This window comes from Engystomops pustulosus, chromosome 4, assembly GCF_040894005.1.
Source record: "Engystomops pustulosus chromosome 4, aEngPut4.maternal, whole genome shotgun sequence".
In the NCBI taxonomy this organism is placed as follows: Eukaryota; Metazoa; Chordata; class Amphibia; order Anura; family Leptodactylidae; genus Engystomops; species Engystomops pustulosus.
Genome location: NC_092414.1, coordinates 166655913 through 166908876, shown reverse-complemented (window position 1 = coordinate 166908876; position 252964 = coordinate 166655913). Strand labels below are relative to the sequence as shown.

At 41.0% G+C, this 252964-nt stretch overlaps 1 protein-coding gene and 1 long non-coding RNA gene across 5 annotated transcripts; both read left to right on the top strand.

Annotated features, from left to right (window-relative positions):
• The first annotated feature begins 17302 nt into the window (after positions 1-17302).
• Positions 17303-122851, top strand: RHCG (Rh family C glycoprotein). Of its 4 annotated transcripts, none has more exons than XM_072148497.1 (10): positions 17303-17356; positions 97577-97763; positions 106208-106358; positions 107906-108053; positions 108640-108806; positions 113193-113330; positions 115379-115515; positions 117801-117925; positions 120575-120648; positions 122606-122851. In XM_072148497.1, exons 1-10 carry the CDS (start codon positions 17323-17325, stop codon positions 122681-122683), a joined length of 1239 nt encoding a protein of 412 aa, XP_072004598.1. In that variant the 5' UTR covers positions 17303-17322; the 3' UTR covers positions 122684-122851. The 4 variants fall into 4 exon arrangements, with proteins under 4 accessions (XP_072004598.1, XP_072004596.1, XP_072004595.1 ...); XM_072148495.1 differs by lacking the exon at positions 17303-17356 and adding an exon at positions 62254-62572; XM_072148494.1 differs by lacking the exon at positions 17303-17356 and adding an exon at positions 85728-85971.
• A 37483-nt stretch (positions 122852-160334) lies between these two features.
• Positions 160335-183127, top strand: LOC140127615 (uncharacterized). Its single transcript, XR_011855030.1, has 4 exons — positions 160335-160422; positions 169807-170017; positions 178335-178371; positions 179390-183127. It is a non-coding gene; the product is annotated as an uncharacterized lncRNA (long non-coding RNA).
• Positions 183128-252964: the final 69837 nt, after the last annotated feature.

Sequence of the window (252964 nt, the reverse complement as noted above, 5' to 3'; positions counted from 1 at the left end):
GCTCGCGAGATCTCGGACCCATGCGGCACTTCCGGTTCTTGGCAGCCGGATCCTAACCTTGCTCATGCGCCACTAAACAGCGACGCAGTTCATTCCGGGAAGACATAATGAACGACACATGGTAGGCATTTCTTTTATTGGTTAGAATAGACTTTATATACTGCTACCGGGTTAGCCTTACATCACCCCCAGATGAAGGCTTGACGGCTGAAACGTACGTCGGGGTCGGCGTGTGGTTTCCATTCATGGGTAAGGACTTATGTGCCAATCAAACAGCACTGCACTGCTTTCTATCTATACATGTGAATTGACTACTGTATCATTTCCTTTTCCTTTCCTATTTGTATATAGCAATTAAGTATCTTGTTTCACTTGCAAACTACATAGTAATAGATGTCTGACTTGTACCCACACCGTTTCTAGCCAGGGATATTTTCCCCTGAGCATCTGTCTAATTGTATTAATGATTTTTAGATACATTGAAAATAAAAATTGATTTTTTTACTACTTTAAGTGACCTTATTGTGGTGGAATTTTTGTTTCTTTGGTTTGATGGATGTGTATTACAAATATAGCAGTGTACAGAATTCCTTGAACATCCTAGATACTGAATGAGCAGGTTATATGTGTAGATTATAGTGGACTGAACATATATTACACGTATTTAGCTGTGTGCAGAATTCCTTGATCACCCTAAATGGGGAATGAAAATGTTGTATGTATAGATTAAAGTGAAATGAACATTATTATTCTGTTATTCTGTACACAGCTAAATATGTTTAATATATGTTCATTCTACTATAATCACACATATAACCTGTTCATTCCCCATCTAGGAAGCGTGGGGAACACATAATACCTCTTTCTTTGTTTTTATTAGTTTTAATGTTCTTTCTTTTTCTTCCTTTTCTTCATTCTTTTTAGTATGACCCTCAAAAAATAAACCCTAGCATTTTCTTATGGACTGTTTGGTAAATATAACACGTGAGTATTACTCTTTGGGTTGATACAGTTACAGAGATACCAAATGTATCTAGTTTTAATGCTTTTATGTAAAAAAAAAAAAAAAAAGTTAAAAAAACATGGAAGTGAAATACTGCATTTTTCTGAAAATAATTTACAAACAACTACAGTATATATTCTGAAACCGGCAACTACAAAATAGTTCTTATGTCATTTTAAAGAGAAGACATTTATCATATGTTGGCCTATGACATAGTCGTTGCCGGATACATCAAGAGCCTCCAGCCTCTTCATGTACCTGGCATTGCAGCATATGTTTCTACACCCACTGCACTCCCACATGCAACCTCCTTCACACCCTCTTCATGTGGAGATGGAGTGAAGGGGTAAATAATTGCAATTACTGGCGGTTTTGTAGCATTTACAAAGATTTCTGTCCTTCTAACCAGTTTTATAGCATAGAAGTCCTCATAAATGTTTCCCTGCGTTTATAGATGCCAAAGAACAGGAGATATCTACTGTTAAAGGTAATTGGGAGTGTAATTTTCATATACAGTTCCCACTCACAAATGTAACTTTAAAGGGTTTGACCAGTCACAACAATTTATACCCTTTCCACACGATAGTAGCTAAGTAGATAGAATAGTTTGTGGCTCCCTAGAAACACAATCTTTATTCAATATTAAAGGAGATTCACCTAAACTGTTTTTCAAGGCGCCATGGTTGAGAAGATTTAACATTTGAAGTTGAAGGTAGCATGCAGGAGGAATTTTTTTTCATGGAAGACATCCTTTGAAAATAAGCATTTTTATAGCAAAAAATAATACATTACAATATGATAATATTTTATTGATTCCCGGGGAAAAATGTTTTGTACATAGGAGCACATTTACTAAGGGCCGTGTACCAGTTTTCTTTCTGACTTGTACAAACTGCTTGCACATGTATTTAAGAAGTGTCTGCACCACATTTGTGTCACATGTGACCATTTTGTGGAGCGGCTGAACTATTCCCAATGCAGAGGGCGCCGGATTCATGAAGAACAGCTGCCAAAAATCCTGAATCAGGCGCCCTCTGCACACTGGCAAACCGCATTTAGTGCAGTTTGCACTGTTCTAAGTAAATGTGCCCCATAGTGTTGCGGCAGTTGTTACATAAATACATACAGTTACATACATACACTACGAGAGGAGCGTTCTTACATGTTAATGTTAATAACCAATAGACACAGGCTAGACAGAAATTCTAAGGGGTACTACAGACAGGATGCTGGTGCGGTGCTAACGGTGATTGGGGTGAAACAGTAGTATGCTGCTATTCTTTTGGCAGAAAAAACACTGCCCCTCGCTCCACGTTTGCCAAGTTCCAGTGTGAAGGAAACCGTGACGTTTTGGACCCCTGAAGGGTACGCATGGTCACTTAATTATCCTTTTATATACACTCCCAGAACGCAAGTTCTGAGAGGCGCAGGAAGTGATTTAAAGTTGTCCACACAACTTCCTGATACGACACAACAATAAATCACAACCCTGAATGGCTATAAGATCCCTTTCACTAGCCTCAGTGAAACAGAACCTTATCAACCCAATTAAGCTGCCACCAGTTCTCTTTTAATATAAACCTTGTACGTAACAGGATTATATAGGGTGAGGAACCAAAATAGTAGCATGTTTATAACAAAGAGGTTCGTGGATCGGGGATAAAAGAGCAACACAGGTTAAATTTTATATTTAATTGCCTTAAGGGCACACAAGACAAAACAATGTATACAAGTATGAACAATCTGTATGCTAGTTATCTTATGTGTAGGCCTGATGGAACCTGATAGACCAAACCTTAATATCTTTACTCTGCACTTGATGGTAAATGGTTTCCTAGACTAAAGAGAAGGGGCATCAGAGGTGTCTGATTATATTAGGTGCAGACATACCTCTGCCCACCCCTACCTAGTATTACGTCCAAAACATTGGAGAAGTCATAGCTTAGTAGGGGAAGTCGTAAGGTCAAGGTTCTGGTTTCATTGGATCCGAGGTTGCCAGGTTCCAGTTCCGGCACTCTGCTGCACCAAGTCATGCGGCATGGAGCCCCTGCTGCTGATGCTCGGCTGGGTACTGAAAGAAGGTGACAGGTTGAGTACCGAGCTGGTGCTACAGGGCAGGGGTGGCGTGTGGGGAGCCAGAGCAGATGGACAGGCAGCAACCTACAGCTGCGACATTCTTGACAGTACATTCTATTATGTGCAACTGCAAGTCCTCCCGGAGTTAGACTATGCTAGTCATTGGAGAATAGAGTTGAATGGAGAGACTTTACTTTTTGCAAGTGTAAGATGAGTGATAAAGTAATTTGAGTCCTTTGTTCACTTCTGGTCTAATTCTTTTGTGCACTTATAGATGCACTTAAGAGAATTAACTGCTAACCAAGGTTTGAGACACCTTAGGTCTACAATTTATACACCTCAGACAAATTAGTTATACAAGAGGATGGAGAGAAGAGGATGGCTAAGGAAGTCTCCAGAAAACAGCAGGGAATTATTTATGCATTCACATAAACCAATACACAAGAAAGTTGCAGATACAACACTTTTGCTTGAGATGGCTGGGACTTCTGAGCACACATACCTGAGGATGGGAGAAATGAGTGATGGTGAGAACAGGTGAAAGTGATGACAATGAAGATGATTGATTGCAAGGTCATATTCCATAATCTACATTCTGGTCTAATTCTTTTGTGCACTTATAAATGCACTTAAAAGAATGCACTACCGCTTGCTTATTTGCAGATGAAAAACGTGTTCCTTGGTTCTTATGACAATCCAACATTTTTAAAATCCAATTGTCATAGAGATCAGAAAAAATTTGGCTGGGGTTACAATTATAAAATATACAGTTCCAACTTATATATAAATTCAACTTAAGAACAAACATACAGAACCTATCTTGTATGTAACCCAGGGACTGCCTGTATTGAATCCATGTGGAAGATTGGTGTGTATGTGCATGTGTCAGGGGGCATTTATTTGTAGGATGGGAAGTTGTTTTATTGATACAATACAAGCGAAGAATTACTTACATGTTTCTACAGGAGGAATCTGAAGTGCACCAGTGTTGTGGATAAGCTCACTGATCACTGAGGGTCTCTTATGGTCAGGAGGCCATGCTCAGGTGGCCCATTTTAAAGGGCTCTAACCGTTTGCCGCTTCAGAGCTGTGCTCCGTGAATATATATTTCAAAACATCTAGATCAATTCTTGGTGGACAAATCTCAGACTCCACAAAAAATTTCAACCTTGTCCTGAAGAATGTTGTTATTTATTTATTACAGATTTATTATCTGTAATTCCTAATTGCACCACTTATTATTCAGTGCCATGCACAGAAAGAAATTACAAATGTGTTGTTATAGTTGTGCTATTTTCTTGTTGTGCTATTTTCAGAGGATGTCCTAAAGGCCGACCCCAATAATGACAGTGATACCATGAGCTGCACATAGTCCTCTGCTTTGCTGCACAGTTCTAACCTTATTATATATCTATATATCACACAGCAGCATAACAAGCATTTAGACATTGGGGAACATTTGCCAAGTAGTAAAATGTGCTACACTATCCTGTACTACACTAATGATTTCTTAACCAGTTCCACAACCCCAAGGAACTTGCCAGAAACTGGAGGAACTATTGTCTACAATGTTGGTGGTTGACACACAATGGGGCTCATTTACTAAGGGTCTGAACACCGCACTTTCGTGGGGTTTCCCGAATATTTCCGTTTTGCGCCAAATTGCCCCAGGATTTTAGCGCACGCAATCGGATTGTGGCGCATCGGTGCCAGCTTTCACGCAACAGAAATGGTTGGGGGGGATTCGAAAAAACCACGGAATTTTAAAAAATTATTTGTGTCGTAAGATCACGTACTTACATGCACCAGGAAGAAGAAGGTGAACTCTAGCGGACCTCGACGCAGCAGCGACACATACTGGATATCGGGCGCACGATCTTAGTGAATCCCGGCAGACCCGAATCCTCGGCAGACAATGCGCCATGGGATTGTGACTGGACCGTGTAAGTAAGTGTGCCCCAATATATCGATGGACTCTTATAATAATTCAGCAGTAGGACCCACACTTATATCCTCTACATCTAATCTATAATGTCTATTTATTAAAACACTTCATAAATTCACTACCAATATAAGGACACTTTTATTCCCCCTGTGGTGAGATATATTTCCATTAAAAGGTTAACCCTTCAGAGTCCTCCCTATGTGTGACATCATAATGGATAACACGTGTAGACACGCCCTCAGTGGTCACAGATGTTGTGCTGATGTCATAATTACTGAAGTTTCCATAATATCTGGCGTGCTGCTGTGCCCGCTGCCATTTTGTGCCATTGGACCTTGAGCTTGACTACCTACAATATACCTACCTTGATGCGATTTGGAGGTTCTAGCAGGGACGCCCCATCAGCCCAGGACTCATCACCACAGCGCCGCCATCCTCTTCAAGGGGTTGTCTGCCTCAGACCTGGAGCTGCGAGGGAGGAAGGGGACATCCACCACCAGATCAGCCAAATTATTCCTCTATAAATTGGGTGAGAGATATTTATTGGCAGTGACCCTCTAAGCCCAGAGGAAGGGCGACCCTTCAGCCATGGCTTCCCTAGAGGTTTCCCCCACAGGGGGTTTTTCCTCTCCTGAGTGCTGAGGGGTGACTCTTCGTGAGTCGGGGGTCTGCCATGGGATGGGATTATAAATAAAGATTTGGCCATGTAATTCCCAATGAAGTGCGTTTTGTGTATTTATTGTGTCTTCTTTGGTTTGAGAATCGGGGTCAATACAGGGTCTGTACACATCACATATCACACAGTCATAAGGGAACACAGTCCAATAACTGCCCCTATGGATGCATCTGCCCCAGTGGTTGCCCCTTACCCTGTGAAGAAGCCAAACTGCCCAGTTATCATATGTACACACATCCCTGGGGCAACAAGGCCCAACACATGCAATAACTGGTTACTCATAGCAACCAATCACAGCACAACTTTCATTTCTGATAGTTCTCTCTTCAAATTGAAGCTGCTCTTTGATTTGTCGTGATGGGCAACACAGACATTTTTTCTTTTAATCTGTTTATGCCCCCTACTACAATAATTAAATATTACACCAACACTACAATGAAAGTCCCTCCATTACTGATTAGTGTGCAGAGAGCAGCTGTGTAATCTCTAGTGTATCAAGGGACCTGGTCAGGGCCATGCTGGCAAACAATAAATCAGTACTGGGGTTGTTATAGTTTTTCCTCAGTTTAAAGGGACCCTGACAAGGTGACTTGACTAAACACCCCATTGGTGGAATAATGGTTTAGTGTCCCAAAATTCCCAATATCAGTTGTCTCGAGCCCCGCAATAATAAAATTTGTACTCTACTTGTGGATTTTTCAGCCTCTCTGTCCAGACCTCTGCTTGTAACCTGCATTGGATTGTGCCCAGTGACGTAACTAGGAGAAGCAGGGCCCCATAGAAGGCCTCTGCATCGGGCCCCCCTTCTCACTAAAGAAATGTACATATTTGAATACTCTCACATGCAAGTTACAATCACACATTTATACACACATATAGAGCATACATACATCACATAATTTGGTATATACATGTTATGCTGTACAATGTGCTGCATAATATGTAAATATTGGTGCACATCCTCCACTCTTTAGTATGTCAGGTTGGATGATGGGGCCCTCTGACACTTTGGGCCCCATAGCGGCTGCTATAGCTGCTACCACTGTAGTTACGCCCCTGATTGTGCCCATATAAAGCTTCACATTACCTGCACAGTCATTTAGTGTAGCTGACATATTACACTGTGCATGTGCTGTACACTCAGCGACCACCAGAGATGAGTCTGATGTCCCTGATCAGATCCAACTCTAGGTACGTAAATACATTTATTTTTATATAGAAGCCAGGGCCAATGTTATTGGCTGATTTGAGACTCTAAACCACCAGTGCATAATGACCTGTAGTTGGTTTAGTGCCAATCTTTAGATGCCTTCTGCACAACCCATATGTTGAACTTTGCAAGATTTGCATGTGATCAAATATGGATAACATTAGTGGTACAACAATTGATGTAGTGACATATATCATATATGGAACCTGTACTCGCAGAAATGAAATTTGCATGGTTACAGCGAACACAAATATTATGCCCGCATTTATAGAAACCTTTCACTGTTTACCAAGTATCTGATTTTTTGGGCCCACTCAAAGAGAACATACAAGGAGAAAGAATAAAATCCAAGGTAGGTGCTTTATTGGAAACAAAATTAATATGATCTGTCAGCACCTCTAACATAGTATCATTCTTGTATAACACCAGCAAATGCTTCTTAATTATACTGTACCATTTTTTTCGGACTATAAGGCGCACAAAAAATCCTTATAGTCCAGTGCACCTTGTATATGAACCGTACTTACAGACAACGGCTGCCTTGAACTGAGCACAGGACTGGCATCTGCTGGTCATTTATCCTTATAATCAGGTGCGACTTATAACCCGTGCGCCTTATATATGAACCTAGACGTTTTAGCAGGCATTTATTGATTGTGCGCCTTATAGTCCGAAAAATACGGTATATACTATGTTCGCTAAATATAGTTGAAAAACTACAGGGGATTGTTTAAAGGGAACTTGTCAGCAGATATTGACCTAATAAACTACTAGTATGTTGTCGTGCAGCTAAATACCTTCCAGATAATGTTTATTTCATGGTCCCGTATTGTGACATCATCCTGCACTGAAGTCAAGCTCTCCCTGCCTAGAACAACCCCTTCACTGTAATTGATGTTCCTGCATCAAAAAACATCACTTACCAGATCTCCTGAAGTCTGACGCATGATGTCATCATGGGAAGATGTGGGTAGAGCTTAACTTCAATATTTAACTCTCCGCCTCTTTGACTTTATACCAGTTATCTCACTTCAAAGTTGATTTTCTCTATGATGAAACCACCCTAAGCCATAAAAGAAACATGATCTTGAAGATGTTGAGCTGCTTGACAACATAATAGTGGTGGTTTATTAGGCTTATTTCTGATCACAGGTTCCCTTGAAAGGACATCTACCACCAGGATGAAGCTTTGTAAACCAAGTACCATCCTGGTCGTAGATGTCCTTCAAAACATTTTTTTCTTTTTTCAAATGTGTATCAAATCCGATCTCTGATCAGACCCAGTGGTCAGTGGGAGACGACCCTTCTCCACAGGGTCTCTGACTATCTCTGAGTAGCCCGGTAGCAGAAGAAAACGACAGCAATGTTAAAAGACGTCGCTGTAGACTCGGGGCCTACGCCCATTGACACTTTAAGTCAGTTCATTGCTGTATTAAAGGCCGGGCAGAGCATTAAAAAGGAGGAAACACAGCAATGTCTGGTGATGTCCATGAGTTCAAGAATTCAGGCAGCCATTGCCAACAAAGGAATCTCAATCAAGTATTAGAAATTAAAATTTTATTTACAATTATTTAATTTATCCAATTACTTTTGATCCCCTAAAATTAAGGGAATGTGTTTAAAAATGCTTTAGTTCCTCACATTTTATGCAATCATTTTGTTCGACCCACTGAATTAAAGCTGAAAGTCTGAACTTCAACTACATCTGAAATGTTGGGTTAAAAGTTCATTGTGGTAATGTACAGAAGCAAAATCCGAAAAATGTCTGTGTCCAAATATTTATGGACCTAATTGTATATAATAGAGACAGGTTATCACAACAAAGCTATATAGTAGGTAAACATACAAAAGGTCCATTTTACAAAGTAAATTCTTTAGTTTATTCACTTAAATAAATAAAATAAGGACTTGATGGTTTAATGAATCTATTACCAATGAACAAATTATTCAGTTTACTAAGAAAAAGGCACAAGGGGATTTTTCATTATGAAAAATGTGAACTACTTCTTATAAAATCCTAAAATCATCATTATATATGTATTTGATGTTTTTAACCCCTTCACGTCATTTTGCATCTTCCTGACACAGAGGCCCATTTTTAAAAATCTTCTTGTTAGTTGAAAAATGCATCACGTTTATTTAAAAAAATGGAAATTCTTTATTTTTCAAATTTCATATTTGCTGCTATTTAGATCATATCTTATTATTTTTTTTTTCAGCAGAGGAAAAGAAAATCATCTATTCCTGTTTTTGATTTTTAGTTCTGGTTGCTCAGCGTTCGCTGGACGTTCCAGCCGGCACACTGTGCTGCGAGTGTGGTGTGAGTAGGACCAATGGTGGTTGTGAACCAATGCCCTAAAAGACTACATGACTTTGTAGTACCTATCAGACTCCACAAGAGGTCTCCCTTTATAGGTTATGTCAATGAACAGGTCCTCAGTCTGGTGTCGGGTACCAAATAATTAATTAAATTATCTTTGACTCTGACTTCATGTACAGTTTTTATATACTGTTTGTGGTATATATCTTCCTAATGGGAGATGACACTTTTTTACATATATTTTTTTTTGCAAAAGTTCTATAGTGGTTCCTCAACTTAACCCCTTAACGACCTGACCATTTTTTGTTTTTTCATTTCCATTTTTCACTCCCCTCAAAAATGTATAACTTTTTTATTTTTCCAGGTGGAGAGCTGTGTGACGGCTTGTTTTCTGCGTAACAAATTGCACTTCATAGTGACAGTAATTAATATTCAATACAGTGTACCAGGAAAAAAAAATTCCAAATGCAGTGAAATTGGTGAAAAACGCATTTGCACCGTTTTTCCATTTTTCTTGTGGGATTGGATTTTACGGCTTTCACTGTACTCTCCAACTGACATGTCTATGATAACGCGGATAACAAATTTGTATAGGTTTTATAATGTTTTCATACATTTACAAAAATTAAAACCTACTGTAAAAAAATTTTTTTTTTGCTTTTGCCATCTTCTGGCGCTAATAACTTTTTCATACTTCGGTGTACGGAGCTGTGGGTGGTGTCATTTTTTGCAACTTTTGATGACATTTTCAATGCTTCTATTTTTAGGACTGGACAATCTTTTGATCATCTTTTATTGAATTTTTTATATTTTTTAAAATGGCAAAATGGTACTTTAACCCTAGGTTGTCTGATTGCTCCTACCATATACTGCCATACTGCAGTATGGCAGTATATGAGGATTTTCCTCCTAATTCATTACAATATGCTAATTGCACATTGTAATGAATGGGTTAAAACAAGACAGCCTCAGGTCTTCGAAAGACCCAAGGCTGTCATGGCAACCGATTGCCGCTCCCCGATGATGTCACAGGGAGCGATGATTTGCACCAAGATGGCAGCGCCCATGCGTCACCATCTTTTTGAAACACGGCGGCGATGGATGGGATAACACCTGCGATCAGTGCAAGCACCGATTGCGGGTGTTATGCCGGCTATGGAGAGGGCTCAGCCACATGTTGTTAGAGGGTTAAAGGAAACCTACCATCAAAATCCATCATGATAAACCAGGGACACTTACTCATAGATCCAGGCACAGTGACTGTGGTAATCTTCTTATATTTGTTATATATGGCCTGCTTCCTTCTAAAATCAACTTTCAGAATTATGCTAATGAGTAGGAAGGGCTCTAGGGTGTGTTACCAGAGCCCCTATGGGCTGTGAGAAGCATTTAAAATTACTTTTCACTTGTAAAGACCTAATGGCTATTTACCACATTGCAAAATGACAGCATTTTTAAAGTTGCCTGCACTTAAACATGTAATTATACTGTAAGGCACAGAAAAATGTCCAAACTTTAAACTAGACTAGACTTTTTATATTTTATGCAAAACCAATCACATGCTATTCTCGCATGGTCCAAGGACTGGCAACCGTTTGTTGAGCTGAATGATTTTTTTCTTTTGATTACTGGTTTATATCCAGTGTCAGACTTGGGTACTTAGTGCCCACCAGAGGAATTTATTCTGCGGATTCACCTGCTGCTACATAGAAATATTACCTATATCATGGGAGTTTGGAACTAATTAAATTCTAGACACTTGCAGGGGAATCAGTGAAATAAAATATAAATAAAAACCTTTGTCCCTCCCTCTATTCTAGCTGCAGCAGTGATTTTATGTCAGGGCATTAATATTGGGGATGTTATAAAAATGACCCCTAGTTTCCTGCAAATTTCTGCTGGGGGCTGGGGTTTGGTTCGGGATGTAGGTGTCAGCGCTCAGCACCAACAATCCTATAAGAAATTGCGGACAACCTTTACAATAACTTATGAGGAAAGGAACTGGCAGGCTATATACTGGGGGGGCTGACAGGCTATATACTGGGGGGGCTGACACGCTATATACTGGGGGGCTGATAGGCTATATACTGGGGGGGCTGACAGGCTATATACTGGGGGGGCTGACACGCTATATACTGGGGGGGCTGACAGGCTATATACTGGGGGGCTGATAGGCTATATACTGGGGGGGCTGACAGGCTATATACTGGGGGGGCAGACAGGCTATATACTGGGGGGGCTGATAGGCTATATACTGGGGGGGCTGACAGGCTATATACTGGGGGGGGGGTGACAGGCTATATACTGGGGGGCTGACAAGCTATATACTGGGGGGCCTGGCTGGCTATATTCTGGGGGAATGGGCTGGCTGGCTATATACTGGGTCTGTGGGCTGGCTGGCTATATTCTGGACATGTGGGCTGGCTATATTCTGGGGGTATTGGCTGGCTGGCTATATACTGGGGGTATGGGCTGGCTGGCTATATGCTGGGGGCGTGGGCTGGCTGGCTATATACTGGAGGCATGGGCTGGCTGGCTATATACTGAAGGCATGGGCTGGCTGGCTATGTACTGGGGGCATTGGCTGGCTGGTTACATACTGGGGGCGTGTGCGCTGGCTGGCTATATACTGGGGCCGTGTGTGCTGGCTATATACTGGGGGCATGGGCTGTCTGCATATATACTGGGGCAGGCAAGGAGCTGACAGACTATATACAGGTGGCATGGGCTGGCTGACTATATACTGGGGATGGCTATATACTGGGGGCAGGAGGCAGGCTAGCTATATACTAAGGGGAGGCTGTGACCAATGCATTTCCCACCCTAGGCTTATACTCGAGTCAGTAGATTTTCCAGTCTTTTTGTGGTAAAATTAGGTACCTCCCCTTATATTGGGGTTGGCTTATACTCAAGTATATACGGTAAGCAGCATCCAAAGTGGCTAGCAGCATCTTATCTCACCATTAGGCTACATTCACACACATGTATGGGGGACGTATATGCGGCCGATATACGTCCCCCATACACTTCTATGGGCCCACAGCCCTGTACAGGAGTGGTACGGTGCAGCACACGTGCGGCACCGTACCGCTCCGTAGCCCGGGAAAAGATAGGACATGTCCCGTGCCGTGCGTGCGCTGTATCTTCCTATGGAGAGGGGCGGGGTTGAGCTGCGCTCATCCCCTGCTCCTCTCCGCAGCGCCGAAGTATGCCCACCGTACTACGGTATGGCGGGCATACATTGTGTGAATGTAGCCTTATCTGTAGAAAATAGTTATATACTGTCTAGTATTTTAATAGAAAATCAGGACAAAGGATCCTCGGATGGACAAAGCCTATTAGATAAATTTGAGATATCATCAGTGGCGTAACTACCGCCGTAGCAGCCATAGCGGTTGCTACGGGGCCCGTGAGCTTAGGGGGCCCGGGCGGTGGCACAATCACAATGTTTGCAGACTGTGCTGCACTTGCGTATGCGGTCCAACCGCCGCCCGGGCCCTGCTATACGGCGCATTAAGGTAACGGATCGATCCCACAGCCCACCCCCCCCCTCTTTTTCCCGCCCACCCCAGTGTTTGTGTCCTGCCCCGCTGCTTCCGCGGGCGCCCGCCAAGATGCTTATGCTACTGCTCGGCCGACACGTTGCTCCCTTTGGCTGCCGGGCCAGTACCCTGGTCCCGCAGGCACCCGATACACTAGTCCTGCAGCTACCCGCCCGTCCTCAACGCTGCTCTCACAGCTGCCTGGCCAACATGCAGCTCCCGCAGCCGCCCGCCTGATCCCTGATCCCGTGGCCGCCCAGCCGGCACACTAGTCCCGCAGTTGCCCGCCCTTAATGCTGCTCTCACGGCCGCCCTCAACGCTGCTCCCGCGGCCGACTGCCATCAACGCTGCTCCCGAGGCCGCCCAGCATCCACATTGCTGCCGCGCCCGCCCGACCAGCGTTCTCCTAGGCTTGCACGATGCCACAAAGAAACAGCACAAGAAATGGAAGAAATGTATGTATGTATAGTTAATGAATGTATGCTATGTGTGTATTTGCTACAGTATATGCTGTATGTTTGTGTGTATTTGTATGTGTGTATTTGCTGTATATACTGCATGTATGTGTGTATATACTGCATGTATGTGTGTATATACTGCATGTATATGCAGTATGTGTGTAAACACTGTATATACTATGTGTATATGCTGTATATACTGTATGTGTGGTTATATGCTGTATATACTGCATGTATGTGTGTATATACTGCATGTATGTGTGTATATACTGCATGTATATGCAGTATGTGTGTAAACACTGTACAGGCAGTCCCCGGGTTACGTACAAGATAGGGTCTGTAGGTTTGTTCTTAAGTTGAATTTGTATGTAACTCGGAATGTATATTTTATAATTGTAGATCCAGACAAAATATTTTTTGGTCTCTGTGACAATTGGATTTTAAAAATGTTGGGTTGTTGTAAGAACCAGGATTTACAATAAAGCTTCATTACAGACACATTTAATAAGGTTATAGCTGTTTATTGTAGCCTTGGACTAAAGTACAGTAAGTTACCAACATCCAGAGGTCCGTTTGTAACTAGGGGTCGTATGTAAGTCGGGTGTTCTTAAGTAGGGGATCGCCTGTATATACTATGTGTATATACCGTATGTGTGGTTATATGCTGTATGTATAAGTATTATGTGTGTATATACTGTATATAGATTCAGTATGTGTATATGGTGTTTTTATACTTCATGTATATGTATATGTATACCGTATGTAAAAGAATATGATGTATGTATATAAACAGTATGCATGTAACTTTATATACATTGAGTTTGTATATACTGTATGTATTAGTGTATAAATGTATATATGAGTACATAAATGTGTGCATATGGGTGTATACGTATGTATGTGTGGACGAGTATATAAAAGTGAGTGTAGAATGTTATGTTGTGTATTTAAGTGTATAAATGTGTGTGATTGTATAAACGTGTGTGTATTTATGAATATTTTTAAGGGGGGCCCCATGCAAAAATCTGCTATGGGGCCCTGCCTCTCCTAGTTACGCCACTGGATATCATTTTATAGAGATTGTTTAGTAAATACATTCCTAAGATTGTATCACACTTATCAAATGTATTTTGGCATCTACAACATGTGTACGTGTGATACTGTGGTTGAAATATGTTCAAGACCATGAAAAAATGTCAGCTATGTATTTGTAGTGTTCCAATGCTAAGTCCATTAGTCCCTCATTGAGATGTGCACTTATTGATAACATTTATGGTATCTACAGCAATGAATTTAGCTAGCTTAGGTCATGATAAAATAGGCAATGGCACAATATATCACCCCTTCCATTTAGCAAAGGTTACTTAAAACTCTGATCTTTTACCCCCATCATCACAAGTACAAGACATTCTACTGAATTTTACAGTAATCTTTGCATGCATGAAATGTCACTACATTAATTGAAAAGCTGCAATTTATATAAAAGAAATTCATATAAATACTTAACAATTTTGGTATAAAGTAATACCTCAATTTTGTGTAAGTTATCCACAATTTAGCAATTCACCTAAAAATTATTGAGTCAGGACAAGCCTACTACTACAAAGCCGTCAGAGCAAGAAAGTGCTGGGATATTACTGATTCCTTTGTGTTTTAAATTGGATCAAATAAACTATTCTCTGAAGAGCAAAGGACTTGATGTTAAATATAATGAAGCACATTTACTTACGATCCCCGCTGTGCGTTGTCCCACAATCATGCACTATGGCGATTCACAAAGATTGTGCGCCCGATTTCCTGCATCTGTCATTCCTCCGCTCAGGTCCGCTGGAGTTCACCATCTTGTTCCCGGTGCATGAAAGTGCATTGTCTTGCAACACAATTTTAAAGTTGAATCCGGCGCTCAGTCCGAATCCGTCAGATCGTCTGACAGCCCCCTGATTTCTGTCGCATAAAAATCTGATTGCGCATCCCCTTCTAAACACCTGTCCCAGTGGCACGATCCCTGAAAATGTCGGAAAACCCGACGGAAATGTGGCTGCGGGACCCTTAGCAAATAACCCCCAATATGTGTGAACCTGACCGTTGATGACCGGGCACATAGGACTAGTTAAAAATTAACAAATGTTCAAGGTTTTCTTTAATTTTAATTTTTGTTAGGAGTTAAAGTTACAAAAACCGGAAATGTATAGTAGTATAGCACAATGAGGGAAGGGAAGTCAGGGTAAAAATATCCTGTGTGTCATCTTCCACCTTGTTATGTACACATAGGGCACCTTATATGAGGATGTGTTTGGTTCAGTGTTGGAGGAATAGACCTCTTACATCCTCTGCTTGAAGTGGTAGTATGGGGCCTGTAGTGGATTACATCAATTTCTCAATCATGAAATATATGTGTTCCCGCAGACTTTTGTACAACACAACAAATGTGTTTTGTTCAATTTGTTCAACAAATTAGTAGCACATGGCAGTCTACATCAGATTTGATCTGATATGCGCATTACCTCATAGGTTTAAGCATCTCTCTCTGTATCTGCTGTATCACGGGTGGTCCTGCGACCCATATCGTGGGTCGCAGGCTCACCCATGCCTCTCGCCTCTTGCCAGGGCGTCGCAAGCGCAACTTACAGGTCCCGGCTCCTGCTATTTCCTGTCCGGCCCCGGCTGCTGCTGCTTCGTCCTGTCTGGCCCCGGCTGCTGCTGCTCCGTCCTGTCCGGTTCCAGCTGCTACTGCTCCGTCCTCCTCGGCCATGCGCGCGTCGGCTTCTGCAGATTTAAAGGGCCAGCGCGCCAATAATGGATGCTGGTCTTTCTAAGGTAAACCATATAACCCTGCCTCTTCCTGTTACCCTTGCCGGATCTTCGTGCCTAGAGCCACGCCTGGGAATGACCTGGTGGTACCACGCCGCAGCAAGTCCAACCCGGTTTGCTGCGGGCTCTGGTGAAAACCGTGTGCTCCAGTCCCAGGTAGTGGCTTGTGTCATCGTCCGCAGTGGTTCAGAGGATCCACAACCTCTAAGCCTAACACACCCTTTCCCTTATTAGTACTCAGAATGACTACATCTTTTTTGTCCCTGTGGTGTAATAACAGCAGGTTTCCACCATGAAGACTATCACATTCTCCATTTTGCTTTTTTTTTTTTTTAACCCCTTAGGGACGTGGCCCTTTTTCGTTTTTGCATTTTAATTTTTCACTCCCCACCTTCAAAAATCTGTAACTTTTTTATTTCTCCATGTAAAGAGCTCTGTTGGGGCTTGTTTGCTGCGTAACAAATTGCACTTCATAGTGATGGTATTTATTATTCCATGCCGTGTACTGGGAAACGGGAAAAAAATTCAGAATGCAGTGAAAATGATGAAAAAACGCATTTGCACCGTTTTCTTGTGTGCTTGGATTTTACATCTTTCACTGAGTGCCCCAAATCACATGTCTATTTTATTCTTTGGTTTGGTACGATCACGAGGATACCAAATTTGTACAGGTTTTATAATGTTTTCATACATTTAAAAAAAATTAAAACCTTCCGTACAAAAAAAAATTCTTCATTTTGCCATGTTCTTGCGCTAATAACTTTTTCATACTTCAGTGCACGGAGCTGTGGGTAGTGTCATTTTTTGTATGGGCTTTTGATCACTTTTTATAGAATTTTTTATATTTTTCAAAATGGCAAAAAAGTGACATTTTCAACTTTGGGCGCCAATTTCCGTTGCGGGGTTAAACTCCGGAAAAATTTGCTAATATATTTTGATAGATCGGACATTTTGGGACGCGATGATACCTAAAGTGTTTATGATTTTTACTGTTTATTTATATTTATATCAGTTCTAGGGAAAGGGGGGTGATTTAAACTTTTACTTTTTTTACTATTTTTTCATTTTTTTTTTTTTTAAATGTAATTTTTTTTTACTATTATTTAAGATCCTCCAGGGTAATTTAACCCTGCAGGGTCCGATTGCTAATACTATATACTGCAATACTACTATAATGGCTATTATAAATTATTGCACATGGCAATGAGACTCTAGGCTGCCATAGCAACCGATCGCCGCCCTCCGATGACATTCCAGGGGGCGGCGATCGTCCATCCAAGATGGTGGCGCCAGCACCGACGGCGGCAGTGACAGGTGGGTGTTGGCTGTTTTATACAGGTCTCTCCATACACCCCTTGTCGCGCGAGGACGATATAGTTCGTCCTCGGTCGCCAAGGTAACAGAGATTGGGGAAAACCTTTGCGTTATTTTTTTCTGTATGTACCACATGCTCCCATATTTGCCTCTTGCAGGTATTGGATAAGGGGAATACTTGTGTAAAAATTGTGTAAAAATCCAGCTAAGCATCCTAGTGGCTCTAGTTGACTATCCCTACCCTGGCATATTCCAGAAACAGATGTGTATTGTGTTGTGCTTTCATATAACAGCAGTTATGTCATATCTGGCCCCTTTTGATGGAAGGAACTTAGTGAAATGTAACCTTCCTCTGAATGTTAGAAGTGACTAAATAATATAGAAATGGTCTAATTTCATAAAGACGGTTATAATTTGGAGGACACTGACTGTTATCATTCAAATGGAAAAATTTCAAGAGTACATCTTAGCAATATCTGGACAGATGAAAAACTTGGGGTGCTGCTTTTTTACAATTACCATTGCCAGCAGGCCGGCTCCAGGTTTCGGCGCTCCAGGCCCTTGGGTGACAGATCCTCAGTGGGTCCTTTGCAGAAAACTCCCGTAACGGCATGGATTCATTATATACAGCCTCCTCACCCCCATATATATGCACCCCCATGGATTAATAAAATGCAGCCACCTTCCCTCCATAGATTAATTATATACAGCCCAGGCTCCCCTCCACCAACCATAGTTTAATTAAATGCTTTTCCTCTCCCCCACATGGATTATATGCATCCCTGTCACCACCCATTATATGCAGATCCCTCCTCACCCCACATGCATTATATGCAGCCCCTATTCTCCCCCATAACATTATATGCAGCCCCCTCCTCACCCCACATGCATTATATGCAGCACCTCTTCTCCCCCCAAACATTATATGCAGCCCCCTCTTCACACCCCATACATTATATGCAGCCCCCTCCTCACCCCACATGCATTATATGCAGCCCCTATTCTCCCCCATAACATTATATGCAGCCCCCTCCTCACCCCACATGCATTATATGCAGCACCTCTTCTCCCCCCAAACATTATATGCAGCCCCCTCTTCACACCCCATACATTATATGCAGCCCCCTCCTCACCCCCCCATACCTTATATGCAGCCCCCTCCTCACCCCCTCCAGTCATTTTATACAGCCCCCTCCCTATCCCCCCATTCATTATTAACAGCACTTCCTCATCCCCCATTCGACTGGGAGGTAGTAAACATTACCCATTTAACTACACATTAAGGCACTTTAGTAAAGATACATAATCCTACCCGTAACATTAACCCCATAAACCATTTATAACTAAACATAACTAAGAAATTATGACACGAGGCTTCCTGTTGGGCAGAAAAGGTCACAGCTATTTATTGCTGATAAACACAATTATTATTATTTTAATATTCTCAAAATCAACCGCAATCTCCGTCCATCTCTTTGTAAACCATAGCTGCCCGAAGCGGTTTGCTCAACCGGACTCCCGAATTAGCACTTCGACTTCCGGGCAAAATCCACATCAATTCTCATTTTCCGTCAGCTGTGACTTGAGATGATCACCGAAAACCATTATTACTTAATACTTTTAAAAAATGAACCACAATTTTCATCCATCTCTTTGTAAACCATAGCTGCCCTAAGCAGTTTGCTCAACTGGACTCCCGAATCAGCACTTCGCCTTCCGGGCAAAATTCACATCAATTCTCATTTTCCGTCAGCTGTGACTTGAGTTGATCACTGAAAACCGAAAACATTAAAACACAAAAACCAAGTAACAGTAGGGAGGGAGGGAGGGACAACTTGAAGATGGCGCGGGCAAGAGAAAGTGCAGGCCCAGTGCCCGCCCTATAAAGGCTCAGCTATGGGAGGGATTGAGCAGCAGCAGGGAGGAGAAAGGAAGCAAATACCACCCCTATTTAAAGTGCAAACGTCCCATGTAATAAATTGCAACACTAGGACACCCCCAGTCAGTGGGCACCCTCCTTATGCAGTCGGGGGCACCCTTCAATTATATAGAGCCCCTGTACACCCCCCAGTCATTATATACAGTCTCCTCCTCATCCCCCCATTCATTATATACATCCCCCTCCCTATCCCCCATTCACTATTAACAGCACCCTCCTCATCCCCCCATTCATTATATACAGCCCCTCCTCACCCCCCAGTCATTATATACAGCCATTCCTGACACTCCCCCAGTCATTATATACAGTCTCCTCCTAACCCCCCCCCCCCATTCATTATATACAGCACCCTCCTCCACCCCCATGGTCTAGTAAAGGTGACCATTTAAAATAAAAGAATAATTCTCACCTCAGTCTTCTTCTCAGGTGCGGAGCTTCCCCTTCGCCGACTTCCTCCTCCTGCCAGCAGCCGCACAGCACTTCACATGCACAGACACGCGTCAGCGTCCTGCAGCACACAGAGCGGCTCCACCAGGCTGCTGGGGATGGGGATTTGGCCACGAGTGGGCCCTCCCAGCAGCTGTGGGCCCTGGCACTTGCCGGGGTTTGCGGGCTGCTGGCGCTGGCCCTGATTGCCAGTGTTAATGCCAGGAACCATTTAAAATTCTTCCACATTTGGGAGCATCCATTGCCCAGACCTGTCACAATAAAAGCAAGGATTGTGAGAAATAAACTTGGCTCCATATAAATTAGTTTCTTTAACAAAACATGCAAGCTATTAGTTAGTTACAGAACTGAAAAAATGTAGAGGGTTATATCCAGTAACATCTATGTCAACACCGGGCACAGTATTAAATTCTGGAACAAATTGACTCCACGTGTATCTCTCTGCTACAAGCTGACACCTCTCTACTGGTGCTAGGCAAGTCAGGATTTAGTGCGAACATTTGGCAGGTCTTTAGTAGTGTAAGGTATGTCTGGATCTTGTGCTCTGGTTCTGTGGGTTTTTGATGCCAGGTTAGTGTCCACACTACTGCCAAAGCTTTCTGACCCACTCTCATTAAAGCCTGGAAAGGTAAATCCTTTCATTATCTGTCTCACAGCAGTTTGTTTGCCTCCTCTGCACTATAAAGACATGTTAACTATTAAAACACTATCAACAACGGTAAAGAACTGACATCTCTCTCTTCTTCTCTCTTTATAAATGTAAAATGCAAAACCAATGAATGGAACACAATACAACACGATCAATGAACCTACAAAACTGACCTATTTATGTGAATCCAATGTACAGACCTTACAATCGCTATATATAACACTCTCAATGAATGTACAGAATTGTAGCAACAGTGTATTTGTATAATTTCATAGATTTTTTTTCTCTTCTTTTCTTCTGCCCTACCTCTTTATCTGTATGATATAGAAGGTATGTATTACAGCAAATATATATTTTTTTCTTCTTTTTTCTTCTTCATTTCTTCTTCCCCACCTGCCTAAACTAATTACTAGAGGAGGAAAGTGATGCTTTATAGCATGAAGAACTGTGGGGCATATTTACTAAGGGAAGGCGACCGCATTTCCGTCGGGTTTTCCAATGCTTTCAGGGATCGCATCGCACGCAATCGGATTGTGTCGCAATCACGCCGGCTTTCACGCGACATAAATCAGGGGGCGGGCTGACGGACAATCCGACAGATTCAGACAATGCCTGGGATTTAACATTTAAAATTGTGTTGCATCCAATGCACTTACATACACCGGGAGGAAGATGGTGAACTCCGGCGGACCTGATCGGGGAAGCTACACATGCAGGAAATCAGACGCAGGATCTTCATGAATCGCAGCAGATGGGCAGTCCAGCGGACAACGCAGCTCGGAGATCACGCAGGGACCAGGTAAGTAAATGTGCCTCTATATCTGCAGCTCTGATACAATTTGTCTTCTCTTTCTCTAAATTTGGATGCTGTGAAAGGAAAGTAAAAAATGACTAAGAAATCTGACTTTCCGATGATGACCATGATTGGTTGGTAATAAATATGTATTAATTATGAAGTTGGATATTCCTTATATTCCTTATAAGCTGTGACTCCTACAAATGCTGAAAATAAAGCGATCAATTGAATCCACATTGCCCTTGATTATCCCTATCTGTAGGGGTTACACAGGTTAGACGCATTTCAATTAATACTGATGTGCCATCACTTTATAAAATGGGAATGTATTATACTTTGCTAAATTATTTTGAAAGGTGAAAATAACTATCTGATGTATGCATACTGCAATTATCAGTCACTTCTAGGTATAATATTACAAATGCCATATATTTTCCAGCACCCTAAAGACCCCCAGAAATCTGTTCCCTACTTCATCCCATTATTTAGCATTTTGTAGGTTGCATATATGATGTGAGTACCGTATATTGTTATATCTTGAAATTATATTGACAAATGAAATCTTTTGCTACCATGACTCAAAGGGTTTGTCTGGTGTTGCAAGACAGACACATTGTTCAATGATTCTTTTGTTTACTTCCTTTTGCCTTCTTAAAATCATCTGTGATGATGATGTTGGCAACTTTCCAGGTAGCAATCTGCTGCCGGGCACATGAGTCCAGCAAGTCTGTCTCTTTAATGCCTAATTAAAAGAGCCACAATAATGGAATCCTATGGGTGACAGCTTCACTAATACGGTTCGGTATGTAATGTATCCTTAGGAAGAACAGTCTCCCTCCTCTTCATCATAATCCCTTTTTCTTATTTACTTTGTAATAATTTATTTTTTCATAAGACAAGTGCCCAGAGCATCAATCCATTCAATTCAGTGGCTATGACCACAACCTTCAGGTGGTCATGCTTTTTCTGGAAAGGATCTTTACTGTAAAGGAGCTTTAGTAAAAATAAATTACAGGTAGCTTTTGGTGAAAAGAAAATATTAACTTAAGTGCAGTATGACAGATTGTTACCACTAACCTATATTTACCTCTCTTAGACTTTTTTGACACTTTTATGACTTGTCTGACCAAGGGGGTGTGGTGTTCGGAAAAAGGTAGCATGCTCGGACAGTGCACCACAATGTGGCACTGCTAAGACCAACTAAAAGTAGGTCTAAAGTAGAACTCAACAGTCTCACACTACACCAGAATTGATCATCACAGTGATAAATTTGGCGCAGCAAAAGACTAGTGTTTTCTAACTCTCCACTGTCGAGCAGGGACACATAGATGAAACGTAATGAAAAATCTCTTTAATAATAATGTAACGTTCAGTGCCAGGGTAGATATTTAAGCCCTTTATTAATCATCCTCCAATGCTATAATCCTATAATGCTGGGAGTCTGGTTCCTGCATAGTGCCCAGTCCTGGAAATACATCTGCCATACTAACCGTATTTCACAGACCAAATATGGTCGCACAAAACCAGCCCATAATGAAAGCATATTGGATTCAATAAACAGAGATGCTAGAAATATGTGTAGGCATGGGTTTCCAATCTTTTTATTTAAATAGGTGATTTGACTTTCAGGGGGTACAAGGCTAGTATCCTGACCTTAATGAGTTCTCACACATCTAGTCCTGAGGGGTTATAAAGGTGCACCTGCTAAATGCTAGGGTTGATTAGGCAGAAATAATTTACCATGATGGAAGAAGCCAATAACACATGTGGTTTTCCACTTGGCTGCATTTTTGCCTATCATAGTCCATTAAGGCATGAATCTTTCCAAAGTCAAAAGACTGGAAAGTAAAAGCCTTGATGGGGATGCAAATTATTCTCCCTTCATTAATTACCACAGCAGGGAAGGCTGCCCCGCTCTTCTCTAATTATGTTGATTCAATTAAACCTAGAGATTGAGGAGAAGAAGCAGAAGAATTCAGGTGGTGAGCAGCTCGTGACCTGGTCGATATAAACAATGCTTGACCTAAGATGTCCATCCAGTTGCTAGTAGACTGTATATTATTGCCTCATCTGCTAGCTTTTATATGAGTTTTATTCAATGTAATTAAATCTTTAGAAAAAACGTCAGAGGAACAATAGGCCATGTAGCATTTTTTTTAAGAATAATTAAAGCATAACTAAAATGTTGACAAATTTTGTAAATGAAAAGTGCAGATGGTATTAGTAAACTTTGTAATATACTTTATTAAAGAAATCTGTTCCTGTGTCATTTCCCCCTCTTTTCATCCTTATTTAAGCAGTTTGTGTAAATCAGCTTTATGTACTGTCTTAGGACTTTACAAACAGTCCTTGTATAGGTTAAATCCCCTCAGAGATCTGAATCACAAAGGGAAATATTCCCTTGGTATAGAAATAGTTAATTATTAGTCTTCTCATCTGTCTGAATTTGATAGAGCTGAATACAAGAGAAAGAACAGAAAATGGCACATAGATGCTGCACTCCTTGATGAAGTATGTTATAAAGTTTACTATTATCACCTGCTCTATTCATTTACGAAGTAAAATTGCCAAAAGAATTAGTTATTAGAAATTTTTTCATCTGGAAATGATTTCCAAAGATATGAAATATGTTTCTATTTTTTTTAAACCATTGTTGGTGTATAATTATGAAAGCTGCCAGCATGCCTGTGCATCTTTTGCTCTGTTAACCACATTTAATAAAATGCTTTGCACAGCGCCATTCCCATAGGTAACCACAGATTGGAGCTGACTCCTTATGGGGTATATGGGGAGCTTTCTAGGATTGATTTGTGCAGGGAGGAGGAGATAAGCTGTGACATCATCTATAGTCAGTAATGATGTAATGATGGGTCAGTGTTATCTATATAGAGGTCATTATACAGGGAGGGGGAGGAGATAAGCTGTGACATCATCTATAGTCAGTAATGATGTAATGAGGGGTCAGTGTTATCTATATAGAGGTCATCATACAGGGAGGAGGAGGAGATAAGCTGTGACATCATCTATTGTCAGTAGTGATGTAATGATGGGTCAGTATTATCTATATAGAGGTCATTGTACAGGGAGGAGGAGAAGATAAGCTATGACATCATCTATTGTCAGTAGTGATGTAATGATGGGTCAGTGTTATATATAGAGGTCATTGTACAGGGAGGGGGAGGAGATAAGCTGTGACATCATCTATTGTCAGTAGTGATGTAATGATGGGTTAGTGTTATCTATATAGAGGTCATTATACAGGGAGGGGGAGGAGATAAGCTGTGACATCATCTATAGTCAGTAATGATGTAATGATGGGTCAGTGTTATCTATATAGAGGTCATTGTACAGGGAGGAGGAGGAGATAAGCTGAGACATCATCTATTGTCAGTAGTGATGTAATGATGGGTCTGTGTTATCTATATAGAGGTCATTGTACAGGGAGGGGAGGTAAGCTGTGACATCATCTATTGTCAGTAGTGATGTAATGATGGGTCAGTGTTATCTATATAGAGGTCATTGTACAGAGAGGGGGAGGAGATAAGCTGTGACATCATGTATTGTCAGTAATGATGTAATGATGGGTCAGTGTTATCTATATAGAGATCATTGTACAGGGAGGGGGAGGAGATAAGCTGTGACATCATCTATTGTCAGTAGTGATGTAATGATGGGTCAGTGTTATCTATATAGAGGTCATTGTACAGGTAGGGGGAGATAAGCTGTGACATTATCTATTGTCAGTAATGATGTAATGATGGGTCAGTGTTATCTATATAGAGATCATTGTACAGGGAGGGGGAGGAGATAAGCTGTGACATTATCTATTGTCAGTAGTGATGTAATGATGGGTCAGTGTTATCTATATAGAGGTCATTGTACAGGGAGGAGGAGGAGATAAGCTGTGACATCATCTATTGTCAGTAGTGATGTAATGATGGGTCAGTGATATCTTTATAGAGGTCATTGTTCAGAGAGAGGGAGTAGATAAGCTGTGACATCATCTATAGTTAGTAGTGATGTAATAATGGGTCAGAGAGGGGGATGAGATAAGCTGTGAGGTCATCTTTGGTCAGTAGTTAAGGCAATCCTGATGTTTCTACGAAGGTGGTATCTTTTATTGTACTTTTGTTATGTCTGTGATACATAGGTGCTTCTGGAAAGAAAACCGTTACGAATTAGAAAGTGTGAGTCTATTTTTCAGTTAAGTGGTCCCAGGGAAAATGTCAACAACTAATACTTTTTACTTAATACATAGAATGATATGGAAAAGTGGGAGGGCTGGGAGACTAATTATTTTTCTCTTTGTTTCCATTAATCCCTAATGATATAGAAATACTGATACAGAAATATAGATGTGTAATAGTGACCTGAATCAGAAATTTTACACTATAAAACAAATGTTGTGAAGTTGCTGCAGACATTTCAACCATGGGATAAGTAAACCAACAATGGCTGTTTTTTTCATAGTTTATCTGCATTATTTTATCTTTCCAGGTGGGGGCAGTAACATTACAAATTTAAAGGTGCTCTTTCATTTGTCCAGCAGGAGGCTCTTTTTTATTAGACCGAGTCCCTATGGCACTTTCTACACTGACTGCAGTTTCTTTGGTAAAATCCTGCCAAAGTTTCCTGTTTCTTATCAAAAATTATCTGACTATTGAATCAATACTTTTTTATTCTCTTTTATAAATATTACAGGGTCTGGGGTTGCTGGTTGGTTTGCAATGACACAGACTCCAAGGTTAGCAGTCCAAATATTGAGTTTTATTCAATCCAACAGCGATATTCCAATGAAGCACATAAACAAAAACATAAAATTAACACCTGCCTATATGGGCACTAACTAAACAGAAATTGGTTTCCTCACCTATATAACAGATAGTTCTCACAGTCCAAGACCAGGAGCAAACACCTTTCTGGCTTTCAAGTCCAGCTCCACCATTGTACGCTCTCCTAGCAGACTTCTTATTCCTCACTAATGAGGACAATGCCAGAATCCTGAGTTTCCCCATTTGTGGTATGGAGGGGAAGCCTACCTGCCATTCCCTAAAAAACCCAGCCCAGTGCACAGCACATAAACATTGCAAAGCAAACATAGTTGTTTGCAGAGAAGCAAGCATTCTGGATTTTCTCACCTCATCCATTTTAGCAATCTGGACGAGATGTACATCCCCTGCAGTTTCTTACTGACCAGTGGTTTACAGTTTAGAAATACATTGTAGGGAATGAAATCTACTCAGTAAATATAGAAAACAGTATTGTCATGGGTGCTCCTGCACCCCATGCCTTGGGTCGCAGGCGCACCCATGTTTCTCTCTGTGCCCCTCCATGCAAGCAGCTGCGCTTACCTTCTCTGGCTCCAGTGGTGGTCTCCTCGCTTCGGCGTGTACATCCGCCAGCTTTCTAAGATTTAAAGGGCTAGCGCTCCGATGATTGTTGGTGGCTGGCCGCCTTCCAGATAAATTCCTGTCCCCTTCCTGTGTCCCCTTCCAGATCTTTGTGCCTCGTGCCTTAGTGAAAAGCTGTATTTAATTCCTTGTGCGCCATTTCCCATTGTGAACCCTGGTTCCATTCCTGACTATGTTCCTCTGCTGCCAGCCCTGACCTTCTCTGCCATTGACTTTAATCCCGTGCTGCCTGTCCTGACCTCCTGGCTGTCCTCAACCATGATTCTGTCTCACGATTCTGTACCTCGCCTTGGCCATCATCTCGAGCAGAGTCGCGCCTGTGGAGCGACCTGGTGCCACTTAGACTTCGCTCCCCGGTGTCGGCTTACGTCATTGCATCTCGAGGTAGCAACTACCGAGGATGGGAGACAAAAAGAGCAAAAAACTGTGACATGATCCAACAAATAAATGGGATAGTTGAGGATAGGAAGTACTGATGGAAAAAGATATGGTCTATATGGCTGTATACTCATGTACCGGGGAGAAGAATGTGTAACCGGTCACGATAGTTGATGCTCCATTTGTCCCATAGCTGCATCACGTGGAGGGACTTCCGTAATCCGTTTATTTTGAATGAAGATATGGAAGACCTACCTGTGGACGTAGGGTTTAGTGGAAGAATAATATCTCTGCATAGTAGTATGGAGCCTCTCGAGAAGGAGCACAGCTCATCCAGGGTGCGAATTAAGGAGTCAGTCTGGTTGGCATTAGGGGCATAGACATTAGCAATTGTGAAGGGGATGTTGTCAATATACACTGTTACTTTTTTAATTTTAGTTGCAAATGTGAATATTTTTGGATTTTGTTCTCTAAATTAGAAATGTTACAAATATTGCATAAATATATAAATATTGCATAATACAGTCTAAGTAACCTGCCATATATTAAGAACAACAGGTTGTGGAACAGCAACATGTTTGGAATTTCTTTTCTCGTTTTCAGGTTTGGGCTCACAGTTTTGTCATTCCTGCTAATGTGCTCAAAGCTCCGACATATTCTTCTGTATTGCAATGCTTTATTCTACAAGACTCCAGGGGCAAATCCTGGGAAATACATCAAGAAAAATGACGTCATATGGTTCTGAATTTTTAACTTTGCCTTAAGACTGAAACTAATGGCAGTTTTTGGGCGTAGTCCAAGCCTCCTTGAGAAGGATGTTTAGGCAGAATAATTTAGATTAGTAATCCACCCCAGGCCAAGATTACATAGTTTGCTCATCATTTACCCTTGATTAACATGTATATTCTTCACTTATGCATTTTAATGTTTCATATATTTAAAGGGGTTGACCACTATCCCAAAACTTTACCAGGGTAAGTATAAGACCCTAAGAGGGTCAATAAGATAGTACTGCTGGAATTGTGACCTCCTGTAAGGTTCAGTGTCCTGCAGGCTTCGAGTGGATGGAGACCGAAATGACTGCACACCCCCTTGATGATAAGCATTCCCATATTAGTGGGTGGAGGGTGTGCCAAGGTCATTCACATACCCAAACCAAATATATCAATGTTTCCAAACCAAAAATGATAGTGGGTCCATAAAATGGAAGACTTTGTCATTGTCCTCTGTATGACGTAGAAATTTGTAGAAATTTGATCCACACTGTTTTACACAGTTGCTTCAATTCTTAGAAGTAGAGCTTATGAAGGTCTCCATGAAGAGGGTTATTCCAATTTTTCAAAATATCCCCTATCCTGTTGCATTACCCAGTTTTGGCCAAGTTTTTGCTGTTGGATAGATGGGCTCACATTTGACTGTAGAATAGAGCATCAAGACTGCAGGAACACTAGCCATATGTCTGTAAACCTAGCCCAAATCATTACCCATCCACCGTTGAGCTTAATGGTTTGTGTTGAAATGATGTGTTTCATATTCATTTATTCGGAGTTATGGCCAAAGATTTCAACTTTCATTGTTTCTGTTTAAAGAACATTGAGATTAATAATTTCTCAGGTTTGCATTCACTTTCCATTCCCCATAGACTAACACGGGCTGATCCTGAACACAGTTGTAACTGTAGCCTTAGTATGTTGTGTTACGTCTGTCATTTATTCATAGTAGAGGCTACATTATGCAAAATTGGGTTTATTATTTGATTGATGTTATGAAACTTTATTCTTTTTTGGCATATTGGGGCGTATTCCAGTGCATTTCCTACAATTGAAGAACTGGCAGCTGTGCTTATTCATGTGTAACCACCGTTCATATTAGTGATTTAGAACTTTGGCACAAAAAAAAAAAAGCTTTAATGACCAGAGCATTTTTAACAAAGTTTCGTACTTCATGGTTTAAGGGCCATAACTTCCTTATTCCTTATAAAGGACTTTTTTTTTTACATTTTTAGTTTTTTGGGGGGTTAAAGTTAGAAAAACTCGAGAAAAATACCTTTTCTTTGTAATGTTTAGTATTATTTTTCTTTTGTTTTCAAATGAACTGGGTAAATTAATTTCCTAGTGTGTGATGGTTGTTTTTATGTGTGTGATGGTCTGCTTCAGGGCTGTCCGGATCTTAGAAGGAAGAAGCATAATAAACTGTATCTCCCTTGGGTCTCTGGCTGTCTCTGACCCCTGGAGACCCGGTCCTACTCCCAGCGTGGGAGCAGAAGAAACCTGTGCTGCAGACTATAGACCAGTGGTGGCGAACCTATGGCACGGGTGCCAGAGGTGGCACTCAGAGCCCTTTCTGTGGGCACTCAGGCCATCACTGCAGGACAGAGTTCACCAAACAGGACTAAGTCCACCAAATCTTTCTGCAGTCCTAGGCAACTTAGATGCTGCACTCAGTGCTATATTACAGCGACACTTCATTGGCTGTTTGGAACTGCTTCAAAAAAGAGAAGGTGTTGAAAGAAGTGCATTATCTTTGGAGATCATGCTGCTGGACCCTTCATTCTTCATGTACAGAGAGACTGTGGACAGAGGCTATGAGAGTCTGAATTTGCCCATCTTCTTTCAACTGTATTGGTGGCCTCAGGCGGCTGATACAATTGAAAGATGTGGAAGAACAGGTAGCAATAAGTTACTGCTTAAAATGCCTTGTTGGCACTTCATAGTAAATAAGTGGATTTTGGTTGTAGTTTGGGCACTCAGTCTCTAAAAGGTTCGCCATCACTGCTATAGACCAAACCCCGCTGACATCTAAAGTTAGTGAGCGGTCGGGATCGAGACTGCCCAATCACCATTGCAATTTATGCAGAAACATGGATGAGTTGGATGCCTATTTGTAGGGCACAGCCAGTTTACATGCCATGTGGTATGGGCAGATTGCAGTATATGAAGAGAAAGTAAAAAGTAAAGCAAAATACCTCCACATTCAGGCAGATGAAAGAAATCCAGTTTGTCATCAGGGATTAATGAGGATGATTTACAAGCATGAAAAATGTCCCTAACACAGGACACCTGACACAGAAGGAATGTGCTTAATACAAAATGTAAGATACCTTTACATAGAGATACGGTATAATAACAAACTTGTTTTCTGCAGTGTTATTTTAGTAATTTTTACATTTTGGATAATTTCACTATTTAATTATATATTAGATAAAGCGCTAAGATAGGCTCTATCATCATTTATAACAACACACTTTCATCAAAAGCCGCTGTTGCCTTTGGGGTTGTTAGAAATGTTACTATTTCGCTGCCCCCCATTCCATTGGTTAGAACATTTTTAAGTTGAGTAGATTTATGGTTGTACATTCTAATGGTGTTGTATCATGCCTTAGGTACTGGAGATCTTGTGATTCATTTAGGGTCTTTTCTGTGTTTTCATTTATATAGTGGGATCTGTTATCTGAGTGATTTATTAGATCCCATTCACTTGATGATTTTGGATATCAGTTTTGGATAATATGATATAGTTTATATAGTTCATTTTATTGTATCTGGCCCGGGATTGATGTATTTATAGGTCTATTCTAGAATTTGATTCTCTTACGGGGTTTAAAAAAAGTGAAAAAATACATTAGATTTTAGCATATATAAGTCCTAAAAAAAGACTTATTGTGACATTTCATCTCTTTCTCATCTTATCTTATAGACAGTAACCTCTTGCAAGCAGGACCCTCTTTCCTATTGTTTTATTTGACCTGTAATCTGTAATCCCTTATTTGTAGATGGCTCCCATGATCTGTAAAGCACTTCAGAATATGATGGCACTGTTGATGGTAAATAAAGATTTATTATTGATTATGCTCAAAAAATAAAATGATAAAAACAAACTTTACATCTTCAAAGAAAAAAACTCAAGAAACCTCAGCTTGCTGACATTGCAAGGTCATTTGCTTGCTCATTGCTCAGCTGGGGATTCTGAGTAAGGAATATGAAAATAAATTGCAATATGCACTCAGGTGTGGAAAACTTATTTACATATTTTTTATCCAGAATCATAAGTACAGTATGCATGGCCTAAAAGGCTCATAAGGAGAATTATTTCCTTCCTGACCTACTGTGGCATACTGAGGATACAGAGCCTTGGGCACATGAAGGTTTTCTCTGGATTTCCTTAAACTCTTCCTTTTACTGTCTCAATTTTCTTTTGCATCCTTTAAGGAAAACCCCCTTATGTAACTTTTATCACCTGCCCCCTCCACATCTTTTTCCTGGATATACAGACATCTTTTCTCCTAGGACAGTGGTGGCGAACCTATGGCACGGGTGCCAGAGGTGGCATTCAGAGCCCTTTCTGCGGGCACCCAGGCCATCACAGTTCACCAAACACTGACCCTTCCTACAGTCACAGGCAATTTAAGAGATGCTGCTCTCAGCGCTATTTTAAAGTGACACTTTGTTGGCTGTTTGGAACTGCGAGAAAAGTGAGATTGTGATGACAGAAGTGCATTATCTTTGGAGGTTCTCATTCTGGACCCACCCCTTCTCCTGTACAGAGAGGCCATGGAGAGAAGCTACAATGGTAGTTTGAATTTGCCCTCCTCTTGTCAACTGTACTGTTGGCCTTAGGGGGCCGATACAATTGGAAGATGTGGAAGAATATGTAGCAATAAGCTACTGTATAAAATTCCATGGTGGCACTTCACAATAAAAAAGTGGATTTTGGTTGAAGTTTGGGCACTCTGTTTCTAAAAGATTCGCCATCACTGTCCTAGGACATGGAACTGGAGACAGTTCTCCACATTAGATGACTCCTTATTAGAGTTCAGTTAGTATGACACACACAGCCTCCTCATAAACAGATTCTATGGGGCTGATTTACTTACCCGGTCCATTCGCGATCCAGCGGCGCATTCTCTGTGGTGGATTCGGGTCTTCCGGCGATTCACTAAGGCAGTTCCTCCGACGTCCACCAGTCGCTGCTGCGCTGAAGTCTGCCGAGGTCCGCCAGAGTGCACGATCCATTGCCGGGTGAAGGTAAGTGAGTGTCCAGCAACCCTTTTTTTTTTTTAAATGCAGCGGTTTCTCCGAATCCGGCGGGTTTTCGTATGGCCACGCCCTCTGATTTCCGTCGCGTGCATGCCGGCGCCGATGCGCCACAATCCGATCGCGTGTGCCAAAATCCCGGGGCAATACCGGGAGAATCGGTGCAAAACGGAAAAATTCTATGATAGTTTGAGTATCTTCATAACAAGAAGAGACCTCACCGGTGCTCCAGATGTCTAACGCAATATATTTATAGTGATTAAAAACTTAGAATCACCACTTGTTGCTTCTTGATGCTGCCTCTAAAACTGTTGTATTTTGCCTATGCAGATAAATCAGGGGGTTCTTGCCTGTGATCTCTTCATGGAGATTCACCATTTTTATTATGTTGCGCATCATGGCATTCTCAGAAAGAATGTCCATATAATGAGCAGATATTACATTTAATACATCATATACAAGTGTCTCTTCTATGATCCACCTGTTAAGGATACACTGGTCTTAAATGCCATCTTACATACTGCCAGACATTTTAAAGACTCAGCATTCATTCCACATAGCTTTGTGTAGTGAAAACTAAAGTTTGGGTGTGCCCCTCAGCACACAAAGACACAGTGCTCGCTAGCACCACCTAGGGGAAGTTATCCAGGTGAACATATGGGCATTTTGTTTATGTGAAGACAGCCAATGGTTCTACATTCCTTTGTGTGCTTACATCCAATAGTGTTGCATTATAGGGTCAAAACACCCAGTAGTATTGCCCGCTTGTGTACGGGCACGCCCCTTGCAGAGTGTGTTATGACTTTCCAGATAGGAGTTTCAGTGCCAAAGAGAATAAAGCAGTCTTGAGCTAATCTTCAGAAAGGACAGTGTGTCTTTCCTGGTTTTACTCCATTCCAAGCTGGAATACAAAGACTCTATAATTTGAAAGTCACCTTTACAATGATTAGGGGTTCGAGCCCCAGATAAAATCTATAGGACACCACACAGAGCAATACACACCGGTCTGCACTTACAATACTTACTAACCTCCCCATTTTCACTTGCTCCAGGTAAAAAAAAAGAATCCTGTCACATGATAAGTAGAAGACAAGTGGTAGATGTTTTGTGACCACCATGGTCTTACAGCAGTTAGACTTTTAGCTCCATTTCAGATCATCATGAATGTTCTATATCTGTCAATGCCTCCATCACAGGCTGGAGGAGAGGAAAGTTAATACCACTATAGTTAGAGTCTTGTTTCAATATTATATCCTTGCATTACAATGTTGTGCTCCTTTTTTTTCCTGTAAATACCAGGTTTTCAAAAATGAGCAAGCTTATTTCTCTTCACGAGAGAGTCACACACAGCCAATGTCTCTCTCAACTGTCTCATTCTCCCATCCCTCAGGGATTCCCTTCAGCGAGTCATACACAGTCAGTCTGTCTCAACTCTCCATTCCCCCATCTCTCAGGAATTCTCTTCAGTGAGTTACACACAACCTATGTCTCTCTCTCTCTAAAAGCTTTTTTTGTCGAATAATTGGATATCGCAGGGTGAAAATTTCCAGTCAATTTCTAGGTTTAAAACATTACTCAAGTCACAGGAGGTGACTGTACAAAATTTCGTGGCTAGGGCTGTTTGGGGCCACCAAATAAAATTATTCTGGTGCAAACCCCTCCTCATTCTCTAGGAATTAAACCCTTTAAGCCTTCAAATTATGTTGCCTTCTGCTTTATTTCTGGGATCAGGCATTGTGTTACAGCCAGTGGCAGATTAAGACTTCCATGGGTCCTGGGATGTATGAATGTTATCCCCTACAAGTCTGGAATTCACTTCCTACACATGGTACTGGAATAATACTTCTTGGGCAAGAGAAGATATGTCTCTTCTGCCTGCTTTCAATCTGAGGTTTCAGGACCATTGGAGGGTCCAAATCAAAGGTCTAGAAGTGGCTGTTGTATACATGTGTATTGGGAGTAAGAACAGATATATGAGAATTTAAGGTGAAGGTCTTTCTCAGTATAAAATTTGGTGGGTGGTTTGGGTGGTGTTGGCCCTCCTAGAAGGCTTGGGCCCTGGGCTACCGCCCACACTGTCTATAATAATCCACTACTGGTTATAGCCTGGGCCCACCAGTATAGTTTTCTGAACATAGTAAATAAATCACCTTCCCACCTTTCCTACACCATTTGCTTATTGCATTCTTGTCAGACAGCATATCTACATACAGCACGCAAATATTTTCTAACCATTGCTTTATTTTACCACAAAAGCCCCTATAATACTGTGCCAGTTTCAAAAAGGCCTTTCTTATCTCATCATCCAGCACATATTTCTGTAAAAACATAAGAGTCATATACGTGGCCAGCCGTTACGTTGTGTGCTGAGAAGTCTTAAACCAGTAAAAACAAGTAGTAATATTGCTGCGGGTTAGTGGAAGTGGAATTTCCAGAGGGTAACCTGCAGCAAGTTAGATAATCTGTGAATGAAATAGAATTTATACTTATTTAATTTACATCTTGCAAAAAAATTCTGCAGCATAAAATCATTTATGTTTTGCGTTTAAAATCCACAGCTCAGTAATGATTGCTGCAGATTCTCATTGTGGGATCATCCTTTGGCTCGCACAGGTTGAGCTCCATCCTCCACCGCAAGCAAATTGTTGTGATTAATGGAAATAAATGTTCTATATTTGTCCTTGGACTTGAAGGGCTTTTCCAGACAATGCATAGGAGAAAGAAAAGCTCCAGCTCACCATTCCCCAAACAACATGTCCAGGAAGGCACGGTCCTCCCCTCTGTAAGGGCATGCAAAGCTGTATAGAAAAGAAGCTCCACGGCTGAAGACAGCAAGACCGTCTAAAACGCGTCGGTCATGGGTCCATGTCACTGTGGTCATTCTTATATGTGATTTTACTGCAATAAAGGAATCAGTAATCAGGATCTTCCTTTCTATACAGTTTTCCAGCTAATACATATTAAACCATTCCATTTTATTTTATTTTTTTGTTTGTTTGTTTTTACTCCCTGCATTGCAAAAGATAAAACCTTTATTTTTACGTTTACAGAACAGCATACGGACTTTAAAACACTTTAGTTTTTACTATACTGTTTACTTAATAAGATAGGAGGTTCCAGGACTACAAAAGGAAAGTGAAGTTAACCATTTAGATGTTATGGTCTCATTAGATCATGGCATCTTTGTGGTTAATAGTTGAGCTTGAAGCTGTTAGTGATCACAGACTCTGCTCTAAAACAGGAAAGAGCTGGGTGCCAAATATAAAGGCCATATATTGATGGTGTATGTTGTTAGTCTATTAATATCAGATTGGGGCTACTGAAGGCTCCAATCACTTTAATACATACAGAGTTGCTCTATCTACTAATTGTATTGCTGGTAGATGGAGCGGGAAGCAAATGGCTTCATCCAGTGTGGAAAATCTGCTTCGTTTTGGGGTGCCAGTTAATATTAAATTAACAACAATATTCAATGGATCTTTATAGGGGATTTATTAAGGGTACAATACAGGGATATATACATAGAAGGTAAACTAACCAAGGGACAGAGAGAGAGAAGTTAGTGACTATGCTTTGATAAAATGAGCTATGAACAGACCATTATAGGTTGTTGCTTAAAATAAAACCTTCAACAATCTCGGCGTCCTCCTGCAGTAAAGACACCAGGGCAGTGACTTGTGCTCTTGCTGTGAGGAGTTAGGAGGAGCGCCATTTTCCATGATGCAAATAAATAAATAATAATAAAAAATTATTTATTTATATACCGTATATTCCGGCGTATAAGACGACTTTTGAAGACAGAAAAATCTTCTGTCTTCTCTGGGGTCGTCTTATACGCCGGTAATCCCGAGCACGGTCGGGTCCCGGTGCATGGAGAGGGTTCACGGGCTGAGCCCTCTCCATAACCGGTAAGTCTTTGCTGCATATTGCAAGTGTTATTACAGCGATGGCTGCCGGCGATCTGTCTTCATGGTAGCCTCGGGTTTTCCGAAGACCCGAGGATATTTCGTTTTAACCCCTTCATTACAATGTGCTGATAGCACATTGTAATGAATGAGGAAAATCCCCATATACATGGTAGGATCGTTCAGACAACCTAGGGTTAAAGTACCCTAGGGAGTCTGAAAAATAGTATAAATAAAAATAAAAAAAAGTTAAAAAAAAAATTATAATAAAAAAACCTAAAATTTCAAATCACCCCCCTTTCCCTAGAACTGACATAAATATAAATAAACAGTAAAAATCATAAATACATCAAGTATCGATGCGTCCGAAAATGCCCGAGCTATTAAAATATGATAACGGTTTTACAATGCGTTTAACCCCGTAACGGAAAATAGCGCCCAAAGTCGAAAATGCCACTTATTTGCCATTTTGAAAAATATTAAAAAATCTATAAAAAGTGATCAAAAAGTCATACAGTCCTAAAAATGATATCATTGAAAATATTATCAAATTTCGCAAAAGATGACACCACCCACAGCTCTGTACACCAAAGTATAAAAACGTTATTAGCGCCAGAAGTTGGCAAAATCAAAAAAATTATTTTTGTACAGGAGGTTTTCATTTTTGTAAATGTATGAAAACATTATAAAACCTTTATAAATTTGGTATCCCCTTAATCGTACCGACCCAAAGAATAAAGTAGACATGTCATTTGGGGCGCTCAATGAAAGACGTAATATCCAAGCCCACAAGAAAATGGCGCAAATGCGTTTTTTCACCATTTTCATTGCATTTGGAATTTTTTTCCCACTTCTGAGTACATGGCATGGAATATTTAATAAAATAAAAATTTAAGGTACAGTATGGTAACATTTACAGTAAAATGGCTGATGGTAATGTTGTTGTTGTATGCCTTATGTATATGACCGACAGTTTTCCTGCTATATACCTGCATGTCATAAGAATTTAAATTAAAAAAAGGACCATGTTAAATTCAAATCTGTTTTTTTTTTAATTTTTACTGGTGTTTTGTATGCGTTGGAAAAGGGGTAGTCTTATACGGCGAATATATCTTAAACTCTACATTTTAAACAGGAAAGTAGGGGGGGTCGTCTTATACACCAGGTCGTCTTATACGCCGGAATATACGGTATATATGTATATATTTGAATAAAAATCCACTGTAGCGCAGCAAAGAATTAACATGTGGCTGCCTGCCAACAGAACCTGGCAGGATTCCATGTAAATATGAACAGAAAAAGAAATGGCAGCACTCCAAAATAGTGAAGAAAAATCACCAGCATTTATTTTATAGTGTTACCTTTCTGCAGAAGCCGAAACGTAGCCGATTTTGTTTCACTATTTTGGAGTGCTGCCATTTCATTTTCTCTCTCTATATATAACTTTAGGATAACTTTACTTATTCATTACTTACTTATTAATAACCTTTTAACATATTTTAGAATGATACATTCCAGCAGTAAACTTGAATGACCCCCATGAATGACATTGTACTAGTTTCTGAAACTTTTTTGTAAACTTGAATGACCCCAGTGAGACACCTTTGCATATGATCCAGTTAAGAGTATTTGTGACATTTCCTTGTTACCAGCACAGTAAATATGTAGATATAGTAATGCACTGCCTACACAGGATCCAGACCAGTAATATTTTGTTATTAAAAGAAGCACTAACTGCAGTGGCGTAACTAGGAGAGACAGGGCCCCCTAGCAGGCTACTGCATGCCCCCCCACCCCTTCCCACTTAAAAAATATACATATTAGTATACTCACACATATAAATACACTCATGTGCATATACACATACATACAGTGCCATATGCAACATACTCACATACAGTGTATAAAGACACCATATACACACCACAGATATTGCATCACAGTATATGTTATATACATATTATGCTGGACGTGTGCAGTACAATATAGATATAATGGTGCACATCCTCCTGTCTTTATTGTGTCCGGTCGGATGACGGGGCCCCCTAACACTGTGGGCCCCATAGCGGCTGCTATGGCTGCTACCGCTGTAGTTACGCCCCTGACTAACTCCAAGGAAGACAAATTGTTGGGCATCTTTAGCCATAACACAAGTGGTTTAGATTCTCTAACTTACTTCTAGCTGGAGGGCCAAGTGATATTGACACTTTTATAGACAGTGGTGCTTTATTCTACAACCCTCAATATGAGTCAAAATTGGTCCTGCTGTTGGTAATGTACCATATCCATATATTAAATCGTTGTCCATTCTTTCGATTGTCCATCTTAACCCTTCTCTTACAGTCATAGCAGGATAGCATGTACCGTATTTTCCTGATGATAAGGCGCACCGGACTATAAGGCGCATTATGAATAGAGGCCGGGTACCATGAATAACTCCATATGTAAGGCGCACCGGACTATAAGGCGCAGGGTTAGAAGGAGGTCCGGGGGCGTGGTTTGAAAGCCGAGCGGAGAGGTCGCAACCAGCTCTGTTAAAGTGACTCTTCACAGACCCGGCAACTGTCAGTAAGAGGTGAGCAGAGGTGAACGGTCACACAGGGAGATGGGGAAGGGGGTCTGTTCAGGTGGAGTAGGGCAGCGGACCCTACTTACATAGGTCCCCGCTACTGGAGACAGCAGATCTCCAGCGGAAACTGCAGACCAGCGTGGTATGCAGTTCCTGCTGGAGATCTGCTGTCTCCGGTCTCCGGTAGCGGAGACCTATGTAAGTAGGGTCCGCTGCCCTCCTCCAGTCACTGCCAGTCACTGCCCTCCTCCATACATAAGGCGCATCGGACTATAAGGCTCACTTTGGATTTCTAAGGAAATCTTAGGTTTTTATGTGCGCCTTATAGTCTGGAAAATACGGTAATAGCATTTATTCAAGCTTGACCTCACCTTGTTTATATAAAACTTATGGCTGGGAACTCTCCCCTTGTCCTTGTTGCCAGTTATTAAGTGTTTTTTTTTTTGTGGGACATTAAATTATGGTTTAACTGATTCTGTGTCTAGGTAGATTATTCTGACTTTTCTGGTTTTATCATTAAAGGTAGTTAAGTACTATTACATTTGTTTTATGGAAATCTTTCATTATCTGAGGTCCTGAATTGCAAAGGACTTCCAGAGGTCATCTGCAGAAGTGACAGAACACGGAGACTCATTAGTAGCTTGTGTACATAATGTACTGTAATTGTTTGTGTTTGGTTGGAAAGTGTGCCACTCAAGTAATAACATCCCAGGTTCATTTGGTTCTAGGAATGTGTTTTATGAAACACTTCAATATAATATCCACTACTTGAATTAATGTGTTATTGATATCACAATAAGTTTGTAAGAACAACAGAACATTTTCAAGTTCACCGCAGTGATGCCAACTGTACATAACTGCCGTATGTGTTACCCATTTACTTAATGGGTATATCAATAACTGACTAATAGCACAATGTGTGAATGTCACTCTAATGGAACAGATCTAGAAAATATTACTATTGAGTCCTTGTACCAGTTTTATTCAATATGGTATGTCATCGGGATGTGTTTGGGGAATTATTTTTAATGCAAATTATAGATACACACTATAAATTATTCTTTAAAATGAACTGTAGCTATATGCCAATTACAATGTTTACGTGAACCCAGTGGCATTCCTTGGAGATGAAGGGCCTCAGTACAAAATCGGTGCCAGGCCCCCTTCTCTTATTGGAAAGTGACAATTTATGGGCCCCTTCAGCCACTTGGGCCCGGTTACAACTGCACCCTAAGCACCCTTTCAAGTTACACACCTGCGTCAACCTGTTATATATATATTCTCACAGATTATAAATATTGTACATTTTTTAGTCTTTGAACCCTTTGCCTATTTTCACAATTAAAAAATAATTAAAGCCTGCTGTTAACCAGAGACTGGTGACTCGGATGAACTTATCCTCCGCAGCAGAGGTAACTCATGTGAGCCAGTTTCTTTGTAGCACTTGATGGTTTTTGCAACTGCACTTAGGAACACTTGCAAAGCTTTCGGACTTACTGACTTTCATTTCTTAATGATGGCCACTCATTTTTCTTTACTTAACTACTTTTTTCTAGGCATAATACAAATGATAAAAGTCTATTCAATAGGACTATCTGCTGTGTATCCACCTGACTTCTGCACAACATAACTGAGGGTCCCAACCCCATTTATAAGGCAAGAAATCCCACTTATTAAATCAGGGCACACCTGTGATGTGAAGACCTTTTCTCATGACTGCCTCTTGAGCTCATCAAGAGTGTGCAAAGCAAAAGGAATCTAGACATATTTTCAGGTATTTCACACTTTTTGTTAAGTATATCATTCCACATGTGTTAATTCATAGTTTTAAAGCCGTCAGTGTTAATCTATAATTTTTATAGTCATGAAAATACAGAAAACTTTTTGAATGGGAAGGAGCGTCTACATTTTTGGTCTGTACTGTATAGCAGACAAACACTTTTAATACTTGTAGTTCTGGCACTGATTGCAGGTGTTAACTTTTCAAATGCCATGGCAGAACCCAACCACACTATTGAAACAGTGGCAGCACATAGATGATACCATCTTTCCCCTGAGCTCTCCCCATCCCCATGACATTATTAATAAGTAGTGAATGGTTGCCATGAAAGCTGCCATGGTTGTCATGTAAAGATCACCATAATACCATGACAAAAATGTCAAAAGTGCAGTATATTGTATGAGCGATCGCACCCTATAATAATAATCTTTATTTATATAGCACCATCATATTCTGTAGCGCTTTACAAATCATAGGGGACATATACAAATATAATATGACATTACACAGAACAAACAGTCATATGGAACAATAGGAGTGAGGGCCCTGCTCACAAGAACTTACAGTGTATGAGGATGAGTGGGTGACACAAGAGCTTACAGACTATGAGGATGTAGGGGGTGATACAAGAGCTTACAGTCTATGAGGATGAGGGGGTGACACAAGAGCTTACAGTCTATGAGGATAAGGGGGTGACACAAGAGCTTACAGTCTATGAGGATGAGGGGGTGACACAAGAGCATATAGTCTATGAGGATGAGGGGGTGACACAAGAGCTTACAGTCTATGAGGATGAGGGGGTGACACAAGAGCTTACAGTCTATGAGGATGAGGGGGTGACACAAGAGCTTACAGTCTATGGGGATGAGGGGGTGACACAAGAGCTTACAGTCTATGAGGATGAGGGGGTGACACAAGATCTTACAGACTATGGGGATGAGGGGGTCACACAAGAGGTATAAGAGCTTGTATAATGGTCCAGGCATTATTTATAAGGGAATAGAACAAAATAATTTAATACAAATGCTGCCGCTTGAACATGCCCAGATAATAAAGTGAATTTTTTTAAAAAAACCTCTAAATGACCCAATCCTGACCCATAACCTGAAGCTCTACTTGGGCAAAGATTAACTGTGGGGACTAAAGCTTTTTCATCTTTGATATGTTAAAGATCTGGTTATGTTACCCCAGGCAGTGCCCTGCTCCCTTTGTAAAGCTGGTTAAGAGGGAATGTACTGATCCAAAATGTATATTGGCATAGCATATCAATAAAAATGAAGATTTCTCTGCTTTCAGGCCACAGATTTTACTCAGGAAAAGTTGACTTATGATGCTGAACTTTTCATATAAGGTAATTTGTTCAGTTTATGTGACCAAGGACAGATGGCATCCTGGCATCCTGTATGGCATTTTCGGCCTTAGAAGGTGTGGTTCAGGTCATGCATTGTTATATGTTTGGTGATAACAGAAGCTTAAACTTGTGATAGAAGAAAAAAATATGTTTCAAAATTTTCCACTCTTCTGTTTCTTTTAGTCATCATGGAGAGTGTGTCTAGGGTGAATAGTGATGTTTAGCATAATATATAAACTATAATATAATTTATCTAAAGTTGAGTCCATATCAAATGTATATGTTTATGTTTATTTATATGTTTCCTTAACTGTTTAGTGTGAATGTGTCCCTTCTTATCCAATAGAACGGATATTTTAATTGGTAAAATAAAGGCGTTTACAGTCCTTTCGTCTTGTTTAAAAAAAAATACATTCTAATAAATAATCCTATAGCAAGTTAACATATATGGCTGCAAAAGCTGAAAGTTTTCAGAATGTAGCAATGAGAAAATGGAAAAAAAATATATTTTTACTTAAGGCTAAAAGTGTCTGTGTACTGAAGGGTTAATGAAGTTTTGTAACAGTATACTATTAGCGGTATAGATAGGAGGAGGACACTTATTTCTTCATAATTGCCATCATTTCACATTCCATATTCCTGAGCTATGAAATACTGTCTTTTTGTTCCTGTCCTTGTGCCTGCTCCACCCCATGTCATAACAGAAGCCCGTAGGGGTTACAGTAAAATGCACCTGGGTTCTTACAAAATATGCAGCACCAATAGTTGACCTTTTCAGCTATCTTTGGCACTTTTCTTTCATAGTACCTGTATGTATTAACATATCGGTACTTAAAGACAAGTTCATTACTACGGTTCATGGCAAGGTTAATTTTTTTTTGTCTGGTCTAAGTTATTTTTCAAATATTTTTTTTTTCTGGTGTGAAATACATTGCTATTTCAATTCTATCTTTAACATTGTATTATTAAACATTTCCTTTTACACTTTGTCTACTCATATAAAGGATAGAAGACTATAAGAAGAAGCCTAATGACATGACAGGGGGTAATTGCCAAACCAGTAAGCCTTTCCCAAGAGGAATAGACACCAAATCATTGTTTTGATGGCGTTGGATATCATCAGCACAGTTTAACCCCTTAACGCTCTGCGCCGTAGCTCTACGGCGCAGAGGTATAAGGGAAGTATGAAGAGGGCTCACGGGCTGAGTCCTCTTCATACAGAGGTGGGGGTTTTTGCATTTTGCACAAAACCCCCACCGCTAATAACCGCGGTCGGTGCTTGCACCGATCGCGGCTATTAACCCTCTAAACGCCGCCCGCAAAGTAGCGGGCGGCGTTTAAAAGACGGCGGCGCGTGGGCGCCGCCATCTTTTTTTCGATCGCCACGCCCCCGAACGTCATCGGGGGGCGGCGATCGGTTACCATGGTAGCCTCGGGTCTTCTCTTGACACGAGGCTACATGGTTTATGCAGGTTCGTTACAATGAGCCAGTGGCTCATTGTAATGTAAGACCTGCAAAAACGCCATATATTGCAATACTGTAGTATTGCAGTATATGGTAGGAGCGATCTGATCATCTAGGGTTATTGTACCCTAGATGGTCTAAAAAATAGTGAAAAAAAAAAGAAAAAAAAAAGTTTAAAAAATAAAAAAAATTAATAAAATATTAAAAGTTCAAATCACCCCCCTTTCCCTAGAACGGATATAAAACATAACAAACAGTAAAAATCACAGACATATTAGGTATCGCCGCGTCCCAAAATGCCCGATCTATCAAAATATAAAAACGGTTACGGCCGGCGGTGACCTCCGAGGCGGGAAATGGCGCCCAAATGTCCGAAATGCGACTTTTACACCTTTTTACATAACATAAAAAATGAAATAAAAAATGATCAAAATGTCGCACAGACCTCAAAATGGTAGCAATGAAAACGTCGCCTCATTTCGCAAAAAATGACCCCTCACACATTTCCGTGCGCCAAAGTATGAAAAAGTTATTAGCGTCAGAAGATGGCAAAAAATTTTTTTTCTTTTTTGTACACATTCGTTTAATTTTTGAAAATGTATTAAAACACAATAAAACCTATATAAATTTGGTATCACCGCGATCGCACCGAACCAAAGAATAAAGTAGGCGTGTTATTTGGAGCGAAGAGTGAAAGTCGTAAAAACTGAGCCCACAAGAACGTGACGCACGTGCGGTTTTTTTTCAATTTTTCCACATTTGGAATTTTTTTTCAGCTTCGCAGTACACGGCATGTTAAAATAAATAACATTACGGGAAAGTAAAATTTGTTACGCACAAAATAAGCCCTCACACAGGTCTGTACACGTAAAATTGAAAAAGTTATGGATTTTTGAAGTTGGAGAGCGAGAAATGAGCCGGAAAACCCTCCGTCCTTAAGGGGTTAAGGAATTGGTGTGGATAGCTGAAGGACCATTGGGGAGAAATTGAACTCTTAATGAATATTTGACTTTTCAGACGACCCCCACAGAATCTCAAAGACCATGCAAAGACAAATAAAGTAAGGAGTTTAGTTTCATCCCTAACAACCTTTAAGGAAACTGGGAGAGCAGCTACATATTGATGGCAAAGAATTTAATATGGGATGTCAGAAAAGCCTGAGTGTACTTTTGTCCATATATACTTTTACGTGTATTAAACTTCTGTTTAACAGTCGGTTTTATTACAATTAGGTTTACTTCAGTGTCTAGAACAGGAAATCAGAATAGCAAGAACAGGGTTTGTTTGTCTTGTACTTTGCTAGACACTTCATCTATCAGCAAGTTTGAAGAAAGATAAATTTTGTTTAACATATTTGTTACTCCAGTGTTAGAATAGTTTTCTCTAACTTACAACCTCTAAACTGAAAGCAGTCCCTGACTTTAAAACACCTTACTCCTAGTTACAGGATGACCCCAAGTTACAAAATTACCTCTCCACCAGCTGTGACCTCTGGTAAATCTCGCTGGATGCTGGTAATTAACTGAACTTTGACTCCAGGCTACCCTGGTCTATGTAAGGTTTCCACATAGTTTTATTGTTAATCCTTGTTCCTGTCACGGCCATACCCGCGATCCTTGGTACAGATCGCGGGTACACCCATGCTCTCCGTTATGGCGCGGTCACCCCCCTGCCCGGACTTACCTCTCCGGGCTCCTGGCTCTGTGTCTATATTGAGTAGGCTTCTGCTTCTGGACTAGGCCGCGCGCCCTAGCAGCAGCAGAAGCCCGACTCGTCCGGACTCAAAGGGCCAGCGTCCTGCTAATTGGCGCTGGCTAATCTGGCTTGCCCGTATAATCCTGCACCTCCCTTCACTCTCTGCCAGATCTTCAAGTCATTCCACTGAAGTAAAAGCCTCCTGTGTTCACCTGTGCGCCTCCGTGTTTCCGGTGTTCCTGTGGCATTGCTGTGTTCCTGTGGCGGTCCCTTGTTCCTGTGGCGGTTCCGTGTTCCTGTGGTAGTCCTGTATTCCTGTGGCAGTCCTGTATCCCGGTGGTCATCCTGAAATCCTGCCTTCCGGAGTCCTGCCTTCCCGAGGTGCTACCTTCCCGGTGTCCGGTTTCCTGCTTCCCTACCTTGGCTGCCACTGCGGGCCTAGTCGCACCCGTGGAACGACCTGGTGGCACTCTGCTGCAGCAAGACCATCCTGCTTTGTGGCAGGCTGTGGCGAAGATTAGGGGCCACTTAGAATCTGGTCCCGGGTTGCGGCTAGTACCATCATCACCCGCGGTGGTCCAGGAAATACTGTCTTTTTGTTCCTGTCCTTGTGCCTGCTCCACCCCATGTCATAACAGAAGCCCGTAGGGGTTACAGTAAAATGCACCTGGGTTCTTACAAAATATGCATCACCAATAGTTGACCTTTTCAGCTATCTTTGGCACTTTTCTTTCATAGTACTTGTATGTATTAACATATCGGTACTTAAAGACAAGTTCATTACTATGGTTCATGGCAAGGTTAATTTTTTTTTGTCTGGTCTAAGTTATTTTTCAAATATTTTTTTTTTCTAGTGTGAAATACATTGTTATTTCAATTCTATCTTTAACATTGTATTATTAAACATTTCCTTTTACACTTTGTCTACTCATATAAAGGATAGAAGACTATAAGAAGAAGCCTAATGACATGACAGGGGGTAATTGCCAAACCAGTAAGCCTTTCCCAAGAGGAATAGACACCAAATCATTGTTTTGATGGCGTTGGATATCATCAGCACAGTTTAAGGAATTGGTGTGGATAGCTGAAGGACCATTGGGGAGAAATTGAACTCTTAATGAATATTTGACTTTTCAGACGACCCCCACAGAATCTCAAAGACCATGCAAAGACAAATAAAGTAAGGAGTTTAGTTTCATCCCTAACAACCTTTAAGGAAACTGGGAGAGCAGCTACATATTGATGGCAAAGAATTTAATATGGGATGTCAGAAAAGCCTGAGTGTACTTTTGTCCATATATACTTTTACGTGTATTAAACTTCTGTTTAACAGTCGGTTTTATTACAATTAGGTTTACTTCAGTGTCTAGAACAGGAAATCAGAATAGCAAGAACAGGGTTTGTTTGTCTTGTACTTTGCTAGACACTTCATCTATCAGCAAGTTTGAAGAAAGATAAATTTTGTTTAACATATTTGTTACTCCAGTGTTAGAATAGTTTTCTCTAACTTACAACCTCTAAACTGAAAGCAGTCCCTGACTTTAAAACACCTTACTCCTAGTTACAGGATGACCCCAAGTTACAAAATTACCTCTCCACCAGCTGTGACCTCTGGTAAATCTCGCTGGATGCTGGTAATTAACTGAACTTTGACTCCAGGCTACCCTGGTCTATGTAAGGTTTCCACATAGTTTTATTGTTAATCCTTGTTCCTGTCACGGCCATACCCGCGATCCTCGGTACAGATCGCGGGTACACCCATGCTCTCCGTTATGGCGCGGTCACCCCCCTGCCCGGACTTACCTCTCCGGGCTCCTGGCTCTGTGTCTATATTGAGTAGGCTTCTGCTTCTGGACTAGGCCGCGCGCCCTAGCAGCAGCAGAAGCCCGACTCGTCCGGACTCAAAGGGCCAGCGTCCTGCTAATTGGCGCTGGCTAATCTGGCTTGCCCGTATAATCCTGCACCTCCCTTCACTCTCTGCCAGATCTTCAAGTCATTCCACTGAAGTAAAAGCCTCCTGTGTTCACCTGTGCGCCTCCGTGTTTCCGGTGTTCCTGTGGCATTGCTGTGTTCCTGTGGCGGTCCCTTGTTCCTGTGGCGGTTCCGTGTTCCTGTGGTAGTCCTGTATTCCTGTGGCAGTCCTGTATCCCGGTGGTCATCCTGAAATCCTGCCTTCCGGAGTCCTGCCTTCCCGAAGTGCTACCTTCCCGGTGTCCGGTTTCCTGCTTCCCTACCTTGGCTGCCACTGCGGGCCTAGTCGCACCCGTGGAACGACCTGGTGGCACTCTGCTGCAGCAAGACCATCCTGCTTTGTGGCAGGCTGTGGCGAAGATTAGGGGCCACTTAGAATCTGGTCCCGGGTTGCGGCTAGTACCATCATCACCCGCGGTGGTCCAGGGAGTCCACAGACTCTAGCCCCAAGAGACTCTCCCACACCCCCTGTGTGTGACAGTTCTTATGACAACCCAAACATATGCAAATCCAATTGTCATAGGAACAAAAAAATACTTTGTCTGGAGTTACACTTGCAAAATATACCAGCTCCGACTTTGTAAGTGAATGCAACACACATATGACAGAAATGATGTGCAATGAAGGACTAACACAATTGTTTGAGTGTTTAAATAAATATGGCTGCAAAAAAAGAGAAATCATATACTTACCATTTCTGACACTCCTGTTGTCCTGCGCTGACTGTCTGTGCCATGCTCTGGCCTCTTTACAGTTGCAGGCACGCTCCTCTACGACAACTTCCACCAACCCGTTCCTTGTCCTTATGCAGCATTATTTTCAATGTGTATCGTGGCACCAGGGAACAGGTGTGCAGAAGCTGTGGTAGTGGAGTGTGCCTGCCTCTGTAAGCAGACCAGGGCACGGCACAGACAGTCAGCGCAGGACAACGGGAGCATCAGAAAAGGTAAGTATATACCGTATATACTTGTGTATAAGCCGAGTTTTTCGTCCCCTCAGTTTATACACGAGTCAATACCGGACTTAAAAAATAATAAACTTATATACTCACCCTCCGGTAGCCCCGATACACAGCGCTGCTCCCCCGATGTCCGCGCGGCTTGTCTTCTTTTTTCCCCACTCCTCTTCTTGCTTCAGCGCCCGTCTTTCTGTCTTCTGTAACGTCGTGCTGGTCGCCGCCATGAACAATGGCGGCACCCACCACGATGTTAGAGAAGACAGAAGACGGGCGCTGAAGCAAGAAGAGGAGCCCGGAAGCCAGAAGAGGAGCCGTGCGGAGGAGGGGGAGCAGCACTGCGGGGGAGCAGCACTGCGCATCTGGGCCACCGGAGGGTGAGTATATAAGTTTGGTTTTTTTTTAATTCTGGGCAGGCTGTATACTACTGGGGGCAAGCTGTATACTACTGGGGGCAGGCTGAATACTACTGGGGGCAGGCTGTATACTACTGGGGGCAAGCTGTGTACTACTGGGGGCAGGCTGTATACTACTGGGGGCAGGCTGGGCAGGCTGTATACTACTGGGGGCAGGCTGTATACTACTGGGGGCAGGCTGTATACTACTGGGGGCAGTGCTGTTTATTACTGGGGGCAGTGCTGTATACTACTGGGGGCAGGCTGTATACTACTGGGGGCAGGCTGTATACTACTGGGGGCAGTGCTGTATACTACTGGGAGCAGGCTGTATACTACTGGGGGCAGGCTGTATACTACTGGGGGCAGGCTGGGCAGGCTGTATACTACTGGGGGCAAGCTGTATACTACTGGGGGCAGGCTGTATACTACTGGGGGCAGGCTGTATACTACTGGTGGCAGGCTGTATACTACTGGGGGCAGGCTAGGCAGGCTGTATACTACTGGGGGCAAGCTGGGCAGGCTGTATACTATAGGGGTCTGGCTGGATATATACTGGGGGGGTCTGTGACCAATGCATTTCCCACGCTCGGCTTATACTCGAGTCAATAGGTTTTTCCAGGTTTGGTGGTAAAATTAGGGGTCTTGGCTTATACTCGGGTGGGCTTATACTCGAGTATATACGGTATGTTGCATTTTATAAGAAGCCATTTTCAGGCCCAGACCTCGAAATCAGCACTTTTAGCTGGACATCTCCCTTTCCAGCCAAGGTAAGGCTAGATATGTGAATCTTTATACTAAATCTGTTCAGCTCTTCCTGCTCTATAACATACTGCCCCCCATGTTGGACACTGTACAATATGCTCAGTTTTACCTGCTGTATGGCATGTATGTTCAATCTGCTTAGCTCATCCTGCTCCATAACATGCTGTCTGCAGATAGGACACTTTGTACAATTTGCTCAGCTCCTCCTGCCTTATAACATGCTGCCTGCTAACAAGTCCCATTTTACAATCTGCTCGGCGCCTCCATCTCAATTTCATCCAGTCTGCTGATAGGAAGCTATAAAGAATCAGTTCCGCTTGTCCTGCTCTATAACATATTGCCTGAAGGTAGGACAGAATTAACAATCTACTCAGCCCTTCTACTAAGTTTATTTAAAGGGGCATGGAAGTTGCGCTTGGGGACACTCCCATCCATCACCATATGCCGGCGCCTACAACAATGAGAGATAGGGTCGGATGAGAGAGGTCTGCCACTTCTGCCGGCCGGAAGCTCTCCGAGTACAGCTTCCGTGCCCCTGTAAACAAACAGGGAAACGGATAAGACAGACTGCGGTGTGGGACATCAGCAATGATGGAGGAGGTGAGTACACGTTTATTATTATTAAAAAGCCCACCCCAGCCTGACCCTAAGTTATTACAACTCTTGGATAACCCATTTAAAGAAAACTTACCACCTAAAAATCATAAAAAAACTTTTAATACTAACCCCCACTCCTCGTCATCTTGATCCTCACTGTACGTCGCTAATCTTGACATGCTGGGATCACCTAGAAAAGAATGTTATAATTAGCAGCACGGAGCACAGGGACAAGACGTCTGGCACTCCTGGCTGCTAATTATGCATGTCCCCACACCTTCCTCTCCCATGCTGGGAGCATGGGATAGCGAGGTGACGTCACATGAGAGGGAAGTGGCTTCACAAAGTTTTGTGCCAAATGGAGTTTTTGCCACCTTAGACAGTTCATGAAAAGGGTGCATGGCGGGTCAGAGACATGGAGAAGCCGACTGGCCTACTCAGATTTATCAACTTTCACGTCTGGTCTTGCAAGGTCTGATTTTTTTGTTTCATATGGTTTTAGATTGCATGCCAATGGCTTAATAATTGTAGCACAACACGTTACACATTCAGGAAGGTGTTATAGAACTTCATAGACTTACATTTTGTGGGTCTAAGCATGCTTTTTGTAGATCTAAGTGTGTGTGTCTAAGAGTGCACCAGAAAAAGGTGTTGGTAAAGTAGAAATGCAGAAAAGGTGCTGGGATTCAAAAGCTGTTCCCCCAACTGAGCAACAAAAAAAGTTGTGAGCATCAGACAAGAAGCTAAATTGTGGTGCCCACATATAATAATTATTGGGCACATGGCACAGCAACAAAAAAATGGCAGCCCAAAAAAACTGGTGCAAGCCAATAATAAATGCCCCCCATTGAGTTAATTTGTCTGAATTAACTCTTATGTTTCTGGCCTCCGTATTTGTATTAATTTTTACAAATGCTTTCTATCCTTATATTAAAGGGGTATTCCCATGAAGAAAAGTTTCTTATATGTTCTCAGGATAACAAAATAACACATTCTCTAATTCACTGATATTAACAAAAATACAGCATTTCGCAGATATAATTCCAACCTGTGTCTCTCAGTCCTCAAACACCACCTTGTAACTTCTGACTTAGGGTCGGGCCGCCATCTTGGATTTCTGTGTGACGCCATGCAGCTGAGTCTCTTTGCTCCCTGCACTTTAGCCCAAGACGGAGCTCAAAGACACTCACTTCCTGGTAGCAAACAGCACATTGTGAGGAGAGAGAAGCTGCAAGCTACGTGCAGAGAAGTTATCCGGGGGATAGGGAGGCAAGCACATATCTGTGAGAACAGATATGCAGCAGTGCTGACAGTGTATAATAGGCATCTCATGCATCTCATTATCTCATCTCTGATCTGTCTCATCTCTCTTTTTATGTGTCAGATACTAGTACAAGGCAATTATAGAGATTGAGAGACAGACCTGACAATGTTTGTTATGGATGGTCGGGACCTATATTTAGAAGTATTTTCTCATATTTCTTGCATCTCTGCAAGAAAAAAGGAAGGTCCTTAGACCAGTATTTAAGACTTAACTTTTATTGATCCTTAAAATTAGGACTAAATAATATTTTTCTTATTTACAATTCAGAAATTGTGTGCTAGTCAGATGTGCAAGTGAGTTAAAATCGTAACGTGGTGGAGGTAGGTACTGTATTTCAGTAGGGTTGGGAGGGTGGATTTATGGTATTGACTGGAGTGGATGTATGTCACTACCCTATTATAGTGCGGCTTGTCAGATAGCCGCTCTTCAATTAGCCACTCAGCCAGCCAAAATTCCCTATAGTCTCCTTCCTAATTAGATGCCTAGTTGCAGTGTGTCGCTGCAGATCGACACAGTGCTAAGCTAGCTTAGTCCCACCTCGTATCACCACTTATAAAAATGAGAGTATAGACGCTCAGACAGCCCCCCCCCGACATGTTTCGCCATGATTATGGCGTCCTCAGGGGGTATTCAGCCCCGATACCCCCTGAGGACTCCATAATCATGGCGAAACATGTCGGGGGGGCTGTCTGAACGTCTATACTCTCATTTTTATAAGTGGTGATACGAGGTGGGACTAAGCTAGTATAGCACTGTGTCGATCTGCAGCGACACACTGCAACTAGGCATCTAATTAGGAAGGAGACTATAGGGAATTTTGGCTGGCTGAGTGGCTAATTGAAGAGCGGCTATCTGACAAGCCGCACTATAATAGGGTAGTGACATACATCCACTCCAGTCAATACCATAAATCCACCCTCCCAACCCTACTGAAATACAGTACCTACCTCCACCACGTTACGATTTTAACTCACTTGCACATCTGACTAGCACACAATTTCTGAATTGTAAATAAGAAAAATATTATTTAGTCCTAATTTTAAGGATCAATAAAAGTTAAGTCTTAAATACTGGTCTAAGGACCTTCCTTTTTTCTTGCAGAGATGCAAGAAATATGAGAAGATACTAGTACAATGTTCAGGAAGTAAATGAAAGTGTATATAATCCTGTACCCTAATAATCTAACCACATTTTCAGTTCACAAAACTAAAGGGATCATAATGTGTTTGCTTAGAGAGTCCCCGCCCACACTCTGGAATTTTACACTGAACATCACAAAGTAAAAGGAGATAAAACAGAAATAAAACTGAGTTAAATTGTAAAGCAAAGGGTTAAAATGATCCTTATTGTGTAAACATCACTAGGGGATTGAGATTTGAGAATTTTCTTGTGTGGGAAAACCCCTTTAATGGTAATACTTCTAAAACTTTTATAATTACAATGGTTGTTCCTTATTTTTTTAAACCTTTAGTGTTCTGTACATGTAAATTCTGGCTTACATTTTGTGAATAACTCGGTTGAGAGCTGCTTACATATTTTGCAACTTTCTATATTCACCAGAACACGGGTAATTATCTTTAACTGTTGGGCGTATATACTGACACGCCCGCCTGACTTATGCATTTATTGCAGTCTGTACAGATGTTTCATTATTTTGATTTCTATTTATATGGTAAAGAATTCAACACAATTTTGTTGAATCTGTTACAAAACCACAATAACACATGGAAAAATGCTCATAAATTACATTTGAATGTATTTTTTGTATTGTTTTCTTGCTTATCACCTTTCTATCATACTTGTTTTATAATTGATAACAGGGCTGGATTAAGGGGGGTGGTTGCAGGGGCGTAACAGGTTGTTTGGGTTCCCTAGGCAAACAGGGTTATGATGCCCCCTCCCAAATGTTGGGTAGGGACCTTAAATGTATTTAAAATCCTCAATTCACAGCACTTTTGTTTTTGTGTTTCCTTTTTTTTGTTTTCCATTAGAGCAAGAGTGTGAGAGTGGTTTTTAATTTTTCTATTTGTAAAACCTGCAGCAGCCGCTCGGAACTGTATATTTTATCATTGTAACCCCGGACAGAATTTTTTTGCTCTCTGTAATAATTGGATTTTACAAATGTTGGGTTGCCATAAGAACCAGAATTAACAATAAAGCTTCATTACAGACACCTTTTATAACTCCTTTAGCTGATTATTATAGGCTAGGGCTAAAGTACAGTGAATTACCAAAATCCACAGGTCCTTTTGTAACTAGGGGTCATTCTTTTTGTAAGTCGGGTCTTCTTAAGTAGGTGACCGCCTGTATATAAATATATCCAACCCCCAATAATTAATGATAACTATATACAGCCCCCCTACAATAACTATATACAGGCCCCTGTAGTAAGTATAAACAGCCCGCCTATAATATAAACAACCCCCAACAATTACCATATACTGTCCCCTGTAATAAATATAAACAGCCCCCTGTAATAACGATATACAGCCTCTTATAATAAATTCAAACAGCCTCCTGTAATAATATACAGACCAATGTAATAATTATATGCAGCCCTCTGTAACGACTATATACAGCCCCCATAATAACTATATACAGCCCCCCTATAATAACTAAATACAGCCCCCTGTAATAACTATATACAGTCCCCTGTAATAACTATATACAGCCCCCTTATAAAAACTATATACACCCCCCTTATAAAAACTATATACAGCCCCTATAATAATTATATACAGCCCCCCATAATAACTATATACAGCCCCAATAATAACTATATACAGCCCCCTATTATAACTATAAATAACCCCCTGTAATAACTATATATACCCCCATAATAACTATATAAAGTCCCTCTATAACAACAATATACAGCCCCCATAATAATTATATATAGCCCCCTATAATAACTATTTGAGCCCCCCATAATAACTATATACAGCTCCCTATAATAACTATAAACAGGCCCCCATATTAACTATATACATCCCCCATAATAATTATATACAGCCCCGTATAATAACTATATACAGCCCCCATAATAACTATTCAATCGCCTGAATTGCCCACATTTAGTGGGGGCCCCTTTTAGAGCAAAATGGTGGGAGCCCCAGGGAACTCGCTTTGCTTGCCTTACCTATAATCTGGCCCTGATTTTTACATATAGAGGAAGGATAAGCTGTAAAAGAGTAACACTATCTCCTTTAATCACCAATTTGATACATAATATGGCACATTTACTAAAAACTGTTTGCCTGTGTATAGTGTAGAATGCACCAGATCTTCATGAATCTGTTGTCCCCTGCACTGTCCCAACATTGCAGCCAACTTTTTTGTTGCACCTTAAACACGGGGCGTGTCACACACATCTTTTAGACTATGTATAATAAATGTGGTGCAAGTCCGATTGAGCACCGTACATTTTAATGATGAAATTTGTGTTGCGTGAAGAACATTGCAGCCACGACAAAGAAGGGTCTATGCAGGGTTGGACTGGGGTGCCTGGGGCCCACCAGTAAAATTGATTTTGGGGGCCCTCCTACTACTACATAGAAATATTCTGGCATAAGGGAGTTTCTAAGCACTAGAGAGGGCAGTGAAGTAAAGGATAAACTAAGCCCTTTCTCCCTCACTCTCTGCTAGTGCACTGCTCTTGTGTACAGGGGCTGCAGGGGTGACTTTATCTCAGGGCATTAATGTTAGGGATAGTATAACAGTAACCCCAGGTATGTTAAATGGATAAAACAATGTCATACACACTGCCCCCCCTCCAGATTTTATTAAGGCCCCCCTCCTTTCCATATTTTATTAAGGACCCCCTTCCCTCCCCTCCATATTCTATTAAGGCCCCTCTCCTTTCCATATTTTATTAAGTACACCCCCTCCCTCCCCCCCATATTTTATTAAGGCCCCCCCTCCCCTCCATATTTTATTAAGGGCCCTCTCCTCTCCATATTTTATTAAGGCCCCCGCCCCTCCCTTGCCAATAGCAAAAAAAAAAAAAAACTTTACTCACCTCATCCTGTGTCCGGTGGGAGAGATGCGCAGCCGTGCGATGGCGTCATGAGGTGGCCGTGCAATGACGTCACGACGTGACTGCGCATCTAGGGTCTGAATGCGGCGTGCATCGGAAATCACCCTGTGGCGTCACACTCAGTATTTTGGCTGCAGTCAGTGATAGTACTTGAGCACTGTTGCAGCCAATGGCAGGGGCCTCCGATCGGAGATGACAGGATTCACCCATCCCCCGGCAGGCCAGACCGACCCTGGGTGTATGCCACTTGTGGAGAGTGAAAAATGGAAATGAAAAAAACAAAAAAGGGCCAGGTCGTTTAAGGGGTTAAAGATCTGGAAAATTCAATGGATATTTAAAAGAAAACATAAGTAAAACCTCTGTGAACCACATCTAAAACTCATTCCAAGCACTTCTCCAAAGGCATGAATGTAGTATGTGAAATCCACTGTCAGCAAATATGTAACAGAACATGTTATGTCAGACCATTCCTTTTAGTTTGTCCATCAACTGTTTCAGTCATCCGTCAGAGGTAACATTCCTTTTTACAGAGTTTATTTAGATTTTAGACCAAACAATGATTTAAAAAAATGCTTCACCCCCATAAAGAAGTTACACATGAAAACCCCGGTCAAGTTCAAGTACAAGTTGAAGTTTCCTTCAAGAACTTGATAAATTACAATCAATAAAATAAATTTAATTATCAGTTTCTTGGAGCTTTTTATTACTTGAAATTGGGAGCCCTTGCCTCTCTCTAAAGAACCGTCACATAACACTTTATCAAATTTTACATTAAGCAATAGCACTGGTAGTTGGCGTTCTCTGGGCATCTGCCAAACCAAGAGGGATGAATGAGGCTACCAAATCCTAACACATGATTCATCCCTCTAGTAAAAACTTATCAGTTGCCATAGTTTGGCAGTGGCTGCATTTAATTAGTAAAAAGAATACTCATTTGGATAAAGCTTTAGATTGTGCCTTTTCTACTAGTAGATGTGAGTCCCAGCAATTGACTCTGCTATAAAGGGGGATATATTTTATGCAGCTTTTGTAGTTGGCTGACATTTACATTTCAATTTTCAGTATATGCCCCCCCCCCCCCTTTTTTATCATTGGCTACTAGTATCAATTTCTTTTAGCTTGTGAATATTATTAAATGTCCAAATATTTAATACATGGTGGGCCTTCTGCCTTTTGCCTCTTTTTTATCCCATGTGAATTTTTGTATTTTGCATGACCACTTGGTCTCTTTTTAAACTTCTGAAATAAATTTTGCAATTTTTTTATCCTGACCTTGGATTCCATTGTCGAAGCTGGACTTGGTTTTGATGCTGTACAGGAGTTATACTGCTCCCATCCACTCTTCCTATCTGTCAGTGTGGATGGCCTGTGAGAAGCAAGACACACTGGGTGACACTATTAGGAAGACCTAGAGCAGTGAGAGAAAGAAAGCTGTGTGTAGCAAGAGGAAAATCTCGCCTCAGGCGGCAGGATGCAGAGCCCTTTGGGATTTCCAATCATTACACCTGTTTCTCTAAGACAGGTGCGATAGATATGCCGAATGATACAGCGCCTTTCCCTCTGTCTGCGTCACTCCATACGATTCAGTGACACAGTTGGTGGTTAATGATGTCACGCCGGCTGTGTCTCTGTTCAGAGCCGGGAGAAGACGGGAGCCGGTGGAAGACGGGAAGCAGGAGCAGATGGGAGCTGCACAACATGGAAGCAAATGGAAGTATAAGTTTTATGTAAGTATAAGTTTTGTTATTTTTATTGGCAAAGGATGTATTAAACTGGCGAAGGGGGGTCTGGGGTCTATATATATATTCATACTCCTTATACTAGGGGGTTAGACTTGATGTGGGATTTCTATATGGTTCTACATAATATAAGTAAACTGGCAGGTGGCTATATTTTAGGCTGTATATATATATATATATATATATATATATATATATATTAACTGTGAGGGGGCTTCTGAATATAATAAAACTAGGTTGGGGGAATTTATTTATGGAGCAAGTTATTAATGAGTCTAGGGAGACTATATATCAGGCTGTATAAAGTAAAACTGAGGGGGAATCCAAATATGGGGGCAACATATTAATTAAAGTGGGGATACTATATGGGAGGCTGTATATAATTAAACTAGAGGGGGTGGGCCACTATGTATTAGGGTCAGATACTAATTCAACTGGGGTGGTGGATTATATGGGAGACTGTTTATAATTAAACTAGTGATTTCTATTTATGGGGCTGGATTTTATATATATCAGTATGGTTTTATGGTATATATCATTTAGGAGCACAATGTTGTTATCCAAGTGACTTTATACTGTAACTTTATACTCTGTACTTTTTGGAGGGCATTTTATAAACTTTCCAAACATACATTTCCTGTTTCTCTGTGATCTTTTAATTTAGAGAAAATAACAATAATTATTTAAATTAGCTTTAAAGAGCATCATGTCTGTTGATGCTCAGGTTCCCTTTTTATGCTGCTGAGTGCCATACAACAGCACCTCTTTGCACAATGATGGACAATCCCTTGTTGTAGAAGGTATATTAGCAGAAAGGGCCCCAGCATTGGTTCAATCAGAAACTAATTTGCATAAAGTAAAAATAATTTTTTGCTAAAATGACTATAAAACAGAAATTGTAGAAAGAGTCCCACATAATGCTGGTTTCACTTGTGCAGTGAGTTGGGAGAAGGGTCAAGGTAAGGCATTTTAGTGCCCTAGACAGACAATACAAATTGTTCCCCCCGAGCTGTAAATCAACTGTGCAAAAAATGCGATGGAATTAAGGACGAGTGGAACCTTTCTATTGCCTAAGGCAAAATGTGAAATGGAGCGTTCCCCAATTAAAAATCATTAGAAAGAAATCTACAAAGCTAGCTAAAACGTAAAAAAAAGCATACCAGCAGTAAACATGCCGCACATATGAATAAATTCTGCACATATAAATATTAACTAGTAATGAATATACTGCACAGATAAGTACTAGCAAAATATATTCTGCACACTCATTTATATACTAGCAGTGAATAACCACACATAAATATATAGATGCAACTAATGCACTTCACACCAGCGTGACCCACAGGCAGACACAGACATCACTTACTGTTCAAATTAGGTTGTAGCTAGTGTCTTAACCTTATGTGCCGGGATAGTCTGTCTTGGTCTTCAACCTAGTAGACTGTTTGGAGGTGAAATTTTTTCTTCATCAGATACAGAATGTCATGATGACTTCTGCTGGTCAAGAAATATCATTACAGAATTTGCCTGGTAACTTCAGCCTGTTAAGCACATCTCCACACTGCGTTCCTAATGATTTCAATTGCAGCAAACGCATCCCCTAGCACCAGCAACCAACCCCTCATTATTTTATATGGAGCATACACCCCTTTATTCTTTCATAGTCAATTGATTCATTTTCAAGTTGTGATTGCCACCTGTAATGCTCCACCCATTTTGGATGGCAGGTTGGCATACTTTGTAGTTTAGCTTTAGAGATTTTGTTTTGTTACTTAATGATTTAAACATTGTCTATACTTGCATCTGTAATTCCCTATGATGGTGGTGGTGTCTCCATATTTGTGCCAGGTATTCAATATGAATTTGTTTTGGGTTATTACGCTATCTGCGCACAATGGGAAATGGCTGGACTTTACACTAGAACCCCCGGCAAAATATAGATATTCTGTGCATCATAAAAGTGTAGTGGAAATCAGATTTTTTTTCACGAATCATGTGCAGATGGCCTAAAGTTCTCAATAGGTCTTATCTTACTGTATGTGATACCAGGGAAGGTTGGGAGTAATGTATATTCCAATGACAGTTAAAGATATCTCTTATTGTAAGGTAGAATGGTGTGCAATTGTTTGTGCATGATGGATTTGGCTTATTGTTTGCTATTGTTATTCTTTCATTCTATATAAATGCTGTTCAGCTTTTAAACTGTCCATGTAGTAAATTCCTTTACTATTTCCTAAAGTGTGAGTGCCTCAAATGAATTAGACAATTATATTGCACTTTTCTAAAGAATGTTTTTGGCTAAATATAATTATTTTTGGCAATCAGTAATTGCTATTTATAGGACAATCGCCTGTAGATGTTGGATCTGTAATTTCCCCCTTGGCTAGGGGCACTCTCAAAGCAGATTCATCAGCAATTCCTAACTCCCATGCCTGCATACCTATTGGAATTTCCATTTTTCTTCCCTCATGAGCACCAAAAGGAGTGCAGTAGCTGCGGCTACTTGCTTCTGCTGTTGGTAGTCAATGAGGCTCTGTTCATGGTCAATCTACTATACCTGTTTTGTCACATCAAGCCATTCCTGTTAGACTTTGAAGACACATACAATATAATTTCTTTCTTCATGGTCTACTTTATATATATCCAAGCATTTACTTTTGTTTTACTGTCAGAGGTGAAGTCCAAACAATTATCCTTTGTAATGTAAGGTACAACTAAGCCTTTGGTTGTAGCCATATTGATCCTTTTACTTTCCAGTTCTGGGTGACGTGCTGTACATCCTCCCCAATAAGTTAACTGGCTCATATAGGTTCTTTTTAACGTGGTGTAGGCAGTTTTGAAGGTTTGTAAACTTCTTTTTTATATCCTTTCTTATATGATAAATGACCTTTGATAGAGGGGGACAAGCTTGTGGTCCTATCATATGTCAAAACTGTTATCCAAATTCATAGATCTTTGTATTCATATGTTTATACACATAGATAATAATAATTCAGAACCTCTTAATTAGCTTTGATCAACAACGTTATTAGTAGTGGTAGGTTTAAGATCACGCAATAAACAATTTTCGTCCTTATAAGCTTCTTCAAATGACATGCTTCAATCAAAACATATGACATAGAGTAAATAAAATATACCAATTACATGAATACATTTGCTCAATCTTATAGATCTAATGGTATAATAATATCTATACTACAGCGGTTTTCTTTTTACACAGCTACTGTATGTGATGCTGCTTGTTCTTTCTTCTGCTTGCCCTCTTTTCCTTCCCTGTGGACTCACATTTTAGCCATAGACTGATGATATGACTATGATGACTCCTGCTTAGCCATGTAATTTTTTTTTTGTAAACATTTTTATTTTTCTAGCATTATTAACATACAATAATTACATTACTGAAGACATAGATATTACATAGCCAAGCAGATTTAGAATGAAAAATTTAAGAGGTTCTAAATGACACATTTTAAACATCGTTTATGACATATTCATCCTTTATGACATATTCAACAGAGCCTTACATCCTATATCCATTTATCTTAAGTATCCTAAAGAAGCAACCAAAAACCCAACCAGAAAAAAAAAGACTGCCAAGGTGGTGGTGGGGGGAGGGGGTAAAGAAAAAAAACCCAAACTCACTACTTGTATCCCGTTTTCTAATCTAATGACATTCCACAGCTATTCTCCAAATTTTTCCCCCTATCCCAAAAACCCAATTTTCCAGAGGCCTCCATTCCCCAAAAGTTGGTGGCACCGACTTCATCCAAGTCCGTGCAATCAGTTTTTTCGCAAATAAAGATAACTTACAAGTTGTAGCCATATAATTTCTGATGGAATGTGTCCAAATGTCCCAAAGGAAAGTTGGCACATGTTTCTTCTATTCTGACATTTTTGACTGGGTCCCAAGATGCCACCAACAAAGTTTGCCATTGATTTTTGAAATTGTCTACAAATGAACTAGTTTTCATAGTGATCACAATTCCTGACTAAGGATGAAAAGACTTGCTGAAGTTTGAATTCAGCTGAACCGCTCCTCAAAATTCTGCTTTGGAACGGTACTTGATTCTAACTCCCACTGGTAACATCCGTTTAAATGGCCGCTGCTGAAGGCTGTCGCTCTCCAGTGTCGGCTAATAGGTACCCAAATATTGCAGGTTCCGGTCAGTTCATCGCTACTTCTGACATAGCTCACACCAACCATAGACATATTATGTTGTGGCTGTACTATATGTCAACTCTAACATTTCAGACAATAATCATGTGCTTTCCATACCCAGAGGCATTTTGCAGCAAACACCCACCGGTAACACGTCATCAGGGAGCAGTGATCTGGTCACATGAAATCCTTGGGTCATACGACAACCCAAGGTTGTCTGAATTTAAAACTATCATTACAATGTGCGATTTGCCCATTGTAATGAATGATGAGGAAAATCCCCATGTATTGCTATACTGTAGCATGGCAGTATATGGTAAGATCAATCAGACAGGATTAAAGTACTCTGGGAGTCTGAAAATCATAAAAAAAAAATTAAATAAAAAAAACCTAAAAATTCAAATCACCCCCCTTTCCCTAGAACAGATATTAATAAACAGCAAAAATCATAAACATGTTAGGTATCTTCTCGTCCCAAAATGTCCCATCTATTTTTCCCGGCAATTAACCCCCTAACGCAAAATAACGCTTAATAAGTTCTACATGCCACTTTTTTGCCATTTTGAAAAAAATTCAAAAATTCTATAAAAAGTGATAAAAAAAGGCTGTACAGTCCTTAAAATGGTAGTATTGAAAATGTCATCAAAAGTCACAAAAAATGACACCACCCACACCTCCGTACACCAAAGCATGAAAGAGTTATTAGCGCCAAAAGATTGCAAAATGAAGATTTTTTTTTTGGTTTAAATTTTTGTAAATGTATGAAAACATTATAAAAACCAATATAAATTTGGTATCCCCGTGAGTGCACCGACCGAATAAATAAAGTGGACAAATCATTTGGGGTGCACAGTGAATGCTGTAAAATCCAAGCCCACAAGAAAATGGTACAAATGCGTTTTTTTTCACCAATTTCACTGCAATTGGAAATTTTTTCCCGCTTCTCAGTGCTTGGCATGGAATATTGAATACCATCGCTATAAAGTATAATTTGTTATGCAGGAAACAAGCCCTCACACAGCTATTTACATGGAAAAATAAAAAAAAGTTATAGATGTTTGAAGGTGTGGTAGAGTAAAAAATGAAAATGCAAGAACACAAAGGGGTTAAGGGGTTAAAATGAAAAAATAATTCATAAATATAACATTTCTTCTTAAACGGGCATTGCCACTGCTGACCTCCCTGTAATAAATCATTTCATGTGCCCTGGCTGCATGCTAGCTTTAGGAGAGTGAATATTTTAAAATAATCCTTTACATGTTACTATATAGGATATCTCTGCAGGTAATGTCTGGTGACCTCTAAGATCCTAAATAATTGTAATCTCTGACATTTATGTAGGGACATAGTAGTTACACTATTTCTTTTCCAGCAATAAATGTTCAGTGTAACAAGGCAATGAATAACTTGTTCTCTTGTTCTGGACCTGTCTAGCATTCATCCTATAAAGTAGCTGACAGGTGACAGGTCCTTTGAAGGTAGGCACAAAAATGACTGTGGCTCCACCTCAATCTTCAGAGTTGTATGTCATAGTAAAATATAATTTGCACACCCCTGACCATCCCCTATATAGAAGGTAGAAAACCTTTCAGTCTCCACTTTACTCTACAAAAGCTGAATGGAAATATCAGAACAAGAACTACCCTGCAATATTACACCAAGAATCCAAAATGATAAGGAACAGCTTCATGCGATGGAAACTTCCGATAATTTGCTTCACCTGGCAAATTGCTATGATTATACTTTTTGGAGTTTTTGTTCGTTATGAGATTCAAGCTGATCCCCATTGGACCGAGACCCGAATCGCCTTCAATATCAGCAGTAATATTGAAAATGATTTCTACTACAGGTATCCGAGTAAGTACATCTTTACATCTATTTAGGACATAACCTCACATACTTTCTGTGCTATAACACATAAGGGTAGAAATAGGAAAAGCTAAAAAATGGATTTTGTATTTTAATCTCCACTAAAAATCAGGAATGTCAATGAACGGAGGCAGTGACACTGACATCACACCTGAAATTTTTATAGATGCTTTTTAACAATTCCAAACCTAATGCCAGGTAACACTGTAGTTATACACCTGTCCCCCATACATGAAAGGGGGGAAGTTTAAAAGAGAATCTTTCTGGCCATGAGCCAATAAATGCCATAGCCCCCCTTATAGCCCACCATGGCAGTGACACACCAGACAGTCTGAAATGTTATCCCTCCGCCCTATAAACTAATACTGTCTTGTTGCTATACATTTCGTTATTAATGTAATTGATATTTTTTTTAATCTTGGTGAATTTCTCCCTACCATTAGATTTCCTGTTTATTAACCATTGTCAGGAGCTACACAGCAGATTAATTTGAACATTATGGCTCCGGCCTCCTGATCCCGACAGGCTGCGACAGCGGGGTACTTCTACACCAGGTCCAGCCTAGTGTAGAATTGTGCCACAGCCAGTGTCTGAATGACCCCAGGCTATGGGTAGTATGCGATAGTGCACATTACTGCCCCGCACCAGCCCCATTCACTCCCTCATTATCCATTTGTGGGAGTGCACGTTCCTACCCCTCATGGCTCCCTTCTCACCCATAAGGGGATGGCTTAAGGGGGAAATAATGTACGCGCAAGCCCTGATAAATCTGCCCCTATGGTTATTAGGAGCTCAGCTCCTGCAGTTTTACTTAGAAAATTAACTGTATCTTTATTTTAATGAAGCCCAAGTGCTTCTGGGGGTGTCACCAGAGCCCCTCCGGACTCTGACTATTACACAGCACCAGAGCCCTGTCCCCCGCCCTGCTCCATCTGCTGTAAATCTCACAATATCACAGAGTATTAGCTCTCTGCTGCCACAATATTTCCAGCACAGAGCGGGAAGGGGAGTGTTACATCAGGGACGTGTTATAGCCAGAACCCCCACAATACTTGTGCTTCATTAACATAAACATTAATTTGTTTGATTTATAAGTAAACTAAAGGAGCACAGCTGCTAATAAACATATGAAGGTGGTCCCCGACTTAAGAACACCCAACTTACAAATGACCCCTAGTTACAAACGGACCTCTACATGTTGGTAATTTACTGTACTTTAGACCTAGGATACAATGATCAGCTGTAACAGTTATCACAGGTGTCTGCAATGAAGCTTTATTGTTAATCCTGGTTCTTATGACAACACAACATTTTTAAAATCCAATTGTCACAGAGACCAAAAAAATTTTGGCTGGGATTACAATGATAAAATATATAGTTCTGACTTGCATACAAATTCAACTTAAGAACAAACCTACAGACCCTATCTTGTATGTAACCCAGGGACTGCCTGTAGTTTTAATAATTCTGCTGGGATCTACCTAGTAATGTTAATGGTTTATAAACAGGACATCTGATGGTAGATTTCCTTTAATATTTATATCATTGGATAATTAGGGACACAAAAATGTATACAGCTCCTGACCAAGACCACTAATTTTACACCATGGGTGGATGTATCATATCCTTTTCTTTGTTTCTTCTCTTCTTTTTGCATTTTTTTGGCACAAGAGTGGATTTGTGCACATTTCGCATCATTTTTTTCCTGTCTGAAGCTGTCAATGACTTAGTTTTATTCATCTTTGAATTTCGCCAGCTTCTGGATGTTGATGTTGATGCGGACATTGATTTGTGTAAAAAAAAATGACACAAAAACAATTCTCTCACCACCAGGTATAGGAAAAGTTGACATAGTTTGTGAAAAATATCCACCCATTAATGAAATTGTGACCAAATTTTATCTTAAGGAGCTTTAAAGTTAAAAAAAAAATAGTGCACTGCCTAACAATGTATCACCCCTACAATCACAATCTGGCATCATAGCCTAAGGTTAAATTAAAGGTGCAGGTCTTTCAAGTCCCAATGTTAATGTACTGATATATTTTACTGTTAATGTAAGTTCTGCAAATGGGAAAATACAAGCAAAATAATTCAGTTTGTGTTTGTAAGGAGCATAATACACTTTCTCCTATCCTAAGACCAAGTACTCGGAATACATAATGCTGTTACCTGTACTGTCACATCACGCAAAGTATACAATATAATGGTGTGGAAAAGAAAAAACACTCCTAGTCCTACTATAATAGTACACGAGACTTCATTTACTATAGAAATCAATGGAACATAACTGTAACTGTTCTCTGAAGAAAAGTGTAAGAACCTCGGCCGTGACTAATGCCCCTTGTACCTGGTGATGTAGCAGCAGTCCTCCAGGTAGTCAGCACTACTCATTCATTAGCGAGGGAGCATGCAGAACACAGATCTCCATCTGTTGACAGTACATTCCCAGCCTCCAATAACCTTGAAGGGTTTGTGATTTATTGTTTGCTCAGTTCCTCAGCTCAGGGAGGAATGAAGTCAGTTAATGTTGCAACAAAGGGCTTATGCCTTTCTGGCTACATACTAGTTACAGCAAGATTTCTCCATGAAATATAACACTGAAATATGAACATGCAAGAACAATATGAAAATTTCATGCACATAGATTATGCATGGGAAAGGGGGAAGCCCCATATATTAACATCATGTAGGGGTCATACATCAAGTTGCAGTGTAGCGTACATTAAAGGTATGACAAGTGCATTGTGGGCAGAAGAATACAATAATATAGATGAGTATGGACAGAATACATCAATGGTACTCAGCACATTACGGCATGTGCGGGTAAAGAACATTATATCAAGTAAAAATCTCCAATGGTACCATTATATCTTCATATTTCAGTGTCTGAAGAAGGCATCATTGCCAAAAAGTCACTTACACTGTATTTTGTCTAAATAAAGAATCTATTTTCGCAAGAATCTATGCTCAGACTTTAAAGGGAACCTGTCAGCAGAAATGGACCTAATAAGCCACTAGCAGTATGTCATCAAGCAGCTGAACACCTTGTAGATCATGTCTATTTCATGGGCCAGTGCGGTGGCATCGTTCAGAAAATCAGCTTTGAAGTGACATGTAATATAGTTGTATAAAGTCAAGGAGGAAGTGGAGAATTTAACAGTGAAGTCAAGCTCTCCTCACTTCAGATTGCCCTCTTCACTATAAATGATGATCCAGACACATCACTTAACAGTTATCATTTATACTGAGGTGAAGAGAGTTTGAGTTCAATGCTGAGCTCTCCACCTCCATGACTTCATACAACCAATTTACAACTCACACCACACTGAGCCATGAAAGAAACATGGTCTGGAAGGTGTTAAATCTGCTTTCCAACATACTAGTAATGGTAAATTAGGTCAATTTCTGATGACAGGTTCCCTTTAATTTATATCAATGTGGGGTAGGATCCCTTGTCTTGAGTGAGAAGTTTGGATTGGAAGTGCAAACTGTATCCTCTTGAATTACAATCCCACGTCAGGTTAGGATCACACCAGTGTTAATGTGTTCTGTTATTTTCTTCCATCATGTACATAAAAAAAAAAAAATTCTAATACTTATTAACTTTGGTGTGACCCTAGCTTTATCATGTAAAATTTCAGATGCAAGCTAAAAAATAATATCTAACTAATTATAATTTATATTGCATGTTAAGGTTCTTAGATATTGTATTAATTTGCATCTAATAATTCCCGGAAATCTTTGGTAGAATAGGAAGTCGAGGTAGGTCCATACATAGTATTTAAAGGGCATCTACCACCAGGATGAAGGACTCTAAGGAAGTGAGCCTCAGGGGCTCCATGCTCCATAGGTGTTAATGGAGCCCCTCAGGCCATGGATACAGTCTTTCATCCTGGTGGTAGATGTTCTTTAAAGAGGCTTTCCATCCCTCTATACTATCAATGACCTATCCATAGGATGGGTAATAATTAGATGTTTGAAGGGGGTACAACAGTTGATACAGGAAGAGCACAGCTCATGCACCTGCTGTCCCCCACGCTGCAATTCTAACTGAAATGAATGGATGGTTATTGAAATGTCTACAAAATCCATTCCTATAATCTGAATGATGATTTTCTTTGCATATGTATATATAAATCCCATTCAAGTATAGTTTTCCCTTTCTAAAATTTCAGCGACAAGTCATATGTATGTAAATATATTCTTAAAGGGCAGCAGAAGTTTGCAATAAGAATCTTTATAGGGATAGAAATTCCTGTTTGACATGTGCAAGTTCAACAGAGTTTATTCATATATGTCTCTCTTTTCTATCATTACTTCTTATCCTCTTATATTGTATTCTCTGGACATTCATTGTCAATGCTGTTATATAATTGTTTAACTAGGCAAGATGTCCCCTTAGGTATCAAGAAAAAGGGGAATGACCCCAAACTTGATAATAAATTCTCTATAGAATTCTGCTGTCATCCTTTACTAATTTTGTACCTGCCAAGCAAAAATTCTAATCCTAGTGACACAAGATTTCTACTGAAAGTTTCTCACGCACACTGGTTATACTCTTTGGTGGTAGCCTTGATTTTCTGCACATCCTGCTGCACATCCCTTGTTTAAAAAAATAGGTGTTCTGGAAAGGCACCCAGTCCCTTGTAACATGTGATAAGGATTCCAGTCATACTATTGTGAAAAAGTTCTTTTGAATTGTTTTTCACCAAAAAAAATAACTATTAAAAAGAACTTCTTCATAATAACTTCATATAATGTGAATGGAATCTTTATCACATGACCAGGGACCGGTGTTTATCCACAGGAAGAAAACACTAAAGCATTGAATATCAACAAGAAGAGATATAGAGAAGCATTTTGTACCATCTGAATGAATCAGAGCTCAGGCAAAGTGGTAAAGAACTTTCTGAGAAGGTGATTTCAGTACTTTGCGGTGGTGGCTTCTGGCTCTGGTGGGCATATAGCATTAAATGGAGCAGTAGTCCACCTTCCCAACAATATCTCCATTCAGATAAGAGAATTATGGACCCCAATTCTCTTCATAGTTTAGGTCCCAGCAATCTACTACAGGTTGAAAACGCCATTATAATGGCCTGACTAGTTCTAAGTTCCTCTTGTTGCCAAAACATATGTGACCGAGATAGGAGGTTAACAAATCCTGTGAAGGTGTCCTCTGATATTAGTAGGGCTTCATGTATTGGATATGTCATATGTATGTCGTCTGCCTTGTTCCTCCATCCAATGTTTCTAATGAGACTTTATCATACATAGCTTTAACTTCTTTTTTGTCAGAACTTTGTACTACTCTTCTATGGGATTGGAGCATATGTCTTTGTTTAGATCATTTTCAGTCCAGCCAGCAAAGATCAGTCTTCACACTTACTTTCAACACATCACCTTTGAGAACTTACTGCATACTATTCCCATAGCCCCCAACCATCCTGGATTTGGCTGGACAGTCCTGGTTTTTTACCTCTATCCCGCTGTCACGGGCAGCTGAGAGATTGTCCCAGATATTCCCTCCAGGTCCTGCACTGGCTGGGGTTTTGTCCCGACCAGGGGCGTAACTTGCGGGGGTGCAGTGGTTGCGGTCACACCCAGGCCCAAGATGTTTTATTGGGCCCTTATGGTGTCACTTTCCCATATGAGAAGATCTTTACTATAAACCATAAATTATAGTCAGGGGCCTGACACAGACTTTGCACTGGGGCCCATCAGCTTCTTACACCATTGGACCCAACTAGTATACTTTCCAAGCCCGAACATGTGGTACTGAATTACTTCGAGCTAGCAGCAGAGCAGGGATCACTTCATCAGGGAGAGATCACCATCTGTCCATATATGGAGTCTCTACATCTCCCTGGGCTTCCCCAGACACAAGGCTCTATTTCATTCAATTTAATAAACTTTTGCCCAGGTCAGGATTTGAACCCAGACCCTCCACACTTCACCAGCCATAGAGATAAAGGTCAGAGCCTCTATCCCCCTAGACTATGGTGTCAGTGGTTGTCTAAGGGAGGATCTTATATAACCAAGAGCTTCACTGTTACACTGTGACACAGGCTCCATGCCCTGGTATATAGAGAGAGATCTTCTCAGAGATTATTATTGTATCTCTGAGAAGATGTATCTCTATATACCAGTGCATGGAGCATGAGTCAGCCTGTAGCTTAGTGGATAGTGGCTCTCTATGTCATGTGGAGTTAAAAGGTTGTGGGTTAAAATCCCAGGCTGGGCAAAAGTGTATTTATTATTATGGAGATGATAATTATTATTATGGAGATGATTATTAGTAATAAAAATTTTGGGGTGTGGCCATGGTGTGATTAGGGGTGTAGCTTGGGGGTGATCACTGCCATTTTGTCCCTCATTCTCTTCAGGAAATGGGGAGAGTTGGGAGATATGTATACCCCATCCCTTGACAGCTGTCATTATAAAGGATAATAAATATTGATATATGAAGTGAAGAGATGTATTGGCTGAGTGGGTAACTGACCTGATTAAAACATTCTTCAATTGAAGAGGTGGTGATGATCAGGAAGTTTCTCCGCAGTGTGAATAGTCCCACAAGGATAGTAGGTATCCAATGTAGTAGATGCCTTTTTCCTTGAGCCAAGTTTGAAGTCAGTCCAAGAGCAGAGCGATTCAGTGTGGGAGCCCCAGCCGGTGGCTAGACCACACGATGAGTTGGAAGTGAATAGTGACGTCACTCTAAGTTATGGATGGAGCGGTGGGACATAGGTGAACACGCACCGAACGCGTTTTCAAGAGCTACGGCTCTTTTCCTCAGGGTAGAGTTCCGGTCGAGCCACCGGCCGGGGCTCCCACACTGAATCGCTCTGCTCTTGGACTGACTTCAAACTTGGCTCACAGAAAAAGGCATCTACTACATTGGATACCTACTATCCTTGTTGGACTATTCACACTGCGGAGAAACTTCCTGATCATCACCACCTCCTCAATTGAAGACTGTTTTTAATCAGGTCAGTTACCCACTCAGCCAATATATCTCTTCACTTCATATATCATTGTTTGCATCAGTAGTCACAGTCAGTGCAGGTATATTGTTATTTTGTCTTCTATTGTGTTGTACACTTTTATGAGCTAGGGCAGCTCATATTATACCAGCAGCGACACCTATGCCATACCATTTATTCATACAGACCCCGACTTTGCACCAACGTTTCCCCTCTGTTCAATTTGGATAATAAATATTGTTCACTACATGTTGATTTTATGACTGATCACTGTTCATGTATGTCAGATAATTTTTTTGCAGTATTTTTGAGGCCCCTTTTGCCTGTTCAGGTTTCAGATCATTAGTGACTCGCAAAAATTCCTGCAAACATATTTTTTTTTGCAGCAGACATATTAGTTATTAAGTAGTCTAATACAGATTTCCACTGGAATGATCATCTGAATCATTTGCTTCGTATCCATGACCTCTACAGCCCCTGCAGCACAGCCAATGCACATATTATTATGACCATCCTATTGGCAGTAAATTAAGAAGGAATTATAATGACAAATCTTATGTGAGTCACCCTTTTATTATGTAAATTATTGCTTTTCATTTCAGCTCAATATACTCCAAATCTCTATTTACTGTCAGTAAACAGAACATTCTTGTATATATCTCAAAGCTGAATACTTGTTGAGTGGTACGACTTACAACTGAGAGTTTGCTTACATTGTAACCGGTTGGAAAATTCTCTGTAAGTTAAAATTGAACAGGGGAGATGCAATATAGATTCATCCATATGAATCCACGCACGTGACCCTTTTGTGGCGCAGCTGCACTAGGCAACATGCAACACAAATTAGGGGGCGTCTCATGTATGTATAATAATAGGCTTGGTAGAAGAGCTCACAGATGTACCGTCCATTACTTAAAGGTGAATTAAACTTTTGCATATCCTTGGGTGCTGGCTCTGTAGATGTATACACTGTAGACTGGAGCCTTCATGGTTAACACATTTTATCATACCCAACACAAATTAGTGAAGTTTTCATGATTTTGCTTTCCTTCAATATGTGAAGAATTTTGGCATTTTAGATTGTCTTGACAGATCACCCATACGAAAGTGAGAGTTTGTCTGCAATTACATAAAGCCAATACACCTTTGTGAAAATGGATCCGTTGTATCATTTTTTTTGCCTTGGGCTCTAAGGGTTTTAAAAATAATAAAGAACTAATACCTACCGCTTTTCAGTGTTCTAGTTCAGTGCCGCCCATCTCCACTGGCTTATGCAGCAAGAGCCAATAACGGGTATGCGTTATTGAAGGCTGATTGTTGCATTTCAGATTCAGGAGTGCTGTCCTTTCTTTTTAAGGACCCATTGAAGGGATTTATCATGGCTTTTCCCTTCTTTACACCACCTCCATACCAAGTGGGCGGGGAGAGAGGGCGAATGGGTCGTGGCTCATAGTGAGCCGAGCCCCTACAAAGGCACGGTAGTTACACCAGGCTGGAACCTCTTATTACTCTGCTGCGCCACAATTCTGTCGCAACAGAATGATACAAAGTGCACAAAAAGGTGCAACTCTGTGCACATCCTGAAAACAGACCAGATTTACAAGTGTGTGCGCCTCTATCAGATTATCTGGTGAAAACTGCACATTAGTGAGGCAAACTGCACTAGGCAGTGTGCACCAGTTTTCATATATTTGGGCCATTATTTGCTTTTGCCCTTAGGCCGGTGGCATATGACTTTGCTCGGTGCAGGTAAACCAAGCACAATGCCAGGTTGTATAATGCAAGGAGTCCCCACTTGTAAGTGGTACAGTAGCTCTGAACAGTACCTCTGGGAAGAGTTTTACTCTATATTGTAGCATTTCAGAAAAAACACATAGTTTAAAGATAAGCCAGATATGGGGATATTCGTCTGAGCAGATACAACTAATCCTCACAACTTGGCTTAATGGACAACTTTCTCCCTGTTTGACTGTAGAGATAAATCTGTTCAGCAGACACCAACAAGCCTATCATCATAGATTGAACTATGTTTTAAATTCATTATGTAAATGACTCTAAGCAGCACTTCAGATACATGGTAATTGTTGCATATTGTATATGGAGGAATTAGATGGATAATTCTAATAGTATACAAAAAGAAAGAAGAAGGCGGCACTCACCGAACTTGTGGAACTACGTTTCTTTATTCAGCATGTGGTGTGGTACAGAGGGAACGCTGGAGCCAGACGGCGACGGGCCGTTTCGTGCTTACTAGCGCATCTTCAAGCCGTTGAAGCCGTCAACGGCTTGAAGATGCGCTAGTAAGCGCGAAACGCTTATGGGCTTACACCGAATTTGAACAGTGCGGAGACTCTAGACCTCTCTTCGGACATTTAAATAATTCTAATAGTATTTCTGTTTAGCTAAATTCACACTACCATTCCTTTCCTCTATTAAAAAAGCGAAAATTGAAAGTTTAACGTATCAGTTAAAAATTCCATTGACATCAAAGTAAAATCTTATGTCATCCGTTATGATCGGTTTGGCATGGATCTATTATCCATGCATTTTTTCAAAGTACTGCAGCTTCTGTCATTTTTTCTGTCCAAAGATCCCATGGATAATGGATCCCTGCCTAAACGGAACATAATGGGGCACATTTACTTACTCTTCCGTTTTCGAAGTACAGAGTGTCCGATGATAATGCATTATGGCGCAATTCACTAAGATTGTGCGCCCTATATCCTGCATGTGTCGCTTCCCCGCTCAGGTCCGAAAGAGTTCACCTTCTTCCTGGTGCATGTAAGTGCAATGTCTTGTGACACAATTTGAATCTTGAATCCCGCGCTCAGTCCGAATCAGTCGGCTTAGTCCGATCATCCGACGGCCTGCCCCCCAATTTCTGAAAGCCGATGCAGCTGCACCACAATCCGAACGTGGGATCCGCGGACCCTTAGTAAATAAGCCCCAATGCATGACAGAAAATTTACATTGATGTCAATGGGATTTTTAAGTTATATGTTAAACCTCTATTAAACTTTTATTCTTTACTTTTTTAAAGGAGGAAAGGAGCGGTAGTGTACAATGAGCCTTACCTGGTTTAAGAAATGATTTTGCATATCTCTAGGCAGTAAGTAATTTTATGTAATTAAATGTGACTTGTATATGGCGATAGCAATCACAGACATTCTCTTCTTGTGTTATCTAAAACAAAAATACTATTTTAAATTCACATTTGCATCGGCAGCACAGAGACGGTTAACCTGTGCACACATGCTCCATTCCTAGGAGGTGTAAGTGACACGTGATTGTCAGGAGTAATGAAAGTGAACATATAGAAGCTAATGGCAGCAGCAGGAAAGACCAGCTGGACCAGTTTTCTCCTGTAAATTCAACGATTAAAATATGAGATTTATGTCATCATTCCATAGCCCTAAGTCATCAAAAGATCAAAATAATACAAATCTGTGACAAATGCTTTTGTTTTTACAAACTTTACTGGACAAGCTACATACTTACCAGAAGGATAGCTTGTAGTTGTATGTTATTCAGCTATCCGCCCTTTATTTATCATTACAATATGTCTTTGACTTGCTTGTCTATATTCAATTCCATTTTTGTTTTATCTGAATTCATCAAGTGAGTCTATGTATGTTGTTGCATTTTTTTTTTTGCGTTTGTCACATAATATTTTTTTTTTCGTGCACATGTCCCTCTAAGGAGCAATTGTTCTAGATAAATTTGGTAGTAGTTTTTGTCCTATTTCTACGCCAGGGGGTGCCTGGAGTCATCTTGCGCCAAAACATGCGCCTAAACGAAAATTTGTGCCAAATTCCATATTTAATGGAATGTCCAAGATGAGAATACCCCTTTTAGAAAGGTGCTTTAAGAAGGAGGGAAGGGCTGTTTCCCTCGTACGTTTTAATTTAATATCATATCATCTTCCCTTATTCAAATGTCTTGTATAAATAAATACTCATTAGGTGAAGTGACTAAAATAAATCCAAATGAAATACCAATACATAATAGCAGGATTAATAGTCTACTGTAAAATAAAAGTAAATATAATTACAGTGAGTTGGACAATTAAAAAAATAACACTGTGAGTAGACGCTTCCTTCTTTTATACGCCTATAAACTAACATTTGTAGAATCTTGCCATGAAGCTACATATAGTCGGTATGGATAGTACTTAAACCCCTTTAAAGTTTTCACTCTTTGTTTCATTGCCCCCAATTGGTAATATCAAAAAGTTATCTTTTGTTGCTCATTAATGTACACTCTGCACCCCACTGTGACTGAAATAAACATGCTTTGTACATGCTTTGCGCTGCGTAATCTGTGTGCGCTATATAAATAAAGAATTATTATTATTATTATTATTATTAAACAGAAATGTAGTCATTTTTGCTAATTTATAAAACAAGAAAAACTGAAATATCACCTGGTTATAAGTAATCAGACCCTTTGCTGTGACACTCATATTTAACTCACATGTTGTCCATTTCCTTCTGATGCTCCTTGAGATGGTTCTACTCCTTCATTATAGTCCAGCTGTGTTTAATTAAACTGATTGGACTTGATCAGGAAAAGAACACACATGTGTATAAAAGGCCTCACAGCTCACAAAGCATGTCAGAGCCCATGATTATCATCAGGTCTAAGGAACTGCCCAAGGAGCTCAGACAAAATTGTGGGCATATTTGGCCATGGTTACAAAAGAATTTCTGTAGCACTAAATGTTCCAAAAAGTACAGTGGCCTCCATAATCCTTAAATGGAAGAAGTTAGGGATGACTGGCCATCAAGCCAAACTGAGCAATTGTGGGTAAAGAGCCTCGGAGAGAGAGTTAAAAAAGAACCCCAAGATCACTATGGACGAGCTCCAAAGATGCATTTGGGAGATGGGAGAAAGTTCTAGAAAGTCAACTTTCATTGCAGCCTCCTCCCGTCAGAGCTTTGTGGCAGAGTGTGCTGATGGAAGCCTCTCCTCAGTGTAAGACATATAAAAGGATACAGTTTGCAAAAAACACATGAAGGACTCTCAGACTATGATAAATACGATTCTCCGGTCTGATGAGACAAAGATTGATCTTTATAGTGTTAATTGTAAGCTGTATGCTTGGAGAAAACAGTCACCTGCCAAATACAGTCCCAACAGTGACACATAGTGGTGGCAGCATCATGCTATGGGGGTGTTTTCCAGCTGCAGGGACAGGATGACTTTTTGCAAATGAAGGAAAGATGAATGTGGCCAATTCCAGAGATATTCTGGTTGAAAACCTCTTCCAGAGTGCTCTGGGCCAAAGGTTCACCTTCCAACAAGACAATGACCCTAAGCACACAGCTAAAATAACAAAGCAGAGGCTTTGGAACAACTCAGTGACCATTCATGACTGGCCCAGCCAGAGTCCTGACCTAAACCCAACTGGGCATCTCTGGAGAGACTTGAAAATGGCGTCCACCAATGTTCACCATCCAACCCGAGGGATATTTCAGTTTTTCTTGTTTATTAAATTAGCAAAAATATCTACATTTTGTTCTTTTCTTTCAAGATGGGGAACTATTTTGATCTTACCAATTGGCTGCATTGAAACAAAGAGTAAAAAAGGGGTCTGAATATTTTTTGTACCCACTGTAGGAATATAAAAATATATGTACAACCCTAGATGTGGAGTGACTATGAAAGCTCTTTATTATTGGTGGGTCCCTTTAAAGACTATTTCAGATGTTTCAATTGTTTTAAGAATTTTTCTAACATCAAAATAACCTTAATCTCCTGCAGTCATAAACTGCATAAGGAAGGTCACTACAAATGTGATTTATGAAAGATATTTTCGAAAGTTTCTAAAACTAGTGACATTTTTAGCGTCTCTGATTGATGATCAATTTGTAAAATGTAAAAATTCTTTCAAGTAGCTCTCTGATGTATCTCCAGGTATGTATAACCCATAAGTGTATGAATAATTGTCTAACTGTAGCTTGAAGGCAGAAAATGTGTCATGTCTCTTCTGGTTTTATCTGCTAATATCTAAGCATCTAAACATGATGTTTTTATACTTCCATTTCAATTTACATAATATATCCATCAACTATACTTACAATGGTAAGTGGAGACAAGATATAATAAAATATAATAAAACCCCTACAGGTACATTGTCAAAAAGATTAATATCTTTCAGATCACGATTCTTTTGTAGTCCAGTGTGGTGGTATCATCTGTATCAAGTCAAAGAGCCGAAGACTTTAGCACTGAAGTCAAGCTCTCCCTGACATAGACTGCCTCCTCTGCTGTATTTGACGTTACGCCCAGGGTCATCACTATCTGGTTCTTCTGAAGCCTGGTGAATGATCTCAATCACAGCAGATGGGGCATTATGAAGTGGGGAAAGCTTGACTTCAGTGCTAAAATCTCCGCCTCATTGACTTTCTACATCCAATTACATCTCACGTCAATGTTGATTATCTGGATGATGCCACCACACGGGGGTATGGAAGAAATTTGATTTGGAAGGGGTTCAGCTGCTTGACAACATACTGGTGATGGTTTATTAGGTACATTTCTGAGAGTTCCCCTTAAGCTAGCTATTCATAAATTATATATTACAAATTATATATACAGTACTTTAAATTGGGAGAGTAAGAGCCACTCAGAGATTGGTTCAACATGGGGATACCATGAAAAGTACCTGTAAACATCAATCTATAGAACTTATAGCCAAAGTACATGTCAATGTTTGAGATGAGGTTTCAACAGTAAAGAGTGCTCTATAAGATGCTGTCTACACATAGGACATCATATATAGCCTGCTCAGCAAATAGGATACTATGTACTATATGTGCAGCTCCTCCTGCTCTATAACATGCTGCATATTACAATGATTTTCATGGTGACAGGTTCAAGGCTAAAAAAAAGGCAGTCAGACATGAATAAATATTTTTTAATTAAAAATGTAAAGTAGATGGAAGAGCTTTGGCCAGGGGGCGGACTGCAGACGCATTAAGCCAATGACAGAGGAGGCAGGAACAGAGCAGGAGGGGACAAGAAAAGAGGGGCGGGAATTATTGTTTTAGACCCTGTTGCATCGTATAACAGGGCCCTGGCTGAGAGTGCTGCACGGCGGCAGTTGGGTAGTGATTAGATGGAGTGAGTCCGAGTGACATTAGGCAGACATTATGATTGTGCTACGGGCCCCTGAGCCTCACGGGCCCTGTAGCAGCCGTAGCGTTAGTTACGTCACTGCTAAGGGGCATTATAAAGAGGGTGCTACAGAAAAGCGGCCATTATAAATGTGGTGTGTCAAGAGTAATGGGGTTAATCCTAATTAGGGGCCACTATGGGGAGCAGTATATACCGCTGGGTCCAGTAAATCGGGGTGTTATGCTTTGTGGGTACAGTGTAAGGCTGCCAACCGATGCCTAGAAATAAAAAATGTTAATAGAAGCTATAAAATACTTACAAACAAAAAAGTTTTGTGTAGTTAGTACTAAGCCACACCGTAGTCCACATACTAAATTTTCACTCATTGTGTAGTTAGTACTAAGCCACACCGTAGTCCACATACTAAATGTTCACTCATTTTTGAAAGCAGTCTTAATGTGAAAAGCAATTTGACTTCATGTTATTGAAGTGAAGCCTCGCTTAGAACTCACTCAGTATTCAGGAAGCTTCACACAAATCCCCATGATAAAATAATGCAGAGGATGCAGAAGTTATGCAATTATGTTCCTATTCAGATTTCATCACTTTGCATTACAGATTAGTCAGCAGAATAAAGACAGCTGGTTGGTAGGTTATAGTATTACAGGTTTTTTCCATGTCTTTAAATTGGGACCAAATTATGGGCTTGCCCTAGTTCTTAGAAATAACACTTATAAATGAATGGATGCTTTATATATAAATTGTACATTACCTGTTTATAGCATTTGCATATTCATAAGCTTATGTTGATTATTATTTAACATTTATTAGAAGATCTTTTATCTCCTAGCAATGTTGTCTCAAATATTTGCAAACACGTCACACTGACCCCATTATATTTGTGTTGAAATAGCGCATTACATGCAGAGTTTGACTAGGCTGCTGCTAGGAGATTAGTAGGTAGCCCATCATTTAGTACTGTAACTCCTGACAATAACAGATGAAATGTGGGCTATGCAATTTACATATAATAGCCTATACCCTAATCTCATCTCTTTAGTAACTCCACACAGTTTAATACTCACCTAAGGGGTCTGCACATAGAATAATACTCACCTAAGGGGTCTGCACATAGTATAATACTCACCTAAGGGGTCTGCACATAGTATAATACTCACCTAAGGGTCTGCACATGGTATAATACTCACCTATGGGGTCTGCACATGGTATAATACTCACCTAAGGGGTCTGCACATAGTATAATACTCACCTAAGGGGTCTGCACATGGTATTATACTCACCTAAGGGTCTGCACATGGTATAATGCTCACCTAAGGGTCTGCATATAGTATACTACTCACCTAAGGGACCCGTACACAGTATAATACCCACCTAAGGGGCCTGCACAAATTAAAATGCCTACCTTAGCGGACCAATCCTCTAATACTTGACACATTCAACCAGTGGCGTAACATATAAGGCGCACCGGATTATAAGGCGCACTTGATTATAAGGATGAATGACCAGCAGGTGGCAGACTTGTGCACAGTTCAAGGCAGCTGTTGTCTGTAAGTAAGGTTCATATATAAGGCGCACCGGACTATAAGCCGCACCTTTGATTTCTGAGAAAATCAAAGGATTTTTTTGTGCGCCTTATAGTCCGAAAAATATGGTATATAGAGCATAATGCAGTATATATGCACATCATACATTGTGTAGACATACATACACATCACAGATACAGCTTATATACATCACATATATGTTATATACATATTATGTTGTACAATGTATATATAATGGTGTTCATTCTTTTGTCAGGTTGGATGATGGGGCCCCCTGACACTGTGGGCCCCATAGCAGCTGCTATGGCTGCTACCACTGTAGTTACGCCCCTGCATTCAACCATTTTGCGCTGCATGTTTTTAAAAAGCGTGCAGATGTCAGGATGTTGTTTACCAGCCTAGTATAATTAGAATTTCAATTTCATTAGATTAGTCAACGGCGACTTTGTAGAAGCCAAACTTTGGTGATATCACAGGGTATGTCACTGGCCCAAAGCATTTTTGTGTCTCAGACAATCCATTTCATTTAATGAAAGTTAAAGGGGTTGTCCACTTGAAGCAAAAGGTGTTGCCTTTTAACCATTTTAATAATTTCTACAATAAATTCCATGAGTTTGTTTACTTATTGGTCTGTCTGAAGATCGTGATCGAGTGTCGGAGTTCCTCCAAACCCACCCTGGACTTCTGCCCTTAGATGGGTATGCCATTGTATGGATTTTATCAAATTAGAATAACTCATTGCTATCAAAACAGTTATTGCACTTCAGTTTGTTTTACTTCACAGACCTGTCATGTACATCAATGACACAACGGGGCAGATTTACTTACCCGGTCCATTCGCGATCCAGCGGCGCATTCTCTGCGGATGATTCGGGTCCGGCCGGGATTCACTAAGGCAGTTCCCCCGATGTCCACTAGGTGTCGCTGCTGCGCTGAAGTTCATCGGATTGCACTGAAGTTCACCGTCCTCCGCTGGGTGCAGGTAAGCGCGTGTCAAGCGACCCTTTTTTTTTAAATGCGGCGGTTTTTCCGAATCCGTCGGGTTTTTTTATGGCCACGCCCCCCGATTTCCGTCACGTGCATGCCAGCGCCGATGTGCCACAATCCGATCGTGTGCGCCAAAATCCCGGGGCAATTCAGGGAAAATCAGCGCAAATCCGAAATATTCGGATTACCCCAGTCGGAAAAAAGCAAATCGGGCCCTTAGTAAATGACCCCCAACGAGTATGTAATTCAGTTGTGTACAAGGGAATAGGGCTCATTCCCAATACAATATATATTGCCGTTGTGTCTAGTAGACCATGAAGCAGTCACTCTTTAAACTATTTTAAGAGTTGTCTGGTGCTGATCACCTAATGATCTAATATTATTCACCTATCATAAAAAGGTGAACAATAAAAAATTCTTTATTATGTCATTCCTTCAATAGACGTCTGATACAACTTATTTAACTCTCTTTCTGGAATGTGTTGTGCATTATATTGCTTGATTATAGGCTCACTAAAGCAGTCTATACTGGCACTGGGCCCATCAGATAACTTGCTTTTACATATGTCATGTTTACTGAGAACACAAAGTACAGAACTCTAGACTTGACTTTCCTATACAGACTTATATGAAAAGCATGTTTACAATACCATACGTAATGGCTATGTACCTCATTTTACAATGTGTCATAATCTTCTAAAATAAAAAAATTTACAGGTTATGTTGTTTTTGAAAATTTTTTTAAAAAAGGAAACCGTCAACAATCTCTGCACCACCTGCTCACTTCTATCTCATATGGAAACGTGACCACTGAGGCACAAAGCCAGAAGTCTAGCAATACATGTTGGTTAAGGGGACGCTATTATACTTTTAGACCTTACTGCTATTAGGCACACTATTATTTAGTAAATTAAATTAAGGGAAAATAAACATTTGTTTGGTCGTCTTATTGGGGACTATATTTGTATTTTTATTTATCATATCTGTTTTTTTTTAAAGGGCTTGACCACTTTACCTCATGTTTTTTGTAATGTATATGTAAGTGTCGGGGCACTGCTTTCTTGATACCGTATATACTCGTGTATAAGCCGAGTTTTTCAGCACAAAAAATGTGCTAAAAAACGTCCCCTCGGCTTATACACGAGTCATACAGTCATAAAAAATCGTTAAAAAATAATAAACTTATATACTAACCCTCTGGTGGCCCCGACCTGCAGCGCTGCTCCCCGATGTCCGCGTGGGTCCTCTTCTGGCTCCCGCGGCCGTCTTCTGTCTTCACTAACTTCGCGCCGGCGCCGCCATGTTTTTCCTCCAGACGGCACCTAGTATGACGTCAGCAGCGGCGCGTCATACTAGGCGCTGTCCAGGGGAGAACAATGGCGGCGCCCGGCACGAAGTTAGTGAAGAAAGAAGACGGGCGCCGAAGCCAGAAGAGGACCCGCGCGGACATCGGGGGAGCAGCGCTGCAGGTCGGGGCCACCGGAGGGTGAGTATATAAGTTTATTATTTTCTTTTAATGCTGTACTGGGGGCAGTGCTGTATACTACTGGGGGAAGGCTGTATACTACTGGGGGCTGCTGTATACTACTGGGGGCAGGCTGTATACTACTGGGGTCTGGCTGTATACATACTGGGGGGGGGTCTGTGATTAATGCATTTCCCCCCCTCGGCTTATACTCAAGTCAATAGGTTTTCCCAGTTTTTGATGGTAAAATTAGGGGTCTCGGCTTATACTCGGGTTGGCTTATACTCGAGTATATACGGTAAGTGAAGCCTCCTGTCTTTTACCTCATCGACCAGGCATTCCTGTCTATAAAATGGCTGCAGATGGAGGGTCATGTGATCTCTATCTATTATTTTTATTAATTATTCATGGAGCACAATTATTGCTGCTGTACAAACAATAAGAGATTCACATACATTATATTAAGACAAGAATAAATGCAAGTACAAATACAAAACTACAGAGATCGGGAACAAGTGAAGGAGGGCTATGCCCGTGAGGTCTCACAATCTATATGAGCCATTAAGGACAATCGTCCTGCCATGACGTTATGACAGTATTCATATTTTCTATATCATGCAGCCGGCCGCTCGCTTCCTCCTCCTCTCTCCTTGCACGTGGCTTTATGCTCGCCCGGGCCGTATATAATTGTCTGAATATACCCTAAGATTAGGGTGAGGTCAGGGAAATTGCTCATGAACAGATAAAGATCACATGACCCTTCACCTGGACCCTCCATGTCTGGCTGATGAGGTAAAAGATCGGAGGCTTTGTGTAAATTACCTAATTTTCTGCCACCAACACTTACACACATATTAAAAAAAACATGAGGTAAAGTGGTCAACCCTTAAATTATGTGTCTGTTTTTCTGACCTGATCGTAGATGAATTTGGTAAAGCTTCTATTAATGTTTTAGTGTGCATTGCCCTTTGTTCCCCTTTTTACTTTTTGGTACACTGAGCCATTCACTGCTATAGTCTGTCATAGCTGCAGGCAACACCACCACAACATGCAGGACTGGCAGGAGGCCTAGGAGCCACATTTGTTTACATAATGGGGCACATTTAAGAATTATTGTACCACATTTGTGTCACACGTGAACGCTTTGTGGCGCGGCTGCACTAACCATCATGTGACACAATTTTCCGCACTGAACAGGGCGTTCCGATGTTCAAATGTGTTGCATGCCCCATGTTAAAGGTGCACCAAAAAAAAAGTGGTGCACTCTGTCGGAGCAGTGCATAAAGCGCCAGATTCATGAAGAATGTGCACCTGAAATCATGAATTTGGCGCACCCTGCACCATACACAGGCAAACTGCAGCTAGTGCAATGTGCACTGTTCTTAGTAAATCTGCCCCAATGTTAATGAATATGCACATAGGTAAAATATGTGCCATAACAAACTGACAGAGAAGGCATGTTAAGTTATGGAGAATATATAACCCCTAGTATAATATAGAATAATAATAGAATCGTAATGGTTATACCATTCCATTAAAAGGTTAGCTTTTTATGGCTGTGATGAGAATAACCCTGCACTGTTTATACCCCAAAAAACATTAGACATAGTACGTTCTAAATAGTTTCAGACACAGAAGGGCTCCTTTTAACATAATGCAAAATTATCCTTTCATAATACAGAATCAGATTAATCCCAAAAGAGTACCAGCAATAGTATACAGCTGCTATAGTTATAATATGGCCTTGTACATTACCGTCCTCGAGGGTAAATATATGCCAGCCTAAGCATACCTCTTACAGTGTCCCACTACAACACACTCCACCAGCTACAGTGTGCCCTAAACATGTAGACGCATCTAAATTGATGTATAAAGGTGTTTTTTTTTTGTGTGAGCCCAACCCCTTCGGACAGCTTATTTCAGGTTTGCTATGTGAACCTTAATGGGGTAGACAGAGGGGTAACAAAGTCACAAATAGATGTGCAAATATATTCCAGTCCCGTAGTAGCACATAAAATACTTAAAGGGCGTGGCCTCTTTTACATAAATTGCTCATGTCTTTTTACTGCCTACTGTATAAACCCTGGATGTTCATCAAGTGATTCAGCAGTCCTGCTACTTACTTTGTACTGTGAGCAGACCCTTGGTGCTTCTTTTTTACATCTTTGCTGAATAGGAGGAACTGCAGCAGCAGAATTATGACTCATCATGTTCCCTCCACCGCCCCTCTCCCTGTCTCTGTCAGAATGGATGGACTATTTGAAGAGATTGACATCACATGGATGACCTGGAGCAGTGACAGAGATGGCTGCTGTGTGTGTGTGTATTTAGAGGGCAGGATGCTCCTTTCAAAAGAGGCAAAGACAAAGGTAAATATACATGCAGTGACATGTTTAATGGAGCAAGCACATCACGTGCCTAAGTGAAACCACATTTATTTAGCTGTCTAATCCACTACAGGCGGTTCCCTACTTAAGGACACCCGACTTACAGACAACCCATAGTTACAGACAGACCCCTCTGACCTCTGGTGAAGCTTTCTGAATGCTTCATTATAGTTCCAGATTGCAATAATCAGCTGTAAGGTGCCTGAAGTGAAGCTTTATTGATAATCCTTGGTCCCATTACAGCAAAAAATGTTTAAACTCCAACTGTCACTGGGGCCTAAAATATTTTTGTCTGGATCTACAATGATAAAATATACAGTTTCAACTTACATACAAATTCAATTTAAGAACAAACCTCCAGACTCTATCTTGTACGTAACCCGGGGACTGCCTGTATATAAATTTGACATACATTTAACTAGGTAAAGCTGGGACTCATTGCTAAATTGTGAATTGCACTTGTAAACACATTCGGTACCTCTCTGGATAAGGAACAATGGAGGAGATGTATCTGTCTGTCTACATCAGTATTCTGGAATAAATTACACCCAAAATGAAGTGTGTCATATCTATTGAAGGTTTTAGACCACTTTTAGACATTTAGTTTTCCAACTTTCACAAAAATATGGGCTTATCCTTAGTAAAATAGGGATAATGGTCTTAAAGAAAATAATAAGTGCGTGAAAAATGCTGGTCTGTGCACCAGAAAACACAGCAAAATAGGAGGTGTGAAGTAGAACTCGCCAGTCTTACACTGCCGCAGCAGAGAACTGTCTAGTTCTGCGCTGACACATTAATACATCTCCCCCAGGGACAGATAAAGACTGTCATGGGTCCTGGGCCGTATGAATATTATAGCCCCTACTAGTCTGGAAGTCACTTCCTACATATAATCGAATCAGCTTCTTTAGGGATGGAGGATGCGTCCTTCCTGCCTGATTTCAATCTGCAGTTTCAGGACCGTTGGAGGAAGGAGGATTGTATGAGGATTTTATGGGTGAAGATCTTTCTGAGTATATCATTTGGTGGGTGGCCATGGGTTCCCTGTAAGGCTTTGGCCGCGGGCTACCGCTCAAACCGACTGTATTATAATCCACTACTGTTTCCTTCAACCGTGTCTGGGTGCATCAGCCTTTTGTATATTTCAGCTAGATAATGCTTATATATTGATAGGTTGGAACAATGTTGTGTATATAGTTATGTCTTTGTGGGTAAGCATGTTGAGATGGCAGGACATCATAGTACTTATGTATTATACTTTTTGTTTAGAATATTTCTCACCTCTTCACTGGAGATCAAAATTAGAGAACACACAATTTTTCAAATGTCAAGGTCATAGGGCAGCATGATGGCTCTGTGGTTAGCACTACAGCCTTGCAGTGCTGGTGTCCTGGGTTTAATGCCTATCCAGGTCAACATCTGCAAAGAGTTTGTATGTTTTCTCCATGTTTGCATGAGTTTCCTCCGGTTTCCTTCTTTGCATTCATCACTCAATCAGCCAGCAATGGCCAGCCCAGAGTCCTGATCAAATCCCAATTATCCTTGGTGACAAAGGAATAAGAGTTGATCAAAATCTCACCAGAGCAGTGTGACAGACTAGTGATGTCCTGTGGTGGCTGAAAGCCAAGGCCTGTACACTTCCTACTGACTGATGACTGTTGTAACCTTAAGAACATTTACTTCCAATCTTTCTCGTCTACAGCTACAGCCAGTGCTTTTTTTCTAATTATGAAAACCATGGGGCACATTTACTAAGGGTCGGAACACCACATTTTCGTGGGGTTTCACGACTTTTTACCCTTTTTCCCTGAATTGCCCTGGATTTTTGGTGCATGCAAACGGATTGTGGCGCATCGGCACCAGCTTGCATGCGACACAAATTGGGGGGCATGGACGTCGGGAAACCTGACTAATTTGGAAAACCACGGAATTGTTTCACAAGATCAACACTCACATGCACCGGGAAGAAGAAGGTGAACTCCAGCAGACCTCAGCGGGGAAAGCGACACATGCAGGAAATCGGGCGCACGAGCTATGTGAATCACGGAAGATCCGAATCCTCGTCAGACAACGCACCACGGGATCGCAACGGGTAAATGTGCCCCCATGTTTTTCAAGTATTCTATGCGTTTTTTTAGAGGACCCATTGACTTCAAAGAAAATTCATGGTCTGCAAGTGAGAAAAAAATAGTGCACTCTGTGATTTTTCTTATGGTCCTCATGAAAAAAACAACAACATGTGAATAGTCACATAGACAACAAAGGGTTAGTATACTCTAAGCAAATATCCTGCATAGCATACAGCCGTGAAAAAACGCTAATTGTTTAAACTTCCACTCTTTGTTAAATGAATTAAAAAATAAAAAATCTGTAACAAGTTGCATACACATTGCTGCACACTTGGCAGCTTTGGTTGTGCTGGCAATTATAATTATTGAGTTGCATCCTTGCAGAAAAAAATGTAGTTAACACCCTTATTATACGTAATTGACCTGTCAAATACCTATATATCGTCTCAAACCTATTATGGATCTCCCACTCTCCTCCCTATTCAGAACAAGGTGTGTGACTTGGATGATGAAAATGCAAAGCAGTTACACCCATAGAAATACATCATATAAATAAAGACGAATCCTTTACTGTAATGCAATTCCACAAATTTCTAATAGGAGGACATTTAAACAGCAAAGCTCCATCATGATTTATAATACGTGCATGCGATGGAAGCTGCCAATCCTCTGCTTCTTGCTTGAGATTGCTATGATAGTTCTTTTCGGAGTATTTGTACGTTATGATTTTGAAGCTGATCCCCACTGGAGAGAATACAAGAAACTTAAAGGCATCACTTCAGACTTGGAAAATGAATACTACTACAGGTACTCAAGTAAGTACATTTATTTATTTATTTTACATCTGAGACCATGTTAATCCATGAAGTAAGGATCCCTGCAATCAATGTCGTCTGTTCTCAGCTCACATACTGTGGATACGCGGTCTATTTGTGTAGTGTGTATGTCATCTCTGTGTAATCCGTTGTCAAGCCATATGCCCGCAAAAATTAGTGTGTCATCCATATGTCATCGGTTTTTGCAGCTCTGCAAAAGAAACTGTAGGCTGGAAAATGATATCTGTAGCTTGTCCCAACCTCTTGAAGGGTCACATAAATTTGCCACCTTGCACCTGATCCGCAAATATAGACTGCATGCAGAATTCTGTCAGAGGACTTCGAGCCTCAAACAGGGGCAGGAATAGGACCAGCTCTGAGTTTTCTACAGTCTTCACATGTAACCTTGAAAAACATGTGACCATTAAAATTAATGGGCCAGAGTGTCATCAGATAAAAAAAAAACAGATAGCACCAGGACATTCTTGTGCTTTTAGTCTTTCATTGTTTGCATGTGGAAAAAAAACATATCAGAATCAAATACTTCATATTATGGATTGATCAAAAGTGATATGAAGCATCTAACTAGGGTCTACGATATATAAAACCGTACACTGACTGGTTTTCATGGACTTACCATGGTGCAGACAAAGGAAATCAGGGCATCATAGTAATGATGGAAGGAGTCTCTGCTTCCCCACAAAACAGCAACGCCAATGCAAATTCTGTAAAGGCTTTACCCATCAGTACACCAAAAAACTCAGTTTAGAAGTTTTTTTAAAATTAGGTAAACAAAAGCTCAAATGAATGCTTAGATTGTCCTGAGCCATTATTTATTCTACAAAAAATTAATAGTTGGTAGGTTTGACAAATAGACAAGTCCATCTAACCTCCCTGTACACAGTAGTGGATTATATTATAGGCAGTTTGGACGGTAGCCCAGGGCCCTAGCGTTCTAGGGGGCCAATGGTCAGCCAAACTACCCACCAAATTTATACTGAGAAGGACCTTCAGCCATGAAATCCTAATACATCTGTTCCTGCTCAAAAGGCACATGTACTCAAGAGCCATTTCAAGACCTTTGAAGGTCCTCCAACGGGTCAGAAGCTGCAGTTTAAATGCAGGCAGAAGGGACATATCCTTCATTCCTCAATAAGCTTAATTCTAGTTCCATATGTAGGAAGTGAATTACAAACTTGTAGGGGTTATAATATTCATACAACCCAGGGCCCATGACAGTCTAAAACCACCCCTGCCTGTACACCACCAGTGTGGATCCAGAGGGAGACAACATACTCCAATGCCAACTCCAACATCAAATCCTTCATATTAAGGAAAATATTAACAACTACATCCTGTCAGTTTATTGGAATGAAAGATGAGAAATTGATGAGAACATTTTCAGAAAAATCAGAATCTAGCACCATGTTACGTGCAGATGACTTCATTGTATCAGCAGGATTCAACTTTAAGCAGGTTTTAGCCTGTAAAAAAAGGCAATTATGTTTATGCAAAAAAAGTCAGTAATTGAATTTCTTCCCAAAGTAGTAGAGGAAGCATGGCCTTAGGATATCTTTATGATTCTTGACAATAATAGAATGCATGAATGAAGTAGGGAAATAGGACAGAAATAATAATAGCAGGTGTAAACTACAGGCTACACCTCGACATGGCAAAAATCCACCAATGCTTTCTGGCATAAAATATCTACCTACAAAACAGCCTCAGGCACTGGAGAATTTTGGAAAGCTGCTGATGTACTAAGGACTGACTGTGCAAGAGTTGGGATGCAGTATATATAATAAAAAAATTCAAGCTGGCTGCAAACCCAGGACCATCACATGGAGAGTGTATTGGCAAAAACCGGGTTGGTTTAAGACACGCTGCCCATAGTTAAGTCGATGAGACACAGATTTTATTAAGGAGAATATATTCATATAGGAAAAGGACTACGCGTTTCGGGTGTGGTCTACCCCACTCATCAGGTCCGTAAAAACACTAGGTAAAAACGATAAGATATATACATATACATACAAATGTTTGGTATAACATGAAATTTGATTACATAAATAAATAAATTAATAAATAGATGCATAAGTGAATAAATGTGTCGTGGTAGAGCTCATATGGAGTAGTGTGTCTAAAATATGTTGAAATGGAAGATTAGTTTATAGAAAAAAAGGGAAAAATTGGATTAATCAATATATATGTATGGGAATGAATGGAAAAATTACTTTTGATGTGTAAAGCAGTGGGTGGGTGAGAGTAAATGGGAATAGAGTTTTTACGGACCTGATGAAGGGGGTAGACCACCCCCGAAACGCGTAGTCCATTTCCTATACAAATAAATTCTCCTTAAAAGGAGAATTGACTTAACTATGGGCAGCGTGTCTTAAACCAACCCGGTTTTTGCCAATACACTCTCCATGTGATTTCCCAATCCGGCACAACCCAGTACTGGGAAGACCTACAATATCTGTTTTTACGCACAAGACACAAGGTGTCTCAAGGTGAGCAGATATCTCAACCCCAACACAATCCTCTTATTTTTCATATTGCACTAGGGGCGCTGCCCTTGTCTTTCCTTTTTCTCTTCAACCCAGGACCATGACTAGGCCTATCCAATGGATGAAAATAGAAAAAAAACATCAGCACTGCAAACATCATTTCTTTATTGCCATGTGTCCAGGCACATTCTGACTCCTAAGGACTGTAGCCTGTCCAGTCCTTAGGAGCCGGTACATGGCAATACAGGCACCTTGAGTTTTTCACTTTGAATTGTTTGGAGTGCTGCACTCCAGCACTCCAAGGATTTCAGTGATCAGTATCCATGGCAATGTTTTGGCTTGAGAACCTTTTGCTTGAGAAATGCTCCTGTACTTGTAAGCCCAAATGTTACTGTGGACACTGGGTGCACTTTATATGGAATTTGTTGCATGTAAAGTACAGAGCTTTGTACTGGCCCTGTATTTCTGTATGGAGCCCACTTATCGTGTTGTATTTCTATATGGAGACCAGTTCTGAAGCTGTTTTTCTGTCTGGGGTCATGTTTTGGTCCTTTCTTTATGTTCACACATTGTTCTGTTGCTGTATTTCTGTATGCAATCTGCTTAATGTGCTGTATTTCTGTATGTAACCCAGTTCTGGTGCTGTATTTCTGTTAGGATCCATGTGATGGTGCTGTATTTATGTGTGAAGCTCAGTTATGTTGATAAACATCTTTACTATGCTAGGTGTATTTATGTATTGAGCTTGATTGTGGTGCTGTATTTCTGCACTGAGCTTGGTTTTATCATATTTATGTACTGAGCTTTTATAGTAATTCAAAGGAGGTAAAATATTATAATTTGGGGGCCGTTGTATATGTTTTCATTAAAGAGGGGTTCCTTGTAAATTCTAAAATTGAGCTTTGAGAAGCACTTTATATACAAACTCTAATTGAGCTCTGAAATTCATGTATAATACTGTATTTTGGGGCATTTTATATATTTTAATGACTTCAGGGGAGAAGGAGGGCTTTTTTGACATTTGAATAACTGCCCTACAGCCATATCGAATGCTTGCAGCCATAGTCCACCTTACTGTTCAGTCCTAAGGATAATATACATGCAGTGCCAAAAGGGGGACCAAACTTGGTGGTTGTTTAGATTTTAAAATTGCCTTATGTAAGGGATGATAAAGGGACACCCTATAGTAATTGCTTTATATATTATTGTGCAATAAATACACTTTACCTATTTCAAAATACTAAAATGTGTGCATAGTTGTTGCACCTCAGTTCTGACCTTTTATATTTGCATATGAAAAGCACAATATTCCGTCAGGAGGGAGCGGTGCCAAGTACATAATTAGGCTTAGTATCGTATAGACGTGGAAGCGACCTTAGTGTCTTCACTAGAGTGCAGCAGACAGTAATAAAGATGTGAAGTAACACAAACTGTTGAGCAATGTGAGCAAATTAAAAAATGTAAATGGAATATGGTTCTCACAGGTTAAGATACATTGCTAGACCAAAATAATAATAATCCATAATGCTAGCTCCTGTATGAATATTGCCTAGTATTAAACCTACTAAGTTTCCACATTTAAAGAACACAACTTTTTTATTGCTCTATCTCTATATATATTTTGGAGTGATACCAAATTTGTAATATGACTTTTAGGTAGTGATGAGCAGGCCTGTTGAAATTTGCCCAAATTCGATTTTATGAAAGATATCCAATCACGGGCGTTATTGGCTGGGGGGAGGGAGAACCAGCAAAGTTTGGTACAAACCTGGAACTTTGCAGCTTTGATCCAATCAACACTACTGTTTGGTACATATGACATTAATGTCAGATGTCTTCATAGATGGGCATTTGTTGTTTTTCCCCCCCGACGATTTAGCATTTTGTGAAAAGTTTTTTTTTTTTGCTCGTGATTTCTTTTCAGAACAGTTTTTTACAATGTAATCGCTAGAGATGACAAAGGAACCCTCTCCCTCCGCTATTCATTCTGATGCTACTGATCCTAAAGAATAGGAGTTATCTTTAATCCAAATGTTAGTTTGGGGTATTGGCTATATGCTACTTCCTGTAGATTGTACCTGTACAATGATCTCTGACAATCCTATAACAAGAAGTTTTTATACACGTGTAAATACGATCGCATAAAACATGGTGGGTGACTTGAAAGTGTTGGCTTTAACAATCTAGTTCAAGCAATAATGAACTTAATTCTGATATACACATAAATTTCAGTGTGCTGTAATTATTTTTATATTTTGGTCCTATTTTTGACAAAATCATATATGGAGACTACAACATCTATGATCCACACAGATAAGTCTAAGGTAGAGATACAAATTTCTAAATATTCCATAGATTTCAATGTTTTTATCATACAAAAATGTTATTTTCAAACAAGTAGAGATGTCTTAGTTGTCTTTTGTTGTTCCCATCCAATCACTAATAAGCAAAGCCTTCAAGGACATGTACATCTTACACAACAAGTTTCTATTTGCATCCACCTTTCGTTGAAAACGTTTGATCAACATTCATTTATGGGTTCTAGAAGTATTAGTTGTTGATATATTAACATATTAACATTTGGGACTTCTTTCTCCTCATTTTTAATAGGTAATATGGAGTTTTTTTGCAATTCTGGGCAGTGTAGAGGACTAAATAAAGTACATTATAAGACCTTGTAAGTCAGGGTATACATCTAACCCTAATATATATATATCTTACAGTGTTGGTCATATTATTATATAGGGACATGATTGATTATTTAAAGAACTGGAAGAAACCATAGCTGGTTAATACCCCCCCCCCCCCTGGAAAATCTAGTGCACCACATAAAATATATTTTCTGCATTTAGTGAAATGCACTGGGAGCTTTTATTCCATTGCACATGAGTCGCCTCTCTGGCCAGAAGTGCCAATTACCAGAAGATTATTACAAGGTTGGGACATAGGAGCTGAAGCAAGTTTATTTTTTTTCCCCTACCCTCGCCCACAGGAACTGTTTCAGGATTCCTGAAAACGAACTTCAGAAACCATCCACTAATTATATTCTTGATGCTAAATTAAATGAGAAAATTTAAAAATTTTTAAATTTATCTAGTTTACTTTGATAATTCTAGTTTCTTACATTCAGGCTTTTTTTATCTGCATCTCATCTGTTGGTAATGCTACAGAATTGTGAAAATCAGTGATATTTGTCTTGTCTGGTTGCAAAACACCCCCTTTTTCTTTAATTGTCAAGGTTAGTATAAATTTCTAGACACTACTAGAATGTTTTGAGCATCAAAGACTATCTCACATCTAACAATGTAGATAGTCTTTTTTCAATTTTCCTGATATCACCAGTACTTTGGGGTATTCCAGGAATAGGAACTCCTGATACTAAAACTTGAAATGCTATAAATAAACGAATACAACAAAATTCAATGTCATTAATCACAATATGGAGTTTAAATAGTTTGCTTTAATGATTCACAAAATGTTATGGGCTTTCTAAAGTTTTCTTCAAGACGGCTGATACAGGATACTACGACTCCCATGAGCCCTCAGTTCTCAGTAACAGCTTATTCTCTGCTCCTAGTGATGATCGAACAGATTGTCCTGCCCTGTTACCATAAACTCCCATCACTGCACATTGCCCCTCTTAGATTGCATCTCACCACAACACTGGCCATACTGGGTGTATCACACACTTTACTGGCATATCATGCACCAGTGCATGAAACATCCACCCCTATATCAATGATACCTGTCACGTGCTGATTGCCTCTATGTATCCAGTCCCCTCACACACTCTCCTCCCTTTAAATATTCTGTGTGGCATTTGGCATAGCTGCTTTCTTTCACAAAAAGCGCCACATCTGAGTACAGTTTGTGCAACTCGGCGCGTGATTTAACTTTCAAATTGTGTCACAAGACAATGCACTTGCACCAGGAAGAAGTAGATGGGGAACGATGTTGGATCTGAGCGGGGAAGCGTCACATGCAGGATATCGGGCGCACAATCTTAGTGAATCGCGGCAGAGTGCATGATCGTCAGAACAATGCACTTTCTGTGGACTCCATCAGACGGGTAAATAAATGTGCCCCAGTAGCTTGAAGAGACCATCGCTATTAGGTAAAACTCCTTTACAAGGACAAGCAACCATCTACAACAAAACTGCATAGAACAGGCCACCTTTTCCCATTTCTATATAATCCAGCTGCCGTGCACTGTCTGCTCTGACATCCTCTACCATGGCCAGCAGATTTATTAAGCTAAAACAATTAAATCCTTCAAACCATAGAATCAGAGAAAACAAAAGACCAAACCTGTAAAACGGGTTAAAGGGTTTTATATCATGGCCTCCTGGAGATTGGATCACAACTATTGGGAAACTGCCATATGGAAAACAAAATGTAATTTAGAGGCAGCATGTTATAGACGAGGAGAAACTGAGCACATTGGGGCAGATTTACTTACCCGGTCCATTCGCGATCCAGTGGTGCGTTCTCTGCACTGGATTCGGGTCCGGCCGGGATTTATTAAGGTAGTTCCTCCGACGTCCACCAGGTGGCGCTGCTGTGCTGAAAAGCATCTGAACACGCAGGAATTCACCGAGGCCGGCTGAGTGAAGGTAAGCGCGAGTCCAGCGGCACATTTTCCGTTTTTAAATGCAGCGGTTTTTCCGAATCCGTCGGGTTTTCGTTCGGCCACGTCCTCCAATTTCCGTCACGCGCATGCCGGTGCCGATGCGCCACAATCCGATCGCGTGCGCCAAAATCCCTGGGCAATTCAGGGGAAATCGGCGCAAATCGGAAATATTCGGGTAACACGTCGGGAAAACGCGAATCGGGCCCTTAGTAAATGACCCCCATTGTATATAGCATCATGTTATAGAGCAGGAGGAGCTGAGCAGATTGTACATAATGGTGGCTGACTGGGTAGCACTTCTGCCTTGCAGCACTGGGGTCCTGGGCTCTCAGGTCAACATCTGTAAAGAGTTTGTATGTTCTCTCCATGTTTGTGTGGGTTTCCTCCGGGTCCTCAGTTTTCAGTTTTGCGCGGCTGTGACAGGTATTTAACGGGGGATTGTATCGCAGGCAATCAGATTAAATTGTGTCGCAATTGGGGGGAGTGGGGAAGCGACACATGCAGGATATCGGGTGCACAGTGCATGATCGTCGGACAATGCACTTTATGAACTCTTGAGTACCGGGGAAGTAAATGTGCCCCAATGTCTTATCTGCAGGCAGCATGTTATAGAGTAGAAGTAGCTGAGCAGATAGTACATAATGGGGGTCATTTACTAAGGGCCCGTTCGCGTTTTCCCGACGTGTTACCCGAATATTTCCGATTTGCGCCGATTGTACCTGAATTGCCCTGGGATTTTGGCGCACGCGATCGGATTGTGGCGCATCGGCGCTGGCATGCACGCGACGGAAATCGGGGGGCATGGCCGAACGAAAACCCGACGGATTCGGAAAAAACGCCGCATTTAAGACAAAAAATGTGTAGCGAAAATTACACTTACCTTCACCAGGTATAGGCCGGTGAATTTCAGGGCATTCCAGCGCGCCTCCGGGGAACTTCAGCGCAGCAGCACCACCTGGTGGACGGCGGAGGAACTACCATAGTGAATCCCGGCCGGACCCGAATCCACCGCAGAGAACACGCCGCTGGATCGCGAACGGACCGGGTAAGTAAATGTGCCCCATTGTGTTATCTGCACGCAGCATGTTATAGAGCAGTAGCTGAGCAAGTTGTATAATGTGTCCTCTCTGCAGGCAGCATGTTATAGAGCAGAAGTAGCTGAGCAGATTGTACATAATGTTCTATCTGCAGCAAGCATATTATAGAGCATGAGGAACTGAGCACATTGGGGCAGATTTACCAAGCTGTCTGAAAGTCAGAATAGTTCTAGTTTCTTATGGTAACCAATCAAAGCTCCCCTTTAAAATATTCATGAGCACTGGTAAAATGAAAGCTGAGCTTTTGATTGGTTGCCATGGGCTACTAGAAATATTCTGACTTTCAGACAGCTTGATTAATCTGCCACATTTTAGTTTGCTATCTGCAGGCAACATCTTGTAGAGCAAGGAGAGCTAAGCACATATATATATATAAGATATATCATTCTATGGAAAACTTGTCTTATTTGTCATCATCTGCTATTACATGAAGGAGCCGATCCTATCAGTGACTGACAGCTGCCTCTGAACGCAAACAGTTTAGATTTCAATTTATTAAGTTACAGGTTGTACTAAATCTTTTCCCACCCATTCACTCAGCTCCTCCTGCTCTATAACATTTTAATTACAATTCATTGTTTGGCTTTGTCCAATCATCTATTTCCTTAATTGATTTCAATGATTCACATCTTTTACGTATATGAATAAAACATTTTTTTGATTCATTTATTTGCCTCTTGTGCCACTTTTTATTTGTTACTAACCTGTTAGGGCTCTTTCACATTGGCGTTGGTGCTCAGCTTCTGCTGCGCATCCTTTGCCTTTTGTCTTGCGTTGTGTCTGCGTATTTCTTCTATTTTGTCTCCGTGTCCGCCAAAAAAATAAAGGTTTAACGTTGCTTTGAAAACATCACACCTGGATTTTCAGCCTCATCAGTGACAAGCTGGAAGTTTCATTAGTTTTTCCACGGAAAACGGATCAATAAAAATAAAAGCCTCTTGAAAACACCCCTTGAAAACAATGGCTTTGTGAGGCATCAGTGGAAATCATTGAACCACGGACGTGAAAAACAAAGCAAATGTGAAAGAGCCCTCTCTCTGTATACAGGGTCATAGGTGTAATTGAATTGAGTTTAATGATTTAATATCTAACTACTTATGTTGTGCTTAACCCAAATATGCTTGATTATTATCAGAAATTAGAGTGAGAAAGGATTAAGTTCCATTGTCACCTTCAGTTCACCTTGCAGGTTATGTGCAGCTTTAGTTTACATGTACCAGCTGTGTGACATGCAGGTAATGTAGAAAATCTTTTTGGGTTTATTTTTGTGTTTAGGTTTTCTGATGCAGTTTTCACAGCCCAAACTAGCACAGCTTAAAAAGTTTGGAAAAGTACCATCTGTTCTGCCTTTAAAGGGGTTGTCCGAGTTCTTGAAAAAAAGCTAAAAGTGGCCGGGACAGGGCTGCTTAAAAAAAATAAAGATGTACTTACCTCCCGGTGCCCTCCCGTATCCAGCGCTGCTGTCACTCCGGTCCGGGCGCCATGTAAACAAACATGGCCGCCGGAGCAGCGCTGGATTCAGCTTCCGGTCGGCCGTGGACGGGCACGCCTATCCGTCCCTATACACAGCATTGTGTATGGGGGCCGGAAGGTTGTCGGGTCCAGCCGGAACTGAGTCCAGCGCTGCTCCGGCGGCCATGTTTGTTTACAAATCTAAATCTAAACCCAGAATTGGTAACTCTGCATGTATTTTCAAGATTTGCAAGATACAATATATAGATAGGAACAGAATAAATTAAATATAGTAAACTTTAAACTTTGAGACCAGGTAGTAGAAAAAACACCACTCTTGTCCCTAACTGTGTTTGAGATTGCATTTATTTGGAGGGAAGTCCTATTTGTGCCACATACTCCATTCTCTATCTACTGACTTGCTCCGGGGGGTTAACAGGACTAACCGCACCAATATTGTAGTTACCAACTTACCATTGCCTCTTTTTGTGGACACTTTACTGTAACCCCTTGTTTGCAGCAATCTTTCACATGTCAATGACAAAATAAGAACACTGCCAAGGCCACAGAGATGGGAAGGAATAGGATCTGCTTTATCTTTTGCAGGTCAGGCAGTCATCTTGTACATGAGTCCATGGATTTCACAGCCATGTGCATGAGTCCATGAATAATGGTGCTTGACGTTAAAGGGTTATTCCCACAAATACAATTTTCTAAAATATACTCAGGATAACAAAATAACACATTCTCTAATTCACTGCTATTAACAAAAATACAGCATTTCACAGATATAATTCCAACCTGTCTTTATCAGTCCTGGTGTACACAATTTTGGTTGCCTTTGGACCTGATCATGGATCTTTAGGGTCAGCAGACTGACTAGCCCTCACCCTTGTATTCCAGGATGAGCTTACATACACATACCGACTTCATGCCGGCAAACAATAGCATCATCGCGAGGAGAGTAAAAGTTAAAGGCAGATAAGATCTTTATCCAGGGGAGGGAGGCACATAGCAGAGCTTTGTATGTAATGGCTGTGATAGTAGAGCTGAGAATGTCATGTGTAATATGCATCTCATGGATCTCATCATCTCTCATCTCTGATCTGTCTCATCTCTCTTTCTATGTGTCAGATACTCACTTGTATGTTCTGGAGATAAATTAAAGTGTATATAAACCTGCGCCCCGATAATCAAACCACATTGTTGGCACATTGAACTAGAGAAAATATGACGTGTCTGTCCCCATCCACACTTTTACACTGACCATCACTGAGTTATATGAGCTTAAAAAGCAATAAAATGAGTAAAAATGTAACGAAAGGGGTTTAAAATTATCTTTATTGTGTAAACATCACTAGGGGATTGAAATTTGAGAATTTTTTTCACAGGGCAAACCTTTTTAAAATAAGACATATATCATGCTACTGGAATATTCCTTTAAGCACCCTGTAACCAAAATCTAGAATTGTCATGCAACCTTTTAGATTATCAATTGCTAAGCCTATCTAGTGTTTGACTTGTCACTTCATAAGTAGGCACTTTAGTAGGGTGAATCTTGTTAATGTAAACTTAAAGCAGATGAACATCTGATAAATAGGGGATACAATCCCTAGGACCTCAACTAATCATGAGAACAAAGGTCCCTTTGTCGATAAAGCTCTGATAAACATGCTAGTTGATAATCCCATTCACTTTTATGGGACTGCCAGAGGAAACGAAATACAACATATTCTCATATTCACTAGTGCTGGTCTATGACGCGAGGGTTACAATCTTGAGTGGTTTGATAAACTGCCTCTGGGGTTACTCATACACCAGCGACCATCCTGACCATCCCCTGCCTCCTGATTCTATATTGTATTAACATCTAGTTATAGAAAATATAATAAAACACTACTGTTCTGTTTTCTTTGTAGGTTTCCAGGATGTCCATGTCATGATCTTTGTTGGCTTTGGCTTCCTAATGACTTTCTTGAAGATGTACGGTTTCGGCAGTGTTGGGTTTAACTTCTTGTTGGCGGCATTTGGAATACAATGGGCTATTCTTATGCAGGGATGGTTCCACTCATTTGTAGGAGGCAAAATTTATATCACCGTAACAAGGTGAGCAGGCCTGTGTGGTCCATTCTGTCTATCCCAATAACTACATGGTATATAATAAGAGAAAGAGATTTTCTATGACTCTTGTGTTTTCTCTCTCTACACCAGTATTTGTATGACCAGGTTCCCACTTATCAAAGCCTATATGCCTTTGCCAATATGGTAACACAAATTCACCGCATGTGAGAAAAATTACATATTGCAACTATTTCACATTCTATGGGTAATAAACATGACTGTGTGAGCTGAAGTCACTTCATAGTCGCTTCTAATGCAATGAGCTGCAGAATAGTCGGAGAGCTATTGTACTGGTCTCATATAAATATATGAGATTTGCACAGTAACTTTCCAGCCATTCCAGAACTCACCGCATTATAATGCTTTGAGTTTAGTTCTTATTATTGAATCTGCATCAGACCACGGACAGAACACGGATGCATGAAATCGGCCATAGAGCTGTGTTCTTTTTCACTATTATCTTACGTTGTCTGTCCAAGAGCGAAACACATTCCATTCATTTTTAACTGCACGTTTAACTTCCTAAATACTGTAAACAACAATAAAAACTGAAGTTTTAATCTATGCTGGCATTACCCAATGTGTTATACCTAAACATTGTGATCTCTTTGCAGGGGTCGTCTGGATTAATCAATAACCTTAACAAGAATTCCTAGTTTAACCTTGCTTGTTTTATAGAAACGTTAACATTTTACTCTATAATACATGACTTCTTGACATTGATTTTTAATGTGCAAGCTGGAGTTTTTGTGAGTTCAATGAATTATTATCAGCAGAAGGATATGTTTTGTAAAAACACCATCAATAGGTACAAGATATTGTTGGTTTCTATTGGATCTGTTATGATGCAGTTTATGTACAGTACTTTGTTATATAGCTTTAATTTCAGCAGATGAAATGCTGCAGAACCAAGTTTGTCCTTTGACAACATGTTTTGTAATATCCTAGAACTAAACCTACTTGTGATACATCCAAGACAAATCTGGGTCACCGTATAAACACTTTATATAACCATCTTACCAGAGACAGTAGTTACTTGTTGGTACCTCCTGCTGCCCAGTAAGAAGAAAATATTCCCTTCCAGGCAGGGGCGTAACTTGAGGGGGTGCAAAGGGTGCGTGAGGTTTAAGGGGCCCATAAGGGATCACTTTCCGATGTGAGAAGACTAGTACTATAAACCATAGTTTACACAGACTTTGCACTAGGGCCCATCAGTTTCAAGTAACGCCACTGGCGACACCCCTCATATCTAAAAAAAAAGAATTAATATGCAGGTATATCTTATTAATTTACATACAAACATGTAGGTTAATGGGAGAATTTTCACGTAGACGCTTTATTAAAAAACACATTTAATTAAACACAGCATAAATTAGGTCATCTGACCTTAGATGATAAATTTGTAGACCAGGGTCGTATCCGCTCCCCTATATGCTGCACCCCGGAGCGCCCAATGAGCGCTAGGCTATGAAGTGGTGAGCACGTAAGACAAGTGCTCACCAGTCCCGGTATCTCCTGCTCTGCTGTGACTTCTGAGGCTGGTTTGGAGGTCTTCTCTGGAGGGTCTCCAGTATTATAGGTCTCCTCTGGGGGTTTCTAGCATTATAGGTCTGCTCCGGGAGTTTCCAGTATTAGTTATTGTACAAATGTAGTATCATGCACTAGTGGTTTCTGGGGTGGCATTTGTGCTGTACTGTGTACTGTCTAGAGTACCAGTGCAGCCCCTTAAAGTTGAGCGGTATGACATTGCGGCTCATTGTGCACCCCTGGTTTAGACTAATTTTTTTTATTAGTTAACTTACTTTGGCCCAGAATTCTATTTCAACATGTTGGCAGTATTTGGCGTATGCAATCTATACCTATTTCCTAATGAAACATTATTCCTAAGAAACTTGGTCCAAAATGAAGTTGGCTCAGAATATGCAAAATCCTTCCAAAATAAGATGGATTGTTCTGTGTTTTATTCTAATAATAAGATCTCATGAAGGAATTGTTATGAAGGGTTAGGGAACGTCCTAGATGGACAGAAAGGACAGACAAGGATAGTGCGCCCTAAGACTTAACCCCTCCCCAGCTGTCGTACCTAATTGCCCAGACTACCGTAAGCAGTAGGACATAGAGATAGATTTGGTGTTCAGTGAACTCAGTGTCTGTACTATACTACCTGCACACAAACGAGGGCAAAACTGGTTGGGAAAAACAGATTTTTGCTTCAGTCTGGCATCCGTTATTCATGGACTATGAGTGAATCATTAAAAATGGATCTGACTAGGGCGTTCTCTACTTATTAATGGATAGTGTCTGTGGGAAATGAGCCATTAAAAGCTATTGCATTCAGTGCAGTGTTCGGCAGAAAAATAATTCACTGAAATAAACTGCCAAAGAAGAGGTTTTTTGTGGTGGTTTTTTTTGAAGGCCTGCCCACCACTGTGAGCCTATCCAAAACAAATTGTAAAACCTTTAGAAATACTTGACATGATACAAACTTACAAACCAGCATTGCAAAGCTCTTGATGCATCATGAATGTGGTTTGAAATAATCCACAATGCTATATCAGTAAATGGCCCTTATTAAGCCACCACTAGACAGGGTGAGACAGCTGATCCTCACTTGAAAAGTTTAGAGATGCGTAATTCTAGGTTTAAACTTAGGGGTTCTCCAGTTATACCAAGTTAGCTAACCTGCTTACCGATGCTGACAGAGATGGCCGACAATGGTGCTCGGTTATCTCCGTCAGTAACATGAACAGAGATATAGACTCCACATAGAGACCCCCACTGATCAGCAAGTTAGCTAACTTGGTATGACTGTAGAAAAGTTTAAAAGTTAATAGACAAGGACTAGAATAGATAGTACGTTCAATTTTGCATCTGATTTATGCATCCAAAACAGCTTTTATGCAAAGGAGGAAAGTCATTTTACCGACAAATTCATATTAGGTACTGTACATGCTCTGTAGACTGTGAGATTGTAGTTTCTAGTGACCCAGAGTTTACAGGTTATATCTTCTTTGGAGGTCAGGTAAATTCTTCAACCACAGCAGAAGCAAAAGTCAGTTCCATTCATATTAAAATCTAATCTCCTAATGATGTTGATTGGTATCTAATGCTGAAGGTGCAGTGTGACACGTAGTCATGTTCCCTAGTGCAGACACTTGTGTTTTCAGTTTGAGTTTCATATCTCTATATAAATACAAGGACTGCATGTATTAGAACAATCAGATTACCGCTACATCACTTTGTCCCAATATTGAGACAGTAAAACCTGAGTTACCCTGATTCTTGATGTGCTCTCTTGTCTCCATGTCATTTTTGTACTCTTTCAACTTTGTTTTTCCAGAATATCTAAATTAATATGAAAATGGATCCTGTTTATGCCAGCTTCAGCATTTCATTTAACTCATGCTCTACCAATTCCCTTTTTTGGAATAGTTTTCCACTAGTCAACTAGAATAGTTCTTTGTCAGAATTAAAAATTTCTAGACCTCAGTGCAAAACCTACAACTGGCCATCCACCTACCACAAAGGAACCTCCCCAGGGACCTCTCAGTTATATTGCCATCTAGGGAATGCAAAGTATATTTTGTTTTATAAGCTTTGCCATTTTTCTGATTTTTGACCACAATGGAGTTGGCCCTAGAGTTATAGTTGCCAATCTATTGATCTAATGATCTTGGGAGTGCCAATTACTAAAATTTACATTGAAGGTGTCAAGGTTTTTAGTTATTGGTTAATAGTGATTATACTACTGGTTAGAAATATTTTAATATCTTTTTGCTCCATAATCTTAATTTCAATAGTTTTTTCAGCTCACCAAAAATTTGCTAAATTATCTTACAATGGTGAAGGTACAGAAAGGGAACAATTAGTTACATAGATTTTATCATGTTAACTAAACCAGCAAGACAATACAGAACTAATTAACTAATTAACTAATGCAATGAATTCCGTTTTGATACTCAGCCTGTAGTTATGTGAAGTCACAAATGTTGTTTTATGCTTATAGAGGACATCCATATGTTATTTCTACAAATTTGCAGTATAACAATGCTGCCTATGTTAATTTTAACTTTTTGTATCTGCGCTAAAATTGGTTGTGTAATGTTACTTACTTAGGTTTACTGCAACCAAAGTGTGATGAGTGCAGGATTTACCCCAGGGATAATCCCTCAACCATCACACAAATATCGGAAACTAGATGAAATCTTGGACTTTTGCTGAAGTCGGAGGTGAAACTCAACTTTTGCGTTGCAGAGGCTTAATTCTCCATTCTGATTCTCAGCAATGAAATTAGATGTGAAATGACATTTTGACTAAGGCATTACCTCAGTTTATATGTGTTATTTTTATGTCACAAAAACCAAAAAATCTACTGTACTCTATATGGAGTCAGAGAGGCAGCACATGGTAGACTCATTGCAATTCAATTCATCTGGATGATGCAACACCAACCAAATACATTATAAATCTAATGAACTTAGTCATTAACTTCCTCCACTACATAACAAAGTCAGACGGTAAGAGTCTTCTAAAGCTTAAAGTGGTATTCTCATCTGGACACTCGCATTCAGTTTCATTAATCTGCCATATGTAAACATTTCTTCAATTAGATGTTATTAAAAAAAATATTCCTGTGTGAAGATAATTTCTCATAAATGTAGCCATGTTGTCCCTTAGAAACAAGATGGCTTCCTCGGATACGGCCACCTCTGATAGATTGAGTGCACAAAGAAACAAAAGGTTATTGTATATAAAATGTCCGGGAGTTACTACATGTCGCACAGCCACCCTGTGGTAATGATCGCTTAAACCAGGTGGTCCGGCAGGACTTTATAGGGCATGTCTGGCCACCGCAGCTAAAGTGTGACGTGGTCATACGCAAGCTTTCTGGTTTCTAAGGGACAATATGGCTATATTTATACGAAATTATCTTCACACAGGAACATTTTTTTAATTAACATCCAATTGAAGATATGTTTACTTATGGCAAATGAATTTAATTAAATGTAAATGCCCAGATGGGAATACCCCTTTAAGGTGCATGTTATGGCAGAAAGGAACTCTCTATAGGAATGGAGTTAAACTCAAAGGTCAGAGAATATCAAAGGGTAGTAGACACACGAGAGTACAGATAATATAGAATTAAACAATAAGACCATGGTCTTAAAACTCATCAGGAGGACACAAGGGTTCATATTTTATACGAGCACAGATAATAGAAGTAAGGAATAAGACCATGGTCTTACAGTGAAGATGAGAGCTTTCATGGATTATATACAGTATGACATAGATTAGTAAATAGACAGAAAAAGTTTGATTTTTTTCAATTGTTTTATAGTTCTTCATCTTTGTTAACAATGGTCCAAAATCAGTATAATTTTACATAAAGTGGTGAATCATGATATATTGGTGTATATGGTAATATATTGGGGATTATACAGGCTTCATGCCTATGGCAGTTCCTTTGGCCCTGGCTATAGGGAGTTGACAGAAGTAGCTGTCAAACTTGGGCTCTGCAGAATTAAAGCTTCCGCCTTAAGCTTATGAGAAGCATTATAAACGTCGTATGACAGGTGGGAAACTTTAGAAGAATTTGTAGAATTTAGGTGAGATGAAATTGTAGGGTCAGTTGCTATTCACTTTTCTCGAAGGTTCTTCTCTTTAACATGTAAAGTAAAGTGTTACAGGTAGTTGTGTGAGTATTCAGACATTTCATTTCTTGGGAAAAGTGAGGACAAATGTCATAGTTAGGCTACATTCACACGAACGTATGGGGGAGGTATACACAGCCGACTTATATACTGTATATATACGTCCCCCTTACATCGCAATGGCCTCACGGCACTGTACGTGCAGCACACGGTAGGCCTTAGGCTACATTCATACTGCCGTTGCCCGCCGTACCATAACACGGCGGGCACACGGCGGGCACACAGCAGTGACGGAGAGAGGAGGAGGGGGAGAGCGCCGCTTACAACCTGCCCCTCTCCATAGCCTAACATAGAGCCCGGCACCGTATTCCATTGAAAGATAGGACATGTCCTATCTTTCTACAGGGTACAGAACGGTGCGGTGCCTCACGTACGGCACCGTGATGCCATTGCGATGGATAGGGACACCGTATATACATCGGCCGTTTACACGTCCCCCATACGTTCGTGTGAATGTAGCCTTATACTGTGTAAAAATCTGTAGTTCAGACCCTTCTATGGACTCACTGTCACTTTGTAGTCTGTTACACTAGTTGCTCAACAACCTGACAAAAACCTTGACTTTTGACTTCAATAAAATGTCTCTGTGATGATGTTCCCAGAGTCCCAAGGTCACAGTTGACAACCTGATTGGTCACTTTTCCCCTCAGGAAATTTTCACTTCACTGTTTTTTGAAAATCAAGTTTTAAAAGTCTATAGTTGTTGTTTCACGAAATATCTTTTAGGTCGTGTGACCCAGTAAAATGACAATTAGAAAAGGATTAATGTGCAATATATTACACAATTTGGGAGATTTATAATCCTATTAGCATATGCTTATCACATATACAAATGTACAGAACATACTCAGAGGACTTCAGAGCGGCTTCTTTACAGTTAGTTCTCAGGTGAGGTGAATATGGTGATTAATGTGTAATTATGGCTGTGTATAGAAGATAACATCTCACCACTCAACGAAGGGTTTAAGGAAAAGGAGACTTCACACGTTGCAATATTAACATTAAGTTAAGTGAATTAATTAGATATTTAGCTATTATGTTTGAACTGAATCACTCCTTTGGCTACTGGTATATGTAGCAGAAGTCTACTGAAATGTGTGGTATATCTACAAGTCATTTTGCACTGTGTATTTTGGCTCTGTGACCAATGGTTGTAATGGGAATTTTGGCTAGAAGTTTACTTAATGTGCTTCATGTGTAAAAGCTAAACAGAGGAAATAGCATCACAAAACTGTGGGAAATTACTGAAAACCAGTTATTAATGGGCACCCTTGACCCCATGTGGTGGAAGTATTACTGGCCTATTGTATATACTGTACACACGGGTGCGCCATACCAGGGTTCAGACAGGATCTCTGTGGAGCTAAAAATGGTTGTCCTTGAGCTATAAATGTTGGTCTGTCTTGGGTAGTAAAGATTTATCTTCCATTAAGGCCATGTGGGTAAAATTCTCCACCATTGTCTACCTGTATTATTTAGGCATCCCCAAGTAGCAAACTACTTAAATCACATAAGATTTTATACATTTCAAAGAGCACCCCAAATACAACCTTAGTATTACTCTATTAAATAACTATTCAGAGCACACAAATTGGGCATAACCTATAATCTTTTTTTCTCCAGAACATTCCTTTCTGTCTGTGTGTGTTCAAGCTTCTCATTATTTAAAGGGGTTTTCCCACAAAGCAAAGTTAGACCCTATCCACGGGATAGGGCCTAACATGCTGATCAGTGGGGGTCCGTTGGACCCCTCGACGCTCCTCAGACTAATGGAGAAGACGGCCGTGCATGACCATTCTGCTCCTTTAACCTCTATGGATTTGACAGAGATCGGTGAGTGCAGAACGGTCATGCGTGGCTGTCTGCTCCATTAATCTGAAGGAGCGTTGAGGGGTCCGACAGACCCATGAATGGTATAAATTAAAATGGACTGAAATGGTATAAATTAAAATTACCGTATTTATTTTACCTGTGCATTTGTTTGCAGTTACCTGAATGTAGTAACTACCTATGCCGAGTTTTTCAGCACAATTTTTGTGCTGAAAATTCCTCACTCGGCTTATACTCAGGTATATAAAAAAATAATAAGCTCAGTACTCACCATTCCGACAGCCTGGGCAGCTCCCCTTCCATCTTTATGTTTGCGACAGGACAGCGGCAGCTCTGTCTGCGGCGCCTCTTCTTTCTTCAGGCCGGCCCCTACACACAGAGATGACGCGGTCCTGGCGCTGGCCTGAAGAAAGAAGAGGCGGTGCAGATGGAGCTGCCATGGACCTGCCGCAGACATGAAGATGGAAGTGGAGCTGCCCAGGCCGTTGGAATGGGAGTTTATTTTTTTATGGGCTGGCAGGCTATTTACTACTGCGGGCTGGCTGTATATTAGAGAGTACTGGCAGGCTATATATTAGAGGGGGCTGGCAGGCTGTATACTACTGGGGGCTGGCAGGCTGTATACTACTGGGGGCTGTCTGGCTATATATTATAGGGGTCTTGCAGGCTATATACTGGGGAGGGTGGGACCAATGCATTTCCCACCCTTGGCTTTTGCTCGAGTCAATAGGTTTTTCCAGTTTTGGGGTAAAATTAGGGGTCGGCTTATACTCGAGTATATATACGGTACCTAAGATTGTAATTGTTCTCAATCAAAAAGTAAAACAAAAAACAGGAAAACAAAAACTGATTTATTTTATAATTGGAATTTATTTTAATCTCTTTCAGCCTAATAAATGCTGACTTCTGTGTGGCATCTGTATGCATTGCATTCGGAGGAGTTCTGGGTAAAGTTAGCCCTGTGCAAGTGCTGTTAATGACTCTCTTCCAAGTCACCCTCTTTGCTGTGAATGAATACATTCTTCTTAATAAGCTTCACGTAAGAAACATATCTATTGTATTTGTGTATATCTGTGTAGTAGTGTTTCTGTGTTATGTCAAAGTTTTTCCGGTACCTTGTGGTGTTACCATTACAGGATAACCCACTCCCTAAAAATAATGACAACATCAAATTGCAGTTTCTTTTAGGTGGAGAAAAGATGAACCCATTGTAAAACTTGCAATTATACGATGTGTCACTTGGAACGCTGCATGTTTCTCATATACAAATTAATAATTCTTGGCACCTTGTCAGCCAGATGTACAATGTTTTCTTATTAATTACATTTGGCAATCATAGGTTCTCTTTCACACATTTGTTTAAAGCATACCCAACAGTTCAACAATCTTTACATTCAGTGCATATACAAACAAGAGGGGGATACTGACTTGCAATCTTCATTTTCCAGTATTTTTCTCCTAGGCAGTCTCTCTATAGCAGGGCTCATTCACACAACCGCAGGGGAACATATGTACAGGTTGTTCACCAATTTGTTCGTCTTGCTACTACAACACCTCTGCCAATGCAGGGTTAAATCTAGTATTGCAAAATCAAATCCCTCTCCATTCAATATTCAATGTTCTTTCTAGTGTAAAGTCAGACAGCAAACTGGTGCAAACTCTTCCATGAATGTGGGACAATGGGGCACATTTACTTACCCGTCCCATTGCACCCACGGATCCGAATGTCCGTCGAGGTCGCATGCAAGCCGATGCCGATGCGCCACAATCCGATCGCGTGCGACACAACCCCCTGTGCGATTCAGCGCAGAACAGAAATCGACAGAATCATGGTCCCCGGACCCTTAGTAAATGGGCCCCATAGTGTTTTGAATAAATATACTTGAAATATTTGTTATTTATATTAAAACTGAAAGATTTGGATTATGTAATTAGCGGGGAGTGGACAGCAGCAGAACGTACGCTGTTAATAAGTTGATAGGATAAGAAGCTGTAGGAATCACCTAACACTATTTATAGGTTGGTCCAAATTTAGCAGTAACAGCTATATGCTGCACACCTCTCTCGCAGAGCAACAAACAGTCAAGGGTTGATCCAGTAAACCCAAATTGTACAACACAGAAAATAAGTTCTGACCGGAGCTCCCGATTCTCTTGCTTCAGTGTGTCCTTCTTCCAATATGTCACTCACAAAATAGAGTAGTTCACACTCCTCCAGCACAAATTCCTGATTCCTCCGATAGGAATATACCGCTATTCAGACACTCCTGAATTTCTCCTGTTACCTCCTCCGCTTGCACCATATGTTGTGGTGGATTTCTGGAAGAAATTCATCCGGAGATAGCGTAGTACAGTTTAACACTCAGGATTTATTTAAATTTAAAACATACTCACAAAAGAGCGATAAAAATGCGCATGTAAAACTCCAACACGGGACTCCAGCTACACGTTCTTGTGTTTTAATCTAAATAAATCCTTTATGAGCAGCAGTGTGAACACGGTTTAATAACTTGCATCAAACAGTCCTTTTAATTTGCCATACCTTATGGTTTGTTAAGTTAATGTCTTCGCTTTTATCTCAAAACAGGTCATTGATGCTGGTGGCTCCATGACAATCCACACATTTGGGGCATATTTTGGCTTGACAGTCACTTGGATCTTAAGACGGCCACATCTTAGCCAACGTAATGACAAGGAAGGATCTGAGTATCACTCTGACCTGTTTTCCATGATTGGTGAGGGTTTTGTTCCATTATATCTTCCATTATATCTCAACTTATCTTTTCATGAATTTTATATGAAAAATAGTTAAAAACATTTATTAATCATTATATTTTCTATTTTGTATCTGTAGTTGGCATCAGTGTAATCAATTGTTCTACATGTTTTCATTAATCTGTTTCTCATCGCATCCCTACAAATCCATGAAAGACTTCAGGTCTGACAGCCTGTCAGTAATAGATCTCTTCTATCTGAATGATTTACAATGTGTACAACATCAAATGAGAACAAGGTGTTGTCCAACCCCCTCTGGCTAATGGGCAAAGTCATACCTGGGACTCCTACAACCCTTCCAGTTACACCACTTTTTCTGAGGGTCATATAATTACCAGAAATTCTTTTTCTTTACAATAAAGATAGTGTATTGTGACATTGGCTATTTGGTCATTTTACTGCTCCAGAAAACATTTTTAATATTTCCATTAAAAATTTTATTTTTAAAATCAATCTCACATTGCAGCATTTTTTGCACAGACCTGCACCTCTGAGGATTTGTTATACATCCATTTGTAAAAACTTCTGTCATTTGTGTTCATACAGGAACCTTGTTTCTTTGGATGTTTTGGCCCAGCTTTAATTCAGCAATATCACATCACGGAGATGCCCAGCATAGGGCTGCCATTAACACATATTGTTCTCTGGCTGCCTGTGTTCTCACAACTGTGGCTATTTCCAGCCTGGTAAACAAAAAGGGTAAATTAGAAATGGTAAGTATCACTGTCTGTGAGTAAGCCTAATAATACCAGAAATATCTCATCATTTAGCAAGCTCTCTAAGGCTGAGCTCATAAATTTTTGTAATACAACAGCCAATCCATGTGCATTTTTCCCAGAATTGAGGGTCTGTTAGGTGGTAAACTGAAATGAAAGAATAGAGATATGGAGGTGCAGCATTATGCAGAGCTTTGTGAATGAGGGTTATTATTTTAAACTGAGGTCGGAAATAGACAGGCAACCAGTGCAGTGATAGGCACAGACTGGAGGCATTTGTGTAGCGTTTGGTCTGAAAGACGAGCCTGGCTACTGCATTAAAATAGATTGTAGAGGAGAGAGTTTAGTGAGTGGAAGACCAATTAGTAAGAAGTAACAGTAGTTTAGTTGAGAGTAAATCAGAGCAACAATTAGTATTTGAGAGGTTTGATTTGTCAGAAATGAGTGGATTCTAAAGATGTTGGGATGCACATGGCAAGAGTGAGAAAGAGATTGAATATGCGATGCAAAAGAGAGGTGGGAGTTAAACATTGGACCCACTGCCTCAGTGTTATAGTGATTCCACGAGAGGTTGGGGTTGGGTCGGTTAATAACTAGTGGGAAAAAAAGTTCAGTCTTAGAAAGATTACGTTTCAGGAAGAGAGAGAACATGATGAGACGGCAAAGAGAAAATCACTAAGTAAGGCAGGGGTGACATTATGTGCAGAAGTATATAGCTGCTATCATCAGCTGTATATAGCTGCTATCATCAGCTGCTATCATCAGCTGCTATCATCAGCATGAAGATGATACTGGAAACCAAATCTGCTGATGGTTTTTCCTTTGGGGCAGTATATAGGGAAAAGAATAGAGGAACTAGAACTGAGCCCTGAGGAACCCCGAGTGGAAAATGAGAAGAGAGAGAGAGACCCAAAATATGATACTAAAAGTGCGGTCAGAGAGAAAGGAAGAAAAACAAGAGAGAACAGGGTGCTTCAGGCCAATAGAGGGAAGCATCCTGAGGAGGAGCTGGTGGTCCACAATATTAAATGCTGCCAAGAGAACCAGGAGAAAGAGGAGAGGAAAGTGCCCTTTGATTTAGCAGTGAGGAGATCATTGGAAACTCCAGAAAGAGGAGTCGACAAAAATACAGGCTTTCTAGGAGTTTGTAGATGAAAGGGAGATTAGAAACTGTTCAGTAGTTGGTAGCACTAGATGGGTCCAAGGAAGGTTTCTTTAGTAATGGGGTAACAACTGAATGCTTGAAAAAAGAGGGAACAAGACCAGAAGAGAGATACAGGTTAAATATTTTAGTGAAGTGAGAAGAGACTGCTGGGGATAGAGACTCTACAAGCAAGGTGTGAGGAGATGGGGTCACTTATACAGGTAGTGGGGTGAGCAGAAGAAAGGAGCCTGGACACTTTTTCCTATGCTACTCAACCAAAATAAACAAGATGTCAAATATTTATGAGTAAACGGCAACTAGGCTTCCTTACAAGTCACTAAATCAAAAACGCAAAAAATGTAAGCTTATAATCAAAATGTGCAGTAAAAATGTTACATCTTTATTTATGTGCACAAAATCATAATAAAAATTAATACAAGGAAACAGTACAGCATTACCCCTTGTACGGCGCGTCGGTTCCCGGTGCATGAAGAGGGCTTGCGGGCCGAAAAATGATAGCAATGAAAACGCCATCAAAAGTCCAAAAAAATTACACCACCCACAGCTCCTTAAACCGAAGTATGAAGTATTGGCAAAAGATGGCAAAATAAAAAATATATATTTTTGTACAGGAGGTTTTACTCTGTAAATGTATGAAAACATTATAAAATCTATACAAATTTGGTATCCCCATAATCATACCAATCTAAAGAATAAAGTATCATTTGTGGTGCCTATGTGGCATGGAATATTAAGTACAGTCACTATGAAGTGCAATTTGTTATGCAGAAAATAAGCCACTATTCTCTATGGAGGGAGGAGGGGTCACCTCCTCCTCCTCTCCAGCACATGGCGGTATGCCCGCACGGCGGGCATACCGCTGTGTGAATGTACCCTAACTGTACCAAAGACATATAAATACAAGCACAAGGTAAAAGGAAACTGTTTACACAAATATACAGAGTTAGGCTACATGCACACGGCCATAGGGGGACGTATACACGCTTGCGGCCGTAAATAAGTCCCCCATGGGTCGGCAATGGGTGATAGGGTGCAGCACACGTGTGGAACCATACCGCTCCGTACACTGGGAAAAGATAGGACATGTACTTTTTCCGTGTTATGGCGCCATCCGCTATGCATCACTATACAGGAGGAGGGGTCACCACTCCTCCTCTCCATCATTCATCAATTCATTATTGATCGGACAGATTTATGTAGGCGTCTTGATGACCTCTACCAGTACAGATCCATTGTATGAAATGGTCATGAGATCACTACATGCTGCTTTGAAATGAAGAAGGAAGCCATGCAAAGATCAGATGTTAAAAAAAAGACTGAATACATTGTAATATATAATTAATTACATTCCCAAGTATATAAGTTATCTGCTATCCACAGGATAGGGAATAACTAACTGATTGTGGGGGTCCTACTTCTGGGATCATAACTTAACAGGACCCCCAGCTCCCCAGAGGATGGGATCTCCAGAGGAGATCTCAGTGATGGATGGAGTGGTAGGACAAGCATACGTCCTGCCACTCTATTCGAATGTACAAGAATGACAATAATAGCCGAGCACACAGAATAGACATTGAACGGAGCAGAACTTTTGAAAAATTCTGTTATAGTTTTTTTCAATTTGAATATGAACAACCCAAAACATTAAAGAGGGCGATCAAAAGTGAAGTGAGATGTGAAATTATTAATTAAGTGACTAAAATGCAAAACAGCTATAAACTTAAAATAAAGTTGGAAAAAAGAAAGCCAGTTTTTGGGGTGGAGTTCAGGACAGTGACTATGATCTCTTACGCTACACCCATTCTTACAGTACATAATTACATTGTACTGAACTGTCAGAAACACAACAGTGATTCACTTTGGTTCAGGTTCAGTGGGGCCACCTATAAATGACCTGTGCAATTTACAATAATAGGAAAGCAAATGATCCTTATGAAACCTTGTCCCAAAAAAAAAATGAAATAGAGCAAGAGCAAATGTGGTTTCCATGGGAAGCATCAATACTATAATTCGTTTTTTTTATCTACATGATGTATAATTATATTTTTATTATAAAGTCTTGCTACCATTTTAAATCCACTTCCATAAATTATATTTACCTACAGGGTAGGTTTCCCATCACAGTACAGAACAGAATGGAAAATAATGGGAAAAACAGGAGATGTCTAGTTGTATATTATGGAACAGCAGAATATGGAACATGATGGGCAAAGTAAAAGATGTCTGACCATGTAGTAGTAGCCGTAGTAGAAGCAGTAATGGACAGACAATTAATTACAAGGTCACCTGAGTTCACTGAAAGAGCATTGTCCGTCTATAATGCATGGTGCCACAATTCACTAAGATTGTGCGCCTGACACATATTAAAAGTTACAAAAAGGGTCGCGTGCATCACAATCCCAGCGCACTCACTTATAAAAATACCGGTGCAAGCCGTTTTAGCCTGAAAAAGGTGCACAGTCCGACAAAAGTGTGTGTGCAACCCTTAGTAAATGAGCCCCAATGTAGGAAATGTCCAGCTATGTATTGCTAGTGGTAGCAACGGTATCTGCTATCACAGTCCTGATAAAATTGGACCTGTTTGTCCAGACATTCTGGCACAGATATATTAACCCATATATTAACCCTGACTGGGAGGTTGATGGCGGGAAAGGGGCAGGGGGAGAAGGCAGTGAGTGGGTTAGATGTGTTGCTGTGAGCATGATGTCAGAGTCTGGAGACCTTCAGTGACATAAACATAAAGATAAAAGGAATTTTTAAAAGGAATGAGCCGGCTATTATCTATGAGAAAGGTTCCATATTCTAATCTTTGGTACCTTGTACAGGTTAAATTAAGTGGTAGATTTCCTTTAATGGCAAAAAATACTAAAAGGCTCAGCACTTTCCCTGGAAGTAATTGCTCCTCTATGTGATGATGGTCTCTGGGCAACAATACCAAGTACAACCTCTGTACTGTTTATGTAGGTAAGCAATCACTAAACTTAACCCAGAACATCCTGGATAACACTTTAGGACTGCTTGTAAGTAGGAGCCCCATAGAATCAATGGTGTAGCCTTCCTTTTAACTAGTGAAATTTCTTTCAAGAGTCATCTAGATAGTAAAGGTTCCTACTGGAAATCTATGTGTGAGCATATGTCTGCTGCTCCTTGTATATGTCTGCAGTGTCTCTTGTATATGTTACTGTAAATATATAATGTATATTGTGCTTTCTTCACAGGTACATATTCAGAATGCAACTTTGGCTGGTGGGGTAGCAGTTGGAACAGCGGCAGAAATGTTCCTGACAACATACGGATCTCTGATAGTTGGATTCTTATGTGGAATCATTTCCACTCTTGGATTTGCCTACCTTTCGGTAAGGTTTAAGAACACCAAATGTTTGCATAGAAGGCAGAGCGATGTTTCTTAATATCCAAGGGTGTTGTGAACTTTGCTTTTGGATTTATGTTGTTTGTCCTCTATTTAGCTCCATCATAGTCCATTCTAAAGGTACGGTTAGGGATTATGTTTACTACATACATGGCATTTAGGTCGAAAAGTTAAATATTGGTCTCATTTGACCAGAGTACCTACAGCACTTCCATATACTTTTAGTTTTTTTGGAAACTGGAAATGGAACTTTAAAAAGCTTTGTTATCGCCAATTTTCCATAGAGGTCAGATTTGTGGAGACCATTACTAATAGTTGTCCTATGTACAGGTTCTCCCACCTGAAGTGTAGATCTCCGCAGCTCCTCCAAAGTAACCCTGGGCCTCTTGGATGCTTGGCTTTGTCTAGGTTGCCAGTTTAGGTGGATAGCCATGTCTTGGTAGGTTACCAGTTGTAATGTACTCCTTCCATTTATAGATGATGAACATTGCCCTGTAAGAGGTGCAAAGCTTGTGCCACAATTTTATCACTGAGCTGTTTTCTGTGTTCTTTGGTTTCCATGCCACTGTAATGCAGGTTCTGGAGTGGACAGGGGACAAAGGCAGTGGGTCCTGATGCTAAACTACTTCCCAGCTGTTCCTACCAGAAGGCCCTAGTAGCCCCACTACCAAGGGATGATTGGTCCACATTCCCTTCTTGTGCCAGAGTGCAAAACATAGAGACAAAAACAAAACACAGATATGATCATTACCAGAGCCGAGTCACAACTAAGAGAGAGGAAACTAAGTACAAAATCACAAAAACCAGATATAAGTCTGATCAAGAGCCAGAGATCAGGAAACCATGAAAGCAATGAGTACTGTAGATTAATGAGCAGGGATAAATCACACTCAGAGAAACTCTATAGTCAGCCATCTAGTGGACTGGACTCTTATTTGATCACAGAGCCCCAACTGAAATGGTGATTGATGTAGATCCAGATAACACAGGGAGCAGAGCTGCTGCTGCAGGAAAGAGACCGGTGTGGTACTAATCAATGCAAACAGCATAGTCATCTAAATATATGTTCACACTGCAGTGGTTCAGAAAGAAACAAAGGTATAATTCGTGCCTCCTCAACCACAAACCATGAACAGAGGATGACACCAAGAGAAGTGCTACATCTGCCATTTGTTCACTAATGATCTCTGAGACATTCACAAAACTATAGTTATACTGAGAATAATAAATTACATACAGATCTACTCAAATTAGTTAACATCAAAAGGTGATTGGACACACTGGAATTTAACAATGGATAATAATGCACATGATAAATACATGCATGTCACACTTTCAGCGTCATTGTCAGGATCAGGGGTACAGGACCTACGAGCGATGATGTAAGCCGACACTTGGAAGTGGAGTCTAAGTGGCACCCAGTTTAACCAGAGCCCACTGCGGCGGGATGCCCCCAGATCGCTCCACAGGCGCGACTTTGTTTGTGGTGGCAGCCAAGGCATAGTACAGAATCATAAGGCTTGAAGCGTAGTCAAGGACAGGCTAGAGGTCGAAAAGGATCAGAAGTCAATAGCAAGCAGGAGGTCACAACAGGAACCACAGAATCGCAAGGGTCACCATTGGGAAGCTTTCTCTAGGGCTCTAGTTGCAAAGATCCAGCAGGGGACACAGGAAGAGGCCGGGAATTTAACAGGAAAGGCGGTCAGCACGCTGGCCCTTTACATCTCAAAACGCTGGTGCATGTGCGCCCTAAAAAATGCAAATATCCATTAAATAGTTAAGTCTGTAAGTCTACATCCATTGTTTATACATAAATATTAATGTAAAAGAAACCTCAGAGGTCAGAAGAATATGGAGATAATTAATGAAATAAAACTTGTCTGTCATTACCCTCATGTCACGTGGAACCAAGAAGTAGCGACCAGCTATAATGATGCATTGGAACGCAGGATAAGCATTGGGAGTAATGATTGGGACGGAACAATTTTTTCTGATTCTTTCACTTGTAACTTATTGTCTTATTGTATTTTTCAGCCTTTCTTGTCTGCCAAAATTAACCTCCAGGATACCTGTGGAATTCACAATCTGCATGGGATGCCAGGAATAGTTGGAGGGATTGTAGGCGCAGTAACAGCTGCTTGTGCTACCATAGGTGTTTACACCGAGGCTGGGTGAGTTGTATACTTACTATGAGCACCTTTTATCTTCTAATTGTACTCAAATAAAGCTGATGTTGGATTGGTTACTGTGGGCAACAACCCAATAGTTTATCATTAAAGACCACTTACAGGCATTATAGTATTCTTGTGGTCCAGTCCAATATTGCAAGTACTAAACACAAATGATAGAGAATCCTCTGATGGTTCATGTTCTAACATAACCAGGACATAACATAATAACCATAACATAACCCTAATTCTGGATAATTTGTCCTGTGTGTGGATATATTTGTTACAGCCCTCAGAATCATTTACCCTGGGGGCTCAAGAAAACCTGAGATGCAAACAGTCTGTAACTGTAAAAAACAATTACTAAGACAATGATTGAAAATGACATTTTATCCATCACATTCCCAATGAGTGCAGGGAATATCTCAGTGTGTTCTGCCTTGTGGTGGAACTGCACCATCTAGTGTGTAAATGTGAGTAATGCAATCCATACAAAGTATATAAAAGGAAATACACATAGGCAGTGGCTGATTATAGGATATCCTTTTTGGGTGGCACTAGGGCTCTGAGGGGATCCATGGCCACCAACACAATCATCGTTATTGTGTTATAAACACACATCTGTATACCCAATGGCTGCTCAGAATTGTGTACAATGATATTATGATTTGGACAAAGTATATGGATAGTTTACGGTGACATGTCTATTATCATTAACTTTCTTTTCATTAGTTTTTATATTTGTATAACTTGATATTCTATATATTTTGTAATTATTTCAAATAATTTCTGGTATGTTATCATATTAAGGTAATTTAAATCACCATAGTGTATGTACCTTATAGTCTCCCCAGTGTGTATTGTTGCCTTTGATTTGTCCAGAATCGTTTATGGAGAACTTACATAGACAATGGAATTACCCTTAGATCATTTTATATGGGGGCTCATACTATGAACAGCCAATGGACTATAATACACTTAATTTGCCATTGCACAGGTGAACCCTTTGTAGTCAGAGAGTAATCAGAGCTGTGTCTTAGCTATACACCTATGTGTCACAAGATTATAAACTTGTTATGTAATAAGAGCAGATATCTATAACATAGATATTGGAAAATGTTTGCTCAGGGGGTACTCCCTGAGGAAGCGACGGCGAAACGCGCGTCGGGGTTTCTGTGGTACATCAATTGTGTCCATCTCACTATGCAGCCGGGTTGGTATATTTAAACACTTTTTGATACGCACTAAGCACTTTTATTGTGTTTATATACATGTATTTGATATATAGTCTGATTCATTATTGTATTGATATTGCCACCGACTAAAACCTGTGTCTTTTTCATGTTGCTATTTATTTTCAGAATTTCATTGCACTTAGCACTTTGCTCCAATATTTGATCAATATGCACTAGCTCTTTATTCATATGTAAAAATGGTTTCTTTGTAAGTTCACATTTTGAGTGGCCAATATATGATTCTGATTAGTATTTACTCTCAAATATGATTGACCATTGATGTACTTATGTGATATGTGGATTGTTTTTTATGGGTTGTTGTATATGTTAATAAAATATGTATAATGTGAAATGGGGATCAGCTCACCTTCAGCAAACATGAGTGTCCTTGTGCGGCACGGATCGCCCCTCTGTAGGGGCGGTATACTATAAATGAAAGTCCGGTATCCAGCCAGTTCAGGAGCACTTCATAATTCTTTATTAAGGCACATATTTAAAATCCACAGCAGGGAAATAATGCTGACGCGTTTCGGACAAACTAGCCGTCCTTAATCAAGCCATGATTAAGGATGACTAGTTCGTCGGAAACGTATGGGCGTTATTTCCCTGCTGTGGATTTTAAATATGTGCCTTAATAAAGAATTATGAAGTGCTCCTGAACTGGCTGGATACCGGACTTTCATTAATAAAATATGTATCCTTGATAAATCAGTTTGTGATTTATGGCTATATGTCTTTATAAATTTTAGCATAGAGTCTGTAGTACCTGTAGATAGGTACTTCAAGTATAATGCCCCTTTTATCTTTGATCTCTCACTCAGGGAGCCACCCCCCCCCCCCCCCCACTAATAGCGCCTTCCCTTCCTGCAGCCTCCTCACATTGTGGCTCCCACCACACATCCCCCCCCCCCCATCCTCACAACATTGCCCTCTTTCCCCTATATTTCTTGTTCCCTTTTTTTAGAATATTGGACAATATTGTGTCGATGTGTCTTCTTGCAAATGTGAATGTATAGATATTATCACAATAAAATTTTTTTTTTTTTCATTTAGTTTGGTAGAGATGTTCGGATTTGAAGGTGATTATGCGTGGCGAACTCCCAGTGTACAAGGAGGATATCAGGCGGCCGGTATCTTTGTCTCTCTAGCCTTTGCCTTTGTGGGAGGTACTCTAGTAGGTAAGGAATAGCTTACTCTCCTATTGCCCCACATACTGCACTCCTATATTACTTAGATACAGTACCTAGAGTTCTTACCTATCAGTCAAATTGTTCAGAACATAAAACCTAATTTTGATTGTCGAACATTTCGATATAGACAGCATCATCCAAAGTTCTGTGTCAGTAGGACGTGACTAGTCTAACATCAGGGTATCTGCAGCTGTTCTGACACCTGTGATCAGAATAATGTGGCTGTCTCCTCAGACTTCTGGGACTGATTTCCTCTTTGACTGAAAAAAATACTGGCAGGAAAAACAACCCAATAAGTTTTAGCTACACACAACGTGGACACCACAAATGCTCGGATGTACTCCCACACTGTCCTGGGCATCATCACTTTCTAGTCCTTAAAGGGAACCTGTCATGGCGACCACTAAAACCACCAACTAAAACCACTAAACTTTACGGACCGGTTGTTTAGTGTCTCAAATTGCCCTGAAGTATTTTTAAGTATAAACAACTTTATACTCACCTGTACCTTCAATCCCTCCGCGCCTGTGCTTCGGCAAGCACAGCAGTATACACCCCAGCTTCACTGTCAATGCGCAGAAGGTAGAGCACATAGGCAATGAAGCCGGGACATTAACTTCACCTGCCAGATCACGGACTCAAAATTAAGTAAGTATAAAAGTTTATGTTTTTTATTTTTCTCCACCTACAGCTATCAAACAGGCAAATTTTGTGCCCTAAATCGCAGGTACATTAGGACCTGTAGTTGGTTTAGGGTCCCAAATTGACATGACAGGTCTTCTTTAATAGGATAGCACCAATGTCCATTTTATTGCAGCAACGCATTTAACCTACAACTACTGAAGTAAACGGACTGAGTTCACTGTAGCTGTTTTAGGTTGGGTCCCTGCGAATCCCAAATGCAAATGGAGCATTTGTCCTAATTGCAACATAAAGTGCTAAACTATGCAAACCCAAGGAATATGATCAGATAAAGTAATTTTGATTAATAATGAAGCAAAAACATAAACAGAAAAAATGCTTAAATTTATTGTCTACTTAAACTTATTTTTTGTTCACAAAATAACAATTACTGTTTATACTCGAGTATAAGCCAACCCAAGTATGAGCCGAGACTCCTAATTTTACCACCAAAAACTGGGGAAACCTATTGACTCGGATATAAGCCGAGGGTATACAGCCAGCCCTCTGTAGTATACAGCCAGCCCCCATGTAGTATACAGCCAGCCCTCTGTAGTATACAGCCAGCCCCCATGTAGTATACAGCCAGCCCCCATGTAGTATACAGCAAGCCCCAAGTAGTATACAGCCAGCCCCCATACAGTATACAACCCGCCCCCATGTAGTATACAGCCAGCCCCCATGCAGTATACAGCCAGCCCCCATGTAGTACACAGCAAGCCCCCATACAGTATACAGCCAGCCCCCATGTAGTATACAGCCAACCCCCTGCCAAGCGCATAAAAAATTAAAAACTTAATACTCACCCCCGATCCTTGGCGCAGCTCCCGATCCCCGGCTGGCGGCTCCCGGCGGCTTCTGTCTTTTTCCTTCTCTAGCCGGCAGAGTTGCGGTCATCAGTGGTGACACCGCCGCATCATAGTGTGCGCCCGAAGGCAGATCGCATGGACGCGACTTTGCCGGCTAGCCAAGAAAGAAGAGAGAAGAAAGAAGAGAGAAGAGGAACCACCGGGAACCGCGCCAAAGTTCGGGAGCCGTGCCAAGGATCCGGACACTGGAGGGTGTATTAAGTTTTTTATTTTTTTTAATTGACTCGTGTATAAGCCGAGGTGAGGTTTTTCAGCACATTTTTTTGTGCTGAAAAACTCGGGTTATACAAGAGTATTTACAGTACCACCTCACACAAATTCTGATGTTACGCAGTCCCCCATTTGTCTCTGGTTACTGGTTTCCATAGATGACGGGGGAAATTTATTATATGCTGTTGCTTGTGATAGCGGCCACCAAAATCCCTCCAACAGTGTCCCGCCGGATGCTTCTCAAAGGCCTCTTAATGTATCCATTGGGCGGCGTGGCTACAGTGCACAGCTATGTAAGGTCACTTTTGCGTAAAAACCTGTGAACAAAAGTTTGCAGGTTTTTAAGAAGTATGCAGGCACGTTGCAGGAATGCCCGTGCCCTCCCACTTCCCTGGCAGCCACACTTCTCTACGCCCCCTCCACGTCCACATGGCATGGAGGGGGCATAGTTGCTATTATAACTGGCATAGAAGTATTGATAAATCTCCCCCAATGTCTCAACGCGCAAATGACTGCAGCAACTACATGTGGATGTCATCTCTGTAGACTGGCATAAAAAGGCTGGCAGAGGACTTGGAGTAATGGTGGTAGTAGGAGAATGGTAAGGTATTTATTACTTCTTTCACTATTAAGGAAGTTCATTTTTATAATATTATGTTGGTTGTAAAAACTCATTAAGTAACAAATTACAGAACAGATGTTATAGTGCGAATTTGACGTCACTTAGGCTATAAGTTATAAGAGTCAAGTAACTAGAATGTGCTTACTGAAACACTACTGCTTATTCCTCTTATCCTATGCTGCAAACTGCCTGGAAGGGTTAAGAGATCTATGAACTTTTCAAGGAACTGATCTAATAATTTTTCATCCCATATAGGACTTTTATTAAAGTTGCCAATTTGGGGGGATCCATCAGATGAGAATTGCTTTGATGATGGAGTATATTGGGAGGTAAGGAAACTGTCATTGTTTAAAATATCCCAAAGTTTAAAATATGCAATAAATTTAGTTTCACTTCACAATTGTGTCCCACTTGCTGTTGTTTCTTCACCAAAACATTACAACGTTCAAGGGCACCTTTTGCACTCTATTCAATCAAAGTGACATTTTTAACACCCCCAACTATCCCTCCAACACCCACTTTTTACACAATTTTTTCACTGTTAATTTTTGGAGGCTGCTTTCTATTGGATGACAGAATACAATGAATGAAATTAATATTTGCTCTGTGGCTCATTTTGTATGTTTGCCCTTTGATGAAGACGTTAACAGTCTATAATTTAAGGGTAGGTTCATTTTAACATTAAATATAAATTATATACAGTAATTTGCATTTTGCAGTTAGAAATAAGTATTGGATACCTCTGGCTTAATACTTGGTGGAAAAACCATTGTTGGCAAGCACAGCAGTCAGATATTTTTTACAGTTGATTATCAGGTTTGCCCACATGTCAGGAGGAATTTTGGTCCACTCCTCTCTGCAGATCATCTGTTAATCATTGAAGCAATACTGACAAAAATTAGATTTACCACATCTGGAGAGATACTTTGATAACAATTCCAACGATGCCTGTATCATGCTGCTGGCTTTTTCTTAGCCAGAGGCAGCTTTCCTGATGTGGATGGGCCCTCCCGGTTTGTGACATCACCTCCGGGCAATGAAGCCAGGACAGCAAGTTTGTAATTGGCCGAGCTGAAGCATGTGATGAGTCACATGCTTGAGACATCACTACAGGTCCTACAGCCCCTCTCAAAAAGCTTCCTGTCATCTCTAGCTTTGCTATACAGTTTCGTATGGCAACCAGAAAGCATGGCAAATAGAGATTAGCCTGGGGCAAGGTTAAACCTCTGCTAGCTGCTAAAAAGCTGCTGATAGCAAATTATAGTAAATTCTAAAATTGCTTAGTTTTGCTTAGTTTAGAGTTAGGCAAACATTTTATACTTTACAGTTGTACTTGAAGATTTTGAGGCTGTCAATTGGCAACTCAGAGCTTGATCTCCACCCATAAGTTTTCTATGGGGTTAAGGTCTGGAGACTGGCTTGACCACTCCATGAACTTAATGTGCTTCTTTTTGAGCCACTCCTTGGCTGTATTTTTTGGGTCATTGTCTTGCTAGAAGACCCAGCAACAACAAATTCAGACAGGCCTGCACATGTGCTTTCTTGAACAGGGGGACATTGCTGGCTCTACAGGATTTTAAACCATTTTGGCCTAATGTGTTACCAATGGCTTTTTTGAGCTCATTAACAAGTTTACCCCATGTAGTTTTAGGCTGATCTCTTACCTTCCTCATGATAGCCCACGGGGTGAGATTTGCATGGTGCTCCAGATGTCGATGTAATTCTTCCATTTTCTTACTGTTGTAACAACAGTTGTCTCCTTATCACCTCAAATCAGGTCTACAATCTTATACCGGCCATCCGTAGATAGCTCTATGTTGTAGAAGTTAGAGTCTAGCTGATTTATTGAGTCTGTGGACAGGAGACTTTTATGCAGGTGAATATAAAAAACTGTTGCCATTATTACAGGTTGATCCAGAGTCTAACTGGAGCCAGAACTCTTAATGGTTGGTAGGGGATGAAATACTTATTTCTCACTGCAAAATGCTAATAAATTGATATAATTTAAACAATGTCATTTTCTGGATTCTTTTTGTATTCTATCCCTCAATGTTAAAATTAACCTACCCTTAAAATTATAGACTGTTCATGTCTTTGTCAATGGGCAAACGTACAAAATTAGCTACAGATCAAATGATTATTTCCTTCACTGTCTATCAGTTGCATCATTGACTTTACATACAGCATCATCTGCACACTCAAGTGCAGTTTTCATTTCTGTTGGCCTATTCTTTACAGAGATCTTAAGTGAGTGATTTATTTAAAAAAATTGTTCTTTCCTTACAGCTTCCTCAAGAGGAAAGTGAAGACAAACATTACATCACTCATATACCTGAAATTCCGAAAGAAATTGATAAAGTCTAATGCTGTTGTTAATCTTTTTGAGATTTAACCTGTGTCTTCTTTGTAAACCAACTTTATACTGTTTTATTTTATATTTGTTTTTTAGATTTTGTGAGTGTGTCATATTGTTTTGTGTCAGAAGATGAATTAATTGTTTCAATTAAATGAATCAAACAATCAAATGAGAAATCCTTTGCCTCATCTCCTTAAGTGAATGGTGGGATCTCTACCATGTGAATGTAGTATGGTACTGTATTTTAGGATTATATCAGTAAAATAGATGATATTGCATGTTACATGATTTAATTGACTTTAAAAACTAATAACCTCACACATTTACCACACATTAAAGGGAAACTTTTTGCAGTTTTGACCATACAAAGTTCCAGACAGTGTTAGGTAGAGACTAGAGATGAGCGAGCACTAAAATGCTCGGGTACTCGTTATTCGAGACGAACTTTTCCCGATGCTCGAGTGCTCGTCTCGAATAACGAACCCCATTGAAGTCAATGGGAGACTCGAGCATTTTTCAAGGGGACCAAGGCTCTGCACAGGGAAGCTTGGCCAAACACCTGGGAACCTCAGAAAAGGATGGAAACACCACGGAAATGGACAGGAAACAGCAGGGGCAGCATGCATGGATGCCTCTGAGGCTGCTTAATCGCACCATTATGCCAAAATTATGGGCAACAGCATGGCCATGACAGAGTGACAGAATGAAGCTAGATAGCATCTAAAACATGCAATAATTGACCCTGACACTATAGGGGACGGCATGCAGAGGCAGCGGCAGCAGGCTAGAGAGTGGCATGGCGACATACCCTAAATGGACTCAGGCTTCAAACCAATGGGTGGCAGAGAGGAACCAAAGGAGGTGAGCAAGAAGCGCTCAAATAATATCGGTACATGATAAAAGTTTGCCAGTATATTTTGTGGATTACACAGCAGGGTGGCGACAAAGTTAACATGGAAGCCATGAAAACAACCCAAAATTCTGCCTGACACAGCTCGTTTGATAAGGGGACCATGTATGGAGGCAGTGAACTAGTAGTAGATTAAAGGTGCTGCAGTTAAAACTATGTTAGTTGGATCTTGGCATGGAGTTGGCGCTCAGCTGCCAGGCGAGCTTTCGCCAATCCAAGCCCCTGTCTCTAGGCTACTCCCCAAACAGCACTTCTAAGAACCTTTTGTATAAGATCAAGTGTAGTAGCGTTCTTATAAGTTTAGGATATGGCGGGTGAGGGGAATGTAAACAGATGCGCAAGAAGCGCTGAAATAATATTGGTAAATGATAAAAGTTTATTAGTATATTTTGTGGATAACACAGCTGGGTGGCGACAAAGTTAACAACTTTGATGTGGAATCCATGAAAACAACCCAAATTTCTGCCTGACACACCTCGTTTGATAAAGGGACGATGTATGGAGGCAGCTATATGGACGACTTTTGGAGGTAGCAATGGAGACAACGTGTGGAGGCTGCTATGGAGACAATTTAATTTGGATAGTGCCTGTATGTGGCAGTCCCAAAAATTTTTCAAACCAGAGGAGCAGGTAGGTGGCCCTCCAGAAAAATAGAATAGATTGAGTGCCTGTATGTGGCATTCCCAAAAAGTTTTCAAACCAGAGGAGCAGGTAGGTGGCCCTCCAGAAAAATTTAATAGATTGAGTGCCTGTATGTGGCAGTCCCAAAAAGTTTTCAAACCAGAGGAGCAGGTAGGTGGCCCTCCAGAAAAATTGAATAGATTGAGTGCCTGTATGTGGCAGTCCCAAAAAGTTTTCAAACCAGAGGAGCAGGTAGGTGGCCCTCCAGAAAAATAGAATAGATTGAGTGCCTGTATGTGGCACTCCCAAAAATTGTTTAAAACAGAGGAACGGGTCGGTGGCCCTCCAGAAAAATTGAATAGATTGAGTGCCTGTATGTGGCACTCCCAAAAATTGTTTAAAACAGAGGACCGGGTCGGTGGCCCTCCAGAAAAATTAAATGCATAAAGTACTATAGCAAGAGCCAGTGGGCCCTGTCAAAAAATAGCCAGTTTCCTCTGCTTTACTGTACAAAGAGGAGGAGAAGGAGGAAAATGAGGAGGAGGAGGAGTGGATCAATTATTCAGGTTGAGCTTCCTTCACCTGGTGGAGATTGGAAATTATGAGAAATCCAGGCTTTATTCATCTTAATAAGTGTCAGCCTGTCAGCGCTGTCAGTCGACAGGCGTGTACGCTTATCGGTGATGATGCCACCAGCTGCACTGAAAACCCGCTCGGACAAGACGCTAGCGGCAGGGCAGGCAAGAACCTCCAAGGCGTACAGCGCCAGTTCGTGCCACATGTCCAGCTTTGAAACCCAGTAGTTGTAGGGAGCTGTGTGATCATTTAGGACGATGGTATGGTCAGCTACGTACTCCCTCACCATCTTTCTGTAAAGATCAGCCCTACTCTGCCGAGACTGGGGACAGGTGACAGTGTCTTGCTGGGGTGACATAAAGCTGGCAAAAGCCTTGTAAAGCGTACCCTTGCCAGTGCTGGACAAGCTGCCTGCTCGCCTACTCTCCCTCGCTACTTGTCCCGCAGAACTACGCACTCTGCCGCTAGCGCTGTCAGAAGGGAAATAGTGTTTCAGCTTGTGCACCAGGGCCTGCTGGTATTCATGCATTCTCACACTCCTTTCCTCTGCAGGGATGAGAGTGGAAAGATTTTGCTTGTACCGTGGGTCCAGGAGAGTGAACACCCAGTAATCGGTGCTGGAATAAATTCTTTGAACGCGAGGGTCACGGGATAGGCAGCCTAGCATGAAATCTGCCATATGCGCCAGAGTACCAACGCGTAAGAATTCACTCCCCTCACTGGCCTGACTGTCCATTTCCTCCTCCTCCAACTCCTCCAACTCCTCTTCTTCTGCCCATACACGCTGAACAGTAAAGGACTCAACAATGGTCCCCTCTTGTGTCTCGCCAACATTCTCCTCCTCTTCCTCCTCATCCTCCTCCACCTCCACCTCCTCCGATATGCGCTGAGAAACAGACCTAAGGGTGCTTTGGCTATCAACAAGGGAATCTTCTTCCCCCGTCTCTTGTGACGAGCGCAAAGCTTCCGACTTCATGCTGATCAGAGAGTTTTTCAACAGGCCAAGCAGCGGGATGGTGAGGCTGATGATGGCGGCATCGCCACTGACCATCTGTGTTGACTCCTCAAAGTTACTCAGCACCTGACAAATATCAGACATCCACGTCCACTCCTCATTGTAGACTTGAGGAAGCTGACTGACCTGACTACCAGTTCTGGTGGAAGTTGACATCTGGCAGTCTACAATGGCTCGGCGCTGCTGGTAAACTCTGGATAACATGGTCAGTGTTGAATTCCACCTCGTGGGCACGTCGCACAACAGTCGGTGAGCGGGCAGTTGGAGGCGGCGCTGCGCTGCCCTGAGAGTGGCAGCATCTGTGCTGGACTTCCTGAAATGCGCACAGATGCGGCGCACCTTCGTGAGCAAATCTGACAGATTGGGGTATGTCTTGAGGAAACGCTGAACTATCAGATTTAACACATGGGCCAGGCATGGCACATGTGTCAGTCTGCCGAGTTGCAGAGCCGCCACCAGGTTACGGCCGTTGTCACACACAACCATGCCTGGCTTCAGGTTCAGCGGTGCCAGCCACAGATCAGTCTGCGCCGTGATGCCCTGTAATAGCTCTTGGGCGGTGTGCCTTTTATCGCCTAGGCTCAGCAGTTTGAGCACCGCCTGCTGTCGCTTAGCAACGGCACTGCTGCTGTGCCTAGAGCTACCGACTGATGGCGCCGTGCCCACAGATGGTAGTTCGGAGGAGGAGGTGGAGGAGGGGTGGGAGGAGGAGGAGGCATAGTAGGCCTGAAACACCTGGACCGAGGTAGGCCCCGCAATCCTCGGCGTCGGCAGTATATGACCAGCCCCAGGGTCAGACTCGGTCCCAGCCTCCACCAAGTTAACCCAATGTGCCGTCAGCGATATATAGTGGCCCTGCCCGGCAGCACTCGTCCACGTGTCCGTGGTCAGGTGGACCTTGTCAGAAACGGCGTTGGTCAGGGCACGGGTGATGTTGTCTGACACATGCTGGTGCAGGGCTGGGACGGCACATCGGGAAAAGTAGTGGCGGCTGGGGACCGAATACCGAGGGGCGGCCGCCGCCATGAGGTTGCGAAAGGCCTCGGTCTCTACTAGCCTATAGGGCAGCATCTCCAGGCTAAGCAATCTGGAGATGTGCACATTAAGGGCTTGGGCGTGCGGGTGGGTTGCACTATATTTGCGTTTCCGCTCCAGCGTCTGGGGTATGGAGAGCTGAACGCTGGTGGATGCTGTGGAGGATCGTGGAGGCGACGATGGGGTTTTTGTGGCAGGGTCCTGGGCAGGGGGCTGACTATCAGCTGACACAGGGGAAGGAGCAGTGGTGTGCACGGCCGGAGGTGAACGGGCTTGTTGCCACTGAGTGGGGTGTTTAGCATTCATATGCCTGCGCATACTGGTGGTAGTTAAGCTAGTAGTGGTGGAACCCCTGCTGAGCCTGGTTTGGCAAATGTTGCACACCACAGTCCGTCGGTCATCCGGTGTTTCCTTAAAGAACCTCCAGACTTCTGAAGATCTAGCCCTCGCCGCAAGAGCCCTCGCCACGGGAGCTTCACTAGTTGACACATTTGGCGCTGATGCACCAGCTCTGGCCCTGCCTCTCCGTCTGGCCCCACCACTGCCTCTTCCAACCTGTTCTGGTCGAGGACTCTCCTCCGTCTCAGAAGCACTGTGTTCACCCGGCCTCTCAACCCAGCTTGGGTCTGTCACCTCATCATCCTCCGATCCCTCAGTCTGCTCCCCCCTCGGACTTCCTGCCCTGACAACAACTTCCCCACTGTCTGACAACCGTGTCTCCTCATCGTCGGACACCTCTTTACACACTTCCACTACGTCAAGAAGGTCATCATCACCCACAGACTGTGACTGGTGGAAAACCTGGGCATCGGAAAATTGCTCAGCAGCAACCGGACAAGTGGTTTGTGACTGTGGGAAGGGTCCAGAAAACAGTTCCTCAGAGTATGCCGGTTCAAATGCCAAATTTTCCTGGGAGGGGGCAGACTGGGGGGGAGGAGGCTGAGGTGCAGGAGCTGGAGGAGTGGCGATTTCGGTGACATGGGTGGACTGCGTGGAAGACTGACTGGTGGACAAATTGCTCGAAGCATTGTCATCAATCCACGACATCACCTGTTCGCACTGTTCTGGCCTCAACAGTGCTCTACCACGAGTCCCAGTAACTTCAGACATGAACCTAGGGAGTGTAGCTCTGCGGCGTTCCCCTGCTCCCTCATAAGCAGGTGGTGTCTCACCCCGGCCAGGACCACGGCCTCTGACCCCTGCAGTAGTTGGACGCCCACGTCCCCGCCCTCGTCCTCTACCCCTAGCCCTCGGGTTAAACATTTTTAAAATGAGAGTTATAGCTTTAATTTTTTTTTAACTTTTTTTTGTGTTTTTTTTTTTTTTTGTGTTTTTGAGTTTTTAAAACCAAACAATGCTATCCTATTGCTATGGCTATTTTCTAGCCAAGTATGAAAGCACACTACTATGCCAGATGAGATGACACCGAGTTATTAAACAAAATAAACGTAAAATAAAAAAGGACAAATGGCAGACTGTGCCTAATTGAAATCCAACCCCTACTAAATTTTCCCACTTCGGTCTTTGCAATGGATATGTGCGTCACTAAGCGCAAAACACAGCGGTCTCAAGTCTCACTACAAATTGCTGACAATTGGCTAGTAGATGCACTGCAGCAAGTACAGCCACCAGCAGATCAACCAGATATCAAATATATAACGCTACTGTAGGCGTAAGCCGTTTGGATTCTCCTATGGCTATTTTCTAGCCAAGTATGAAAGCACACTACTATGCCAGATGAGATGACGCTGAGTTATTAAACAAAATAAACGTAAAATAAAAAAGGACAAATGGCAGACTGTGCCTAATTGAAATCCAACCCCTACTAAATTTTCCCACTTCGGTCTTTGCAATGGATATGTGCGTCACTAAGCGCAAAACACAGCGGTCGCAAGTCTCACTACAAATTGCTGACAATTGGCTAGTAGATGCACTGCAGCAAGTACAGCCACCAGCAGATCAACCAGAAATCAAATATATAACGCTACTGTAGGCGTAAGCCGTTTGGATTCTCCTATGGCTATTTTCTAGCCAAGTATGAAAGCACACTACTATGCCAGATGAGATGACGCTGAGTTATTAAACAAAATAAACGTAAAATAAAAAAGGACAAATGGCAGACTGTGCCTAATTGAAATCCAACCCCTACTAAATTTTCCCACTTCGGTCTTTGCAATGGATATGTGCGTCACTAAGCGCAAAACACAGCGGTCGCAAGTCTCACTACAAATTGCTGACAATTGGCTAGTAGATGCACTGCAGCAAATACAGCCACCAGCAGATCAACCAGAAATCAAATATATAACGCTACTGTAGGCGTAAGCCGTTTGGATTCTCCTATGGCTATTTTCTAGCCAAGTATGAAAGCACACTACTATGCCAGATGAGATGACGCTGAGTTATTAAACAAAATAAACGTAAAATAAAAAAGGACAAATGGCAGACTGTGCCTAATTGAAATCCAACCCCTACTAAATTTTCCCACTTCGGTCTTTGCAATGGATATGTGCGTCACTAAGCGCAAAACACAGCGGTCGCAAGTCTCACTACAAATTGCTGACAATTGGCTAGTAGATGCACTGCAGCAAGTACAGCCACCAGCAGATCAACCAGAAATCAAATATATAACGCTACTGTAGGCGTAAGCCGTTTGGATTCTCCTATGGCTATTTTCTAGCCAAGTATGAAAGCACACTACTATGCCAGATGAGATGACACTGAGTTATTAAACAAAATAAACGTAAAATAAAAAAGGAAAAATGGCAGACTGTGCCTAATTGAAATCCAACCCCTACTAAATTTTCCCACTTTGGTGTTTGAGGTGGATATGTGTGCCACTAAGAGCTAAACACAACGGTAGCAAGTCCCCCTGCTAATTCCTCACAAAATGGTACTAGATGCAAATAAAAAAAAAAAAAAGTAGAACGTTATTGTAGCCCTAAGAAGGGCTGTTGGGTTCTTGGAGAATCACTCCTGCCTAACAGTAAGCTAATAGAACACCCTAACGCTTTCCCTGACCAGCAGCAGCTCTCTCCCTAGCGGCATCCAGACACAGAATGATCCGAGCAGCGCGGGCAGCGGCTAGTCTATCCCAGGGTCACCTGATCTGGCCAGCCAACCACTGCTATCGACGTGTAAGGGTACCACGTCATGCTGGGTGGAGTGCAGAGTCTCCTGGCTTGTGATTGGCTCTGTTTCTGGCCGCCAAAAAGCAAAACGGCGGGAGCTGCCATTTTCTAGAGCGGGCGAAGTATTCGTCCGAGCAACGAGCAGTTTCGAGTACGCTAATGCTCGAACGAGCATCAAGCTCGGACGAGCATGTTCGCTCATCTCTAGTAGAGACCCTTGTTACCATACCTTTGTGTATGTTGTTAATAGCGACAGGACTGCGGAAAGTGAAGTTCTTATCAGACTTTGTGGTTCTTACAAGGGCTCTGGGCAGGTCTTTCAGCCTAAAGATTTTTTGGCACTCTGCACTGTGCTGTCCCACAGCCCCTACTCTCTGCTACAAGTATCAGGATTTAGTTTCCATACTTACACCAGATGTGAGGAGCTGTGGAACAGTTCATTACAAAAATCAGAAAGCTCTTCCAACTGAAAGACACACCCAGAGCACTTGCAGCTGTGAAAAAATGCAGATACCAGGGTCTATGCCTAGTACTGCAAATTTTTATGGTCTAAACTGATGACAGGTTCCGTTTAAAACAGAGTAAACTTATAATAGTGTATTTTAGTATTAATGGTTCCCAAGAATGACAAAGTTAATTCAAATTGACAAATTAATTCTTTAATTTGATATGTTATATAACACACTTAATACTGGGATATAAAACCTCAGTGGTTAACCACAGAAATCATGAGGGAAGTCCGTTTCTTCTGTAATTTACACCAAATTTATCGAAAACTTCCTGATGCCTATACGGAAGTCCAAGGCACAATGGAATGATTGTGAAATTTACACAATTTACACAAAAAACAATTGCTAGAGGCCAGGGGCGTTGCTAGGGTCGCAGAACATCCGGGGCACGGGCCCCAATATATATGTACCAAATTTTCACTCATGTACAAAACCTGTAATAATAACAATAATAACAACTGTACCTAACATATACAGCTACAGGCCCGGCATCACCACGTCTCCTCTTCAACCACTTGTCCTCCCTGTCTGTGTGGTGAACTTCACATCTTGTGTTCTTTATTGAGCCTACATCTTGTTCCTAAAACAGTGTTATCCTGCTGCTACCCCTAACACTTTCTCTCCTTTACTATAAGGCCCTTTTCACACACACATGTATGCTTTGACTGGGCCAGGACTGCTGGAGGGGGACGACTGCTCCTCACTCTTTCCCTGTACATAAGAAGCCGTGCAGCCTGGCCGATCTTACTGGAAAGATTTGTTTTCCAGCGGCGGTACAGTGACACAAATGTGTGCTCACCATGCTGGACTTTGCTATTTCCACCAGTAATGTCCCCCTCAGCCCTCTGTAAGGTCTCCCACAGACCCCCCCCCCCCCCCAGTGTCCTCCACAGCCCCAACTAAACAGTTCCCCTCAACCACAAGTAAAGCCCACGGCCACAAATGAGGTCCCCCACAGCTCCCATGCCCTAATAGCCCCCTGTAATGTCCCCCAAAGCCCCTGTAATATCCCCCACAGTCCCCTGTAATGCCTCCCAAATCCCCCCATAATGTCCCCCACAGCCCCATGTAAGGTTCTCTGCAGAGTATTGTAAGGTTCCCCGCAACAACCTGCAATGTTCCCCTCAGCCCCCTGCAATGTCTCCCGCAGCCCCCTGTAATGTCCCCCACATCCCCCTCTAAAAAGTCCTCCGAAGTCCCTCATGTCCTCATAGCCCCCCTTTAATGTCCCCAGCCACAAGTAATGTCCCCCCCAGCTACCTCCATATGTCCTCATAGCCTCATAGCTTTAATGTCCCCAGCTTCAAGTAATGTACCCCAGAGCTCCCTCCCCATGTGCTCATAAATCCCAGTAATGACATCTGCAGCCCCCATGTCTTCATAGGCCCCAGTAATGCCTTTAGCTGCAAGTAATGTCCCCCACAACCCCCCCCTTCCCTGGTCCTCTTAGCCCCCTGTAATGTTCGTCACAGTCTCCTCAAAGTGCCACTGTATAATTAAAAAAACAAACATACTCACCCTTGTCTTCCATCTGTCTTCTCACAAGACTGAGGGGCGGTGACGTCATAAGCCGGCGTCTCCTGCTCCCGGCAGCTGTAGTGAGCTGCTAGAAGCAGGAGACGCTGTGTGATCACGTCTCCTGCTCTCTGTAGTGGAGAACGGAGCCGGCGGCTCCGTTAACCACTACAGTGCTGAGGAAATTTCCCCAGACACCTGGACATTCGGGGCACGGGCCAAAAGATCCGAGGCACAGGCCCCGGATCTTTTGACCTAGCGACTCCCCTGCTAGAGGCAGAAATCAGCTCAGCTCAGTGCAGTGTCGGACAGGGGAACAATATTTCTGCTGACCCTAAAGTTAGAAGACTAGAGAATGTGTTATTTTGTTATTCTGCAAAATTAGAAAATGGGATCAGCACTACTTGAGTAATATAAAATGAGAAAAATAAAGTAGCGGTCAAAGCTATACCAGAAACTTCTAGAATATAAATAAACACATAGATGTATGCTATATGACCAAAAAGTATATACAATTTTATTGATTACACAAAAAGCACAACAAGAACAGACAACAATAAAACCATTTAAAAAGTGTGCGAAGCACACAGGTACAACAAGCAGAGCACACCACCAGCTCCCCCTACCTGCAGAAAAACCCCTTCTTCTGCACAAATATAAGGCAATGTATTGAAAGTGAATCGGTTGAAAAACCGTGCTGTGTCCCTGGACCAAGATGTAATGTGACTGAGTAGTCGGATGTTCAAAGTGTAGGGGAAAAAAACCCCAATGCTACAATGAAGTGAAGTGGGCAAAAGCCCAGGAACCACGCACGGTTTACCTGTTATGATAACAACGTCCTGTAATGAGGTGCGGTAGGGGGGAACAAGGCTGGGGAGGAGACCCCACGCGTATCGCTAGTCACCTAGCTTCCTCAGGGGTACTGAACTAGCTGTGCAGTCTCCGTTTTATGGGGGAGCGGCTCTATGATGTCAGCTGGGCTCGAATCACGTGACTTCCGGTGGAAGTGGCGCGCGCAGCGAGCGAAAAAATCCTATCTCGCAAATGTCATGTCTAAGTGGAGGTAAGTATACGCGCATGCGCCACACCGCACGATTAAATAATCGTGCTATTGCCCGTAATATGCTTCCAAATAGTAAGCGGGCCGGCATTCTGGCGTTCAAGTTTGCGCGGACAGCCAATGAAACAATATATATATGAGAGAGAAATATAAAAACAATATAGGATGCCAGAAAAAAATGTATATACAAAAGGAGTCTTGTGGCAAAAGTGCCTGTATCGCAGTGTGATGGGCAGGAAAAAGGTGCGGTGTATATATGTGTAAGTGCTCCACTGTTGCATGCTTAGGGCTAACTAGTAATAATAGTTATCCCCATAGATTGCCAGCAGTGCAGAATGTCCGACAAGTGACTAAACAGTAAACTTCATAATAACAACATGAATGTCAAAAATCAATTGGGTTGAATACATAATAAATATCACTAATGAATAAGTGCATCGCTAAAATAATACATAAGAAAAACAGACTCAATATGTAAGTACATGAAATTGGATATACACTGAGTGGATAAATAAATATATCCCATACATACACTCACACATACTTTCATGGGCCCATGACCATCCATACTATCATGCCATATAATAAAGTGCAAGTGCATCTGCCAGAAGCTGCCGGGGTCAACAAGGAGATAATCTCCCCCAAAGAAGAAGACAATAAATTCACAAATACAATAAGACATGTATGAATTCACATAAAAAGGTTATTTTACATGTATATAAAAAGTATTTTGGATCTCAAATTATATGATTAGATACGCCTGTAAATAAGACGATAGAAACTGGATCCGGATGCACTGAGGTACCTGGCTGGAGAGGCTGGTGGATGATAGATCTTATTCGTGAGGGCAGGCTTGATGCAAGAGTGGTATCAATTGACCATGCAAAGAATGAGTTGAGACAAGAAGAACAGCAAAAATAGCAAACTTTGGACATCAGATCCGGACAAATAATTTTCTGTGGAATGAAGGTAAGTGAGGCAAATTAGAACAGTTAATAGAATGTTTATAAATACAGTACTACAAACCTGTGGAGTGTTCTGCGTGAAAGGTGCTCACCGAGATGAGGCAAAAATATGCCCTGGTGATGGTCTAGGTGTGTCCCCGGAACATTGCCGGAAAAGTTACTCACCATTGAAGAACAGTTGTGATGGATGAGTGACAAAAAAATGATGGCAGGACATGCCTGGAAATGGGATAAGTGATGGTGCTAAGCCTGCTTAGTGAATTTGTAGGGCTACTCACAAACCCAAAAGTGTGTATCAGTGAGGGAAGGGGTCACTTAAAATAACACCTGGAGGTGACTCAGAATGGTGGATGGAAAGTGCACATAACCTGGAAGAAAAGTGAAAACGAAAAAGAAAGATGAAGCCTCCCGTAGTGACTACAAAAGAAAGGAAGTAAGTAAAAATAAACATACTTACCGTTTGTAGAAACCTCCAAAAAAGAAATCCTCATTCATGCCTTCTGGGGCTTTACATTTTAGACGATATATCCATTTTGTTTCAGCCCGTAGAAGGGCCGGTACAATATCTCCTCCCCGAATATTTAACTGTAATTTTTCAAGTCCAATGAGGCGAAGTCCACGAGGGTTGCCCTGATGGCATTGGAGGAAGTGTCTGGCCACAGTTGTTAAAGTTTTTCCCTGCCTGAGATCCTGGTTTGCATTGATAATAGTGGAAATGTGTTCTGGGCACGTTTTCTGAATTCTTGTGTGGTTTGACCAACATATAGCATGGAGCAGGAGCACTGAAGGCAGTAGATAATATTCCGAGAGTGACAATTGATGAATGACCGTAAATTATGTTTTTCTTGGTTCTTCGGATGGCAGAAGACATCGCCGCAGGCAATGAAGGGACATATTGAAAAATTCCCACACGGCTGAGTGCCCATGAGTCGCTGTCCATGTCCCAAAGGCATAGTTGGTCTTTGAAAATGACTATGTGTGAGAGAGTCGCGAAGATTCCTCGCCCTTCTAGCTATCAAGCGTGGTTTTTCTGGAATATGGGGTATGAGCCTGTTGTCGCTCTTCAATATCCCCCAATTCTTCATCAAAATGCGGTACACATCTTGCCATTGGTTATTAAAATTGGCCAGCAAAACTGGCTTGTCATCTCTCTGTTTAACTTGTGGCTGGAAAGTCGCACTTCGTTCAGTTTTGCTTGCCCTCTGGTAGGCCCTTGATATTATTTTGTGGGGATATCCACGTTCCTTAAATCTCCGTGTTAGGTCTCTGGCATGGCAACTGAATTGTTCTGGCTCACTGCAATTTCTTTTGATACGAAGAAACTGACCCACTGGAATGGCCCTTTTCATATGCTGAGGATGAAAACTAGAATAGTGTAGGAGACTATTGGTTGCGGTTTCTTTGCGGAACAAAGTGGTATTAATTCTGCCGTCTTGAATAGAGATTCGTAGGTCCAGGAAATCCACTTATGAGTCTGAGATGACCGGGGTAAGTTTGATCTGCCAATCGTTCGAATACAGTTTTTCCACAAATTTCAATAAGTCGTTGCGGGGACCCTTCCAAAAAAAGAGGATGTCATCAATGAAACGGAACCATCCTATGACATGCCTCCCGAACTCCGGCAATGGGTACACGTGGGCCCCCTCCCACCACCCCAAAAAGAGAATCTTGTCTTCGTGGGAACATCCCTTTAAGTCAGGGGCCTCCTGTATAAGTATGTACAGTAAAAGAGCAGTAATGTGATGATTTCTAGTGATCTCCATGCTGTGCTGCCACATAGAAATTGTGTGTAAAGGTTAGAACAGTAGTGGGGTTATTCTTTATAACACTGTTTCATACAGAAAAAAACTGAATATTTACTTGTTAATAGGCAGGAATAGTGGCAGATGTGGGAAAGTATGGACTTGTGCATGGTCTCCATGACGATACTTCACATGAAAGTATAACAACACAGGCTTTGGGCCTACATCTTCAAGCAAAGCATAAATATATACATGTAAATACTAAAATGACTGAATTGCCTGCTCTCACATTGATGTTCATGCATAATTTTTAATCACTCAATTTAAGGGAGTTTCCAGAATAACAATATAGAAAACATATCCGTAGAATAGGTCCTCAATGTCATCACCCTCACTGATCAACTGTTTTCATATAATGGATCAGGAAGCAGAACGCTCTGCTCACTGTGTAGTCACTGAAACAAGTCATTGTGAGTCATTTACTAAGGGCTCCTTGGCCGCATTTTCGTCGGGTATCCTGAATTTTTCCCATTTGGCGCAGGCGATCGGATTGCATGTGACGGAAATCTGGGGGCCTGGCCGTCGGAAAACCCGAGGGATTCGGAAAACAGCGGAATTTAAACACCAAATTATGTTGCAAAATCTATCACTCACATACACCGGGGAGGTTGGTTAACTCCGACGAACCTCGGCAGACCTCGGCGCAGCAGCGACAACTGGTGGACATTGGGCGCACGACCTTAGTGAATCGCCGGAAGACCAGCACCGGGTAAGTAAATTACCCCCATTGTAGCTTAGCTCCCATTCAAATGAAAGGGAGCTGAACTGCCATAACTTAGTCTGACCACAAAACGGCGCTGTCTGCTTCCTGTTTTATTTTCTATCTTTAAAGGTGTAATCAATAATTCCTGGAAAATACAGTGGGGCATTGGGAAACATGAGGATATGACATAAATAGTCTAGGTGGGAAACCCCTTTAAATAATAATGGGTCCAGCATTAAATTATGCGGTACACCACTTATAGCTGGTGAGTAGGAAATATTGACCAAACACTTTGGATACGACCTTTAAAATAGTTTTCAACTTGAGTTCGGATAATATTTTCTAAACCAGTAGACATTATTTTGCCCCTTATGGGTCTTAGAGGTAAAGTGTCAAATGCCTTTCCCAGTAGACTATATCCACATCATCTGCTCTGCTACCCAGCTATCTGCTAACCTCAGGATAAAAACACAAATTTTATCCTTAGTCAAACCATTCTGGCTATTGCTGATACTATTATTTGCGGTCACAAACTCCTTTTTACGCCTCTTAATAGTTCCGAACAGTATTTTGCGCCACCTCCACCTGCCTACTCAGTAGAGCCTGCAAACTTTCACTCATGCCTGCGACACCATAGGGGTGTATGTGATACGCTGTTGTGTGTATGATAAATGTCCCCTATATGTTTATTAATCTGACCTTCCCTTTCCTCACTGATGTTTGGGAGTCCATAAATAACACCACAAATAATTGTTGTCATTGGAATCAGCGTTCTTAATAAAGTACCATATATCACATAACTATTGATGAATGAAATATGGAACATTTTCTTTTAAACATTCAGTTATACTATAAAATCCTTGATTCAAAAGCACAACTGTAATAGAAAAGCCAACAAGCCTCAATCTGGTTAGCTATTAAGAAAATGGAAAAATCCTGTTATATAAATTGGGGATCCATTGGTTATAAATACTTGTCCGTTCCATTGCTTTAATCCACTTAACTTCTTTGAAAACATTTATAAAGTTGGGACCTTTTTTTGTACTGAAAATTTTTTCACAATTAAAAAATAAAATGTAACATGTAGTAAAAGAGGAGGTGCTTGTCCTAACTCTTACCAACCTCCAACTTTTACCATCCTCTCAGAAAATCTGGAAAAATGTCCCGTGTACCAGTATTGAAATTGCAATTATTTTGACAAATAAATTTAAAAAATGTAACTTTGCCATCTTTAAAAAATTGTTCACTTAGTGATACGTAGTTTAATGAGTTTATTTTCACTATAAAAGTCGATAATGAAATGTCAATTAGCCCTGTTATATTGCCCTGAATAAATTACAATTTTAAGCTTTCTTAGAAGGTTAAAGCTCTCTTTATTCATAAGGTCTGATTGTAATAATTCATTAAAAAGAGAGCAAGGACCAGTAGAGGGCAATTATATAGAATATCAGAAGTTTTGGTCACTTGCAGTTTAGGGAGAATATGTGGGAAATACAGAGGATCAGACTGGAGACGAAGGGCACTAAAGGATTAAGATGTACAAATTAGGTAGGAGGAGGCATTGCAATTGACCATATCCACTAGAAGGCAGGTTCCCATGTGAGGAAAGGCTCAAGCTGTCCATGTTTAAGTAGTCATTGGGCTTGGCCTTATTTATAATCCCTTGTGATACAGAGCAAGAAGCAGAAAAGAGGTTGACAAATTCACATGTAAAAGATGGCTTCCATACTGAGCTGTAAGAGGATGAGAGGGGGAGGCAAGGGCTTTAATCCTGTGGTTAATAAGCAGGCAGGTGGGCTTAGATCATACTCCATCTATTGAAAGGCCTACCACAGAGCTACTTAAACTGAGAAGACCTACTCAGATCACTTGCTCTTTGGTTAAAACAAGAGCTTCACTGTCTAAGTGCAAGAGAGCAAGCAAAGTTTGCATGTGCGTGTGTGTGTGCATGTGTATGTGTGAAAGCTCCTTACGAACAAGCCTCTGTACATTCTAATCAGATTAAGGAAGCCAATCACTTACAGCCCTTGAAAAGGGCATAAGGTCTCCAATCAGTACCTGGCATTGAAGTTCACAAAAGGGCTAAATAACTCGGCAGGGGTTGGAACAAGCCTTGCTAGACAAATTGGACCTCTAGGGGAAGAGGAGAAGGGAGGGCACTTTCCCCCACCTTTCTGTTCCTTATAATTATGTCAATTTGCTTGCCAAATTGTTTGCTTGAGTGGACAGTTTGACTAGTTCAGAGTAGCACAGCCCTGTCCCTATTCATGTGATAATGTGGGAAGGAAATGGTTCCCCGACTTAAACCAGCAGAGTATCGATAGAAACAATACAAAACAGGGGTTTAATTAACTCTTTTATCACTTCATACTATGAATGCACTGTAGGGGTTGTGTTACCATCAAAGGATAACTCCGCTCTCTTCTTTCCAACATTTAACCATTCTGCTGCTGGACATTAAAAGATATCGACAACTACTTTGGTAAAAACTTTATAGTCCCCTTAAGAGTTCTATTCTCCCGTGTTAGTTGAAAGGACTAGAGTTTTTTTTAGCCAAGTAAGGCAGCAGGTAAAGGGTACAGTGAAAATTCGAAAAATGTATAATTATTCTAAACATCCAATATATTAATAGCCTTTAGAAATGGAACATTTAAAACACACAATTGGAGATGAGCAGGCCTGATGGTCGGGGTCGGGTGCGGTGTTCAAATTCGACCACCTGACCCAGACTCCCCCTGGAGAATCGTAGCCACTGCAAGTTGCTAGGGGCATTGATTTGATGGCTGTTCGGTGGCTGAACCATAAGCTTTGAAAAAGATGTGAGGTGTACAAAAGTATGATTATGTCGGGGAAATAGTTACTTACTGAAGTGTAAGTTACACTATTAATGTTCCATCCTTTCATTCCGGAAACAGTATTTTGTAATTTGAGCCTGTAAAATATCATCCACCCTAACATAGAATGGAAATAAAAGAAATTCAAGCAGATAACAAATAAAAATAAAGCTTTACTTTTGAGAGTCAAAAATAGCTGATGTAAGTGAATAAATGACAGGAATCCCTTTTAGAGTCCTGTACAGTCCTGGGAGTGCACTAGAAAAATGAAATGATGCCTTACCTGGCCCCCAAAAGAGAAGCTCATCCTACAGTATAGATTATTTTAAGCAAAAAAGTCTCGGCACATCCTATTATTTCAGAAATGCAATGGAAAATGACCAAGATGAAATTAATGACTTCCCCAGCTAGTAATGTCTTTAAGGCTATGCCTGAAACATGGCTGTCATCTTGAAAGCTGCCACACTACATCAAGGGAAAGTTTTTCCAATGAGAAAGAGACAAAGAAGCCCTGAATTGTCTCCCTATCCAATTGTCACAATCATAATTACAATATCTCTCGTGGTTCAAAAGTTATCAACACAGAAAGTTGAAACAAGAACCAGGAATGTTCCCTGTGATTCACAGCTATTTGACATGTTGTCCATGGTGCTGCACAAAGAGTTGAACCTAAACGGTATGGATCCTTATGAAAATCCATGGAGAATCTCTGTGTTGAGATATGGCAGTTTTCAAAAAACCTAAAACACTAAGGCTACATTCACACGGACGTATAAAAACGTCCGTATACGTACCGTTTTTTTACAGGTTACATACGGCCACATTCATTTCAATGGACAATACGTTCAACCATTTATATTGCCGTTTTTGACACTGGAGTGTACGTACCGTATACTGGCCGTATAAAAATATAGAGCATGTCCTATTTTCTCCCGTATTTCAGTTCTGTATGCCCTAAAAGTCTATGGGCATGTATAAAATATGGGTTAAATACGTGCTGCATACGGATGAAAAACGTCACGTATTTATACAGAAATACAGCCTGTAGATACAGGACTGGAGAAATACATGTCCGTGTGAATGCAGCCTAATGGCGAACCTTTTAGAGACTGAGTACCTAAACTACAACCAAAATCTACTTATTTACTGTGAAGTGCCAGCATGGCAGCAGTAACTTATTGCTACCTGTTCTTCCACATCTTTCAATCGTATCGGCCCTCTGAGGCAACCAATACAGTTGAAAAAATGGAGGGGAAATTCAAACTATTTTTATAGCTTCTCTCCAAGATTTCTCTATACAGAAAAGTGGTGGGTTGAGCAGGATGACCTACAAATTCCGTCCACACCTTCTCACTTTTCCCTCAGTTTCAAGCAGTCAATGAGTTGTTGCTTTAAAATAGTGCTGAAAGCAGCATCTCTTAAGTTGCCTGGGATTGCGGAAAGATTTGGTGGATTTGGTCATGTTTGGTGAATTCTGTCTTGGAGACATGGCCTGAGTGCCCACAGAAAGGGCACCAATTCCATAGGTTTGGTACCTGTGACCTAAAAGATAGGCCTCCTAACCCATTACTTGTTGGGGAATTCATTTCTCTTTAGTTTCTGAAATAAAAGCCCTTTACATCTTCCACAGTTCATCAGTTAGCGGCAGATACAAAGGGAAGCACATCACTCCAACACGCATATTTATTATATATACATGGTGCCCTATAATAAAGAATTCCTATGTGCTCTGACAGGGTTACACAAAATACTGTTTACTCCTATTCTATAGATCAGTGGTGGCAAACCTATGGCACAGGTGCACTCAGGGCCCTCTTTTTGGGCACGGAAGCCATCAACACAGCACAGAGTTTACCAGATAGGACTCAAAGAATCATCCTGCAGTCACAGGCAACTCAAGAAATGCTGCTTTCAGTGCTATTTTAAAGCAACGCATTCTTGTTTTGGGACTAAAGGAACTAATTAAATCTGCCCTGCAGGCACTTATATATAAGTGAGTTATGATTGTAGTTTGGGTCTAAAAGGTTTGGCATCACTGCTATAAATGCACTTCTGAAAAATGTTTACTCAAAAAACTATTGTCACAACAAGCTGACAACTTGTTTTTTGCAGCCTGAATAGTGTTCTAGTGCTGGGCCAATAATTGATCCTACCATGACCTGCAGTTTGTAGTTTGGTTCTGGACCAGCTGTGTTTAAGCGACTTGTGACCAGAAATGTCATTTTTATTTGGTCACAGGTTCCAATAGCCTTTGCTATGCTGATTTTATAAAATGCCTTTTTATGTTCCTCTCCTCCACACCCCCCCCCCCCCCCGTCTGCTCCATGCACAAGACAGGAAGTGGGGAGAGGGAGCTCCACGAGTGTGGAGGAGAGAAGACAGATACAGGCACATACAGGCTGCAGCTAACCACCCGCTTCCCCCTCAGCGTGTGGTGAGTTTCGTGTATTATATGTACTGATATTGTTTGCTATTTCTGTATTTCTGGTTATCTGATTCTTGCCTGGTTTTTGTGACTATCTTTTGGTGTATGGGAATCTGTATGTTATATCCGATCTCTATAATCTGGATTGTTTATTGTCCTTATTGTGTTTATCTGCGTGTTCATCCTATTTCGTGTCTGCACTGTGGCGTAGAGAGGAACCGCCTTTGTGGTTGTCCCATATCGCTTAGGTTATATAAAGGCAACCAGGTAGGGTTGTTGGGGGGCTGGAGTTTTAGGGTTCATTGTCCTGTCTGTTGCCCTTCAATCCAGTGCCCCCATTACAACTACTACCTTAATGTAGAGGGATAGAACATACACTGTATAAGAACTTTGACACTTGATCATTGAATACAGGAACATGTACATGAAAATCAGAACTGTACAATGGAGCACTGGAAGAAGATGGTTTCGTTTGATGATTTACATCTGACTTTTACTCATATTTCTAATCTAAGTAAAGTACAGTACAACTCTTCACAACAATGATGCAACCTAATGGTAGGGATCTATTTCCTGAGGGTTTTTTTTGTCTTGCAATAATTGTTCAGTAATAGTTTGAAGAACATGATGTAGAAAGTTCAAATTACAACCTGTTGAACATCACTTTAAAGGGGTATGTTCGTTGGTGGTCACTGACCACTGATATCCTTACTCTCATAGATTGTAAGCTCTTGTGAGCAGGGTCTTATTCCTATTGTTTAATAAGACCATGTTTTTGCTCTGTAATGTCCAATTTGTCCAATATGTCCTTCATGATCTGTAAAATGTCTCCCAAAGTTAGAGCTGTTTACCCTGGAACAATACTTATGCCTAAGATCTACTAGAGACACTATAAGCCCAAAGACTAAGAAAGAGAGTAAGAAAGTTGCAAGTTGGAAATGCAAAGTTTCAAAAGTTTAAGGTGGAAGAGTCCCCAATAGGAATGTTAAGAGGATAAAGTACAACAGGTATCTGTTATATGCACTGTAAGGGTTGGAGTATGGTAATTTGAGGCCCCTGGGCACAAAATCTGTTGCTCCTCATTTAATGTAGGCCAGACAGTGGTATCTATTACTATTATAAAATATCATTAATATTCTAAACATTCAGGACAGCGGCAGTGATGTTAGCCTAGCTGCTGGCTTAGCTGGCACAGTGGCAGATGCACTGACTACTAGTCCTAGTCACCACACCAGTATCATGCATCACTGCTTCCATGAGAGTTCTCTCTCCTTCTCTCACAGATTAAGCCAAATGATTTGTTAGGAAGTTAATACTGATTGGCAAGCACACCAGTGTTAGGTACTGAGGGGGGAATCAGGTGTCACTCTACAACGCAGCTCATAAAATTACACCGCATGCAGAATGCAACTGAGTATGGCTGGGTGGGCAGGCTCTTACTGACAGAGCTTCGAGGCAGGAGCACGTGCACCGCGGTGGCACTGCGGCTTCACAGAACTTCCAGAAACAGTGGCGGACACTGCTAGTTACGGTCTTCTTATGAGTAAAGTGCTGGGGGCCCTGGTACGCATGCCCCTGGAGCCCTTCCTATAATCCGCCCCTGTCCACATTAACCACTTCAAGGAGGAGAAAGGTAAGGAGCTAGGGATAAAATGGAGTTTCAATTTAGCCTAACATTTATTAGAAGAACTGTGCGACAGATCTAATAAGCAAGGGTGTAAGGATATAAGTAGAAAGTGCATTGCCCCCTATAAATCAACACACAGCACCACAGAGAGTCAGATGAAGAGTTTCTCAGGTGCATGGGTAAAATGCCCATCTTGAGTATGTGGATGTTACAGAACCAAAGAAATCTATCAGTATACAGCATCCACAAGAACAGAAATTGTAATGAAATCCCCAGGTTCCTCAAGGTCACAGCATAGACCAGTGATGGCGAACCTTTTAGAGACTGAGTGCCCAAACTACAACCAAAATCCACTTATTTACTGTGAAGTGTCAACATGGCATTTTAAGCAGTAACTTATTGCTACCTGTTCTTCCACATCTTTCAATCATATCGGTCCCCTGAGGCAACCAATACAGTTGGAAGGAAGGCAAATTCAGACTCTCATTATAGCTTCTCTCCAGGTTCTCTGTGCAGAGGAAGAATTGAAGGTCCAGCAGTAGGATCTCCAAAGATAATGCAGCCCTGTCCACACCTTCTCACTTTTCCTGCAGTTCCAAACAGCCAATGAAATGTCTCTTTTAAATAGCGCTGAGAGCAGCTTCCCTTAAGTTGCCTGGGGCTTCAGGAAGATTTGGAGGATTTGTTCCATTCTGCTGAACTTTGTCCTAGAGTGACAACCTGAGTGCCCACAGAAATGGCTCTGAGTGCCACCTCTGGCACCCGTGCCATAGGTTCGCCACCACTGGCATAGACCTTGAGGTCAATAAAAGAGGCTTAAAGTTGTTACAGTTTATCAAAACATTCCATTTTAGATTGTAAAAACAAAATAGATGAGTTCAATACAATTATACATATAGACTACATAGATTCAATATGAATACCAATAACAGTATATAAGACCACAATATTGAAGGCAAAGCCAAATAGCCAATACAATAAAACACCTTTAATCTTTATTAACACATGGCAATCAAAAAGATAAAAAATGTTAAAATCATCACATAAAACACACAACAAACACACAAAAAGTGATGGTGGTTAGTTAATAGTACAATCAGCCGTCCCAATAGACATGTAACCGAAACCTAAGAGAGAACAGTGTGTATGTATATACAGGAACCAAACAGTATCATTGCCCCCAAAGAAGGGCGTTATATACATAGGTGCCTACCAAAAAGTATAAAAGCTCCCTGACCACCACCGCAGCACCCCGACGTACGTTTCACCGTTGTTTCCTCAAGGGGGTGTATTGGCTATTTGGCTTTGACTTCTATATTGTGGTCTTATATACTGTTATTGGTATTCATTTTGTGGATAGTATAGGGACTGGTTATTTGCTACTCTATTGTAGTGGTTATCTTTATTGGTATTCAACATACATAGATTCAATAGCCCTGGTCTGTTGTGCCATGACCATGTATGCTTCATATCATGCAATCAAACACAGTTGGGAACTAGAAGGGAAGTAGTCACAGCTCATACTATTTATCTGATGATCAGGGTCAGTGATTGGGTTCAGCCACTTGATACGGACATATTGACAGACTGGCTTTTCAGCTCCTAGCCGATGCTTTTAGCAACAAGTCATAGCTTTAGATGGCCCTCGGTTATCCTGACCATCAGGTCCGCTAATCTCTACAGATGGCTATGTTCAGATTTTCAAGTGACAACCACCACATTTCACTCTTTTCATACCACAGCCAGTTGCTACTACAAAAATAAAGTGTCCCAATGCTGAAGATATAGGCCAGGTAGGTAAGCGTCAGGTAGGCCATTTTGCCCTTTGATATCTAGTGTAGTTAAAGAGTACCTGTCATATCAGGTGGTGAAGATTTTTCTAATATACTTTCTTGAGAAATATTGCTTAGTTTGTAATAAAGCAGGTGTATATATATAAACTACTACAATAACTTCTCTGATAAACAAGAATGTAACTACTATAATACTGCCCTCAAGTAATAAAATATAATACTGCATGTTCAAGAAAAGAACTACTATAATCTCCCCCTATGTACAAGAGTATAACTACTATACTTCCCACAATGTCCAAGAATAGAACTACTATAACACTGCCCCCTATGTACAAGAATATAATCACTATAACATTGCCCTCTATGTCCAAGAATAGAACTACTATAATACTGCCCCCTATGTACAAGAATAGAACTACTATAATACTGCCCCCCTATGTACACGAATATAACTACTTTAATACTGCCCCCCTATGTACAAGAATATAACTACTATAATACTGCCCCCTATGTACAGGAATATAACTACTATAATACTGCCCCCTATGTACAAGAATATAACTACTATAACATTGCCCTCTATGTGCAAGAATATAACTACTATAATAACTGCTATTATTACTTCTATGCCATATAAATGGGTCACAACAGGTTGGACCCCTTTATTCTGAAAATGGGGCATCGGTGACTGGAGACCAAGAGAAGGCGGAGATAGTTAATAGGTTTTTTAGCTCCGTTTATACAATAGAAGAGAGAACTTCTGACTTGGGTGGTGTCAGTGCGGGTCATGGATCCTGTGATATACTAGGCTGGCTAAATGTAGACATTATCCAATCTAAGCTCAATAAAATCAATGTGTACAAAGCTCCTGGACCAGATGGGTTACACCCCAGAGTTCTTAAAGAACTCAGTTCTGTTATTGCTGTACCGCTGGCTAAAATCTTCAGGGATTCTGTAATGTCTGGTGTGGTGCCAAGTGACTGGCACAAGGCAAATGTGGTGCCAATATATAAAAAGGGCTCTAGAACTTTGCCAGGCAATTACAGGTCTGTAAGCTTAACTTCCATTGTGGGGAAAGTATTGGAAGGTTTAGTAAAAGACTACATACTGGAGTATGTGACATCAAATAGTATAATAAGTGACAGCCAGCATGGGTTTACTAAGAATAGAAGTTGTCAAACTAACCTTATCTGCTTTTATGAAGAGGTGATCAGATGCCTGGATGGAGGAGCAGCTGTGGATATTGTGTTCTTGGACTTTGCAAAGGCATTTGACACTGTCCCTCATAGACGCCTGATGGGTAAAATTAGGACTATTGGTTTGGCAGAAATCATTTGCAATTGGATTGAAAACTGGCTGAAGGATCGTATCCAGAGAGTTGTGGTCAATGATTCCTACTCGGAATGGTCACTAGTTATGAGTGGTGGACCCCAAGGTTCTGTGCTTGGCCCACTACTATTTAATATATTTATTAATGATATAGAGGTAGGAATTAATAGCACTGTGTCTATTTTTGCAGATGACACCAAACTGTGTAGTGTAATACAGTCTATGGAGGATGTTCATAGGCTGCAGGGTGACTTGGACAAACTGAATGTTTGGTCATCCACTTGGCAAATGAGGTTTAATGTGGATAAATGTAAGGTTATGCACCTGGGGGCCAATAATCCAAAGGCAAAATATGTCCTTGGGGGAGTAAATCTGGGAGAGTCCCTTGTTGAGAAGGACCTGGGGGTACTAGTAGATCATAAATTGAATAACAGCATGCAATGTCAATCAGCTGCCTCTAAAGCCAGTAGGATCTTGTCATGTATCAAAAGTGGTATGGACTCTCGTGATAGGGATGTAATATTACCACTATACAAGGCACTGGTTCGGCCACACCTGGAATATGCTGTCCAATTCTGGGCACCGGTCCATAAAAAGGATGCCCTGGAGCTGGAGAGGGTTCAACGTAGAGCCACAAAAATGATAAGGGGTATGGAGGGTCTCAGTTATGAGGAAAGATTAAAACAACTAGATTTATTTAGTCTGGAAAAGAGACGACTACGAGGGGACATGATTAATTTATTTAAATATATGAATGGTCCATACAAAAAATATGGTGGTAAGTTGTTTCAGATTAGATCAAATCAAAAGACGAGGGGGCACTGTCTCCGTTTGGAGAAATCAAGGTTTAATCACCGGAGGCGACAGGGCTTTTTTACTATGAGAACGGTCAATCTGTGGAATAGCCTGCCTCAGGCGCTGGTCACAGCAGGGACAGCGGATAGCTTCAAGAAGGGTCTAGATGCCTTTTTACACCTAAATAACATTGATGGTTATGTTATTTAGAATTGTTTCCCCTGAATCCCTTCCTCATCCAATCCCTTCCCTTCCTTGGTTGAACTTGATGGACAAGTGTCTTTTTTCAACCGTAGAAACTATGAAACTATGAAACTATAACACAGCCAGTCCCCTGTATATAGCCAGCCAGACCCCTCTATTTAGCCAGCCAGACCCCAGTATACTGCCAGCACCCTGTATATAGCCCATCAGCCCCCAGTATAAAGCCAGCCAGTCCCCAGTATACAGCCTGCCCACCCAGAGTACATAGCCAGCCCCCAATATATAGCCAGCCAATCCCCTCTATATAGTCAGCCCCCATATTTAGCCAACCAGTCCCCTTTATATATAGAACCAGCCCCCAGTATACAGCCAGCCCCCCATTTACAGCCAGCTAGTCGCATTATATAGCAAACCAGTCTGCCCAGTATATAGCAGCCAGTCCCCCCAGTATACAACCAGCCAGTACCTCCGGTATTTTGCAAGCCCTCTGGCCAGCACATGAAAATAATAAAGTATCTACTCACCTTTCCGACACTCCCCACAGCTCTGCTACTTTATCCAGTCCTACCGGCAGTGACAGGTCCGTGCATGCGGGCGGCACACAGACTATGACATCAGCTGCTATGACGTCATAGTCTGTACGCTGCTAATGCACATGGACCTGTCATGGACCTGTCACCTGTCACTGTACTGCTGACTGCATACTGGGAAAAACCACTTCAATGGATGGATTAGATTAATTTTTATAGTCAAGTCTTCAACAGCAATATCTACACACAGGTGTTATTTTTTAAATAAAAATAAATATAATTTGAGTGATTTAACTAATAAATCACTCAACTACTTTAATACTGCCCCCCTATGTACAAGAATATAACTACTATAATACTGCCCCCTATGTACAAGAATATAACTACTATAATACTGCCCCCTATGTACAGGAATATAACTACTATAATACTGCTCCCGTGTACAAGAATATAACTACTATAATACTGTCCCTATGTACAAGAATATAATTACTATAATACTGCCCCCTATGTACAAGAATATAACTACTATACTATTGCCCCCTATGTACAAGAAAATAACTGCTATAATACTGCCCCCTATGTACAAGAATATAACTACTATAATACTGCCCCCTATGTACAAGAATATAACTACTATAATACTGCCCCCTATGTACAAGAATATAACTACTATAACATTGCCCTCTATGTGCAAGAATATAACTACTATAATAACTGCTATTATTACTTCTATGCCATATAACACAGCCAGTCCCCTGTATATAGCCAGCCAGACCCCTCTATTTAGCCAGCCAGACCCCAGTATACTGCCAGCACCCTGTATATAGCCCGTCAGCCCCCAGTATAAAGCCAGCCAGTCCCCAGTATACAGCCTGCCCACCCAGAGTACATAGCCAGCCCCCAATATATAGCCAGCCAATCCCCTCTATATAGTCAGCCCCCATATTTAGCCAGCCAGTCCCCTTTATATATAGAACCAGCCCCCAGTATACAGCCAGCCCCCCATTTACAGCCAGCTAGTCGCATTATATAGCAAACCAGTCTGCCCAGTATATAGCAGCCAGTCCCCCCAGTATACAACCAGCCAGTACCTCTGGTATTTTGCAAGCCCTCTGGCCAGCACATGAAAATAATAAAGTATCTACTCACCTTTCCGACACTCCCCACAGCTCTGCTACTTTATCAAGTCCCACCGGCAGTGACAGGTCCGTGCATGCTGGCGGTACACAGATTATGACATCAGCTGCTATGACGTCATAGTCTGTATACTGCTAATGCACACGAACCTGTCACTGCCGGCGGGATAAGGTAGTGGAGCTGCGGGGAGCATCAGGAAAGGTGAGCACATACTTTATTCTTTTTATATACCCAATTATAAGCTGGCTTATATTCGGGTATATATACGAAGATGTTACAGGCCCCAGACCAGCCCCAACCCAGTCGGCCCCTGACTGAGCCTCATTCTTTTTTTTTTTTATTTATGACTTCTCAATATTGTTTTTTTCTACTGATATGGCCAGTACTGCTGACTGCATACTGGGAAAAACCACTTCAACGGATGGATTAGATTAATTTTTATAGTCAAGTCATTAACAGCAATATCTACACACAGGTGTTATTTTTTAAATAAAAATACATATAATTTGAGTGATTTAACTAATAAATGTTATTGATTAATTTGACCAGTACATTTTTTTATTTAAGCCCCTACATTTTTAGCCTTCACTTTTAAGAATATTTGGAAGGATCCAGCTATTGACTAGTTACTTTCCTACACCAAAGCCATAAATTGAAAAAAAACAATGAATTACTTTTTCATTTACCAAATAATATCCTCAACTGGTTTGAGACCAATAAAAAGTGCAGAATTATGGGCATTACTTGTGCTGCTTTTTATGACCCCTTTCACCTCAAATTGTGTTGCTATTGACTTTATTGGGAGAAGATATCACCAATCTACAGCACTGAGCGTAGGCAGGGAATACCCTTTAATTATGTTTGTTGGCTAGAGCCCTGCTTGGGAATTCTTGGAGTTTCAGAGCCACCAGTTGGGTCATCAGAGGTCAGGGTAGGATGGGGAAAGGGCTGGTGACAAGAGGGATGAGAAAATGTGGTAGACAGCCCTTTATTTAATCCTGAACAAAAGGACCACAGGATTAAAGGGGAATATACTGCAGCTATTGATTGAGACAAGAGCTTATGTCTTCTAGTGTGAGTGACAGGCAAAGAAAGGCTATTCCCGGCTTCAGAAGACCCAATTAAAATTAGTCCTACTTGTCCTAGCACCTTCCCGTATTCATACAAAACTTGAAGGAATGATGAACTAAGCCGAGAACTGTGATAAGACAATCACTCCGGAGTAAATAAACAGCAGAGGCCGATCAATGGCACTTGCAGCTTTTGTTCCTCTTCTACATATTGCAGTCTATAGCCCGTCTTCATCTAATTAAGTCCTGTTGTTTTGGAACATGGGATACATATGTAGCAGAGCTGACATTGTCATCAGGCCCATGCTGCACTGATTGTATCCTGAGAAACTTTGGAACTTAGTTCTATTCTACGTCACTGAAGAAAATGATATTTTATTAGGGTGAAATATAAATTGCTTTATGTCTTATTATCATTTCTCAATATTGTCACATAAAATAGAAATTGTCTATTGTTTCCCTCATCATACAAAGAACTGACGGACAATGATATCATGGCGAAAGCCTCACTTGAGGGTGTTGAGAATGTTATAATGATGTGTTTAAAGATGAAACCAGCAGAGGGCAATAAATACCCTTATATCACATTGTAACTCGGTAAATCGTCATTGAGTTATAAAAGTGACGTCCAAGCGCCAGGTCTAGAATATTCTTTAATGCCAGTGAGCTTCAATGTAACATTTTTGGAGTTTTATATACAGGCGGTCCCCTACTTAAGAACACCAGACTTACAGACGACCCCTAGTTACAAACAGTAACCGAAAATGATCTCTAATTAAGCTCTCTGGATGCTTTACTATAGTCCCAGGCTGCAATGAGCTGTGAGGTGTCTGGAATGAAGCTTTATTGATAATCCTTGTTCCCACTACAGAAAATTTATTTTGAAAATCCAATTGTCACTGGGAATTTTTTTTTTTCTGGAGCTACAATTATAAAATATACAGTTCCGACTTACATACAAATTCAACTGAAATATAAACCCAAGGAACTTATCTTGTACGTAACCCAGGGACTGCCTGTATAATGCACTGTTATTTTTTTTACTTTTTTGTCATTTGCGGGAACATTGACCAATGGATTGGATTGAGTTATATCAGTACCATTATATTGTGGGAAGTATTTCCGTATGGTAATTGTTTCAATGAGCAATTCATGAATGAAATAAAAAAATCAACATTGAACTATGTGCTAGTAACTATTTTTTCATCAAGCCTTGTACAAATTAACACTGCAAGCACATATAAGAACAGGGACGTAACTACAGTGGTAGCAGCTGCTATGGGGCCCGCAGTGTCTGGGGGCCCTGGTGCCAAGGTAATGGGTGTGTATTTGGTGTGTATATGCAGTAAGTTTGTGTATGCTGAATGTCTGTATGGTATTTTATGTATGTAAATTTTAGGGGGAAAACCTGCTGCAAGTGTGTGTATATGTGATGTGTATATGCTGTATGTCAGTGTATATGATGCTTGGGTGTATATTGTACTGTATGTATTCGTGTATATGTTGTATGTGTGTATATGTTGTGTATACACGGTGTGTGAATGTAACTTTAATGTGTGAGTATACAATTACAGGCGGTCCCCTACTTAAGAACACTCGACTTACATACGACCCCTAGTTACAAACGGACCTCTGGATATTGGTAATTTATTGTACTTTAGTCCCAGGCTACAATGATCAGCTGTAACAGTTATCACAGGTGTCTGTAATGAAGCTTTAGTGTTAATCTTGATTCTTATGACAACCCAACATTTTTAAAATCCAATTGTCACAGAGACCAAAAAAGTTCTGTCTGGGATTACAATGATAAAATATACAGTTCCGACTTACATACAAATTCAACTTAAGAACAAACCTACAGACCCTATCTTGTATGTAACCCGGGGACTGCCTGTATGTATATTTTTTAAGGGAAAGGGGGCCCCATTCAGAAGACTGCTGTGGTACCCTGTCTCTCCTAGTTACGCCCCTGTATCAGAAACATCTTAATGCATCTTAGCTGATAAAGATGATTACTTCTTCACATTACTGGCTCTTAGCTCCTCACCCTGCTTAACTGAATGAATTCTATCATGCTACAGAAGAAGTATATGGAGGGCAAGCAGGGGGTGTAGTGAGCTGAAAATCAACCACACAGAAAAACTGACGCAACTGTTTTTTACTCTGTATTGGTGAAAAGAAAACTACAGTAACTGGGGTAACTCACTTTTCCCCCTTGTATTACCCCCTCAAAAACTATACATATTTGGATACTTTTATACAGATTTATACACATGTATATACTCAACATTTATACACTTATGCACACATATTTATGCTCTGATATATACATTTATTTACACAGATCTGTCCCAGTAGCTGCTGACCACATTGGGAAGGTACACGGCAGGAATTAGAGATGAGATATCTCTAGTCCTGTCCTTCTGCTGACCCCTCCCTCTCCCCAGACATTTCTTATCTGAGCTGCCGATTCTTGCTGTGTACTATGGAAGATGTGCACTGTTATATACATATTATACTGTACAGTGTGCAACATAACATATATATATACTCACCGGCCACTTTATTAGGTACACCATGCTAGTAACGGGTCGGACCCCCTTTTGCCTTCAGAACTGCCTCAATTCTTCGTGGCATAGATTCAACAAGGTGCTGGAAGCATTCCTCAGAGATATTGACATGATGGCATCACACAGTTGCCGCAGATTTGTCGGCTGCACATCCATGATGCGAATCTCCCGTTCCACCACATCCCAAAGATGCTCTATTGGATTGAGATCTGGTGACTGTGGAGGCCATTTGAGTACAGCGAACTCATTGTCATGTTCAAGAAACCAGTCTGAGATGATTCCAGCTTTATGACATGGTGCATTATCCTGCTGAAAGTAGCCATCAGATGTTGGCTTCATTGTGGTCATAAAGGGATGGACATGGTCAGCAACAATACTCAGGTAGGCTGTGGCGTTGCAACGATACTCAATTGGTACCAAGGGGCCCAAAGAGTGCCAAGAAAATATTCCCCACACCATGACACCACCACCACCAGCCTGAACCGTTGATACAAGGCAGGATGGATCCATGCTTTCTTGTTGTTGACGCCAAATTCTGACCCTACCACCGAATGTCGCAGCAGAAATCGAGACTCATCAGACCAGGCAACGTTTTTCCAATCTTCTACTGTCCAATTTCGATGAGCTTGTGCAAATTGTAGCCTCAGTTTCCTGTTCTTAACTGAAAGGAGTGGCACCCGGTGAGGTCTTCTGCTGCTGTAGCCCATCTGCCTCAAAGTTCGACGTACTGTGCGTTCAGAGATGCTCTTCTGCCTACCTTGGTTGTAACGGGTGGCGATTTTAGTCACTGTTGCCTTTCTATCAGCTCGAACCAGTCTGCCCATTCTCCTCTGACCTCTGGCATCAACAAGGCATTTCTGCCCACAGAACTGCCGCACACTGGATGTTTTTCTTTTTTGGACCATTCTCGGTAAACCCTAGAGATGGTTGTGCGTGAAAATCCCAGTAGATCAGCAGTTTCTGAAATACTCAGACCAGCCCTTCTGGCACCAACAACCATGCAACGTTCAAAGGCACTCAAATCACCTTTCTTCCCCTTTCTTCCTGATGCTTGGTTTGAACTGCAGGAGATTGTCTTGACCATGTCTACATGCCTAAATGCACTAAGTTGCCGCCATGTGATTGGCTGAATAGAAATTAAGTGTTAACGAGCAGTTGGACAGGTGTACCTAATAAAGTGGCCAGTGAGTGTATAATGGTGCACATCATCCATTCATTAGTGTGTCAGATAAGAAGATCCCGGGGCCCCCTTACACTGTGAGTCCCATAGCAGATGCTGTGGCTGCTCCCACTGTAGTTAGGCCCCTGTATGTGATGCAGCTAAGTAGTCATTGTAACGTGATATATTTGTGTTAAAAAGGTGCTAACATTTTGGTATTGCTAAATATGTAGAGATGAGCTATGGTCCTAAGAATCTGGCATGGTAGAAGAAACTGAAAGAGAAATCCTCCAACCAAATATGTCATGTGTGAGTCACCAGCATCTCTACTGTGCTCTGATGTTCTGTTATCTTCTCCTATGACGGGATGGTACATATAGACAGTCTTATACTACATCAGATTAATCGGGTACAGTATAAGGTTACATTCACACTAAAGTGTGCCCGCCGTGCTGCCGGCACACGGAATAGGAGGAGGGGGTGAGCGCTGCGCACCCCTGACCCTCTCCATAGAGATACATAGCGCACGGCGCCGGAAGCCGGGTATGGAGTGGTATGGTGTCGCACGTGTGCTGCACCGTACCGTTCCATTTGCTCATTGCTGGCCTATGGGGGATATATATATGGCTGCAAGCTTGCGGCTTTATATACGCCCCCCAATAGGTGGTGTGAATGGAGCCTAAGGCTGTTTGTCTAACGTTGCTTAGTTCTAGTTAGGTATCCATTTTGAAAACCTTGTTTCTGGTCCTGTAGCTATGTAGTAATCTTTGTTCTAGTGCTGTATCCCTGTATCATGTACTAGTATCACATCTATGTAGTAAGCTGGGTTCTGGTAATGTAATGTAGTAATCTTGGTTATGGTGTCCTTGTAGTAAGATTAGTTTTGATAAGATTACTTTACCCATCTAATACATTTAGCTATGTTACAGTTTCTGTGCAAAAAGTTTTGTTATATTAATGTTTTAGGCACAAAACATCATTTGTATGCTGTATACTGCTGTAGAGCAGAAAATACCTTTGCAGCCCAGGATCAGCCCAGATGAGAAACTGACATGCATGGGGAAGGTGGGGCCACAAAATTTGACAGTCAGGGTCCATGAAATTCTTAGTGGTGGTCCTGATTCCATGCAGCAACTGTTCAAATCGAATCCTTTATGAACAACCATGTCACATAAGTACTACAAGAGATGGACACTTGAGGAACATCTGAGACTGTCAGCAATTAAGCACAAGGAGGGATTTCAATTAAAGGTGAAACTGCAGCAAAGAATCCTGTGCAAACAAATCAGCAAACGGTTTCGCAGTGTTTCTGAACACATTAAAAGCAATTTTTATTTGGTGATTTTTGGTCAAACAATATTTGAAGGTAGAACATCTAATGATACGAAAATATTCTCCATCAGTGTCACTCTCATAAATAGAAAGCGTTAAGGCTTCTTTTGTGGAAGACTAGACAAGTTTTGTATTCTTTGACTCTCTTTGATTCTTTATTTTTTTTTCCATGGGACGGCATGGTGGCACAGTGATTAGCATTACCGCCTTGCAGCTCTGGGGACCCTGGTTCAAGTCCCAGGATCAACATCTGCATACTGGTAGGTTTCTTAGATTGTGAGCCCCATAGGGACAGGAACTGATTGGGCAAGCGCTGTGTAATCTGTATGTGCTATATAAATAAAGAATTATTATTATTATGGTTGTTCTGCTCCCTGTTTGAATTGTCTTCTCTCCCAATCTAGAGACAACAAAATCCTAAAGGACAATAATGTATTTCAGCGTTTTTATTGCCAAAATAATAACTTTATAAAAGTGTTAGGGCGCTCAGGTTGACAGCGCCTGAGTGCCTTTCGATTTTCATGGACTTTAATATGTTCACGTGCCCCTTCCCTCCCCTTTCCTAGGAGAAAGCACACGCCCTATACTCTCCACGCCTTCTGATGTCACCTAGTGTCAACCTAGTTCCTGGCTGGCTGAGGAGGTGGCTTGCAGCGGGGCACTTTAACAAAGTTATTATTTTGGCAAAAAACAATGAAATATATGTAAAACACAATCCCCCGTTCCCCTAGACATACCGAGCAACCTCACACACCTGTCTATTTAAGACCTCACAGTGCATGTCAGAGCACATGAGAATCATGAGGTCTTTGGCACTGTCCAAGGAGCTCAAAGACAGAATTGTGGCAAGGCACAGGTCTGGCCAAGGTTACATAAGTATTTTTGCAGCACTGAAGATTCCTAAGAGCACAGTGACCTCCATTATCCTTAAATGGAAGAAGTTTGGGGTGACCACAAGTCTTCCTTGACCTGGCTGTCCACCCACAATAAGCAATCACTAAGCGGAGAAGAGCCTTGATAAGAGAAATTAAGAAGAACCCCAAGATCACTGTGGCTGAGCTCCACAGATGCAGTAGGAAGATGGGAGAAAGTTACACAAAGAGAACTATCTTTGCAGCCCTTCAGAAGTCGGGGCTTTATGGCAGAGTGTGCCGATGGAAGCCTCTCCTTAGTGCAAGACATATGAAAGCCGCATACAGTGTGCAAAAAACACATGAAGGACTCCCAGACTTAAAGGGGTATTCTCGTCTGGGCATTCACATTCTGTTTTATTAATCAGCCATATATAAACATTTTTTCAATTAGATATTATTAAAAAAATGCACCTGGGTAAAGATGATTTCTCATAAATGTAGTGTTATGGTCCCTTAGAAACCAGACTGACTCCTTGGTTACGGCCACCTCTGCTGGAGGGATAGCACAAAGAAACAAAAGGTTTTGGTACATGAAATGTCCAAGGGTAAGTGTATATACTACAGCTATGCTGTGGTAATGAACGCTGAATCGAGGCAGGACTCAATAGCACATGTCTGGTCACTGTTGCCAAAATGTGAGGTGGTCGTATCTGAGGAAGCTATCTCGTTTCTAAGGGACAACATGACTATATTTATGAGAAACTATCTTCACACAGGAACATTTTTTTAAATAACATCAAATTGAAGAAATGTTTACATGTGGCAAATGAATTAAATTAAATGTAAATGCCCGGATGGGAATACCCTTTTAAGACCCTATTGTTCATCTGTTCTCAGCAGCTAATACTCAGAGGAAGGGACAGTAGTCGGACAGCTCTATACTCTGAGTAGTGGTAAGACCTGTTTAATGCAGATCAGCTCCCATTCATTTGAAGTAAGTCAGTTTAGTGACTACACCAAGAATGTAACTGTGAGTAATTAATTTTTCAGCTGGAAAACCCCCTTACAAATAAGTACTATGTGCAAATCTGAATTTGGCCTTAAAAGGAATTTGCCAGTAATTTTGACCATACAAAGCTGCTTACAGTTTTAGGTACCAGTCCTGGAGAACTGTGTAATCGTATCTTTGTGGGTGAATGATGCATTCATATTCCAGGTTTGTAGCAGGATTCTGATCTTTATTCACTCAACACTGTTTAGCCCCTCCCCCAACAAAGTAAATGTTGTAGTATTTAACAGCAGGGAAGAGGGTCTCTGCAGCAGTACATGTAAGAAATCTCACACACCAGCGCACCATAGTACTTTGAATACAGATACATTCCTGGAATATAAATGCATTTTCCTCAGACTGGTTGCTACTACTTACAACATACCAGGTTATGGTAAAATTTTTATTATTTTTCCCAACATTAAAGAAAACTCAAGAATTTTTTGTTTCTAAAATTTAGTAGGAAACTGAACATTAAAAAGGGGTATTCCCATGAAGACAAGGCTTTTAAATACACTCAGGATAACAAAATAACACATTCTCTAATTTACTGTTATTAACAAAAATATCACATTTCTCAGATATAAATCCAACCTGTCTCTATTAGTCCTGGTATTTACAATTTGGTTGTCCCTGGATACAACCGTACAATTTTCTGACTGGCTGGATTCTTCTCATGAATATTTTCTCTTGTCTGCACACTGCAGTGCTCTGCCCCTCCCCCTGCATTACAAGACCAACTCAGACACAGGCATTTCCTGCCAGCAAGCCGCAGTGGACTTCAGACGGATAAGGTCTTAATAGCAGAGCTGACTATGTGTTTTTTGATAAGGTGAGGGAGCAGAGCTGTGAGTGTCATTGTGGTTTATATCCATCTCATGGATCTCATTATCTCTCATCTCTGACCTGTCTCATCTCTCTTTATGTGTTCTATTTATTTACTAGTAGAATGTTCCGAAGCCAAATAAAACTGTATTTAAACACTGGACCTTGATAATCTAAGCACATTGTCGGCACACAGCATCTCATAGCACAGAGGAATCACAAAGTGTCTGGTTAGAGAGTCTACACTTTGGAATCTTACACTGACCATCACTGAGATATAGGAACTAAAACAGCAATGAAAGTAAGGGGGTTAAAATTATCATTATTGGGTAAGAATCACTAGGGAATTACAATTTAAGGCTACATTCACACACATGTATAGGGGACGTATATACGGCCGACGTATATACGGCCGATATACGTCCCCCATACACTTCTATGGGCTCACAGCCCTGTACGGGAGCGGTACGGTGCAGCACACGTGTGGCACCGTACCGCTCCGTAGCCCGGGAAAAGATAGGACATGTCCTATCTTTTCCCGTGATACAGCGCCGTGCGCTCATCCCCTGCTCCTCTCCGCAGCGCCGATGTATGCCCGCCGTACTACGGTACGGCGGGCATACATCGTGTGAATGTAGCCTAAGAGATTTTTAACATGGGCAAACCCCTTTAATGTTCAAGATGAGAATATTTTACTGTAAGCTATGGCTACAACTCAAGCCTGTTAGTAAAGTTGTTGTATTACAGAGAATACCAGATTATGCATGATCTTATCAGCAGACTATTCTTGCCTCTGACATGCAGTAATCTGAAAGGAGGGGCCATTTGCAGCCAGAAGCGAGGAAGCATTCACAGGCCGACATAAAGCCTCTTTCTCATGGTATTCCTGAGGCTTGTCATGTTGCTAAGCAAGGTATTAAAGCTTCTGATTGCATGCAGGGCTTTAGTTTTGGGGTGTGAAGAGATCTCTAGATTCACAGCAGACATCTTGTTTTGGGAGGTTTGTTATTTTCTAGGTCTGATTGGCACATAACAGCTAACCCAAATTCCTCTGGAAATCTCTCGGCTTCCTCTTGTCCACGGTGACTCATTGAGCTGCATTCTGCTGGCCATCAGCTGCGAGCCGGCTATGTCACGGATCAGAGGTGACTCTTTGAAATGAAAGAGCAGTTCAGCCATTCTCACGCCGGGTGCGAGGGAGAGGAAGGCCTAAGTCTTATGTTTCTCTCCTCTATAGATTTTTCAATTATTCATCTTGATTTATTAACCTCCTTGCAGGAATTGTGACTTTGTTTTATTGCTTCGCAGTAGGTCTGTATTTTTCTTAAGATTATGCAAATACAGTGTCAGCTGTCTAATTCCTGAAGGAGCCCTAGAATGTCAATGTTCAGCCTGGATTGTACTCTCAGGGGGTCGCTACCTAACAAAACCCTCTACTTTACAGCGTTTTGTTTACTAAAGTATAAACTAAAACTATACACTGATAAGTTATTTGTATGTTGATTTACACATATATATTTATATACTGCTACCAATACCTGAATGCATACAAATACCTGTGCTATACACTACCTTAATAATACAGGATTGCACAAAAAGAAGGGAGAGCCAACTGGGTGCGCTTGTAACCGGAAACAAAAATCGGTGGTGAGCGCCCTCAGCAGGAACTCAGCGTCCACACTATTGGTCTGACGAAGGGGTCTCCCCGAAACGCGTAACCACTGGACTTTTATATTATGTCAATAAATAGTGTGAATTCCATCACATTTGGAGATTTGATTTTTGTTTCCGGTTACAAGCGCACTCAGTTGGCTCTCCCTTCTTTTTGTGCAATCCTGTATTATTTACGTTACGGTGCCTTTGGTTACCGGTTCTTTGGAAGAGCGTAGGAGTTGCTGCAGTAACCTTGGTTTACAATTAAGGACCTTCTTTCCCTCCGACTGGATTTATTTATATACCGCTTACTAACAAGTGGTCATCAGGTGAGCACCCACCTTCTTCATACACTACCTTGACATGTGTTTCATTTTACACTAGAATTTTTCGGCTGGTCTAAAAACCCCCCTACACATAGCAGAATTGTTAAACGTTTTAGTTTTGATGCAAGCTATATTATGGGAAACTCCAAAATTTACCAATCAGATGATGAGCGAGAAAGTAAAGATCATGCCTGAATCTATGGTTCACTCTAGAGGCAAGCTACCACTGGAGAACAGATGCTATGGCCCGGACGAGCATCCAACCGGGTGCAGGTGCGAGGAGGAGTGAGTGCGTCTCATCCCTCCCCTCTCCATTGAAATCCGAGTGGCCAGCACCATAAAACGGCATAACATAGGAGGTGTCCTATATTTTTCCATGCTCGATCATGGGGAGGTGAGACATACTATTTACTGAAGTGTATTATGATGATGGTTCTATATTACCTATTACTTCAGGTTCATTGCAATGTGTGAAGAGAGAGGGTCACATGATTTCTAACTGTCCATTGCCAATATACCTTCCAGGATCTTATTACAATTTTCATGAATATAAGCGTAAGGTCTCAATAATAATAATTCTTTATTTATTTAGCACACACAGATTACGCAGCGCTGCACAAAGCATGACAAATTGGTCCCTGTCCCCATGGGGCTCACAACCTACGAGTATGTTTTGGAGTGTGGGAGGAACCCGGAGAAAACCCACACAAACACGGAGAGATCATACGAACTTTTTGCAGATGTTGACCTGGTTGACTAGAACCCAGCACTCGAGTGCTGCAAGGCAGAAGTGCTACCCACTCAGCCACCGTGCTTAAAGGCCATCTATCACAAGGATCAAGGATTGTAAATCAAACACACTGACATACTCTGAATTTGAATTTGCTTTTCTTTTAGCTTGTTATGCCCTGTTTTTTTTTAAGGCTTTTAAAATAATGGAAATGATCCTGAGGGGCTCTGTGCTCTGTAGGTGTTAGTGGAGCCTGGAGCCCCTCAGGATCATTTGTATAATCTTTAAAGCATTTTTTCTTAAAAACAAGAAACTAAAAGATGAGTAGATTCTGCCAGAGGGAGCAAACCAGTGTGTTAGTGTGCTTGGTTTACCATCCTTGATCCTGGTGGAAATGTCCTTTAAAAGGGTAATTGGTAATGGACAGCTAGGACCACGTGGCCCTACATGTGCAGACTTTGGAATGGAAGATTATGAGGTAAAAGACATTTCTGAACCAGTATCAAGAAAGCAGTGGCGAGGATTAAATAAATGTAAAGTAATAAGATGTAAATAAATGGTAAATTACCTAATATCCTGCCTACACATTACAAAATACATAAGGTAAAGTGGCCATCCCCTCTAAAGAGAACATGTCTCCTCTCTCGAAATGTCTGTTTTAGTAAATAAGAATATTATCCAAATTTTAAGGATTTATTTCTTCTGGTTGACACCATTTCCTTTGTATTTTCCTGTAGCAGTCAAACCCAACTGGAGACGCCCAATTGTCAATTTACTTTTTAAATTTCAATAGGAATAACAGAAGAATGGTTCAAGTGAAGAACCAATAACAGAATCAATATTACAAGAGCAATACAAGTATTTACTAAGAGAGATATGTCAGGAAAGGTGACCTTTCACTGTGCAGTAACCCATATCAACAAGTAGTATGTTATTATATTATTCACTACTTTGGGCTTAGATTGAAGCTTAGGAGGACGAATGCAATAGCTTTACAGGGCCAATTGCTGAATGTATCCATCTGTATCTCACTATATCCCATTGTTCAGAATCTATATAACCTATATATTTCATCTGGGTAGACACAGAGCTAGTTCTGTATAACAGGATTACATCACCGCGCTAATACCAGGATCAGATACTTTCTGATCAATACACTGTGAATCATAGGTGACCCAGGTGCAGTACATCTGGAAGCCTATTTTATACTGTTATTACACCCTTATAATATCCGGCTATTGTGTGCAGTAATTGACTAAATAAACTACACTACTTGTTTATTTTCTCTGCTTACATTGCACCGTACCCACCCATACCGTGTTCACTTCAATTTCCCTTCACATCTTATAGTGATCACACTCACTTAAGTGACACTTAAAGAAGACTCGGAACGTCCCACCCTGTAACTGCTGTCCTTCTATTAACTTGTCATGTCACTTTCTAGTCCAGTAAACAACAGCAACAAGATACAGTACAAGCTGTTGGTTGTTACACTGAATTTCCTTCAACCCATTCAGACATGACAACTGAGTCTAAACATCCACTCAATGCCAAATCTACAAAGTCAGGATTTGTAGGCATAATTATAAACACGCCCAATGAGAAGGAATAAAATAGAGTATTATAGATGTAATTCTATATTTTCTACAGATGCTTTCATTTACACAGAGGCATTCATGTGAGCATGCATTAAAGGAACAGGTGGATACTGACATGGAGTATTTAAAGGAAAGATTCATGTCATGAATAATCCTACTGTTTACAAAAATAAAAATGCATTTCAAAAATACTTTCTATAGAAGGATAAAAGAAAAACAGAATTCTGGTACTTACCACTTCCACTTATGGAATTTGAGAGTACTGTATTCCTATAAATTGTACAGTACTATATCATATTAGTTTCTGTGTGATTTTCACTATTCAATGAATGAATCACAATAGGAATTGTTCCCATTACGTGTCAAAAAAAACATCAAAATCACATAATTCTGTTTTCCCTTTTATCTTTTTCAATATCACAATGTGTACAAGGGGTTAAAGGAACACTATGATCAGCTTTTACACCACTACATTACCAACCCCATCAGGTGTCATTTCTAGAATTTCCTTTTTATGTGATATCTCACCCATTTACCTGCAAAGAAAATCACCTCCAAAATCATATGCAAAGATAGCTGAGAAGAGACAACCTTTGCTTCATATGAATCATTTTTAGCAGCCAGGGGGGGGGGCATAATTTTAGACTTCTCTATCACATGCTATATATTGCTTAAAACCAGAAGCCTTTAGTATTATGTTAAAAATAAAATATTACCTTTCAAATCACATTGGGCTGTGGTAGTGTGTGGCAGTTTGGGAATGCAACCAGCTGAGAAAAATTCTTGCCTATTTCTTTAACTGCTAGTATCTATGGCCCTGTAGCTCAGAAACACAGCCCTGATGCAATTTTGAAGATGAGATTCTTAGCTTTAATATGATACCATGAGACCATGACTGTAGAGTCCCAGGCTGCGTTGATCAACTGTATGGGGTCTGCAATGAAGCTTTATTGTTCATTCTTGTTCCCTTGTCAGTCCAACATTTTTTTTTATCTAATTGTCACAGGTCCCATATAATAATTTGCTTGGAGTTACACTTATACTTATTCCTACTTACATTCAAATTCAAACATATAGAAACTATCTTGTACGTAAGTTGCTTTGGACAGAACACGTAGCAATGGTGTTAAATCAATGTACGGTAAGTTACATTGTTAAATTAAATAAGATAATAAATTAAAGATAAACTTTTCATCTCTGAAGAATTGGATGCTTGATTAATTCAATTTCCCTTAAATACAGTATAGGAGAATCTTATCCTGTAACTCTGTGCTATGCTCTTACTTTGGTATTTCTTATATGAATTATGGGTCATTAGATAAGTGGGTGTTACTAGTTGGAGAGTTTCCCTTCATACTCTCCAATCAATGCTGATGGCATGAGACTGTGCAAGGACACACCCTTCTGACCAGAAGTAGAGACACACCCCCCTGACAAGTTGTTGATTTATTCTTAGATGTCTAGGCTGAATAAAACAGCACATTGTAGATTTTTAAGAGGGGAGTAATACATTGTGGGGAATGTAAAAGTAGTAGAGAAAGTAGCATTTTCAATGGCTACATTGAGATAGCCAAAACGTAGCTTTGTAACCACATGTGAATAAAAATATCCTGAATCGGAAGACGGAGTGCTGCTACTTTCTCTACTACTTTAATATGCCTGGGTCTTGGGTCAGACCAATGTAGTCGGCACCCATACGGATTGAATCCCCCCTTTTTTCTCACTGTGCTGCCTGCCTGCACAACATTATGGGGAATGTATGTGCAGTATTTACTAAAGCTAGGTGCTAAACCTAATGCTAGCTTTTGCTTTAGGTTTATATATTGAAGAAGATTTAGTGTAAACGGGTCACATTGCTATCCACCAAGTGGTTCTAAATGATTGGATAATGATGGATACCATAAGAGCACAGCTGGATAGATAATGCAATGTATAGATCAACGAGCATGAGGATTTTTTAATTGACATGACATGTAGGACTGCTGTCTGGCTTTAAGAGCAGAAGACCTAGGTGACCATAATTTTCCAATCTCATCATAGTTACTTCAAATACATTATTTTCCATCATTATATCATTGACTGTGACTTCATCATTCCTGTTTCAGGCAATCAGGTAATGATGATTAAAATGGAATTTGCTCAGAAAAATTGTTATGGACTCTACATAAGATTAACCTTCTATTTCAGCTCATTCTCGCGCTTATTGTAAATGAGCATCCTTGCTCTCAAATAACTCTTTAGTATTAATTTCAATTGTCATAGTAAAATTATTGCCAAATTATCGCCAATCCTGTGCAGGATTTATTGCATAGATGGATAGTCCAGATAGCTGCATTCAAGATGGTGGAGGTACAGAGATTACTCATTTTTAGGATCACTTTTTCTTAAGCTTTTTCCAGAGCAGAGTCTCTACTGGTAGTCACAATTCATTTCATGTAAGGCTACTCTGTACTTGAGCTATGGCCTCTTTCTCTACCACATGATGGATCTAGATAAAGATCTGGCTACAGTTCTTCTTGATAGAGCAGACGGCAACCCTGTTAATGGGGTTGGGTCCGGTGGAACTCAAGCCTATCCACCTAACCTCAGGTCTTGTTCCTTGAGATTATGAATCTGACCCTTACCATGATTCTTAATTGAGTCTATTTTTTGGTTATCACTCTTGTCTTACTTTTCTGATTGTTTGTATGTTACTTTAATCCTACCCCTCGCTCTTTCTCATTTTTTCCATGTGATCTTGATTCTGACCCTTACCTTGATTTTTAATTCAATCTAGTTTTTGGGTATCACACCCTCAGATTGTTCGACTGTTACCCCTGCTACCCCTCTCTCTTACCGTTGGTTCTTTGTGATTCTTCAGTCTAGTTTCTGGGTATCACTTATGTTTTACTCTTCAGATTGTTTGTTACTTTAACCCCAACCCTTACTCTTATTCTTGGTTCCTTTTGTTATTATGCTCCCTAATTTGATCTGGATCTCTTCCCTGGTGATGATTCTTTGTTCCTGACACCACATCTTCTTTATCTCAATGGATGACGCCAATCAATGACTATTGTAGAGAACACTACATAAGGAAAGTCCATTCCTACTTATGGGGCCAGTGTAAAAGTATAGAATTTACACATCCCAAATGCAACTCAATCAATCTATCTTTAATGTATATTTACTCTTCACAACTAAAATAATTCATTTTTAGTATTTCATGAAACAAATAACCTTTATTTCATCATGTTGGTGACTATTTCTAAACTTGGCTGTGGATGGAATAATATGTGGACCCAACTTTACTGGGACTAGTCTTCCTTTTGTCCTCTGTGTCACTCAGACACAATGAAATGGCAGCCCCTTTTCTTATAAAGTTTGGGAAGGGACCATCCATTGTCCCTGCTCCAGACAACAACTCTCAATTTTGTCTGAAGTAGGCTTTAATCTGTATGCTCAGCAAGACCGCTTCCCAACAAATTAGCATAAAACACCGCAGGAGGCAAAAGCTACACGCAGGCAGATGCTGTTCGTAATGTGCTAACACCTCTTGTTTCAGCTGACCATTGTCACATTCCGCCTTGAAAGATGACAGATCAGGAGGCCACGGTTCTGCACAGATTTGTCTTTTGAATAAAGGAAGGGAAAATCACAAAGGGGATGAAGAATTGTGTTTTTTTTCCCTTTAGATTGAGGCAGAGTTATAGACTTCATCTGTTTTATGTCAATTAAGGCAGAATAAAGACACCTACCTAAAGCTTACGAATACAGATTGGGAAAGCCATAGATATCCCAGTGCTATCATTTCAATTTTATGAGTCGTTCAGACATGAAATATGGAAGAACTACATCAAACCCCATTTTATCATTTCTAATATAAAGACACAGAGGACTTGTCCTCTCAAAGTGAGATTTCATGACTTACAGAGACTGACAGAAATGTCAACGTGGTCTGTTAACCCTAACGTACAGAAGCCTTCACATTACAAGTAACGGAACGTTTTGTACATTTTTATTTGCCGCTTTACTTTTAACATTTGTATAGTTTTAATGAGACAGTCAAGAGGGGAAAGCTAGAAATAATTACCCTCATCTAGGTTAGCACTACAGAAAGAACTTTGTGCGACCTGCAACCGTGAAATGTTGCAGTAGTTATTGATATTTGACCTTCAAAATCACTAGAAGCAACAAACATAACAATATAACTGTATTTTTATCTTTTGTGTTTTTATTCCTTTCTTACAGTTTAATTATTCTTTTTCTATTTTTTCCATATTTTTGTTGTGTGGAATAGTGTAGAGGTATACATTTTTTCTGTTTAGCACATCACTGGAGCAAGGCTGCAATACAACATACAACCTGTAGACAGGAAATTGTGCCATTTTACTGTGATTACGACAAAATTGTGACCTTTTTTTTAATACGTTCATCTGGATTTTAAAGCTCTATCAGGCAAAACACTGAAACTTGCGTGGCTAACTTTGCTGGGCAAGTGGAAAATTTGCAAATTTTGGCACAAATACGCAAATAGTTGCAAAAATAACAGAAAAACCTGGAGTAAATGACCCCCTTTGTTTTATGAAATCCAGATGTAAATGTGTCAAACAAAGGAATACAGTAAAATTGGTTATGAACATTTTTTTTTTTTTTTTACTTAATTTTTTTTTTCTTGGTATGTTTGCAAGTCAGGCAAAGAACTCAGTGAAAACATGGTAAAAATACACATAAAATATGAATCAAACATAGACCACCACTTCAAATTAGACCCTTGCATTTCAATCTGTGGGGTGGCCTCATTGGGAAGACACTACCAGTTGTCAGTGCGGCACAGGTCAAGACATGAGAAGCTGATTTAGAATTTTTGAGGGGTTGTCCTGAATTTGCAAAACATGATTGCTTTCTTTCAAAAATAGGATCGTCCCTGTTTACAGGTTATGTGTAGTATAAAAGCTCAGGTCTATTCACATCAATGGAGGTAAGCCCCAGTAAGAAACACGACCTGCGGGCACATGTGTTGTATTTAGATGAAAGTAGCCACAAGTCTACAAACACATTTCTTTAACCCCTTAAGGACGCAGCCATTTTACAGCTTAAGGCTCAGCCCGATTTTTTGGATTCTGACTTGCTTCGCTTTATATGGTTATAACTTTTGAACACTGTTACTTATCAAAACGATTCTGAGATTGTTTTTTCCCCACATGTTGTACTTCATTTTAGTGGTAAATTTTGGCAGATAAGTTTTGCGTTTATTTACAAAAAAAGAAAATGTGATGAATTTTTTGAAAAATTTGCCATTTTCGAAATTCTAAATCATCACGTTTTCAGGCAGATAGATTTACCAGCTAAATAAGTTGCTGAATAACATTTCCCATTTGTCTACTTTACATTTTCATAATTTCTGAAATGTCTGGATAATTTATTTTGACGTCACGCGGCTTGCAAATAGAATATCGCTTTTCCGGATTTTCAGAATTGACTATTTTGGGGATAAATACAGTTTTGAATGAAATTTTACATATTTAGCATCAAAACCCCCTATATAACCAACCCATTTTCAAATCTGCACCCCTCAAGCTATCAGAAACAGCTTTTACGAAGATTGTTAACCCCTTGAGATCTTCATAGTAATTGAATCAAAATGGAGGTGAAATTTAGAATGGTCATATTGTTCCCTTATACGTTCATTTAGCACCAAAATTTACACATTTCCAAAATATAAAAAGAGAAAACCCACCATACAATTTGTTCTGCAATTTCTCCTGAGTACAAAGACCCCCCACATGTGGCCGTTACTTGTTTTATGGGGGCACAGCGAGGCGCAGAAGGGAAGGAGGGCGCTGCAGCTGCCAGGAATTTAGTTTCCTCATTGGCCCCTTTTGAAGGCTATAAAATTTTCGCTTTTTCGTTATTGGGGCCATGTGACGGCATTTTTTTTGCGGGATGAGATGCTTTTTCCATTGTTACCATTTTGGGGTTGGTATCACCTATTGTTGAAAATTTAGGAACTTTTTTTGAGGGCAGGAGTAGAAAAGCATCAATTCTGTACTGGATTTTTGACTTTTTTTTTTTTGGTGTTCACCGTATAGACTAATAGTCATGTTATCTTTATTCTATGGGTTGATACGATTACGGGGATACCAGACATGAATATATTTTCTTACGTTTTACTAAATTTGTCAAACAAAACCCTAATGTGGGGAAAAATCTATAATTTTTGTATTGCCATCTTCCAAGTGGCATAACTTTGTTACGTTTTTGGCTACGGAGCTGGTTGATGGCTTGTTTTTTGCGGGACATGTTGTACTTTGCACCAGTATCATGTCTGAGTACATATGGTTTTTTGGTCGCATTTTATATCATTTTTTGTGGGATTGAAAAGGTAAAAATCATAATTTTTGGAGGGTTTATAACAGTTTTTTTTTACGGCGTTTATCGTGGGGGTTCAATAATGATTTACTTTTATTCTACGGGTTGTTACGGACGCGGTGATACTATATATGTGGGGTTTGTGTTATGATTTAGACTTTTTTTTTGAGTTATATGTCTCTTTATATGTTTTGGGGGTTTGGGGCATTTTTAGTGATTTATGACTTTATTTTTTTATTGAATAACTTTTTTTTTTACTTTTTCACTTTTATACCATGGGACATGAAGAAGCAATCTTCTGATTGCTTCTTCATGATAATATTCTGCAATACTCATGTATTGCAGAGTATTATCAGTGTCAGCCTATGCACTTGCATAGGCTGGCACTTTGCCAGTAAGATGACGTCACAGACGCCATCTTACTGGCAATTCTTGCTAGTAACTCTGGGGTCCAGATCGGACCCCAGAGTTACTATAGCAACGATCGGCGCCCCCCGAAAACGGTTCGGGGGGGCCGATCGTGGGGGAAAGACCCCCCAGATACTTGTTAGATGCCGCGGTCGCGCTGACCGCGGCATCTAACGGGTTAAGCACCCGCGATCGGAGACAACTCCGATCGCGGGTGTTACACTGGGGTGCCGGCTATTAGTTACAGCCGGCACCCCGTGTTTCCCGATGCCGGTTCGGCTCTGATCCAGAGCCGAGCCGGCATAGGAGCCGTGGCGGATATATCCGCCACTGAGCGCTAAGTCACTGCGCTCCGTGGCGGATATATCCGCCGCGGAGCGCGAAGGGGTTAAATCTATGTTTTGTTATTGTAATTTGTTTTTTTCTTTTGGCCATGATAAGGACCCAACGTCACCATGTTTTGGCTTATTAGGGCCTCATTAGAAAAGTATAAGTAGTCCAGCTTTAGATTACATCTCTGACTTTAGAAGGAATGTACTCCATAAAGCACATGTCGATGTGACAATTATTAGAAATAATCGTTGTAGGTTGATGTTAATTGCCATGATTATGGGGCAGTGTATAGCGCCCTTATGGTGGGATTAGACCACATTTTTTAACCATACATGTGTTTTATCTATTTGTTGGTTTGCAGATTCACTACTGTGTTTTAGAGCAACATTGGTTTTTGGAGCAAATAGAATCGGACCAACTCTTCTGAAAAATTCTATGAAAGTTCTATGCATCAGGTCTTTGATAATTCGCTCATCTCTAAGTGCTGATTTCTAATTGGAAGAGGAAGAACAGCCCATTCTTTAAAGCAATTGAAATCAAGTATTATTACGACTAGAAGATGTCTAGAACAGGTGACTTGCTGTAGTATCACTACCCATTTAGGTCAATAGTCATACATATTATATCCTTTTTTCTTCCTAACGCAGGTTTTTATGGATGTACAAAAGGTTCATAACACTTTTATGAAGTCATAGGAAAATCAACTGTTTTCTCCTTCTCCAAATCACTCAATATCCATTTTTCTTAAGAAAGCGACAATTAGTATATTTGTTATATGCTATTATATGTTTTTATAGATTAGCAGCAAACGTTATGGAGGACCGTGTAGGGAATGTGGATGGTTGTCTCTATATCTCTATGACATGTCAGTAATTTTATTGGCTTATGATCTGTGTTTCAGAAGCTAAATCAACAAAAAAAATTAGCAGCTAAATCACACAATAAAATAGTACATCTATTTTAATTCAACAACTTACAGTCAAGCTCAAATCTGTGATCTCGCTTCTTTTATGTGACTTGACATTGTGCCAATAAAGTCCTTGTGTATCCCTGACGATAAGGACGTGAAATACAACATACATTGATCATATAACAGTTTACAATGAATAACCTTTATTTACTGTACATGGAGCTGGGAAAAACACAATATTATAAATTTGTGTATTTCTAAAGATCTATAAATCATATTTTCAAAAATAATTATATATTTTTTCCTTGAAACATATTGATAAATAAGTTTTACTAATGTGTTTACTATCCCTGAAAAAAATAGTAAGAAAGTAAGAATATAAAAATAGCAAAATCTCTGAGATCCAGTATAATGTACATACTAAAACACGGTATACAGTTTTAACTAATAAAAGCCCATTGTTAATTATAAAAACAAGACTATTAGAACATCACAAATGTAAAGCCTCTTAAGGAACTGTCAGGGAGAGAATATGATCAGCTAACATGTAGCACAACCCCATAGAGAGCTGATGGATTTTCTACATCTGATACTTGAGTACAGATCGATGGAAGGTCGCAGAGGTTAAATGGTGCATGTATCCCATGCGACCCAGGGGTCATTTATTTGGCCATTTAACCATCAAATACAATAGTGGGTGGTTAAACAGATCAACACTGTTCAGGGCTTGCTGGATTAAGCAACTGATCTATTGGACATTGGGGATTAAAAGTCTTTTGTCATTATCCGTTAGCACTAGAGCCATATCCTACATAATCTTTTCAAAGTAACAGGGCTGTGTAACAGGCAGCTCTCAAAACGGATGTCTACAGCAAGGTGTCTAACAGCAGACAGATTGTTAGAAAAAGTAGAAATGTCAGGCTATACTTGTCAGGCATTGCTGACACATGATAACATGGAGACACAGGCAGTGATACGTGTACCTTAATTCCTTCTTTAGTTACTAGTCTTTTGCTTGAGACAATAAAGTACACTGGGGAAAGTGGAGAAAATACACCTGAGTGTAGATGCGCTTAGACACGTTTGTCTTGAGCGATTTCATGAATGATAGGTGTATGCTTCATGTCAGATACCCTACTTATCATGTGTAAACCCTATCCCAAGACAATCAAAAAAAAGTGGTAACTGGGAAATCTTCTAGACAGTGTCAGATGTTGCTGAATGAATGTTCCGCTGTCAGGTTGAATCCTTGGAGATATTCTGATTTTTTTCTCTATATGGCAATAATATTCAGAACTCATTGCACAATACTGCAATCTTGCAAAATACTGCAATATCCTTTGACCACTTTGTTTTTGGTGTTGGAGCTTCTGGACCACTGTCCTTATCTCCAAGCTGCAGACAACTTTGACTTATTTGAATCCCATTTCTTTGCTTTGTATCCCTTGGTAAAAGACTGTTCGCCTGGCTCCAGAAACACGTCAGATATTTTGTAGGGATACAACAAGGCAACCCATTGATGCTTTAGGAATAGTCCTGGGTACTGCCATTATAAAGATGGGGGAAACTAGGGGTAGTTCATATCTAGCAGTACTCTCTATCTCTCAGACCAGCTCAGACACAGGCACTTCCTGCCGGCAAGCAGCAGTGTGCAGAGACTTACTCTACAAGCTAGAGACAATATAAGCAGAGCTGACTCTGTGTTTTATTGATTAGGCAAGGTAGCAGAGCTCAGTGTGTCATTGTGTCTTATATGCATCTCATGAATCTGATCTCTCATCTCTCTTCTCTCTTTTTCTATTTGCCAGATATTAGTAGAATGTTCAGATACTAAATAAAAGTGTAGATAAAACCTGTACCCTGATAATGTAAGAACATTGTCAGCACACAGCATCTCATAGCACACAGGGATTATAAAGTGTTTGCATAGAGAGTCCCCATCCACACTCCGTCCATTGTAAAGTAAGGGGTTAAAAATGACCGTTATTGTGTAAACATCACTAGGGGATTAAAATTTGAGAATTTTTTTTCACGGGCAAACCCTTTTAAGACTTGCTACACAAAGATTTTGTACATATGGCTATAAAACTTCCTTGGGTAACATGGACAGGGTATAACTTACATACTTACATAAGGGTCTAATCAGGAGAGTAGACAACTACAGCAGTAGGCTACCTTCAGTAATAAGGTGTTCACTTATGCAGGTAGTATCCTCAGGAACAGGACTTTTAATCTTCTCCCTGGTTAGACCGCAACCATAGAATGTTAGGGGGACATTTGTCAGTGCTTTTACACCAGTTTTCTTGCACACTGCAAAAATTTGTGATTACAGGCGGTCCCCTACTTAAGGAAACCCGACTTACAGACAACCCATAGTTAAAGACGGACCCCTCTGCTCACTGTGACCTGTGTAATTTGTAAAGACCTGTAAACTTTCATTAGTAGGTCTTTACGGAAATCTATTCCAGGTCAGATCTAGTGTAGTTTTGCCCAGGAACCGCGCCTCTCAACATATATATCAAGGGTCTTATGTCTTTATATATATCCAACAGGTTATAAGGGAGCGCGGCCTTTATCATACACACAAGCATGACCAACGGCATATGATAAATTCTCCACCTAGTGTTAAACTGTCAGAAATGAGGCACTTGTGGTTATATTATACGGTGAAATCTTCTTTTTACAGTTTGGTAATAATTTTGGCATTACCATGGGATAATTTTCCTCTCAATACAACTTTATTACAATTTTGCTAAATATTAATTCTACAGGTACTCTGCTTTAAGACTGAAAAAATTTCATTATAAAATGAGCTGGAGATTTTTCCATCTAAGTTTAAGTTGTCTAGTTAATAGCAAACATGGGCCATGTTCTCTGAACTTAATCCAGAATCGGGAGCCAACTACTGGTTTATTGGGTGGAGCCTCTTAAAGATGTTTTTCTCTATCTGTGACCACAACAGCCAAGGCCGAATACCACAAATAATAGGCTAAAGAAAAAGTGTATTTATTTACAGTATTTTTATTTAAGTATTGCTTAAAGTCTGTAAAACAAGTAAAGGGCATAATCTAGGGAAATTGCTAAAATCTTGTCACAAAGAAGAAGAAGACATTATATAAACATATGTTTTTTGCACATTGAAAGCGATTTAATAAAAGACAAGCACGTTTTGAAAGTTGGAACTCACCCTTTGTCTCCTTTATGTTGGGATGTTCCTTAGTTAAGCCTGTAGATGTCACTCTTGGTTCTATTGCCTATCAACTTAAAACAATGCATGACATGTTAAATGTGTCCCTGTGTGTACGTGGCAACAGAGGAAAACACGCTGACGTGTCATTTTACCTGGTTTCACCGGCAGTCACCTTATTTTTACCCTTATTTATCCTGTTATCCAGTGATACCTACTGTACTTTTCGTATTTAGCCCAAAACAATAGCAATTAGAATTATCTGATAGATGGTGGCCTGTACTCGGAGGTCTTATTTGGGCCACTTTATCTTTCATAGTCCATGCGGAGGATGCCCTACTACACTCCATTTTGACTTGTCTGAGGGATTTGTCTGACAGCCTTCTTGTCTATCTCCCCTGTGAAGATACAGACTGAAGGGAATTAACTCTAGATGCAGATTTCCGTTGTAGGTTTTATTTACAGACATTCAGAGGCTTAGGTTAGATACAACTGACCAAACCAATACTTGGCCATGAAAAACGGATGTTCCATTTTGTATCCATCTGTCCGTTTTGTCCAGTTTTTTTCATATCCTTCGAAATATAAATAAACAATTATAATTTTGCCGTAAACTTGTAGACTCTCAAGAATGTATCCTAGCAACCATGTCTTTTCCACAGATGACTCTAGGATGCCATACAAGTGCTGTCCGTGTTTTTCAGTGACCCAGTGACTTGTATTGTACAGTCAGGTCAGTGAATGCAGTTCACACCAGGATCTACTCTATATTGTAACGGTACAGACACGTGGTCAATTAAAACAGGCTTGGGAAATGATCCACTAAATCATATTGCATTTTGTGTAACCTCGTATTGTCAGTAAATAAAAAAGATTACCCATGCCAGCGAGCATGAGCCCTTACAGGTCAGGTATGCTAAGGCTCTGTGTGTCTGTAAAGGTGGTCTTCAAAGGCAATTTCCATTAGATGTTTAAGTCATATAAATCCAGGGGCATTCGCAAGTAATAAAGCAAAACAAGTGACACAATTATGAAGTCAGATATAGAGTGAGATGGTTCAAACAACAGCACAGACTACATGGAGAAAGGAACTGAGTTAGTTAAAAGTAAACATGCTTGCCTGCCTAACTTGCCTAACTGATCTCCTTTCAATACAGTGCCACTTGTCTTCCTGGTCCCATCTCAACAACTAGGAAACGCCTGGATGTCCCACTAAGCCGTTGACTGCCTGTGACCCACCTCATCCAATGACTCCAGATACTACCCAGTGAAATTCAGAACCACTGTGCTGGAACCCTCTGCTAAAATATAATCTTACATTGTGATCTTTGGTCTGTAAATATCTCATGTTAAACAGATATTTTAGATATCAAAATATTAAAAGTACACAGATGGAAGTAAAATAACATCCCCAAAGGCTTTTCATGGTGGCCCCACCTTAAAACTCGAATTTTGAAAGTTTACTATTTCAAAAAGTTGAAATCAATGGAATGAAATTTTAAAGGACATCTACCACCAGGATGAAGGAAAAGGGGAAAAATTGGTTACAACAGCTCACCACAATGGACAACCATCGTTTTTGTTCATAAGTCCTCCCTCAGCGTGAATGCTGCCATGCCGACTCCAGGAGCTGCCATGCCGACTCGAGGAGAATCCTTCATCCTGGTGGAAATGATGGAAGATAGATTATCCAGCACTCATAGAATAAAAATACATGCTTGTATCCATTTTTAAAAAAGGGAAAGAGTAGAATGACTCTCTTGACTTGCTTTTTTTTTTTTTTTTTATATTTTGAAATAAAGGACCGTATTTTTATTCTTCAAGTGCTGAATCATCCATCTTCCATCATTTCCACCAGGATGAAGGATTGTAAACCAACACAGTTACATGCTTGTGTGTACCCCTTCTGGAAGGATCTGCTCTTCTTTCTGCTTCTTCTGCCCTTGCTTTTAAGAGAAAAAGTATTTTAAAATTAGGCAAATAAGCCAAGGGGCTCCAAAGTCAATTAACAGCTATGGAGTCTGGAGCCCCTGAAGCTCATTTGCATAAATTATAAAGCCAAGAAGAGTGGATCCTGCCAGAGGGGGCACACACCAGCATGTAAGTGTGCTTGGTTTACTATTCTTTTTCCGTGTAGATTTCCTTAGCTAGTTTATAGGCATATCTGAACAGTATTGCCATCATTATTTTAGTCAGCATTGTTTTGCACTGGACTACATATTACATAACATTTCCCCCAGATGCTTTCACATTACACTTACAGTCGCTTTCCAAGTTTTTATGCCATAATATAGTACAATGGGGCAAATTTACTTACCCGGCCCATTCGCGATCCAGCGGCGCGTTCTCTGCTCTGGATTCGGGTCCGGCCGGGATTTAAGAAGGTAGTTCCTCCGCCGTCCACCAGGTGGCGCTGCTGCGCTGAAAGTCATCTCATCGCGCCGGAATCCACCACCTCGGGCCAGGTGAAGGTAAGCGCTCCCCAAGCGACACTTTTCCGGTTTTTAAATGCGGCGGTTTTTCCGAATACGTCGGGTTTTCGTTCGGCCACGCCCCCCGATTTCCGTCGCGCGCGTCCCGGCGCCGATGCGCCACAATCCGATCGCGTGCGCCACAATCCCGGGGCAATTCAGGTACAATCGGCGCAAATCGGAAATATTCGGGTAACACGTCGGGAAAACGCGAATCGGGCCCTTAGTAAATGACCCCCAATATCTTTTATTTAGATAAACTTCCATATGCAGACATTTAATTTATAACATCTTTCTTTTAGGTGTGAAGGATTCTCCCTTTCAGATATAGGTGTTGATAAATCAACAGAAAGATCTTTGTACTGTCCATTCAATTAATAACCCCAAGTATATACTTCTTGGTTGCTTTCCTCCCCACTCTAGGTTGTACAGTATAAGTTCTTCTTATACACTGGTGTCCAAAATTGTATTTATCATTCCATGTGTTGACTGCCGGGTGATTTGTATAAGGTCAAAACTACACCCTAGGCAATGCTATCCTCTACATTGAAGTCTCTGTCAAAGACAAAAACCATGGGCGAAAAGTGGCTAAGCTGCGGCAATTATAGTATATTGATTGTGAACTGTATATAGCCTCAGGCTAGAAGCAGAAAATGGACAGATACCGGTTTATTTATTTCACAAACATTATGAAAACCTATTGCAGACCTCTTGGGATGAAATTTGTAGAAAAATCCATCTTAAATATGCCAGTTGTGTAATAGATTTGCCACATACTTCACCAACGGTGAAATGAGCCCAAAGATGTCCCCACACTGGGACAATATAGGCAGTCCCCGGGTTACATACAAGATAGGGTCTGTAGGTTTGTTCTTTAGTTGAATTTGTATGTAAGTCGGAACTGTATATTTTATCATTGTAACCCCAGCCAGAACTTTTTTGGTCTCTGTGACAATTGGATTTTAAAAATGTTGGGTTGTCATAAGAACCAGGATTAACAATAAAGCTTCATTACAGACACCTCTGATAACTGTTACAGCTGATCAATGTAGCCTAGGACTAAAGTAGAATATATTACCAAGATCCAGAGGTCCGTTTGTAACTAGGGGTCGTCTGTAAGTCGAGTGTTCTTAAGTAGGGGACCGCCTGTACTTTCTAACTGGCCAGAACCTTAGTGGAAAAAAATAACCACAACGATCTGTATTTCTCCTAAAAACACTGAGGTGAAATTATTAAAACTGGTGCATTGAGCGGGTGTAGATTTCAGATGTAGTCTCCTCTGGTTTTACAATTGATACACTTGGGCAGATTTACTTATCTGGTTCTGTCACAATCCCAGAGGTGCGTCCATTTTTTTGCATCTGTCGCTTCCCTGCTGAGGTCTTCCGGAGTTCACCTTCTTCTTCCCTCTTGCGACACAACTTGAATTGTAAATCCTGCACTTACTCCAACTCAGTCAGGTTGTCTGTCAGCCACGCCCCCCGATTTGTGTTGCATGCAAGTCGGCGCAATTGCGCCAAAATCCGATCGTGTGCGCCAAAAACCCCACTTAAATGCAGCCAAATCGGAAATAGTTGGTAAACATGATGAAAATGCGTTGGGCGGACCCTTAGTAAATGTGCCCCACTATGTTGGTAATGGGGCTTTTAGACATTCCCCCTTTATGTAACACCCTAAAATATGTTGTTCATAGAAACTTAAAGAAAGTAGTGCTGGAATCCAGCAATAAAATCTGCAAAAAAAAAAAAAGATATATTTCTGGCATTCAGTTGCAAGTAAGTAGGAAAAGCTGCCAACAAATGTGCACTATTTCTAAAAATGGAAATCTGTCATAGAACCCAATACAGAACTATATTACATCGGACAGGGAAAGCCGCCAATGTTTGTACAACCTCAGGCCTCAGGCATACAGCAAAGTCATGTACCCTGAACCGTGATATACGGAGTTCCAATGGGTTGGGATCACCTTGAGGCAATGTTTGTAGGCCTCATGATAGGGAAAGATTTTGGTGCGGTTCTCGACCTTGTAGAGGAATATGGCTGTACCGCCTTTGTGATTATTATCCACCTCAGTATAGCAGGTTTCTAGGAGGCAAGTCTCACCATTTCAGTAGATTTTGTAACACTTACTGGATAATGTTCTTGCACTGCAATGCAAAAGATTAAGTCATGCAGAGAAGGAGCTATATTTAAAGCAGCGAGTGCTGGCATGGTAAATAGCCCCCGATACGTGATTGCATGCTTTTTTTTATTTGAGGTGCCTGACCTACTAGCTGTAAAGTGAATATATAATGCAGTGTAATTCTCTCTTTTCTCCACAGACCACAATTCCTTTCATCTCCAATGCAAATGTTCACGGTACATCCTTATTTACATTACAGTGTGTGTGCTCAGCCCAGCCCCCAAGTGGCTCTTTCATTTTGCTGTAAGACAGAACAACGTTGATGTTTTCCATGTCCCAATCCTCGGATTAAGGATAGACTCTTCATTCTGTTAACAGAGGGAAGTATAATAGGCAGGATCAAATGTGCTGTCATTATAAAAATTACTAACTGAACAAATATACAGAGTAATTCACATTGTGGAGTTTATTTTCCAAATGCAATATTGCCATAAAATGCAGATTTTTTTTGCATAGTTCTAACATTAGTGTATGATGTTCCTTGCACTTAATGAATGCTAAAACGGCTGCATGCAATAAAAATAAATTACAATCTCTGACATCAATTATAATATCACATACATAATACATGGATTAATGTACCCCCTACTGTACATTATATGTGTCTCACAAATCACCATGATACACCATGACCATATTTCCTATATAGGCCTAAGAACTCGAAGATGACTTGTGATCTGCCCATTATGTACAGTAGGGGGTATATTATTTTCTTGCGGCTGTATTCTATTATTTTATGCAATATTGTGACATCATTATTATAAAGCCTTCACCTAGATTTAGGGGTAAATATACTTCTGATTTCTATATATCAAGTCTAAGAGTAATTTGTATTTCTATTCATCTCCGGCTATGATTTAATATGGAGTCTTCACATTTATCGTTTTTGTATATACATTTTGTATTGTTTGATTTGTTTTTCTGCCTATTTTATGTGTTTATTTTGAAGGGATCCCTATATGATTTGGAGCAGGTTTAGTTTTTAGTTCTACACAGCCCTACACATTATATTCAGCTAATCCTAGCCCAGAAGCAAATGCAGAACGTTGCCTTGCTAATTCCTTTCTGCATATCACTTATGGAGGAATTACAGATGCACAGAGTGTCATACGTACAGATACAGAGCGGACACTTTGCTGCTCTCTTGCTCCCTTTCACACGCTCTTAACGAACCATTCATTTTTTTAATTGCAGAATACATATGGATACTTGAAAGCTTTCCCAAGGTTTTTTTTCCTCCATTCAGCATATCATACTGTGCTCATGAATATACATTAAGAAAATCAGGAACAGGTGTTTCCAAGGTCCCGTTCCGTGGGAAGCAACATAAAATGCAAAGCATCTTCTGGAAGAGATAAGAAGGGTCAACCTTCCTCCGTGTCTGTGGACAGGTGTCACACACCATCATTAAAATTCAGCGAAAAAAGAGAAGTCATCATCTTATCCACCCAGCACACCCTTGTTACTACTGGAAGCTAAGGAAGCCGGCTTTCTTCCACAGTTACATAAAGAAGTGTTATAATGATGATAATTATCATAGGTTTTAATGAAATTGCCAGCTAAAAAAAAAAATAGCAAGGTCTTATGGGAAAGAGAGAAAGAGTGTAATGATGAGTGGTGTGACGGAGGTGGCAGCATGTAAGATTAAAGCATTAAGCCTGAATAGCCTGCTATGTCCTTTGCATTAAGTCTCATTCAGGCTGCCCAAACATTATTTTAAGTGACATTTTCTCTATTATTTCAGCTAGCACATTTTAATTGGGAGGTATGATTGATTTGACGAAGGGGGGGAGGAGATAATGGCCTATGCTCTATATTTAATTGCCAGTTAAACTTTGTAACAGATTAAGGGATTCTTCCATATATTGGAGGGGAACCTCTTCTCTTTGCTTGGATTAAGCATTTTATTGTGGTGCCCTTGAATGGGAGCTCGATATCAGTCCAGGAATTGATGGGACTGAATTCCTTTTGCCTTTTGTAAATGTCAGTGGTAATTTTTCTTAATCATACTAACACCACAACTTCATTGACCCTTCGGGATCCTAAAACATGAGTCCTTATATCTCCAGCTAGCTACTGGCACGTCTAATATGATGCTTATTTCATGACTTTACATATAAGAGCAGATAAAGGCGGCCCCTTACTTACGGACACTTGACTTACAGATGACCACTAGTCGCTGCCCCCTGTCATCTCTGGTGAAGATCTCTGGATACTTTACTTTGGCCACAGGTTGCAATAGTCAGCTGTAAGTTGTCTGTAATAAAGTGTCAGCTGCAAGGTGTCTATAACAGAAGTTTAATTGATGATCTTTTTCCCATGTCAGCACAAAACTTTGAATAACCAATTGTCACAGGGACAACAAGATTTTATGTCTGGAGTTACAATAATAAAATTTACCTGTTCCGACTAACATACAAATTCAACTTAAGTACAAACCAGAAGAACTTATCTTGTACATAACCTGGGTACTGCCTGTACAAAAAAAAATTAATTATGCTTCCTTGTAATTTATACAAGTTATAGGCTGTTATGTTTAGGTATCACTGAGGCGGTTATTGCAATCTGGAGAACAGGGGATCAAAGTTCCTCTGATCCATTCTAAGCTTCCAGGTCTTGCCAACCCGAGGGTCTCATAAATGAGAATGGAGCACAGCACAGAGCTTAGAGCACAACTTAAACTCGGTAGTCCATGTGCAATGCAACAGATCAAGGGGATTTGTGATCTCCTATTCTACTGATTATAGGGTGGGAGGTCCAACAACCAAGACCCCCTGTGATTATACATTTAGAAAATATTTTAATAACACAACCCCTTTAACTATAATGTATAATTTATAGTAATGGTCTCCCCATATGAGATACCATCCTCTGCACTCAATCATGTTACTCTCCATGTTTCAGAATCAGCTGATTGCCAACAGCTCCTGTTGCTCCTGCAGGGGAAAGAGAAAATGGCATGGGCTCAATTAAAGTAAATGTTTGGCCACCTAACACATGGATTAGCCAGGACTGCCAGATCCAAGATTATTAGTAGCTCTATTTGATGCCATCAGATAGGAGACCCTCCTTTTATTGAATTTTATTATGACAGTTTTTTCATGGGCCAAACTTAAACCAGTGCTCAACCAATCAGAGTAAATTGCACCAAATTTATCATTTTTAGGATGTCTTGAAGAAAGTGAATTAAATCTACTATGAGATTCCATTTAAATTTACAACAATTATACAGTGGAGAAGGGGGGGGGGGTACAGATTTTTGCACCCAAAAATTCACATGTCCATAATTGTGCCATTTTTACAAGGCAAACATTGCAATTATACTTCCTATTGTGTGTCCCTGACCTTATAGGGTGTTTCTTTTTTGGAAAGTGATGGCAAAACACTGGGATTTATTTTGTAAATGATGGAAGTCTGACCACTGTTACCTCCACCTGATCTAAAACCCAGAGGGGCTGTGGGGTTGTTTGTGAGATGTGTCTTTTTCATTTTTATTATTATTTATATATAGGTCACCATGAAATCCATGGTGCTGTACATTCAATGATGTGTTTACATTTAAGAACAAGTTAGTAGAAAACACACAAAACTGCACTAAGCCGGCACAAGTGAATAGAAAATGATGCCTGTGAGGGCTCACAATCTATATGGAGACTAGGAGAGGGATCATAGCAGTGGGATTATTGTGTGCTGTGAGTAATTCCAAACAGAGGGGTTTTCAGGTTGTGTTTGAGGGTTTGGAAGGGGGTGGATAGGATGACATGTTTGAGTAGGGGATTCCCTGCTATTGGGGAATGTGCAGAAGAACTCCTGAAGATAGTTGTTAAAAGAGTACATAGTAGGAATTTGAAACCTGTGAAAGGCCCAACATATAGGAGAGGGAGATCCTAAATGGATTAGCCAGACAGCAGAGTCAAGGGTGAACTGGGGGGGGGGGTGTTTGAGAATTAGCTGGGAGAACACAGAGAAGAATGGTGCAGTAGTCCAAAAGGGAGACGATAATGGCATGGACTAGAACTTTGTAGACTCCTTTTTGAGGAAGGGTTGAAGGTGGTGGCATCAGGTTGTAGTGAGTTACTGGATGTGGAGCTTAAAGAGCTAAGGATACTCCAAGGCAGCGGATCTCAATAGGATGATGAAGACGATGGAAGGGAATTGGTCAATCACTAGAATTAGTAGAAATTTGAAACATGATGATAAAGATATTTTAAGAGAAAAAATGAGGAAATGGTTAAGAGATCTTGTGGAGTATTATCAGATGATTGAGAGGAAAGTTTGAAAGAAAATGCAAAAATAAGAATCTACTGAGCCTTTAAAAGGGTTTTTCCACGAACACAAGTTAGGCCTAACTTGCTATATACTTAGTTTTGTAGTGAGCACCTGGTTTCTAGGTTTTGTTTTCTCTGATATCTGCATTCTACTATTCTGACCTTCTGCCTGTATTCAGACTATGCTTGTGCCTTGTATTGCACTCTTTGTTGTGACCTGGCTCTGAATACTATTCTTTTGTGTTTGTATTGTCTTGTCTTTGTCTCCACGTTTTGAACTTTCGCACAAGGAGGGAACATCAACCAGTTGACCCTTACCATTTAGGATAATGTGATGCAATTTAGTATGGGCATTTGGGAAGGGGATGTTTTTATATGGGCCATTGTCTCTGTCTGAGTCATCTATCTGTTCCCAGACCCTACATTACAAGAATAGTGGATGAACAGTCTGCAAAAGGTGGAAGGGGTAGAGAATATGGGAGTGTTAGAGAAATGATAAAAATGTTTTATGATGAGCCCTAGGGGGACAGGGACTGATTTGGCAAGCTCTGTGCAGTGCTGCGAAATCTGTGTGCGCTATGAAAATAAAGAATTATTATTATTATTCATGATTATTTGTAAATGTATTAAAATGTTACAAGTAATGGTGTAGTCTGTATGTATAAAAGAGAAAATAATAAAGTGGAGCCATTAATTGTGATCAATAGGTCTGGGGGAAGGGGCTTTTTTTTACCCTGGTCAGTCACTGTGCAGAGTATTACAAGACTTACAGTAGTTTCTAGACATAAAAAGGAAAAGTTCCTTGCCCACTTATCGACCATAACATCATAGTATATTCTGATCTTAGACCAACACTTTACAGCTGTCAATATCCCTTTAAAAAATTAATATAAAACTAGCATAATTTACTAAGTTCAAGTTTGCTACTTTGTTTGCTTAAATATTATATCCCCAGGGACAATACTTAGTTTGATATTCCCTACAGCAAACCTGATTGGAGGAATGTCTGAGATAAGAACACTAAGATGTGAGTTTCTCTGGGGAAGAGAAATCTATAGCAGTAAGACCACATAAGCAACCATATATACATATATAATTGGCCAATCTAGTTCCTGATAAGATGTCATATTAAATATAGAATCAAAAATCTACCATGTAAAGAAGATAGACTCAGCAGGACTTAGAGTTCTACCAGGAGATGCCATGTATGGTAACTATAAAGTATAATCATATCTCTAATTACTGGCACCTATAAATTATACAGCTTCCTTCACTCATTGGATCCATTTAGTATCTTACCTGGCTTTAATTAGCCACACAACCTGAATAATTTACACATGCTGGTAATTAATAGTAACTCTTCTCTAGCTCTAAATATCCCCTCATTGGACTTGCTTATATCAAGAAAAGACATGAGATGAGACAAATTAAATATACATTGGAAGAAGTCCAAAGATATAAAGTGTGGGCTCCAAAGCAGACGAGCCCATAGGGTTTACAAGAAAAATCGCCAACACAACAGACATTCTTGTCCTTTTCAGGAGAATCTATCTGTACACGTCAGAGGAGCCCCTCCTGTGAGTGATGATTAAGAACAGGCGGAGGGACATGGGGGTTAGGCTGTATTAATACAAGTGTTAGTCTACTTTAGGATGAAATCCAGAAGCCATAAAAATACAGGAAAAAACATTGCTTTTTAATTATTGTTCTATTCCATTGTTTATCCCCCCAAAAATTGGCATCCATGTAAAATAAAATAATAAAAGGTAACAATTCATATTACCTCCGTTTCCCTAGAACGCCAATATGAATAAATAAAAAAAAGGAAAGCAATAGTTAATTCATATTGGTGTGCCATATTTGTGCCTGTGATTGCATGTTACCCACTAAATGTAAATTGATTTTAAGATGCTGGTGTCTGCCTGTCCATGTAAAAAGATGTATTTTCTGATATTTGTTGGGTTCACATGAACAAGCTGATGTGTTTTTGTACTTCTTTTTATACAAGTATTTATTTATGTTTTTCTATTCTATAATGAAATGTCCTTTCTAGAGTTCCCTCTTCTATGGGAAATCTCCCCCGTTTACCTATAAGATGAGTCAAGATTAGATGCTGCAGGGGGAGGGAAATATGTTTTGACATATTAAAGATTAGAATCTTATCTTTCAGATTGCCCCAGGCTTGTGGTTCTGTGAGCTACAGAATGAGAAATAAAGACAGTTAAATGAAAGGCTGGGCATTGAATTAGCTGCAGCTTGCATTGCCAACTATGGGGCACATTTACTTAAGTTCACCGAAAGTGCATTCTTTACCAGAGTTCACCGTCTTTTTAGTGGCGCATCGAAGTGCTTGGGCTTGAAAGTTAAATCCTGCGGTCAGTCTGAATCATTTGGACAGTGTGACGGCACGCCCCCTAATTTATGTTGCATGGAAGCCAGTGCAACTGCACCAAAAAGGATCACATGTGCCAAAATCCCAGCACAGACACTTCTTAAATACCTGTGCAAGCCATGTAATTCCCGAAAAAGGTGCACAGTCCGACGAAGGTGAGCGGCGCGACCCTAAGGCTACATTCACACAAAGGTATATACGGCCAACATATATACAGTGGAAATACGTCCCCCATACACTTCTATGGCCTCATAGCAGCACACGTGTGGCACCGTACCCCTCCGTAGCCCATAGAAAGATAGGACATGTCCTATCTTTCTACAGAATACGGCGCCATGCGCTATATATTCCTATGGAGAGCCTACTGTACCCTTTGTAAATGAGCCCCTTTGTCTTTAAGTCCCTATATCTCTGGTTATACAGCTCACAGAACCACAAGCCTGCACGTGACTGTCCATTCCCTGTTGTTTTGACTTCGTGGTTTTCCCAAATCCATCGGGTTTTCCGTCAGCCACGTCCCCCTGATTTCTTTTTTTTTCTTAAACTTTTTATTAATTTTGTAAACATACAGATACACATATACACAAAATCACGACAAATGTTGGCATATATGTTGAATCTTTCCAGAGTGAGTTAGAGCGTTGTCGGTTCAAGTTTGTATTCTTTTGCTGTTGTTAGCTAAGTTCGCCCCCCCTGATTTCCATTGCATGCAAGCCGGCGCCAAAATCCAATCACGTGCGCCAAAATCCCAGGGCAATTTGGTGCAAATCGGAAATCGTCGGGGAGCCCGACGAAAGTGCGCGATTCGGACCCTTAGTAAATGAGCCCCATTATGTGGGCCAATCCCTGCAATAAGCAGTCCGGGGATTGGCCCAGATGTCATGGATGCAATGTTAAGAGCAGAATCAAAAGTGGAAAACTCCTCTCGTAATTGTCAGGCTTTAATTAGACATTTATGTTATATTGATTCGCTTTACTCCTGGAAATGCACATGTATGTATCTTTTGGTAATGTATGTTGCCATTAGTTGTCAATGTGGTTACGTACTTTGACACTTTAAACAAAGATTGGACTTTTTTTTTATTTTTTCCATCCATTTGCAGAAGTAATAAAAGAGGAGCAGAACATTGTGCCCTCCTAAGAAGATTTAGCTATCTACAATTTCGGAGAGCTGCTTTCACAATTCTTCTCACCCTTGGAAGCCGTTGGTTACTACTGCGACTGCAAAAGGAATGGAGGTGAAGTGCATGCGCAAGACATCAGCATCGCTCTGCAGAGAGAAGGCATGGGAGAGGCTGAATAATAATTGGCAGGGGGAGTGAATAATCACAGGTGGGCGGGGCCATGAGGTGCTCAAGTGACATAAGCCTGTGAGCCTCAGGCTAATTAACACATTTTTATAAACTTATTTTTCTACTTACTCCAGAGGCTGCAGAACAGTGCCAGCAACCCCCTAAGGTAACATGCGTGATTGTGTGGCTAGTCTACCACCAGTAATCTGGTAGAAGATGTCCTTTAAGGTCTCAATGTCTGGATAGAAGTTCACCAGTCTCTGGATACTACTGAGCAGAAAGAAAGGAGTCCTCAGGAGTCGGGTAACCGATTGCATTTTTAAATTGTTGTGCAAGTTGTTTAGATAATAAAAATGATACAATACAATAATATAACTATACAATACTTTTGGTGTAAAGACTAAACTATAGACCGATATGTTCATAATCCTGGCTTTGTATGAATGGCATGTCTAGTCTGCATTTGATCTAGTAGGTTTAGTTTTCATTATTATTATAGCTTGATATGTTAATGTTCCCCAGAAATGTTTGGTGCCCCTATACACCCTAAGCAGATGGTCAGGATGTCTTCACATTTCCTTCAGGGCAAGTTGGCTATCAGCATGAATAATTGCTATGATTAGGTCTCAAGAGTTTTTGGAGGACAACTACTGGGTTTACCAGGGAATATCTGTGACGTTTAAAATTTGTCTTTATAATAATAATTTTTATTTATATAGTGGCATCAGATTTAGTAGGACTTTACAAATCATAGAGGACATATACAAATAAAATACTACATTACAGAGTACAACCAGTCATATGCAACAATAAGAGCGAGGGCCCTGCTCACTTCTAGCCTATGAGGATGAAGGTGGTGACACAAGAGCTTACAGTCTATGAGGAAGAGGGGGTGACACAAGAGGTATAAGAGCTTGTATAATGGTCACAAGAGATTACAGTCTATGAGGATGAGGGGAGTGACAAGAGCTTACAGACTATGAGGATGAGGAGGTGACACGAGAGCTTACAGTCTATGAGGATGAGGGGGACACAAGCTTACAGTCTATGGGGATGAGGAGGTGACACAAGAGCTTACAGTTTATGAGGATGAGGGGGTGACACAAAAGCTTACAGTATATGAGGATGAGGCGGTGACACAAGAGCTTACAGTATATGAGGGTGAGGGGGTGACACAAGATCTTACAGTCTATGAGGATGAGGGGGTGACAAAAGAGGTATAAGAGCTTGTATAACGGTCACAAGAGCTTACAGTCTATGAGGATAAGGGGGTGACACAAGAGCTTACAGTCTATGAGGAGGAAGGGGATGACACAAGAGCTTACAGTCTATGAGGATGAAAGGGATGACACTAGAGCTTACAGTCTATGAGGATGAGGGGGTGACACTAGAGCTTACAGTCTATGAGGATGAGGGGGTGACACAAGAGCTTACAGTCTATGAGGATGATAGGGGCGACACAAGAGCTTACAGTCTATGAGGATGAGCGGTGACACAAGAGCTTACAGTCTATGAGGATGAGTAGGTGACACTAGAGCTTACAGTCTATGAGGATGAGGGGGTGACACAAGAGCTTACAGTATATGAGGATGAAGGGGTGACACAAGAGCTTACAGTCTATGAGGATGAGGGGGTGACACAAGAGCTTACACTCTATGAGGATGAAGGGGATGACACAAGAGCTTACAGACTATGAGGATGAGGCGTTGACACAAGAGCTTACAGTCTATGAGGATGAGGGGGTGACACAAGAGCTTACACTCTATGAGGATGAAGGGGATGACACAAGAGCTTACAGTCTATGAGGATGAAGGGGATGACACTAGAGCTTACAGTCTATGAGGATGAGGGGGTGACACAAGAGCTTACGGTATATGAGGATGAAGGGGTGACACAAGAGCTTACAGTCTATGAGGATGAGGGGGTGACACAAGAGCTTACACTCTAAGAGGATGAAGGGGATGACACAAGAGCTTACAGTCTATGAGGATGAAGGGGATGACACAAGAGCTTACAGACTATGAGGATGAGGGGATGACACAAGAGCTTACAGTCTATGAGGATGAGGGGGTGACACAAGAGCTTACACTCTATGAGGATGAAGGGGATGACACAAGAGCTTACAGTCTATGAGGATGAGGGGGTGACACAAGAGCTTACGGTATATGAGGATGAAGGGGTGACACAAGAGCTTACAGTCTATGAGGATGAGGGGGTGACACAAGAGCTTACACTCTATGAGGATGAAGGGGATGACACAAGAGCTTACAGTCTATGAGGATGAAGGGGATGACACAAGAGCTTACAGACTATGAGGATGAGGGGATGACACAAGAGCTTACAGTCTATGAGGATGAGGGGGTGACACTAGAGCTTACAGTCTATGAGGATGAGGGGGTGACACAAGAGCTTACACTCTATGAGAATGAAGGGGATGACACAAGAGCTTACAGACTATGAGGATGAGGGGGTGACACAAGAGCTTACAGTATATGAGGATGAGGCGGTGACACAAGAGCTTACAGGCTATGAGGATGAAGGGGATGACACAAGAGCTTACAGACTATGAGGATGAGGGGGTGACACAAGAGCTTACAATCTATGAGGATGAGGGGGTGACACTAGAGCTTACAGTCTATGAGGTTGAAGGGGTGACACAAAGGTTACAGTCTATGAGGATGAGGGAGTGACACAAGAGCTTACAGTCTATGAGGATGAAGGGGATGACACAAGAGCTTACAGTCTATAAGGATGAGGCGGTGACACAAGAGCTTACAGTATATGAGGATGAGGGGGTGACACAAGAGCTTACAGTCTATGAGGATGAGGGGGTGACACAAGAGCTTACAGTCTATGAGGATGAGGGGGTGACAAAAGAGGTATAAGAGCTTATATAACGTTCACAAGAGCTTACAGTCTATGAGGATGAAGGGGATGACACAAGAGCTTACAGGCTATGAGGATGAAGGGGATGACACAAGAGCTTACAGACTATGAGGATGAGGGGGTGACACAAGAGCTTACAATCTATGAGGATGAGGGGGTGACACTAGAGCTTACAGTCTATGAGGTTGAAGGGGTGACACAAAGGTTACAGTCTATGAGGATGAGGGAGTGACACAAGAGCTTACACTCTATGAGGATGAAGGGGACGACACAAGAGCTTACAGTCTATAAGGATGAGGCGGTGACACAAGAGCTTACAGTCTATGAGGATGAGGCGGTGACACAAGAGCTTACAGTATATGAGGATGAGGGGGTGACACAAGTGCTTACAGTCTATGAGGATGAGGGGTTGACACAAGAGCTTATAGTCTATGAGGATGAGGGGGTGACAAAAGAGGTATAAGAGCTTATATAACGGTCACAAGAGCTTACAGTCTATGAGGATGAAGGGGATGACACAAGAGCTTACAGGCTATGAGGATGAAGGGGATGACACAAGAGCTTACAGACTATGAGGATGAGGGGGTGACACAAGAGCTTACAATCTATGAGGATGAGGGGGTGACACTAGAGCTCACAGTCTATGAGGTTGAAGGGGTGACACAAAGGTTACAGTCTATGAGGATGAGGGAGTGACACAAGAGCTTACAGTCTATGAGGATGAAGGGGATGACACAAGAGCTTACAGTCTATAAGGATGAGGCGGTGACACAAGAGCTTACAGTATATGAGGATGAGGGGGTGACACAAGAGCTTACAGTCTATGAGGATGAGGGGGTGACACAAGAGCTTACAGTCTATGAGGATGAGGGGGTGACAAAAGAGGTATAAGAGCTTATATAACGTTCACAAGAGCTTACAGTCTATGAGGATGAAGGGGATGACACAAGAGCTTACAGGCTATGAGGATGAAGGGGATGACACAAGAGCTTACAGACTATGAGGATGAGGGGGTGACACAAGAGCTTACAATCTATGAGGATGAGGGGGTGACACTAGAGCTTACAGTCTATGAGGTTGAAGGGGTGACACAAAGGTTACAGTCTATGAGGATGAGGGAGTGACACAAGAGCTTACAGTCTATGAGGATGAAGGGGATGACACAAGAGCTTACAGTCTATAAGGATGAGGCGGTGACACAAGAGCTTACAGTATATGAGGATGAGGGGGTGACACAAGAGCTTACAGTCTATGAGGATGAGGGGGTGACACAAGAGCTTACAGTCTATGAGGATGAGGGGGTGACAAAAGAGGTATAAGAGCTTATATAACGTTCACAAGAGCTTACAGTCTATGAGGATGAAGGGGATGACACAAGAGCTTACAGGCTATGAGGATGAAGGGGATGACACAAGAGCTTACAGACTATGAGGATGAGGGGGTGACACAAGAGCTTACAATCTATGAGGATGAGGGGGTGACACTAGAGCTTACAGTCTATGAGGTTGAAGGGGTGACACAAAGGTTACAGTCTATGAGGATGAGGGAGTGACACAAGAGCTTACACTCTATGAGGATGAAGGGGACGACACAAGAGCTTACAGTCTATAAGGATGAGGCGGTGACACAAGAGCTTACAGTCTATGAGGATGAGGCGGTGACACAAGAGCTTACAGTATATGAGGATGAGGGGGTGACACAAGTGCTTACAGTCTATGAGGATGAGGGGTTGACACAAGAGCTTATAGTCTATGAGGATGAGGGGGTGACAAAAGAGGTATAAGAGCTTATATAACGGTCACAAGAGCTTACAGTCTATGAGGATGAAGGGGATGACACAAGAGCTTACAGGCTATGAGGATGAAGGGGATGACACAAGAGCTTACAGACTATGAGGATGAGGGGGTGACACAAGAGCTTACAATCTATGAGGATGAGGGGGTGACACTAGAGCTTACAGTCTATGAGGTTGAAGGGGTGACACAAAGGTTACAGTCTATGAGGATGAGGGAGTGACACAAGAGCTTACAGTCTATGAGGATGAAGGGGATGACACAAGAGCTTACAGTCTATAAGGATGAGGCGGTGACACAAGAGCTTACAGTATATGAGGATGAGGGGGTGACACAAGAGCTTACAGTCTATGAGGATGAGGGGGTGACACAAGAGCTTACAGTCTATGAGGATGAGGGGGTGACAAAAGAGGTATAAGAGCTTATATAACGTTCACAAGAGCTTACAGTCTATGAGGATGAAGGGGATGACACAAGAGCTTACAGGCTATGAGGATGAAGGGGATGACACAAGAGCTTACAGACTATGAGGATGAGGGGGTGACACAAGAGCTTACAATCTATGAGGATGAGGGGGTGACACTAGAGCTTACAGTCTATGAGGTTGAAGGGGTGACACAAAGGTTACAGTCTATGAGGATGAGGGAGTGACACAAGAGCTTACACTCTATGAGGATGAAGGGGACGACACAAGAGCTTACAGTCTATAAGGATGAGGCGGTGACACAAGAGCTTACAGTATATGAGGATGAGGGGGTAACACAAGAGCTTACAGTCTATGAGGATGAGGGGGTGACACAAGAGCTTACAGTCTATGAGGATGAGGGGGTGACAAAAGAGGTATAAGAGCTTGTATAACGGTCACAAGAGCTTACAGTCTATGAGGATGAAGGGGATGACACAAGAGCTTACAGTCTATGAGGATGAAGGGGATGACACAAGAGCTTACAGACTATGAGGATGAGGGGATGACACAAAAGCTTACAGTCTATGAGGATGAGGGGGTGACACTAGAGCTTACAGTCTATGAGGATGAGGGGGTGACAAAAGAGCCTACAGTATATGAGGATGAAGGGGTGACACAAGAGCTTACAGTCTATGAGGATGAGGGGGTGACACAAGAGCTTACACTCTATGAGGATGAGGGGAGTGACAAGATCTTACAGTCTATGAGGATGAGGGGGTGACACAAGAGCTTACAGAATATGAGGATGAAGGGGTGACACAAGAGCTTACAGTCTATGAGGATGAAGGGGATGACACAAGAGCTTACAGACTATGAGGATGAGGGGATGACACAAAAGCTTACAGTCTATGAGGATGAGGGGGTGACACTAGAGCTTACAGTCTATGAGGATGAGGGGGTGACAAAAGAGCTTACAGTATATGAGGATGAAGGTGTGACACAAGAGCTTACAGTCTATGAGGATGAGGGGGTGACACAAGAGCTTACACTCTATGAGGATGAGGGGAGTGACAAGATCTTACAGTCTATGAGGATGAGGGGGTGACACAAGAGTTTACAGTATATGAGGATGAGGCGGTGACACAAGAGCTTACAGTTTATGAGGATGAGGGGGTACACAAGAGCTTACAGTCAATGAGGATGAGGGGGTGACAAAAGAGGTATAAGAGCTTGTATAATGGTCACAAGAACTTACAGTCTATGAGGATGAAGGGAATGATAAAAGAGCTTACAGTCTATGAGGATGAAGGAGATGACACAAGAGCTTACAGACTATGAGGATGAGGGGATGACACTAGAGCTTCCAGTCTATGAGAATGAGGGGGTGACACAAGAGGTTACAGTATATGAGGATGAAGGGGTGACACAAAGCTTACAGTCTTTGAGGATGAGGGGGGACACAAGAGCTTACAATCTATGAGGATGATGGGATGACACAAGAGCTTACTGTCTATGAGGATGAGGGGATGACACAAGAGCTTACAGTCTATGAGGATGAAGGGGATGACACATGAGCTTATATTCTATGAGGATGAAGGGGATGACACAAGACCTTACAGACTATGAGGATGAGGCGATGACACAAGAGCTTACAGTCTATGAGGATGAGGGGGTGACACTAGAGCTTACAGTCTATGAGGATGAGGGGGTGACACTAGAGCTTACAGTCTATGAGGATGAGGGGGTGACACAAGAGCTTACAGTATATGAGGATGAAGGGGTGACACAGGAGCTTACAGTCTATGAAGATGAGGGGGTGACACAAGAGCTTACACTCTATAAGGATGAAGGGAGTGACAAGAGCTTACAGTCAATGAGGATGAGGAGGTGACACGAGAGCTTACAATCTATGAGGATGAGGGGGACACAAGCTTACACTCTATGAGGATGAGGAGGTGACACAAGAGCTTACACTCTATGAGGATGAGGAGGTGACACAAGAGCTTACAGTATATGAGGATGAGGCGGTGACACAAGAGCTTATAGTATATGAGGATGAGGGGGTGACACAAGATCTTACAGTCTATGAGGATGAGGGGGTGACAAAAGAGGTATAAGAGATTGTATAACTGTCACAAGAGCTTACAGTCTATGAGGATTATGGGGGTGACACAAGAGCTTACAGTTTATGAGGATGAGGGGGTCACACAAGAGCTTACACTCTATGAGGATGAGGGGAGTGACAAGAGCTTACAGTCTATGAGGATGAGGGGGTGACACTAAAGCTTACAGTCTATGAGGATGAGGGGGTGACACAAGAGCTTACACTCTATGAGGATGAGGGGAGTGACAAGAGCTTACAGTCTATGAGGATGAGGAGGTGACACGAGAGCTTACAATCTATGAGGATGAGGGGGACACAAGCTTACAGTCTATGAGGATGAGGAGGTGACACGAGAGCTTACAATCTATGAGGATGAGGGGGTGACACAAAAGCTTACAGTATATGAGGTTGAGGCGGTGACACAAGAGCTTATAGTATATGAGGATGAGGGGGTGACACAAGATCTTACAGTCTATGAGGATGAGGGAGTGACAAAAGAGGTATAAGAGCTTGTATAACGGTCACAAGAGCTTACAGTCTATGAGGATGAAGGGGATGACACAAGAGCTTACAGTCTATGAGGATGAAGGGGATGACACAAGAGCTTACAGACTATGAGGATGAGGGGATAACACAAGAGCTTACAGTCTATGAGGATGAGGGGGTGACACTAGAGCTTACAGTCTATGAGGATGAGGGGGTGACACAAGAGCTTACACTCTATGAGGATGAGGGGAGTGACAAGAGCTTACAGTCTATGAGGATGAGGGGGTGACACTAGAGATTACAGTCTATGAGGATAATGGGGATGACACAAGAGCTTGCAGTCTATAAGGATGAGGGGGTGACACAAGAGCTTGCAGTCTATGAGGTTGAGGCGGTGACACAAGAGCTTATAGTATATGAGGATAATGGGGTGACACAAGATCTTACAGTCTATGAGGATGAGGGAGTGACAAAAGAGGTATAAGAGCTTGTATAACGGTCACAAGAGCTTACAGTCTATCAGGATGAAGGGGATGACACAAGAGCTTGCAGTCTATGAGGATGCGGGGGTGACACTCGAGCGTACAGTCTATGAGGATGAGGGGGTGACATGAGAGCTTACAATCTATGAGGATGAGGGGGACACAAGCTTACAGTCTATGAGGATGAGGAGGTGACACAAGAGCTTACAGTCTATGAGGGTGAGGGGGTGACACAAGAGCTTACAGTCTATGAGGATGAGTGGGTGACACAAGAGCTTACAGTCTATGAGGATAAGGAGGTGACAATAGAGGTATAAGAGCTTGTATAACGCTCACAAGAGCTTACAGTATATGAGGATAAAGGGGGTGACACAAGAGCTTACAGTCTCTGAGGATGAGGCGGTGACACAAGAGCTTACAGTCTATAAGGATGAGGCGGTGACACAAGAGCTTACAGTATATGAGGATGAGGGGGTGACACAAGAGCTTACAGTCTATGAGGATGAGGGGGTGACACAAGAGCTTACAGTCTATGAGGATGAGGGGGTGACAAAAGAGGTATAAGAGCTTGTATAACGGTCACAAGAGCTTACAGTCTATGAGGATGAAGGGGATGACACAAGAGCTTACAGTCTATGAGGATGAAGGGGATGACACAAGAGCTTACAGACTATGAGGATGAGGGGATGACACAAAAGCTTACAGTCTATGAGGATGAGGGGGTGACACTAGAGCTTACAGTCTATGAGGATGAGGGGGTGACAAAAGAGCCTACAGTATATTAGGATGAAGGGGTGACACAAGAGCTTACAGTCTATGAGGATGAGGGGGTGACACAAGAGCTTACACTCTATGAGGATGAGGGGAGTGACAAGATCTTACTGTCTATGAGGATGAGGGGGTGACACAAGAGCTTACAGTATATGAGGATGAAGGGGTGACACAAGAGCTTACAGTCTATGAGGATGAAGGGGATGACACAAGAGCTTACAGACTATGAGGATGAGGGGATGACACTAGAGCTTACAGTCTATGAGGATGAGGGGGTGACAAAAGAGCTTACAGTATATGAGGATGAAGGTGTGACACAAGAGCTTACAGTCTATGAGGATGAGGGGGTGACACAAGAGCTTACACTCTATGAGGATGAGGGGAGTGACAAGATCTTACAGTCTATGAGGATGAGGGGGTGACACAAGAGTTTACAGTATATGAGGATGAGGCGGTGACACAAGAGCTTACAGTTTATGAGGATGAGGGGGTACACAAGAGCTTACAGTCAATGAGGATGAGGGGGTGACAAAAGAGGTATAAGAGCTTGTATAATGGTCACAAGAACTTACAGTCTATGAGGATGAAGGAGATGACACAAGAGCTTACAGACTATGAGGATGAGGGGATGACACTAGAGCTTCCAGTCTATGAGAATGAGGGGGTGACACAAGAGGTTACAGTATATGAGGATGAAGGGGTGACACAAAGCTTACAGTCTATGAGGATGAGGGGGGACACAAGAGCTTACAATCTATGAGGATGATGGGATGACACAAGAGCTTACTGTCTATGAGGATGAGGGGATGACACAAGAGCTTACAGTCTATGAGGATGAAGGGGATGACACAAGAGCTTATATTCTATGAGGATGAAGGGGATGACACAAGAGCTTACAGACTATGAGGATGAGGTGATGACACAAGAGCTTACAGTCTATGAGGATGAGGGGGTGACACTAGAGCTTACAGTCTATGAGGATGAGGGGGTGACACTAGAGCTTACAGTCTATGAGGATGAGGGGGTGACACAAGAGCTTACAGTATATGAGGATGAAGGGGTGACACAGGAGCTTACAGTCTATGAAGATGAGGGGGTGACACAAGAGCTTACACTCTATAAGGATGAAGGGAGTGACAAGAGCTTACAGTCAATGAGGATGAGGAGGTGACACGAGAGCTTACAATCTATGAGGATGAGGGGGACACAAGCTTACACTCTATGAGGATGAGGAGGTGACACAAGAGCTTACACTCTATGAGGATGAGGAGGTGACACAAGAGCTTACAGTATATGAGGATGAGGCGGTGACACAAGAGCTTATAGTATATGAGGATGAGGGGGTGACACAAGATCTTACAGTCTATGAGGATGAGGGGGTGACAAAAGAGGTATAAGAGATTGTATAACTGTCACAAGAGCTTACAGTCTATGAGGATGATGGGGGTGACACAAGAGCTTACAGTTTATGAGGATGAGGGGGTCACACAAGAGCTTACACTCTATGAGGATGAGGGGAGTGACAAGAGCTTACAGTCTATGAGGATGAGGGGGTGACACTAAAGCTTACAGTCTATGAGGATGAGGGGGTGACACAAGAGCTTACACTCTATGAGGATGAGGGGAGTGACAAGAGCTTACAGTCTATGAGGATGAGGAGGTGACACGAGAGCTTACAATCTATGAGGATGAGGGGGACACAAGCTTACAGTCTATGAGGATGAGGAGGTGACACAAGAGCTTACAATCTATGAGGATGAGGGGGTGACACAAAAGCTTACAGTATATGAGGTTGAGGCGGTGACACAAGAGCTTATAGTATATGCGGATGAGGGGGTGACACAAGATCTTACAGTCTATGAGGATGAGGGGTTGACACTAGAGCTTACAGTCTATGAGGATGAGGGGGTGACACTAGAGCTTACAGTCTATGAGGATGAGGGGGTGACACAAGAGCTTACAGTATATGAGGATGAAGGGGTGACACAGGAGCTTACAGTCTATGAAGATGAGGGGGTGACACAAGAGCTTACACTCTATAAGGATGAAGGGAGTGACAAGAGCTTACAGTCAATGAGGATGAGGAGGTGACACGAGAGCTTACAATCTATGAGGATGAGGGGGACACAAGCTTACACTCTATGAGGATGAGGAGGTGACACAAGAGCTTACACTCTATGAGGATGAGGAGGTGACACAAGAGCTTACAGTATATGAGGATGAGGCGGTGACACAAGAGCTTATAGTATATGAGGATGAGGGGGTGACACAAGATCTTACAGTCTATGAGGATGAGGGGGTGACAAAAGAGGTATAAGAGATTGTATAACTGTCACAAGAGCTTACAGTCTATGAGGATGATGGGGGTGACACAAGAGCTTACAGTTTATGAGGATGAGGGGGTGACACAAGAGCTTACACTCTATGAGGATGAGGGGAGTGACAAGAGCTTACAGTCTATGAGGATGAGGGGGTGACACTAAAGCTTACAGTCTATGAGGATGAGGGGGTGACACAAGAGCTTACACTCTATGAGGATGAGGGGAGTGACAAGAGCTTACAGTCTATGAGGATGAGGAGGTGACACGAGAGCTTACAATATATGAGGATGAGGGGGACACAAGCTTACAGTCTATGAGGATGAGGAGGTGACACAAGAGCTTACAATCTATGAGGATTAGGGGGTGACACAAAAGCTTACAGTATATGAGGTTGAGGCGGTGACACAAGAGCTTATAGTATATGAGGATGAGGGGGTGACACAAGATCTTACAGTCTATGAGGATGAGGGAGTGACAAAAGAGGTATAAGAGCTTGTATAACGGTCACAAGAGCTTACAGTCTATGAGGATGAAGGGGATGACACAAGAGCTTACAGTCTATGAGGATGAAGGGGATGACACAAGAGCTTACAGACTATGAGGATGAGGGGATAACACAAGAGCTTACAGTCTATGAGGATGAGGGGGTGACACTAGAGCTTACAGTCTATGAGGATGAGGGGGTGACACAAGAGCTTACACTCTATGAGGATGAGGGGAGTGACAAGAGCTTACAGTCTATGAGGATGAGGGGGTGACACTAGAGATTACAGTCTATGAGGATAATGGGGATGACACAAGAGCTTGCAGTCTATAAGGATGAGGGGGTGACACAAGAGCTTGCAGTCTATGAGGTTGAGGCGGTGACACAAGAGCTTATAGTATATGAGGATAAGGGGGTGACACAAGATCTTACAGTCTATGAGGATGAGGGAGTGACAAAAGAGGTATAAGAGCTTGTATAACGGTCACAAGAGCTTACAGTCTATCAGGATGAAGGGGATGACACAAGAGCTTGCAGTCTATGAGGATGCGGGGGTGACACTAGAGCGTACAGTCTATGAGGATGAGGGGGTGACATGAGAGCTTACAATCTATGAGGATGAGGGGGACACAAGCTTACAGTCTATGAGGATGAGGAGGTGACACAAGAGCTTACAGTCTATGAGGATGAGGGGGTGACACAAGAGCTTACAGTCTATGAGGATGAGTGGGTGACACAAGAGCTTACAGTCTATGAGGATAATGAGGTGACAATAGAGGTATAAGAGCTTGTATAACACTCACAAGAGCTTACAGTATATGAGGATAAAGGGGGTGACACAAGAGCTTACAGTCTCTGAGGATGAGGCGGTGACACAAGAGCTTACAGTCTATGAGGATGATGGGGTGACACAAGAGCTTACAGTCTATGAGGATGAAGAGGTGACACAAGAGCTTACAGTCTATGATGATGAGGGGGTGACACAAGAGCTTACAGTCTATGATGATGAGGGGGTGACACAAGAGCTTACAGTCTATGAGGATGAAGAGGTGACACAAGAGCTTAGAGTCTATGAGGATGAAGGGGATGACACAAGAGCTTACAGTCTATGATGATGAGGGGGTGACACAAGAGCTTAGAGTCTATGAGGATGAGGGGGTGACACAAGAGCTTACGGTCTATGAGGATGAGGTGGTGACACAAGAGCTTACAGGCTATGAGGATGAAGGGGATGACACAAGAGCTTACAGTCTATGATGATGAGGGGGTGACACAAGAGCTTACAGTCTATGAGGATGAGGGGGTGACACAAGAGCTTACAGTCTATGAGGATGAGGGGGTGACACAAGAGCTCACAGTTTATGAGGATGAGGGGGTGACATAATGGCTTACAGTCTATGAGGATGAGGGGGTGACACGAGAGGTATAAGACTTTGTCATATTATTGATATTGCTAAACTCTTTGGTTTCTTATACATTTGGTCTTTAGAACTGTTTTGCATTGCTTTATGCATAGTAAATGACCCCCCCCCCCCACACACACACAACCTATCCATATGTAACATGTATGGACAAGACATCTAAATAAGACCTTAGCATAAAATTGGAACACACTAGGAATAAAGGTTTCTATTGTGCAAAAACAAAATATTTTTACATTTGGAACAAAAATATAACAGACATTGGCCCAGATTTATCAAAACTAGTGGAATGTGCAGAGGACGCCAGAGTCATCGAAACTGGCGCAGGGTCTTCAATAACTTTGCACCCCCTGCACTGCACGGGAAGAATGCACTATTGCCACAGACAGAATTTTGGCGCACGTCAGTAGTAAAGGTGGCACACGGTCCGAATAAGCACTGAACGCCCCTTTAGGTGCACATTTTTTGTATCTTGTCGGACACAGTGCAGCCACGAAACAAAAGTGGTGGAGACACTTTACAAATACATGTGCAAGCAGTTTGCACCTTCTTTTCAGTGTTAAGTCAGACTGGCGCAAACACTTTAATAAATGTGGACCTTTTTCCTCGCATTCTCAACAAAACAAATTTTTCAAATGTACACTAAAAATATGAGTAGGTGTAAATCTGTAAAGGTAGAATTTCTTAATGGATAAGGCATGTTTTATATAATTGTTGCACAGCATAGTGGTACCATCAGAGCCCAGTCATACGCCTAATATAATTTGTCCAAAAGCTATTCTTAACAATTTACCCCAACACATAGACACTCCAAGTTTTGCCAAGAGTATGTGTGCTTTTAAGAGGAAAAAGGGAATAAGCCACTGACAGCGGTATATTGTCCCTGGGAACAAACTATTGGACTATCAGAACCCTCTGAATGGGATCAGGTTTCAGGCTGCCGTGATTAAAAAAAACACTCCTAGGACTGCTTTTGATTGACATCTGCTTTTTGTAATCTGTTCCTTGGGAAAGCTGGGTGTACAGCAGCAAAATGTTGCTCCCAGATCGTTTCTCTGGTGATTTTATTGATCTTTGGGATCCATTCATGCTGAACCAAATCATGTTTCAATATAGAAATGAAGAGGAGAGTCAGCTCACCTGGGGGTTCTGCGGCCAAATCTGCCATGTTGGAGCACAAACAAATTTTTTTCAAAATCCACAAATAGAAAAACAGGTGAAGTCCAGTTTAAACAAAGAGTTTTTCATAAAATGTAATGGTTTCTTTATTTTATTCCTTTAAAATCCATAGGAGACAGAAACATAAAAGACGCACAATCACAGTTCATGGCCTACACGTTTTGAAAAGCTCCTTAATCATGGAACAGCGTGATACATGCACAGGTGTTTTTAAATTGCCCACAACTGCGGTTCTGTAATCACTTTTTAAGAACATGATGTGTATTAAAAACTTTAACTGTACAGAAAAATATAAAATATAAAACTTGCTGGGATAACATCTTACATGGAGGGAAGCTCAGCATATACGTAAATCATATCGTGTCTCTCAAACCTTCTGGAAACCGCAAATTTAGGGAAAGTATCCAAAAACTCTCCCAGTTGAAAAGTTTACGTTTATGATCTCCAAATTGGGGCGTTTTTAGAGACAAATTTACACCGTCTTCAATAACTTTAGATAGTTCATCGTCACAAGACAGTAAAGGTAAGTATTTTTTATGATGGACTTAATCTCACTAAATTATTCACTATTTGTGGTTACAAATGTCACTGAATGGTTAATGTTTTTACTAAATTTTCTATTAAGGTTTTTATGAATTTGCATCAATTCTGATATCAGAATATTGTTAGTAATCAACTGCTCTCTTGAGCATCCAATTTGGATAAAGGTGATGTGCTAGTTTATTGTGCACCTTCTTAGATTCAGATGTAAACTGTACCGGATCAGCACAATTCCTTTTTTTATGTATTAGTTCCCCTACGGACAGGTTCTTAACTACATCGTAGTTATGTCTAAGTAGCCTATCATATTTCTTGTATAAATATAGTCAATACACAGAGGCTGGAAAGAATTTCTATGTGTAGCAGGTGATCAATACATCGATATATACCAGCAGCAAATATACTGCTCATCTGGGTTGCACATGGGCACAGAAATCACTTACTGTAAGGCTGCATCTGTTTCCTTGTATGTCTGTGTTGGCCTTTGCCATTCTTCTTCCTGTAATCTCCTTATTGTTGCCAATCCTTCTCCATCAGGTAGAAAACTTCATGGCAACTTCTCCCAGCCGTGACTTATCTCTACAGAATTTGACTGTGGCCTTTGAAGAACATCTCCACACTCCGACCCAAAAAAAATCTCAGTCAATATAATATCGCCTAGATAACAACTAAGTGCCCCAGGCATATACACATAATACAATGTAATCAATTCACTTTAATACATACTTCCACATAATTTCCCCCTCATTAATCCGATAGCCCCAGTACATTTCCCCAGTATATAGTTAGCACATGTCCCCAGTATATAGCCAGCCCACAGTAGTATGTAGTCAGCCAGTCCCCAGTAGTATGAAGCCAGCCCCCAGTAATATATAGCCAGCCTGCCCCCAGTAGTAAATAGCCAGCCACTGCCAGTCCCATAGTATACAGTCAGACAGCCCCATAGTATATAGCCAGCCAGTGCCCAGTAGTACATAGCCTGCTGGTCCCATAGAATATAGCCAGCCAGCCCCCAGTAGTATATAGCCATCCTCCAGTGTAGAGCCATACAACCCCATTGCATACAGCCAGCCCCCAGTAGTATATACCCAGCCAGGTCCCAGTAGTATATAGCCAGCCTCCTAGTAGTATATAGCCAGCCCCATAGTATATCGCCAGCCAGCCCCCAGTAGTATATAGCCATCCAGCCCCCAGTAGTATATATATCCATCCAGCCCCCAGTAGTATATAGCCAGCCCCATAATATATAGCAAGCCAGCCCCCTGTCCCCAGTATATATCCAGCCACTGCCAGCCCACAGTAGTATATAGCCAGCCCTCAGTATTATATAACCAGCCAGCCCCCAGTAGTATATAGCCAATCAGCCCCCAGTTGTATGTATGTAGCCAGCCAGCCCCCAGTAATATATAACCAGTCCCATACTATATAGCCAGACCCATAGTATATAGCCAGCCTGCCCTCAGTAGTGTATAGGCAGCCAGTCCCCTGTAGTATATAGCCTACTTTTCCCATAGTATATAGCCAGCCCCCAGTAGTATACAGCCAGCCCCAGTAGTATATAGCCGGCCAGCCCACAGTAGTATATAGCCATCCAACCCCAGTAGTATATAACTAACCCCTTCCAGCCCCTTCAAAATAAATAAAAAAAATACCTACATGTGCTCACTGCAAGTGCCTGCTCGCTCCCATGTCGGTGGCAGCGTCCTCTCACACTTTGACCCAGGCGGCACCAGCGCCTAAACAATTATGTCGGCAGCAATGCGCCTTGGTCAAAGAGGGCACTGGCTGTGTCCAGAAACCAGAGATATGTGTATCAGATGGCACCGCAAGGTGGAAGACAACGGTGGTGCCCTAGGCGATCACCTACCCTCGCCTACCTCTCATCCATCTTAGGAACATTGAGTGCTGCAGAAATTCTTTTGTAACCTTGGCCAGATCTGTGCCTTGCCACAATTTTGTCTCTGAGCTCTTTGGGCAGTTCCCTAGACTTCATGATTCCCATGTGCTCTGACATGCTGTGAGCTATGAGGTCTTAAATAGATAGGTGTGTGCCTTTCCTCATCAAATCCAATGAGTTTAATTAAACAAGAATGGGCTCTAATGAAGGAGTAGAACCATCTCAAGGAGGATCAGTGAGTTAAATATGAGTGTCATAGCAAAGTGTCTGAATACTCAGGACTATGTGATTCTTCAGTTTTTCTTGTTTAATAAATATCTACATTTCTGGGTTTTTATGTCGAGATGGAGTGCAAAGTATACCAATAGGCTGCAAAAAAAAAGAGTGAAAAATTGAATGTCTGAATACCCACTGCCAACACAAGAGTTTGTTACATAATCTACACATATAATAATATAAATATATGAGATGGTTTGTCTCCAGTATGCTAAATCTGTATGAATCACAGGGAGAGTACTCTGTGATAAACTACTCGTGCACCTATCTTGAAGCCCTTTTGGAAAATTCATCTGAGGGCCAATCCGAGACTCTGCTGCCCCAATATAGTCGATGGGTTTCTTCAGACATGCGTTTTTTAAACACACTTGGACAAATGTGTGAAAACAACCTAACCTGCCGTGAACCAGGAAAAATTATCATCTTGTGCTGCCAAGCACAAAAGTACTTTGACGGGTTTTCTACAAGATGTAATACTTCTTTTTTTTGTTTTGCACAATATTGTGTTCAATTTAAACAGCCTCCAGCCAGCAGAATAACCGTCTGTTGCTAAGAAACTGCCCATCCCCAAATTCATTGTTAGGCCAATTTATGCAATGTCTTACAGACGTTTTGTGGTTGTAGACATGATTTTTTTTCTTGCACTGCTTTTGTTAAACACGGAAAGTTATGTAGACATATTTCATCATTTTAGAAGTCAATTCAGAATTAAGAATGCACTGCGCTGTTTATGTATTCTCAAGCAGCTGTGCCTACTACAGTGGTCGCCCATTAGTTCAGGTAGAGTAACCTTTAAAGCACATTCTTCAATGCTATTGCACTGATCTAATTGCCAGCTCTTAGCTCAATGATAGGGCAGTATTCATTCATACAACAATGAACATCTGGTGTCCTGTCCACTTCTATTGTTATCAAAAGGTGCATATTTCAATAGTGAAATATTTGATTTTATATTCCTAACAGTGAGAAGGTTGTGTGCTTTAGTATATTATACTGTTGGGCAGCTGCACCTAACCTTTGTGTTTTCTTCAGGTGAGAATGGCAGGTTTTATAGAGAAAGGTATAATTAAATGTACTATGCGGGCTGAGTGGTGTGGGGTGGGGAAGGGGTGTGCTTAATGGTGACCATAATTAGGCAGCTGCAAAGAAGCAGTTAATGAACAAGGCAACCACTAATAAACACATTTCTGGCTGCAGTAATTGAAGGTTTTTCAAAGTTCACATCCGCATTAACCCTTTAACATGAGGACGTTGTGGTGGGAACAGAGGACGGCTTGTAGTCTTTGATTGACATGCGGTAACCTCTTCTTCAGAGCCAACCACTCTCCTGACTTTAGCATATCGGTAGCAATGTGTGCAAGCTGCGATCAGGGGGATAGTACAAAACATCACAACTTTCATCGATTTTCTATAGGCGTTTGAAGAGGCCAGGTGCTAAATTGTATATAATTTCCTGTTCTGGAGTGGAGGGCATTGTGAAAGAAAATTAGCACTCAAGATGGGACATCAGCCAAGAGCAAGAGGAGGAGCAAAGTCAAGGAGATTGGATCAGTGATGTACGAGGATGAGAGGCATGCGTGATCATTACATTTGCAGGCCGTCGCTGTCTGTAGTTATATCGCATTTACTGTAATTATTTGCATTTATCTGATGCTTAAATTATAATATATGAAGGATATAGAAACACTGGTGAAAAATCTTGGCTTCTTGTGAAATTCGCTTAGTAAGACATTTGACAGCTATGAAAGATATAGTATAAAAGTAGATTATGTAACGCTGCAGTAGCGTAGGTGGCATTTTGACGTTGGCATGTTAAAGAACCATAGTCGAAATTCACATAAATGTACTTGAATACCAACAATTCATTTTCCTTTGGTTCATACTGAATATTGTCTAACTTGCCTTATACTTTGTCATTTCATTCAGTTGGCAATTAGTTAATAGACAGTCCAAAAAGTTGGACTAGAGTAAAAGTTGTAATTTTTGGTGCAAATGCCAAAAAGTGGCATGAAATTGATGATAGATTACCCCATATGTGTAAATTATCCCAAATAGTAAAGCTTCCCCTTCTTTTAGTAGGGTCATGTGGCTCATCGTCAGCCACTTTCGGGACTTCATGTGATGTCTCATGTCCTGCGGAGTTCTGGCAAATCAGGGGACTTGCACTCATTACTCTGTGCATGTCCACTAGTCAACAACTCTCCCATGTTACTGCTAAGGACATCCACATGCCCCTCCTCAACCAGTGTCATGGCCAAAGGCTCATAGGGCACATTCTCCAAATGTGTGGGGGCCCAAACAAAGAATGATGCACAACTGTTTGGAGTCTGGTACAGATTCTGCAATGTGGCCAAGCAGTTTCAACGTATGTCACTGGTGGGTGGTTTCCCTTAGGTTTCACGGTCAGTGTTTTGAAGGAATGAGTTGAATATCGAACCATCTTTTAGCCAGGACAGAGACTACAGAGGGTTTCTCACTTTAAATAAGAACAGGGTAATGCTTCATTTTCCATAAGGTGACAGAGCAGAAGACTTTAACATTTTCTGCTATTTTCTCCACAGATCACAGCTGTGGTTTCTACACACTGCAGGAGAAGGTGGAATAAAAACAAGAAAAACAAAAAACATTTTCCTTTAAGGAAGTGTATTACAAAATGAAGTGTTATCACATACACTAATCATTTCTGGAAAAAAATGAAAGTTTTAAATGCTCAGTAATGTTTTAATATTTGACCACAATGTTTTCTCTATATATATATTACACTTTCATATTGATAATTGCAGCTGGCTGTCCCAGGATGTTACTTTTCACCTTCCTAGTGATCAATCCGTTGTAATGATTCATGAATTGTAATTCTTTTTCTCTGAATGTTCCTTCAGAGAAAAGGAAAGTATAGGAAGTCTCTGGGTTACCTAAAAGATAATTTCTTTAGGTGTGTTCTTAAGTTGAATTTGTATGTAAGTCAGAGCAGGTATTTTTTATAATTGTAACTGTAACTAAATCTTTTTTTTGTGTCCCAGTGACAATTGGATTTTCAAAATTTTGTGCTGTCATGGGAATAAAGATTATCTATAAAAGTTCACTGCAGACACCTTATAGGGGATCATTGCAGCTTAGAGCATCCATAGAGCTTTACCAGAGGTCACAGTGGGCAGTGAGGTCTGTCTGTAACTTGGGGTTGTCTGTAAGTCAGGTGTCCTAATGTCAGGGACTGCCTGTAAAAGATTACCAGGTATATCCTTTCTGATTTAAGAAAACTGGCTGGAGCAGGATCCTCCCTCCTGTTTCTATCATTCTTCATATATACTGTAACTGTAAATCCAGAACATGGTGCCCATAGGAATCAAAGTGGGTTTACAGGAAATCTACCGTCTGATGCAGCAGATTTACTGATTGATTCAATTTTGCAGGTTCTGGTCTTGTAATAGTTTTTTTGTGGTCCTTTATAGATTAAATAAAATAATGAGCTGCAAGTGCTCTGGGGGTATTATTGCCTTTGCAATAGGAAAAGACACCATAAAAACGATTACACCAGATCCTGTATCGGGGTGCAAAGTGGATTCAATCAGTGACCCTGCTATAAAAGGTATGAATCAGATGGTAGATTTCTTTTTACTCTGAGTATCTATGAGAAAATAATCCCAGCATTCTCTAGAACTCTCATAGAGGCACACTGGGATGTAGTTTAAGGGGATGTAAAGCTCGAGGAGCCCAAAGGCTCATCTACAATAGTGACACATGGTAGCTGGAGGTCCTGGTACAGATTTTGGCTTGAGGTCTTGAGGCACCTCTAGAGGCATAACATGGGGGCCTCTTAACTTGGCCTGTAGTGCATTCAGTGTTGCACTGTACCAGGCTTACACATAAGCCCATAAATTGCCCCATTTCTCCTCTATAAACTTAGCGGCACAGTGACTTATAGGTGGCATGATGGTTTAGTGGTTAGCATTACAGCCTTGTAGCGCTGGGGACCTGAGTTCAAGTTAACATCTGCAAAGAGTTTGTATGTTCTCTCCATGTTTGTGTGGGTTTCCTCTGGGTCCTCCGGTTTCCTCCAACACTCCAAAAACATACTGTTAGGTTGATTAGATTGAGAGCCCCATTGGGGACAGGGACTGATTTGGCAAGCTCTGTGCAGCGCTGCATAATCTGTGTATATAAATAAAGGAATTATTATTATTATTATTATTATTATTAATGCTCTTTAAATAACCAGATAGATGAACATATTGCCATTTGGATAACTTCATGTGCTAATTATTAATTTTGGGTGATTATTATCATACGGGTACTGCTCTCAGACTTCTTGTTGTCTTGCTGAGTCTTATGATGTGATGTGTTTTATATTTCATCACTGAAACCTTTCTGTCACTACATCAAATCTACAAAATGCTGGCACAGACGGTTTTCCAGCAGCTGCTTTCAATTTCCCACGATCGAAAACTACATTATGCAATACCCACAACACCTCCTGCCAGTCCCCTTCTTTTTCCTTTCCCCTTGAGCAACAGTGATGTCATCATCAGTCAGCCCTGGGAACTTGCATTGTTTCGCTAACAAATAGAGAAATCCCCACTCAAGCATTGAAAATGAGGGCAGGCAAGCTGAAAAACATACAAGTGCAAGGGGGCCGAGGAAGCGTGAGTTGTCTGGTTAATTCAAGGTTTATCTGGCAGAGAAGATGCCGGGCAGTGGAAATAATAGCCAGAAAAATGTATTTAGGCAAGTGGATTAACACATTTATGGATAAGTATCTTTCTAAACGATTTCCAAATTCAGTACTTTTATATTTTATGTTATGTGATTACAAGAGTAATAGAGAAATCTGAGCAAGAGAGAAAATCCATGGCATAAAAGTTAGAATAGATACGGAAGCTCAAATATGGGCTACAGCCAACACGCAATTCAATGGTCTTGAGTGAACATCATGAAATGTAGCCTATCATTTTCTTTGGACTCTTTGACATGACTTTCGTATAGATATATTTAGTGTCCCCACTGTCTCCTGAACTAAATGTATATAACCAGAGAAACATGAAGATGGAGGACATTAAGGTCTATGTCAGGTCAGGAGGGTGGAGAGGGTGGAGAGTGAGCCCTGATACTACCATCCACTCTTCTGTCCCTACCTACTTGACAACCGCTCTATATCGCTGCCTCCAACTGGGTGGCGTCATCTACACTGACTAATAGCAGGGATAGGGAGAAGGAAAATCCACAGTCAATGTCAGCAAGCCAAGCTAAATAAAGAGTATAAGTCAGAGACAAAATAATTTTTCAGAATCATGTTGTAACACAGTACAAAATTAGGAGGTAAGGGATCGTCAGGAAACAAAACAGAAGGAGGATCACCCAAATCCAGGTCTGGCAGAATAAACACACAAGTTGGTAAACATAAAAACTTGTAGGCAAAATTTAGCCCCAGGGACCCTTATAGATGATAATTGAGAGGCAGCTGAGCAAATCAATCAAGGTTTTAACTATATTTGGCATGTTGAGGCCCATGTTTGTGATTTGGACAATGTATATGCCATTCACAACCCAAAAAAGATGAACATTGGCTCCAAATTACACATAAAATTTCTAAGAGCCTAGTGGAAACAGGTGCATTCTGCAAGGCGCCAGAGATTTTCTTTTCTTCCAGGACTAGAGGAACTGGCAAGTATTGTTTCCAACTTAATCTGCACTTTATCTAAATATAAAAATTTTCTGAAGAGGCTACAGAGCTTCAAGCCTAGTCGAGCCCCAGAGTCTAGGTGACATTTTGCAGGTCATATGCATAAAACTGTTGGTATGAGCACTATCATTAGTGCATTAGCAGTGACTACTAATATATGGGCGAAGTAGGAAATCCACAACCCTTACTTAAGTGACACCCTAGAGGTAAAGCTGTCTTCTTTGATTTCTAATAGAGGAAATATAAAAACAGGACAGTGCCCTTCTAAGGTAGACTTGAAAGTTTAGTTTTTGGTGGCTATACCAAATAACTAGGTGGAGAATTACCTTAGATGCTCTTGGACTAAGGCCTTGAATTAATCCCTATTGAGGCTGCCTTGCAGTCAGATGTCCGTGTGCATGGAAGGCTCTCAGTTGTTTCTGAGATTCAGATACCAGCGGATGTGACTGGATCCGGCACCCAGGGATAATTGGAAATAGTACTTCTGTCCACACATGCGATTATACATAAAGTGTTTATATAAGATGATTACGCATTTCAGGTGTAACACCTACTTCCATAGCTCTACAGTCACCCTGAGGAGTAAGACGCTGCAGCTGCGTGTGTTAGCGGAGTTGCCCAGATAATTTTTTTAATTTTATTCACTCTTCTAGTACGAGGTTGGCTACCTAGTCCCTCCCCTACTCCAGGCAGAGCTCTCCGCAAATCCCATGCATGTGCAGTAGTATCTTCATTCTGGAGCTGGCTTTGCAAGGAAGATACTACCAGAAGATCTTCAGAGACAGGTGACGTCCCCAACTCTCTGACTAGAGTAGAGGCGGGAAAAGGCTGACAGCCTTGTACTGGAGGAGTGAGTAAATTAAGAGACGGCAGAGCACAGAGGGTCTCCATTGATGCCCTCAGAGCCACATATTTTCTAAAATGTCAGGCTGCAACGCCCCCTCCTCCTTTGTCCACTGGTATACATGCCCCCCGCAGGCCAGTGTAGGGAAATGATATGGCTAAAAGAGAGGCTGTAGAGTAGATCAGGGAAGTAAGAAGACTCCTTATGGAGACTTTGCCATTGATAAAGTCATCCTTGATATAACCGGGGCTGCCTTACAAGGTAGCCTAGAGGCAATGTTTTCCTTATCCCATCCTGGAAAACATATTTGCAAAATAGTAGAATAAATTCCAATGCAATAAACATGTTTTGTAAAGCTGAATAATTATTTCTGATTGGCCCATAGGAAATTATTCATAAAAATTCCATCATTTTTTGGGAGGTAACATATACTGACATGTATTAATTTGACTAATATCTCTAATTGCTTATTTTTGCCGAAATGCACTGGAGTAACTAAAGAAATAGACGCACGTGTTGGTTAAATATCTTCCAAATTGACTTACTCATGTATTTTGGCTGTGTTAAGTGCATTGGGAACCTTTAAAGGCGACAAGTGGAAAGGTTCAGCGTAGCTTGAACTATATTATTTTATTCAGTAGGAGTCAACCTGATGACATATCCTGTAAAAATTGTCAGTACTTAATGTACACATTCAGATGCATCTAAATTATAGAGAGGAGGAAAAGGCAGTCTCGTAAAAATGCTAAGAAAGTGTTTGCACAGTTTGAGTCACGTCTTGTTAACCATTAGCGGGTCGAGTTTTAGATGCTCTTAAGGAGACTGGTTGTACATTGGAGAGCCAATCCCTGAGCCCATGTTTTTGAAACACTATGCACTATACATAGTACTCTGTAGACTGTAAGCTCTTGCGAGCAAGGCCTTTAATTCTATTGTTTGATTTCACTATGTTATTACTATGTTCTGTCTTATTTTGTTTGCACGTGTATCCCACAATCTGCACAGAGCTGCAGAATATGATGGTGCTATAAAAATCAAGATTTATTATAACTATGAATATTATTATAATTATTATTATGTGTGCGCTTTTATTAATAAATACAACCCAATGTCATGGAATTACCATAACTTTATCGTAATAAAATGACTTTACAATGTTCTTCTATCAATGTGATATCTATTTACATTTGTAGGAATATTATGCTCCATATACTGTTCTTTACTTTTGTGTGCAGTTGCAGTTTTATATTTTGTATCTATTTTAATAGAAGGGTTTTTACTGTGTAAACAAACTAAGTGCATAGAATTATAAAAGCCGGCGTGTAATCTAAAAGAGGCAAACCCAATCTTTATCACAACACCATGGTTATGGCTGACACAGCCACCGTGCTGCCCAGTTGGATGTGAAAGCAATTGCTGAAACCCAGGTGCAGAATTAGTTTCTTTTTTTCCTTCTGATGGATAAAAGGTTTTTACCACCTTCTATTCTAAATGGTCATAGTTGCCTCTTGTTGAAATTGGAATTAGAAGATGACTGAAGTCAGATCCAAGGACTTCTAGTAGGTTCATATTTGAATGTGCACAACATGAAAAGCACAATTTGGCTGCAATTTCCTCTCCTAATTAAGAGCCTCTCCCATTTGTTTTCAAGAGAGCAGTAAAAAAAAAAAATCCGAATAGAGGGAATCAGGCAAGAAAGACTTCACAACGTCTGCATTTTCTACAGATGTGGTAGCCATTGTGTTGGAAGACGCTGGCGATCACTTTGAAGATTAAAGGGAATTTTTGGTTGCCTTTTGAACATTTGCATGTTTTTTTCTTTTGCTACATTAACGTCATTAGATGGACGCATTTACATATTTTTAGTATTAAGAGGTGAAAATGTGGACATTTCTATAAAACGGAGGTAAAATTCCATTGCCTTTTGAAATTAATTACAATCTGAACTATGAAGAGGAATGATGGAATGTACTGTACCTGTGTTATTATATACATTCACATGCTCCTGCCATCACAGCAGTACATAAAAATATCTAAAAACTTAAAGGGGTTGTCCAGGTTGTACAGAAAAGTCGATAACGTTCTGTATAAACGAATGAATGAATAGAGAACCTTGGTTGTTTCCTTTCTACTCATTTCTATGGTGCTCAGGGAGATAGACAAGCACAGTACTCAGCTATTTTCATTAGTTCCATAGACTGGAAGACATAGACTTGATTCAATTACCCTTCTATAGAGGGCCCACCACTGGGAGCTCCACCAATCAGAAAGTTAGACCAATATCCACAGTTAGTGATTGGACAACCACTTTTGAGACCTTTTGGGGTTACCTAGTTGACCACATAAGTAGTCTTCCATTGCTAGGGACTATAAAAAGCAGAGAAATTTAACAAATTGAGGTGTTCTCCAAATGAATCAAAATTGTCTCTTTAATGCCACTGATGGTTAGCTACTCTTGCTAAAGGTCCAACCCATTATAGAGGCTTCAAACATGACTTGGGAGATTAGCCAAACAAGACATGTTGGTAGGTTTTGTAGCCTTTGCCAAAGCTCTTGCTAATATCTCTGTTTCAAGACTCTTTAATGCATCAGATTTTGACGTATAGGGTAGCAACCAACAGTTGTAGCTAAACAGAGAAATGTGTTCCCTAAAAGAGAAGTAATTTCCATAATTTGTGCCATGCAGAATCGTCCAAAAGACTCCATAACTTTTCAAAAAATCTTCTCAATGAAACCAGGACTCACCAAGATCACTCAGGCCAGTTACACAGAAAAATTAAACAATGGGTGACAGAAACCAACACAATGGGGGGTATTTATCATAAGCAGGGCACAGCCGGATACATCAAGAGGTTCCGACCTCTTAATGTATGCGGTGGGTGGCTGTGCAGCGTTTATTTCTACACCAGATTCTATCTACCACTTATGACAAGTCACCGGCTGTAGAGACTGCACCTGTGCAGGGACAGGAACGCCCACCCCCCCTCCGGCTGGGCCCCCTCACACCCCTCCACGCTCCCCTGGTGGCGTAAAGGGGAAAATAATCATGAGTGTTAGCAATAAGATAGCATGTGAAATTATTTCAGGACTTCTACGCCAGTGTCTAGGTGCAGAAGCACTAATAAATTCCCCTTATCAGTCAACTTTAATGCTATGTGACCAGCATAACATCTTTTTAAAAACATTTTTAAGTATGTTTATAACATTTATCTAACTTACATAATACAGGCAGTCCCCGGGTTACATACAAGATAGGGTCTGTAGGTTTGTTCTTAAGTTGAGTTTGTATGTAAGTCGGAACTGTATATTTTATCATTGTAATCCCAGCCAGAACTTTTTTGGTCTCTGTGACAATTGGATTTTAAAACTGTTGAGTTGTCAGAAGAACCAGGATTAACAATAAAGCTTCATTGCAGACACCTGTGATAACTGTTACAGCTGATCATTGTAGCCTAGTACTAAAGCACAATAAATTACCAATATCCAGAGGTCCGTTTGTAACTAGGGGTCATATGTAAGTCGAGTGTTCTTAAGTAGGGGACCGCCTGTATATTGTTCTCCTTTAAGTTGTTAGTATTTGATATTCCCACCTCCTTTCTACTTTGCTTTGTTATTTCTTTAAATAATGTCATAACTAGATTTATAGCCATCAAATATGATACATTGTTTTACTACATCATTTTATGTTCAATTTAAATTAATATCAAGATTGTATCTGCACAACTTTTAGTAGACTCAAACTAAAGGTGAATTACTGAGTCTTGATTTTATTCCCCCTTTTCTGTCTGTCCTAGTGTTCAGATGCTCAATAGATGCAGTCATTCTTCGGTTCCCTGGCACTGAAGAATCCCTGGGCCTGTACAGAACAAACTAGGAACACTTTGTCCTCTGTTTCCCAGTGGCTTTTCTCAGCGTGCCAGAAAGTGAAGCTTCACTGCGCTTGTCCTCACATTACCATCTAATGAAAGTGGCCTCTGTCCATGAAAAAAAAAACCCTATTCGCTTTTTATTTTACCCTGTCCACAAACACATAAACAGTTTAATACTCTTTGTTTCTTCTTCTGCATTACTGGAACGAGGTGAAATGAATTTGTGAATGAGATTTGGTCAATGGTTTTCTTTCCCTAGTACCAAACAAAAAGTGTGTAAGTGGGCATTAGTCAACAATATAATCATTTGTGCTACAACTTTCCCTTAACAAACCAAAAGTTACAAATTGTATAAAGCCACTCATTTCATAGATTCAACGGTCTGGAATCAGTTAATCCTAGTCCCTCTTTTTTCCCCACAAGCACCACCGCTGATCCCCTTGCTAGGTCATGATTACTAAAATGACAAAGTGAATCTCAAAAATGCTCTACTGCAGTGATTTTCAACCTTTTTTGAGCCGTGGCACACTTTTTCTACTTAGAAAATCCTGGGGCACACCACCAACCAAAATAGCACAAAATGACACTAAACAGTCATATTATACATATAGTTAATAATATAGATTCTAAATTTATTTTACTTACTCAGTGTGAAACCTGGGCCTGTTTTGATGAACACAAAAGGGATATCCTCCCTTTACTAATAAAAAGCCCCTAGCAGCCTCCCTTTCCTGATAAAAAGCCCCTAGCGACCCCCCTTTACTAATAAAAAGCCCCTAGGATCTCTCTTTACTAATAAAATGCCCCTAGGGCCTCCCTTTACTAATAAAAAGCCCCTAGCGGCCTCCCTTTCCTGATAAAAAGTCCCTAGCGGCCTCCCTTTCCTGATAAAAAAGCCCCTAGCAGCCCCCCTTTACTAATAAAAATCTCCTAGGGCAGTGATGGCGAACCTTTTAGAGGCCGAGTGCCTAAACTACAACAAAGACCCGCTTATTTATAGCAAAGTGCCAACACAGAAATTTAATTTGTGATTTATACTCTCTTCTCTGTCACAGTTTTCATTGATACCAGCACCTGAGGACACCAATAAAGCAGAAAATAATCCAATGTACAGCTGTCACTTTAAAATAGCTCTGTGCACAGCAAGTCTGGGACTGCAGGATGATACCTGGAGTCATCTATGGTGATGGCCTGAGTGCCCGCAGAAAGGGCTCCGAGTGCCACCTTTGGCACCAGTGCCATAGGTTAGCCATCCCTTTACTAATAAAAAGCCCCTAGGGCCTACCTTTCCTGATAAAAAGCCCATAGCGGCCCCCCTTTACTAATAAAAAGCCCCTAGGGCCTCCCTTTACTAATAAAAAACCTCTAGAGGCCCCCCTTTACGAATTAAGAGCCCCTAGCTGCCTCCCTTTACTAATTAAAAGCCCCTAGCGGCCTCCCTTTACTAATTAAAAGGCCCTAGAGGCCTCCCTTTACTAATTAAAAGGCCCTAGAGGCCCATTTTATACAGCCTCTTCACCCTCATAAATTAATTATATGCAGCCCCCCATGAATTAATTATATACAGCCCAGGCCCCTCTCACCACCCATAGTTTAATTATATGCAGCCCCACATGGATTATATGCATCCCCCTTATCGCCCATTATATGCAGCCCCCTCCTTTTCTCCCAAACATTACATGCAGCCCCCTGCATGCACCCCCCATTTATTATATACAGTCCTCTCTTCATCCCCCATTCATCATATACAGCCCCCTCCTCATTCCCCCCATTCATTATATAGTCCCCTCCTCATAGCCCCCCCCCCATTCATTATATGTGGCACGCTCCTCACGCCCCTCCCCCCCGTTCATTATATGTGGCCACCTCCTCAAACACCTCCCCCTATTCATTATATGTGGCCCCCTCCTCACGCCCCCCCATTCATTACATACAGCTCCTTCTCATCCCCATGGACTAGTAAATGTGACATTTAAAATAAAAGAATAGTACTCACCTCAGTTTTCTACTCAGATCCGGAGCTTCCAATTCGTCGTCTTCCTCCTCCTGCCGGCAGCCGCACAGCGCTTCACACGCAGCATCCTGCATCATACCGCGCGCCACTTTACGGCACAGCCAGGCTGCTGGGGATGGCAGCGTCTTTCGGCAAGCGGTGCCAGCACCCTGCACGGGCCGGCTGCAGGGGAATGAGATCTGGCCACGAGTGGGCCCTCCCTGCAGCACTTTCCCCGCGGCACACTCAACCATGTGTGGCACACAGGTTGAAAATCACTGCTCTACTGCACAGGTGATGGATGTGCTCCAACAGGTACTGACCTCCATTACAACTTCCTCCAGCCATAAATAATTGCTGCAGAGTTTGACATCTTTTGCAGAACATCTACATAATGGGGCACATTTAATTACCTGTCCTGACGCAGTACCCAAATGTGCATTGTCCGACTGGAATGCACTGTGCCGCGATTCACTAAGATTGTGCTCCCCATATCCTGCGTGTGTCACTTCCCCGCTCAGGTCTGCCGCAGTTTACATTCTTCTGCATGCTGCATGTAAGTGCTTGATCTTGCGAAACAATTTGAAAGTTAAATCCCGAGCTCAGTCAAAATCAGTCAGATCGTTTGCCGGCCCGCCCCCCGATTTCTGTTGCATGAAAGCCAGCACTGCCGCGCCACAATCCCCAGCTAAATACCTGTCCCAGCAGCGCGAATCCCAAAAATGTCAGAAAAACCGACGAAAGTGTGATCAACGGCCCTTAGTAAATAAGCCCTAATGTGTTTCTCATGAATGTAGTCAATGTAGTCATGAATAAATATATACTTGCACAATAAATCAATGATGAATACAGGCCCCTTGAATTATATAAATTATGTCATTCCGCCTAAGTAAATGAAAATATCTACAGTGCCCCCTCTGAATTAATTTATATAGTATCTCCCAAAATAATTAGAATATATACAGTGCCCCCCTTACATCCAATGCCCCAAAATTAATTGTAACAGTGATCCCAGCTGTTTAACTCTTTAGGTGCCACGGTTCTATAGGGCTTCTATGTGCACCCCGTCATAATCGCCCCTCCCTCCCTTCCTCATGCTGTTTTCGAGGACCACGATCGTCTCTATGGGATCCGGACGAGGACCCAAGAACTGCCTGCAGCGACACAATCACAGATCCTGTTCGAGACAGGAACTGTCATTGTGCATGTCAGCCTAGGCATTTGCATAGACTGATTGCTGTAATACACTGCTATACATCAATATATCAATGTTTGCTTGTTCAAGTCCTAGAATAGAACAGTAAAAAGATTTTTTAAAAAGTAAAAAAAAAAATACAAAAAAAAAATTAAAAAAATTAACAAATTCCCCATAAATTGGCAACTTACAAATAAAAAAATGGGAAAAATAAGACACACACCACACATGACATATTACCTTGTCCGTAACAACACGTAAAATAAAATAATTACTTAACCCGTACAGTGAACACCGAAAAATGTAATTTAAAAAAATACAAAAAAAATTGGATTTTTGCTCATCCAAACAAACAAAAAAACAATGAAAAGTCATGTTTCCACTAAAAAGTACAACTCATCACACAAAAAATAAGCCCTAATACAGCTCATTTAACCAAAAAAATCTAAATGTTATGCCTCTTAGAAGACAACGTTTCAAAAAACTGTCACTGTGACAAGTGTAAATGATAACAGCGTGCAGGTCCAATAAAAATTAAAATTCTGTAAAATATGAGCCCTAATACAGCTCAATCAACTAAAATATCTGAATGTTACACCATTGGCGATATAAAAAAACAAGTGATTTTGCGTTTTTATGCTGCAAAATTATTCAAACATAAAAAAGCTATATAAATAGGATATCACCGCAATCGTACTGATCCATAAAACATAAATAACCCATAAACCCATAAAAAAGAGTTTTCTTTTTGTATTCTCTCCAAGAAAGTTAATAAAATATAATAAATGAGACACCATGAAATAGTGTTACTATACTCCTTGAGGGGTTTAGTTTCTAATGTGTTCACTTTTTAGGGGGTTCTCTTGTTCTGCTATGTTATAGGCTCAGTAAATGATATGTAGTGCCTGAAATTTTTTTCAGCAAAATTTGCACTCTGTTATGGGCCCAGTAAGGGGTTCTCATCCACATGTGGGGTATTGCCAGCCTCGAGAAAACATGCACACCAAAATATGCAGTGTGTTTTCTCTGTTTATCCTGCATGACATTGTCAATTTTTGGAATAAATAAACATTTTATTGATGTTAAAATAGTTAACAGGCTTAACAAGGGCTGTTTAGAATAGTTTGAGGGGTTCAATTTAAAAATGTGGTATTATTTGGAGAGTTTCTAATAAATAGAACTTTAAAAAAACACCTATAGATATGAATAGGCCTCCAAAATAATTCAATCTTAAATTTTCATCTGGAAAATTGCTGATCGATTAGTTAGCCTAGCAGCATCCTTATATAATAACATAACAAATGCCGTCTACATAAAGCAGATATACAGTTAATGTTAGTAAGTAACTTATTTGGGAGGTTAGACTAACTATGTGATGAGCATTACATTTAGAAATCATAAAATCGTGAATTTTTCAAAATTTTCACCATATTTTACATTATTTCATGAATAAATACAAAACATTTCAACCAAAATATACCACTAAATGAAGAACAACATGTCACGAAGAAACAGATCAGAAAACAATCAGAAAATCGCCCTGGTAAGTTAAAGTGTTCTAAAGTTATGAAATATATAGTGACACATGGCAGATTTGAAAAATGATGCTGGATCCTTAAGGTGAAAATGAGCTGGGTGCTTAAAGGGTTAAATAAATAAAATAGAGTGGATCTCACAAGTGAATAAACCTACTAGTTAAAATGCTGTGTAATGGCAGGACACAAACAAGGACAGTGAGCCCTGGGACTGAGACCCCCATTCTGTCCTACTTATTGGGTCCCCCCTAAATGGACGCCAATAATTGGGCGACATTCCCTCCATGGGTAAGGTGTGAACACGTAACAATACAGACAAACAAACACAATAAGGCGAGGTATACAATCCGAGTCGCCAACAGCGGGGAATAACAAAAACCAAATCACAATCCAAATAGAGTAGTCGAGACACAGGCAAGAGATCAGAAACCAGAAACTAAAGAATGCAAGAGAAGCTAGTGAACACAACAAGATAGCAGTTTGACCAGCAAAGAGTCAAGGCTTAACTGGACACTTATAGGGAAACTCAGCCCTGCCACAGGTGGAAGGTGCAAGCAATTACAGGACCACAGTGTGAACTCTTGCAAGACAGTATCAGTGAGGGGTGTGGCAGAATCAAGTCAGACAGCCACTAGAACCTAGTTCAGAATGGAAGATGACGAAAACTCTTGAAAGTGTCTCCTAATCCTACAAGCATGAATAGAGGAGACAGAAGGCATAGACGTGACCGCTGCCTTTTTGCTTCCCGGGCTTGGATTCTTCTTCAGGTCCCTGCAGTGATTCCGGCACCCACATTGTGATATCCCATTGTGTGTGCCGGGAGTGCGTGGAGACCTGAAGATGAAGTCAGATTTCCGGAAGAAAGAAGAGGACCTGCAGGGGTTGTCGAAAAAGTTAGTGCAGAGTTAATTTTTTTTAATAGGCATACTTGGGCTGGTTGGGTAAATATACTGGGGGGCATGGGCTGGTAGGCTATATATACGAAGGGGCATCGGATGGCTAGATATATACTGGCGGCATGGGCGGGCTGGCTATGTACTAGGAGGCATAGGTTGGCTTGCTATATAGTTGGGGGCATGGGCTGGCCAGCTATATACTAGAGGGCATGGGCTGGCAAGCTATATACTAAGGTACATTGGTTGCTGGCTATATACTGGGGGAACTTGTATTCAGAAGAACACGAATGGAACGCCAGGGCACATCTTTAGTAAAATAAGATTTCTTCCTTCATTGTTGTATATCCATTAAAATTCGTTCACAAAGACATCACAAAGGTGAACATAAGGTAGGTATTTCCTAAGCGTTTCGGAAGGATCAGTACTTCCTTGCATGCAAATGCGATACTTTGAAAAATTGCAAGATTCTCCATGATATGGAATGTATCCTTAAATTTCTTCTAACTTTAGAAGACTGTTGTCCTTGGGCCCCAAGGGAAGCTTGGGGCCCATGAAGGAATCAAAGCATATTTTAAGGGCTAACTTCCTAAAAAGGAGATGGGATACAAAAAAATGCCCAATGTCAGTTCAATGAGGGACAAACTCATTAGAATTGGGGTTCTGATTCCCCAATTAGAATGAAGCAGTGGTCCAACAGTACCACTCCTTTTACTATTAGGAAACCAGATTTATAAACTTGCTTTATTCTCATGGTAGCCTCAAAAGTCATATTGTTGTCATTATTTTTGTGTCCTGTTGGTTTGAGCATCGCAATCTTGTAACTATACCTACCCAATGGTTAAGTCATAGCTTGTCACATGCACCAAATTTAAGTTCCATATTTATTTTTAGTTAGGAGGGATATCCATTATATTTTATCTGAAAAAGCAACACATATAGATTGCGAAGACCAATGGTGGGTAACTTTGCACACTAGCATGTCTCTATATGAGAACTACACATTACATCATTGTCTTGGTGAGAATACCTGAGTAATGCTTATGAAGTCAAATTACTGTCTGAGATCTGGAAATGATGTATTATAGCTTATAGGCAGTACACAGTTATAATGTACACAATTATGGGTATAAAGGAGCCAGAGAAGCTCTGCGAGGGCCTCATGTAGCCTTCAAGTTGTAAGTTGACCATCAGTTATATAAACAAAAATGTTACAATGTAATAAATTGTATCTAACACATTGTCCATTTACATTCACAAACATCAATTCACTTCCAAAGGGATTAACCATATGTGACACATTACAAACATCTGATCATTTTATTTTTTCCAGTCTTTCCATTCCTATGTAAAATCTGGAGTCTATATTCTACCTTTATCCAGCTCAGTAGGAAGACTATAAGTGGACCACAGATTGTGTAAAACACCCCTGCCTAGTCTCCTTTGGATTGGCATCTTCAGGTTCAGTGAATGACCTTTCTTTGAAATCTCCTTCTGCAGCTTAAGGCATGACATGTTTGCCATCTGGATTGAGCTCTGTCTATACTCATTTATTAATTCACACAGCAGCAGTGTGATTAGGGTCATGCTACGGCAGCGCTGAAGGGGTTAAGGCTCTGTGATGCATGCCGACAGCTGCACAATGCTGTACAGTACGCGGAGTACATTGCGTAAATACTCTTACGTGTAGCCAGTAGGGAATGCAATCTCCTGAAATAGCACTTATTAAGGAATTGACGTTTTTTATATGAATAGAAAAATTATATTGATATTTTGTGTAATATAAATGTATTACTATATCTATGAATATATTGATAAGAATGAGTAGAATCTGTTTTGTATAGGTTGATATGTCAGGATGTAGCGGATTTTTTTCTTTTCAATATTTGTAAAAATAAACATAAAGACATAAAAAGCAAGGTTTGTGTGTACGTGAGAGCGTGTACATGTCTGTGCGCTAAGGTTTGTGGTTGTGCAGTTTCTTGATTGAAATCCTCTTGAAAAGGTTATTAAAATTTCTGCCTGTTCTATGGCAATAATGAATAGAGAGTTGGGGGTAGCAGATGGCAGCATTGCCAACGGATACTTAGAATACCAAGGAAACAATGGCACCATAAAGCAGAAACATATTGCATTGCAAATCTTAAGGGGCAGAACACATTTCTCACAGAAAGTGTTACAGAAACTACAATTTTACCATTAATATCACAATGACTTTATATAACACATAAAGCAATACATTTTTAGGATCTTAAATACCTGTTTTCTAAAAGCCTGACACATTGGGGACATATTAAAAGGTTCTGGAGTCAAACGTTATTAACTCATTGTTAAATACAATTTTGTGTGCTTGAAACTCAATAGTGGACACTGAAATGTAACATAGAATTACACCTTAATGTAATTTCCTTTTGTTCAACTTTATGTTTCTACTATTACTGTAAATTATAGATATCGGCTTCCCAAAAAGGTCCCAATATGTGATGTATATATAAATTTCCTGTGGTTTATGATCCTAGCATACATGAATATAGTTGTAGATTTTTTTTACACCATATGCTGGGTATGTACATAGTTTGATGTAAGTCATCCACTGATGATGTAAAAGAATGTAGTATTGATCATGTTGTAATGGCTGTCCTTTCACTCTTGTTGCAGGTCATGCCCTGATGATATCACAATGGGGTGTTGATGGATTAAAAATCACTTATTTCTGAAACTAAACACTGTGATTTGTCACCATTTTGGCTATGAACTCATGTGAGACAGTGAGACCCACGAGGTGACGATCATTGGGAGATGTTGGACTGAGGGTTCAGTTACTGCTCATTTTGCAGTAAATGTGACACGTTCTCACACAAATAAAGGATGATCACAAAATGGTGTTTTCTTTTGAAGGCTTGTGATCTAGTGGCACTCTTCTGAGGATTTCTTAGACCAACATGTTTGGGAAGGAAGAGTACATCTAACAAAATTAATTCTGTAAGGTACAGGTTTAAAGAGCCATTTATAATACACAATCAATATTAAATGCATTCACATTAACTCCCTGACAAATTTACTAATAAAGTGGCACATTATCAAAGATGCTTGATACTTTAATTTGGCTACACCTCCTGTTAGATAGTTAATACATTTATAAAGATATTCATCCATCATTTCAATCAAGGAAGGCTGGAGATATAACTAAAGGAAAAGGATGTGTTAAAACAGAATTCTATACGATTATTACTGGGGGAGATTTAACATGTAAATGTATAAAGCCCCATTTCCACTAGTTTTCATGGTTTTTCCCTACCACACCCAATTACGCTCAAAGTGACATGCGGGCAAAGACTATAGCTGAAATCGGGGGTAAACTTTTCCACTTTTTCCTCTTTGCATTATTAACCCCTTAACGCTCTGCGCCGTAGCTCTACGGCGCAGAGGTATAAGGGATGTATGAAGAGGGCTCACGGGCTGAGTCCTCTTCATACAGAGGTGGGGGTTTTTGCATTTTGCACAAAACCCCCACCGCTAATAACCGCGGTCGGTGCTTGCACCGATCGCGGCTATTAACCCTCTAAACGCCGCCCGCAAAGTCGCGGGCGGCGTTTAAAAGACGGCGGCGCGTGGGCGCCGCCATCTTTTTTTCGATCGCCACGCCCCCGAACGTCATCGGGGGGCGGCGATCGGTTACCATGGTAGCCTCGGGTCTTCTCTTGACACGAGGCTACATGGTTTATGCAGGTTCGTTACAATGAGCCAGTGGCTCATTGTAATGTAAGACCTGCAAAAACGCCATATATTGCAATACTGTAGTATTGCAGTATATGGTAGGAGCGATCTGATCATCTAGGGTTATTGTACCCTAGATGGTCTAAAAAATAGTGAAAAAAAAAGAAAAAAAAAAGTTTAAAAAATAAAAAAAATTAATAAAATATTAAAAGTTCAAATCACCCCCCTTTCCCTAGAACGGATATAAAACATAACAAACAGTAAAAATCACAGACATATTAGGTATCGCCGCGTCCCAAAATGCCCGATCTATCAAAATATAAAAACGGTTACGGCCGGCGGTGACCTCCGAGGCGGGAAATGGCGCCCAAATGTCCGAAATGCGACTTTTACACCTTTTTACATAACATAAAAAATGAAATAAAAAATGATCAAAATGTCGCACAGACCTCAAAATGGTAGCAATGAAAACGTCGCCTCATTTCGCAAAAAATGACCCCTCACACATTTCCGTGCGCCAAAGTATGAAAAAGTTATTAGCGTCAGAAGATGGCAAAAAATTTTTTTTCTTTTTTGTACACATTCGTTTAATTTTTGAAAATGTATTAAAACACAATAAAACCTATATAAATTTGGTATCACCGCGATCGCACCGAACCAAAGAATAAAGTAGGCATGTTATTTGGAGCAAAGAGTGAAAGTCGTAAAAACTGAGCCCACAAGAACGTGACGCACGTGCAGTTTTTTTTCAATTTTTCCACATTTGGAATTTTTTTTCAGCTTCGCAGTACACGGCATGTTAAAATAAATAACATTACGGGAAAGTAAAATTTGTTACGCACAAAATAAGCCCTCACACAGGTCTGTACACGTAAAAATGAAAAAGTTATGGATTTTTGAAGTTGGAGAGCGAGAAATGAGCCGGAAAACCCTCCGTCCTTAAGGGGTTAATAACGGAAATAAAAGCGCAGTAGCTTGCTTCCCTTTATCACCATAAGTAACAGAAACATAGCAGAAGGTATATTGACATCTATGGGGTACAGAATGTGAATGGAAGACGTTCCTTTCTCCTTCCATTTTTAGTATCCTGAACTGGAGAATGTAATGGAAAGCCTAAACATTGGTGTGGACTGTAACTTACACAGTGTTTTTTACCAAATGACACCATTATTTTGGATCATTTTGTTTATTTCGTTGTTATTTTCATAGAAAATATGGAGGACCTAATTACATCGCTATTTAATGATGGGGGAGGGTCTAAAAGTTTTCAACAATCTCACAAGAGGAACTCAGAGATAGATAGAGGGCCGGATGTGGCCCGCAGGTTGTACAATGGCGAAGTCTGCACTAAACAATACAATTGAAATTCATTTTGTGGCTCTCACTTGCTCAATTAAACGTTTATAGATGTTAAAGACAATGAGTGGTCCTCATTAAATTGACCATTGAATTTCTTCATCACATGGTGTTAGATAAGTCTTGTGGCTTCAGTTTCTGCATGCATGTAAAACAACCTAGAACACAATGATTAAGAAATCACAAGGACCCAACACCCACAAAAATAGTTACAAAAGCCATTGAAGTTCAGAATTGCTCAGTGACCTGGAATTTTTGTAACCCAAAGGTGAATGACAGGCAGAACATTGGAAAGTAGACGGCAGAGCTGGGTGGCATGGCATGATTGAAGACAAAAACTCAATGATCTTCGATTCCTCTGGGTCCTATTGCAGTTTACATTCTACAAAGTAGACACAGGTTGATGAATGATATTTTATACATAATCTATAAACATTTTATACAATATCAATCTGTATAGTAAGGTAAAGTAGGTCCATCAAGCACAACTATTGGCCAATTAGGAAAAATGTTTGCAAAATAGTTCATGAATAATCAATATTGGGCTCCACTTTCCAGTTACAGAGTTCATGTCTTGTGTTTCTCAAAGTATAAAAAATAAACTTTTATTATTATTCCTCTATTATTTCTCATGTATATTTATAAATAAGTTAACAACCTGAATTGACAATTGAATTGACATATTGACAACTGGGCGTTACATAAAAGAGAATGCAGAAATACATAAATATGGTATAAGAAAAGATTCTCTAGAATTGTTTGCTTACTGATGCTGGGGACACATGGGACCGAATAATCGCAGAATGTCGGCAGATTTTGCATCAAACTTCCCAAAATGCCAGATCTTATTTTATCTTATAAAATCCATCCACTCTGCTTTGACTATAAATCTCTGCAGGACAGCCACCAATAATTCCATTGTAGAGACCTGCAGTGATTTAGTCCCATATGTCTATATCCTAAAAAAGATATTACAGGAAATTTATCATGTGCACTTAGATCAACAGAATCTTTAGTCTTTAGGACAATAGTTGCAGGGTAGACATTTATTGTCTACGATGTAGGCAGCTCTATAGGATTGTGTCCATAGATTATAGTTTTCTTGTCACTCACATGGCTGATGCTTTGGGACAATATACCTGGAATCAGACCTTAGGGACATATACCTGGGGTTAGTGCTTGGGGACCATATACCTGGGGTTAGTGCTTACGGTGTACAGTACATACCCTGGATCAGTGCTTGAGAACAATAGTCTTGGAATCATGCTTTTGGGATAATGTACCTTGGATCAGTGCTTGAGAGGTACATACCTGGGATAAGTGCTTGGGTTGTATATACCTTTGATCAATGCTTTGGGACAATATACCTGGAATCAGATCTTACAGACCATATACAGTACCTGGGGTTAGTGCTTGGGGACCATATACCTGGGGTTAGTGCCTGGGGACCATATACTTGGGATCAGACATTGGGGAGCATATACCTGGGGTTAGTGCTTGGGGACCATATACTTGGGATCAGACATTGGGGACCATATACCTGCGATCAGACATTGGGGACGATATGCCTGACATCAATAAATAGGGCCCATATCCTTCCAGAGAGCTACAATATAAGAGACAGAGCCATGGACCTGCTCACTTACTTCAGAAAGCAGCACAAAGCCTTTTTAATTTGCCATTTACTCCATTACTTAGTGCACATGCCTCAAACAGCCACTGAGCGGCAACTATGTTTCGCAGATTGTTTATTGTGTTTTTACAAGGGAGCATTTTGCCGGATTAATGCGAGGCTTGCAGCCAGGCTAGGAGGAGTTTAGATGTGAAAAACGTCACAATATCCACCTCTCTCCACACTTCACCCAGAAATCAGGTCTGTGTTTGCCGTTCAGAGCACGTGATAATGAAATGAATTCAAGGGACAGTGATAACAACCATACGTGCAGCCAATCATCGCCAACCTACAACGCATCGAGAAAACCAGCTGGTAATGGTTCATTTACTTGACATGCGCTGAGGTGGCTCTGTGCCATTCTCTGGTTATTTTAACCTCTCCACTGCTGAAAACATATTTTGCAGGAAGTTTCTTCTGCTAGATGTATATTGTATACAAATAAGGATAAAAAAATTAAATCAGCGTAAAATGCCTTAACCTTATGCAGTGCATCCAGATTCCTATGCAAACGCCAGATTGAAGCATGTGGAAGACAAAACAGCGCACTAAAGAGCGGAGATAGACAAAGGGACCATGTGGGAGTACATCTCAACCATGTTTACCTCCATACAAGTCTGATATAACCCTACAGACGGTGCATATGCAAATAGCCTGACATCGAAACGCCATACAAATTAACATAAAGCAAATCCTCCCAGTATACAATATAGTATCAGCCGAAACACAAAAGGAGAGAGTGAAAGAAAAGAGATGGATCTCTGCACAAATATCCACACCCTCCTAGGGTGGGGGGAGCTGGGAATTGTTCACACATAAATACACGCTCCCTTTTGTCTTTAAAGCAGGCAGCACCTTGTGTCTGGTGTCAATGTCTTTTCTAGGTTAGTAATTTGTATGGCGCCTGTAAATCAGAATAAATCTGCTGTGCGTTTGCTTTATTTCCGTAATTATTTAGAAGAGCAAATGAAATATGGTGGAAAAAACGCAGCTGCCCACACTATTAGCTTTATTTAATTACACGTTTTCGCTCCCTTGGTCTGGACGTGCTATTGTGTACATTAGCGGTAGGGTTGTCACTATATAGTCGGTTCTTTTGGAGTTGATGAAATTGACTGTTTTGACTATTAATATTTTTTTTTAGCTGTGTTGCTATGTATTGTGACGTTCACGTTATTTCAGGTAATCCCATTAACATGTTAGCAAACAGAATGAAAATGCAGAAAATGTGTAAGTCTATACCAGTTTAAATGTATAGCAAGTTTAAAAGTACATAGAGGGCCGATTCTAACCTTTTTGCTGGAAAATGCTCCCTCCCCAGATGATGCTACCTCACACACTAGTAGTAAGTCATTAGTGACAACGAGTATCTTACAGGTGTTGATTTGCTACATGAGGAAGAGGACTTTTTTTTTCTCCCGGACATGGTTTATCTCTGCTTAATTCACAGTCAAATGTCTTCAGCTCCATGCAACAGAATCCACACTGCGCCACTAAAAAAACCACAGTCACTTAAAATATAATGGAGTGTGTTCCTAAATATATATTGTTCTGTATATAGTCCTCAAATAAAGTATAGTATCTACAGCACCAATAATTTATTATATATACCACACCCCCTTAACTACAACACCCTGCTAATTTATATACACACCAAATTTATTTATATACAGTATCCCTAATTTATTTATAACAGCCCAATACACATACTCCCAAATGTAATTACGGTATATACAGTACTCTGCCAGCAGCACACAGCCTCCCCCATATCCTTCCCAATAGACAGACTGCCCCAGTATTACACAGCCTTCCTCCCCAGTATTACACAGCCCCTGCCCCAGTATATACAGCCCCCCAGTATGCACAGACCCCCAGTATCCAGCCTCCCCCAGTATATACAGCTTTCCCAAGTATACACATCCTCCCCAATATACACAGTCCCCCCAGAAGGAGGAGTGAACATCGGCAGCAGCCAATGAATGGCTAATGCTAATGTTCAGGGTGTTTCCCCAGTGATGTCACTGTTCTTATATGGACAGTTAAATCAGTAGGAACCTCCCACTGTGTACACTCAGCAGAGGTCGGGGATGGATGCAATACATTTCATCCATCCCCCATTGCCTCCAATGGCAATGTATATGCTCGGCAGGAGGAAGCAGGATGGAAAAAACATAGCTTGCTGTGTCTTCCTAACCTATGTTTTGCACAGTATACAATGTTTACTGAGCAGAGGTAAAAAGGATGCCACCACCTGCTAGTATATGTCTATGGGTATGCTCAGCTTATACACAAGGAGCCTTCCATTTTGTAAATGTAACCTTAAATACACCATTTCTTTTAAAGATAACATAACCTTAGTATAGGTATTAAATTCCAGATAAATGGGGGAGATTCATAGTGCACAGACCATTGAAAGCAGCTGCAATTGGAACTTTAAAGCAAGAAAACCCAACCTCATCTAATTGTATATCCTTGGCTACAGATTGGAAAGATCTGAGGTTGCATTCACGCATTGCATATTTGTTGCATTTTGAAACACATTTCAAATGCATCAAGGAAAAATGCATCCCATGAAAACATATGTTTTTCAGCAAAATGCATACGTATTGACCGATGCTTTTGCAATATATTTCAAAATGCTATGAAAATGAAATTAAAACGCAAGCATAATGGTACACAAACGCAACGTGTGAACATGGCCTGACAAATGTCCTGTCTCCAAATTACTGCATTGTTAGCCCAAGTCAATTTGCCTAATGCTAGCACCAATCTCGGGTGTTATCCTGACGATCTTTGCCAGCGTCTTCAAATCTTGGTGACGATGGACGCTCCTTGTGACATCATCGGGGAGTGGCGATTGGTTGTCATGACAGCCTTGGGTCTTCCGAGGACCCGAGACTGTCTTGTTTTAACCATTTCATGACAATGTGCGATTTGCACATTGTAATGAATGAGGAGGAAAATCCCCATATACTGACATACTGTAGTATGGCAGTACATGGTAGGATCAGTCAGACAACCTAGGGTTAAAGTACCCTAGGGGGTCTTAAAAATAGTAAAGTAAAAATAAAAAAGTTTAAAAAACTATAATAAAAAAACCTAAAAATTCAAATCACCCCCCTTTCCCTAGAACTGACATAAATATAAATAAACAGTAAAATTCATAAACACATTAGGCATCATCAAGTCTGAAAATGCCCGATCTATCAAAATACAATAAAAATTTTTCACTGCGTTTAACCCTGTAACGGAAAATAGCGCCCAAAGTAAAAAATGACACTTTTTTGCCATTTTGAAAAATATAAAAAATTCAATAAAAAGTGATCAAAAGGTTGTACAGTCCAATGGTAGCATTGAAAATGTCATGAAAAGTCGCAAAAAAAATACACCACTCACAGCTCTGTACACCAAAGTATGAAAAAGTTATTAACACAAGAAGATGACAAAATCTCCCCCAAATTTTTTGTACACGAGGTTTTAATTTTTTTAAATGTATGAAAACATTATAAAACCTATACAAATTTGGTATCCCCAAATTGCACCAATTGCACCGACCAAAAGAATAAAGTAGACATGCAATCTGAGGCGCACAGTGAAATCCGTAAAATCCAAGCCCACGAGAAAACAGAACAAATGCGTTTTCACCATTTTCACTGCATTTGGAATTTTCTCGCTTCCCAGTGCATGACATGGAATATGAAATACCATCACTATGAAGTGCAATTTGTAATGCAGAAAACAAGCCATCGCACAGCTATTTACATGTAAAAATAAAAAAGTGATGGATTTTTGAAGGTGGGGAGTGAAAAATGAAAAAATGAAAAAGGGCCAAGTCGTTAAGGGGTTAAAATTATGCTAATGAGCCAGAAGGGTTCTTTCTGAGACAGCCCATGCTCTGTCTTAACAAGTTGTTTCACTCCCTCAACCTTCTCCTGCTCCCTCAGCACTTTCCCCCTCCCTCTGCCAGCTGAAATCTCCTCACATCAGCGCACAGTGGGTGGTGGGAAGTGCTGAATGAGCATGGGAAGGATGAGAAAGTGTAACAGCCTGTTACAAAGCATGGACTCCTCAAGTACAGCACTTTTGGCTCATTAGCAGAATTGTTAAATTTCATTTTTTTTAAGGAAGGATAACCATGGATAACAAATGTAACAAGATCACCACAGTAAGTGTCCCTGGGTTTTCATACTTTTTTTTTTAAGCAGAAATGTCAACTTGAAATGCCCTGTATTAAGCAGCATTTTATAGTTTATACTGTTAGTAGGCAAAATGACACAGATTTCCCAGAGCTCTAAAATAATACAGATTCATAGTTACACACCTGGTGTATTCAGGAGGAGGGCATGGCTGGAAATCAGACCCCCTGGGGCATATTATCATATGATAGCCCCGCCGCTGCATGTTCGCTTCTGCCAGGCACGGCCTGGTGTAGAAAGAAACGCAGCCGGCGACTTTTCACTTATGAAAAGTCGCCGGCAGCAGCGAGTGCGCAGGCGCAGGGATAGTAACGCCCCGCGCCAGCCCACTCCCGGCCGGCCGCGCCCTCCGCTCAGCCATCCACGCCCCCCCCCCCCCCCCCGCTTCACGCCCCACTGGCGAGAAGGTGGCGGAACGGGGCAAATAATCGCAAAGCTAGCAATAGGCTAACATTTGCGATTAATTCACGCCATTCTGTATGCACAGCTAGCCTGTCAATCACCATCATGTTGGGAGGAGCAATATTTTCCTCATGAATATACCAGACTTATAACTAGGAGTCCACTTTATGGTTTCATTACTCCTGTTTGCCAAATAGCTCAGAATTGCCCATTTTACCCCTTTTTGCCGGTTTGCTTTTAAGAGAATCGTCTCATAGTCCTGATATGCCAAGCCTTAAGTAGGGCAGATTAATTGTCAACACTAAGCGTACATACAAGTTTTACATTCTCCATTCTTCACACCTTTAATCATCCTACAATACGGCTGATGTAGATGTACTTATTCTTTACTCCCCAATCTAGATGACATTCTGTAACTACAGCTTTTACCACATTGTTTGAGAGTCTGACAATTCCGCAATAGAAAGATCAAGGAGTGTATTATAGGGATTTATTTCTATATATATTACTAATACTTACTCTAGTAAGTCGCTAATTCTTGATCAAATTCTGTGATAAAAAATAAATTTGTCTGACAATAAGAACACAGAGCACAGCTGCCTGTAGGTTGGTGATGGGACAAAGTGTGTACTTAAACAATCGTCGATATGTGTTAATCATATAAAATGCAGATTTTTTTAGGTTAGAAGCACAATAATGAGAATACTCCTTAGGTCAGGTACATATTGCGCTTTAGCCATCTGTGAGTTAGGATATGCCCCCCCCCCCTATATACTTCAGTGGCCTCCCCTGTGTGTACACTTCGTTCAGCAGGACGCAGAAGGATGGAATGTAGCTTTCTAAGTCTTTCTGGACTGTGCTTTCCATAGCATATGACATATACTGGGCAGCCATATGACAAAACTATACCTCTGTCTGCCAGTATAGGTCTATGTATATGGGAGCTTTCCTGGCACTCAGTGTATATTGAAAACATGATGTGAACCTAGCCTTATATCTTGGTATACATTTATATTACTATACAACAACATTGGGGCTCATTTACTAAGGGTCAATCTACTCACTTTTGTCGGACTGTTCGCCTTTTCTCTGGGATTGCACGGCTCGGACGGGTATTTAAAGGGCACCTGTCATCAGGTCTCTGTCACTATTTCTGTCACTACTACCTGTTGGAGCAGCTCACAAGGATCCATCCCAGCCTTTATCTAGTTATTTCATACATTAATTATTGTAAAATCATCTTTTCTTTATTATGTAAATGAGGCTGGTCGCATGGTCAGATGTAGGGTTGTCACCCCTGTTACCCCTCCCTTTTTCTCCCCCTGCTGATGTCTGTGTGTAATGTATAGTAAAGCAGTGCTAGCGTCTGTGCTGTGTCTGCTGACATGCTGTATCCTCCTAATACACAGAGTCACAGACATCAGCCACACAAGTACCTGACATGTTCTGCTATAACATGGCTGTCTGGAGCTGTTGTATCTCTCCTATACACACACAGGCTGCAGGGGGCGCCAGCACTAGGAAGCACATGGAGGAGCCATTACACCATTATACCTCGCATCATTATACAGGCTGTCAGTCATGTGTATAGGAGTATCTCATACACACATGCTGCAGGGGGCGCCAGCACCAGGAAGCACATGGAGGAGCCATTACACCATTATACCTCACATCATTATACAGGCTGTCAGTCATGTGTATAGGAGTATCTCATACACACAGGCTGCAGGGGGCGCCAGCACCAGGAAGCACATGGAGGAGCCATTACACCATTATACCTCACATCATTATACAGGCTGTCAGTCATGTGTATAGGAGGATCTCATACACACAGGCTGCAGGGGGCGCCAGCACTAGGAAGCACATGGAGGAGCCATTACACCATTATACCTCACATCATTATACAGGCTGTCAGTCATGTATATAGGAGTATCTCATACACACAGGCTGCAGGGGGCACCAGCACCAGGAAGCACATGGAGGAGCCATTACACCATTATACCTCACATCATTATACAGGCTGTCAGTCATGTATATAGGAGTATCTCATACACACAGGCTGCAGGGGGCACCAGCACCAGGAAGCACATGGAGGAGCCATTACACCATTATACAGCCTCACACCATAATACAGGCTGTCAGTCATGTGTATAGGAGTATCTCATACACACACAGGATGCAGGGGGCGGCAGCACCAGGAAGCACATGGAGGAGCCATTACACCATTATATCTCACATCATTATACAGGCTGTCAGTCATGTGTATAGGAGGATCTCATATACACAGGCTGCAGGGGCTGCCAGCACCAGGAAGCACTTGGAGGAGCCATTACACCATTATACCTCACACCATTATACAGGCTGTCAGTCATGTGTATATGAGTATCTCATACACACTGGCTGCAGGGGGCGCCAGCACCAGGAAGCATATGGAGGAGCCATTACACCATTATACCTCACACCATTATACAGGTTGTCAGTCAAGCACTGGGGGTGTGGCTGTGCCTCCCACTCATGAATAAGCTGGACAGCTTGAATATGATAATGACTCATTGGACATCTCTCAGGTCATTTGCATACAGCTTTAGGACCTCATTGCTTAAGTTTACATATATAGAGGGACAATAAAGGGATAGAGGCAATGCTTTCTAATGGTAGTTTATGAAAATATATTTCATTTAGGGGTTAAGGGGTTCTCTTTAACAGGTGTCTGCGTTGGGATTGTGTCGCATGCAATAGTTCTTTGGCACAGCTGCACTGGCTTAAGCGCAACAAATTGAGGGGCGTGCCATCGGAAGATATATTTGGACTTAACTTTCAAATTGTGTCGCAAGCCCAAGCATTTACATGCACCACTTAAAAGATGGTGAACTCCGGCGGACCTGAGCGGGGAAGCGACACATGCAGGATATCGGGCGCACAATCTTAGTGAATAGCAGCACAGTACATTATCGTCGGATAATGCACTTTCGGAGTCTGTCACGGTGACTAATATCGCCCCGTTATTGGTTTGAATTGTGACCATTGAAGTCGGATTGTGCCGAGTACCATTTCTCACTATTTTTTCGTTTTGGATCTGCTTTTATAATTAACATTACTGTTTCCACTCACTTTTAAAAGTATATTTAAAAAAAAAATGCTTGGCTTCATGCCAGCATCCTGGTTGAATTATGGGAGCGTCCATGTGAAGGCTGCAAGTCCCTAAGTCATCATTATCTCCTCAGCTCTCACAGCTCTCCCTCTTCCTCCCTCCCTCATGTAAAACCTGAGCTAACCGAGATTTATTTTGGAGCACGGGGTTAGCTAACGTCAACATGAGAGAAGGGGAGGAGACATCAGGGGGGAGGGGGAGCATGGAGAGCTGAGAGGAGATGATGGTGACTCAGGGACTCTCAGGCTTTCAATGGACACCCCCATGATTAAAGGGGTCGTCCGAGAGCTATGAAAATTAACTAAAGGTGGCCGGAGGGGGCTGCTTAAAAAAATAAAGAACTGCTTACCTTCCACCGCCCTGTGGGTGCCCCGCGCTGCTGAGGCTCCAGTCCGGGCGCCATGTAAACAAACATGGCCGCCAGAGCAGCGCTGGACTACCTATCCGTCCCTATTCACAGCATTGTGAATGCGGGCCGGAAGGTTGTCTGGACCGGCCGGAAGCGGGGTCCAGCGCTGCTCCGGCGGCCATGTTTGTTTACATGGCGCCTGGACCGGAGCAACAGCAGCGCGGGACACCAGAAGGTAAGTAGTTCTTTATTTTTTTAAGCAGCCCCCTCCGGACACGTTTAGTTAATTTTCATAACTCTTGGACAACCCCTTTAAAAATCACTGATAAGAATATTACTGTTTCACTACTAAGTCAAAACTTTTGGTGATATTTAGAAAACTCTCTAGGAAGCCCATAGCTTTCCTTTTTATAGAACACTATGAAAACTAAAAGCTACACTGCGATTGGATGGTATGGGCAACAAAGACAACATTTTAGTTGTGTTATATATATTAAATTTTCTGGTATGTAGCTGCTATGTATTTCTATGGTAACAGACAACAAGTAAGTCAAGTGTAGTCAAGTCAAATGTAATCCTGCAACCATACAAATTTCATTTACTTCTGTCTATTATGTTCTTCCTGCTAACACACCAAATGAATGTTGTAATTCATGAGTTTCGAGCAATAGTCAAAACAATTTACCATTCACTCCTACATGAATATGACCACATAAAAGAGCTGTCCCCTGGTATCCCAAAAAGATTAGCATTTTAGAATATTACATTTACATGGATTCCATAGCACTGCATATTGCTACCACTGGAGGCTGCTCTAGCAATAATGTATTGCTTTCTCCATAATTTCCATATATTAGCCTCCATTTTATTAGTTGTATGTTTATTACTCCTGCACAGTCTGTGGCTTAAATAGGTCCACATATTCATGTTAACTTGAGCATTTATGCAGCAAGCAGAGAAAAAACATCAGCTTATTTAGCTTAGAACAATAAAATATGGTGAAAATATGACAAATATAAGGAAGGGCTGACCAATAATTGCTTTAGACTGTGACCTTCAGTCATGCAATATAAAGACAGCATGTAGACAAATATGAATTATGCTAAATTATAGGCCACTGAGCGGGGGATCCTACTAAGATACCCACCAAGAAAGAGAAAAAACGGCAGTCTCCAGGCAGATGTAATCACCAATAAATTGCTAAATTGTAACTAGAACACTCGACGGTGAATAGCAACAAATGAGTTGTCATGGTAACAATAAACTTGTGGAGTCACATATCTGAGCACCCTTATGTTCTATACAGATGTATTTTCAGCACTGCATCCGCAGATAAGACAAGTTACCAATGTCAAAATAGGCGGCCATAGGTGCATTGATGTATGTCTAAGATAACTCTAACCAAAAAATAACATAAATCTGCCATGTTGGGACTACACATGAAAATGTATTACCTGTACTTCCTCTACACCGGAATTCCTCATTAGAAGTAGTCAAGCTCCTGCAAGAGCTTGTGACTTGTGACATCAGTATCAATATAGCTACAGGGGCTAACCAGTGTCCTATATAGTGATGAAGCTCCCACAGTAGCCAATGCAGCCAATGTGCCTTTTCAGTAACCAATATAGCCTCAATGCCCCTGCAGTGGACATTACCTTAATGGTGCCCCCACAGTAGCCAATATAGTCACATAGACGACACAGTAGCCAATAAGTGTAACAGTGCCCCCAAGTAACCAATATATTAATGGTGCCCCAACAGTAGCCAATATGGACACTGTGCCCCCGCAGTAACCAATATAGTACTAGTGCTTTATCAGTAACCAATAATCACAGTGACTCTACTTTAGCCAATAGTCACATTTCCCCCACAAGCCAATAGTCATAGCGTCCCAGTAGCCAATAGTCACAGTGCTCCCTCAGCATCCAGTCACAGTGCACTCCACAGTAACTAATATAGTAACAGTGCCCCTTAGTACCCAATATATTCACAGTATCCCTACTAGCCAATAGTCAGAGTTACCCAACAGTAGCAACTAGTCATAGTGCCCATAGTGCTGCCAATAATCACAGTAGCCAATAGTCACTGTGTAAGGCCTCAGAAGCCTTTGGCCTGGCAGATGCATCATCACACATCATCATCTGCGCTGGATTTTCTATATGTCGCTATAGGCCTGTGAGATGGAGAACAGTGAAACAGGGAGCTAAAAGCTTCCATCCTCTGCTACAGCCACTTAAACGTAAACCCTCTGCCTTTCTTCTCCCTAGCTTGGCAAACTGACTGAAATTTTAATAATTGTCTTGTCGAAGCTGGGGAGAACCAGCTACTAACAATTGAAACAGGAGTGGTGGGGTGTTTAAATACTCTGTTAATGGTTAAAGTTCTCTATATTACAACAAGGGATGTGTGTATAGGCAAAAATATATAACAAACTTTATTAAATTAAGACATGACAAACAAAGATAAAAGCAATTTAAAAAGTGCATAAGAACACTTCAAATCATGTGGTCCACAACGTAAATCAATGAGGCACATTTCTCAGACGAGGATTCGGGTCGTCCGGCGGTTCACTAATGTCCACCAGGTGTTGCTGCTGCGCCGAGGTCCGCTGGAGTTCACCATCCTATTTCTGGTGCATGTAAGTGTGTGTCAAGCGACACTTTTTTTTTAAATAGCGCAATTTTTCCGAATCCGCCGGGTTTTCCGACGGCCGCGCCCCCCGTTTTTTGTTGCATGCAAACTGGCGCCGATGCAACACAATCCGATCGCGTGCACCAAAAACCCGGTGCAATTCAGCGCAAAACGGTAAAATTCGCAATAGCCGACGGAAAAACGCGATACGGACCCTTAGTAAATGTGTAGTTGCCAAACAAACATTCCTTTATTCTTAGAAAAAATCCATCACAGCATGAGGGAAATACAGACGGTTAATGCGTTTCGACGCTGGGTGTCTTACTCATAACATGAAGGTTATGAGTAATATCACAAGAGATCAGGTTCTCTATCGTTTGAGGAGGGAGGCCCTGGGTTTGAGGCTAGGCATCCCACACGTTTCGTCACCAGTAGTGACCTTGTCACGGGTTAGTGCCAATATAATGGTAGTCTTAAACTTGTGTGTTGGCTAAATTGACTTTTTTGGCTGTGCAGACATCTATTCTATTCTCCTGAACCAGCCCAGTTGGCTGATGCATCTCTTCTTTCAGAATGGTTAACCCACACATTGGTTTGTAATATATACTATAACAAAAAATTATATTTACTATTCTAAACTCTGCAGAATTTTTAAAATCCGAATAAAACCAAAATGATGTTGCTTTAGTTTCCACTAGAATGAACCCGAAGGGAAGGGGTGCAAAGTCTATTCACTGAGATCAATGAACATATCCATTGATGTATAATTGATCCGTTAACCTTCCGTTATTATTATATGTGCAATATTATATGAATTTTTTAATTAATTCAGATTTTTTATGAATATCATCTCTACACAATATGAAGTAATATGTTGTATGCTTGTATTACTGTAATGTTATCCAACCCTGTTGCAGAGTGAATGAGTATCCTCTGTATAGACAGGGAGCCTTTATATAAGTTTACATTACTATCACTTAAAATTGAAACCATCATAAAAGGCAGACATTGTTTTTCTGTTCATTGAGGAATATAGAACAGTCCAGTCTTTTTACGTCAAAATCAGAAAAGTGAGTGATTGAACACTGAGCAAATGAAAGCTAATGATACTTTCTATCTATAGAGAGCATATACTCTATGTGGCATTGCACAGCATTTATCAGATGTAGATGCTACCAGCAAAGCAGATTTAATTATGCTCTCATTTATCTCCTCATTATGTTCCAAAAAAAATCAGTTCTTATCCATCTGTGATAACATTCAATTTTTAAATGTTTTACACTCTTTGTATTAGTATTTGACGTTAACTTCACTACTCTTGCTTAGTGATGCTTAACCTCCAAATTCAGGTTCGTAGCAAATTTGGTGGATTCCCATGAAACTCAAAGCCAAATAGCTTTCATGTTGTTGATGTTGATGCTTTGGGTTCCTGATCAGGGAAAACAGGGCAAGCTGGTTGATTGACTGCTGAAGCATCCACCCGCCCCTACCCCAGTACTTGGCTTCCTCCTCTCTTGCTTCTTCATCCAGTCAGTGCAATGTCTGCACCACCAGTTTTCACAAATCCATGGGGAAACGGTAGAAGCTGCTGAAACTTATCTGTCTGCACACAACTCCTAGCTCCTGTGGACTGAAATCCTGGAGCAGACAGACAAGTGGTTGCTGCTACTGAATCTCAAGCTAGCAAGGTGGTGTGTGCTGATGACCAAACCTTGTAGCAGTTTTGGACCAAGCCCAGGTGACGCACATGCCTTAGTTTGTCCATGTTCTGAACCTGGCTAAACCTGGTAGAGCAAAGGTTCCTGGCTAACTACACAGAGCTGCCGCAGCTGCACGCCTGTCTGTACTGCGCAGGGACTTTACCCTGTCCAGCCAATGACTCATATGTGATGTATCAAGCAGGTGAAATTCTATTGGGCATATGGTAATTTGTTGAATTCTAGATCCAGAACGCCCGGGTAAGTCACAGTAGTTACTAACAGCACTTCACAACCAACATCTGGGCCTCCATGAGGAACATTTGTTCAGTGCTGCCATGCAACTTGACTGTGCCAGAATCTGACTAAGATGGCAGAGAGTGAAATACCACATTACTAGAATTTTAACTTGAGATTGTTAAATTCTGCATTATCTGTATTTAGACCCGAAATAAGGAAATTAAAGGAATTTGGATTTTAAATTGTCAAATTCCGCAGTATCTGAATTTTAACTTGAAATTGTCCAATTCCAAAAAATTGTGAAATTCAACAATACTTGAATTTTGTCAATTTTTCTTTAATCCTCTATGTACATAACGGGGTCTGAACACCCACAGTGCCTTAAACTGCTGTGACATAAACAGCATTTTTCTAATTAATTTCTTTGACTACTATTTCATTGTTTATGACATTTTTTATGTTATTTTATTATTTTATATTTTTTCCCTAGCCCATTTTGAGCAGGATCAACTGCCGTGTTATTAAGCAATTTTTCAACCCTCTGGCCGAAGTTTTACAGGCATTTTTGTGTGTTGTGTGCATTGATTTCAATGGAGTTCATGTTCAGGTTCAAGTTTATGCCAAAGTCTGGGTCCCAAACCAAATTATTTCCTGGTATCCAGACAAACTCGTTGAACACGAATTTCGCCCAACCTGCTCATCACCACTCTTGCTAAACTCTCAACAGACTATAGAATCCAGCATATTATGTGGTGTTACCTATAGAAGCTTCCATAGATACATTTGCATGGAGTATTCAGGTTTCATACATATGTAGCATACCCATTTCTCATCCCGTGAATAGCTGATAGGTTGTAGTCCCTTATCTATCACCACACTGTGATGCTGCATAGTGTTCTCAGGGGCTATGGAATTATCAGAAAACATTCTCAGCCCTTTCTGTGACTTCTGAGCTTTAGATTGGAGGGCACTGTACACATGAGAGGATACCTCAGTATTTATTCTTCAGCTTTATTTGGTGGAGCATAGATTTTGTCTTCCTCTGTGCTTTGCTATCAATCCCATGATGCCTAATTACAGCATCACATGGGAAGCTAAATACCTCTGCCTGCTGGAGGACATTGCTGTTCTCATTTCTAAAAATAATAAGTCTGTCCATTCATTCCAAAGCCAAGTGCTGGCCGTCCAGGCAAAATTTTGAAGTTAACAAATTGGTTCATGACAAGATCTTTCAGTTCTAGAGCAAGAGATACAATATTGGAGGAAGCTTGGATTATTTTTAATGGTGAGATCACAGACATCCATGCAAAGCACTCTGCAACACACGTTACATAAATATGGAATGGTGGACCAAAACCAGGTGAGTATGCCTCCTCATCATAGGATACTTAAGGTCCACTTTGCAACAAAATCTGAAAATGGGATAGTAGAAGATTGGAAACAGGTGATTTTGAGCAATTAAATGAAAGTCAATAGATTGGACTATGATAAGTGCAAATGGGTCTGGAAGAATCAAGAGAAAAAAAATGGGCTAACAGATCAGGAAACTCATAGAACTGTTACGTTCCATGAAGGAAACCATATGTTGAAGCCAGAGGATTTTTTATTGAATGTTGATGGATACTTGACAAGAAAGGATCAATTGTGGTCCCAATGCCTAGGAATCATAGGGCTCAGGAAAACAATGATGGGCTGTTAATAGGAAAAAGTGATGCACTGCAAAAGAAAATGGCGCAAACAATAGTAAACAGAAAAGCCTGAATTTACCAATATAATACCATTTGTTATTTGTTCCACATCCAAAAAAACAGGAATTTGTTCCTTCTGTTCTCAGACAGGGGATGTTTCTGTGTTTGTGTGTGTGAAATAAATTACATAGTGACTCAGGATATCATTTGAAGCCCCGGTTATTGTCTGTTATTATGCTCTCTGGCGTTGCTTGACTGCTTTATTTATCTTTTTGACAAGATTTTTATTTTGCTCTGGGTATAAATACTACTGTCAGCGCAATATATTTTTCCACTTCCATGGGCACATTGAGAACAGATACTCTTTATGTTACTGCTGGCTCACTTCTTCTCTTGTCATCTGTTGCCAGAAGACGATGGAAAGTAGCCATTTTACATTTGTGGGACAGGATAGAAATTTCCCCATATTTGCACCAGATTTTCATCACTGAATTTTGTGGTCATTGATGATTATAGTAGTAGAAATATTCGCTACCATGGATGGAAGAAAAAAGAACATTTCAGGATTTCATGCAGGTGAATTGGGTTCGTCGATTTAAAGCTGAGAAAAAAAATCCAAATGCGGTGAAATTGGTAAAGAAATGCATTTTTTGGGTTTGGTTTTTACTGCTTTCACTGTGCGCTCTAAATGACATGCCTATTTTATTCTTTGGGTCGGTCACCTAGGGATGTTAAATAATCAAATAAAGATCAATATAGATCATTTTCAACCTCTTTTTTAGCTCCTATCACTCAATGATGGGCAGTGTAAAATTCCAGAGTGTGGGCAGGGACACTATAAGCAGACACTTCTTGATCCCTCTAGTGCTGTGAGATGCTGTGTGTTGACAATGGGGCAGATTTATAAAGTGTCTGAAAGTCAGAATATTTCTAGTTGCCCATGGCAACCAATCACAGTTCCCCTTTAAAATATTCATGAGCACTGGTAAAATGAAAGCTGAGCTGTGATTGGTTACCATGGGCAACTAGAAATATTCTGACTTTCAGACACTTGATAACTCTGCCCCAATGGGGCACATTTACTTACCTGGTCCAGTCGCGATCCAGCGGCGCGTTCTCCGATGCTGATACACTAGGTGTATGTGAGTGCTATTTTTGCTACACAAATTTTTTTTTTAATTCTGCGGTTTTTCCGAATCCGTCGGGTTTTCCAATGGCCACACACCCCGATTTCTGTTGCATGAAAGCCGGCGCCGAAGCGACGAAGCGCCACAATCAGATCGCATGCGACAAAATCCCGCGGCAAATCGGCACAAATCGGAAACATTTGGGAAACCCGGCAGAAAAACACTATTCGGACAGTTAGTAAATGTGCCCCAATGTGTTTAGATTACCAGGGCACTGGTTTATTTACACTTTTATTTAGCTTCTGAACATTCACTTGTATCTGCACCTAGAAAGAGAGTTGAGACAGATCAGAGATTAGAAAAGATAAGATCCGTAAGATGCATATAACAAACAATAACATTCTCAGCTCTGCTACATTTTAGCCTTCCTCCCCAAACTCCTGGATAAAGACCTTATCTGTAGCTTGTAGCTTTACTCTCCTCACGTAGTTGCTTGCCAGCAGGAAGTATATGTGTGTGTAAGCTTATCTTGGAATGTAAGGGGAAGGGCTGGAGGCAGAAAGGAGCTCAGTTCAGAATCAGCCAGGAAAACAAAAGATTAATGGATGGAACAATGGATGGATTAAGTCAAAAGATTAAAGGGGTTGTACGGTCCCTGAACCTCCAAAACAAAATCCTGGGTTTGATAAATACACCCACTACACCATCTACTACAACAACTTCCACTTAAATTTTGTGTTAATAGCTATTTTTGCAAAGAATTACCTCTTTACTCCTGCAGGCAGGAACGAGGAAACAAGATGGCCGCCGCACTCTGCATTGAGACTACAAGTCCCATGATGCTTTGCTCCCACCAAGCAGAATGTGCTCGTGCACAGAATACACAGCACAGCAGCGATTGGCTGCTTGTGCTGTGGGCTTGTGCTTGTAGAGGAGGCGGAGGCGGGCACAGTGCTAGATGCTGTACTGCTGCACTGACTGAAGGCACGTGCTCTGTATACTGAGTTGGCTCCTACAAACAAGCTTTACCTCTTGTGGCGCACAAATGCGCACACACAGGAGGTTGGAGTGTGGAACTGGCTGCGGATCACAGGCAGCTGAACACGCATGCGCGGCCAGCGGAGGATACAGGCTACATGTCGTTTCCCAGGAGATCAGGTAGTATAAACAAAAGCTAACCTTATAAGTTCAGATTTCATTATCTCTAAAAGTACCTAAAATCGCTGATAACATTGTATTTATGTAATGAGCTACTTTTGTTTGTCTGCAACGTGCAGGGCAATGTCTGCCACCTTACAATCCCTTTAATGGATGGAACCAAAGGCAACTGAAATTGTATACACCAGGACTGATAGAGACAGGTTGGACTTATATCTGTGAAATGCTGTATTTTTGTTAATAACAGTGAATTAGAGAATGTGTTATTTTGTTATCCTGAGTATAATAACCTCCCTAACAGGTTTTTACGGCGGCCATTTTTTTTACGCCTGCCTTTCTACGTGAGCGCGTCAGAAGTATATTTCTTACCTGGGGATCCGATCCATACTGCTGCAGTTCTGGGGTCTGGCGTGTGCCACGGGGCTGCTGACTCCTCTGCACACCAAGTTCTGCTCAGTTACTTACATTATACATTGCAAGGGCTTGAATAAGCAATCAGACAAACGCTTGTTCAAGCCCAAGTGTGGAATAAGTTACAAAGGTTAAAAAAAAGGAAAAATCATTTTATAATCAAAATAAATAAATAAAAAGTCTCCTAATCCTAAAGTTGTCACTCATAATGTGAGTCTTGGCGATTTTAATAAAAAATTTAAAAAAAAATAAGCCTCATAACATCCTAGAAAAATTAGAAAAAAACATGTCATCATAAAGCAGACATTCCAAAAATGATAGTTATCAAGCTATTTGAATGTTCTAATTACATTCATAAAAGCAGAACATTTATAACCAATTATCGTGACACAGATTCTAAAAATCGAGTCTGGTCATTAATCTGAAAACTAGTGTTGTTGATAAGGGGTTAAGAACCTTGTCTTCATGGGAATACCCCTTTAATAAATTAAGAGAGCTTAATAGAAACCATTGAATCTTCTGTATTTACTTCTTCGCTAAAATCTACTTACGGATCCTATTCACCTGGAAGTCTACCTGAGACCCTGAAATGTTCTTTTTTCTGTAAGACTTGAAACCCCCAGGGAGGTTGTAGAATCATAAACAATTCTTCTAAACACCAATCTACTGCTATACAGGCAGTCCCCGGGTTACATACAAGATAGGGTCCGGAGGTTTGTTCTTAAGTTGAATTTGTATGTAAGTCGAAACTGTATATTTTACAATTGCAGATCCAGACAAAAAAAAAATTGACCCCAGTGACAATTGGAGTTTAAACATTTTTTGCTGTAATGGGACCAATGATTATCCATAAAACTTCATTACAGACACCTTACAGCTGATCATTGCAGCCTGGGACTATAGTAAAGAATTCAGAAAGCTTCACCAGAGGTCACAGGGGTCTGTCTGTAACTATGGGTTGTCTTTAAGTCGGGTGTCCTTAAGTAGGGGACCGCCTGTAATTAGGTAATCTAAATCATTATTTGTACATCACAATCTTCTCCTTGCTTGGTTTTTGTTGCGTCTATTTTGGTTGTTCAGAGTATTTATCTGTGTTTTCAATATAGTCCTGGTGGGGACACACAACTAATAAATTGTAATGTTATGTAATCTAATAATAGCTCACAATGAGTTAAACTTGGGCAGCAGTGGATGGGCATAGCAGCAGTCTCCATTAACACAAGGAACAGTTCTTCAAGAAGCAGTCGGTGACCATTAGCAATTTGTCAATTTTAATATATAGGTTACCTTTATCCTGAAAGCCCGAACCAAGGCCAAAGCTGGTGCAGATCACTATGGTGGGATAGAAGTTTATCATGCAAGCAGAATCTCGGTATCGCAGAGTATCCTTACTTATCACCTGATGTTTACTGTTTCTCCACTACACAGGTCAACCCTATATAACATATATGACCCCCTACCCTTCAAACGCTCCAAAATGGCTTGTAGTTCTCAGTCATCATAATTCCCCATAACCCAAATTTGGAGTCTTTTAAAAGAAATAAATATATTTAGCATCAATAAATAGATTAAAATAATACTAATATAAAATCTTCAAAGTAACAAATCCCAATCTTTGACTGTATAATTTCTTGGAGGCTGGTGTATAAATCCCATAATATATGATTATATAACTACTGTAGAAAATCCTAACTTAGCTGAGAGCATTCCTTTTTATCTAATTCCAGAACAACCTGTAAAGACAGACCGCTGAGCTAATGACAGACATCAGCAGAGGTAGAATCTAGCTAATTTAAAGGCCCTTAACATCTTCCATGTTGAATGACATGCAAATTGCTTCTAATGCTGTAAAAAACTTACTCAAATTGTTCAACTACTATAAACTGAATGAAACGAAGCACATTTTTTGCTTCTTGCACACATACTGTATAGTTTATAACTTATTCATAAAGAGGCATATCACTGTTTGTGGTCAATTTTTTAAGGCAGCCTCCCCTCACTAATGAAATGTCCTGCAGCAGCCTCCCCTCACTAATGAAATGTCCTGTAGCAGCCTCCCCTCACTAATGGAATGTCTTGCAGCAGCCTCCCCTCACTAATGTAAATGCCTAGCAGCCTTCTGTCCCTAATAAAATGCCCAGCAGCCTCCCCTATAATGAAATATCAAGCAGCTTTAAATTACTCCACATTCATGAAGGTGAAATAGAACTTGGTAGACTTTCAGGATTCACAAGATGCAACAAAAAAATGGAGGGAATCCAATAATAATTTACCCCAATTGTTAACATGTTGTAAACACACTGTTTACAGATTGTCAGCACAATTCACACCAAACATGAACGCAGCCCTGTACAATAAGTAAAACAATGATAGAACAATTTTGACTCATAGATATAGTCAACTGCAGAAAAGAATCTTTCATTGTCAAACAATAATACAAATATTGCATAGCAACCTCATATGTCTTAATGTCTACCTTTCTATTGGTCCTAGATTTTACCATATTAAAATTAAAATATATGAATAAAACAAAACAAATGTGCTGAAAAACCTCACCTCGGCTTATACTCGAGTCAAGAAAAAAGTGTACTCACCTTCCGACGCCCTCCGGCAGGTCCTCTTCTATACAGCGATGCTCCGGCATCGGCTCCATGTCCCCACGCTGTCTATCGCAGGGATCCTGATGTCAGCCGCTCGCTGACATTGTACTATGTGCGGCACCATCGGCACACACTATGATGTCAGTGAGCAGCTGACCTGCGACAGACCTCACGGGGACACGGAGCCAATGCAGGGGCATCGATGTGTAGAAGAGGACCTGCCATGGGGGGGGTGTTGGAAGGTGAGTACACTGTTTGTTTTTTTCCTGAAAGCATTATATTGGGGGCAGGGGCTGCAGGCTATATACTGGGGGGGGGCAGGGGCTACAGGCTATATAGTAGGGGGCTGGTAGGCTATATACTACAGGGGTTGGCAGGCTATATACTGCAGTGGCTGGCAGGCTGTATACTACAGGTAGTGGCAGGCTATATGCTATAGAGGCTGGCAGGCTATATACTACAGGGGGCTAGCAGGCTATACACTACAGAGGGCTGGCAGGCTATACACTACAGAGGGCTGGCAGGCTATATACTACAGGGGGTGTCAGGCTATATACTGCAGGGGGTGTCAGGCTATATAATACAGACTGTTTGCTGCCTTTATACTACAGGGGGCTGGCTATATACTACAGGGGGCTGGCAGGCTATATACTGTGATGGCTGTGGTCAATGCATTTTCCACCCTAAGCGTATACTCGAGTCAATAGGTTTTTCCATTTTTTTTGTGTTAAAATTAGAGGTTTTGACTTATACTCGGGTCAGCTTACACTCGAGTATAAACAGTATATTAAAATATATTTCTGTAGGTCTCAGGAGTTCAATCATGCACCCCATTTACCTGCCTCTCTGTCTTGGTTCTGGCAGCTGTAAGACAACTGGCTGGAGTGACAGTATTCTTCTCAATTCTCGCTATAAGAAGCCAAATCCCCTTGCTATACCTCAACCCTCCCACCCACCACCAAACTAAAGATGGAGAACTGTGCATTAACCCTTGTGTTCTCCACAAGTTTTTTCTTATCATAATCTACAAAATGCTGTTGACTGGCCAACACTGAGGGCAACCTTTATATGTTTTTGTTTTCTGTTATCAGTCATTTCCAGGTTTAGTGTTCCTTTAACTTTTATCTACAAAGTTGTCTTCATTGCCAGCCTACAACCACTCCTTCTAAGACATAGGGGGTCATTTACTAAGGGCCCGATTCGCGTTTCCCGACGTGTTACCCGAATATTTCCAATTTGCGCCGGACGGAAATCGACGGAAATCGGGGGGCGTGGCCGAACGAAAACCTGATGGATTCGGAAAAACCACCGCATTTAAAAAACCGAAAGTGTCGCGGGGCTTGCACTTACCTTCATCCAGGATAGGCCAGTGTATTTGAGTGCGTTCCGATGCTCTTCATTGCAGCACCACCACCTGGTGGACGTCGGAGGAACTACCTTAATGAATCCCGGCCGGACCCGAATCCACCGCAGAGACTGTGCCGCTGGATCGCAAAAGGACCGGGTAAGTAAATCTGCCCCATAATGTCAATATAAACTATATTAAAGACTGAGAATAATGAAAATTCATACATACAATTTCATAAATGCCAGTTGTAGCTTTAAATCTGCAATGGGAATCATTCACTTAAAATTGGTTTTCTGAAATATTGGAAGTCATTATCAATTTCTAACATATTTTTATCATAATTTTCTTATCCATAAAGGCCTGAAATCTTTATTGTGTCTTTCTAATTAAAATATAATTATAAAGAGCAAGACTGACAAATATTTGTTGCTTAATTAAAAGCATTCGGAGATGTGACCAGTGCATGAAGCATCTTGTTATTAGGGAAACACATGTTGTCTTCTGATTTGGAATCTTTTCTTGATGATGTTTTCCCAGGGCCAATTACATATTTTCTGAACGTCTCCGTTAATAGAATGCGGACATTGGAATAAAGTTTCTTTGTGGCGGCTTAACGAAGTGTGAGCATCAATGTAGTTTATGGCTTGCTAATTGCTTTTTAAATTGCTGCTAACATTTTTATGAAGTGGTCACAAAAGAATGACCTCACTCCACTCATGTCCATAAAAAAGTATTAGCAAGGTCATAACATGGCCGAATTTCAGATGGTCAAGTGGTTTCATTGTAAAAAGTACATGCTGCCTCTCCACCCCTCTATTGTTCTTCCCATCTGCCCAGCTAGTCAGTTGATCCACTAGACTCCCACCCCCACCTTTACAGCTTTTGCATACAGTGTAGTGGCTTTCCAGCTAAGGAAAGGATTTGACCTTAATGAACTAGATTCCACAGTGTGGGAAATGACAGTAAATAATGACCATTGGGGCCACCCTGGCAAATGCAGGAACATTGTAAAGTCATTCCTCCTGCCTTATAACTTGTAACAACCTATGGGGAGAACTCTAATGCACAATTATCTCCTTTAAATTAATATACTTGTCTGTTTGAATGAATTAACAAGTGCTGTTTTTTTTAGGCATTTTTAGGTTTTTTGCCAAAAAATACTGTCTGTGTTTTTTGCATTGCCATTACCGATAGCAATTGCAGCAGACCTTCTGCTAAAGGCTGGATTCACACTGGTGTGTGTATTGCAATTCCACTGCAAATCCATTGCGTGTTGTCTCTGTTTTTCTTCCGTGTTTTGTCCGAATCGAGTTTTTTCGACGGGTTATCCGAATATTTCCGAATTGCGTCAATTTTCTGCGAATTGCCCCGGGATTTTGGCGCACGTGATCGGAATGGACCGGGTAAGTAAATCTGCCCCAATATGTTTGTGATGCTTCTTGTACCATTTTTTTTTATCTCATCCACAAAAAAAAAGACTGAAGGCTTTAACATTGTTTAGAAAACACACAAAATTACCAAAATTACAGCATTTCAGCATTCCAACCTGTCTCTATCAGTCCACGTCTATACAATATTGTTTGCTGCTGGTCGGCAGATATATTGTTCTCCTGTCTGAGGCTGCACTGAGTTGAGCTGCTCTGTGCCTCTAGCCCCCACCCTTACATTTCAGGACGAGCTACTAACACACTGATGCTGACTTCCTGCCAGCAAGCAACACATGGTGAGGAGACTAAAGCTTCAAGCTACAGACAGAAGCTACAGACAGATAAGATCTTTATCCTTTATTCTTGTTCTATCAGATAGATCTCTAAATTATTTCTTCCACATTATATAATCAATGGGAGAATGCTCTTATTTAATTATGTAATACAAAGCCACCTAGTGTCCGTAGATCTATATATTATGATTGTCGGGAATCTGTGCCCTACTGTGGGCACAGAGCACAAGGTTCTGAGGGTATTAGGCTACTAGTCTGTCTCTTAAGAACATTTTGGGTGTAAAGGGAAAGAAAGGGTTGCAGACCCTGAACCAACCCACAACCCCAACTACTGGTCAACAATTCCTATTCTCAGTATGTTCTCAGAACAGAAGTAAGATGAACAGACAGATAAATATACAAACACAAGAAAATTTGGGAAAAGACTCAGAAACAGGAATCCGGATCAGCTTTGAATTCAAGGTTATGGATCAGGCAGTATACAGGCTCAGGTGCAAGGTTCTAGGTTCTGGATCAGTAAGGATTCAGACTCAAGTACAGGTAAGGGATTCTGGATCAGGTTGGGGGTTCAAGGATACAGATCAAGTTGGGATTCTAGGTTCTCTATCAGGTAGGACACAGGCTCAGGTACAGATCCAGGGTTCTGGATCAGGTTGGGGCATTAAGGTTCTGGGTCACACAGGTACAGGTTTGGGGGTGTCGGATCAGACTTGACTTTTAGGTTCTGGATCAGGCTCAAGATTCAAGTCAGCAAAATACAAACAGAAAGCAGTACTACAAATCACATAAGAAAAGCTGCCCTGAGTGATCTGAGGATTGGATATATAAGAGGTTCCTGGACACCGCCCTCACAGCTGACTCTCTAGCCCCGGGTCGGCTCTAGATTTCAGTAGGCCCCAGGGCAACAGAGTCTATGTGGGCCTCTTTATGGCTGCATTAAAAATTCAGAAACTAATACAGTCTCATGTTCCCTAAAGTATTCCCTAGTTTATCATACCAAACAGCCCCCTCATGGTTATTTTATATACAGCCCACTCATGGTTATTTTATATAAGCCCCCCTGACACCCTATGGATTCATTAGAATCGTTATGTACAGCCTTATGTGGGCAGCTCTGGGCCCCGGCACTTGCCCAAGTGCGCTCAGTGCTGGCGACGGCTCTGGTCTTGGCTATCAATCAATCAACCCACACCTAAAAACCTCCAACCCAAAAGCAAGATGAAACCATCCAGCTTTCCACATAAGACACATCCGGCTCAGCCAATGGAGCAACTCTGTAAGGCAGCTCTCACAACTCCTGCAGAGAAGCCCTAGGTGTGGTTAACAAGCTCAGAACCAGAATCCATTCAGACGGTTCTAACAATGGGTATTTCACTGTTTATGACCTTCTTTCAGATACAGGACACTTTTGCTGACATTGAGGTACTGGTAGCATTAAAATTAATTGTATAGTGCAAGTTTAGAACTATGGTTGTGGCCAAAATTTGCTACTTTATCAGACCCAGTGCAAGCACCAGCAGCAGACATACCCAGGCAAGTCCGTGGGCCCTGAGCTTTTGGGGGGGCCACACTGCTGAATCTTAGCATATAATACAACCATGTGGGGGTTGTATATAATATAACCATGTTGGGATGATAAACTAACTATAATATAATTTATGCTGAACCCGGGGGCTGTGCCAGCCGCATTTGAGAGGCAGTGAGATTTGACAAGACATCTGATGACATCACCGTCTCTCAGAACGCGGCTGGCATTACATTACAGTAAACTTATTTTTTACAGAAATGCAGCCATGCAAAGATATAAGAAATGAAGTTTGGGACACACAGTACAGTGCGTAAGTCATCTACCATCAGTTAATCTGATGGTAGATGTCCTTGAAGTTTCTGTATTTTTAATGCCACCATGTAAGTTTACAGCAAAGGGGCCCACTGAGGCTCTGTCACCCAGGGGCCTACTGAAACCTGGAGCAGGCCCTGAATTCAGACCTTTTATATTGTGTAGTATCAAAAGCTATAGCTTTATGACCGTACTGCATGCTCATTATTACTGTGTCACAACTCTTTGTATCCAGTCTATTTCCATTTAAATTCTGATCTGAGATCACCAGTGCTATAGTAATTGAAGGAAGAAGCAGATTCTGCCTTTAGAATATGAACATTAAATTTTACCAGCCTACTTTTTCCTTGTTCCTGTGCCCAAAAGGGCTGGAGGAATGCTGGGCAGCTCTCATCTGGCAGCTTATTAAGGAGCAGACACCACTAAACTCATTTTACTTGTAGATTGTGCCTGAATTCAAGCCATTTAAAGTAGATGAATGGCTACTGCTTCAGCATACTCTGTCACCAAGGCATTCCTTGATTTTCATATTAAGTATGCTGGGCAATGGTATGCATCCTTAACATGGAAATCAAGCACGAAACTCAATGCCTAATGACGGAGATCAAAGGAATCCTTGGTGGATATAGACTTCATGCTGCAATGCTGTACATCCTATTTAAGTAGAAAACCTTCGACTGCTGCAGAGGGGTCTTCTGTATGTGTCCCCTCATCTCACCTCTGGCATTTTCCACAGCAAATGGGTTAACTATCTGTTTAGAATTCAGAAGTCATTATCTACACATACGGGTCCTTAGCTCCACATTCTTAGCGGTGGTAATAGATTGGGCCCTGCATTACACGCTCAGTACTTTCCTCCTCATTATAATTATTAGATTGGTGCACCTCTGATTTGAATAAAGCTGGATCATATTCATGTCTTGCTGGAAAATGCTTCCTATTGTGGTGCCAGTGGTACAGCTGCAGGGTAAATATATTCTTATACAGAGAGAAATGAGGCGTATCAAGGCCCCGGGATCCACCCTGAGCTCACGCCACTTTTTGTAGCCTTTTTGTTGTACTAGGCTGAAAGATGAGTATGTATTCTCATGGGCTCATTGTCATAGGCTGGTGAGTGAGTGTGCATTCACAAATTATCTTTTTGCAATTAATTCAACATTATCTTCAGCATAAGGGAAGAGTATCTATTCACAGTGGTCTGGCCATCAGAAACCTAGTGGTTACAAAAATCAAGTGGACCATGTAGATGCTGTCTCCTACCAGTTTTGGCTTTTTTTCCGAGACATCCAATCACTGTACTCTTGTACAAAATGGAGAAAGAAGGAATTCGAAAACAAGATTTTAAGTCCAGTCGGCAAAGCACCTTGCCTGGCCTTAAAGAAGTTCACCCAAACATTCCATAAACCTCTTTATATCTATACTCAAACAAAAAACTGGCAAAAGGGGTTTGTCTAGTGCGAAGCTTCCATAAATAGAAGGCAATGCGGGTTCATGTATTGGCTGCTATCTTCTTTAGGCTAAGTTCTCACTAGCAAAGCCATTGTATTTATGACTTCTTCTGGATCCCTTAAATACAGATGACCAATGATGTCTGACTTATAATAGGGACTGTCAGATCCAGTTGTGGTGCCTGTAATGTCAACAAAAACAAAGCAGGTAAGTGTTATGTGAACAGAGTCTTACAACTTGTCATCCCCTCTCCCTATTTAATCTCTAGACATGACCTTTACCAAACATGACAATACATCAGTTGACTTCCAGTTTTCCAAATATGAAGGTCCCAGAGGTACTGTGCTTAAATGTCTAAGTGGGAGCAGGGCTACCCTCAGTGTAGTTTCTCATTTTTGGAGTCACTCTTTTTAGGAGCAGAACTGTTTGGTATGGGTTAGTTTTTACTTGGACCCACTTTGCAAATGCAAAATGTAATAACTAGTTGCTCTGTTCTTGGAGGGGTAAAAAAAAACATGATTTCGGAATCATTCCAAAAATCATCTCACTTTTTTCTACTCCTGGGGTGATGATAACCAACCACTGATATTGTACCTTATTGGAGCTTTGACCAGGAGTAGGGCAACTAATTATTACGGTAAGTACTTTAGATAAGACCTTGCAAGCTTTGCATACATTGGGACACATTTATTAAGAATGTGGGAAATTGCACTAAAAATGCGATTTCCGTGTATACTGCTTGTGCACCAGATTCACTAGTTACGTGCACCAGAAATCATGAATCTGTCACTTCTCCGCACTGGTCTGATAGAGTTCACCATCTTATTTTGTGGTGCACCTTTAACATAGGGCGTGCGACAGACTTTGCATGTTAAATCTGGCGCACAGTCCGACTGAGTGCCAGAACGCCCCCAAAAGGGTCGCATGTGACACATTTGTGGTGCAAACACTTCTTAAATACCTGTGCAAGCAGTTTATGTTAGAAAGTACGTGCAAAGTCCGATAGAAAACTG

Bases quoted from the DNA above. Each gene is read 5' to 3' on its own strand.
- RHCG (XM_072148495.1), top strand. From the start codon at position 62,386: ATGATAAGGAACAGCTTCATGCGATGGAAACTTCCGATAATTTGCTTC. The intron at 106,359-107,905 runs GTAAGAAACATA...ATCTCAAAACAG, and splicing joins TTCTTCTTAATAAGCTTCAC to GTCATTGATGCTGGTGGCTC. The intron at 113,331-115,378 runs GTAAGGTTTAAG...TGTATTTTTCAG, and splicing joins TTGGATTTGCCTACCTTTCG to CCTTTCTTGTCTGCCAAAAT.